The sequence below is a fragment of the Cetorhinus maximus genome, chromosome 9 (assembly GCF_964194155.1).
Source record: "Cetorhinus maximus chromosome 9, sCetMax3.hap1.1, whole genome shotgun sequence".
Classification (NCBI taxonomy): Eukaryota; Metazoa; Chordata; class Chondrichthyes; order Lamniformes; family Cetorhinidae; genus Cetorhinus; species Cetorhinus maximus.
Window position 1 is genome coordinate 23,935,855 of NC_135887.1, and position 288,358 is coordinate 24,224,212.

Here is a 288,358-nt window from a genome sequence, read left to right on the forward strand (position 1 = left end):
AAGTTAAGGTAAAGAGTACATTTGCATTTTGTTGAATAAACCATGCAAATACTGGGGGTGAGCTCTCACAACTAGCTAGGAAACCCCAAGCAATATGTTTATATTACTAATAAAATTGGTACTATGAAAAGATTTTATTGTTAGAAGAGGTGGCGTTTAAAGGGCCTGGTGATACAATGAGAATTTGCATTTAAAGGGAAGGTTAGGTATATACAGAAAAGAGTTGTGTGTGTGTGGTCAGAGGCATGCCACCTGTAAGCCTACAACTGTACGAAGGACCAAATTGAAAGGAACCTCATTTTAAATTCATAAGATAAAATATACTTTGCCTGGCGTCTGTTTGGTGTCCATGGGTTATTGTTGTCTTGGTGAAGATATTTACCTGGGAGTGATTAATTCGGGGGTTTGTTCAAAAGTTTTTATAGTAGCAATTTGTAGGCATGTCTATGTGTTTAAATTTGTTGTTAAATAATAAATGTTTAAATTAATTTATATAAGAACCTCTTGAGGCTTGGTGGTTTTTATTCCTGAATTCAGAGCTACATCTCAAACATATCAATTGAAAATATAGGTTATGACAGTTGTTTGAAGTTTCCCTCTGGATTTTAAATAACTCAGCCTTTACCAACTGCTGTGTCATAACAATATAGACAGGTTAAGTGAGTGGGCAAAAACTTGGCAGATGGAATATAATGTAGGAAAATGTGAGGTTATGCACTTTGGCAGGAAGAATAGAGGAGCTGAATATTACTTAAATGGAGAAAGACTGCAGAAAGCTGCAGCACAGAGGGATTTAGAGATCCTCGTGTATCAATCCCAAAAAGCTAGCATATAAGTTCAGCAGGTAATAGGGAAGGCAAATGGAATGTTGGTCTTTATTTCAAAGGGAATGGAGTATAAAATAGGGAAGTCTTGCTAAAACTATACAAGGCACTAGTTAGACCACACCTAGAATACTGTGAACAGTTTTGGTCCCCTTATCTAAGGAACCATATACTGGCATTGGAGGCAGTCCAGAGAAAGTTCACTAGGTTGACCCTGGGTATGGAGGGGTTTTCTTATGAGGAGAGGTTGAATAGATTGGGCCTGTACTCATTGGAGTTTAGAAGAATGAGAGGCAACCTTATTGAAACATGTAAGATTCTTAGGGGGCTTGACAGGGTAGGTGCTGAGAGGCTGTTCCCCTTGTGGGAGAGTCTAGGACCAGAGGGCATAATCTCAGAATAAGGGGTCATCCATTTAAGACAGAGATGAGGAGGGATTCCTTGTCTCAGAGGGTAGTTAGTCTGTGGAATTCCTTACCACAGAGGGCTGTAGAGGCTGGGTCATTAAGTATATTCAAGGCTGAGATAGGCAGATTTTTAATCAGTAAGGGAATCAAAGGTTATGGGAAAAAGGCAGGAAAGTGGAGATGAGGATTATCAGATCAGCCATGATCTCATTGAATAGTGGAGCAGACTCGATGGGCTGAATGGCCTACTTCTGCTCCTACGTCCTATGGTCTTATGAATGAGAGGAGATCTCATTGAAGTATATAAAATTCTGACAGGGATGGACAGACTGGTTACAGGGATGATATTTCCTCTGGCTGGGGCTCTAGAACAAGGTGTCAAAGTCTCAGGCTACAGGGTAGACCATTTAGGACTGAGATGAGGTGAAACTTCTTCACTCAGAGGGTGGTGAACCTGTAGAATTCTCTACCACAGAAGGCTGTGGGGCCAAGTCACTGAATGTATTTAAGAAGCAACTAGATAGATTTCTGGACTCTAAAGGTGTGAAGGGGAATGGGGAGAGCGTGGGAGCATGATTTTGAGATAGAAGGTCAGCCATGATCATATTGAATGGTGGAGCAGGCTCAAAGGGCCGAATAACCTACTCCTGCTCCCATTTTCGAAGTTTCTAACCAGTACTTGCAGCTTGTTAAATGAAATTTTGTTTCAAAATAAATTAGTCATTGAGTTTTTGAAAGAAGCCTGGTCAGAGTCTCTTTTCTTCTGGGTACGAGAGGTATAGGTAAACAATTGGCCATTTTGGTGAGAAAATTAAGCATTTAAATTAATGGTACGGCCTTCGGAGTAATGGGGGGTTGATAACTCGCGCACTCCTCCCATCCCAGTCGTAACAGGTGTTTCACAAGCTCCCCTCTCCCTCTCACTCAACAATGCAAATCCAAGGCTTGTGACAAAACCCTGCTTTCTGGAACAAACAAGCACTTCTCTGGGGTGGCTACAGGCTGCTTTTCACAGGTCTGTCTTCGCACAGCCCACCTTTCAAGATCTTACTTGGCCACTCACCATTCAGCTGTCAATCTTTCCTTTAATATATTTTCCTCTTTAATCTTTAAACCCACTGTTCTCACACCCCTTTGAAACTCCAACTCTTCCAAATATAAGGTCTTTCATGTTTCCATCCTGTCTTTGCTTTTGGGTCAAGAAAAATATGATATAGTCACTACCTGTTTACCTATGAAAACTCCTGCAAGAAGCAAACCTTTTCCTTGTCACCTTCGAATTCCCCTTTTTCAAACAGCCTTTCAACTTATCTACAAATGAAAATGTTAGCTCTAACCTATTTACCTGTACCCCATCATAGCTCGTCCATTTCCACTTCAAATGCCTGCTTTCCACCTAACCGCTTTGCTAATTTACCTTGCAGTCTGACTGTCTTCAGTTTAATTAAATTAGTCACACGCACATACACACACAGCACACACACAGCCCCCAAAAGCCTGCTTCACAGTACCCCACAGTAATATTAGGAAAAATGATATTCTCTTTACTATCTGGAATGCACTGCATGAGTGTGTGGTGGAGACAGACTCAAATGCTGTTTTCAAAAGGGAACTGGATAATTATCTGAAGAGAAAAGATTTTACAGGGCTACAGGGAAAAGGTCAAGGATTGAGGCTAGCTGAGTTGCTGTTGCAGAGAACTGACACAAAAACAATGTGCTAAATGGCCTCCTTCTGTGCTGCAGCCATTTTTTGATTCTGGTATAAATACATTCAAGGACCTTGATAAACACATGAGGAAGAAAGAAGCTGAAGGTTACCCTGATAGTTTGACTAAGAATAGCGGAAGGAGGCTTGTGTTGAACATAAACACTAACATAGATAAGGTGGACCAAATGGCCTGTTTCTTTGCTGTAAATTCCATGTAAAGCTGCCAGCAGGGAATACAAACACTATGGGCAGAATTTAGCCCTTGGCTGGCGGGCGGGCCCCACCGGCTCAGTGGCGGGCAGGCAGCTGAACCCCGCTGCCGAAATGGGGCCCGCCGCCATTTTGAGTGGGTGGGCCAATTAAAGCCCACCCAGTGGTCTGCTCGACATGAAGCGCTATGTGCTTCCTGTTCTGGGAGGGGGAGGAATCGCCAACTGTCAGAGTGCACACTGCTCCCTGAGGCAAAGTCCTGTCTCAGGGAGTTTAGTGAAAGGTAAGTAAAGTCAAAAAATAGAGACATTTTAAAATTATTAACATGTCCCCCTCATGTGACAATGTCACACGAGATGGGACATATTGATAACAAACTCATAATTTTTTATAAAACGGTAATGAAACTTCATCCCACCAGGGGATGAAGTTTCATTAATAATCTGCAGGCCGCTGGGGCTCCTGGCCTGCCCGCCAGCCTTAAGGTTGGCCGGGCAGCGCATTTAACTATCTTAATGAGTCTGTCAAAGGCCTCAATTGGCCATTGACAGGTCGGCGGGCGGACAGCTGATTTCGCTGTCCGCCCGCCTTCCTTAAGAGTTAAATGGCCCGGGATGACATCGGGGATTCCTCCTGCCGTCAACCCGCGTCATTTTCCCCTCGGCGAGTGGGCCCCGCCCCCAAATCGGCGAGGGGAAAATCCTGGCCTTATACTGCGTTTCACATGCACAGGCCATCACAGCCAGGGAATTAATGTTCAGTAGGCAATTGCAACAGGGCGTTTGGGGATATTGATGCTGCTTTAGATCCCGGGAACGTTGAGCTTCAAAGACCCTGAAATGCCTATTTATGAAAAAGCTGTGTGCAGGGAGTTGTTAGGTCTATATTTTCTACAGTCAGGGAGTTGTACGGGAGGGTTACTGCTGTTGCTGTTGCTGCACAGTGATTCAGAGATGTTCAGCAGCAGCAGTGTGAGGCCCGGGACTCTGGGTCCCTCCACCACCTCTTAACCTCCCCAGGCACCAGAATCACAGCCACAACATGAGCTCCAGACATTCCAGTCAACTCCTGACATCTGGGTTGAACTCAAACTCCAGGAACTCGAGGCCAAACTTGCCCTTGTGCCCCACATAATACTGCAGGTAGAATTCACTCAACATGGTGCCCGCGCTGGCCACCTCTGCTTCACAAGTCCTGCTGTCCCACGTGGTTGCAAGAGGATTTCTCTCCAGTCCTGATTGTTGACATCAATAAGCCCAATACCCATGCATGTGTTACCCCTTGGGAACAAGTACCTTCAATATTGGAGGCAATGAGGATTAAAATCCAGTCAGACAATTAATGGAAGGATTCCACTGAGATCAGTGGAAAGAAAAATCAAGTGGGGCATATAAGTGCCAGAGCGGTGCTCTGGAGCACTCCTGCAGTGCTACACCCCTGTCCGTGCTGTACCTGTCCTGGGAGTGTTTGATGTGGGCAGTGTAGAGGGAGCTTTACTCTGTATCTAACCCCGTGCTGTACCTGTCCCTGGGAGTGTTTGATGGGGACAGTGTAGAGGGAGCTTTACTCTGTATCTAACCCCGTGCTGTACCTGTCCTGGGAGTGTTTGATGTGGGCAGTGTAGAGGGGGCTTTACGCTGTATCTAACCCCGTGCTGCACCTGCCCTGGGAGTGTTTCATGTGGGCAGTGTAGGGGCAGTTTTACTCTGTATCTAACCCCGTGCTGTACCAGTCCTGGGAGGGTTTGATGCCATCACTGGTACCTGGAATAGATGACGTGTTCCCCTCCTCTGCTGTAACAGGCCTCAACACTAGGAACAAACCTGTTTGAGCAGCACAAAGATCAGCCATTCTGAAGACCCTGAGAGAAGCAGCAAGTCCCACAGGATCAGTGGCCTCTCCTTGGAGAGACTCTGTAACATATGGCAGCTAAAAGGCTTCAGGGAAAACAATCCATTGCAAGTAGAATATCAGGCAAGGATAATATTTCCTGGCACATTCTATGTACAATCCTGGGCCACTCCCTGGTAATTACATTATGGTAAATGAGCAATGCTTTCACTGCATTCCAACATTATTTCAACATGTCTCCATCGTGCCCTGTATTTAACATTTGTTTTTGTAAACTCTCCCCATTAGATCAAAAACACTTGATGCTGAAAAAACTCATTCAGCAATCTTAGCCCAACCACAAAAAAATCCCATTTCAGAGATCTGAATCCCAGCCGACACTACAGTGCAGTACTGAGGGAGCGCTGCACTGTCGGAGGGTCAGTACTGAGGGAGTGCTGCACTGTCAGAGGGTCAGTACTGAGGGAGCGCTGCACTGTCAGAGGGTCAGTACTGAGGGAGTGCTGCACTGTCAGAGGGTCAGTACTGAGGGAGCGCTGCACTGTCAGAGGGTCAGTACTGAGGGAGCGCTGCACTGTCGGAGGGTCAGTACTGAGGGAGTGCTGCACTGTCGGAGGGTCAGTACTGAGGGAGTGCTGCACTGTCGGAGGGTCAGTACTGAGGGAGTGCTGCACTGTCGGAGGGTCAGTACTGAGGGAGTGCTGCACTGTCAGAGGGTCAGTACTGAGGGAGTGCTGCACTGTCAGAGGGTCAGTACTGAGGGAGCGCTGCACTGTCAGAGGGTCAGTACTGAGGGAGTGCTGCACTGTCAGAGGGTCAGTACTGAGGGAGCGCTGCACTGTCAGAGGGTCAGTACTGAGGGAGCACTGCACTGTCGGAGGGTCAGTACTGAGGGAGTGCTGCACTGTCGGAGGGTCAGTACTGAGGGAGCACTGCACTGTCGGAGGGTCAGTACTGAGGGAGTACTGCACTGTCGGAGGGTCAGTACTGAGGGAATGCTGCACTGTCCGAGGGTCAGTACTGAGGGAGTGCTGCACTGTCGGAGGGTCAGTACTGAGGGAGTGCTGCACTGTCGGAGGGTCAGTACTGAGGGAGTGCTGCACTGTCGGAGGGTCAGTACTGAGGGAGTGCTGCATTGTCAGTGGGTCAGTACTGAGGGAGTGCTGCACTGTCAGAGGGTCAGTACTGAGGGAGTGCTGCACTGTTAGTACTGAGGGAGCACCGCACTGTCAGAGGGTCAGTACTGAGTGTGTGCTGCACTGTCAGAGGGTCAGTACTGAGGGAGTGCTGCACTGTCAGCGGGTCAGTACTGAGGGAGCACCACACTGTCAGAGGGTCAGTGCTGAGGGAGTGCTGCACTGTCAGAGGGTCAGTACTGAGGGAGCACCGCTCTGTCAGGGGGTCAGTGCTGAGGGAGTGCTGCACTGTCAGAGGGTCAGTACTGAGGGAGTGCTGCACTGTCAGAGGGTCAGTACTGAGGGAGCACCGCACTGTCAGAGGATCAGTACTGAGTGTGTGTTGCACTGTTGGAGGGTCAGTGCTGAGGGAGTGCTGCACTGTCAGAGGGTCAGTACTGAGGGAGCACCGCACTGTCAGAGGGTCAGTGCTGAGGGAGTGCTGCACTGTCAGAGGGTCAGTACTGAGGGAGCACCGCACTGTCAGAGGGTCAGTGCTGAGGGAGTGCTGCACTGTCAGAGGGTCAGTACTGAGGGAGTGCTGCACTGTCAGAGGGTCAGTACTGAGGGAGTGCTGCACTGTCAGTACTGAGGGAGCACCGCACTGTCAGAGGGTCAGTACTGAGTGTGTGTTGCACTGTCGGAGGGTCAGTACTAAGCGAGTGCTGAGCTGTCAGAGGGTCAGTACTGAGGTAGTGCTGCACTGTCGGGGGGTCAGTACTAAGCGAGTGCTGTGCTGTCAGAGGGTCAGTACTGAGGTAGTGCTGCACTGTCGGAGGGTCAGTACTGAGGGAATGCTGCACTGTCGGAGGGTCAGTACTGAGGGAGTGCTGTGCTGTCGGAGGGTCAGTACTGAGGGAGTGCTGCACTGTCGGAGGGTCAGTACTGAGGGAGTGCTGCACTGTCAGAGGGTCAGTACTGAGGGAGTGCTGTGCTGTCGGAGGGTCAGTACTGAGTGTGTGCTGCACTGTTGGGGGGTCAGTACTAAGCGAGTGCTGCACTGTCAGAGGGTCAGCACTGAGGGAGTGCTGCACTGTCAGAGGGTCAGTACTGAGGGAGTGCTGCACTGTCAGAGGGTCAGTACTGAGGGAGTGCTGTGCTGTCGGAGGGTCAGTACTGAGTGTGTGCTGCACTGTTGGGGTGTCAGTACTGAGGGAGTGCTGCACTGTCAGAGGGTCAGTACTGAGGGAGTGCTGCACTGTCGGACGGTCAGCACTGAGGGAGTGCTGCACTGTCAGAGGGTCAGTACTGAGGGAGTGCTGCACTGTCGGAGGGTCAGTACTGAGGGAGTGCTGCACTGTCGGAGTTGCTATGAAGCATGTTAAAACAAAAAGGAGAAAAGAAAGTACATTCTCGACACAGCCTTTGGCGTAGTGGAGCCATGAAAGGCGCAATATAAATGGAAATCTATTTGTGCTCGGGTCTCTGGCGTAGGACTTAAACTTCCAACCTTCAGATTCAGTGCCACCCACTGAGAGTCATTGACAACTGGAATATAAACAATTGGAAAGGTAAAGGAATGGATAGGGACAGGGAAAGTGACAGAGTGAGAGAGAGGGCGGCTGTGTTTAGGATTTGTACCTTCCACAAGCTGCCTCATGTCCTGGGTGACAGTGGGAAGAATTTCATTGACCCCTTGTGTAGTATATATGTCTGGCATATATAGGGTTAATGTAGGACTGACTACAGTACTGCTCACACATGATATAAAAAAATACATGACCAGCACCCAGGGTCATTTGGATGTTGGACAGAGCCGTGTGTACCAGCAAGCATGGAGCCAGTTCCTAGCTTGTACTGTATATTTGTAAACAGTTCTAAGAGTCAATAAAGACTTACAGTTAGCCTACATATGACAACAAAGACTTCGTCAGGCCTACCGAAGTGTAACTAACACCCTACAACATGGTGGCAGCTCATTGAAAGCAGTCAAAACTTTACTAAAATGTGGAGACAAACAAAAGTGCTGGTAGACTGAGAAAAAATTCAAAAAAGCATTCTGACTTGAAAGTAGCTCCGGAAGCAGGGGCGCTGAGGAAAAATCACCAGGACAAAGCTCCAAAGAAAGGCTTGAAAGCTGTAGGCAGAAATTTAAAATTGCTTACTGCAGCAGAAGACTCCATGGAATCTCCTTTGGAAGTCCAGCTTCAGAATGCAGAGTTGGCAGAACTTGCAAGGACGAGCTAAACCTTTTAAAATCCCAGGCTGCAGCAAGTCCTGAGAAATCTTTAAAGTAATTCAGAGTCAGAGGAGGAGTTTGAGAGGCGCCTGTCGCTAAAACCTGATCCCCAAGTTGGAGCTTGAACACGAAAGCGTCTTTTGAGCTTGTTAGAAACAGAAAAAAAGAGTTACTTAAATATTTCAGGAATATCGTGACTGTTCAACTCAAAAGGGAAGCAAGCTACAATTCGATGGACTCATGAGTCAAGAAAGTAAAATGCTGAACAAGAGAAGTCTGCAGGCAGCTGATGCAGGCAGCCAAAGTTAAAAAAAAATTCTAACTGAGCCCCATCGTCATTATTATGGAGCGCAGCATACAGGAAAGTGCGGGAAATCTCTTTGGCTCCAAGTGAATGGCAATGCCATCTTGAAATTCGGTAAGTTCTTAAAGCAGAACCTACACTATTAAAATTTTGAACATGGATCAGAATTCCATACTTCCTGAGCCAATTCAGACTAATCCAAGGCTCCGATAAATCACAACGGTGCAGACTTTGGAGGAAAATATTCTCAAGGTACAGAAACAAAAACAAAAATTGCTGGAAAAACTCAGCAGGTCTGACAGCATCTGTGGAGAGAAAGACAGAGTTAACGTTTCAAGTCCGTATGACTCTTCATCAGGACTAAAGAGAAGTAGAAATGTGGTGAAATATATACTGTTAAAGGTTGGGGGGAACAGGTGAAGCTGGATGGAAGGCCAGTGATAGATGGAGGCAAAGGAGAGATTGAAGAAGATGTCATAAACAAGATTGCGGACGACATTATTGCAAGACAGGGAATCAATAAATCATCGGCTAAATTTGAAGAAGCACAAAATATTTCAGCCTTTATTTCAGTCTAAGAAGCAATAAGATACTCGAAAGGGCTAAATTTAACAAGCAAGTTCAGCAACTAGGAGGATCTGATCATTCATTCATCAACTATCTGTACAAGGGACTTAAAATCTGAGCTCATCAGAGACAGAATAGTGGTAGGAGTAGCAGACGGCACACTCCCCAACCTCATGCAAGCATAGGAAGGTCTAACCCTGGAAAAGGCAATCCAGATAGTTAGGCAGTCAGAACTCTGTGACCAGCACAGAATCGTTTTAAGGGAGAAAATAAACAATGGTGCAGAGGCCAACCCACAGTTCATCTAGTTAAGCAACGAAGACACAGGGACACTCCAGACCAGGGAAAGCAATGCCCAAACCAGCCAGCAAAGCAACTTTGACAACTCTGTGGAGCAAAGCACCCCCACAGGCCAGATCAATGTCCTGCAATTTCAGCCCAATGCTTTAACTGCAACAGAATTGGACACTGCAGCAAACTGTGCAACACAAAAACTGTGAAATGCACAGAAGGCTCAAAGGTTATCCAAAGAGTCGAGACTGAAAGCCTGGAAGACACATAGCCATGTTTCTTGAGTGAGGTCAAAAATCTTGGTTCCTCATGTTGGACTGCAGGACATTTCAGTCAATGGACATTTAACAAATTTTAAATTAGACACAGGAGCCAGTGTAACAGTCCTTGGGCAAAGAACTGTGGCTAAAAGACCTCCGGCTTTGAACAACAGACGTACCACTCTATGGGCCCAGAGGGATCTGACTTCTGGACATAGGCATAATTCTGGAACCACTAAGGTATGACCCCAAACAAATCTTCGAGCTGACGTACATCATCTGTAACCAGCCTTTCTCTCTCTTGAGCAGAGCTGTGTAGTCCTGGATCTCCTCAAAACAGCAGAGGATGTCAAGACAACCACTGTCATTAATCATATGGAACTGTAAGTTCCTGAGTACTCAAACGAAAAAGAGTATCCTGACTGGGACTTCAGGTCTGAACTGTCTTTTCACTTCGTGGTGCAGGTTTGTTCATTCTTGTTACAGGTGCCAGAAAACCTTCAATGGTCAGACCAGCCGACCAGCCGACCACCCAGGAAGCAACCACGATACCTCCAGTGGAGGATGTAAAAGAGAGCGACCAGCAGTCCGATAAGCTTCAATCTCCAGCTCTGACGATGGTACAGCAGGTCAACACTGCAACCACCGCACATACACTGTAACCCCTAGCCAGCATGTCAAAGCCACAAGAGATGCTGGAAGCTGGTAGCAGACGTCCATTGCTGACAGTGAAATGCAGAGGTGAGCGTACCACTAAGCTTCATTCTAGGGACAGGAATGCTCATCCTCCGCCACGGAGGACATCGCCACGACCCACACAGTGATGGAAGAAACAAAAGAAACGACAAGGAGATGAATACAATGTTCACCCGTCCCGCAAGAAAGGAGTTAGGGCAGCACAACCAGCACAACAGCCGAATTGACCAGGTGCAATTCAACATGGGAGAACAGAAGAAAAGTATGAAAATATACCCAGATACCAGAACAACCTCCAAACCAGACAGAAAAAACCAGCAGCAACAGAGGCTACCACTCCACCGACAGTAGTGTGAAGGAGATATGGAAGGGTTAAAAGGCCTCCAGACTGCCTGAAACTTTGAATTCAAGGACTTGAAGGAGGGAAATGGGGGAGGGCTAATGTAGTAATGACAACGTAAATGTATGATAGTAATAACAATATAAGACATAAGGCAAACTATAATCACTTAAATACATTGGATAAAGAGTTGGGGAGGTGTAGTATAGAGGTCTTTACCTTTTATTCGTTTATGGGATGTGGGCATCTCTGGCTAGGCCAGTATTTATTGCCCACCCCTAATTGTCCTTGAGTAGGTGGTGATGAGCTGCCTTCTTGAACTGCTGCAGTCCATGTGGCGTAGGTACACCCAGAGTGCTGTTAGGGAAGGAGTTTTGGGATTTTGACCCAGCAACAGTGAAGAAACGGTGATATCGATCCAGTCTGGCACGTAAAGAGTTAATGAGTACCACACAGTGATGTAAAAGTGCTATCAAACAGCACTTGCTTCATAGTAACCTGTTCCCTGACACCCAGCTCCTGACCTCAGGACAGGCTTGGTTCAAACATGGACAAAACAGCTGAACTGCAGAGGTCAGGTGTAAGTAACTGCCCTTGACATCAAGGCAGCAAGTGGGGCATCAAGGGGCCCCAGCAAAACTCAAGTCAATGGGAATCAGGGGGAAAGCTCTCTGCTGGTTGGAGTCATTCCTAGCACAAAGGAAGATGGCTGTGGTTCTTGGAGTTCAGTCATTTCAGCTCCGGGGCATCAGGTAGGAGTTCCTCAGGGTAGTGACCTAGGACCAACCAACTTCAGCTGCTTCATCAACGACGTTCCTTCCGTCAAATGGTCAGAAGTGGGGATGTTCGCTGATGATTGCACAATGTTCAGCACCATTCGTGACTCCTCAGACACTGAAGCAGTCCATGTCCAAATGCAGCAAGATCTGGACAATATCCAGGCTTGGGCTGACAAGTGACAAGTAACATTCGTGCCACACAAGTGCCGGGCAATGACCATCTCCAAAAAGAGAGAATCTAAGCGTTGCCCCTTGACATTCAACGGCATTACCATTGCTGAATTCCTCACTATCAACATCCTGGGGGCTACCATCGACCAGAAACTGAATTGGACTAGCCATATAAATACTGTGGCTACAAGAGCAAGTCAGAGGCTAGGAATAGTGCAATGAGTAACTCACCTCCTGACTCCCCAAAGCCTGTCCACCATCTACAAGGCACAAGTCAGGAGTGTGATGGAATGCTCTCCACTTGCCTGGGTGAGTGCAGCTCCAGCAACACTCAAGAAGCTTGACACCATTGGGAACAAAGCAGCCCATTTGATTGGCACCACATCCAGAAATATTCACACCCTCCACCACCGACGCACAGTAGCAGCAGTGTTTACCATCTACAAGATGCACTGCAGGAATTCACCAAGGCTCCTTAGACAGCACCTTCCAAACCCATGACCACTACCATCTAGAAGGACAAGAGCAGCAGGCACATGGGAACACCACCACCTGGAAGTTCCCCTCCAAGCCACTCACCAACCTGACTTAGAAATATATCACTGTTCCTTCACTGTCGTTGGGTCAAAATCCTGGAACTCCCTCCCTAACAGCACTGTGGGTGTACCTACACCACAGGGACTGCAGTGGTTCAAGAAGGCAGCTCACCACCACCTTCTTAAGGGCAATTAGGAATGTGTAATAAATGCTGGCCCGGCCAGCGATGTCCAGATGTCATGAATGAACAAAAAAAGAGACAGCACAAAACCCACAGCCAGGGTCAGTTGAGTACTGAACTGAGCTGTGTGTACCAGCAAGTACGGAGACAGCTCCCAGCTTGTACCCTTTAGTGTATATTTGTAAATAGTTCTATGAGTCAATAAATGCTTAGGACCAACCTACGTATGAATACAAAGACTTTTTCAGATCTACTAAGCTGCAACCGACATTCTACAACACCCTGGAGGCAGGAACAAGGTGGTATGGCTGGTGAACTGGCAGCGAGCCGTGCCAAACCAACTCTCTGACCATGTCCCGCCACGGGGAATTTTACCGATGGCCAGACCGGAGCCAGACAGGCTACCCACTACAAGGAAGCGAGCAGCCAATTTCAATATGTAAAGGCCCTGGTAAGGGGGATTTTGCCATACCATTGGCATTTCAACCCCCCGCCCACTGCCAACTAAATGGAGGCAGCCTTCCAGGGGCAGCCCAGGGTGGCAGAATGTTTTTAAAACGGAGCGGGCAACAGGCCGGGATATAAAACCCCCACAGTCCCAAACGATTTCCATGTGGGTGTGGGTGGGTGGGGGTGGGGGGAGGTGTTCCTCTCTAGCTCTCGGCCCGATATTTTTTTAAACGTTTTTTTTTGTTGCTGTCATTCTATAGGCTGCATGGCCCGTGCCTCACTCAGCAACGGCCACCACTCCTGATGATGCTGTTGAGCTGTCAGCTCATCATTGGTCAGCAGGTCAGGGGGATGGGCGCACTGCCATCCAAATCATTCCGACTGAAGCCACTGCCAGGACACACGGGCAGCTGGTAACATGCATTCTCTGCTGATGTTGAACCGTCCACTCAATCAGTAAAAATCAGGCCGAGGTTGGATTTGATGGCTTCTCTTCCAGGGTATTGAAACTCAGTATTAGATACAGAGTAAAGCTCCCTCTACACTGTCCCCATCAAACACTCCCAGGACAGGTACAGCACGGGGTTAGATACAGAGTAAAGCTCCCTCTACACTGTCCCCATCAAACACGTCGAGGACAGGTACAGCCTGGGGTTAGACACAGAGTAAAGCTCCATCTACACTGTCCCCATCAAACATTCCCAGGACAGGTACAGCATAGGGTTAGATACAGAGTAAATCTCCCTCTACACTGTCCCCATCAAACACTCCCAGGACAGGTACAGCATAGGGTTAGATACAGAGTAAATCTCCCTCTACACTGTCCCCATCAAACACTCCCGGTACAGGTACAGCATGGGGTTAAATACAGAGTAAATCTCCCTCCACACTGTCCCTAAGAGGGATTCGATGGAATATTTATAATGATGGGGAGGATACGCAGAAGCTAAGAATTTGAGAACTCATGCTCTAGACTGCAATTAAATAACACTGCTGAAGGGAGAAGGGCAGCTCGAGGACAGGAGCACCCAGACCCAAGAATTATGAACCAGCTAATGACTGATGAAGCATCACATCCCACTCACAAACTGATTCTTAAACAGTAGGTGGGGCCTCAGTGAGAGATCATTAGCCAAGGCTGAGGTTCGGCAAAGTATAGGTCATGATCCACGTGCTGACTCGTTAGGATGGGGATTACAGCATCTTATCATTCTTGATGCTAAGGAGCAGAAAATTACATCTCCTTGTCAAAAGCAGGGTGTGCGATTGTAATTTAATCATATACATTCACACAAAAATATCACATTTCATCATTTATATCATTCAGAATTACACCCCAGCATTGTCTGCACATTTTTGTTTTGCTAATTTGACTAAAGGACATTAGTACGGAGAACATGGAAACAGAACACTCTCTATTTCAGACAGTCCCAGGACAGGTACAGCGCAGGGTTAGATAGAGAGTAAAGCTCCCTCTACACTGTCTCCATCAAACACTCCCAGGACAGGTGCAGCACAGGGCTAGATACAGAGTAAATCTCCCTCTACACTGTCCCCATCAAACACTCCCAGGACAGGTACAGCACAGGGCTAGATACAGAGTAAAGCTCCCTCTACATTGTCCCCATCAAATACTTCCAGCGCAGGTACAGCACAGGGCTAGATACAGAGTAAAACTCCCTCTACACTGTCCCCATCAAATACTTCCAGCGCAGGTACAGCACAGGGCTAGATACAGAGTAAAGCTCCCTCTACACTCTCCCCATCAAATACTCCCAGGACAGGTATAGCACGGGGTTAGATACAGAGTAAATCTCCCTCTCTGTACTGTCCCCATCAAACACTCCCAGGACAGGTACAGCACAGGGCTAGATACAGAGTAAAGCTCCCTCAACACTGTCCCCATCAAACACTCCCAGTACAGGTATAGCACGGGGTTAGATACAGAGTAAAGCTCCCTCTACACTGTCCCCATCAAACACTCCCAGTACAGGTACAGTACAGGGCTAGATACAGAGTCCAGCTCCCTCTACACTGTCCCCATCAAATACTTCCAGGGCAGGTACAGCACGGGGCTAGATACAGAGTAAAGCTCCCTCTACACTGTCCCCATCAAACACTTCGAGGACAGGTACAGCCCGGGGTTAGACATAGAGTAAAGCTCCCTCTACACTGTCCCCATCAAACACTCCCGGTACAGGTACAGCATGGGGTTAAATACAGAGTAAATCTCCCTCCACACTGTCCCTAAGAGGGATTCGATGGAATATTTATAACGATGGGGAGGATACGCAGAAGCTAAGAATTTGAGAACTCATGCTCTAGACTGCAATTAAATAACACTGCTGAAGGGAGAAGGGCAGCTCGAGGACAGGAGCACCCAGACCCAAGAATTATGAACCAGCAAACGACTGATGAAGCATCACATCCCACTCACAAACTGATTCCTAAACAGTAGTTGGGGCCTCAGTGAGAGATCATTAGCCAAGGCTGAGGTTCGGCAAAGTATAGGTCATGATCCACGTGCTGACTCGTTAGGATGGGGATTACAGCATCTTATCATTCTTGATGCTAAGGAGCAGAAAATTACATCTCCTTGTCAAAAGCAGGGTGTGCGATTGTAATTTAATCATATACATTCACACAAAAATATCACATTTCATCATTTATTTCATTCAGAATTACACCCCAGCATTGTCTGCACATTTTTGTTTTGCTAATTTGACTAAAGGACATTAGTACGGAGAACATGGAAACAGAACACTCTCTATTTCAAACACTCCCAGGACAGGTACAGCACAGGGCTAGGTACAGAATAAGGCACCCTGTACACTGTCCCCATCAAACATTCCCAGGACAGGTACAGCACGGGGTTAGATACAGAGTAAATCTCCCTCTACACTGTCCCCATCAAACATTCCCAGGACAGGTACAGCACGGGGTTAGATACAGAGTAAATCTCCCTCTCTACATTGTCCCCATCAAACACTCCCAGGACAGGTACAGCACAGGGCTAGATACAGAGTAAATCTCCCTCTCTATACTGTCCCCATCAAACACTCCCAGGACAGGTACAGCGCAGGGTTAGATACAGAGTAAATCTCCCTCTACACTGTCCCCATCAAACACTCCCAGGACAGGTACAGCGCAGGGTTAGATACAGAGTAAAACTCCCTCTACACTGTCCCCATCAAATACTTCCAGCGCAGGTACAACACAGGGCTAGATACAGAGTAAAGCTCCCTCTACACTGTCCCCGTCAAATACTTACAGCGCAGGTACAGCACAGGGCTAGATACAGAGTAAAGCTCCCTCTACACTGTCCCCATCAAACACTCCCAGGACAGGTACAGCCCGGCGTTAGACACAGAGTAAAGCTCCCTCTACACTGTCCCCATCAAACACTCCCAGTACAGGTACAGCATGGGGTTAAATACAGAGTAAATCTCCCTCCACACTATCCCTATAAGGGAGTCGATGGAATATTTATAATGATGGGGAGGATACGCAGAAGCTAAGAATTTGAGAACTCATGCTCTAGACTGCAATTAAATAACACTGCTGAAGGGAGAAGGGCAGCTCGAGGACAGGAGCACCCAGACCCAAGAATTATGAACCAGCTAATGACTGATGAAGCATCACATCCCACTCACAAACTGATTCTTAAACAGTAGGTGGGGCCTCAGTGAGAGATCATTAGCCAAGGCTGAGGTTCGGTAAAGTATAGGTCATGATCCATATGCTGACTCATTCGGATGGGAATTACAGCATCTTATCATTCTTGATGCTAAGGAGCAGAAAATTACATCTCCTTGTCAAAAGCAGGGTGTGCGATTGTAATTTAATCATATACATTCACACAAAAATATCACATTTCATCATTTATATCATTCAGAATTACACCCCAGCATTGTCTGCACATTTTTGTTTTGCTAATTTGACTAAAGGACATTAGAACGGAGAATATGGAAACAGAACACTCTATTTCAAACACTCCCAGGACAGGTACAGCACAGGGATCGATACAGAATAAGGCACCCCGTACACTGTCCCCATCAAACATTCCCAGGACAGGTACAGCACAGGGATCGATACAGAATAAGGCACCCCATACACTGTCCCCATCAAACATTCTCAGGACAGGTACAGCACGGGGTTAGATACAGAGTAAAGCTCCCTCCACACTGTCCCCATCAAACATTCTCAGGACAGGTACAGCACGGGGTTAGATACAGAGTAAAGCTCTCTCTACACTGTCACCATCAAAATACTCCCAGGACAGGTACAACACAGGGTTAGACACAGAGTAAAGCTCCCTCTACACTGTCCCCACATGATGCACTCTGAGGGCACGGGGTTAGATACATGGCCAAGCTACCTCTACACTCTCCCCTTCAAACGGTCCCAGGAAACGTACAGCAAAATGTTGGATGCAGAGTAAAGCTATGCTGCTGCAGTCCCTTTTATTCCATGAGCTATAACTTTGCTCACTAGTCTGTTGTGTGGCACTGTGCCAAACGCTTTTTGAAAGTCCATGTGCACCACATCAACAGCATTGCCCTCATCAGCCCTCTCTGTTACCTCTTTGAAAAGCTCCAGCGTTAGTTAAACATGACTTTCCCTTAACAAATCCATGCTGGCTTTCCTCAATTAGCCCAAATTTGACATGTGACTATCAATTTTGTCCTGAATTATTGTTTCTTGAAGTTTGTCCACCACCGAAGTTAAACTGACTGCCCTGTAGTTGCTGGGCTTATCTTTACTGCCTTTTTTGAACAACAGTTGTTTTGTAATTCTCCAGTCCTCTGGCACCAGGCCTGAGTCTAAGGAGGAATAAGAAATTATAGCCAGTGTTTTGCAATTTCCACTCTCACATCCCTCAGTATCCTTGGATGTATCTCATCCGGCCCTGGTGTTTATCAATTTTATATACTATCCAATAACTCTTCCTTATTGATATTAATTCCTTGTAGTGCATTAACTTCCTCCTCTTTCACTGTGGCCTGAGTAGCACCTTCTTCCTCGGTAAAGACAGATGCAAAGTATTCATTTAATACCTCAACTATACCCTCTGCCTCTATGTGTAAATCCCCTTTTTAGTTCCTAGTCTACCCAAATCTTCCTTTTGCCACCCTTTCACTATTTATATGCCCATAGAAGACTTTGGGATTCCCTTTTATGTTAGCTGCCAGTCAGTCTCTTTTCATACTCCCTCTTTGCTTCTCTTGTTTGCTTTTCACTTTCCTTCTGAATCTTCTATATTCCATTGTATTATCCACCTGACATCTTTCATGAGCACGCTTTTTCTTCTTCATCTTAATCTCTGCTATCATAGACTAATTATCTCTACTTTGGTTCACAGGGAGCTCTGCCAAGCGACCGACACCCTCAGCCAGCCAGTCCCTCAGCTCCATCAACGTCCTCACCTCCAGCCAAAAGGACTCTTCCTCCATTGAAGGGCTGGAAATAAGCAGCCTGGAAGACCCATCACAGCACTTACCCACACCCTCTACCAGTGCAGGCACACACCTCGGTGGGACCCTGATCTAGAGCAGTCTCGGGTTCACAATCTGGTGGTCACCGCACAGACACGTGTCTGCAGCAGGAGGAGGCAGGATCAGCCCAGCTCCCTGGCACTCGGAGGACTGCTGGGGAAGAGGCATCTGTGATGTCCGAGTCAGATGATGAAACTTTGGATTCGGTCTTCCAACTCAACCTGGAGAGTCAGCATATGGCAGGCGAACATCACACAGAGCTGGTGGACGCTCTCAAAAGAGTGGTAGGCGAGACGGAGCAGTGTGTCTGCCTGCTCTCTGATGAAATGGTGCCCACACGTGCACATATGGAGGACTCCATGGGAAGAATGGTGGACACCATGGATACCCTGGTCCAGCAGAATGCAGAGATGCGCGCAGACCTGCACTCCATCGTAGTAGCCATGGGTGAGTTTCTGCAGTGACAATACGAGAGGGAAACGGGGCACCTTGACGTTCCCTCCCGGTGCTCTTTCCCCTCAAGGAGTCAGGCGGGGGCCCTTGAGAACCTGAAGGGAGGAGGAGCAGCAGCAGGACACCCCTGAATCACCCACTCAGGAATCTCAGAGGCTGTCCTCTCCCTCTGAGTCCCTTTTGCCTGTGACCCCCCTCAACCTTGTCCTCTGTCACCACAGAGGGAGCAGCTGTCCCACAGGTGGACAGCAAAAGCAAGTCGGGGCCCCCAAGGCCTCAGCTCTCCAGAGGACTCAAGCCAAATTCATCAGAGGCAACAGGGCCAGCCATCACACAGGCTGTCTCCACCCCTGCTGCAGATGTCAGGGCAGCACCTAGAAGTTTAAGTTGTTTAAAGAAATTAAGAAATTCTGATCACAGTTGGTTGCATGGGTGGACACATTTTGTCACTTTACAATCTGAAAATATATTCACTTTCACTGAAGGAGTCATTGACAGACTTCGGGAGTCCTCCCACTGCATCCCCCTCCGCCCCCACCCCCGCAACTAGCAGTTCAGCTGCACGCAACTGGCCCAGGAGTGATTCTGGAAGGGAGAAGTGTGTGTCTGGCAGGGCCTTTCGGAGCCTCGTGCAAGCATTCTCCCACACACGCTGGTCCTTCCTTCATCACGCTCACCTCAACGTCCTGAGCATTTTCAATGCTGCCTGCTGGGGTTCTCTTTCAGTTGTCCATCTGAGCTGACCTGCATCTCTGCCCACCACTGATCACACTCCCATGCAGCACCCAACAAAGCCCTCCCTTGTACATTCACCTGGACACCCCCCTCCTCCAGACTCCTTCCCCCCTTGGAACTCCTTCACCCACCCCTTTCCCAGAGTCCCGCCTTAGTCCTTCCCCCTTCCTGACTCCTTCCTCCACCCTTACTTCTTCCTCCAGCCTTACTCCTTCCCCTCTCCAGACTCCTTCCTCCCCCTGGGCTCTTTCCTCCTGCTGGACTCCTTCCCCACTTCGAACTTCTTCCCTTACACCTTCCTCCCCGCTTATACTTACCTCCCCAGTTGCTGTCTTCTTCCCAATACCTCCTCCTCCCCAGTACTCCCTCCCCCATCCTAGCCTCACACCCCACATCGCCCCCCAAATCACATCCCCCTCAACACCTTCATTCCCCGCTCCCAACCTCACCCCTTGATACACCTTCCTCTCCCAGTCGATCCAAGACTTTCCTTTCCCACCCCCCGCCGATACACCTTCCTCTCCCAAACACATCTGGGCCTTCCTCTCCACCTCCTCGATGACCATGCATTGTGAGCGGACCCTCAACGGTGAGCCATGTCCATGAGAATCCACCCAGCAATGGATGTTCCTCCAGGGTCCCATTGCTGTTGAGCTCCAGCATTTTCTGCTCCTCGGATGTCTGCAATGTGAGCAAGGTCCTGACTGTAAATCCCAACTTCTGCACGTCACACTTAACAAGGCGTGCTCTGCACTGGCGTGTTTTCCCGCTGACCAGGGCAGATGATCCAACATGGGGAGTTGATTCCGGCAGGATGGGCTTAAAATGATACACAAATGTGTTACAATGAGGTTCCCTACGTCCAATGTTAGGAAACACGGCCTGCCATTGATGGGCAGAGCAGACGATTGCAAACTGGTTTCACAACGTCGTGAATCCGATTTTTGGCCTTCTCGCCATATTGTCTGCTCACGCCCTCGAACACACCTGATGCCAGTGAGCATGGAAAATTCCACCCAATGTCTCTCTGCGGAGTGAAGCTCTTGAGGCTGTAACCCAGTTTGGTCACCCGATTCTTCCATTGTCCTTAGGCCTCATATCAATCCTGGCCAGAACCAGCAGCTCTGAACATCTGGTTAAAATGACCCAAAAAATGTAGATGGAGAGCAGGTAATCCAAAAACTGGGAAAGCAAGACTGATACGTGTCAGTTATAACATCAGCCACATGTTTCCTTTACTCCTAAAAATTGCTCGAGTTTTTGTAGATGATTCTGATAATTCTCATACTTTACCGACACTGATTGAGAAGTTCAGAAAATGAGCTCATAGCTTAGAGCGAGCTAGATTTCCATGAAGAAAGTAGAATCCACCACGGATTAGCATTGATAGCAGCAACTTCAAAGCAGTGGAACTGTTTACCTATCTAGGTAGCATTAACTCAAATGTGCCACTTTCGACAAGGACATAGACAATCTACTGTTCAAGACAAATGGCTCCTTTAGCCGTCTCTCGAAGATTGTCTGGCAAAACTGTTCACTACACACCTCTACCAAAACAGAAGTATACAGAGTGGCTGTCATCATTACCCTCTTATACAAATCACAATCAGGCATCCTGTACAGAAACCCAAAGCAACAAAAGTGCAAAGGTAGCCCATTGATCAGCTAACGTTGTTCCTGCCAATCTCTGATTACAATTTATTCGGCCCATTTCCATTGTTACTCCATTGAAGTTGGCTTTCCCCCAGTTAGTTATTCTTCCTCTGGATTGTTCTTTGTCCTTTTCTATGGTCAGGGTCAGGGTGCCCACACATCACATGAAGCCCCATCCAATTTTATTCAAACAAAACCCGACCTGGTGTAGCTCCAACTCTGAGTGTTTCCATCAACACAGTCTTCAATCCATCAGGAATATCAGATGGCAGGACGGCATCACAAACAACAAAGATCTCTGCAGTGCCAATCTGCCCAGCATTGAGTGCTTTCTGTTACAACAGCAATGATGCTGGGAAAGGCATGTGTATCACCTGAATGATTCCAGGAACACACAGGCAGTGTTTTATGGTGAACTGTGATCCAGTAAACAAGAACGACGTGCAACCCACAAACACTGCAAGGGGCAGCAGAAAAGACAGCTCTCTCTGGCTGACATGGACGAACAGTTGTGGGAACCGAAGGCTGCTGACAGGGACAGCTGGCACACAACAAACAGGAAGGTAACCTACAAGTTTGGATCAAACAGTCACGAGGCTGCTGAAGAAAGACACAGACAATGGAAGGAATCTACTGAGACCAGAGCAAATCAGGAGTTCCTGTATCCCAACTGCTCAAGAATCTGCAGATCAGGAAGTGACCTCTTCATTCATCAACGATCATGCCAACTACCACAGAGACAAGCCTTCCCAGGATCTTCACCTGCAAAGAATCTCGCCAACGTCATCAGCTAGCTCAGTCAGGGGCCAAGCGTGAGGAGTCAGTAAAGATATTTCCTTTTCAAAGTGGGGAGATATGTAAGAAATGGCCATCTAATAACCTTATTAAATCACAAGAAATTAATTGAATATTGTACAAATAACTTTTTCTCTCCTCTCCCTTTTTATGAAAAATCCTACAGCAGGCTGTCTTGCTGACAGACACAGAGCAGCATAGGCCTCTTATCTCTGTCAAGGACATGACTCTAGCACAGGTTCTGGTACAAGACACTCCAAAATTTTGTGACCCATTACTAAACCAACTAAAGTTCAACAGGATGTCCTAGCAAACAATAAGGCAAAAGCTGACTTCATGGGTGTCAGGTGGAATTTAAAAAAAAATTCAATCATGGGACGTGGGCATCACTGGCTAGACCAGCATTTCCTACCCATCCCTAATTGCCCTTGAGAAGGTGGTGCTTTCTTCAACCGCTGCAGTCCACAGTGCTGCCAGGAAGAGGGTTCCAGGACTTTGACCCAGTGACAGTGAGAGAATGACAAAATAGTTCCAAGTCAGGATGGTGCATGACTTGGAGGGAAACTTGCAGGCGGTAGTATTCTGATGCATCTGCTGCCCTTGTCCTTCTAGGTGGTAGAGGTTGTAGGTTTTGAAGGTGCTGTTGAAGGCTTGTATATGGTAAACACTGATGCCACTGGGTGCTGGTGGTGGAGGGAGTGTAATTATAATGTGGACAAAACCCCAAGTCGATGGTCTGGTGGGGATAATATACAACCTCCCAGTGTCACCTGGTGGCTGGGATTTTACAGGGATTCAGGGAGTGGGCTGAGAGGCACGGGGAGGCTGACAAATCAGGTTAGAGGGCTGGGGGTTGCTGCGCCCATTGCCTTCAGGCTGTTACGGGCATTTTCCCAGTGGCGAATGGCCCTCCCACCCAGAGGCCAATTGAAGCTTTAAGTAGCCAACTAAGAGTCTCTTCCTGACGCTGCAGGTATTTTACCAGAGGTGGGAGTGGGTCCTCTGACACGTTGGGAGACTGGCTGATGAACCATGGCGGCCTCCTTGTGGAGTGGTTGGGGTGGGGGTCCCTCCTGATTGGGCACTCATTTGCCCGTGGAACCCCCCCCCCCCCCCCATCCCCCACCTCAGGTGGAAAGAACCGTCTCCATGGTAACACCACCCAGCACTAACCAAACACACACCCTCTTCCCTCACCAAAGACGCCCCCTGTAGTTGCAATTCCTGAAGTGAGCACTGGCAGCGCTGCTGAGTCTGAAGGGCTGATTGGCTGACAGACTCTGGGGGCGGGGCCTCCGTCCTTAAAGTTACAGGCCACCCTCCCGGGGTGGGTAATGAATTACCTGCTACAGGTAAAATCCGGCTCGGGGTTCCTAGGAGATGCCGGTTGGGGCTTTGACCACACACCAGCCCCAACCCCCACCAGGCCGTTACTATCCTTGAACAGGGACCAGGAGACAGTTGGTTAATAATAACCAGAATAGGTTAACTTGGTCAGTGGATCACTGAGAGTTAAAACAAATCAACTTTTGGAGAAGTTATTATACTGGGATCTTGGAGCTAGTGATGGTTACTCGAGTGGATTGTCAGTAAGTGGAGAGGCTCCGGCCACTGACCATCCACAATGCTGTCCTGGCTCAGACCACTTCGTAACTACAGGGATCCTTTGCTGCTCGTTCTCCCTGTGATACTCTTCATGCCTTTACCCATTGTTGTTCGGACCACAGTAAGTTCCATTTCCACCTTGAAATACAGTTCAGAATATCTAACAATAGTTAGAAACAACTGTAAACTGTGCTTTATATTAAAACAACTTGCAATTTAAGACGGAAATCCAGAATGGCAGTGTGTGTGTGTGTGTGTGTGTGTGAAATCTCAGATTTTAGGAGCAGTTTGGAAAATGTGAAGGGATGTTTTTCTTGGAATATTTTTTGGGAATTGTAAAGTGCTGAAGGAGCTGAGTTTGGACTGGCTCGTTAACAGGAGGGACTCAATCTGTAAAACACTCTCTGCACTTTCAGCCGGAGAGTTCACAGGATCTCTCCCCCCACAGTCTCTCTCTGTGATCACTCTCCCCTGTGATCTCTTCCCCACTCTAACCCCCGACTGCCCCTGTCATCTTTGCCTCAATCTCCCATTGTCCCCTCCCCACCCCCGATGGGAAATCCCACTCCAGTGAAGATTGGGGTCAGTATTTCAGGGAGCGAGTGGTCACTCAGAAACAGATTCCCATGAGAGAAGGTGGAAACAATTAATATTGATCTCTTCACGTGTGAATTATTGAAATTTCTTTCAGAAAATAATATTTTGGGGTGCAGTATATGAGTTATTAGAGACCTGACATGTGCTCGGTGAACCTTGAGAGGAACAGGTGAGTTTGGATCTATATTTCCCGAATCTCTCCCCCACTGTGGGGGGTTTCCTCGCCTCATGTCCGGCTCTGCTGTAGACTCATTGATAGAGATTGGTCACTCTGATTGGTCAATTACTCTATTATCTTTGTACCAGCAGACTAGAGGCAGGTTTAGATGGTCTATGCTCCCATTGTCCAGTCATTTCTATGCTCTTGTTCATCTGCACAGATTATCCTCAATAACCTGGTATCTCTGCTGTCTATATACAGAGAGAGTGTCATTCTCTTCTGTGTTCTCGGATGTGGGTGGCCCTATCAAGGTAGCATTTACTGTCCATCACTAGTTGTCCCTGAGGGCATCAAGAGTCAAGGCAGTGTGAGATTGGGGTCACACGTAGGGTGACACCAGGGGCTCATTACTCTCCTTCCTTACAGGACGTTAGTAACCCCTTTGGGTCTGTTCAACAATCTGTCAGTTTCTATGATCAGAGTTTTATTCTTGGGATTAAAACTCCCTCCCATTTAATGCATCACTTAGCCAATGGGATTTCAATTTGCAGCCTCTGAACTGCTCGCCCAGTGTCACAACCACCAAGTCACTGGGCACTGCCAATGACCCAATTGGCTGCCTGGCACTGATTGGCCTGTTCCACTTCTAGGAAAGGAGGGGTGGGGGCAACGGGCAATTTATTTTTGTGGGATGGAGGGACTTGTCTACAACAAAGGTTGGTTCTTGCAGTGTGAGTGTACTCATTGCAACTTGACTTCTGTTTCCTCAACTTTCCCATCAGTGTCCTGTCCGGACTCCCACATTCCACCCTCCATACGCTTGAGCTCATTGAAAACTCTGCTGTCCCTGTCTTAACTCCCAGGAAGTCCTGTTACCCTGTCACCCTGTGGTCGCTGACCTAGTGGCTCCTGGTTTGGCAATGCCAGGAACAGCATCGGGCATGTGTAAAAATGGGAATTATTCAAGGTACAATCCACAGGGGGAATGGACCAGGATGCCCATACATCACATGAAGCCCTCACCCAATTTTGACTGAACAGAATCAGACCTGGGATAGCTCCTACACTGAGTGTTGCTCCAACAGACGAGGAGTTATTTGTGTTGCTGTGATGTTAGGAATTAGGAAAGCCAGCCTGTGGCTTCATGCTGGATCCAGAGTCACCCACCTGTGACATAAGTGTCCAGGGATGAAGAGAAAAGAGCATAAAATATGTGTGATTTCAACTGGGAACATTCTGCATTACAACCAACGCCAGCACAGTGAAATATTGCAATACCTTATGTGCCATTCCTGAGCCTTCTGTTTGAAGCTCACCCAAACCACGATGATAGGGAGCTATGTCCTGCTCCCCACACCAACACATCACATCACAGAACTGAGAATCAATGTCTCTCTGCAGAGTGAAGCTCTTGAGGCTGTAACCCAGTTTGGCCACCCGATTCTCCCATTGTCCTTTGTAAGCCTCATATCAACCTTGGCCAGAACCAGCACCTCTGAATATCTGGTTAAAATGACCCGAAAAATTGCAGGAATATTGTCAGGGCCCATAGCCTTTGCAGTATCCAGTGCCTTCAGCCATTTCTCGATATCACCTGGAGTGAATCGAATTGGCTGAAGACTGGCATCTGTGATGCTGTGGATCTCTGGAGTTGGCTGAGATGGATCATCCACTCGGCACTTCAAGCTGAAGATTGCTGCACATGCTCACCTTTTGCACTGATGTGCTGGGCTCCTCCATCATTGAGGATGGAGATGCTTGTGATGGCTCCTCCTCCAGTGAGTTGTTTAATTGTCCACCACCATTCACGAACTTACAAACAAGGAGCAGGAGTAGGCCATTCAGCCCTCGAGCCTGCTCCACCATTTAATAAGATCATGGCTGGTCTGATAGTAGCTTGAAATCTGCATTATACCTACTGCCGATAACCTATCACCCCCTTGCTCATCAAGAATCTGTCCAACTCTGCCTTAAAAATATTCAAAGACTCTGCTTCCACCACCTTTTCAGGAAAAGAGTTCCAAAGACTCACGACCCTCTGAGTGAAAAAAATTTCACCTCATCTCTGTTTTAAATGGACGACCTCTTATTTTTAAACAGTGGCTCCTAGTTCTAGATTCTCCCACGAGAGGAAACATCTTCTCCACATCCATCCTGTCAAGTCCCTCAGGATCTTGCATGTTTCAATCAAGTCACCTCTTGCTCTTCTAAACTCCAGGGGATACAAGCCTAGTCTGTCCATCCTTTCCTCATAAGACAACCCACCCATTCCAGGTATTAGACTGGTATATCTTCTCTGAACTGGACGTGACAGGACTGCAGAGCTTGGATCAATCTGTTCGTTGTGGAATCGCTTAGCTCTGTCTATCACTTGCTGCTTATGCTGTTTGGCACACAAGCAGTCCCAATGTTGTAGCTTCACCAGGTTGACACCTCATTTTTAGGTATGTCTGGTGCTGCTCCTGGCATGCCCTCCTGCACTCTTCATTGCATCATTTTCACATGGTCCATCTCTGACACTTCCCTTCCCTTCCTTGACCTCTCTGTCTCTATTTCTGGTGATAGGCTGTCCACCAATATTCATTACAAGCCTACCGACTCCCACAGCTACCTCGACTACAGCTCCTCACACCCCGCTTCCTGTAAGGACTCCATCCCAATCTCTCAGTTCCTTCACCTCCGTCGCATCTGTTCTGATGATGCCACTTTCAAAAACAGTTCCTCTGACATGTCTTCCTTCTTCATTAACCGAGGTTTTCCACCCACGGTGGTTGACAGGGCCCTCAACCGTGTCCGGCCCATCTCCCGCGCATCTGCCTCACACCTTCCTCTCCCTCCCAGAACCATGATAGGGTCCCCCCTTGTTCTCACATCACCCCACTAGCCTCCGCATTCAAAGGATCATCCTCCGCCATTTCCGCCAACTCCAGCATGATGCCACCACCAAACACATCTTCCCTTCAACCCCCCTGGCAGCATTCCGCAGGGATTGTTCCCTCCGGGACACCCTGGTCCACTCCTCCATCACCTCCTACACCTCAACCCCCTCACATACAACCACAGAAGGTGCAACACCTGCCCCTATACTTCCCCTCTCCTCACCGTCCAAGGGCCCAAACACTCCTTTCAAGTGAAGCAGCATTTCACTTGCACTTCCCTCAATTTAGTCTACTGCATTCGTTGTTCCCAATGCGGTTTCCTCTACATTGGAGAGACCAAACGCAGACTGGGTGACTGCTTTGCAGAACACCTTTGGTCTGTCCGCAAGCATGACCCAGACCTCCCTGTCGCTTACCATTTCAACACTCCACCCTGCTCTCATGCCCACATGTCCGTCCTTGGTCTGCTGCATTGTTCCAGTGAAGCTCAACGCAAACTGGAGGAACAGCACCTCATCTTCCGACTAGGCACTTTACAGCCTTCCAGTGTGAATATTGAGTTCAACAATTTTAGATCATGAACTCTCTCCTCCATCCTCACTCCCTTTCCAACACCCCCTTTTTTTTCCAATAATTTATACAGATTTTTCTTTTCCCACCTATTTCCATTATCTTTAAATGTATTTCCAACCATTGTTTTATCTCTACCTTTTAACCTATTTCGATCCCTTCCCTTCACCCCACCCCTTGCTTGTCCTGCTTTCTGTCCTTAATTAGTACATTCCTTAGAAAATATCACCACCTTCAACACCTCTTTGTCCTTTTGTCTATGACACCTTTTGGCTATCTCCACCTATCGCTGGCCCTCTATCCAGCTCTACTTGTCCCACCCCACCCCCCACCCCTTAAACCAGCTTATATTTCACCTCTTTTCTATTTTTACTTAGTTCTGTTGAAGAGTCATACGCACTCGAAACGTTAACTGTGTTCCTCTTCGCAGTTGCTGCCAGACCTGTTGAGTTTTTCCAGGTATTTTTATTTTTGTTTTGGATTTCCAGCATCTGCAGTTTTTTTGCTTTTATTTTGATCCCTGGCTTGATGGTAATGGTAGAGTGGGGGATATGCAGGGCCATGAGGTTACAGATTGTGGTCGAGTACAATTCTGCTGCTGCTGATGTCTCACAGCGCCTCATGGTTGCCCAGTGTTAAGTTGCTAGATCTGTTTGAAATCTATCCCATTTAGCATGGTGATGGTGCCACACAACATGATGGAGGGTATCCTCAGTGTGAAGAAGGGACTTGGTCTCCAGAAGGAATTTGCAGTGGTCACTCCTATCTACCAATACTGTCAGGGACTGATTCATCTGCGGCAGGCAGGTTGGTGAGGATGAGGTTGTTTCCCTTTTATTGGTTCCCTCACCACCTGCTACAGACTCAGTCTAGCATCTATGTTGTTTAGGTCTTGGCCAACTCGGTCAGTGGTGGTGCTACTGAGCCACTCTTAGTGATGGGCATTGAACTCCCCCACCCAGAGTACATTCTGCATCCTTGCCACCCTCGGTGCTTCCTCCAAGTGGTGTTCAACATGGAGGAGCATTGATTCATCAGCTGAGCGGGAGTAGTACATGGTAATCAGCAGGAGGTTTCCTTGCCCATGTTTGACCTGCTGCCATGAGACTTCATGGGGTCCAGAGTTGATATTGAGGACTCCCAGGGCAACTCCATCCTGACTGTATACCACTGTGATGCCACCTCTGTTGGGTCTGTCCTGCCAGTGGGACAGGACATACCCAGGGGTGGTAATGATGGTGTCTGGGACATGATCTGTAGGATATGATTCTGTAGGTCTGACTATGTTAGGCTGTTGCTTGACTAGTCTGTGAAACCCAATCTCCCAATTTTTTAACAAACCCCCAGGTGTTAGTTAGTAAGGAGGACTCAACAGGGCTGAGTTTGCCATTGTCGTTTCCGGTACCTGGGTCGATGGTGGGTGGTCTGTCCGGTTTCATTCCTGTTAGACTTTCTAGCGGTTTGATACAAGGAGTAGCTTGCTAGGCCATTTCAAAAGGCAGTTAAGAGTCAACCACACTGCTGTGGGTCTGGAATCATATATACGCCAGACCAGGTAAGGATGGCAGATTTACTTCCCTACAGGGCATTAGTGAACCAGATGGGTTTTTAAGACAATCGACAGTGGTTTTGTGGTCATCATCTGACTTTTAATTCCTGATTTTTATTGAATTCAAATTTCACCAACCGCTGTAGTAGGATTCAAACCCAGGTCCCTGGAGCATTACCCCAGGTCTCTGGATTGCTAGTCTAGTGACAATATGACTACGCCACCGCCTCCCCCCAATAAGGATATTTCCTTCTCAAGGTGGGGAGATCTGTAAGAAATGGCTGTCTAATAACCTTATAAAATCATAAGAAATTAATTGAATACTATGGAAATAACTCTCTCCTCTCTTGTATTATAGAAAATCCTACAGCAGGCTGTCTTGCTGACAGTCACAGGACAGCATTGGCCTCATATCTCTGTCAAGGACATGACTCGAGCACAGGTTCTGGTACAAGACATTCCAAAATCCTGATAAGGCAGGATTTGGTGACCTATTACTAAACCAACTGTCCAAGGAAAAGTTAAACAGGATGTCCTAGCGAACAATAAGACACAAGTTGGTTTCATGGGCATTGGAGTGAATTTTTAAAAAAATATTCATTCATGGGATATGGGCATTGCTAGCAGGACTAGCATTTTTTGCCCACCCGAATTATCCTTAGGAAGACGGTGGTGAGCTGCCTTGTTGAACTGCTGCAGTCCATGTGGTATAGGTACACCCACAGTGCAGTTAAGGAGGGAGTTCCAGGATTTTGACCCAGTGGCAGTGAAGGAACGGCGGTAGTATTCTGATGCATCTGCTGCCCTTGTCCTTCTAGATGGTAGAGGTTGTAGGTTTTGAAGGTGCTGTCGAAGGAGCTGTATATAGGGAAAACACTGATGCCACTGGGTGCTGGTAGTGGAGGGAGTGTAATTATAATGTGGTCAAAACCCCAAATCGATGGTCTGGTGGGGATAATATACAACCTCCCAGTGTCACCTGGTGGCTGGGATTTTACAGGGATTCAGGGAGTGGGCTGAGAGGCACGGGGAGGCTGACAAATCAGATGAGAGGGCTGGGGGTTGCTGCGCCCATTGCCTTCAGGCTGTTACGGGCATTTTCTCAGCGGCGAATGGCCCTCCCACCCAGAGGCCAATTGAAGCTTTAAGTAGCCAACTAAGAGTCCCTTCCTGTCGCTGCAGGTATTTTACCAGAGGTGGGAGTGGGTCCTCTGACATGTGGGGAGACTGCCTGATGAACCGTGGCGGCCTCCTTGTGGAGTGGTTGGGGTCCCTTCTGATTGGGCACTCGTTTGCCCGTGGAACCCCCCCCCCCCACCCCCAACCAAATCCCCACCTCAGGTAGAAAGGGCTATCTCCACGGTAACACCACCCAGCACTAACCAAACACACACCCCCCACTAACCAAACACACACCCCCCACCTTCCCTCACTGGCCCCATCCCCTTCAGTTCCCGTAGTGGCCACCGGAGGCGCTGCTGAGATTTAAGTGTTGATTGGCTGATAGCCCCTGGGGGCGGTGCCTCCGCCTTTAGTGGGACAGGCCACTCTCCCGGGTGACGAAGCCACTGTGACGCCGGGAGGCAGTTGGTTAATAATAACCAGAATAGGTTAAACTGGTCAGTGGATCACTGAGAGTTAAAACAGATGAACTTTTGGAGGGGTTCAAATCCTGGGATCTTGGGAGCTAGTGATGGTCACTCGAGTGGATTGTCAGTAAGGGGAGAGGCTCCGGCCACTGACCATCCACAATGCAGTCCTGGCTCAAACTACTTCGTAACTACAGGGATCCTTTGCTGCTCGTTCTCCCTGTGATACTCTTCATGCCTTTACCCATTGTTGTTCGGACCCCAGTAAGTTCCATTTCCACCTTGAAATACAGTTCAGAATATCTAACAATAGTTAGAAACAACTGTAAACTGTGCTTTATATTAAAACAACTTGCAATTTAAGACGGAAATCCAGAATGGCAGTGTGTGTGTGTGTGTGTGTGTGTGTGAAATCTCAGATTTTAGGAGCAGTTTGGAAAATGTGAAGGGATGTTTTTCTTGGAATATTTTTTGGGAATTGTAAAAGTGCTGAAGGAGCTGAGCGTTGGACTGGCTCGTTAACAGGAGGGACTCAATCTGTAAAACACTCTCTGCACTTTCAGCCGGAGAGTTCACAGGATCTCTCTCCCCCGACCCCCGCACCCACGGTCTGTGTTTTTGGGGCTGCCTGGTACAGACTGGCCTGTTCCACCTATAGGAGAAGAGGAGTGGGAGCAACGGGCACAAAACAAAAACAAAAACACCTGGAAAAACTCAGCAGGTCTGGCAGCATCTGCGGAGAGGAACGCAGTTGACGTTTCGAGTCCGAATGACCCTTCAACAGAACTAAGTAAAAATAGAAGAGAGGTGAAATATAAGCTGGTTTAAGTGGAGGGTGGGACAAGTAGAGCTGGATAGAGGATCAGTGATAGGTGGAGATAACCAAAAGATGTCACAGACAAAAGGACAAAAAGGTGTTGAAGGTGGTGATATTATCTAAAGGAATGTGCTAATTAAGGGTAGAAAGCAGGCAATGGGCAATTTATTTTTGTAGGTTACAATCATGCGAACATGGAGCAGGAGTCGGCCACTCGGCCCCTCGAGCCTGCTCTGCCATTCAATAAGATCATGGCTGACCTGATTGTAAACTCAAGCCCACATTCCCACCTACCCCCGATAACCTTTCACCCCCTTGTTAATCAAGAATCTATCTAGCTTTTCCTTAAAAATATTCAAAGACTCTGCTACCACTGCCTTTTGTGGATGATTTCCAAAGACTCACAACACTCTGAGAGAAATAATTTCTCACCTCTGTCTTAAACGTGTGACCCCCTATTTTTAAAACGTGACCCCTAGTTCTGGATTCTCCCACATCCTCTGCACATCCACCTCAGGATCTTAAAGGTTTTGATCAAGTCACCTCTCACTCTTCTAAACTCCAGCGGATACAAGCCTAACCTGTCTAACCTTTCCTCATGAGACAACCCACCCATTCCTGGTATTAGCCCAGTAAACCTTCACTGAACCGCTGCTAACACATTTACATCTTTCCCTAAGTAAGGAGACCAGTATTGTACACAGTACTGCAGATGTGGTCTCACCAATGCCCTGCATAACTGAAGCATAAGCTCCTTATTGATTACAAAGCATAAGCTTTGTAATCAATTCCCCTCACAATAAACCATAACATACTATTAGCTTTCCTAATTACTTGCTGTACCTGCATACTAGCCTTTTGTGATTCAGGCACTAGGACACCGAAAAGGCTGGTATGCAGGTGCAGCAAGTAATTAGGAATTACAAGGGTTGGTTCTTGTAGTGTGAGTGTACTCATTACAACTTGACTTCTATTTCCTCAACTTTCCCATCGGTCTCCTGTCCGGACTCCCACATTCCACCCTCCATACGCTTGAGCTCATCGAAAACTCTGCTACCCTTGTCTTAACTCCCAGCAAGTCCTGTTACCCTGTCACCCCTGTGCCTACTGACCTATATTGGCTCCTTGTTCGGCAATGCCTTGATTTTAAAATTTTCATCCTTGTTTTCAAACCCCTCCCTGGCCTTGCCCCTCCCTCTCTCTGTAATCACCTCCAGCCCTACAGCCCACTGAGATCTCTGTGCTCCACTAATCCCGGCCTCTTGAGCATCTCCAATTTCTATCGCCCCCATTGGTGGCCGTGCCTTCAGCTGCCTGGTCCCTAAGCTCTGGAACTCCCTCCCTAAATCTCTCCTCCCTCTACCTGTCTCTCCTCCCTTGAGAAGTTCCTTAAAGTTCTTTGACCAAGCTTCTGCCCACTTCTCCTAACATCTCATGTGATTTGGTGTCAACTTCTGTACGGGAATGTTCCTGTGAAGCACCTTGGACAGTTCATTACGTTAAAGGTGCTATATAAATATAAGTTGTTGTTGTTGTCACTACTAAGGGTTTCCTCCTGATCTGACTTTTGTTTCCCCCTCCAACAGGAAGCCTATTGCGCATATATTGTCCTTCTGATGGCTGTGTATTGGTGCACTGAAGTCATCCCCCTGGCTATCACATCCTTCCTGCCCATTTTACTTTTCCCAACGTTTGGAATCATGACGTCCAGAGCAGTAAGTTTCAGAAATAACACTGTTGTCCCCGAAATCACTTCTGTTAACCTGAGCAGACCAGCATATCAGTGCAAAAGATAAGGCTGAAGCATTTGCTACAATCTTCAGCCAGAAGTGCTGAGTGGATGATCCATTTCGGCCTCCTCCGGAGGTCCCCAGCATTACAGATGCCAGTATTCAGCCAATTCAATTCACTCCATGTGATATCAAGAAATGGCTGAAGGCACTGGATACTGCAAAGGCTATGGGCCCTGACAATATTCCGGCAATATTACTGAAGACTTGTGCTTCAGAACTTGCTACGCCCCTAGACAAGATGTTCCAGTACAGCCACAACACTGGCATCTACTCGGCTATGTGGAAAGTAGTCCAGGTATGTCCTTACACAAAAAGCAGGACAAATCCAACCCGGCCAATTACCGCCCCATCAGCCTACTCTCGATCATCAGTAAACTAATGGAAGGGGTCATCAATAGTGCTATCAAGCGGCACTTGCTTAGCAATAACCTGCTCACTGAAGCCCAGTTTGGGTTCCACCAGGGCCACTCAGCTCCTGACCTCATTACAGCCTTGGTTCAAACATGGACAAAAGAGCTGAACTCCCGAGTTGAGGTGAGCGTGACTGCCCTTGACATCAAGGCGGCATTTGACAGAGTGTGGCATCAAGGAGCCCTAGCAAAACTGGAGTCAGTGGGAATCAGGGGGAAAATTCTCCACTGGTTGGAGTCATACCTAACACGAAGGAAGATGGTTGTGGTAGTTGGAGGTCAGTCATCTCAGCTCCAGGACATTACTGCAGGAGTTCTTCAAGGTAGTGTCCTTGGCACAACCATCTTCAGCTGCTTCATCAATGACCTTCCTTCCATCATAAGGTCAGAAGTGGGGATGTTCACTGAAGATTGCATAATGTTCAGCACCATTCACGATTCCTCAGATACTGAAGCAGTCCATGTCCAAATGCAGCAAGACCTGGACAATATTCAGGCTTGGGCTTCCAAGTGGCAAGTAACATTCACGCCACACAAATGCCAGGGAATTACCATCTTCAACAAGAAAGAATCTAACCATCGCCCCTTGATGTTCAATGGCATTACCATTACTGAATCCCCCACTATCAGCATCCTGGGAATTACCATTGACCAGAAACTGAACTGGACTAGCCATATAAATACTGTGGCTACAAGACCAGGTCAGAGGCTAGGAATCCTGCAGTGGGTAGCTCACCTCCTGACTCCCCAAAGCCTGTCCACCATCTACAAGGCACAAGTCAGGAGTGTGATGGAAAACTCCCCATTTGACTGGATGAGTGCAGCTCCCACAACACTCAAGAAGGTTGACACTCTCCAGGACAAAAGCAGCCTGCTTGATTGGCCCCACATCAACAAACATTCACTCCCTCCACCACCGACGTACAGGAGCAGTAGTGTGTACCATCTACAAGATGCACTGTAGGAATTCACTTAGGCTCCCTAGACAGCACCTTCCAAACCCACGACCAATACCATCTAGAAGGACAAGGGCAGCAGATAAATGGGAACACCACCACCTGGAAGTTCCCCTCCAAGTCACTCACCATCCTGACTTGGAAATATATCGCCGTTCCTTCACTGTCGCTGGGTCAAAATTTTGGAACTCCCCTCTCTAACAGCACTATGGGTGTACCTACACCACAGGGACTGTATTGGTTCAAGAAGGCAGCTCACCACCAGCTTCTCAAGGGCAATTAGGGATGGGCAATAAATGTTGGCCCAGCCAGCAAAGTCCACATCCTGTGAATAAATTTTTTAAAAATGAAACTTTAAAGAGAAACAAGATTATAACGATATAATCATCATCCGCCCCTTGAACATTGATGATAAAGTGACTCCTCTGGCTGGCAATTCGTTAGTTTATGCCCAGTAACCTATAATACAACATGGGATTGACCATGTTATCTCAATGAGCTGGTACCTTTCCCAAACTGTCCAAAAAAAAGTTTACAACCAATCAGCAGGGTTTCTCTAGGGCACTGTTCGATGCCAACCTTCTAATACCATTCACTAGCTAGAGGCACAGAGCCCACTAGCCCCAGTGTGAATGGAGATCACTGACCATAACCCACTGGCCCCAATGTGAATGGAGATCACTGACCATAGCCCACTGTTCCCAGTGTGAATGGAGGTCACTGACCACAACCCACTGGCCCCAGTGTGAATGGGGATCACTGACCATAACCCACTGGCCCCAGTGTGAATGGAGGTCACTGACCACAACCCACTGTTCCCAGTGTGAATGGAGATCACTGACCACAACCCACTGGCCCCAGTGTGAATGGGGATCACTGACAATAACCCACTATTCCCAGTGTGAATGTAGATCACTGACCATAACCCACTGTTCCCAGTGTGAATGTAGATCACTGACCATAACCCACTGTTCCCAGTGTGAATGGAGGTCACTGACCATAACCCACTGGCCCCAATGTGAATGGGGATCACTGACCATAACCCACTGTTCCCAGTGTGAATGTAGATCACTGACTATAACCCACTGGCCCTAATGTGAATGGGGATCACTGACCATAACCCACTGTTCCCAGTGTGAATGGGGATCACTGACAATAACCCACTGTTCCCAGTGTGAACGGGGATCACTGACAATAACCCACTGTTCCCAGTGTGAATGGGGATCACTGACAATAACCCACTGTTCCCAGTGTGAATGGGGATCACTGACTATAACCCACTGGCCCCAGTGTGAATGGGGATCACTGACAATAACCCACTGGCCCCAGTGTGAATGGGGATCACTGACAATAACCCACTGGCCCCAGTGTGAATGGGGATCACTGACAATAACCCACTGGCCCCAGTGTGAATGGGGATCACTGACAATAACCCACTGTTCCCAGTGTGAATGGAGTTCACTGACTATAACCCACTGGCCCCAGTGTGAATGGGGATCACTGACAATAACCCACTGGCCCCAGTGTGAATGGGGATCACTGACAATAACTCACTGGCCCCAGTGTGAATGGGGATCACTGACAATAACCCACTGGCCCCAGTGTGAATGGGGATCACTGACAATAACCCACTGGCCCCAGTGTGAATGGGGATCACTGACAATAACCCACTGGCCCCAGTGTGAATGGGGATCACTGACAATAACCCACTGGCCCCAGTGTGAATGGGGATCACTGACAATAACCCACTGGCCCCAGTGTGAATGGGGATCACTGACAATAACCCACTGGCCCCAGTGTGAATGGGGATCACTGACAATAACCCACTGGCCCCAGTGTGAATGGAGGTCACTGACTATAACCCATCCCAGTCTAGTTTTTGGCAATGCAGACTGGTCCTTGTTTCAGGATGTGTTACATACCCACATGGCCTCACTGTGATGTTGTATGACTGTGTACTTTCTGTTTCAGGTGTCCACACAGTACTTGAAGGACACCAACATCTTATTCCTTGGTGGGTTAATGGTTGCCATAGCTATTGAACATTGGAATCTTCACAAACGCATCGCACTGAGAGCCCTGCTCCTTGTGGGTGTCAAGCCAGCTCTGTAAGACTCCTCCTATCCTTTGTCCAGTTGTGTTACAGATGGCATCAAGCACACAGTGAACACTAATGCATAGAATTAGAGAGCAGGATAAAAGGACAGGAAGTAGTTCCCTATGCAATTTATTTCAGGACAATGTCAGGTCCTGTAAATGTAGAATATTCAATGTCCATTGGCGGGGGGGTGGGGGGGGGGGGGTGGTGCGTGGATAGTAAGAGAAGGAGAGATAAGCTTCAGCATCAGGAAAGCTTGAAGCAATATTGCCTCCAGTCTGCTTGTGGTCCCCACTTAGAGCCAAGAGCACAAGATATTCCATCACCTACATGTGGTCAAGGCTGTTCCCCACATCTGCATTAGAGATGAACTTCATCGCAGAGTTAATGTCCCGAGGGAGGGGCTTCGATGGGTTAATGTCCTGAGGGAGGGCTTCGATGGGTTAATGTCCAGAGAGAGGGGATATTAGCGAGAGGTGGAGGCTTTGATGGGCTGGAAGCTATTTTCACGTCGCTAACTGGCTTGTTTCTATCCTTTCCAGGTTAATGTTAGGGTTCATGAGCGTGACAGCATTCCTCTCAATGTGGATCAGTAACACAGCCACCACTGCAATGATGGTCCCCATCGCAAAGGCCGTGCTCAACCAGCTCAGCACCACTGGAGAGGATGCATCAAGGATGGAATTGAGATATTCCCGTTCTTCTGCTCATGGAAAGGAAGTGAAGTCAAAGAGCACCATTCTTGACATGGAGTTGTCAGGTCTCTAACACATTAACCCTTTCAATGAGGTGTCTTTCATAAGATTTCTCACTTTACTCCCACTCCCCAGGCCATGCGTGTTTCAGAGTCATTATAACACAGAAGGAGGCCATTCACAGTGGAAGTCTAAGCAGCCCCAGAGGATTCAAACCCCTGTGAGGGGGTTGGGAGGTGTGGACAGCTGGTCAGTGTCCAGGGTGTTACTGAGCCAGAGAGATGTGGTTCTAACCCTTGTGATATTGCAGATTGTGGCAGGGGTTCCATGGTCGACAGTTGCCCCTGGGCTATTCTTCCCCCTGTCCAGCTGAACTTACTTCTTTTCACTGTCTACCCCAATCATTCTTTACATGTGTAGCAATAATCAGCACCGTCAGGGCACAGAGTCTGGATGGAGAAAGCGTGCTGTGTAATAATCTCATGAATCAAATATTCATCACCCCCATTATCTTCCCTATTTAACCTTGAACACCCAGTTCTGCCTCACAGAGTGAGCACTGGACGCACTAACCACTGGTTCAGTATTAGTTGTGCATCAGCATCACACACATGAGAAAAGCAGAATATTATTTAAGTGGAGAGAGACTGCAGAGGCACATGGGTGTCCCTGATCATGAATCACAAGAAGGTAACATGCAGGTACAGCAGGAAATTAGGAAAGCAAATGGAATGTTGGCCTTTTACAGCCAGGGGGATGGAGAATAAATGTGAGGAAGTCTTGCTACATCTGTTCAGGACCTTGGTGAGAATGTACCTGGAGTATTGCGTTCAGCTTAGGTCTCCTTCCTTAAGGAGAAACTTGAATTGGAAGCAGTTGAGAGAAAGTTCACCAGGCTGATTATGGGATGAAGGGGTTTGTCTTATGAGGAAAAGTTGGACAGGTTGGGCCTATACCCATTGGAATTGTAGTGATTGTAGGTATAACCTTTCCTACTGCCTTTAGGGGTCACATGATTGTACTGATGAATGAACCCTAAGTCCGGTAATCTTAGGGGAGGAGTTTTCTAATCATGGACCTGGTTCAAGCATGTAGCTTCTAAACGAGCTCTGTAATAAAGTCATCTGATTCAGGTAAGAAACCTGTCTGCTACATTTAGTTTATTACAATTGGCGACGAGGATAAACAGCTCTGATGCTGGCACCTCGCCTTGTGAATGTGATTACACCAATTCTCAAGAAGAGAAAGAAAAGTATACTCACCAGTCATGCCGCTCTTCGGCAGAATTGACCCATTTAACTCAACCGTGGAAGACTGGAGCCAGTACATAGAGCGCCTAGGTTTTCATTTCATGGTGAATGAAATAACAGCAGAGGAGAAGCAGAGAGCAATTCTTTTAAGTGTCTGTGGCAGCAAGGCATATAACTCAGTCTGACGGCCCTGAAGGTGCCTAATTCTAAATCTTTTAACGAGCTGGCAGACCTCGTGAAGACACATTTTCAGCCGAAGCCATTGGTAATTACGCAGAGATTTAAGTTCAACTCCAGAGTAAGGGCCCAGGGTGAGCCCAACACAACTTATCTCGCAAAGTTGAAACAGTTAACTGAGCACTGTGACTTCGGGGATACCCTCAATGACATGTTGTGGGTCCAGTTGGTTTGCAGCATACACAACGATGCCATTCGGCGCCGTTTACTTGCAGCAGTTAATGTTGATTTGAAGCGTGCCATGGAAATAATGCTAGTCATGGAGAGTGCTGCAGGGGGACTCACAGGCTTTACAGAATATGCAACATGGCACCATTCTTCAGCTGGGGCGGGAACCGACCTCCGGGCACGGTGCAAAAACCAGAGAGACAACAGTGAAGCGGGAGACAGTCTCTGCTGCCCGAAAAACAAAATGGTATCGTGGAAGCATCTCAGCAGCGATTCAGAAATTAATCTGTTAGCGATGTGGGGGGTAATGATGTACCAGAAACCTGCATATTTAAGGAGGCAGAATGCTACTACTGCCACAAAAAAGGGCACATTATAAAGCAACGCAGGACAAAATTGAGACAGCCAATCGGATAGCAGACCAAGATGATTAAGTGCACAATACAATTGAATCAGAAGCTGCTGATATTGATAGCTATTTCCTATACAATGTTAAAGCAGCAAAAAACTGAACCAATCACCATCGCCCTTCAAGTGTCTGGGATACCTCTAGTCATGGAGGTAGACACGTGAGCATCGACCACAGTGGTGGGAGAACACACATTTAAATACCTAAGTGAAGGTACCCAGTCACTGAATCTGAAGCAAACCACTGTTCAGCTGAATACATACACTGGAGAGTCAATACAGGTGAAAGGCAGCGCCACTCTACTTGTGTCCTATAGGCAACAGACAGCCCAGCTTCCAGTGATCAATGTAACAGGCGAAGGACGTAGTCTGGGCTGCGATTGGTTACAAAAATTAAGCTCAACTGGTCAGAAATATTCCAAGTGAGAACAGGAGGAATTCCTGAGCTGTTACGGAAGTAGACAGCATATTTCGTGAAGAATTGGGAACGATAAAAGGCTTACAAGCAAAAATATATGTAGATTTGGAGGTGACCCCCCCCCCCCCACACACAACCCCGGTTCTTTAAGGCCAGACCCTGTGCCTTCTGCGCTAAAGGAGAGGGATACAGAACTGTGCCACGTAAAGAAGGTCGGCATCATCCAGCCAGTCCAATTTTCGGAATGGGCAACACCCATGGTCCCTGTGATGAAATCAGATCAAACTATTTGCTTTTGCGGAGACTATGAATTAACTGTGAACAAGGCTGCTAAATTAGATAAATATCCTATCCTGAGGATTGAAGATTTGTACGCTAAAGTAGCTGGAGGAAAATCCTACACCAAACTGGACATGAGCCATGCATACCAACAGCTAGAGCTGGACAGCACGTCAAGAGGGTATGTAACCATCAACATGCACAAGGACCTGTACCAATATACACGCCTACCCTTTGGTGCATCACCTGCCTGTGCAATCTTCCAAAAGACCATGGAAAACCTATTGCAAGGACTCCCCCAAGTCTTTGTGTACCTGGATGACGTCCTGATCACAGGATCAATGGAAGCCGAACATTTGGCCAACCTAGAAGAGGGTTTAAGAAGATTTTTGGAAGCTGGTGTACGATTAAAGAGAGAGGAGTGTACTTTCCAAGCAACCGAAGTCACTTACTTGGATCACCGAGTGGGTGCCCAGGGGTTGCATCCAGTAGAGGAGAAAGGGCAATCAAGGAGGCTTCCTCTCCTACTGGTGTCACCTTTTTTTTAGGGCATGATAAATTATTACAGTCGCATCATTCCAAACATGTCAACAGTGTTAGCACCTTTACACTTATAATTGAAAAAGAGCCATCATTGGTCATGCAATGCACCAACAAGAAGAAGCCTTCATAAAAGTCAAGAAGCTAATACACTCATCATGTCTACTCGTACATTATGACCCATAAAAAGAATTAATATTAATCTGTGATGCATCTCCTTACGGTGTGGGAGCGGTGTTGTCGCACAGGATGGAAGGTGGTTTCAAAAGACCAATAGGCTATGTCTCCAGAACCTTCTCTGCAGCCAAGAAGGAAAGTTTACCTGTAATATTTAGAGTGAAGGAATTCCATCAGTATCTGCATGATGACATTTCACCATAGTGTCGGATCATAAACCACTAATTGGTTTATTTTTTGAAGATAAAGCTATTCCGCCGATAGCCTCAGCAAAAATTCAACATTGGGCTTTGATCTTATCGGCGTTTGAGCACACCTGGTGTGCATATTGCAAATGAAGAGGCACTCAGTCGTCTTCCATTACCAGCCAGCATTGTACATGCTCTAGTGCCACAAGAAGTTGTACTTGTGTTGAATTTCTCGGACTTTCCACCGGTCTGTGCGAAGCAAATAAGGAATTGGACAAACAAGGATCCAACTTTGTCAAAAGTCCGAGACAAGGCACTGCAAGGATGGTTGAATTCACCAGTCTCTGAAGAGATAAGACCATTCCAAACCCAGTTAAGTTGTCAAGATGGAATCTTGTGGGGATCAAGAGTTGTCCCTTCGCAAGGAAGAGAACCACTCTTGACAGAGCTTCACAGTGCACATCCAGGCATTTCGAAGATGAAGATACTTGCGCGAAGCTATGTCTGGTGGCCAGGAATAGACAATGATATTGAAAGAATGGTCAAGCACTGTCTCCAGTGTTAGCAACAACAGAAGTTGCTGTTTCAGCTCCACTGCATTCAAGGGAGTGGCCTGGTTGACCCTGGGTTAGACTACATTTGGATTATGTCGGTCCCTTTTTAGGTACCATGTTTTTATTGATTATCTATGCACATTCTAAATGGATGGATGTGTATGAAATTAGATCACTAACATCGTGTGCAACTATTGAAAAGCTGCGTCAATGTTTTAGTAAACATGGCCTACCAGAAGCCATTGTTTCAGATATCAGTACTGTCTTCACTAGAACAGAATTCCAGAGATTCATGAGTTTAAATGGAATTAAACATACTAAAACATCACCATATCATCCCTCATCAAATGGGTTAGCAGAAAGAGCAGTGAAAACTTTCAAATCAGGAATGAAGAAGTTATCCGAAGGAACGTTAGAAACTCGAATTTCACGTTTTCTTCTCAATTATTGTACAACTCCTCATGCAACTATGGTTCAACACCGTCAGAATTACTGATGAAACACTATCTTCGTACAAGGTTAAGTCTGGTGTTTCCAAATTTAGAGGGGAAGGTAGAGAAGAACCAGACTAGTCAGAAATTGAATCAAGATATTCATAACGAAGCTCGAAGATTTACTGTGGGAGATACAGTTTTCATGTGGAATTTTGAAAATGGACCTAGTCGGGTTCCTGGTATAACTGTCTATGAAACTGGACCTTTGTCATTCCAAGTGGAAGTGGAAGACTGGATTGTTTGAAAACATGTGAATCATCTAAGGAGTAGAGAAACATTCCAACAACCAGCTATTCCGTCTGTAATTGATGTTGAACCATTAATCCCTGAGGTGCCAGATCGATCTAGAATAGACATGCCTGATGTCTCTGTTGAATTACCTAATACTGAACTACCACAGTCTAAGGATGTCCCTGATGCTGCAGTTCCTGATCATGTCGATCCAGTGGGAGAATCTCAAGTCACAGAGCTATGCTGCTCTAGCCGAATTAGAAAACCACCTCAGAGACGTAGTCTTTAGTCGCACGACCTGTGTATCTATGTATATGTTGTGGATTAAGATATTCTTCGTAAATAGGAAATGTAAAAAAAAACTAAAGGGGGAGGAAATGTCGAAATTGTAGATGTAACCTTTCCTACTGCCTTTAGGGGTCATGTGATTGTACTGACGAATGAGCCCTAAGTGCGGGTAATCTTAGGGGTAGAGCTGTCTTGTCGTGGACCTGGTTCAGGCATGTAGCTTCTAAAAGAGCTCTGTAATAAAGTTATCTGCTTCAAGTAAGAAACCTGTCCAGTACATCAAGTTCATTACAGGAGTTTAGAAGAATGAGAGGTGATCTTATAGAAACAGATCCTGAGGAGGCTTGACAGGGCAGAGGCTGAAAGGATGATTCCTCTCATGGGGGAATCTCGAACTAGGGGGCACAGTTATAAGGGGTTTCCTATTTAAGACAGAGAAAAGGAAGAACTTCTTCTCTCAGAGGGTGGTGAATCTTTGGAATTCTCTACCCCAGAGAGCAGTGAAGGCTGGGTCAGTATACAGAAAGCTGAATTAGACAGATTTCAATCTAAACTGGATTTTAAGTGTTATGTCTTGTGGCTCCCAGTTTGCTTATGGACTGATATATTGTTACTTAATGAGGTAGTGAGTGAAGCGGCAATCTGGAAATATATGGGCATAACAATATAGTCCCTAATTCTATTAATGATATAACAATATAACACAAAGGTTATGGGGGACAGGCAGGAAAGCAGAGTTAAAGTTACAATCAGATTAGCCATGCTTTTATTGAATGACAGAGTAGGTTTGAGGGGCCAAATGGCCTACTCCTGCTCCTATTTCTTATGAGCCATGGCCATGCAAGCGTCTCCCACTTCTCCTTATCACTGTTGTACCATATTCGCAAATCATGCTTAACAAAAGAGTCTGCCCCACTGGGCGTGAGGTAATGTTTGTGACGTTTTTTTCCTCTGTACCCTGTAGATGTGGCTACTGCGTCTAAAGTGACAAATGTTCAGCAGAATAAGTTGAATGTTTCCAAAGTTACGATAGGATCCTATGATCATAATGAGAACGACTTGATTAAAGGTCTGACTTTGTGCGTCTCCTATGCAGCCAGTATCGGTGGCACTGCAACTCTAACTGGCACTGGCCCCAACCTGGTACTGAAGGGACAAATGAACCAGTGAGTGCTTCATTTTACACTATCCAAACAATTCCTCTCAAAAGCTGTACTTGTGTGGAATGTGCTGTTATTTACTAAACTGTTCCTTCGAATGTATCAGTCCCAACCTCATTTTATTCCTCTTAAAATTAAATTCCTGATCGCCGCTCTATTGGAGGGTCAGAACTGACTCGCACTGTTGGAGGGTCAGTGCTGAGGGAGTGCTGCACTGTCGGAGAGTCAGTACTGAGGGAGCGCCGCGCTGCTGGAGGGTCAGTATGAGGGAGTGCTGCACTGTCAAAAGGTCGTTACTGAGGGAGTGCTGCACTGTCGGAGAGTCAGTATGAGGGAGTGCTGCACTGTCGAAGGGGCAGTACTGAGGGAATGCTGCACTGTCGGAGCAGCAGTACTGCGGGCTACTGAACTGTCACAGGGTCAATACTGAGGGAGCGCTGCACTGTTAGAAGGTCAGTACTGAGGGAGAGCCGCACTGTTGGAGGGGCAGTACTGGGGGAGTGCTACACTGTCGGAGGGTCAGTACTGAGGAGCGCTGCACTGTCAGAAGGTCAATACTGAGGGAGTGCTGCACTTTTGGAGGGTAAGTAATGAGGGAGCGCCACACTGCCCAGAGCATGACTACTGATGAATTGATGTACTGTCAGATGGGCAGTACTAAGGGAGCGCTGCCCTGTCAGAAGGTCAGTACTGAGGGAGTGCCGCGCTGTTGGAGGGGCAGTACTGAGGGAGCGCTGCACTGTCGGAAGGTCAGTACTGAGGAACACCGCACTGTCAGAAGGTCGGTACTGGGGGAGTGCTGCACTGTTGGATGGGCTGTACTAAGGGAGCGCTGCACTTTTGGAGGGTAAGTACTGAGGGAGCGCTGCACTTTTGGAGGGTAAGTAATGACGGAGCACCACACTGCCAAAGCATCAGTACTGAGGGAACGCCGCACTGTCAGAGGGGAAGTACGGAGGGAGTTACCTACCTCAGTAGTGAAAATCCAGCCCCCAGTCTCAACAGTGTTTTGGGAGAAAGAGTTCCAGATTTCCATTCCCCTTTTGTGAAGAAATTCTTCCGTGGGGAAACTGTGAGGTGATCCACTTTGAGCTGAGGCAGGACACAACAGAGTATTTTTTAAATGAGGGGAAGTTAAAAACTGAAGGAGCAGAGAGAGAGATTTAAGGATCCAAGTACAGAAATCACTGGTGGACAATAATTCCAAAAGCTAATGGGATATTGGTCTTTATCTCAATGGAGCTGGAATACAAAGGAGAGGAACTGATGTTACAGTTTATATAAAGCTCCAGTCAGACCCCATCTGGAGTAACTGTGTTCAGTTCCGGGCACCGCACCTCAGCATTGCCCCTGGAGGGAGTGTGTTGAAGATCCATCAGAATGATACTGGGGCTAAAAGGGTTAAATTATGGCTTAAATCAAGAGTTTCACAGGTTAGGCTTGTAGTTCTTTGAGTATAGAAGGTTAAGGTGTGATCGTTTTGAGGTGTTAAAAATGATTAAAGGATTTGATGGGGTAGATAGAGATGATTCCTGTGAGGAGTGCAAATCCAGGACAACAGGACAGAACCTTAAAATTCGAGCCAGGCCGTTCAGGGGCGATGTTAGGAAGCACTTGTTCACACAAAGGGGAGTGGAAATCTGGAACTCTCTCCCTCCAAAAGCCCATTGAGACTAGGGATCAATGGGAAATTTCAAAACTGGGGTTGATTGATTTTGTTAAGGAAACCAAAGAAGGGTACATGGAGTGAAGATACATATCAACCATGATCTAACTGAATGGTGGGACAGACTGAATGGCATCCTCCTGTTCTGATCATCATAGCAATCTCTCTCATTCTCTGTCAGTTTAGGGGTATATAGCATAGTGGTTATGTGACTGGACTAGTCATTTAGAGCTCTGAACATGGGTTCAAATCCCATCATGGCAGTTGGGGGAATTTAAATTCAATAAAATCTGTATTAAAAAGCTAGTCTCAGTAATGGTGGCCACGAAACTACTGAAATGTCGTAAAAACCCATCTGGTTCACTAATATTCTTTAGGGAAGGAAATCTGCCGTCCCTTACCTGGACTGGCCTCCATGTGACTCCAGACCCACAGCAATGTGGTTGATTCTAAACCACCCTCTAAAATGGTCTAGCAAGGCACTCAGTTGTATTCAAGAAGGCGGCTCACCACCCCTTCCCATGGGCAGTTAGGGATGGACAATACGTGCTGGTCTTGCTAGCAATGCTCACGTCCCAAGAATGAGTAAAAACAGGTCACTGAAAAGGTGTTTTATGAAAGAATGTGAGTGTATTTTAATGATTTCTTTTTGATCTTTTGTTTGTGAAGGATATTTCCAAACAATGAAGATGTGATTAATTTTGCCTCGTGGTTTGGCTTCGCGTTTCCCAACATGCTGATCACTTTGTTTTTCTGCTGGCTATGGCTACAGGCTTTATTCCTGGGACTGAAGTAAGTGGCTGTTTTTTTAAGGACAGTGAATTGTTTAATGCTGCTGCGTGTCTGTACCTGTGGCCCTGAGGGACAGTCAACACAATATAATCGGTTGTTTAAAATCAGAGTTATGGAACTGTATGAGTAAATGAAAATATACCTCAGTTGCAACAACAACTTGCATTTATATGGCACCTTCAATATTGGAAAACATCCCAAGATACTTCACAGGAGCGATTATCAAACATAATTTGGTACAGAGTCATTTCAGGCAAGAAATTAGGACAGGTGACCAAAGACTTAGTCAAAGAGGCAGGTTTTAAGGAGTGTCTTAAAGGAGGAGAGAGAGAGAGAGAGAGAGGCAGAGAGGTTTAGTACAGAAATCCCTGAGCTTAGGGCTGAATGCATGGCGGAGTGGAAGCCATGGTGCACTGATTATAATTGGGGGATGTGCAAGAGGCCAGAATTAGAGGAGTGCTGAAATCTCTGTGGGTTGTAGGGAAGAAGAAGGTTACATGTAGAGTTAGGTATACAATGGTATGAAGGTGGCCCATGCCAGCGGCACCAATCGCTGGTGCCTCCAGAGTCAAGAATAATGTTCCTTCATACATGATCCACATTCATTCCCACCATTTTCAGAACAAGAAGACCATCAAAGGCCAGCCTGATGTTGATCTCCCATCTCTGGTGCAAAGATGCTGGGATGATGTTCTATTGGGCTTCCCCAAATCCCCCAATGTACCATGGCTAGAAATCCTGTAGAAACAGTCTTAACAAGCAGTATTTACCATTTCCCTGGGATTTCAATAAAGACCATCCAATGGGAGGCCATGAAACTGTTGCTGAAATTAACAATGCCGACTGTTGATTATGGGGGTAGGGTTTGAGGCCCTGTTGTTATGGGAACGGACTGGCCACAAAGTTCAGTCTTCACACTCCTTTGATGAGATAAAGTCAGAACAAGATTATTCCGATTCCAGGTAAATATTAGCATCTGACCCTGTGCTGCACCTGGCCTGGGAGTGTTTGACGGGGGCAGTGTAGAGGGAACTTTACTCTGTATCTAACCCTGTGCTGTACCTGCCCTGGGAGTGTTTGATGGGGACAGTGTGGAGGGAGCTTTACTCTGTATCTAACCCTACGCTGTACCTGTCCAGGGAGTGTTTGATGGGGACAGCGTAGAGGGAGCTTTACTCTGTATCTAACCCCGTTCTGTACCTGTCCTAGGAGTGTTTTATGGGGACAGTGTAGAGGGAGCTTTACTCTGTATCTAACCCCGTTCTGTACCTGTCCTAGGAGTGTTTTATGGGGACAGTGTAGAGGGAGCTTTACTCTGTATCTAACCCTGAGCTGTACTTGTCAAGGGAGTGACCAGAACCATGATAGGGTCCCCCCTGTCCTCACTTTTCACCCCATCAGCCTCTACATTCAAAGGATCATCCTCCCCCATTTCTGCCAACTCCAACAGGATGCCACCACCAAACACATCTTCCCTTCACCCCCCACCTGTTGGCATTCTGTGGGGACCGTTCCCTCCGGGACGCCCTGGTCCACTCCTCCATCACCCCCAACACCTCAACCCCCTCGCACGGCACCTTCCCATGCAATTGCAGAAGGTGCAACACCTGCCCCTGTACCTCCTCCCTCCTCACCATCCAAAGGTACAAACACTCCTGTCAAGTGAAGCAGCGCTTCATTAGCACTTCCCTCAATTTAGTCTACTGCATTTGCTGCTCCCAATGCGGACTCCTCTACATTGGAGAGACCAAACGCAGACTGGGTGACCGCTTTGCGGAACACCTTCGGTCTGTCCGCAAGCATGACCCAGAACTCCCTGTCACTTGCCATTTCAACACACCACCCTGCTCTCATGGCCACATGTCCATCCTTGGCTTGCTGCAATGTTCCAGTGAAACCCAACACAAACTGGAGGAACGGCACCTCATCTTCCGACTAGGCACTTTACAGCCTTCCGGACTGAATATTGAGTTCAACAACTTCAGACCATGAACTCTCTCCTCCATTCTCACCTCCTTTTTATCTCCTTTTTTTAATATTCATTATCATTTTTTAATTATCTACTTATTTTTATTTACTTTCATTTTCATTTATTGCTTTATCCCCACCTTTTATCCTATTTTCTATCTATTTCCCACCACCGTCCCCTCCCCCACCCCACCTCCATGAGGGCCATCTGTCACTTGTTCACATTGTTCATTCCAGAGTGCTTACCCTTGTCCAGTGCTATTACCACATTCTGCTTTCTGACCTTAGTGCCATCATCAGCACCTCCTTTAGCCAGTGCCACCACCATTAACACCCGCTTTGTCCTTTTCTTCATGACATCTTTGTCAATCTCTCCTTTGCCCCCGCCTATCGCTGGCCTTCTATCCAGCTCCACCTGCTCCACCCCCCGAAACAGGATAAATTTCATCACAGTTTTACTTAGCTCTAAGAAAAGTCATACGGACTCGAAACGTTAACTCTGTTTTTCTCCCCACAGATGCTGTTAGACCTGCTGAGTTTTCCCTGCATTTTCTGTTCTTGTTTCAGATTTCCAGCATCTGCAGTATTTTGCTTTTATATTAGTGTTTGATGGGGACAGTGTAAAGGGACCTTTACTCTCTATCTAACCCCGTGCAGTACCTGCCCTAGCAGTGTTTGATGGGGACAGTGTAGAGGGAGCTTTACTCTGTATCTAACCCCGTGCTCTACCTATCCTGTGAGTGTTTGATGGGAAAGTGCAGCGGGAGCTTTACTCTGTGTCTAACCCCGTGCTCTACCTGTCCTGTGAGTGTTTGATGGGAAAGTGTAGAGGGAGGTTTACTCTGTGTCTAAACCTTTTTGCACCTGCCCCGGGAGAGGGTGATGGGGACAGTGTATAGGGAGCTTTACTCTGTATCTAACCCCGTGCCCTACCTGCCCAGGGAGGGTTTGATGGGAACATGTAGTGGGATCTTTACTGTGTGTAACCTTTGCTGCACCTGCCTTGGGAGAGTTTGATGGGGACAGTGTAGAGGGAGCCTTACTCTGTATCTAACCCCATGCAGTACCTGCCCTAGCAGTGTTTGATGGGAACAGTGTAGAGGGAGCTTTACTCTGTATCTAACCCCATGCTGTACCTGTCCTGGGAGTGTTTGATGGGGACATTGTAGAGGGAGCTTTATTTTGTTTCTAATCCTGTGCTGTACCTGTCCTGGGAGTGTGTGATGGGGGCAGTATAGAGGGAGCTTTACTCTGTATCTGACCCCATGCAGTACCTGTCCTGGGAGTGTTTGATGGGGACAGTGTAGAGGGAGCTTTACTCTGCATCTAACCCCATGCTGTACCTATCCTGGGAGTGTTTGATGGGGACAGTGTAGAGGGAGCTTTATTTTGTTTCTAATCCTGTGCTGTACCTGTCCTGGGAGTGTTTGATGAGGACAGTGTAGAGGGAGCTTTATTTTCTTTCTAATCCTGTACTGTACCTGCCCTGTGAGTGTTTGAAGGGGACAGTGTGGAGGGAGCTTTACTCTGTATCTAACCCCGTTCTGTACCTGTCCTAGGAGTGTTTTATGGGGACAGCGTAGAGGGAGCTTTACTCTGTATCTAACCCTGCGCTGTACTTGTCAAGGGAGTGACCAGAACCATGATAGGGTCCCCCCTGTCCTCACTTTTCACCCCATCAGCCTCTACATTCAAAGAATCATCCTCCCCCATTTCTGCCAACTCCAGCATGATGCCACCACCAAACACATCTTCCCTTCACCCCCCCCCCCCGTTGGCATTCTGTGGGGACCGTTCCCTCTGGGACGCCCTGGTCCACTCCTCCATCACCCCCAACACCTCAACCCCCTCGCACAGCACCTTCCCATGCAATTGCAGAAGGTGCAACACCTGCCCCTGTACCTCCTCCCTCCTCACCATCCAAAGGTACAAACACTCCTGTCAAGTGAAGCAGCGCTTCATTAGCACTTCCCTCAATTTAGTCTACTGCATTTGCTGCTCCCAATGCGGACTCCTCTACATTGGAGAGACCAAACGCAAACTGGGTGACCACTTTGCGGAACACCTTCGGTCTGTCCGCAAGCATGACCCAGACCTCCCTGTCACTTGCCATTTCAACACACCACCCTGCTCTCATGCCCACATGTCCATCCTTGGCTTGCTGCAATGTTCCAGTGAAACCCAACACAAACTGGAGGAACGGCACCTCATCTTCCGACTAGGCACTTTACAGCCTTCCGGACTGAATATTGAGTTCAACAACTTCAGACCATGAACTCTCTTCTCCATTCTCACCCCTTTTTATCTCCTTTTTTTAATATTCATTATCATTTTTTAATTATCTACTTATTTTTATTTACTTTCATTTTCATTTATTGTTTTATCCCCACCTTTTATCCTATTTTCTATCTATTTCCCACCACCGTCCCCTCCCCCACCCCACCTCCATGAGGGCCATCTGTCACTTGTTCACATTGTTCATTCCAGAGTGCTTACCCTTGTCCAGTGCTATTACCACATTCTGCTTTCTGACCTTAGTGCCATCATCAGCACCTCCTTTAGCCAGTGCCACCACCATTAACACCCCCTTTGACCTTTTCTTCATGACATATTTGTCAATCTCTCCTTTGCCCCCGCCTATCGCTGGCCTTCTATCCAGCTCCACCTGCTCCACCCCCCGAAACAGGATAAATTTCATCACAGTTTTACTTAGCTCTAAGAAAAGTCATACGGATTCGAAACGTTAACTCTGTTTTTCTCTCCACAGATGCTGTTAGACCTGCTGAGTTTTCCCTGCATTTTCTGATCTTGTTTCAGATTTCCAGCATCTGCAGTATTTTGCTTTTATATTAGTGTTTGATGGGGACAGTGTAGAGGGAGCTTTACTCTGTATCTAACCCCGTGCAGTACCTGCCCTAGCAGTGTTTGATGGGGACAGTGTAGAGGGAGCTTTACTCTGTATCTAACCCCGTGCTCTACCTGTCCTGTGAGTGTTTGATGGGAAAGTGTAGAGGGAGCTTTACTCTGTATCTAACCCCGTGCTCTACCTGTCCTGTGAGTGTTTGATGGGAAAGTGTAGAGGGAGCTTTACTCTGTGTCTAAACCTTTTTGCACCTGCCCCGGGAGAGAGTAATGGGGACAGTGTATAGCGAGCTTTACTCCGTATCTAACCCCGTGCCCTACCTGCCCAGGGAGTGTTTGATGGGAACGTGTAGTGGGATCTTCACTGTGTGTAACCCTTGCTGCACCTGCCTTGGGAGAGTTTGATGGGGACAGTGTAGAGGGAGCCTTACTCTGTATCTAACCCCATGCAGTACCTGCCCTGGGAATGTTTGATGGGGAGAGTGTAGAGGGAGCTTTACTCTGTATCTAACCCCATGCTGTACCTGTCCTGGGAGTGTTTGATGGGGACAGTGTAGAGGGAGCTTTACTCTGTATCTAACCCCATGCTGTACCTGTCCTGGGAGTGTTTGATGGGGACATTGTAGAGGGAGCTTTATTTTGTTTCTAATCCTGTGCTGTACCTGTCCTGGGAGTGTTTGATGGGGACATTGTAGAGGGAGCTTTATTTTGTTTCTAATCCTGTGCTGTACCTGCCCTGAGAGTGTGTGATGGGGACAGTGTAGAGGGAGCTTTACTCTGTATCTAACCCCGTGCTGTACCTGCCCTGGGAGTGTTTGATGGGGACAGTGTAGAGGGAGCTTTACTCTGTATCTAATCCCTGTGCTCTGCCTGCCCTGGGAGAGTTTGATGCAGATATTGTAGAGGGAGTTTTACTCTGTATCTAACCCCGTGCTGTACCTGCCCTGGGAGAGTTTGATGGTGACAGTGTAGAGGGACCTTTACTCTCTATCTAATCCCGAGCTGTACCAGTCCAGGGCGTGTTTGATGGAGACAGTGTAGAGGGAGCTTTACTCTGTGTCTAACCCTGTGCTGGGAGTTAAAGGAAGGCAGGAGCAGGTGGCTCCACAAGTTGACTCTATTTCAGCCTCCATAAGAACTGTGGGAAACTTCTCTGAGAATCCTCAAGGAAACCTTTGGCCTCTTCAGCTCTGATTTGCTCCTCCACACAGAGTCCTCTGATTGCAAGTCTCTCCGAGTCCCTGCAGAGATCGGGATTGGGGAATTGCGAATAGACGGGGATCTAGTACTGCAGAGAGCTGTATAAGAGAGAAGAGATCAGTTCCACCAGATTGCTGTCCAAATGTTGAAGGTGATAATTCTCCATGTAGTATATTTAGGGTCTGGGGCTGAGGTCCGTTGCTGTCCAACACTGTGCCCCATGCAGAGGCCTCAATCCTTCCCCATCCACATTTAGATGCTAATGATATCTCAATGGGATAGAGCTGATAAAATGCTTCTAAAGTGACCTTGTCTTGCTAACAGTTTTCGGAGGTTGTGGGGATTCGGAATTCCGGTCTCGTCGAAGGAGAAGAAAGCTTATGGTGTCATCCAAGAGGAGTACAAGAAGCTCGGCCGCATGAGCTTTGCAGAGAAAGCTGTCCTCGTCCTCTTCATCTTGTTAGTGGTGCTGTGGTTCACCCGGGATCCCGGGTTTGTCCCAGGCTGGGGAAATGTCCTCTTCGACAAAAATGGCCATGAGTGAGTACTGAAGACAGGGTAACACAACCCGAGGCTGGATTGTAAAGTGAGCCAGGGCAGCCACACATCCACTCTGCTTTTAGCAAAGACTTGCATTTACATAGCGCCTTTCACCCGCTTAGGAAGTGTAATCACAATTTTAATGTAGGAAACAGGGCAGCCTATTTCTGTACGGCAAGATCCCACAATCAGAAACATGATAAGGACCCAGACAATGTGGTTTAATGTGGGCTGTTCAGGGATAAATATTGGCCCAAGACAACGGGGAGAACTCCCCCTGCTCTCCTTCCGATAGTGGCCATGGGATCTTTTACTTCCGGTTAAGAACGTGGACAGGGGATTTGGTTTAACTTATTATTCAAAAGATGGCAGCACTCCCTCAGTACTGACCCTCTGACAGTGCAGCACTCCCTCAGTCCTGACCCTCTGACAGGGCAGCACTCCCTCAGTCCTGACCCTCTGACTGTGCAGCACTCCCTCAGTACTGACCCTCTGACTGTGCAGTACTCCCTCAGTACTGACTGTGCAGCACTCCCTCAGTACTGACCCTCTGACTGTGCAGTACTCCCTCAGTACTGACCCTCTGACAGTGCGGCACTCCCTCAGTACTGACCCTCTGACAGTGCGGCACTCCCTCAGTACTGACCCTCTGACAGTGCAGCACTCCCTCAGTACTGACCCTCTGACAGGGCAGCACTCCCTCAGTACTGACCCTCTGACAGTGCAGCACTCCCTCAGTCCTGACCCTCTGACAGTGCAGCACTCCCTCAGTCCTGACCCTCTGACTGTGCAGCACTCCCTCAGTACTGACCCTCTGACAGTGCAGCACTCCCTCAGGCCTGACCCTCTGACAGTGCAGCACTCCCTCAATCCTGACCCTCTGACTGTGCATCACTCCCTCAGTACTGACCCACTGACAGTGCAGCACTCCCTCAGTCCTGACCCTCTGACAGTGCAGCGCTCCCTCAGTACTGACCCTCTGACAGTGCAGCACTCCCTCAGTACTGACCCTCCGACAGTGCAGCACTCCCTCAGTATTGACCCTCCGACAGTACAGTGCTCCCTCAGTACTGACCCTCTGACAGTGCAGCACTCCCTCAGTACTAACCCTGCAACAGTGCAGCACTCCCTCAGTACTGACAGTGCGGCATGCTGTCATTGCTGACCCACCGACAATGCGGCATTCCCTCAGTACTGAATAACATCAATGACCCCAACATAGATAGGAAAGTAAGTTGTAAAGATGAGGTAAAGAATTTACAAAGGGACTTAGGCAGGTTAAGTAGCGGGCACAAATTTACAGTTGGGAGTATAAACTGGGAAAATGTGAACTTGTGCGGTTTGGCAGGAAGAATTGAAAAGCTCTATACTATTTAAATGGAGAGAGATTACAGAACTCTGAGGTACAGAGGGATCTGGGTGTCCTAGTACACAAATCACAAAAAGTTAGTATGCAGGTACATGTGATTAGGAAGGCAAATGGAACGTTGGCATTTATTGCAAGACGAATGGAATATACAAGTAGGAAAGTTTTACTGCAGCTGTACAGGGCCTTGGTGAGACCATGGCCGGGAATTTCCAGCCCGTTGTGGCAGAACCTGCTGTGGGAGATTCAGCGGCCCAAAGTCCATTGACTTTCGGTGCGTCTGGACCATCCCGGCAGCAGGCAGGGCCGGAAAACCGCACCCCACATCTGGAGTACTGTGCACAGCTTTGGTTTCCTTTTTTGAAAAAGGATATAATTGCGTTAAACATCGTAAAACATCTCAAGGGGCTTCACAGGAATGCTATCCAACAAATTTGACAGAATCACAGAACTGTTAGGGTGCAGGAGGCCACTCGGCCCATTGTGTCTGCACCGGATAGCAAGGTCACATAGGAGATATTAAAATAGATGAGCAGTTAATAATACTATCTCGTTGGTCAATACCAGGTCTAGTATAGCCTACTCACTGGCTGGTGCCAAAACATACTGTTCTAAAAAACTATCTGAAAAACATTCTATTGGAGGAGGGCACCCAAGAGGTAGGTTTTGAGACACATTTCTAAGTGGGTGAGAGAGATGAAGAGGTTTAGAGAGGGAATTCCAGAGCTTAGGGCCCAGGCAGCTGAAGGGACGGCCGGCAATGGTAGACTGATTAAAATCGGCAGAACAAGATGCCGAATAGTTAGCCTGGATTCTAGAAATGGAGTTGGACAGCAACAGGAATGTATGGCAGTTTGTGGTTGCATTGGGAGGAGGGAGGTTGGGGACAGGAAGATGTTAAATCTTGATCCAAGTAGTCTTAGGTTGTAACCCTCACCAGCCTGTGAACACGGCCTAGATGGGGGAGGGGGGCAGTCTCCAAATTGAGCAGACTGTACAGAACCCATAATCAGAGAGGAGCCTTTAAAGGGCAATAATTCAGCTCCTGCACAAACCAGGAGATTTGGAAACCTGGAAATGTACAGAGCCCATTGGAGAGACTCGAGAACTCAGAGTTGTAGCAGCTTCAGAGGAGTTTCTGGGGAACACACAGCTCATTGTTCAATTGGAAATTCAGCCAAGAACATATTTAGAGAATAAAGCTGGAACAAATCCGTTGCCTAAGGTTACCATCAGTTCTCTGCATTTGTTCTCGGAGTGGGTTGAGAGGGCCCCTTGAGTGCCAAGATAGAGTGCCAACATCGAGCATCCTGCAGTCAGGTGTAACATGGATACAATGCAGAATAAACTACCTGGTGCTATGCTGGGGGAACTCATAAACACATGAGCAAAACTTAGAAACACATGTGTACAATTCCACGGGAGATCTCCCCCCCTCCTGGGCTTGGGATTCTGATTGGTATAAACTCCATTCTGGAGGAGGGCACCCTCCCTCCCGGGTGACCTCCCTCCCTCCCTCGTCAGAAAAGTACGACGATTATCATGGGAATTTTAATCTACATTTCGACTCAGGTGGTCAAAGGTAGCCAAGATGTGGAATTCATACGATGTTTTTCGGATAGTTTCTTAAAACAGCATGTTCTGGCACTAACCAGAGAGCAGGCTATACTGGACCTGGTATTGACCAATGAGATAGTAATAATTAATGACCTCATAGTGAAGGCGCCCCTAGGTAGCAGTGAATATAATAGGATTGAACTTTACATACAGTTTGAAGGAGAGAAGAGTGGGTCTAAGACTAATAGTTTAAAGTTATATAAGGGCAATTGCGAGGGCATGAAAGCAGAGCTAGCGAAAGTGAACTGGCAATTTAGGTTAAGGGGTAGGTCAATAGAGATGCAGCGGTGGACACATTTCTTTTTTTCATTCATGGGATGTGGGCTTCGCTGGCTGGGTCAGCATTTATTGCCCATCCCTAGTTGCCCTTGAGAAGGTGGTAGTGAGCTGCCTTCTTGAACCGCTGCAGTCCATGTGGTGTACGTACACCCACAGTCCTATTAGGGAGTTCCAAGATTTTGACCCTGCTACAGTGAAGGAACAGCGATGTATTTCTAAGTCAGGATGGCGAGTTACTTGCAGGGGAACCTCCAGGTGGTGGTGTTCCCATCTATCAACTGCCCCTGTCCTTCTAGATGGTAGTGATCGTGGGTTTGGAAGGTGCTGTCTAAGGAGCCCTGGTGAATTCCTGCAGTGCATTTTGTAGATGGTACACACTGCTGCTACTGTGGGTCGATGGTGGAGGGAGTGAATGTTTATGGATTTGATGCCAATCAAGTAGGCTGCTTTGTCTGGATGGTGCCCAGCTTCTTCAGTGTTTAAGGAGCTGCACTTATCCAGGCAAGTGGGGAGTATTCCATCACACTCCTGCCTTGTGCCTTGTAGATGGTGGACAGGCTTTGAGGAGTCAGGAGGTGAGTTACTTGCCACAGGATTCCCAGCCTCTGACCTGCTCTTGTAGCCACTGTATTTATATGGCTAGTCCAGTTCAGTTTCTGGGCAAAAGTTAACCCCCAGGATGTTGACAGTGGGGGATCCAGTGTTGGTAATGCCATTGAACATCAAGGGGTGATGGTTGGGTTCTCTCCTTTTGGAGATGGTCATTGCCTGACACTTGTGTGGCGCAAATGTTACTTGCCAATTGTCAGCCCAAGCCTGGATATTGTCCAGGTCTTGCTGCATTTGGGCATGGACTGCTTCAGTATCTGAGGAGTCAGAAATGGTGAACATTGTGCAATCATCAGTGAACATCCCCTCTTCTGACCTTATGATGGAAGGAAGGTCATTGATGAAGCAGCTGAAGATGGTTGGGCCAAGGACACTACCCTGAGGAACTCCTGCAGTGATGTCCTGGAGCTGAGATGATTGACCTCCACCAAACACAACCAACTTCCTTTATGCTAGGTATGACTCCAACCAGCGGAGAGTTTTACCCCTGATTCCCACTGACTCCAGTTTTTCTAGGGCTCCTTGATGCCGCACTCGTCAAATGCGGCCTTGATGTCAAGGGCAGTCACTCTCACCTCACCTCGGGAGTTCAGCTCTTTTGTCCATGTTTGGACCAAGGCTGTAATGAGGTCAGGAGCTGAGTGGCCCTGGCGGAACCCAAACTGGGCGTCAGTGAGCAGGTTATTGCTGAGCAAGTGCTGCTTGATAGCACTGTTGATGACCTCCTCCATTAGTTTACTGATGATCGAGAGCAGACTGATGGGGCGGTAATTGGCTGGGTTGGATATGTCCTGCTTTTTGTGTACAGGACATGCCTGGGCAATTTTCCACATAACCAGGTAAATGCCAGTGTTATGGCTCTACTGGAACAGCTTGGCTAGGGACGCAGCAAGTTCTGGAGCACAAGTCCTCAGTACTATTGCCGGAATATTGTCAGGGCCCATAGCCTTTGCAGTATCCAGTGCCTTCAGCCATTTCTTGATATCACGTGGAGTGAATTGAATTGGCTGAAGACTGGCGTCTGTGATGATGGGGACCTCCGGAGGAGGCCGAGATGGATCATCCACTTGGCACTTCTGGCTGAAGATTGTAGCAAATGCTTCAGCCTTATCTTTTGCACTGATGTGCTGGGCTCCTCCATCATTGAAGATGGGGATACTTGTGGAGCCTCATCCTCCAGCAAGTTGTTTACCACCACCATTCATGACTGGATGTGGCAGGACTGCAGAGCTTGGATATGATCTGTTGGTTGTAGGTTTGCTTAGCTCTGTCTATCACTTGCTGCTTATGCTGTTTGGCATGCAAATAGCCCTGTGTTGTAGCTTCACCAGATTGACACCTCATTTTTAAGTATGCCTGGTGCTGCTCCTGGCATGCCCTTCTGCACTCTTCATTGAACCAGGGTTGATCCCCTGGCTCGATGGTAATGGTAGAGTGGGGGATATGCCAGGCCATGAGGTTACAGATTGTGTTTGAGTACAATTCTGCTGCTGGTAGCCCACAGTGCCTCATGGATGCCCAGTCTTGAGTTGCTAGATCTGTTCGAAATCTATCCCATTTAGCACGGTGGTAGTGCCATACAACACGATGGAGGGTATCCTCAATGTGAAGGTGGGACATCATCTCCACAATGACTGTGCGGTGGTCGCTCCTACCGATACTGTTCATGGACAGATGCACCTGCAGCTGGCAGGTTGGTGAGGATGAGGTCAAGTATGTTTTTCCCTCACCACCTGCCGCAGACCCAGTCTAGCAGCCATGTCATTTAGAACTCGGCCAGCAGTGGTACTACTGAGCATTGAAGTCCTCCGCTCAGAGTACATTCTGTGCCCTTGCCACCCTCAGTGCTTCCTCCAAGTGATGTTCAACATGGAGGAGCACTGATTCATCAGCTGAGGGAGGGCAGTACGTGGTAATTGGCAAAAGGTTTCCTTGCCCATGTTTGACCTGATGCCATGAGACTTCATGGGGTCTGGGGTTGATGTTGAGGACTCCCAGGGCAACTCCCTCCCACCGTGCCGCCACCTCTGCTGGGCCTGTCCTGCCTGTGGGACAGGACATACCCAGGGATGGTGGTGGTGGTGTTTGGGACATTATCTGTAAGGTATGATTCCGTGAGGATGACTATGTCAGGCTCTCCCAATTTTGGCACTTGCCCCCAGATGTTAGTAAAGAGGACTTTGCAGGGTCTACAGGGCTGAGATTGCCGTTGTCGTTTCCAGTGCCTAGGTCGATGCCGGGTGGTCTGTCCAGTTTCATTCTTTTTTGTGACTTTGTAGCGGCTTGTTACAACTGAGTAGCTTGCTAGAGGCATTTAAGAGTCAACCACGTTGCTGTGGGTCTGGAGTCACATGTAGGCCAGACCAGGTAAGGACAGGGTCCCCTTCATTAGTGAACCAGATGGGTTCTTACAACAGTCAACAATGGTTTCATGGTCAACATTAGACTTTTAATTCCAGATTTTTATTTAATCCAAATTCCACCATCTGCCATGATTCGAACCCGGGTCCCCAGAGCATTACCATGGGTCTCTGGATTACTAGTCCAGCAACAATTCCACCACGCCATCGCCTCCCCTGTAAAGAGGATATTTCAGAATACACAGAATAGATACATTCCAATGAGAAAGAAAAATTCCCAGGGAAGGTCCCACCATCCGTGGTTAACTGAAAAAGTTAAAGATAGCAGCAAACTTAAAGCAAAAGCATATAATTGCGCAAAGATGGGTGGCAGGTCAGAAGATTGGACAGAATATAAAAAATAGCAAAAAATGAGTAAAAGATTAATAACGATGGAAAAATTAGAGTATGGGAGAAAGCTTGCTAGAAATATAAAGACAGATAATAAGAGTTTCTACACATATTTAAAAAAGAAAATAGTTAAAGTGAGCATCGGTCCTATAAAAAGTAAGTCTGAGGAATTAGTAATGGAAAATAAGGAGATGGTAGATGAATTGAACAGGTCATAGTCATAGAATCATAGATGTCTGCAGCACAGAAAAAGGCCCGTAGGCCCATCAACTCTGCGCCGGTCAAACAAGTACCTAACTATTCTAATCCCATTTTCCAGCACTAGGCCCATAGCCTTGTGTGCCATGGCATTGCAAGTGCACATCCAAATAGCTCTTAAATGTTATGAGGGTTTCTGTCTCTACCACCCTTTCAGGCAGTGAGTTCCAGATTCCCACCACCCTCTGGGTGAAACAATTCTTCCTCACATCCCCTCTAAATCTCCTGCCCCTTACCTTAAATCTATGCCCCCTGGTTATTGATCCCTCCATCAAGGGGAATAGTTCCTTCCTGTCTACCCTATCTATGCCCCTCATAATTTTGTACACCTCAATCATGACCCCCCTCAATCTCCTCTGCTCCAGGGAAAATAACCCCAGTCTATCCAATCTCTCCTCATAATTAAAACTCTCCAGCCCAGGCAACATCCTGGTAAATCTCCTCTGCACTCTCTCTACTGCAATCACATCCTTCCGATAATGTGGGTTCCAGAACTGCACGCAATAATTTAGCTGTGGCCTAACAAGCATTTTATACAGTTCCAGCATAACCTCCCTGCTCTTATATTCAATGCCTCAGCTAATAAAGGCAAGTATCCCATATGCCTTCTTAACCACCTTATCTACCTGTCCCACTACCTTAAGGGACTGGTGGACATGCACACCAAGGTCCCTCTGATCCTCGGTACTTCCCAGGGTCCTACCATTCATCATGTATTCTTGTGCCTTGTTTGTCCTACCCAAGTGCATCACCTCACACTTATCCGGATTAAATTCCATTTGCCACTGATCAGCCCATCTGACCAGCCTGTCTATATCCTCCTGTAATATAAGGCTATCCTCCTCACTATTTACCACCCCACCAATTTTGCAATACATTGCATTTGTATTTTGCATTGATCTTTTCTATAGAGGATACAATTGACATCCCAGAAATAGCTGAAAATCAGGAAATGGAAGGGAGGGAGGAACTCAAGAAAATTACAAACTCCGGGGAAATGGTACTAAGTAAATTGTTGGAACAATGGGTTGACAAGTCCGCAGGTCCTAATGGACTTCATCTTAGGGTCTTAAAAGAAGTGGCTAGTTTGTTTCAATTTTCCAAAATTAACTAGATTTGGGGAAGGTTCCATTAGATTGGAAAATAGCTAATGTAACTTCTTTATTCAAAAAGCAGGAAAACGGGAAACTACAGGCCAATTAGCTTAACATCTGTCATAGGGAAAATGTTAAGAGCTATTATTAAAAGCGTTATAACAGGCACTTAGATAAATTCAAGGTAACCAGGCAGAGTCAACTTGGTTTTGTGAAAGGGAAATCATGTTTATCCAATTTATTGGAATTCTTTGAAGAAGTAACATATGCTGTGGATAAAGGGGAACTAATGGATGTATTGTACTTGGATTTTCAGAAAGCATTTAATTAGGTGCCACATCAAAGATTATTGTGGAAAATAAAAGCTCATGGTGTAGGGGGTATCATATTGGCATGGATGGAAGATTGGCTAGCTAACAGGAAACAGAGGGTTGCCATAAATGGGTTATTTTTTGGTTGGCACTATGTAACTAGTGTACTGCCACAGGGATCAGTGCTGGGGCCTCAACTCTTTACAATTTATATAAATGAATTGGATTAAGGGACCAAAGGTATGGTTGATAAATTTGCTGATGACACAAAGATACGTAGGAAAGAAAGTTGTGAAGGGGACTTAAGGAGGCTATAAAATGATATAGACAGGTTAGGTGAGTGGGCAAAGATCTAGCAAATTAAGTTTAATGTGGGAAAATGTTAAATTGTCCATTTTGGCAGGAAGAATAAAAAATAAGCATATTATTTGAATGGTGAGAAATTGCAGAGCTCTGAGATGCAGAGGGATCTGGGTGTCCTAGTGCATGAATCGCAAAAGGTTAGTATGCAAGTAATTAGGAAAGCTAAGAGAATGTTATCGTTTATTGCGAAAGGAATTGAATGCAAGAGTAGGAAGGTTATGCTTCAGTTGTACAGAGCACTGGTGAGACCACATCTGTTACAATATTGGTCTCCTTATTTAAGGATGTAAATGTGCTGGAAGCAGTTCAGAGAAGCTTTACTAGACTAATACCTGGAATGGGCAAGTTGTCTTGCATCTACTTGAGTTTAGAAGAGTAAGAGGCGACTTTATTGAAACATAAGATCCTGAGGGGATTTGACAGAGTGGTTGTGGAAAGGATATTTCCTCTCATGAAAGAATCTAGAACTAGGGATCACTGTTTAAAAATAAGGGGTCATCCATTTAAGACAGAGATGAGGAGAATTTTTTTTCTCTGAAGGTTGAGTCTTTGGATCTCCCTTCCTCAAAGGCGTTGGAGGCAGAACCTTTGAATATTTTTAAGGCAGAGGTAGATAGATTCTCGATACGCAAGGGGGTGAAAGGCTATTGACGGCAGGCATGAATGTGGAGTTGAGGTTAAAACCAGATCAGCCATGATCTTACTGAATGGCAGATCTGGCTTGAAGGGCTGAGTGGCATACTCCTGATTCTTATGTTCATATCCTCCCCTTTCCATCCATCCTCCCCCTTCCTCCACCCTCCCTCCATCCCCCACCCACCTACCATTAACTGGATTAAAGCAGAGAATGTTGAAAATCTGGAGAGGAAGAAACAAGTTAATGTTTTGGGTTGGACTGTTCCGCAACTTCATTGACACAAAGAGAGGGAGGGAGATTATAGGGTGAATTGTGGCTTTACCACTGGGTGTAAAGCTGGTATCATGATTGACTGCCTGTTATTATGACGATCGCCCATTGCCATTGATGAGTTGGTTTCCATAATCCAGCCAATCCTCAGCACCTGTATTATGCCAGGTTGAAAATCTGGCTCAGAGGCAAGAATGGCAGGATTGCTAGTGGTTGCCATTGGGTACCAACACTAACCCATTGTGCCGTCCAAACACTCTTCTTTCCCTGAAACTTAGAAGGATTGGGGGTGATTAATTAAAATTTTCAAGATATTTAAGGGGAACAGATATACTATTTCTGCTGGTTGGAGAGTCTATGCCTAGGGGGCAGAATCTAAAAATTAGAACCAGACCTTTCAGGACTGAAATGAGGAAAGATTTCTTCACACAAAGGGTGGTAGGAGTTTGGAAGTCTCTTCTGCAGATGGCAATTGGCACTAGATCAATTGTTACCTTTAAATCTGAAATTGACAGATTCTTGTTAACCAAAGATATTAAGGGATATGGGGCAAAGGCAGCTATATGGAGTTAGATCACAGATGAGCCACAATCTCACTGAATGACAGGACAGGTTCGAGAGGCTGAATGGCATCCTCCTATTCCTGTGTTCTGCAGTATGTCAGTGCTGGGGTCAGGGGGAGCATCTGTCTCATCCTTTACTTCATACGAAGTGAGTGGAGAAAATTAACAGGGAAGAAATAAAGGACAAGTGTGTTAATTCAACAAGGATGGAATAATGAGAATTCTTGATATCAAATCAACCAAATGTTACATGATCCAGGGTGAGAGGTTGTGGGAAAAGACTGAGTGAAGATTGAAAGCACATTACACCAGGATGACTGAGCTCAAAGACTGGCTGTCAGGGGCTGAATGTTCAGGAGATCTGATGTGACTGGGTGTATGCAACTGAAGCTGTGTATTAAGCACTGACTAATGTCTGCTTCTCTGCTAACAGGATGCAGCCTGCCTCAGACTTCCCACTCAGGGGATTTTTTTAATTCATTCATGGGATGTGGGTGTTGCTGGCTAGGCCAGCATTTATTGCCCATCCCTAAATGCCCTTGAGAAGCTGGTGGTGAGCTGCCTTCTTGAATTGCTGCAGTCCACGTGGTGTAGGTACACCCTGAGTGCTGTTAGGGAGGGAGTTTCAGGATTTTGACCCAGCGACAGTGAAGGAATGGCGTTATATTTCCAAGGACAGTGTGTGGCTTGGAGGGGAACCTGCAGGTGGTGGTGTTCCCATGCATCTGCTACCCTTGTCCTAGGCAGTTGAGGCCACTGGTTTGAAAGGTGCTGTCTAAGGAGCCTTGGTGAGTTGCTGCAGTGCACTGTGTAGATGGTACACACTGCTGCTACTATGCATCGGTGGTGAAGGAATTGAATGTTTGTAGAAGGGGTGCCAATTAAGTGGGCTGCTTTGTCCGGAATGGTGTCAAACTTCTTGAGTGCTGTCGGAGCTGCACTTATCCAGGCAAGTGGAGATTATTCCATCACACTCTTGGCTTGTACCTTGTAGGTGGTGGACAGGCTTTGGGGAGTCAGGAGGTGAGTTACTCGTCGCTGGATTCCCAGCCTCTGACCTGTTCTTGTAGCCACAGTATTTATATGGCTGGTCCAGTTCAGTTTCTGGTCAATTATAACCCCCAGGACATTGATACTCGGTGATTCAGCGATGTTATTGCCATGTCAAGGGGTAATGATTATGTATGCTTGTAAACGATGGTCATTGCCTGGCACTTGTGTGGCGCCAATGTAACTTGCAGCCCGTTGCAGGTTGTCTACCTCAATATATGCCCCAGGTGCAGTCTCAAAATGTCCAATCATGGTATGTCTGTGTTTAGTTTCTCCACAATTTTCCTGCTAGAGGTGCTGTCAGGGAGTGGGATCCAATACCTTGGCCACTGTCAACCAAGTGGCTATTGTTCTTGTGTGAACCCAGACAGTGAGGCATCACAGCCAGACCTGCCCTGCTCTCATGAGTTATCACAGGGTTACTGAGGTCAGTGGCTACTCTAGCTGGGAACTTACCGCTCAATGAAGTTGAGTTTCAGATAGTTTACCCCCAGAGCCACTGGGGGAGGCAGGACAACGCTTCCACACTTTATCGAGAAAACAACTCAGATCTCTAATGAACTAGAATGGCATTTTGACCATTCGGAGTAGGTGCCTAGTTCCACAATGTGCTGGCCTGACACTGAACCTGGCTCTGTGCCTACACCCTGCATTCAGCTGTTTCAGTCTAATTGACACGAAACACCCGGGCTCTGGCCTGAGGGGCTGACTGCCAAATGGCCTCAGCCAAGATGCACCAGAAACTGTCGAAGAAACCTAGAGCAGGGAATAAAAGATAGAGTGAAACAAGAGGAAGTGACAGAATCTGAGAGTGATGAATGGGCCTGGTCTGATGAAGATCAAAGTGACAAAATCCAAATCTGAAATCCCAAGTCTGGAGGTTGAATAAATTTGGAACTCCTTTTGTTTTCGGCCTGTTTCCCTCCATGAGGCCAACTTGCTCTTGGAAACTGTGCCAGAGCATTGGCTACTGTCCAGAAACTTACCCACATTTGTGTTTGGACGCCAGCATTGCGGCAAACCCTTTATGTTTCTGCGCTTTTTGAAGCTTTGACTATTCACATTCACGGTGAAAAAACTGATTCTGCAGAGCGTGGGAACAGAATCTTTTCCTGTGGCTCATGGATGAACATCTCACACTGAGCTGAACTCGTTTCCACCCTTCACCCAATGTCCAGACTTCAGCTGTAGGTACTGATCAGGATCGGGAGCTCGAACATTTTCACTGCCCCTTTCCAGCTCCACACTAGACTCTGTGACCATCTCTCATCCACAGTGATGAACCAGTAGAGATCTATTAACTTGACTCTAACTAACTCTTGCTCGTTTCAGATATGTCACTGATGCCACTGTGGTTCTCTTCATCGCTATCCTCATGTTCATAGTTCCATCGCAGAAGCCAAACTTTAAACCCTGGAATCAGGTCAAGGGCTCGAGGAAGAGAATTTCAGGTATGTGTGTAGGACAGGTACAGCAACGGGGTTAGATACAAAGTAAAGCTTCCTCTACACTGGCCCCAACAATGTGTCTCTGCCCCAATTGGAACATAGGATTTAGGAGCACGAGTAGGCCACTTGGTCCTTCGAGCCTGCTCCACCATTCAATAAGATCATGATCTGGTTATGGTCTCAGCTACACCTTCCTGTTGCCCCCCCCCATAACCCTTGACTCCCTTGTCAATCAAAAATCTGTCCAACTCAGCCTTGAATAAATTCAATGACCCAGCCTCCACTGCTCTCTAGGGAAGAGAATTCCACAGACTAACAGTATCACAGTATCATTCCAGTGCAGAGGAGGCCAATTGAGTCTGCACTGGCTCTCTGAAAGAGCATTCCACCTAGTCCCACTCCCCTGTCTTATCCCCGTAACCTGGCACATTCTCTCTTTTCAGGTAGCAATCCAATTCCCTTTTGAATACCTCGATCGAACCAGCCTCCACCATCCTATCAAGAAGTTTGTTCCAGACTCCAACCAGCCTCTAGATGCAAAAAATTTTCCTCGCATCACATTTACTCCTTTTGCCATTTATTTTGAATCTATGCCCTCTAGTTCTTGATGTTCTCTTGAGTGGGAACAGTTTCTCACTATTTACCCTGTCCATACCTCTCAGGATCTTGAATACCTCTATCAAGTCTCCTCTCAGCCTTCTTTTCTCCAAGGAAACCAGTCCCAACCTCTCCCAGTCTATCCTCATAGCTACAATTATTTATCCCTGGAATCATTCTTGTGAATCTCCTCTGTACTCTCTCCAATACCTTCACATCCTTCAAACATGGCACCCAGAACTGGACGCAGTACTCCAGATGAGGCCCAACTCGTGTCTTATACAAGTTCAACATGACCTAGTCATAGAGTCATAGAGGTCTACAGGGCAGAAAAAAGCCCTTCAGCCCATCGAGTCTGCGCCGGTCAAACAAGTACCTAACTATTCCATTCCCATTTTCCAGCTCTAGGTCCATAGCTTTGTCTGCCATGGCATCATGAATGCACATCCAAAAACGTCTTAAATATTATGAGGGTTTCTGCCTCTACCACCCTTTCAGGCAGTGAGTTCCAGATTCCCACCTCCCTCTGGGTGAAAAAATTCTTCCTCACATCCCTTCTAAACCTCCTGCCCCTTACCTTAAATCTATGCCCCCTGGTTATTGATCCCTCCACCAAGGGGAATAGTTCCTTCCTATCTACCCTATCTATGCCCCTCATAATTTTATACACCTCAATCATGTACCCCCTCAATCTCCTCTGCTCCAGGGAAAATAACCCCAGTCTATCCAATCTCTCCTCATAATTAAAACTCTCCAGCCCAGGCAACATCCTGGTAAATCTCCTCTGCACTCTCTCTAGTGCAATCACATCCTTCCGATAATGCGGATTCCAGAACTGCACACAATACTCTAGCTGTGGCCTAACAAGCATTTTATACAGTTCCAGCATAACCTCCCTGCTCTTATATTCTATGCCTCGGCTAATAAAGGCAAGTATTTCATATGCCTTCATAACCGCCTTATCTACCTATCCCGTTACCTTAAGAGACCGGTGGACATGCACACCAAGGTCCCTCTGATCCTTGGTACTTTCCAGTGTCCTATCATTCATCCTGTATTCCCGTGCCTTGTTTGTCCTGCCCAAGTGCATCACCTCACATTTATCCAGATTAAATTCCATTTGCCATTGATTAGCCCGCCTATATCCTCCTGTAATCTAGGGCTACCCTCCTCACTATTTACCACCCCACCAATTTTCTTGTCATCCGCGAACTTACTGATCAACTCTCCTACATTCAAATCTAAATCGTTTATATTTACCACAAACAGCAAGGGACCCAACACCGATCCCTGTAGAACCCCACTGGACACAGGCATCCAGTCACAAAACACCCCTTGACCATCACCCTCTGCTTCCTGCCATTCAGCCAATTCTGGATCAAATTTACCAAATTGCCTTGGATCCCATGGGCTCTTACCTTCGTTATCAGTCTCCCATGCGGGACCTTATCAAAAGCCTAGCTGAAGTCCAAGTAGACCACGTCAAATGCATTACCCTCATCTACACATCTGGTCACCTCTTGGAAAAATTCAATCAAATTGGTCAGACATGACCTCCCCTTAACAAAACCATGCTGACTGTCCTTGATTAAGCCCTGCCTCTCCAAGTGTAGATTAATTCTGTCCCTCAGAATTGCTTCCAATAGTTTCCCCACCACCGAGGTTAGACTGACTGGCCTGTCATTCCCTGGTTTATCCCTTCCTCCCTTCTTGAATAACGGTACCACATTGGCTGTCCTCCAGTCCTCTGGTACCTCTCCTGTGGCCAGAGAGGTATTGAAAATTATTGCCAGCACCCCTGCTATCTCCTTCCTTGCCTCAATCAACAGCCTGGGATACATTTCATCCGGGCCTGGAGATTTATCTACTTTTAAGCCTGCCAGACCACTTAGAACCTCCTCCCTTTCTATGCTAATTTCTTCAATTATATCACAGTCCTTCTGCCTGATTTCCATATCCACATCACCCCTCTCACTTGTGAACACCGACACAAAGTATTCATTTAGAACCCTAACCACGTCTTCTGGCTCCACACACAAATTACCACAATGGTCCTTAATGGGCCCTACTCTTTCCCTAGTTATCCTCTTACTCTTCATATACTTGTAAAATAACTTTGGATTTTCCTTTATTTTACCTGCCAATGTTTTTGCATGCCCCCTATTTGCTCTCCTAATTTCCTTTTTAAGTTCCCCCCTACACATTCTGTACTCCACTAGGACTTCTAGTGTTTCTGGCCCATCCTTGTCCTTTTCCATTACAACCTTGAATCTAACGGAGTTATGATCACTATCTGCAAAATGCTCCCCCACTGATACCTCTACCACTTGCCTGGCTTCATTCCCTAAAATTAAGTCCAGGAACTCTTGTAGGACCTCCTACATACTGGCTTAAAAAGCACTCCTGGATGCATTTTAAGAATTCCGCTCCCTCTAACACTACGACTAACCCAGTTAATGTTGGGGAAGTTGAAATCCCCCACTATTACTACCCTATTATTTTTATACTTATCTGAAATTTGCCTACATATTTGCTCTTCTATTTTTCTCTGACTGTTTGGGGGCCTACAGTACACTCCCAGAAATGTGATAGCTCCTTTATTGTTTTGCAGTTCTACCCATATGGCTTCATTTGAGGAGCCTTCTAAGATGTCATCCCTCCTTACTGCTGTAATTGATTCCTTGATCAATATTGCAATACCCTCTCCTCTTTTACCTCCTTCCCTGTCTCGTCTGAAGACCCTATATCCTAGAATATTGAGCTGCCAATCCTGCCCCTCTCTCAGCCATGTCTCTGTGACAGCAATGACATCATAGTTCCATGTGTTAATTTGTGCCCTCAACTCATCTGCCTTATTCGTCAGACTCCTTGCATTAAAATAAATACCATCCAACCTTGCCAAACTCCCTTCTGCCTTAACTGGCTTATAATTTCTATGGCTTCCAGACTCACTTACTCTCTCTTCTAATTTTGACTGTGCATCTCCCCCCTACTGAACCTCCTCTCAGGATCCCATCTCCCTGCCATGTTAGTTTAAACCCTCCCCAACAGCACGAGCAAACCTCCCCGCAAGGAGACAATTCTAGATTTAGTGATGTGTAATGAGGCAGATTTGATAAGGGAGCTTAAGGTGAAGGAACCCTTAGGAGGAAGTAACCATAATATGATAGAATTCACCCTGCAATTTGAGAGGAAAAAGCTGGAATCAGATGTAACGGTATTACAGTTAAATACAGGCAGCTACAGAGGCATGAGGGAGGAGCTGGCCAGAATTGACTGGGGGATGAGCCTAGCAGGAAAGACAGTGGAACAGCAATGGCAGGAGTTTCTGGGAGTAATTTGGGAGACACAGCAAAAATTCATCCCTAGGAAGAAGAAGCATACTAAAGGGAGGACGAGGCAGCCATGGTTGACAAGGGAAGTCAGGGACAGCATAAAAGCTAAAGAGAAAGCATACAATGCGGCGAAGAGCAGTGGGAAACCAAGGGATTGGGAAGCCTACAAAGACCAACAGAGGACAACTAAAAAAGAAATAAGGAGGGAGAAGATTAAATATGAGGATAAACTAGCCAGTAATATAAAAGAAGATTGCAAGAGTTTTTTTTAGATATATAAAGGGTAAGAGAGGCAAAAGTGGACATTGGGGCGCTGGAAAATGACGCTGGAGAAGTAGTAGTGGGGAACAAAGAAATGGCGGAGGAACTGAATAGGTACTTTGCGTCAGTCTTCACGGTGGAAGACATGAGTAACATTCCCAAAGTTCAAGAGAGCTGGGGGGCAGAGGTGAGTATGGTGGCCATTACCAAGGAGAAGGTGCTAGGAAAACTGAAAGGTCTGAAGGTGGATAAATCACCTGGACCAGATGGATTACACCCCAGAGTTCTGAAGGAGATAGCTGAAGAGATAGCGGAGGCGTTAGTGGTGATCTTTCAGGAATCACTGGAGTCAGGGAGGGTCCCAGAGGACTGGAAAATCGCTAATGTAACCCCCCTGTTTAAGAAGGGAGTGAGGCAAAAGACGGGAAATTACAGGCCGATTAGCCTGACCTCGGTCGTTGGTAAGATTTTAGAGTCCATTATTAAGGATGAGATTTCAGAATACTTGGAAGTGCATGGTAAAATAGGGCAAGGTCAGTATGGTTTCATCAAGGGGAGGTCATGCCTGACAAATCTGTTAGAATTCTTTGAGGAGGTAATGAGTAGGTTAGACAAAGGAGAGCCAATGGATGTTATCTACTTGGACTTCCAGAAGGCCTTTGACAAGGTGCCGCACAGGAGGCTGCTCAGTAAGATGAGAGCCCATGGTGTTAGAGGCAAGGTACTAGCATGGATAGAAGATTGGCTGTCTGGCAGGAGGCAGAGAGTGGGGATAAGGGGGTCCTTCTCAGGATGACAGCCGGTGACTAGTGGAGTTCCGCAGGGGTCAGTGTTGGGACCACAACTTTTCACTTTATACATTAATGATCTAGATGAAGGAACTGAGGGCATTCTGGCTACGTTTGCAAATGATACAAAGATAGGTGGAGGGACAGGTAGTATTGAGGAGGCAGGGAGGCTGCAGAAGAATTTGGACAGGTTAGGAGAATGGGCAAAGAAGTGGCAGATGGAATACAACGTGGGGAAAAGTGAGGTCATGCACTTTGGTAGGAAGAATAGAGGCATAGACTATTTTCTAAATGGGGAGAGAATTCAGAAATCTGGAGTGCAAAGGGACTTGGGAGTCCTAGTCCAGGATTCTCTTCAGGTTAACTTGCAGGTTGAGTCGGTAGTTAGGAAGGCAAATGCAATGTTGGCACTTATTTCGAGAGGACTAGAATATAAAAGTAGGGATGTGCTGCTGAGGCTTTATAAGGCTCTGGTCAGACCACATTTAGAATATTGTGAGCAATTTTGGGCCCTGTACCTCAGGAATGATGTTCTGGCCCTGGAGAGGGTCCAGAAGAGGTTCACGAGAACGATCCCAGGATTGAAAGGCTTAACATATGAGGAATGTTTGAGGACTCTGGGACTATACTCGATGGAGTTTAGAAGAATGAGGGGGGATCTGACTGAAACTTACAGAATACTGAAAGGCCTGGATAGAGTGGATGTGAGGAAGATGTTTCCATTAGTAGGAGAGACTAGGACCCGAGGGCACAGCCTCAGAGTAAAGGGAAGACCTTTTAGAAAAGAGATGAGGAGAAACTTCTTTAGCTAGAGAGTGGTGAATCTATGGAATTCATTGCCACAGAAGGCTGTGGAGGCCAGGTCATTGAGTGTATTTAAGACCGAGATAGATAGGTTCTTGATTAGTAAGGGGATCAAAGGTTACGGGGCGAAGGCGGGAGAATGGGGTTGAGAAACTTGTCAGCCATGATTGAATGGCGGAGCAGACTCGATGGACCGAATGGCCTAATTTCTGCTCCTATGTCTTATGGACTTATGGTCTTATCATGTTGGTCCCATTCTCGTTCAGGTGCAACCCGTCCGCCTTGTACAGGTCCCACCGCCCCCAGAAACAGTCCCAGTGTCCCAGAAATCTAAATCCCTCCCTCCTGCATCATCTCTCCAGCCACGCATTCATCTAGACTAACCTATTTCTATACTCACTTCCGTGAGGCACTGGAAGTAATCCAGAGATTACTACCTTTGAGGTCCTGTTTTTTAATGTTTCCCAGCTCCCTAAGTTCTGCGTGCAGGACCTCATCCCTCTTTCTACCTACGTCATTGGTACCAATATGTACCACGATCTCTGTCTGTTTGCCCTCCCCCTTTAGAATGCCCTGCAGCCATTCAGTGACATCCTTGACCCTGGCCCCAGGAAGGCAACATACCATCCTGGAGTCACGCCTATTGCTACAGAAACGCCTGTATGTTCCCCTTACTATCGAGTCTCCTACCACTATTGCTCTTCCCATCTTTTTCCTCCCCCCATCTGCAGCTGAGCCACTCACAGTGCCATGAGCTTGGCTGAACTCCCCAGAGGAATCGTCACTCTCACTATTTACCAACACAGAAAAACAGTTCTCAAGCGAGATGCACCCTGTGGATTTCCTGACTACCTGCCTGCCACCTTTCTTCTGATTGATGGTCACCCATTCTCTCTCTGTCTGCACTTCCGTAAGCTGTGGGGTGACCACATCTAAAAATGTGCTATCCACGAAATTCTCAGCCTCGTGAATGCACCTCAGTGCCTCCAGCTGCCGCTCAAGCTCCGAAACCCTGAGCTCAAGTAGCTGCAGCTGGTGGCACTTCCTGCACATGTGGTCAGTCAGAGTGCAAGGAGCATCTAGGACTTCCCACATGTTGCAGGCGGTACATAACATGGGACAGAGCTGCCCTGTCATTCCTCTAGTTGAAAAAAACCCCCTTACTTTAAGTTAAATAGTAAAAAAAGTTAAATTATTTATGTACTTTAAATAAAAACTAGAACGCTTACCTTTCCTTAGCTTAATCTATTTTAAACTGGAGAAAAACTGGAGTAAAACACTTACTCACTACTCACCAATCAGCTCTCACCTTTGTGCTAATGTAACTTTTTGAAGCTTCCCCACACTCATTCTGGTTCTGATCTCTCCGCCGCTCTCTCACACTGTCTTGTGATGTCACTCTTGTTATTTTCAACAAGAACTGACTGCAGGACACTCTTCCCAGTCTGCTTCACCACGATGCTGACTGCAGGATACTCTTCCCAGACTGCTTCACCATGATGCTGACTGCAGTACACTCTTCCCAGACTGCTTCACCATGATGCTGACTGCAGGACGCTCTTCCCAGACTGCTTCACCGCGATGCTGACTGCAGGACGCTCTTCCCAGGCTGCTTCACAGTGATGCTGACTGCAGAACGCTCTTCCCAGACTGCTTCACCGTGATGCTGACTGCAGGACACTCTTACCATGACCTCCTTACTCTTGTACTCAATGCCCCTATTAATAAAGCCTAAGATACTGTATGCTTTATTAATTGCTCTCTCAACATGCCCTGCCTTCTTCACTGACCTATGTATGTATACACCGAGGTCCCCCTGTTCCTGCAGCACCTTTAGAGGCTCGCCCTTTATTTTATGCTGTCTCACCACATTTTTCCTGCCAAAATGAATCACCTCACACTTCTCTGCATTGAACTCCATCTGCCACTTGTCTGCCCAATCCACCAACATGTCTATGTCCTTTTGAAGTTCGAGAGTATCCCCATCACAGTTGACAACATTTCCAATCTTCGTATCATCTGCAAATTTTGAAATTATGCCCTGCGCACCGCAGTCTAGGCCATTAATATATATTAGGAAGAGCAAGGGTCCCAACACTGACCCCTGGGGAACTCCACTACAAACCTTCCTCCAATCTGTAAAACAACCATTTATCACTACTCTGTTTCCTGTCACTCAGCCAACTTCTTATCCAAGTGCCTACTTTCCCTTTTATTCCATGACCTAGAATTTTGCTCACGTCTGTTGTGTGGCACTGTATCAAATGCCTTTTGAAAACCCATATACACCACATCAACAACGTTTCCCTTATCAACCTTCTCTGTTACCTCCTCAAAAAATCTCAACGAGTTAGTTAAACGTGATTTTCCCTTAATGAAACCCTGCTGGCTTTCCTTAATTATCTTGCGCTTGTCTGAGTGATTATTGATTTTGTCCCGAACTATAGTTTCCAGAAACTTCCCTAACACTGAGGTCAAACTGACTAGTCTGTAGTTGCCATCCCTTTTTGAACAAAGGTGCAGCATTCGCAATTCTGCAGTCCTCTGGCACCTCCCCTGTGTCTAAGGAAGACTGAAAGATTATCACTAGTGCATCTGCAATTTCCACTCTCACTTCCTTCAGTACCCTTGGATGCATCTCATCCAGTTCTGGTACCTTATCTATTTTAAGTAAAGATAGCCTTTCTAACACCTCCTTCCCCTCAATTGTAAGTTCTTTTAGTGTATGAGTTACCTCCTCTCTCACCTCGGTCTGGGTAGGATCCTCTTCCTTTGTAAAGACATGCAAAGGGCTTGTTCAGTACCTGCACTATTTCTTCAGCCTCCACATGCAAGTCCCCTTTTTTTGTCCCTAATTGGCCATACTCTTTCTTTTACCACCCTTTTATTATTTACATGCTTATGGAAGACCTTGGAATTCTTTTTTATGTTCATTGTCAGCCTCGTTTCATGCTCTTTCCTTGTTTTTCTTATTAATTTCTTCACTTCCCCTCTGGTCCTTCTGTATTCAGCCTGATTTCCATTGTGTTTTCTACCTGACATCTGTCATATGCACACTTCTTCCTTTTCATCTTTACCACTATCTCTCTCGTTTTCCAGGGTGCTCTGGATTTATTTGTCCTGCTTTTCCCCTTCAAGGGAATATACCTGGACATTGCCTGCAATAGTTTTTCTTTAAAGGTGGCCCATTGTTCAGCCACTGTCTTTTTTGTCAATGTTTGATTCCAACTCATTCGACTCAGATGCATTCTCATCCCATCGAAGTTGGCTTTCCCCCAATTAATTATCCCTGCTCTGGATTGTTCTCTGTCCTTTTCCATGATTAACATAAACCTTATGATACAACGGCCACTGTCCCCTGGAGGCTCTCCCACTGACATTTGATCCACTTGGGCCAACTCATTCCCCAAAACCAGGTCTAAAAGTGCCTGCCTTCTGGAAACATACTGCTGCAGAAAATGATCTTGAACACATTCCAGGAACTCTCGCCCCTCTGTACTATTCCTATCCCAGTCTTTTTTAGATAATTGAAGTCCCTCTATAATTCTTGCACCTCTCTGTAATTTTGTTGTAAATTTGTTTATCCACATCCTTTCAACTAGTTGGTGGATTATATACTACACCAATCAATGTTATTGCACATTTTTCATTCCTTATCTTTAGCCAGAGAGATTCTGCCCTTGACCCCTCTAGAACATCCTCTCTCTCCAGTACTGTAATGCCATCTTTAATCAATATTGTTACTCCCCCACCAACGCCCCCCTCCTCTCCTGTCTCTCCTAAACATCTCGTACCCAGGAATATTTAATGCCCAGTCCTGCCCTTCTTTAAGCCAAGTCTCTATTGTAGCAATAATATAATTCCATTTGTCAACCTGTGCCTACAGTTCACCAACCTTATTAACCACACTCCATGCATTCACATACATGCACTTTACTTTCCCCTTTACTCTAGCCCCATCTAATGACTAACTGTTGCCTACTCTAATTTTATCAAACTCTCCAAATATTCTACCTACCTTGATACTACTCTCTGATATATCCTCGTTATCAGTTGATACTTCACTACTTTCTGCTGCCAGTTTTTCTCCTCTGCACACTGAATTTCCCCATAGGTTCCCATCCGCCTGCCAATCTAGTTTATACCCTCCCCAAAAGCACTAGCAAACCTCCCCACGAGGACATTAGTCCCAGTCCTGTTAAGATGTAACACGTCCTTCTTGTACAGGTCCCACCTGCCCCAGAACCGGTCCCAATGCCTCAGAACTCTAAAGCCCTCCCTTCTACTCCATTTCTCCAGCCACATGCTGAACTGCTCAATCTTCCTATTCTTATACTCACTAGCATATGGCACTTGGAGTAATCCTGAGATTACGGTTCTTAAGATCCTGCTTTTTATTTCCCTTCCTAACTCCCTAAAATCTGCTTTCAGGACCTCATCCCTTTTCCTACCTATGTAATTGGTCCCAACGTGGACCATGATCTTTGGCTGTTCACCCTGCCCCAAAAGAATGTCCTGCAGCTACTCTGTGACATCCTTGACCCTGGCACCAGGGGGGCAACATACCATCCTGGAGTCACGTCTGTGGTCACAGAAACGCCTGTCTGCTCCCCTAACTATGGAATCCCCTACCACTATAGCACTTCCACTCTTCTACCTCCCCTCCTGTGCAGCTGAGCCACCCGTGGTGCCACAAACCTGGCTCTTATTACAGTCCCCGGAGAAACCATCTCGCCCACCAGTATCCAAAATGGCAAAGAGAGAGTGAGATACCCCAAGGGGATTCCTGCAAGACCTGCCTGTTTCTCTTAGATACTCTGGTGGTCACCCATTCCCTCTCTGCCTGTGTACTTCTTAACTGTGGTGTGACCACCTCTCTAAACGTGCCATCCACATAATCTTCAGCCTTGCGGATGCACCACAGTGACTCCAGCTGTTGATCAAGCTCCACAACGTGAAGCTCAAATTTCTGCAGCTGGTGACCCTTCCTGCAGATGTGGTCCTCGAGGGCATTTTGTGTCTGCACTACTTCCCACATCCCACAAGATGTACATTCCACATGGCTGAGCTGCACTAACATACCTTAAACTTTATATAACATCTACCTGTTTCCCTTTATCTACCTTGACTGTTACTTTGTCAAAAGATAGGTTGGATTTCCCTTTAATAAAGTCATGTTGCCTCTGCTTGATCCCATTATGATTTTCTAAATATCTTGCCATAACATCCTTAATAATGGATCCTAGCACTTGCCCTATGACAGATGTTAGGCTAACTATCCTATAGTTTCCCGCTTTATGCCTGCTTCCTTTCTTGAATAAAGACGTTACATTTGCTATTCCCAATCTGCTGGGACAGTTCCAGAATCTAAGGAATTTTGAAAGATTCTAACCACTGTCTCTACTATCTCTGCAGCCACTTCTTTTAAGACCCTAGGATGCAGGCCATCCAGTCCTGGGGCTTGTCAGCAGCAGGGCCATTTACAGAGAGAGTGCTTGAGAAAAGCAGCAGGGCCATTTACAGAGAGAGTGCTTGAGAAAAGCAGCAGGGCCATTTACAGAGAGAGTGCTTGGGAAAAGCAGCAGGGCCATTTACAGAGAGAGTGCTTGAGAAAAGCAGCAGGGCCATTTACAGAGAGAGTGCTTGAGAAAAGCAGCAGGGCCATTTACAGAGAGAGTGCTTGAGAAAAGCAGCAGGGCCATTTACAGAGAGAGTGCTTGAGAAAAGCAGCAGAGCCATTTACAGAGAGAGCTCTTGTGAAAAGCAGCGGGGCCTTTAACAGTGAGAGAGTGAGAGGAGCAGCAGGGTCTTTAACATTGAGAGAGTGAGGAGAGAGTGGCCTTTAACATTGAGAGAGTGAGGAGAGAGTGGCCTTTAACATTGAGAGAGTGAGGAGAGAGTGGCCTTTAACATTGAGAGAGTGAGGAGAGAGTGGCCTTTAACATTGAGAGAGTGAGGAGAGAGTGGCCTTTAACATTGAGAGAGTGAGGAGAGAGTGGCCTTTAACATTGAGAGAGTGAGGAGAGAGTGGCCTTTTAACAGAGAGAATGTGAGAGGAGAGTGACCTTTAACAGTGAGAGTGCGAGAGGAGTGTGATAGATCATTTAAAAGCGCGAGAGGGAAAAGAGGGTGGAGAGCAGCTGATTGGTGAGTAGGATTGGTGAATATTTCTAGTTTTTAAAACTAAGGTCTTTAGTTTGTGCTTAGGTCTCCAGTCTTTTTTTCTCTTTTTCTTGTAGACAGCTTGTTAAGTATAAGATCGATACTGGTGTGTGTAAGAAATAACTATAATAAAGTGTAAAGAGCGGGGATATTAGAGTAATTAATTAATAATTTGAATAAAATGTGTTGCTGCTGCAACATGTGGGAGCTGCTGGACACAAAGGTGATCCAGAGCGAGCACATCTGTACCAGGTGTTTGCAGTTCAAGGAACTTCGGATCTGAGTTAAGGAGCTGGAGTCCGAGCTGCAGACTTTGCTCCACATCAGGGAGGGGGAAAGTTACCTGGACACTTTGCTCCAGGAGGCGGCCACACCCCTCAGATTAGGTCATTCAAATCTGGTCTGTGATCAGGGACATGAGGGTGTGACTGCAGGTGAAGCAGGTATGGGGGCCCAGTGGGTAGAGTTCGAGGAGCCTCGGCCCCTGCAAATGTCCAACAGTTACGAGGTTCTTGCAAGCTGTGAGGACAAGAGCGAGGACTGCAGGGAGGATGAGCGAACTGACCACGGCACCGTGGTACAAGGAGCCATTCAAGTGGGGGGAGGAAATAGGAACGTAGTAGTGGTAGGGGACAGTATAATTAGGGGGTTAGACACTGTTCTCACGTGAGCGTGAGTCCTGAAGGCTGTGTTGCCTGCCCAGCACCAGGGTTAAGGACATTTCCTCAGGGCTGGAGAGAAACTTGGAGTGGGAGGGGAGGGATCCAGTTGTTGTCATCCACATTGGTACCAATGACGTTGATAGGACTAGAAAGGAGGTTTTGCTGAAAGAATTTGAACAGTTAGGAGCTAAATTAAAAAGCAGAACCTCCAAGGTAATAACCTCAGGCCTACTACCTGTCCCAAAACCAAAGCAACAATTGCTGGAAAAACTCAGCAGGTCTGACAGCATCCGTGGAGAGAAAGACAGAGTCAACATTTTGAGTCCGTTTGACTCTTCTTCAGTACTACCTGAGCCATGGGCAAACTAGCATAGGATAAATAAAGTCAAGGAGTTAAATACGTGGCTCAAAGATTGGTGTGGGAGGAATGGGTTTCAGTTCATGGGGCACTGGCATCAGTACTGGGATAGAAGGGAGCTGTTCCGGTGGGTCGGGCCTCACTTGAACCGTGCTGGGACCAGTGTCCTGGGCGAATTGAATAACTAGGGCTATAGAGAGGGCTTTAAACTAAATAGATGGGGGAAGGGTTCGGGAAAGCGGATACATAGGCTCAAAAAGCAAAAGGATTTGGTATCATTGCAAGGCAGTTATTTCGGTAATGATACCCAGAGTGTGACAGGAAGGGACAGAGTGTACAAACATAAAAAAACAGCAGCAAATAGGGTCAAAGGGGGAAAAAATGGTTAAAAGGCAAATTGAATGGCTCTTTACTAAAATGTACGTAGTTTTCGGAACAAAATAAATGAATTAACAGCACAAATAGAGGTTAATGGCTATGACCTTATGGCCATTACGGGGGACATGGTTATTAGGAGATAAAAGCTGGGAACTAAATAGTCAGGGGTATGTAATTTTTTGAAAGGATAGGCAGGAAGGAAAGGGTGGTGGGGCAGCTTTGCTAGTACGAGATGGAATATGTACGATAGCAAGAAATGATCTTGGATCGGAATATGTAGAATCCATATGGGTGGAGGTAATAAATATCAAGGGGAAGACGACATTGGTGGGAGTAGTCTACAGGCCCCCGCACAGTAGCTATACTGTAGGACAGAGAATAAATCAGGAGATAATGAGGGCATGTAAAAAAGGCAGTACGTTAATCATGGGTGACTTTAATCTTCATGTAGATTGGGAAAATCAAATTGGCAGAGGTAGCCATGGGCAAGAATTCATAGAGTGTATTCGGGACAGTTTCCTAGAACAATATGTTGTGGATCCAATCAGGGATCAGGCTATTTTGGATCTGGTAATGTGTAATGAGGCAGTTTGCTGAATGATCTCAGGGTAAAAGATACCCTAGGAAACAGTGACCATAACATGGTAGAATTTAGCATTCAGTTTGAGTGTGAGAAACTTGGGTCGGAAACAAATGTGCTAAACTTAAATAAGGGTAATTACAAAGGAATGAAGGCAGAGTTGGCTGGAGTGAACTGGGATAGGATTTTAGCAGAAAAAACAGATGATGAACAATAGCAGACATTTTGTTCATGACTATCCCAGTGAGGGAGAAGGATTCAAGGAAGGGGATAAACCAACCATGGTTAACCAAGGAAGTTAAGGATACTATCAAATTAAAAGAAAAGACATACAATGTGGCAAAGATTAGTGGTAAACCAGAGGATTGGGAAAGTTTTAAAAACCAACAAAAGATGACCAAATAAAAAAATAGAGGGAGAAAATAAGCTTTGAGGGTAAACTAGCAAGTAATATAAAAACAGACTGTAAGAGCTTCTTTAAATATATAAAAAGGAAGAGAGACCAAAGTGAACATAGGCCCCTTACAGAATGAGGCTGGGGAAATAATAATGGGGAACCAGGAAATGGCAGAGGAATTGAATAAATACTTTGCTTCAGTTTTCACGGTAAAGACACTAATAGCAATCCAATACTAAGTAATCAAGGGGCAAAAGAAGGGGAGGAAATAAATGCAATAACTATCAGTAGAGAAAAAGTACTAGGGAAACTAATGAGGCTAAAGGCCGATAAGTCCCCTGGACCTGATGGGTTGCATCCTAGGATATTAAAAGAAGTAGCTACAGAGATAGTGGATGTACTGGTAGTAATCTTCCAAGAATCCTTAGATGCTGGACAAGTCCCAGAGGACTGGAAAACTGCCAATGTAACACCCTTATTCAAAAAGGTGGGCGGGGGTGGGGGGTGGGAGTGACAAAAGACAGGTAACTATAGGCCAGTTAGCTTAACATCCGTCATTGGGAAAATGTTAGAGTCTATTATAAAGGATGTAATAGCAGAGCATTTACAATTACATAATCTAATCAAGCAGAGTCAACATGGCTTTATGAAGGGGAAATCATGTCTGACAAGTTTATTAGAATTCTTTGAGGAGGGAACAAGCAGGATAGATAAAGGGGAACCAGTATATGTAATATATTTGGATTTCCAAAAGGTGTTCGATAAGGTACCGCACATAAGGCTATTTAATATGATAAGAGCCCATGGTGTTGGGGATGGCATATTAGCATGGATAGAGGATTGGCTAACAAATAGAAGTCAGAGAGGTGGGATAAGGGAAGCATTTTCAGGATGGCAACCTGTAACTAGTGGAGTGCCACAGGGATCAGTGCTGGGGCCACAATTATTTACAACATATATTCATGACTTGGATGAGGAAAGTGAATGTGCTCTTGTCAAATTTACAGATGGTACAAAAGTAGGTGGAAGGCAAGTGGTGAGGATGACGCAAGGTGTCTACAGAGGGATATAGACAGGTTAAGTGAGTGGGCAAAAACTTGGCAGATGGAATATAATGTGGGAAAATGTGAGGTTATGCACTTTGGCAGGAAGAATAGAGGAGCTGAATATTATTTAAATGGAGAAAGACTGTAGAAAGCTGCAGCACTGAGGGATTTGGGAGTCCTTGTGCATGAATCCCAAAAAGCTAACATACAAATTCAACAGGCAATAGGGAAGGCACATGGAATGTTGGCCTTTATTTCAAAGGGAATGGAGTATAAAAATAGGGAAGCCTTGCTAAAACTATACAGGCCCTAGTTAGACCACACCTAGAATATTGTGAACAGTTTTGGTCCCCTTATCTAAAGAAAGATATACGCATTGGAGGCAGTCAAGAGAAGGTTCACTAGGTTGATTCTGGGTATAGAGGGATTTTGTTATGAGGAGAGATTGAGTAGGTTGGGCCTGTACTCATTGGAGTTTAGAAGAATGAGAGGCGACCTTATTGAAACATATAAGATTCTTAGGAAGCTTGACAGGGTAGATGCTGAGATGTTGTTTCCCCTTGTGTGAGAGTCTAGGACCAGAGGGCATAATCTCAGAATAAGGGGTTGCTCATTTAAAACAGAGATGAGGAGGAATTTCTTCTCTCAGAGGGTAGTTAATCTGTGGAATTCTTTACCGCAGAGGGCTGTAGAAGCTGAGTCGTTAAGTATATTCAAAGCAGAGAAAGACATTTTTAATCAGTAAGGGAATCAAGGGTTATGGGGAAAAGGCAGGAAAGTGGAGTTGAGGATTATCAGATCAGCCACGATCTCATTGAATGGCAAGCAGACTCGAAGGGCCGAATGGCCTACTTCTGCTCCTATGTCTTATGGTCAACCTTTAGGTCTAATAGTTTTCCCAACACCCTTTCCCTGACGATTGTGATTGTTTTAAGGTCATCCCTCCCTGTCACCTCTTGATTTTCAAGTATCTTTGGGAAATTTTCTAAGTCTTCTACCGTGAAGACAGACACAAGATACCTGTTCAACACCTCTGCCATTTCTTTGTTCTCCATGATCAATTTCTGAGCCTCACTTTCTGGAGGACCAACACTAGCTTTAGTGGATCTTTTCTTATTTAAATATTTGTAGAAACTCTTCATTTCTCTTTTTATATTACTACCTAGCTTTCTCTCTTCTTTCTGCCTCTATTATCTTTTTAGTCATTCTTTGCTGGTTCTTAAAGTCTGTCCAACCCTCTGACCTGCCACTAATCTTTGCAGATTTGTAGTGTTTCTTTCGAATTAACTTCCTTATTTATCCAAAGATGATCCGTCCTTCTCTCTTTCTCACTGAGTTAAATCTTTGCTGAGAGTTATTAAAAATCTCCTTAAAAGTCTGCCACTGCAGCTCTACTGTCCTACATTTTAACCTAATTTCCCAGTTTATTTTAGCTAGCTCCGCCTTAATACCCTCATAGTTACCTTTATTTAAGTTTAAAACACTAGTCATGGACCCACACCTCTTGCTTTCAAACTGAACATTAAATTCTATCATGTTGTGATCGCTATTACCTAGAGGCTCCTTTACCATGAGATTATTGATTAATCATGGCACATTACCAGATCCAGAATGGCCTGCTCCCTGGTTGGCTCTAGAACACACTGCTCTAAGGAATTGTCCCAAAAACACGCAACTTATTTTCCCAAGCTACCTTTGCCAATCTGTTTCGTCCAATCTATATGTAGATGAAAGTCACCCATGATTATTGTAGTACCTTTCTTACACACCCCATTTTTTTCTATACCCTGTCCTACTGTGTAAGTACTTTTAAGGGGCCTATAAACTACCCCCACAAGTGACCTCTTAACTTTACTATTTCTTATCTCTACCCAAACTGATTCTGCATCTTGCTCTTTCAAGCTAAGGTCATCTCTTAGTACCAAACTAATGCCATCCTTAATTAACAAAGCTACCCAGCTACATTTTTCTAGCTTCCTGTCATTCCGATATGTCAAATACCCTTCAACATTCAGGTCCCAACCTTGGTCATCTTTCAACCATGGCCGGGATTTTCCATGCCTGCTGGCATCAGAAGTGTTTGATGGCGTGAGCGGACAATATGGCGAGAAGGCCAAAAATCGGTTTCATGTTGTCGTGAAACCAGTTTGCCATGGTCCGCTCCGCCCACCAATGGTGGGCCATGTTCCCTGCCATCGGACGTCGGGAACCTCATTGTAATATATCAGCATATCATTATAGGGCCAGCCTGCCAGACTCATCCCCCACTGCTAGATTGTCTGACCACGTTGGCGGACGGGTTTGACAACAGTATATATAAGGCACGCACTTGGCAGGCTGCACATCGCTCGGACTTCAAGGTTTGTTTGCCTACCTTGCTTCGGGCAGCACTCATACTCATCAGCACCAGACTTCACAGACAGCACCACATCGCTTTTAGGGAGACTCACCGCAGGTCTCTACCTACCAGATCAGCCGTATGTGGGTGGCTTTTCAATGGCTGCAGGGCTAGGTCTTGCTTGATGAAGGGGGAGAAATGGCCTCAAGCAAGGGAAGAGGCTGCAGGACAAGAGCTGTACTGGGGAAGGGGGGTATCCCAGGGTGGGTGTGGGGGCACATGTTGATCTGTGCAAGTGGCCTTGGTGAGGGCTGAGAAAGCAGTCTCCAGAGGCGATGAGGCCAGATGGACATGTGAGGGTGTGTGTGAGAATGGGTGGTGATGTCCCTTGAGCTGGCTGTGAGTGAGATGCCAGTGAATGTGATGGGCTTGAGTGTGTGAGTTTAGAGTGATGAGATGGTTGCCTTACCCTGGCTTAATGGATGAGATCATTCATCCTCTATCTGCATTGAATGGCCAACCTCTTCTGTGCAGCATTGGCATTGATCTCCACTGCCATTGCCTACCAAGCCAGAGTGGTAATGTCGCTGCCCCTCCTGTGGCCAAAGAGGTGGTAGAGGACATCACAGCGAACCTTCATGGCATCCAAAAGGCACTCGAGGGCTGCAGTCTTTTTGCCTTTTGGGGCCATGTCGTCTTTGCTGCAGCCCTGGGAGCACTGAGTGTAGCTGTACTTTAAATTTGGTGCCTGGCATGATGAAGCAGCGAGGTGATGGCATGGCGGGCGAATGAGAGCCCAGCCAGCATGGAAATGGTATGTTTCCCAGGAATGCATAATTAATACAGCAGATGTGGGACGATACAGCGTGAAAACCCGCCATTGCGGCCAGTGGACAAAACGTCATTTTACCAGCCCGCTATCGCACTAGTGCAAAACTGGAACAATTCCACCCCATGTCTCTGTAATGCCTATCAGGTCATACATATTTGTCTCTATTTCTGCTAACAATTCAACCCTTTTGTTGCAAAACTGCATGCATTCAGATCTAGGGGCTTAAACTTTTTTTAAAAAAAAGATTTTTGCTATCTCCGCCCTTATCTGTTGGTGCACTCTTATGATTGTATGTTCTGTCCCTTGCTGTCACACTCTGGAACTCATTACCCAAATTGCTGCCTTGCTCTATTACTTTGTTGTTTCCCTTTACTATATCTCCTTTCGCATGACGCCTTCCCCCACTCTCAAGAGTACCAGCTGCTACCAGTGTGGGTGGCCATTCTGAGTTGGAATTACAGGCAGTTCTGTGCCATGGCCCTTTAGGGGCTCGACTATAACTGCACAAATTAACTTCGCACTTCCACACCTGACAAATTCCGGTTGACATCCCTCCTGTAACCTGGGCTGCATTTGAACACATTTTGTTGAGGTGAAAGGACTCTATCTGGTCCACTGCTCCACACAGCTCCCTTTAACCTTTCAAACTTGCCTCCTGAATGCTGGGATCTTTGCTGCTAACTTAGCGATCCTATGTCAAACGCGTCCCAGCCAATTGCTGTGCAGAAATGATTGGGTAGGAAGAAAATGATAATGAGATTGTTTCTTTCTAAAACACTGGCCAGGCAAGAAGCAGATAAAGAAACTCCTCGACTGGAATACCGTCCAACATAAGCTTCCCTGGAATGTGGTGTTATTGTTGGGAGGAGGTTTTGCATTGGCTAAGGGCTGTGAGGTAAGCACCTTTTATAACTTTCCTCTGTCAGGAATCTAGAAACCCAGGGGTAAACAGAGAAGCTGATAGTGTGGCTGAACTGACCACGTTCATGACCAGTTCAATCGAGTGCAATCTGGACCATTTTGGGACTTTGCCCTTACAGATAAAACTGAGCAACCTCAGATTGATGATGTGTCTGATTCCATAGAATCACATAGCACAGAAGGAGGCCATTCAGCCCAGTATGCCTGTGCTGGTTCATTGAAAGAGCTATCCAATTAGTTCCAATTCCTGCCTGCTCTTTTCCCATTATCCTGCAAATGTTTTCTTTTCCAGTATTTATCAAATTCCCTTTTGAAAGTTATTATTGAATCTGCTTCCACCATCCTTTCAGGCAGCACATTCCAGAACACAACAACTCGTTGCGTAAAATGGTTCTGTCACCATCCGCCATCATGTGAATTGAAGACCTATAACTGGGACTAGACTGTCATTTCCTTTCAAGTTGATTTTGTTGGCACAGGAAGAGTACATTGGACCATTGGGAACAGGAGGAGGCCATTCAGCCCCCCAAGCCCATGCTGCTATTCAGTGGGCTGACCTGTACCTCACCTTCATTTACTCACCTTAGCTCACCCGACACATTTACCCAACAAACATCTATCCATCTCAGTCTTGGAAATGCCACTGATCACCCTAATTTCAACAGCTTTTTTGGGGGGACAGTGTTCCAGATTTCCACCCCCCTCTGCACGAAGAAGTGCTTCCTGACATCACCCCTGAATGGCCTGGCTTGAATTTTAACATTCTGCTCCCTTGTTTTGCACTATCCCCACCAGGGGAAATATTTTCTCTTCATCTATTGATTGTCTTTGATTTTAAACCCCTCGCTCAGATCATCCTTCAATCTCCTAAACTCAAGAAAGTACAAGTTGTAATTCAACCTCCAATTTCTGACAGTCAAGTTGGGGAGCTGTGTATGTACCCTGCAATAGGAACTGGTCAGTAGAAAGTGAAGGTTTTGTACTATGAGCTTGGGGGTGGGATGGAGAATTGGATTGGCAAGTGACCAGAAGCCCAGGATCACACTTATGGACTGGACATTTAACAAAAACACTGTCAGAGATAAAACCTTCACCCTTTTTTTTCCAGGTGTCTGGTCTATCCGAATGGCTGGGGCACCAGTTACTTCCACTGCAGAAAATCCCACATTGGGCCATTGCTATTATCTTGTGTGTGGTGATGGCAATCGTCACAGAGTGCACCAGCAACGTAGCTACAGCCACAATCTTCCTCCCTATCCTGGCTTCAATGGTACGCCTTGCCTTCTTCATGTTACTGTGTGTTATTGAGGATGAAATGGGGAGGGGGTGGGATGAGAGTTTCCTTTCGAGAGTTTTTTTTTCTTTCATGGGATATGGTCGTCACTGCCAAGGTCAGCCTTTGTTGCCCATCCCTAAATGATCAAAGAAGCTTATTGGCCATTTAAGAGTCAACCACATTATTGTGGGCCTAGAGTCACAGGTAGGCCATACCAGGTAAGGATGGCAGATTTCCTTTCCCAAAGGGGATTAGTGAACCAGATGGGTTTCTATGGTCGATGATAGTTCACGGTCACCATTACTGAGACTAGCTTTCAATTCCAGATTAAGTGAATTCAAATTCCACCAGCTGCTGTGGTGGGATTTGAACGCATGACCCCAGAGCATTTGCCCGGGTCTCTGGATTACTAGTCCAGGGACATTCCCACTTCTCAACCATCTCCTCTTGGGGTCACCAAGTTGTGATTTCCAGCCCCACACCAGACTTTGAGCACATAACCCAGACTCTAGTGTACTGAGGGAGTGCTGCATTGTCAGATGTGCTGTCCTTTGGACAAGGACATGTTAGCCTGTTCAGGTGGATGCTGAACTCTATAAAAGGGAATCAGCAGGGTTGATATTCTGGAAGGTGAGGATCAAATGGGCCGAAGGGCCCTATTTAATTTAAACCCATCGCCAGCACAAATCCATTCAAACTTCTAATCCAATTGTTCTTTTTGTTTTTGAGATGTGAGCGTCGCTGGCTAGTCCAGCATTTATTGCCCATCCCTAATTACCCTTGAGAAGGTGATGAGCTGCCTTCTTGAACCGCTGCAGTACACGTGCTGTAGGTACACCCACAGTGCTGTTAGAGAGGAAGTTCCAGGATTTTGACCCAGCGACAGTGAAGGAACAGCGACATATTCCCAAGTGAGGATGGTGAGTGGCTTGGAGGAAAACTTGCAGGTGGTGGTGTTCCCATGTGTCTGCTAACGTTGTCCTTCTCAGTGGTAGGGGTCATGGGTTTGGAAGGTGCTGTTGAAGGACGCTTGGTGAGTTGCTGCAGTGCGTCTTGTAGATGGTACACACTGTTGTCACTGTGCGTCAGTGGTGGAGGGAGTGAATGTTTATGGTGGTCAATGGAATTCCAATCAATTGGGCTGCTTTGCCCTGGATGGTGTTTAACTTCTTGAGTGTTGCTGTAGCTGCACTTATCCAGGCAAGTGAGAGTATTCCATTACATCAAGGAAACTGTGTAAAAATGAAACATGTACCAATAACATAAAGAGCAGGATTAATACTGACTGAGGGAGCAGGAAAAGAGGCGGAAGGGAGCATTGAATAGGGTGTGAAGCGAAGCTTCATGTTCCCAGCATCGGAAGAGAAGCGACAAATTCTCCTGGCAGTGGGTTGGAAGGAGGCAGTGCTGAAGGCAGGCAGCATGAAGCTAATTGGAATGGATTTGCCTGCAATGAATATTCACTAAAACACAAGGGGCCTGAACTTCCTCGGAGTGGCAATCAGTGTCCGGTTGCCGCTTGGTCCCGTTTTTTACCTTAATTTTTTTCCAATCCGGTCTCGCCCGACCTTCCGACTCAGGTCAAACAAGGCCCCAGGCAACGCAGCGCATCCTCAGGGCTGAGCATCAATGTGCAGCTGAATCGAAGGGAAAGCAGCCAGGCCCCCTTTTTCACTGACTGCCATAAAGTTAAGGGTTCATTGAAGTTTAAAGGTCCTTGACAAGCCAGGGAGAAGGAAAGTGCCCAAGGTAAATGGATAGGAGTTGGGGCGGGTTGGGAAGCGAATCGGAGGTCTGGCGGGGGGGGTGGAATGGAGGTTGGGGGGTTGTGCCTTCGGGTCCAGTCATGTCAGGCCTTGGGGGAGTCGGTGGGGGCAGGGGGCTAGGGTGTATCGAGCCGAGTCGCTGGCCAGGGGATGGTTGGAGGTTGGCAGGGGGTGAGAGATTGGGGGTGTTGGAAGTCGGATCAGGTTGGGCCTTGGTGGGGAGTGGGAGTGAGAGTGAGAGTTGGGAATGGCTGGGGTTGGGGGGTGGGGGGTTGCTGTCTGGTGGAAAAGTCCACCTGAAAATGGGGAAATCCTGTAGTTTGGGGAGTTCCTGTAGAGGGGTGTCGTCCCTTGGGGGTGGGGAGGAATCCCATGGGGAGGGCAGTCAGGTGGGGGTGGGGGGTGGAGTTTGTGGAGACCCCTGGGTGTTTGGGGGGTGGGGACTCCCATGGAGAGGGGGGCGGGTAGTCGGAGGTGTTGGGGAGTCCCCTGGACCGGTACAGCAGTTACCCAGAAGTTAGAAGTGGTTTTAATCCTCCTAACCTTTTCTGGGTAACTATTGGTGTAACCCAGTCGGAACCATCCAAAGTTTGCAATTTAAATTTTTAGATGGTTCTCAGTGCAGGGCAATTGCCTGGAGGAAGTTTGCACTTCTGGGCAATTGGTGTGCAAACCCTTATCTAGGAACTTCCAAAGGGGATTCACCAGCGCATCTTTGGGTACCCTCCCAGTACAACGTTTGGGAGCTCGGATGTTACGGCCCAACATTTTACGATTAGGCCCATTTACGGCATAGAGGAGGCTATTCAGCCCATTTTGTCCATTCTGGCTCCTCGCAGAGGAATCTAGTCAGTCCCACTCCTCATCCCGATCCCTGTAGACCTGTAAGTTTATTTCCATCAAGTGCGCATCCAATTTCCTTTTGAAATTGCTTGTCATAATCTTGTACCCCTCTATCAAATCTCTCAGAACAACCCCAGCTTCCCCAACCTTATCTTGTGACTAAACCTTCCCCCCCATTCTGGTAAATCTCCTCTGCACCCTCTCAAAGACGTTCATATCTTTCCTAGAGTGCGGTGGCCAGAATCGGACACAATACGCTAGTTGGAGCCTAACCGCAGCTTTATACAGGTGCAACGTAACTTTGCTACTTTTGTTCTCAATGCCTCTATGCATGAAGGCCAAGGTTCCACATGCTTTGCTAACCTCTCTTTCAAGATGCCCTGTCACCTTCAAAGATTGATGCACATATACCCCTGGGTCCCTTTGTCCCTGCATTGAATTGTGCCATTAAGTTCTTTATTTCCTCTCGCTATCCCTCTGTCAAAATGCATCACCTCCGTGTAATACACTGCCCTGTATTAAATTCCATCTGCCACTTGTCTGTCCGTTCTACCAGTTATTCTGACTACGCCCTGTTACAGTTAATTCACATCTTCACTATCTTTGCAATTAAGTTGGAGGTGCACAAGGATCATGGGCCTTCACTTTTACGCCTAGTTAAAGCTGGCATGGGGCAGGAGAGGCAGTCTCCAAGGTGGCAGTCGAGGGAGTTGAAGCTGTCTGTCATTACTGGGAGAGAGGAGGGGAGGCTGAGAACTTTTGTGGGAAAGGCTGACGGGGACCAAGGGAAAGTCGAGGGTGATTGAGGAACAAGAGAGGTACTTTGAGTGGAGGTCGAAGGTCATTAAGAGCAAGACCAGGATGTGATTGAAGAGGACCAGGGTGAACACCATTAGGCACAAGGTTCTGGTTCAGGGTCAGGTCACCAGTGCAGGACACATCTTTGCCTGGCTTCTGCCCTTTGTTCAACTTCTGGAAGCAAAATAGGTCTCGTCCACCCAGTGTCCCTGGAACCTCAGGTGGAGGTAGAGCAGAGCAGAGGCACAATGGCATTGGCTCCTGTACAACAGTGGCCTGAAGGCCAACAAGGGGCGGCACGAAATAATGAGGCCATTGAGGATGGAGGTAACCCAGGGCCACTGTGGTGATGAAAAATGGCACGCCCTAGAGTTACCACATGCACCTAAACTACCTTCGATAACTGAGAGGCTGTGCCAACAATGGCTGAGGATGCCTAGGATGGCAATCACTGACCCGATGCTCTCCTTCCAGACCACCTGAACTGGGAGGGAACCCAATGCCAGTGGTGTTAGAAGTGACTGCAGTATTGAACTTTCACACCAGCAGCTCCCTCCAGAACCCCAGGGGGAACATGTGGCATCTCACAGACGCCTGCACGTTGCTGCATCAGAGGGTCACAAATGCACTGCTTAGTACAGATTCAGAGAGCCAGGCTGAAAGGTCTGTGGGGTTCGGGACCATCACAGGTGTCCCAAAGGCGCCCGAGGTTACTGACTGCAGGTATGTGGCGATCAGAGCTCCCTGAGACAAGCCTGCAACCTTGATCAATAGAAAATGGTTCAAATCCATTAATGTGCAATTGATCTGTAACCACAGGAGACCTATCCGCCAGATGGGTCTGGTTGGTTCCCAGGGAACTCTCATGATGCAGACATTCTTCACAACCCCCAGGTGTCACAGCTGTTTGAGGCCCCCCCCGCATGCCTGCATGGATGGATTCTGGGTGACAGGGGCTATCCCCTCAAGACTTGGCTGATGACAGCAGCCAGAAACCCTCAAACCCCAGCCGAGGAGCACTATATGAATCCCATGAACCTGAAAGGCTGGTATAGACAGACTGTCGCAATGTTGAAAATGAGGTTCTGCTGCCTGGACTTCTGTGGTGGTGGTCTCCAATATGTGCCCCAAATGGTCTTGTAGATTCTAGCTGTCTGCTGTGCCCTGCACGACCTCACGCAGCAGACGGGGGCAGACTTGCCAACCATGGACATAGAGAATCCACACTCCTGATTGGACAAGGAGGATGTATCGGAGAGGCAGGCTTTCATGTTGGGGTCTCAGCATCAGGTGCCGGGCCGAGGGAGACTTCTCATTCTGAACAGGTTTCAGCAAGCATGATGCCCTCGAAAACCAATCAGCCTTACACCCACACGAACTTAGCATACGCATTGAACGTGAAATCACCATTGGACAAAGACAAGTCACTCCATCCTCACCAGCCCAGTCACTGAGATATCAATACTTCCCCTCCATCCATACAGGATTACCATTTATCATGCAAGCAATTACCCTGCTAACCAGGCCCCACCAACAAAACCATTCAGCACATGTGAATAAAGTGAACAAGATTATTTAAACATACACTAACATATATACTGCATCCTAATGTCAGATCACCTGTGCCACCTTTGTGCAACTATAAGCTCTTATGTTTACGCTTGTGGTCACTATGATGGTGCGACCCCAACATCTGCAGCTGAAATGGAGGTGAGCTGCTGACTGTGATGCTCATTGCCTGGGATGACCTTGGCGACTGACCTCCGGTTGCCCGAGGCCTGGAGAGTGCCCCTCCTGAAGAGTGCAGGTGCATCCTGTTTGGCCTCGGCTACTGGAGACACTGAGGTCACTGGCAGAGGGGCTAAGGAGCAGCTACTCGCCCTCGGAGCACCCCGAGAGGAAGCACTTCCTCCATCGCAGTGAGCAATGCCGCCTCCCTGACAACTCGAGGAGGAGGGACACCTGGAGGCAGGTCCGCACTGTTCGTTCCCCTCTCAGCTGGCCATCACTGCACAGAGCCCATGGCCTAGAGTGACAGCATGCTTACCAGAGCCCACATCTGGCATCCAGTGACTACTCTGCTGAACCTAGCTCTTCATGAAGGCTGCCAACCTCTCCATGGAGGAGGCCAAGTGCTCACCCACCTGAGACATGGTAGAACTCATGGACTAGATGGACTTCTCCATCATCTGTGCATGTCTGCCCTCGTGGGGGAATCCAAAACCAAGGGGCACAGTTTCAAAGTAAGGGGTTCTCCCATTTAAGGTGGAGATGAGGAGGGATTTCTTCTCTCAGAGGTCATTAGTCTGTGGCATTCTCTTCCCCAGCAAGCCTTGGAGGCTGAGTCATTGAATATATTCAAGGCTGATATAGACAGATTTTTGACCAGCAAGGGAGTCAGGGGCGATATAATTTAGGCCTGCGTGTGAGGAGCCATGTCATTAAAGAGAAGCTAAAATAAACCATCAGCCAATTTTCACCCAACCCAGAATGTGGAACTAATTAAACCAACAAGCCATATCTCTACTAGGTAATGAGGGATTAACCTTTTAACCACAACCAAAAGCCCTCTCCAAGTAGTTACGGTCATTAGGTAATAATTAAGTGAACGTGAGCTTTTTAAAAAATCCAATTGCTAAGGGCAGACCTATTACACTCAACAACCTCTCCTTCTCCCATGCTTATTAGTTCACACTGGGCAGCAAACTGAGCACGTTCTAAACTCGTGACTTCTATCATCTAGAAGGACAAGGGCAGCTGATACATGGAAACAACACCACCTGCAGGTTCCCCTCCAAGCCACTCACCTTCCTGATTTGGAAATATATTGCCATTCCATCACTGTCGCTGGGTCAAAATCCTGGAGCTCCCTCCCTAACAGCACTGTGGGTGTACCTACACCACAGGGACTGCAGCGGTTCAAGGCGGCAGCTCACCGCCACCTTCTCAAGGGCAACTAGGGATGGGCAATAAATGCTGGCCCAGCCAGTGACGCCCACATCCCATGAACGAATGTTTTGTAAAAAGAAATCCTCAATTTAAAGCCATGAATAAAACCTTAAATATCTCCCTTTGGATGAAGCTGAGGTGCAGACTAGCAGATACCTAAAAATACAACTGGCTCCCTTTAAAGGGAGATATGAAGCTTTTGGTTTGTCACCCAGCCACAATTCCTCCCTGAATTTGAAACTCCACAAATCAGATAAACTGGAGCATTCATCTCATCGGAATTTGTGGGAACTTGTACATAAAATAGCAGCTGTGGTTACTTCCATAAGAACAGTCACTGCATCTCCAAGTAGCTCACTGTTCCTGAGACCCTTTGATTAGGTGCTACATAAATACAAGATTAAAAGATTGGCATTTCTATAGTTCCTCACAGCCTCAGGACGTCCCAAAGCAAATCAGAGCCAATGAAATACTTTTGAAATGTGGTCGCAGTGTATAATGTGGGAAACACAGCAGCCAATTTGTACACAGCAAGCTCCCAGAAACAGCAACAGAATAAATGACCAGATCATCTGTTTTTTCCTGACATTGGTGGAGGGATCAATATTGGCCAGGACACTGAGATTAACTGCTCTGTTCCTCTTCAAAATAGTGCACTTGTGGGATCTCTTACATCTACCTGACAGAGCAAATGAAGACTCAGGTTAATGTCTCATGTTATAGTGAGGCGCTGTGCATTAAGAACACATGTGCACTGAATCACACTCCCAAATTCTGCTGCTCACTTTGCTTTTCATTTGTTGGGTTCAATGTTTTGGACCAGGCTTCACCCAATACATTGAAGATTGCACAAGTTAAGCATTAACTCCCAGGATTCAATAATTACCCCGATGTAACTAGGTTAGATTGTGTTACATTAAGCAACATTGCTGCAGCTGCTAATCCCAACCAACCAATACTGATCTGAGATGTCACCCCCCTCTTGCTAACTCATTTCTCTTCTTCTTTCCAATCCAGGCTACCACGATCCGTATGAATCCGCTGTACGCGATGATTCCAACCACTTTAAGTGCCTCCTTTGCCTTCATGCTGCCTGTTGCCACTCCCCCCAATGCCATTGTGTTCTCCTATGGCCACCTCAGGGTCATTGATATGGTAAGTGATTTTGATTGACAAGGGAGTCAAGGGTTATGGGGGGGTGGTCAGGCAGGAAATTGGAGTTGAGGCCACAATCTGATGAACCACGATCAAATTGAATGGCAGAGCAGACTCAAGCTAAACATTTATTAAATACAGGTCAGAGTATTGTGTTCAATTCTGGGCATCGCACCTTAAGAAAGGTATGAAGTCTTTGCAGAGGGTGCAGAGTTTACTAGAATGATTCCAGGGATGAAGGAGAAGCTGGGTCTGTTCTCCCTAGAGCAGAGAAGCTTAAGAGGAGACTTGGTAGAAGTGTTCAAAATCTTGAACAATATTGACAGATTAAATGGGAAGAAACTGTTTCCCTTGGCAGGAGGGTCAGTAACCAGAAGGACACAGATTTGACGTATTTTGCAAAAAACCCAAAGGCAAGGTGAGGAAACATCTTTTTGTGCAGCGAATTGTTGCAATCTGGAACACGCTGCCTGAAAGAACGGTGGAAGCAGATTTAACAATAACTTTCGAAAGAAAACTGGATAAATCATAGAATAGAATTATAGATAAGTACAGCAGAGAAGGAGGCCATTTGGCCCATTGATTCAGTGCTGGCTCTTTTGATGAGCAATCCAGTCAATGCCACTTCCCCACTCTTAACCATTTCACTGCAATGTTTTCTCCTTCAGTTCTGGTTCAATCTGTGCCTTCTCATTACTGATGCTTCAGCCATTGGAAATATTATTTATTTATATTAAGTTTATATACTTAAAGAAAAATAATTTGCAGGGAAAAGGGTGGAGAAATGGAAGTAATCTACCAAAGAGCTGGCAAAGACATGATTGGGCTGAATAAATTCCTTCTGTGCTGTATGATTCTAACAGACTGGAGGGGGCCGAATGGCTTCCTCCTGTTCCTGTGTAACAGGCTCGAGTGCTGAAAGGCCTGCTCCTTTCATGAGTAACAGGCTCGAGGGCTGAATGGTTGCCTCCTGTTCCTGTGAAACAGGCTCGAGGGGCAGAGGGAATTCCCCTGTACCTGTGGGACACATTTGAAGGGCTGAACAGCCTCCTCCTGTTCTTAGATAACAGTTATTGAGGGGCTGAACGGCCTCCTCCTATTCCTATTTAATAGTTATTGAGGGGCTGAAAGGTCTCCTCCTGTTCCTATGTAATATATTAAGGGGCTGAATGGCCACTTCCAGTTTCTATGTATATGCAATGTTATCTTCTATAGGACTCCAGGGCTTGTACTGATACCAGTCACCTCAATGCTTCACAACATCAGGAATGTATCTGCTAAACGTTCAGCTTCTGAGAGGGCAGATTCTAATCCGATTTGACTGAATCTATGTTCTATCATTCTGCAGATCAGGGCTGGATGCTTCGTCAATATACTCGGAGTGGCCAGCGTTACTCTTGCCATCAACACCTGGGGTTATGTAATTTTCAATCTCAACACCTTCCCCAAGTGGGCTAATGACACCCAGGGAGTGTGACAGGCTGAGGCCATGCACTGTCATGTCATGTGGAAGTTAGAGGTTATTGAAGTGACAATGGGGAAAGTTGAGGATTTGAGGCTGTGATTGAATCAGCTAATGATGCATGTTCGAATTCCAAAGGAATGTGATTGAACCAAGTATGACTTGTGAGGAAAACACCAATTTAATGTGCAGAAATAGGGGTGTGCTGATTAAAAGATTAGCTTATTCATGATTGCAGTATCCTGTAGTTGTGTTCCTTGTTTTCTATTCCTCCATGGCTTTGTCCCTCCCTATCACTGTAACCTCCTTCAACCCTACAACACTGTGAGATCTCTGTGCTCCTCCACTTTTGGTCTCTTGAGCATCCTTGATTTCCATCGCTCCACCATTGGTGGCCGTGCCTTTAGTTCCTGGGCCCTGAGCCCTGAAATTCCCTCCCTAAACTTCCCCATCTCTCTCTCTCTCTCCTACTTTAAGACACTAGTTAAAACCTCCCTCTTTGACCAAGCTAAGAGTCTCCTGGCCTATTACTCCCTATGTGACTTGGTGTCAGGTTTTGTTTGATAACACTCCTGTGAACTGTGTTGGAATGTTTTACTATGTCAAAGGACAGGTCAAGGCCCCTGTGCAGGCAACCTCCACCTCTGGGGCCTCAGTGCAAACTCCTTCTGTACTTGTGGAGAGACCAAGCAATGTTGCACATTACCGAAGAGTGTTCCCTCTACAGCCTAAATGGTGGGGTAATCACCTTAAACTCAGCAAATGAGGAGGCTATCGTGTCTGGCTTCAGGGATTTGCATTTGCTAAATAATAAATATGTTAAAGGCGCTATATAAATGCAAGTTATTATTGCCCAGTGCTGAATGAAGTTTAACGAAGTGACTTGGTTGGACTGATCATCATCCAATATCCCAATTCTGTTTCCCCCCCATGTGTAGTTATTGTTAGATTGGAACCGAGTCTAGAATTGGCCCCCACTGTTTAAGCAGCTCAACTTCACAAAACAAAAAACAATTATCAAATACAGGAAAAATAAAAGTGGCCTTAATGTTGCCAATCAATTTACTGTTTTGTTTGTGTCCAATCAGTACATTCTCTAAGACATGTATCCTTCTCTATTTCTCCTGTGGTAGATTTAAATCATTTTCAATAAAACTGACTTTGAAAAGTGGCTGATCTTATTTACGAATTGTGGTTTGAAAGTTGATTTCTCTTCTCTGCTGAAGAATCCTTGGCTTATTCCACAGGTGCATATCTACAGTTTCAGATGGGACAGGTTCTTCAGCCCATCTAGCCCACCAAAGTACTGCCTTAGGGTAGGGTCGGCAACTGTAACTGGACGTATTCCTGGAGGTTTCATCACATGACCTCTCACCCCCAACTGATACTTCTTCCCACCTTCAATATTTGAAAACATAAGAAATAGAAGCATGAGGAGGCCATTCAGCCCATCTAACCTGCTCTGCCATTCAAAAGGATCATGGCTTTACCTCAACTCCACCTTCCCGCACTATCCCCATATCCCTTCATAGCTTAGTGTCCAAAAATCTATCGACCTCTGTCTGGGATATACTCATTGACATGGCCCTCTGGGATAAAGAATTCCAAAACTGTGACTAAGATTCTCCTCATCTCAGTGCTAAAGGGAGGTGATGTCTTAGTGATATTACTGTTGCTGGACTAGTAATCAAGAGACCCAGGGTAATGTTCTGGGGACCCAAGTTCAAATCCTGTCAGTTTTTTATTGAATTTGAATTCAATAAAAAACTGAAATTAAAAGTCTAATGATGACCATGAAACCATTGTCGATTGTTGTAAAAACCCATCTGGTTCAGTAATATCCTTTAGGGAAGGAAATCTGGCATCCTTACTGAGAGCCACCTACATGTGACTCCAGATCCATAGCAATTTGGTTGACTCTTAAATGCCCTCTGAAATGGCCTAGCAAGCCACTCAGTTGTATCAAACCGCTACAAAGTCTCAAAAAAGGAATGAAACCAGATGGACCACCCGGCGTCGACCTAGGCACGGGAAACAACAATGGCAAACTCAGCCTTACTAACATATTAGTGCCAAAATTGGGAGAGCTGTCTCACAGACTAATCAAGCAACAAGCTGACAGAGTCATCCTCACGGAATTATATCTTACAGATAATGTCTGACATCACCACCATCATCCCTGGATATGTCCTGATCCACCGGCAGGACAGACCCGGCGGTGGTGACGGCACAGTCGTATACAGTCGGGAGGGAGTTGTCCTGGGAATCCTCAACATCGACTCCAAACCCCCTGAAGTCTCATGGCATCAGGTAAAACATGGGCAAGGAAACCTCCTGCTGATTACCAGGTACCACCCTCCCTCAGCTGATGAATCAGTGCTCCTCCATGTTGAATATCACTTGGAGGAAGCACTGAGGTGGCAAAAGCACAGAATGTACCCTGGGTGGGGGACTTCAATGTCCATCACCAAGGGTGGCCCGGTAGCACGAGTGGCTCAGTCTGTGGCAGGTGGTGAGGGAACGGACAAAAGGGAAAAACATACTTGACCTCATCTTCGCCAACCTGCCTGCCACAGATGTATCTGTCTATGACAGTATCGGTAGGAGTGACCACCGCACACTCGTCTCACCTTCACATTGAGGATACTCTCCATCGTGTTGTGTGGCACTACCACCTTGCTGAATGGGATAGATTTCAAACAGATCTAGCAACTCAAGACTGGGCATCCATGAGGCGCAGTAGGCCATAAGCAGCAGCAGAATTGTACTCAAACACAATCTGTAACCTCATGGCCCGGCATATCCCCCACTCTAACATCACCATCAAGCCAGGGGATCTACCCTGGTTCAATGAAGAGTGCAGGAGGATATGCCAGGAGCAGTAGCAGGCACACCTAAAAATGAGGGGTTAACCTGGTGAAACTGTAACACAGGATTATTTGCGTGACAAACAGCATAAGCAGCAAGTGATAGACAGAGCTAAGCGATCCCACAACCAACGGATCAGATCTAAGCTCTGCAGTCCTGCCACATCCAGTCGTGAATGGTGGTGGGCAAATAAACAACTCACTGGAGGAGGAGACTCCACAAATATCCCCATCCTCAATGGTGGAGGAGTCCAGCACAACAGTGCAAAAGATAAGGCTAAAGCATTTGCTACAATCTTCAGCCAGAAGTGCTGAGTAGATGATCCATCTTGGCCTCCTCCAGAAGTCCCCAGCATCACAGATGCCAGTCTTCAGCCAATTCGATTCACTCCACATATCATCAAGAAATGACTGAAGGCACTCGATAGTGCAAAGGCTATGGGCCCTGACAATATTCTGGGAATAGTACTGAAGGCTCGTGCTCCAGAACTTGCTGCGCCCCTAGCCAAGCTATTCCAGTACAGCTACAACACTGGCATCCCGGCTATGTGGAAAATTGCCCAGTTACATAAAAAGTTTAAATCCAACCCGGACAATTACCGCCCCATCAGTCTATTCGCGATCATCAGTAAAGTAATAGAAGTGGTCATCAATAATGCTATCAAGCGGCACTTGCTTAGTAACCTGACGCCCAATTTGGGTTCTGCCAGGGCCACTCAGCTTCTGACCTCATTACAGCCTTGGCTCAAACATGAACAAAAGAGCTGAACTCCCGAGGTGAAGTGAGAGTGACTGCCCTTGACATCAACTGGAGTCAATGGGAATCGGGGAAAACTCTCCACTGGTTGGAGTCATACCTAGCACAAAGCAAGATGGTTGTGGTTGTTGGAAGTCAGTCACCTCAGCTCCAGGACATCACTGCAGGAGTTTCTCAGGGTAGTGTCTTAGAACCAACTGCTTTCAGCTGTTTCATCAATGACCTTCCTTCCATAATAAGAGCAGAAGTGGGGATGTTCGCTGATGATTGCACAATGTCCAGCACCATTCACGACTCCTCAGATACTGAAGCAGTCCATGTCCAAATGCAGCAAGACCTGGACGATATCCAGACTTGGGCTGTCAAGTGGCAAGCAACATTCGTGCCACACAAGTGCCAGGCAATGACCATCTCCAACAATTGAGAATCCAGCCATCTCTCCTTGACGTTCAATGGCATTACCATCCCTGAATCCCCCATTATCAACATCCTGGGGATTACCATTGACCAGAAACTGAACTGGACTAGCCATATAAATACTGTGGCTAAAAGAGCAGGTCAGAGGCTGGGAATCGTGTGACGGGTAACTCTCCTCCTGACTCCCCAAAGCCTGTCCACCATCTACAAGGCACAAGTCAGGAGTGTGATGGAATACTCTCCACTTGCCTAGATGAGTGCAGCTCCCTCAACACTCAAAAAGCTTGACACCATCCAGGACAAAGCAGCCCGCTTGATTGGCGCCACATCCACAAACATTCACTCCCTCCACCACCTACGCACAGTAGCAGCAGTGTGTACCATCTACAAGATGCACTGTAGGAATTCACCAAGGCTCCTCAGACAGCACCTTCCAAACCCACAACCATTACCATCTAGAAAGACAAGGACAGCAGATAGATGGGAACACCACCACCTGGAAGTTCCCCTCCAAACCACTCACCATCCTGACTTGGAAATATATCACCTTTCCTTCACTGTCACTGGATCAAAATCCTATAACTCCCTCCCTAACAGCACTGTGGGTGTACCTACACCACATGGACTGCAGCAGTTCAAGAAGGCAACTCTCCACCACCTTCTCAAGGGCAATTAAGGATGGGCAATAAATGCTGACCCAGCCAGCGAAGCCCACATCCCATGAATGAAAAAAAAGATTATTCTCTAAACTCCAGAGAGTATTGACCCAATGTATTCAATCTCCTCATACGATAATCAGTATCTTTCCATTTACGTAAGATGATGGACATGCAGCAAATCCACTGGGAATGGGGTAGCTTTATATTGTGCACTTTTGTTGATGGCTGAAGAAACCATGAGAGGCAGGTTTTGCCACAAGTATTGCACATGAAGTGGTTTTCAGGTGTTGCTGTGGGTTGTTGTTTTTGGTGTTGGCACTTTGATAGAAAAAAACAGAAAGGCAGAGTATTTCTTAAATGGTGAGAGGTTGGGAAGTGTTCTTGTTCATGAGTCACTAAAAGCTAGCACGCAGGTGCAGCAAGGTATTAGGAAGGTAAATGGTTTGTTGACCTTTATCACAAGAGGATTTGAGTACAGGAGTAAAGATGTCTTGCTGCTATTGTATTGAGCCTTGGTGAGATCACACCTGGGGTACTGTGTATAGTTTTGGTCCCCTTATCTAAGGAAGGATATACTTGCCATGGAGGGAGTGGAACGGAAGTTCACCAGACTAATCCCTGGGGTAACAGGATTGTCCTGTGAGGAGAGACTGAGGAAACTGGACATGTATTCTCTACAGTTTCGAAGATCTCATTGAAACTTACAAAATTCCTACAGGGCATGACAGAGTAGATGTAGATACGATGTTTCCCCTGGCTGGTGAGTCTAGAACCAGGAGACTCAGAATAAGACGCAGTCCAACTGAGACAGAGATGAGGAATTTCTTCACTCAGACAATAGTGAATCTTTGGAATTCTCTACCTGCGAGGGCTGCGGAAGCTCAATCTTTGAGCATGTTCAAGACAGAAATCAATAGATTTCTGGATACTCATGACATCGAGGGATATGGGATGGTGCGGGAAAGTGGCGTTGAGGTAGATGATCAATCATGACCTAATTGAATAGCAGAGCAGGCTCAAAGGGCCAAATGGCCTACTCATGCTCCTATGTTCCAATGTCCAATTTCTGGAGGGTTATTAAGTCCCATGTCGGTGCATCTCGAATAATCCAAAATCCCAGTTGTTAACAAATAGCCTGCTCAGTTACTTCTTGAAACCCTTTAAGATTTCTTGTTCTCCGTTAATCTTTTAGAGGTGTTGATATCTCTGGGTTTACTTGTTCTGTCCTTCCATAGAGTTTCTGCATATTGATATTGATGTGATTAATAGTCATTCTAATTCTTCTTTATGTCCAGGCCAACATGCCCCACTTAACCGAAAACCCACATTCAGCTCAGTGTTACTCGTGGGGTTTTGCTCTACTCAAAATGGCTGCCACATAGCAACTACTACTGGATTCAAATTAATTCAGTGGATGTGAAGGAATTTGAAATGTGAGGGGGGGAGTAATGATATTTTTTAATTCATTCACAGAATTTGGGTTTTGCTGGTACAAGCTTTTTATTCCAGATTTAATTAAATTTCAAATTCTACAGCTGCCATGGTGGGATTTGAACTCTCAGAATCATTAGTTAAGGCCTCTGGATTATGTCCAGTAACATTACCATGATGCTACCATACTCCTGTGCTAGTGCCATACCTATTACCGGTATTGAGTTCTCACAGATGCTCCAGAAGACTTGTGTCCCAGAACTTGCCACGCCCTGAGCCAAGCTGTTCCTTGAGCAGAAATTGCAGGGGCACTGGCCATAATCTTTCAGTCTTCCCTAGACTCAGGGGAGATAACAGAGGACTGGAGAATTACAAACATTACGCCCTTGTTCAAGAAAGATTGTAAGGCCCAGCAATTACAGACCAGTCAGTTTAACTTGAGTGGTGGGAAAGCTTCTAGAAACAATTACTTGGGATAGAACTGGTAATCACATGGAAAAATATGGGTTGATTCAGAAGTGCTTGCATGCATTTCGAAAGGGGAAATCGTGTTTAACTAACTTTTGACGAGGTAACAGAGACGGTTGATGAGAGTATTACAGTTGATGTGATGTACATGGGCTTTTAAAAGTCATTCAATACAGTGCCACACAACAGACTTGTGAGAATAAAAGGGACAGTAGCAACATGGATACAAAATTGGCTGAGTAATAGGAAACAGTGGGTAATGGTCAATGGATGTTTTTTAGGCTGGTGGAAGGTTTGTAGTGCATTTCCCCAGGGGTCGGTATTGGGACCCTCGCTTTTCCTGATATATATTAGTGATCTAGATCTTGGTGTGCAGGGGACAATTTCAAAGTTTGCAGATGATATGAAACTTGGATGCATTGTAAACTGTGAGGACAGTGTCGAACTTCAAAAGGACATATACGAGTTGGTGGAGTTGACAGATAGGTGCAGATAAAGTTCAATGCAGAAAACTGTGAGGTGATGCATTTTGGTAGGATGAACACGGAGAGACAATATAAAATAAAGGGTACAATTCTTAAGGGGGTGAAGAAGCAGAGAGACCTGGGTGTATATGTGCATAAGTCATTAAAGATGGCAGGACAAGTGGAGAGCGCGGTTAATAAAGCATACAGTATCCTGGGCTTTATTAATAGGGGCATGGAGTACAAGGGCAGGGAGGTTATGTTGAGCTTGTATAAGACAATAGTTAGACCTCAGCTGGAGTATTGTGTACAGTTTTGGGCACCATATTATAAGAAGGATGTGAACGCATTGGTGAGTGTACAGAAGAGGTTTGTAAGAATGGTTCCAGCGATGAGAAACTTCAGTTATGAAGATGGATTGAAGAGGTTGGGACTGTTTTCCTTGGAGAGGAGAGGTTTAATAGAGGCGTTCCCAAACATGAGGCAGCTGGATAGAGTAGATAGGGAGAAACTGCTCTTGCTCATAAAAGGATCGAAAATGAAATGGCACAGATTTAAAGTGATTTACAAAAGAAGCAAATGTGATGTGAGAAAAAACGTCGTCACACAGTGAGTGGTTTGAGTCTGAGTGGTTTGAGTCTGGAATGCATTGCCTGGAAGTGTGGCGGAGGCAGGTTCAATCAAGGCATTCAAGAGGGCATTGGATGATTGTTTGAATAGGAACAATGTGCAAGGATACGGGGAAAAGGCAGGAGAATGGCACTAAGTCATAATGTCCATTTGGACAGCCGGAGCAAACACGATGGGCTGAATGGCCTCCTTCTGCGCTGTAACAATTATGTGATTCTGCAACAAGGGAATAAAGGGTTATGGTGGGTAGACAGGAAAGGGGAGTTGAGATTACAACCAGGTCAACCACGATCTTACAGAATGGCAGAGCAGGTTGGAATGGCCATATAACCTACTACTGGTCCTCTGTTCCTAAAACACCTGAACTTAAGAACTGATGATGACTCCCCTTGTCATCAAGGCAGCATTTAAGCAAGCGTGGGGTCCTAGAGAAACTGGAATCAATGGGAATCAGGGGGAAAGCTCTCCACTGGTTGGAGTCACACCTAGCACAAAAGGAAGATGGCTGTGGTTGTTGGAGCTCAGTGATCTCAGTTCCAGACATCACTGCAGGTGTTCTTCAGGTTAGTGTCCTAGGCCCAACTGTCTTCAGTTGCTTCATCAATGACCTTCCCTCCATCATAAGGTCAGAGGTGGGGCTGTCTGCTGATGTTTGCAAAATGTTCAGCACCATTTGTGGCTCCTCAGATACTGAAGCAGTCCATGTCCAAATGCAGCAAGACCTGGACAAGTTTCAGGCTTGGGATGACAGATGGCAAGTAACATTTGAGCCACACAAGCACCAGGTAATGACCATCTCCACAAGAGAGAATCTAACCATCTCTCCTTGACATTCAATGGCATTACCATGGCTGAATCCCCCGCTACCAACATCCTGGGGGTTACCATTGACCAAAAACTGAACTGGAATAGCCATATCAATACTGTGGCTATAAGAGCAGGTCAGAGGCTGAGAATTCCGCGGCGAGTAACTCACCTCCTGGCTCCCCAAAGCCTGTCCACCATCTACAGGCGCAAGTCAAGAATGTGTTGGAATACTCGCCACTTGCCTGGATGAGTGCAGCTCCCACAACACTCAAGAAGCTTGACACTATCCAAGACAGAGCAGCCTGCTTGATCGACATCCCATCCACCACCTTAAACATTCACTCCCTCCACCATCAGTGCACAGTGGCAGCAGTGCGTACATAGGAACACAGGGAAATAGGATCAGGAATAGGCCATTCAGCCTGTTGAACCTGCTCTGCCATTCAATATAATCATGGCTGGTCATCCACTTCAATGCCTTTTTCCACACACAATCCCCTTATTCCTTTATGTCGTTGGTATTTAGACATCTGTCAATCTCTGCTTTAAACATACTTAATGACTGAGCTTCCACAGTCCTCTGGGGTACAGAATTCCAAAGATTCACAAAAAAGTACCATCTACAAGATGCACTGCAGGAACTCACCAGGGCTCCTTCGACAGTACCTTTCAAACCCACGACCTCTACCATCTAGAAGGACAAGGGCAGCAGACACATGGGAACACCATCACCTGGAAGTTCCCCTCAAAGACACTCACCATCCTGACTTGGAAATATATCGGCTGTTCCTTCACTATCGCTGGGTCAAAATCCTGGAACTCCCTCCCTAACTGTGGGTGTACCTACACCACATGGACCGCAGCGGTTCATGAAAGCAGCTCACCACCACCTTCTCAAGGGCAATTAGGGATGGGTAATAAATGATGGCCTAGCCAGCGATGCCCACATCCCATGAAAGAAAGAATAAATTAAAAATAATTATGCATTTTGCTCACTTAAAGCTACCATACCCATATACCTGCAGAGGGAGTCTAGAAGAATGAAAGAATCCTTGTTTTAACAGCATGTGCAGTTCTGATTCTGAATGCTGCTTACTGAACCTTACCGTATTTTCCCAAGGACTTCACAATGACCTTTCAGCTGTCGGGTTCAGGGATGGGCCGCTCTCAGTAACCAGCATGACATCAAGCCTACGGCATGCCTAAAAATAAATAATAACATATTATTTCGCCAATGCATGGATATTGTATGTTATTTAAATCACTTAAAAGTGAATGACTAGGCTGTCACACTCGCAGAAATATCACCAAAGGGACCATGCTCTTCAGCTTGATGTCTGGCTGCATTCACTTTGCTAAGTGTTTCACTCGGGAGTTTAAATTTAGACATTTAAAAGGAAAAGCATGAGAGAAGTAAAGATATCATTCCACCGGGAGTGGTCTGCACTCCTGGGAGTGGACAAAATAATCAAAAAGGCTAATGAAATGCTGGCCTCTATATCTAGAGGACTAGCAACAAGAGGGTACACCGTACAAAGCCCTGACTCAACCACACCTGGAGTAACTGAGCTTTTCTAGGCAACTTAACTTTGGAGGGATCTATTGGTCTTGAAGGGAGTACATCCTAGGGTTACTAGGATTTACCTGGATTTAAAGGGTTAAGTGACAAGGTGAGATTACATAAACTAGGGCTGTATTCCCTGGGAATTAGATGGTTAAATGGTGATTTGATTGAAGTCTTCAAGAGGTCAATAGAGAGAAACTATTTCCGCTGGTTGGACAGTCTAGGACTAGGGGGCAGAGTCTAAAAATGAGGGGCAGACCTTTCAGGAGGGAAATTAGGAAACAGTTCTTCACACAAAGGATGGGAGGAGTTAGGAACTCTCTTCCACAAATGGCAATTGTGGTTAGATCAAATGGTAATTTTTAATCCGACATTGGTAGATTTTTGTTAGCTAAAGGTATTCAGGGCAAAGGCAGGGATATGGACTTAGATGGCCAATCAGACATGATCTCATTGAATGGTGGAATGGGCTCAAGAGAGTTAAATGGCCTCCTCCTGTTCCTAGACCTTGACTTAGTGCAATAGTATGACACATGTGATAACCTGTCTAAAGGCTCTCTATTGACATGAATATAAGTAAAACCTTGGGACAGATGATAAACATGCTCCAGCACACATACTCCGTTAACACAATAGCACTGAATCACAATCTATACATTGACGTCTTGATATTAATAAATACTGGAGTTTATTTCAGAGTCTGCCTTGCATAAATCTTGATGCTGAATGATCGCAAAATAAATCTGCATTGATTCATATCCCAGAAACAGAAACAGCCAAACTAAGACCTTAAGTTCCATGCTGTGTTTGAGTGACACACTAATATCCCTGAGGTAAATGGTTCATCACAGGTTTATTTCAATCGTTAGTGTACAGAGAAGATTACGGTTGATCGAAATTCCAGATGGACAGGGCAATGCATTACAATGAGCAAGAGGGTCCAAGCATTGGAAGGAAATTATACCGCAGTGAGAGTCAGCACCTTCAGGAACTGTCCCCCAGTGAGAGTCAGCACCTTCAGGAACTGTCCCCCAGTGAGAGTCAGCACCTTCAGGAACTAGCCCCCAGTGAGAGTCAGCACCTTCAGGGACTGTCCCTCAATGAGAGTCAGCACCTTCAGGAACTAGCCCCCAGTGAGAGTCAGCACCTTCGGGAACTAGCCCCCAGTGAGAGTCAGCAACGTCAGGGACTGTCCCCCAGTGAGAGTCAGCACCTTCAGGAACTAGCCCCCAGTGAGAGTCAGCACCTTCAGGAACTGTCCCCCAGTGGGTGTCAGCACCTTCAGGAACTGTCCCCCAGTGAGAATCAGCACCTTCAGGAACTATCCCCCAGTGAGAGTCAGCACCTTCAGGGACTGTCCCCCAGTGAGAGTCAGCACCTTCAGGGACTGTCCCTCAGTGAGAGTCAGCACCTTCAGGAACTGAACCCCCAAAGAGACTCAGCGCCTTCAGGAACCCCCCATTGAGAGTCAGCACTTTCAGGAACTGAACCCCCAGTGAGTGTCAGCACCTTCAGGAACTGTCCCCCAGTGAGAATCAGCACCTTTAGGGACTGTCCCCCAATGAGAGTCAACACCTTCAGGGACTGTCACCCAGTGAGAGTCAGCACCTTCAGGAACTGTCCCCCAGTGAGAGTCAGCACCTTCAGGAACTGTCCCCCAGTGAGAGTCAGCACCTTCAGGGACTGTCCCCCAGTGAGAGTCAGCACCTTCAGGAACTGTCCCGCAGTGAGAGTCAGCAACATCAGGAACTGTACCCCAGTGAGAGTCAGCACCTTCAGGAACTGTTCCCCAGTGAGAGTCAGCACCTTCAGGAACTGTCCCCAAGTGAGAGTCAGCACCTTCAGGAACTGTCCCCCAGTGAGAGTCAGCACCTTCAGGAACTGTCCCCCCAGTGAGAGTCAGCACCTTCAGGAACTGTCCCCCAGTGAGAATCAGCACCTTCAGGAACTGTCCCCCAGTGAGAATCAGCAACTTCAGGAACTCTCCCCCAGTGAGAGTCAGCACCTTCAGGGACTATCCCCCAGTGAGAGTCAGCACGTTCAGGAACTGTCCCCCAGTGAGAGTCAGCATCTTCTGGAACTGTCCCCCAGTGAGAATCAGCACCTTTAGGGACTGTCCCCCAGTGAGAGTCAGCACCTTCAGGAACTGTCCCCCAGTGAGTGTCAGCACCTTCAGGAACTGTCCCCCAGTGAGAATCAGCACCTTCAGGAACTGTCCCCCAGTGAGAGTCAGCACCTTCAGGAACTGTCCCCCAGTGAGAGTCAGCACCTTCAGGAACTGTCCCCCAGTGAGAATCAGCACCTTCCCGAACTGTCCCCCAGCGAAAGTCAGCACCTTCCCGAACTGTCCCCCAGCGAGAGTCAGCACCTTCAGGAACTGTACTCCAGTGAGAGTCAGCACCTTCACGAACTGTCCCCCAGTGAGAGTCAGCACCTTCAGGAACTGTCCCCCACTGAGAGTCAGCACCTTCAGGAACTGTCCCCCACTGAGAGTCAGCACCTTCAGGAACTGTCCCCCCAGTGAGAGTCAGCATCTTCCCGAACTGTCCCCCAGCAAGAGTCAGCACATTCAGGAACTGTCCCCCAGTGAGAGTCAGCACATTCAGGAACTGTCCCCCAGTGAGAGTCAGCACCTTCAGGAACTGACCCCCAGTGAGAGTCAGCACCTTCAGGAACTGTCCCCCAGTGAGAGTCAGCACCTTCAGGAACTGTCCCCCAGTGAGAGTCAGCACCTTCAGGAACTGTCCCCCAGTGAGAGTCAGCACCTTCAGGAACTGACCCCCAGTGAGAATCTGCACCTTCAGGAACTGTCCCCCAGTGAGAGTCAGCACCTTCAGGAACTGTCCCCCAGTGAGAGTCAGCACCTTCAGGAACTGTCCCCCAGTGAGAGTCAGCACCTTCAGGAACTAGCCCCCAGTGAGAGTCAGCACCTTCAGGGACTGTCCCTCAATGAGAGTCAGCACCTTCAGGAACTAGCCCCCAGTGAGAGTCAGCACCTTCAGGAACTAGCCCCCAGTGAGAGTCAGCAACTTCAGGGACTGTCCCCCAGTAAGAGTCAGCACCTTCAGGAACTAGCCCCCAGTGAGAGTCAGCACCTTCAGGAACTGTCTCCCAGTGAGAGTCAGCACCTTCAGGAACTGTCTCCCAGTGAGAGTCAGCCCCTTCAGGAACTGTCCCCCAGTGAGAGTCAGCACCTTCAGGAACTGTACCCCAGTGAGAGTCAGCACCTTCAGGAACTGAACCCCCAACGAGACTCAGCGCCTTCAGGAACCCCCCATTGAGAATCAGCACCTTCAGGAACTGATCCCCAGTGATTGTCAGCACCTTCAGGAACTGTCCCCCAGTGAGAATCAGCACCTTTAGGGACTGTCCCCCAATGAGAGTCAGCACCTTCAGGAACTATCCCCCAGTGAGAGTCAGCACCTTCAGGGACTGTCCCCCAGTGAGAGTCAGCATCTTCAGGAACTGAACCCCCAAAGAGACTCAGCGCCTTCAGGAACCCCCCATTGAGAGTCAGCACCTTCAGGAACTGAACCCCCAGTGAGTGTCAGTACCTTCAGGAACTGTACCCCAGTGAGAATCAGCACCTTTAGGGACTGTCCCCCAATGAGAGTCAGCACCTTCAGGAACTGTCCCCCAGTGAGAGTCAGCACCTTCAGGAACTGTCCCCCAGTGAGAGTCAGCACCTTCAGGAACTGTCCCCCAGTGAGAGTCAGCACCTTCAGGAATTGTCCCCAGTGAGAGTCAGCACCTTCAGGAATTGTCCCCCAGTGAGAGTCAGCACCTTCAGGGACTGTCCCCCAGTGAGAGTCAGCACCTTCAGGAACTGTCCCGCAGTGAGAGTCAGCAACATCAGGAACTGTACCCCAGTGAGAGTCAACACCTTCAGGAACTGTCCCCCAGTGAGAGTCAGCACCTTCAGGAACTGTCCCCAAGTGAGAGTCAGCACCTTCAGGAACTGTCCCCCAGTGAGAGTCAGCACCTTCAGGAACTGTCCCCCAGTGAGAGTCAGCACCTTCAGGAACTGTCCCCCAGTGAGAATCAGCACCTTCAGGAACTGTCCCCCAGTGAGAATCAGCACCTTCAGGAACTGTCCCCCAGTGAGAATCAGCACCTTCAGGGACTATCCCCCAGTGAGAGTCAGCACATTCAGGAACTGTCCCCCAGTGAGAGTCAGCATCTTCAGGAACTGTCCCCCAGTGAGAATCAGCACCTTTAGGGACTGTCCCCCAGTGAGAGTCAGCACCTTCAGGAACTGTCCCCCAGTGAGTGTCAGCACCTTCAGGAACTGTCCCCCAGTGAGTGTCAGCACCTTCAGGAACTGTCCCCCAGTGAGAGTCAGCACCTTCAGGAACTGTCCCCCAGTGAGAGTCAGCACCTTCAGGAACTGTCCCCCAGTGAGAGTCAGCACCTTCCCGAACTGTCCCCCAGCGAGAGTCAGCACCTTCCCAAACTGTCCCCCAGCGAGAGTCAGCACCTTCAGGAACTGTACCCCAGTGAGAGTCAGCACCTTCACCAACTGTCCCCCAGTGAGAGTCAGCACCTTCAGGAACTGTCCCCCACTGAGAGTCAGCACCTTCAGGAACTGTCCCCCACTGAGAGTCAGCACCTTCAGGAACTGTCCCCCCAGTGAGAGTCAGCACCTTCCCGAACTGTCCCCCAGCGAGAGTCAGCACATTCAGGAACTGTCCCCCAGTGAGAGTCAGCACATTCAGGAACTGTCCCCCAGTGAGAGTCAGCACCTTCAGGAACTGTCCCCCCAGTGAGAGTCAGCACCTTCCTGAACTGTCCCCCAGCGAGAGTCAGCACATTCAGGAACTGTCCCCCAGTGAGAGTCAGCACCTTCAGGAACTGTCCCCCAGTGAGAGTCAGCACCTTCAGGAACTGTCCCCCAGTAAGAGTCAGCACCTTCAGGAACTGTCCCCCAGTGAGAGTCAGCACCTTCAGGAACTGTCCCCCAGTGAGAGTCAGCACCTTCAGGAACTGTCCCCCAGTGAGAGTCAGCACCTTCAGGAACTGTCCCCCAGTGAGAGTCAGCACCTTCAGGAACTGTCCCCCAGTGAGAGTCAGCACCTTCAGGAACTGACCCCCAGTGAGAATCAGCACCTTCAGGAACTGTCCCCCAGTGAGAGTCAGCACCTTCAGGAACTGTCCCCCAGTGAGAGTCAGCACCTTCAGGAACTGTCCCCCAGTGAGAGTCAGCACCTTCAGGGACTGTCCCACAGTGAGAGTCAGCACCTTCAGGAACTATCCCCCAGTGAGGGTCAGCACCTTCAGGGACTGTCCACCAGTGAGAGTCAGCACCTTCAGGGACTGTCCCCCAGTGAGAGTCAGCACCTTCAGGAACTGAACCCCCAAAGAGACTCAGCGCCTTCAGGAACCCCCCATTGAGAGTCAGCACCTTCAGGAACTGAACCCCCAGTGAGTGTCAGCACCTTCAGGAACTGTCCCCCAGTAAGAATCAGCACCTTTAGGGACTGTTCCCCAATGAGGGTCAGCACCTTCAGGGACTGTCACCCAGTGAGAGTCAGCACCTTCAGGAACTGTCCCCCAGTGAGAGTCAGCACCTTCAGGAACTGTCCCCCGTGAGAGTCAGCACCTTCAGGAACTCTCCCCCAGTGAGAGTCAGCACCTTCAGGAATTGTCCCCAGTGAGAGTCAGCACCTTCAAGAGCTGTCCCGCAGTGTGAGTCAGCAACATCAGGAACTGTACCCCAGTGAGAGTCAGCACCTTCAGGAACTGTCCCCCAGTGAGAGTCAGCACCTTCGGGAACTGTGCCCCAGTGAGAGTCAGCACCTTCAGCAACTGTCCCCCAGTGAGAGTCAGCACCTTCAGCAACTGTCCCCCCGTGAGAGTCAGCACCTTCAGGAACTGTCCCCCAGTGAGAGTCAGAACCTTCAGGGACTATCCCCCAGTGAGTCAGCACCTTCAGGAACTGTCCCCCAGTGAGAGTCAGCATCTTCAGGAACTGTCCCCCAGTGAGAGTCAGCACCTTCAGGAACTGCCCCCCAGTGAGAGTCAGCACCTTCAGGAACTGCCCCCCAGTGAGAGTCAGCACCTTCAGGAACTGTTCCCCAGTGAGAGTCAGCACCTTCAGGAACTGTCCCACACTGAGAGTCAGCACCTTCAGGAACTGTCCCCCAGTGAGAGTCAGCACCTTCAGGAACTGTCCCCCATGTGAGAGTCAGTACCTTCAGGAACTGAACCCCCAAAAAGACTCAGCGACTTCAGGAACCCCCCATTGACAGTCAGCACCTTCAGGAACTGTCCCCCACTGAGAGTCAGTACCTTCAGGAACTGTCCCCCAGTGAGAGTCAGCACCTTCAGGAACTGTCCCCCAGAGAGAGTCAGCACCTTCGGGAACTGTCCCCCAGTGAGAGTCAGCACCTTCAGGAACTGAGTGTCTTCATGGATGTGGGCGTTGGTTTGAAGCATTTGGTTTCATCCATCATTCTATTATTTAGTTACAATTTACAATTACCATTCATTCCTCAAAATAATCAGATTCGCAGCATTAAATGTGGTCATAAATTTATTAAATCAACAACAATAATTAATCACTTCACAGTAACGCCTTGCGAGTCTTTAGCCAGAGTGCTGGGCCGAATGGTCAGTCCTTAATTGGATTCCATGGAATCGGTTCCAATGTGCACTTGCTATCCCTTCCCCCCTGACCCCAGCTTCCACGTGACAATTTGCATGTTGTATTGTCCAAATCAATGGTGATTTGATTGTCGTCGTGTTTGCTGTGACACAGCTCTGTAAATCTTTTTGACTCACCCCGCCCCAGCTTTGAGTGGACGAGGGTGAATAATTCTTACTTTTCCTGTCTGAATCTTCCACATTAACAAGTTCTTTTGTGACAGGCCGCTCACAATTTGTTATTCTGAACGGTTCCATACTGGTCTCCTACCACTCAAAATAATGATGTATTTGCAGATTCCTCCCCCTGCAGAACTTGTCATTGCTAATTCCAGTTCTCTGTAAAATGGCATGGAAATACCCTTAGATTAGGCTTGTGGCCTAAACTGACCATTGCTGTAAGGTCAGTCTTCATTCAGCAGTTCACCTTAAACACACGTAGATATATAAAATATCCAGCCTCTCTCAAGATTACACTTTTATTCTTCTAAGAGTCAGTTAACAAGTACAAGTTAATGTTAATATTAAAGAAACATCGATAGCAGAATAAGATTAGCAGTCAATACATCCGATTAACCCCGTCCTTCTTTTGCAGAATTCCCATTTAATGATACCCATTTGATGCTGTGGTTTCTCCATTCTAATTTACTGATGCTAAGCACAATTTGCTCAGATCTGGGCCCTGAACGCAGGCTCAAGGAGCTGACCCCACATCATGTTGTAGGGGTGGACGAGGCTCGTGGGCTGATTCTCACTGTCCACAATGGCTTTCCTCTCATTGGCCCATTTCACCAGCCCCCCCTCCAGGTTGTAAACCTTCAGTCGCCTGCGCAGGTGCTGCCCGGCATCACTGGCCAGAAACTCCAGGAGTTTCTGTGCCACTCTGGAGGAGCGATATCCCACTGTACAGTAACACACCACCTCTGTGATCTCTGTACTATCTGCAAAAACAAAATAGCAACGGAACAGTCACGTAGGATGGCAAGCAGAAACCCTCTTGGGGTGACATGGTGAACTTACAGCCTGCAGCTCCATCCAAACACAAGCACCTGGAGCAAGTGCAAAGAGCCATTTGGAAAGCAACCCTGTCCATTTCTGGTAGATCGACCCACCATATCCTTTAATCCCACCGCCCCTCTGAATTCCACCAATCCCACCGCCTCTCTGGATTCCACCAATCCCACGCCCCTCTGAATCCCACCAATCCCACCGCCTCTCTGGATTCCACCAATCCCACGCCCCTCTGAATCCCACCAATCCCACCGCCTCTCTGGATCCCACCGCCTCCCCATAACACTCAGCGTCGTTGTCTCCTCATATTCCCAATCGCACCCACCTTCTCTCCAGAAACACATCCAATTGCTGCTTGATTCCATTTAGTCTTTGCTTTAATCTCCTACCCTGGGAAAAGAAAGAGAGGGAGGGAGGTGGGGAATGGGAGAAGGGGCTGTGAGGAGTTGGAGGAAAGGGGGAGGGAGCATGCTGGGGGAGTCACAAAGTAGGTGGGGGGGGTCGGGGCAGGGTAGGGAAAGAGAGAAGGAGAAGGAGTGGGGAGGAAGAGGGAGTGGAAGGGCAGAGAGCAGAGGAAGGGGGAGAGAGAAGCCATGAACATTTTAAAAGACCTGAGAGGTTCAGTAGAAAAATATTTGGTTTATTGATTCCTTTCAGCAACAACGGAACAGATTTTAAAAATATTCTCTCATGTGATGTGGGCATCGCAGGCAAGGCCAGTATTTATTGCCCATCTCTAATTGCCCTTGAACTGCGTGGCTTGCTAGGGCAGTTAAGCAGTCAAGAATCAACCAGTTAAATCAGTGGGAATGATTTAATGTAGTTCAGGCTGTCATTGTGTCTCTTGGTGGGACATTATCAGGGAAACAAAAAGAAGATTTTACCTCAAATGAACCAACAAGAGCTGTCTGTCCCAATCAAAACCTGAGGTCAGAAAATTATTCAACTGAGAAGCAAATTAAAGACAGCGACAGAGACAGAAAGGAGAGGGAGGCTGGAGCTACTAGGGCTGAGGTTAAATCATGATAGAATAGTCAAAGACTGTGAAATCCCGAGATCCTGTTTTAAGCAGTAAGTCTGAAACAGCAGGTACTGTAGAACAGGGGTACAGGCTGCCCTATACAATGTCATTTGGAATTCAGCACTTCCTCTTCAGAGTCCGGGTTTTCTGTGACCCCATTTGGTTTGTTGTTTGTTGCAGACACAGTCTGCACTTTAACTGTCTCACAGGCCAGAGGCTGGATGTTGCCATCGTGTCCAGACAGCAGTGAATAACCCATAGATGAGAGTTAGACTGTCCCTACCTGCCAGGCCCAGATCCTTGACCAAATGATCCATGTTGGCGGTTTCTGGGTCAATGCAAACGGCTCCTTGTAAGTGACTGATCTCGTATTCAGGCGGACTCCGAACATCCTGGAAGAACATGAAGACATTCATAGGGCAATGATAGGGAGTTTCAAGGCCAGTTCATCTGTGTATACCCACGCTGGGAGTGTTTGATGGGGACAGTGTAGAGGGAGCTTTACTCTGTATCTAACCCCGTGATGTGCCTGTCCTGGGAGTGTTTGATGGGGACAGTGTAGAGGGAGCTTCACTCTGTATCTAACCCTGTGCTGTAGCTGTCCTGGGAGTGTTTGATGGGGACAGTGTAGAGGGAGCTTTACTCTGTATCTAACTCCGTGCTGTACCTGCCCTGGGAGTGTTTGATGGGGATAGTTTAGAGGGAGCTTTACTCTGTATCTAACCCCATGCTGTACCTGTCGTGGGAGTGTTTGATGGGGACAGTGTAGAGGGAGCTTTACTCTGTATCTAACCCCCTGCTGTACCTGACCTGGGAGTGTTTGATGGGGACAGTGTAGAGGGAGCTTTCCTCTGTATCTAACCCCATGCTGTACCTGTCCTGGGAGTGTTTGATGCGGGCAGTGTAGAGGGAGATTTACTCTGTATCTAATCCCCTGCTATACCTGTCCTGGGAGTGTTTGATGGGGGCAGTGTCGAGGGAGATTTACTTTGTATCTAATACCCTGCTATACCTGTCCTGGGAGTGTTTGATGGGTACACAGTAGAGGGAGCTTTACTATGTATCTAGCCTCATGCTGTACCTGTCCTGGGAGTGTTTGATGTGGACAGTGTAGAGGGAGCTTTACTTTGTATCTAACCCCGTGCTGTACCTGTCTTGGGAGTGTGTGATGGGGATAGTGAGGAGGGAGCTTTACTCTGTATCTAACCCCGTGCTGTACCTGTCCTGGGAGTGTTTGATGGGGATAGTGAGGAGGGAGCTTTACTCTGTATCTAACCCCGTGCTGTACCTGTCCTGGGAGTGTTTGATGGGGACAGTGAGGAGGGAGATTTACTTTGTATCTAACCCCGTGCTGTACCTGTCCTGGGAATGTTTGATGCAGGCAGTGTAGAGGGAGCTTTACTCTCTATCTAACCCCGTGCTGTACCTGTCCTGGGAGTGTTTGATGGGGACAGTGAGGAGGGAGCTTTACTCTGTATCTAACCCCGTGCTTTACCTGTCCTGGGAGTGTTTGGTGGGGACGGTGGAGGGAGCTTTACTCTGTATCTAACCTGGCGAGGCCAAGATAATTTTGACGTGTCTGGAATATTTAATTCATTAAAAAATGTCTAAGTTTGCGAGCAATCGCAGCCCAGTCAGCACCAGCCTGATGCGTGTTTAATAAGGAGCTCCTCATGTTGAACGAGGGATGAAATCCTTCCTAAACCAGCCTGGGTATATTGGCGCATATTCTTCAACACACTGCCCCACTCACCCACACCCTCTGACCCTTTCCCTTGCTGGCTGCTTCCATCACAAACCTGGGTGTGTGTCACTGGGCTGGCTACAGTGTAGGGGTGATCAATGAACAGGTAGAAGGTGGTGTGGTCGTAAATGTCACTGGACTAGTAATCCAGAGGCCCAGGCTAATACTCTGGGAACACAGGTTCGAATCCCACCACAGCAGCTGGTGCAATATAAATTCAGTGAATAAATCTGGAATTGAAAAGCTAGCCTCAGTAATGGCGACTATGAAATCATTGTCGATTAATATAAAAACCCACCTGGTTCACTAATGCCCTTTAGGGAAGGAAATGTGCTGTCCTTACCTGGTCTGGCCTATGTGTGACTCCAGACCCACAGCAACGTGGTTGACTATCAACTGCCCTCGACATGGCCTAGCAAGCCACTCAGTTCGAGGGTAATTGGGGATGGGCAACAAATGCTGGCCTTGCCAGTGATCATCCCATGAAAGAATAAAGAAAATGAAATGGTCTGCAGCATGAAGCCACCACGGAAGATAAGCAGTGAGGGGCAGGGTCATCACAGTTATGGTGAGGGACTGGAGGGGAGGAGTTTATGGGAGGAGGGGGCAAGTAAAATTCTGAAGGTCTACGGGGAGTTTCAGGAGGTCTTGTGGTGCAGTGGGTAGCATCCCAGCCTCTGAGCCAGAGTCTCTCAGTTCAAATCCCACTCCAGGACTTGACGACCAAGGAAGGTGCGTTCATACTCTGCAGTCAACAGGCTGATTATCAACTTGTAAATCCTTCCAACACACGCCAATGGCAGGCGGTAAGAGCAGGAGAGATTCCTGCTCCGCCATGTGATGGAAAGATGGAGCCTCCACCATCACTATCCATAGCTCCAGGCTACAACATGCATGGTAAAACTCATGTTGTCACAGCAACTCGGACCCCTTTGGGGGGGGCCGGTTGGTTCAGTTAGCTGGTGTGGATCAGATTGGTGGCAACGCATTCGATCCCCATTCCGGCTGGGGTGGATTTGGCACCTTCACCCTTGCGCTACCCACGGTGCAGATCAAGATGCTGTGGGTCAGACCTGCTTTTGGCAGAGAACTCTCAAGATGGTGGTGAGTTCCAATACAAATCATACGTATACATATATATATACATAGACATTTATACATACACCTTGTAAGATTTTTTTTATATACACAATGTGAGTATAGGAAGGATGCGATTGCACTGGAGAGGATGCAGAGGAGATTCACCAGGAGGTTGCCTGGGCTGGAGCGTTTCAGTTATGAAGAGAGACTGGATAGGCTAGGGTTGTTTTCCTTAGAGCAAAGAAGGCTGAGGGGGGACCTGATAGAGGTATACAAAATTATGAGGGGCATTGACACGGTAGATAAGAAGAAACTTTTCCTCTTAGTGGAGGTGTCAATAACCAGGGAGCATAGATTTAAGGTAAGGGGCAGGAGGTTTAGAGGGAATTTGAGGAAATAATTTTTCACCCAGAGGGTGGTTGGAATCTGGAACTCGCTGCCTGAGGGGGGTGGTAGAGGCAGGATCCCTCAAAACATTTAAGAAGTGTTTAGATGAGCACTTGAAATGCCAAAGCATACAGGGCTACGGGCCAAGTAATGGAAAATGGGATTAGAATAGATAGGTACTTGATGGCCGGCATGGACACGATGGGCCCAAGGATCTGTTTCTGTGCTGTACAACTCTACAGAAACAGGCCATTCAGCCCGTCTACTCTGTGCTGATGTTTATGCGCCATATGAGCCTCCTCCTACCCCTCTTCATCTCACCCTGTCAGCCTACCCTTGTATTCTTTCTCGTGTGTTTATCCAGCTTCCCTTTAAATGTATCTACACTATTCACCTCAACCACTCCTTGTGGTAGCGAGTTCCACATTTTCACCACTCTCCCTATAGGTACAGAAACACATATATACACTAACACACACACACACATTATATTAAATAGTTGCACAGTGCTCATTACCAGCAACAAAATCCGATTCTGATTCTTCACAATCAGCTGTTCCGCAGCTTCTGAACTCAGGTCTTGCACTGAATTAAAGCTCTTCCGAATCCACCAGATGGCAGGCTCCATCCTCCCTGTGGGCAACAGCTTTCACCTGTAAGGGGGTGGGAGGGGGGGATGGGGAGAGTAGGGTTTTAAAGATGTATTGAAGGCGTTGGTGAGGACAAACGTGTTATTGCACGCTGGGCAAGTTTACAGGGAAAGGCCAGATTGCAGAAAGACACATCAGGAATGTCGCTTATCCGTCAGGAATTCACCAACTGGACGGAGGACAAGGACGAAGGCATGTCAACAAACACCCAGAAACAAAACAAAGTCAGACGCATGGTGAACAAATATTTAACAATATTTAAACAGCTCTTCAACATAGTAAAACATCCCTAGGCATTTAACAGGAGTGTTAACAAACAATTTGACACTGAGCTCAGCAAAAGTTTAATTAAAAAGAGGTCGGTTTAAAAGGAGTGTCTTAAAGGAAGAGAGAGAGAGGTGAAGAGGTTTAGGGAAGGAATTCCAGAGCTTAGGGCCCAGGGAGCTAAAGGCATGGCTGCCAATGGTGGAGTGATTAAAATCGGGGATGCTCAAAGGTCAGCCTTGCAGGAATGCACAGGGCTTGGGGCAGGAGATCACAGAAATAGGGGGAGGCTAAGGAGGGATTTGCAAACAAGGATAAGCATTTTAAAATGGAGACGTTGCTAAACTGGGAGGCAATGTAGGTCAGTGAGCACAGGGGCGATAGAGGAACAGGACTTGGTCAGAGTTAGGACACGTGCAGCAGAGTTTTGGATGAACTGCAGATATGGAGGGTGGAAGTGAGAGGCCAACAAGGAGAACACTGGAATAATCAAGTCTAAAGGCAAGAATGGCACAGTTGGGGGTTACAACAGCAGATGAGTTGAGACAGGGTAAAGTCGGGTGATTGAAGGACAAGGGCAGTTGATAGATGGGAACACCACCACCTGGAAGTTCCCCTCCAAGTCACTCACCACCCTGCCTTGGAAATATATCGCTGTTCCTTCACTGTCGCTGGGTCAAAATCCTGGAACTCCCTCCCTAACAGCAGTATGGGTGTACCTACACCACATGGACTGCAGCGGTTCAAGAAGGCAGCTCACCACCATCTTCTCAAGGGCAGTTAGGGATGGGCAACAAGTTCTGACCCAGTGAGTGAACCCACATCTCATGGATGAATCAATAAAAATGTTAGGGAGATGGAGATAGGCAGCGTTAGTGCTGGTATGGGGTTGGAAGTTCAGCTCAGTGTCAAATAGGGCGGTGATGTATGTGTGCAGTAACTGCACATTAAATTAAAACACAGGGTAGTTTCTCTCCAAATTGCTGGCTTAAAGCATAAATATACATTAAACGTTACACTGTGAGTAGCTGCAGCTGAGTCGGAGTAGCAGCAAGGATCTAAATATCCCCAGAATAAACTTTGTGAGTTACAGAGCAGTGCAGATGAAAGTTAAACTGGGCAAGTACCACAGACACTATCATCCTACAAGGACTACAGGGAAGTCAGGAGGGCGAAACAAGCGATCTGCCTGTGGAGAGCTTCGTCCACGAACACTTGGCCTGTCCCTTTATCAGTTCAGCATCCCCTCTGAAAGAGTGAACATTGACCTTAGTTGTTCAGTGCGTCGGGAAGTATAAAGTTAAACATTGCTTTCACACTTTGTGTGCTTGGTTTGAAAAAGATTCGTCCTGTGCTGAGCCCTATGGGTTTTAGAATTAGAAAATGCCTGAGGGAGTTCAGAGTGAGGGCTGTCAGTGATTACAGCCGAGGCCTGGGCATGAGCACCCGAGGTGCCCAAACTACACAAAAATGTTAACATGGTTAAAACTAAACATGTAAAAAGCCAAATACAACATTTGTTACAAGGCTGAAACAAGAGCCAGCATTTTATAGCATTACACAGCACCTTTAATGTAGGATAACGTCCTAATGCGCTTGACAGCGGCCTAGGTAAACACCAAGCCAGAGCAGGAGATTATGAGGAGGTGTTAACAAATCCTTGGCCAAAGGGGCGGCTTTAAGATGGAATGGGGCAGGAATTCTTGATTCGAAACTGAAAATGCTGGAAGCGCTCAGCCAGCCTGAGAGCATCTGTGGAGAGAGAGAGAGAGAGAGAGGTGAATGTTTGAAATCTAGGTCCTGCTTCAGAATTTGAAATACCTCAAATATGTCTCTCATTCTCTAAACTTCTCCCCAGGGTCACGACAGTGACATAGCCTTCTCAAACCCTAGATCCTCCCTCGACAGCAGGACTGTTCCAGAAAATACCATCCCGCCCCTGCCCAGGACACCCTCGTTCACTTTTCCATCAACCCTCTTACCAGTGGCCCTCCATACTCCGCCGTGCAACTCCTGTATTTCGCCTGAGGAGAAAAGGCTTGTACAAGACACAAAGGGCCAAATGGCCTCCTTCCGCGACATAATAATTAGTACCGCCCCCTCCTCCAGACCAGACGGCAGCACTACCTCCTCTCGCTCCTCCAGCCCAGGGGTCAGTACCGCCTCCTCCCACCCAGGGGGCAGTACCGCCTCCTCCAGCCCAGGGGGCAGTACCGCCTCCTCCAGCCCAGGGAACAGTACTGCCTCCTCCCCCTCCTCCAGACCAGGGGGCAGCACCACCTCCTCCAGCCCAAGGGGTAGCACCGCCTCCTCCCACTCCTCCAGCCCAGGGGGCAGCACCACCTCCTCCCACTCTTCCAGCCCGGGGGGGCAGCAATGCCTCCTCCAGACCAGTGAGTAGTAACACCTCCTGCTCCCACTCCTCCAGCCCAGGGGGCAGCAACGCCTCCTCCCGCTCCTCCAGCCCAGGGGGCAGCACCGCTCCCTCCAGCCCAAGGGGTAGCACCGCCTCCTCCCACTCTTCCAGCCCAGGGGGCAGCACTGCCTCCTGCTCCTCCAGCCCAGAGGGCAGCACAGCCTCCACCTCCCGCTCCTCCAGCCTAGGGGGCAGCACCGCCTCCTCCTCCTCCAGTCTATGGCAGCACCGCTTCCTGCTCCGCCATCTCCTGCTCCCCCTGATATATGAAGAACGGTAGCCAGCAAGAAAGAACAACTCCGTCAAACATCAGATGAGAGGCACTCTCTACATGGTCATACACCTACACCCAGCTGCCTAAAGTCAAGGAAGAGCTTCATGAACATTGCTCCAGTGAAGCTCAATGCAAACTGGAGGAACAGCACTTCATCTTCCGACTAGGCACTTTACAGCCTTCTGGACTGAATATTGAGTTCAACAATTTTAGATCATGAACTCTCTCCTCCATCCCCACCCCCTTTCCGATCCCCCCCTTTTTTTTCCAATAATTTATATAGATTTTTCTTTTCCCACCTATTTCCATTATTTTTAAATGTATTTCCATCCATTGTTTTATTTCTACTTTTTAGCCTATTTCGATTCCTTCACCCCACCCCACTAGGGCTATCTGTACCTTGCTTGTCCTGCTTTCTATCCTTAATTAGCACATTCCTTAGATAATATCACCACCTTCAACACCTCTTTGTCCTTTTGACTATGACATCTTTTGGCTATCTCCACCTATCACTGGCCCTCTATCCAGCTCTACTTGTCCCACCCCCCCTTAAACCAGCTTATATTTCACCTCTCTTCTATTTTCACTTAGTTCTGTTGAAGAGTCATACGGACTTGGAAACATTAACTGTGTTCCTCTCCGCAGATGGTGTCAGACCTGCTGAGTTTTTCCAGGTATTTTTATTTTGGATTTCCAGCATCTGCAGTTCTTTTGCTTTTATCTTCATGAACAGTGTTGTTCCATTACAATCAACCCCATCTGAAGCCCACATCGCCTTGTGGAAAGACTGGCTCGCCAGTCTCGAACAACCCCCAGCGATGGAAATTCTACCTGATGAAAGCCTTCCCCCATGAGCTAATTGCAATTGGGCAACCTGGAAGTGCCTTAACAGACTTAGGACTGGTGTAGGTCGTTCAAAGGTGCCACTAAGCAAATGGTGATATACAACCTGCCCGACAATTTGTGAATGTGGAACTGAGCCACAGACTATGCAACATCTCCTGCAATGCCTATCGCTAGAGGAACCCTGCACTGTTGCAGATCTTGCCGAATTCAACAACAAGGCGCAAAAATATGTCCAGTTCTGGCTGGGCCATGTATAGACTGTCTGTGGACACGATAAGAAGATGATCTCCCGCTCCTCCAGCCTAGGGGGCAGCACCGCCTCCTCCTCAAGCCCAGGGGGCAGCACCTCCTCATGCTCCTCCAGCCTAGGGGGCAGCACTGCTTCCTGCTCCGCCATCTCCCGCTCCTCCAGCCTAGGGGGCAGCACCGATCTCACTGTTGCTCTGGGAGCAGTTATTTGTTTCGGCTGCTGACGCCAGGCGGAGTCACTGCGGATCGGAGCGCCGGTTAGTTATATTAATTTGGATAGTTATACTGGTCAGAAGACATTAGAACTGTTACCGATCAGTAGAAGCGGTAACACTGATTATCCGAAGCGGCTCCATCCTATCTGTTCGGCTGAGAGAGGAGGAGAGAAAAACAATAATGGCCGCAGCTCCAGCCGCTATGGAGACAGGTGAGGGGAAGCGGATGTAAATACTCATGTGACCAAATGTGGGGCGGAGGTGGGGATCAAGGGGCAACAGCGGGGCGGAAGTGAAGGTCCAACTGTTCCGGCTTGGTACTAGGGGTGGGAAAGGGGTTGCTGCTATTTAATAGTGAAGTCGCTGACTCTGACTGGAATAATTAGAAATAGGAGGAGGCCATTCAGTGAGACCATGGTTGGTCAGTATCATAATTCCATTAAGATAAAAGCAAAATACTGCAGATGCTGGAAATCTGAAACAAAAATAGCTGGAAAAACTCAGCAGGCCTGACATGACCAAAGGACCAAAACGCAGACTGGGTGACCGCTTTGCGGAACACCTTCGGTCTGTCCGCAAGCATGACCCAGACCTCCCTGTCGCTTGCCATTTCAACACTCCACCCTGCTCTCATGCCCACATGTCCGTTCTTGGCCTGTCGCATTGTTCCAGTGAAGCTCAACGCAAACTGGAGGAACAGCACCTCATCTTCCGACTAGGCACTTTACAGCCTTCCGGACTGAATATTGAGTTCAACAACTTCAGATCATGAACTCTCTCCTCCATCCCCACCCCCTTTCCAATCCCCCTTTTTCCAGTAATTTATAATTTTTTCAAAATATATTTTTCTTTTCCCACCTGTTTTTAAATTTATTTTGATCTATTGTTTTATTGCCACCTTTTAGCCCATTTCGATCCCTTCCCCCCACCCCATCCCCACTAGAGCCATCTGCCACTAACTTGTCCTGCTTGCTACCCTTAATTTCCCCATTAGCACATTCCTTAGATAATATCACCACCATCAACAACACCCCTTTGTCCATTTGTCTATGACATCTTTCGCAATCTCTTCTTTGCCTTCACCTATCACTGGCCCCCACCCCCCTCAACCAGCTTATATTTCACCTCATTTCTCTATTTCCTTAGTTCAGATGAAGAGTCATACGGACTCGAAACGTCAACTGTATTCCTCTCTGCAGATGCTGTCAGGCCTGCTGAGTTTTTCCAGCTATTTTTTTTGTTTCATAATTCCATTACCTTGGCTCCATATCCCGGGGTGACCAACTGGAGGGTGAGGGGGGGGGGGCGGAAGGCTGGCATACCTGTCCATGCTCAAGGGGCTGAATGGCCTACTCCTCCTGATCAGTGCAAACCCGCATTTGTGAGCTGTGCGTGAATGAAATTTAAATATGTGAAAGACAGCATCCACGTATGGTACAACATGGGACAATAATGTTGATTATGGGATGAACCTGTAAAACCTGTGACATTTGCTCACCCTGCCATATCCATTAATGCTCTTGACTAGTAAAGGTTTAGTCACCTTGAATATAAAATGATTAATTGGACCCCAGAATCTACTGTATTGCCTTTTGTGGGAGAGAGTTTCAGCACTACCAGCCCTTGTATTAAGAAGTGTTTCCTAACTTCCCTCCTGAATAGCTGGACTCAGATTTTAAGGTTATGCCCTGCCCCTTGCTCTAGACTCCCTCACATCCCAGATGAAAAATGTTTCTATCTATCTACCCTATCAATTCCTTTTAAAATCTTCAATCAAAATTGCCCCTTTAACATTTTATATTCCAGGAAATACAAATTATATAATCTAATCCTTATTCACTGGTTCCATTGCCCTGCCATGCTCACTGATTAAACATCACCTCCCGTCCCCCTGTCCCCCATCCAGTGGCAGTTCTTTATGTGTGAGCCCTGCCACTAACATATTTGATCCTGGAAGGCATCAGAACTGAGACTGACCTGATCTTCAGCTGATACACATGCACTCACACTGGCTGTCAGACCCTCAACACCACCAGAAGTTACAGGAGAGGGGACCTCCTGGCTGATTTCCTCTCCTCTAACCAGGCACTTTCAGACTAATTTGAGGTCTAGAGCTCAGGCTGAGGCTGGACATTCCTGCTCAGTTTGAGCACTGGAGTGATTTGGGTTGTCCACCACCCGCCCCCCCCCACCCCAGTCCAAGGGTAGGAATCATCGTTCTCCATCTGCTGGAACCCCATGTTGGGCTACATTGGTCACAAAGCAAGGCGACAAAGTGGAACTTTCCGAATGCGTTCGTGGAGGAGGTGTGATCATCTCTTTAATGTTGGACTTTGCTTTGAAGTCTCGTGCCACAATTAAATTGCTTACCCATAATACACTGCCCTGCTGAGCTTCCTGAGTGCAAATTGACTGCTACACCACTGGCTACACTTCCAATGTATTTCATTGGCTGCAAAATGCTTCAGGCTGTGAAAGTGCTACAGAAATGCAAGATTTTTCTTTATACATTCAAATAACTGAATTGGTTTGAAGTTAAATGGGATGGGCTGTTCCAAACCTCCACCCCACTCTCCACAACTTGCAGCTGGTTTGACATCGAGCCTGATGCCAGCCTGTGGGCAAGCGGCTGCAACTGGGTAGGGTTTGACAGCTGCGATTCCCTTTATTCACTGGCACGAGTTACGGCTCCACTAACAAGTATCCCCCTGCATTCCTGTTTAAATAATGAGAAAATAAACTTTCCTTTTCTTTTCTCCCCTTCTCTGGACTCAAGAGGAACAGTCGAAGCTGCGATTTCAGATGGAGCTGGAGTTTGTTCAGTGTCTGGCGAACCCAAACTACCTGAACTGTAAGTGTGTGCAGGAGCATTCTGGGAAATTGACAAGCTGCTGTTTGACACAATAATAGTGCAATTACCGGGCGCCATCCAATTACAGACAGGAATTGATCTCCTTTGTGCCGATCGGTAATACTGTCACACAGAGAGTGCCCATAATCAAATAACCAGACAAACCAGTAAAATACTGCAGATGCTGGAAATCTGAAACAAACAGAAAATGCTGGAAAAACTCAGCAGGTCTAACAGCATCTGTGGAGAAAGAAACAGAGTTAACGTTTCGAGTCCGTATGACTCTTCTTCAGAGCTTAGACCAGTAATACTGTCACACGGAGAGTGTCCATGATCAAACAATCAGATATCGGGCCTTGGGTGAGGAGGGGATTTGCAGAAGGAACTGAGCAATATGATGTTACCTACTGCAAGCGCTTGATTTTGGTTAGAAGATTGAGGCTCAGCTTTACTAGTAGACGCACACGAGGAGAGTAACATTCCCAACTCCCTCAGGTGAAGTAACATCACTGACAGTGAAACCGCCCCTCTCGGTTAGGTGTGCTGCTCTCTGGTTAAGAGTCCTCACTCTAACGATTGCTACCTGGAAAGAATTGGCAGGGGTGATAACCCAATTCTTCATTTTCTTTTTGCAATACGGCAGTCCTAGCACAGCGAGGGTACTTCAGAGACCGAACATTTGTCAATTACTTCAAATATCTGCTGTACTGGAAGGAGCCGGAGTATGCCAAGTACCTGAAGTAAGTGCCTGTACTCCGAGCAGGGCGTGCTCATCTGGGTGGGAGGATCGGTGTGGTTTTCCACTGTCACAGGATCATTATCTAGGATACCCCCTACTGCCTAACCCCCATATTCTCCATTCCTCTTGATGTCATTCGTCCTTTGTTGGGGCAAGAAGCACTCATTGCCTTGCTCAGTTATTCATCTCCACTTGTCACTGTGAGGTTCAGAAGGGATAGGAGAAAAAGGAAGCTATTCAGCGCCTTGTGTCTATTCCACTTTTCAGTTAAATCATGGCTGCCCTTCAGCAGAGCTAGATATGGAGTAAAGCTCCCTCTACACTGTCCCCATCAAACACTCCCAGGACAGGTACAGCACGGGGTTAGATACGGAGGAAAGCTCCCTCTACACTGTCCCCATCAAACACTCCCAGGACAGGTACAGCACAGGGTTAGATACAGAGTAAAGCTCCCTCTACACTGTCCCCATCAAACACTCCCAGGACAGGTACAGCACGGGGTTAGATACAGAGTAAAGCTCCCTCTATATAGTCTTCATCAAACACTCCCAGGACAGGTACAGCACGGGGTTAGATACAGAGTAAAGCTCCCTCTACACCGTCCTCATCAAACACTTCCAGGACAGGTACAGCACAGGGTTAAATACAGAGTAAAGCTCCTTTTCACCTACAAAATTTGCTCCCATTTCTTAATGCTCCTCTGCTCCCTCCCATCTCTCTGTCTCTCCCTGTTTACAGGTATCCCTAATGCTTTCATAAGCACTCTGTCCCTCTCCCACTCTCCTGCAAGTTTCCCCAAACCATCCACAAGTTCCCTCCCCCTTCCCTGCTCTGTGCCCCACTCTTCCCCCTCACCTGTGCCCACACCCTGCACTCTTCCAGGATACCTCTCTGTGTCCTCTGTCTCTCACTCTCTCTCTGCCACAGGTACCCCCAGTGCCTCCACATGTTGGAGCTGCTGCAGTACGAGCATTTCCGCAAGGAGTTGGTCAACGCACAGTGCGCCAAGTTCATCGATGAGCAGCAGCTACTGCACTGGCAACATTATTCAAGGAAACGGGTGAGGCTGCAGCAAGCATTGGCTGAACAGCAACAGCAGAACAACACGTCCAGCAAATGAGGGGACGGGTCTTCGGGAAGGGGGATGGTGGGGGAGGGGAAGATTCCCCCCAGCAGAGCATGGGGTCCCCAACCCGAGAAGATAATACATGGAAGTTTCCTCCAGTGTCGTTGAGGAGGTTCTGGGTGGGAAAGGACAATCCTTCCCCCGGCATTTCTGTTTCATGACAAACAAGATGGAATTGTCAGTCTTCAGACCTCCTGTTCAGGCCTGGCCAGGATGTTGTCAGTGCAGCAATGGAGTAGTCACCTCTTGGACAGAAGAAACCAAATTCAGCTGGATTAATACAGAAGTAAGATACTGTGGATGCCTAGAAATCTGAAATAAAAACAAAAAATGCCGCAAATACACAGCAGGTCTGGCAGCATCTGTGAAGAGAGAGACAGAATTAGGTACAGGTCTGTCACTGTATAACACTGGGGTACAGTACTGGTGGGGACAGGTCTGTCACTGTATAACACTGGGGCACAGTACTGGTGGGGACAGGTCTGTCACTGTATAACACTGGGGTACAGTACTGGTGGAGATAGGTCTGTCACTGTATAACACTGGGGTACAGTACTGGTGGGGACAGGTCTGTCACTATAACACTGGGGTACAGTACTGGTGGGGACAGGTCTGTCGCTGAGTAACTTTACTCACAATATGATGAACAGTACAGTGTGCCTCGTGTTGCTGAGGGGTTGTTGGTTATCAGTAGATGCTGTCCCGAATCTCTTGTGTGACTTTGGTGGGGAATTGGTGAACTCTGAGAGAAACAGTTTAATGAAGGCTGTTTAGAGCTTTACTCTGGTTCACCCACCCAGTGTCCACCAGGAGATGGGAAAATTCAGGGCTGTGGGATTTGCTCAAGCAACTCACTTCTCTGCTGATTTTCATACATTGACTTATCCACAGTATTTCCAAAGTCATTTTTCAGATGTTTGAATCAAAGGGAGGTTTGTATCCATGGCCCCTGTCATCATCGATCTGTAGCCACTGTTGTGTAGGGGAAATTTTAGTTTTTACTACCAAGAGAACAATCACAGGGGAATTTAAAAAACAGTATGTTTTTTTCTTTGATTACTTTTGCCTATTATTGATAAAAAAAATATTGGTGTTGTGTGGGGGAAAGGCTGTTTAACCAAGAGTCGAGACTCAACCAGTCACATCATGAAAACTCTGTTCCCTTTTTGATTGGCTGTGGGAAGGGCAGGGCATCGTGAGGATGGACCCTATCCCTAACCCAAGGGTTAGGATATCAGGCAATCAATGGTGGGGGCTTTGGGGGGGGTGGTGGAGGGGGTGCAATTGAAGCTCATGTGACAAGAGCCATCCCAAAGCTCTTTGCAGACAATTCATTACTTTTCAATAGTAGTCACTATTGCAGATTAATCTTTAGCTCAGTTGAGAGGAGAGGGAATCTGTTTTCTCCGCTATGGAGTCAGGTTTAACCTTCTGTGTTTTACTTTATTTCAAGAATGTCATGAACTCCACATAGTTCCGTTAAGATCTTTCATTCATTTTCTGTTACTTTCTGAGTCATAAATATCTCACCTCACTGTCAGTAAATGTTCAACAGCAAAAGGTTGTTGTTTGGGATAAAATCTCAAGGAAGAAAAGTTATTGTTTCATTCGGTGAAAGTGTAGCTGAGCCAATGGGTGACATCATCACAGGACTCAAGTTTGACTCACAACTGTGAACTCGAGAGAGACTTTTATGGAACTATGAGGAAGAAAAAAAAAACCGTGCCCTTTAAAAACTGACTTGATATTGGTGAAAGAAAGGAAATGACGGGTGTACTGAATGACTATTTTGCATCAGTATTTACAGTAGAGGAAGAGGTCAGTGTGCCAGACATCCCCAGGAAACTAATATTGCATCAGTGACAGTGGCCCTCTGCACTTAACATATAATATCAGTAATAAAGAAAATAATGGCAGTAAAGAGTGAGAGATCCCCAGGACTAGTTGGTTTATATCCTAGGGATTTAAAGGAAGTAGCTGAGAACATTGTAGATGGCCTAGCTATAATCTTCTCAAGTTCTCTTATCCTTTTAATTGGAAAGTTGCGAAAGTCCCTCCACTATTTAAGGAAATGAGAGAGGAAGACCAGGTAATTATAGAGCAGTTGGCCTAACAACTGGTGTCAGGTCATTATTACAGTCTAAATAAGGAAGGAATAACTTGAAAATTTTCAGCTGATTGGAGAGAATCAGTATGGATTTGTAGGTCATGCCTGTCAAACCTGATTGGATTTTTGAACAAATGTTTAAAGTAGTGGACAGAGGAATGTCTATGGATGTTGTTTATATGGACAGAGTTCCCAAGAAGAGACTGCTAGCTAAAGTTGAAGCTCACAGGATTGAAAGCAAACTATTAACCTGGCTCGGAAATTGGCTGAGCCACAGGAGACAGAGTAGGGATGCTGGACAGATCCCCTAATGGGCAGAATGTGACCAGTGGTGTCCCACAAGGATCTGTGTTGGGACTTCAACTAGTCAAAGACCACACCTGGAGTTACTGTGAACAGTTCTCGGGAAGGATATATTAGCCTTGAAGTGCAGTGTATATTTATCAGAATGATACCTGGAATCCATGAGTTAAATTATGAGGAGAGATGTGGTTGTATTCCTTGAAATTTAGAAGTTTAAAGGGTGGTTTTATCAAGGTTATCAAGATGCTAAGAGCAACTAATAGGGTTAATAGAGAGAAACCATTTCTACTGGTTGGGAAGTCTAAGACGAAAGGATGTAGCTTAAACATTAGAGCCTTTGGTAATGAAATTGGGAAACGCCTCTGAGACAGGGGTGGGATTGTGGATTTGGCGGGGGAGTGTGGGATGGGCTTGCAATTACCACTTCACTCACATCGTGCAGTATTTAGAGCCCTCGTCGGCAGTCCCTCACAATTGAGGAGACACCCGTCAGGCTTGGTGAAACTTCAGATGATTGAGGAGCCCAATTCTGGATCAAATCTCCCGGTCATTGGGCTCCCTGGGTGTCGAACTTGTGCTGACCCTCATCTTTATTTTTAACCATTCATGGGATGTGGGCTTCACTGGCTGAGTCAGCATTTATTGCCCATCCCTAGTTGCCCTTGAGAAGGTGGTGGTGAGCTGCCTTCTTGAACTGCTGCAGTCCCTGTGGTGTAGGTACACCCACAGTGCTGTTAGGGAGGGAGTCCCAGGATTTTGACCCAGCGACAGTGAAGGAACGGCGATATATTTCCAAGTCAGGATGGTGAGTGACTTGGAAGGGAACTTCCAGGTGGTGGTGTTCCCATGTGTCTGCTGCCCTTGTCCTTCTAGATGGTGCTGGTCGTGAGTTTAGAAGGTGCTGTCTAAAGAGCTTTGGTGAGTTCCTGCAGTGCATCTTGTAGATGGTACAAACTGCTGCCACTGTTCAGTGGAGGAGGGAGTGAATGTTTGTGGATGGGGTGCCCATCAAGTGGGCTGCTTTGTCCTGGATGGTGTCAAGCTTCTTGAGTATTGTTGGAGCTGCACTCATCCAGGCAAGTGGGGAGTATTCCATCACACTCCTGACTTGTGCCTTGTAAATAGTGGACAGGCTTTGGGGAGTCAGGAGGTGAGTTACTCATCACAGGATTCCTAGCCTCTGACCTGCTCTTGTAGCCACAGTATTTATACGTGTGGTCCAGTTCAGTTTCTGGTCAATGATAACCTCCAGGATGTTGATAGTGGGGGATTCAGTGATGGTAAAGCCATTGAACATCAAGAGGCGATGGTTAGATTCTCTCTTGTTGGAGATGGTCATTGCCTGGCACTTTGGTGAGAAAGTTACTTGCCACCAGTCAGCCCAAGCCTGTATGTTGTCCAGGTCGTGCTGCATTTGGACATGGACTACTTCAGTATCTGAGGAGTCATGAATGGTGTTGAACATTGTGCAATTGTCAGTGAACATCCCCACTCCTGACCTTATGATGGAAGGAAGGTCATTGATGAAACAACTGAAGATGGTTGGTCCTAGGACACTACCCTGAAGAACTCCTGCAGGGATGTCCTGGAACTGAGAGTTTAATACCGGTAATAGGTATGGCACCAGCACAGGAGTATGATAGTGATAATGTTATTGGACTACTAAGCCAGAGGCCTGAACTAATGACTTTGAGAGTTCAAATCCTACCATTGCAGCTGTAGAATTTGAGATTCAATTAAACAAATCTGGAATTGATAAGCTTGTATCAGCAAAACTCAAATTCTGTGAATGAATTTTTAAAAAATCATTCCTCTCTCCTCACCTTTCAAATTCCTTCACATCCAATGAATTAATTTGAATCCAGTAGTTGTTGCTATGTGGCAGCCATTTTGAATCAAGCAAAACCCCACGAGCAACACTGAGCTGAATGTGGATTTTCGGTTAAGTGGGGCATGTTGGTCAGGACATAAAGAAGAATTAGAATGACTATTAATCACATCAGTTTTATATCAATAAGCAGAAACTCTATGGAAGCATAGGGCAGGTAAACCCAGAGATATCAACACCTCTTTCACACTTTTTAGCACTTGATATAACTACACATCTGGAACCCAGTGCATGTTTAAAAGATTAACAGAGAACGAGAAACCTTAAAGGGTTTCAAGAAGGAACTGAGCAGGCTATTTGTTAACAACTGGGATTTCAGATTATTTGAGATGCACCAATATGGGGCTTGATAACCCTCCAGCATTGCCCTAGAGTTTCCAGGAATTGGGCATAAATCTCCCGGAGACTGTTGTGGGAATAAGTATCATCAGGTAACGACACACTCAATTATTAGTTATAAAAATTGATTCCTGGGAGAGAGGGCTGACCTATGAGGCAATTTTCCCAAGGATTTTTGGTGTGAGGAGGTAGACGGAGCCAGAACAGCAGTAAGATGCCAAAGCTCCCCTTCAAGGATGTTTGCAAGTGTGGATATGAAGGTCCTTAACATCGATTCTCGTAGCCGGATGACACTAGCCAATGACAGAGGGAAATGATGACAGCACCTGTGGGCCGGTGTGTGCCGCCATGATGATCAGTGCCCATAGCGGCTTGAGAACAGGTGCCAACACCAAAAACAACAACCCACAACAAGTCTGAAAACCACTTCATGTGTGGCGCTTGTGGCAAAACCTGCCTCTCACGGTTTGGTCTCTTCAGCCATCAGCAAAAGTGCACGATATGAAGCTACCCCATTCCCAATGGATGAATGAATGGCCTCCTCATGCTTCTATTTCTTGTGTTTTCAAATATTGAAGGTGGGAAGAAGTATCAGTTGGGGGTGAGAGGTCATGTGATGAAACCTCCAGGAATACGTCCAGTCACAGTTGCCGACCCTACCCTAAGGCAGTACTTTGGTGGGCTAGATGGGCTGAAGAACCTGTCCCATCTGAAACTGTTGATATGCAACTGTGGAATAAGCCAAGGATTCTTCAGCAGAGAAGAGAAATCAACTTTCAAACCACAATTCGTGAATAAGATCAGCCACTTTTCAAAGTTGAAAATGATTTAAATCTACCACAGGAGAAATAGAGAAGGATACATGTCTTAGAGGATGTACTGATTGGACACAAACAAAACAGTAAATTGATTGGCAACATTAAGGCCACTTTTATTTTTCCTGTATTTGATAATTGTTTTTTGTTTTGTGAAGTTGAGCTGCTTAAACAGTGGGGGCCAATTCTAGACTCGGTTCCAATCTGACAATAACTACACATTGGGGGGGGTAACAGAATTGGGATATTGGATGGTGATCAGTCCAACCAAGTCACTTCGTTAAACTTCATTCAGCACTGGGCAATAATAACTTGCATTTATATAGCGCCTTTAACATATTTATTATTTAGCAAATGCAAATCCCTGAAGCCAGACGCGGGCCTTGACCTGTCCTTTAACATAGTAAAACATTCCAACACAGTTCACAGGAGTGTTATCAAACAAAACCTGACACCAAGTCACGTAGGGAATAATAGGCCAGGAGACTCTTGGCTTGGTCAAAGAGGGAGGTTTTAACTAGTGTCTTAAAGTAGGAGAGAGAGAGAGAGAGATAGGGAAATTTAGAGAGGGAATTTCAGGGCCCAGGAGCTAAAGGCACAGCCACCAATGGTGGAGCGATGGAAATCAAGGATGCTCAAGAGACCAAAAGCGGAGGAGCACAGAGATCTCAGAGTGTTGTAGGGTTGAAGGAGGTTACAGTGATAGGGAGGGACAAAGCCATGGAGGAATAGAAAACGAGGAACACAACTACAGGATACTGCAATCATGGATAAGCTAATCTTTTAATCAGCACACCCCTATTTCTGCACATTAAATTGGTGTTTTCCTCACAAGTCATACTTGGTTCAATCACATTCCTTTGGAATTTGAACATGCATCATTAGCTGATTCAGTCACAGCCTCAAATCCTCAACTTTCCTCTTTGTCACTTCAATAACCTCTAACTTCCACATGACATGACAGTGCATGGCCTCAGCCTGTCCGGGTGACATTAGCCCACTCGGGGAAGGTGTTGAGTTTGAACATTGCATAACCCCAGGTGTTGATGGCGAGAGTAACGCTGGCCACTCCGAGTATATTGAGCACCCATCCAGACCTGACCTGCAGAATGATAGAACGTAGATTCAGTCAAATCAGATTAAAATCTGCCCTCTCAGAAGCTGAATGTTTAGCAGATACATTCCTGATGTTGTGAAGCATTGAGGTGATTGGTATCAATACAAGCCCTGGAGCCCAACAGAAGATAACATTGCATATACATAGAAACAAAACAGGAGGTCATGCAGCCCCTCACAATATTACATAGGAACAGGAGGAGGCCCATTAGGCCCCTCAAGCCTGTTCCACAAGAGCAGGAGGAGGCCCATTCAGCAGTGCCTGGGAGAAGGGGGGGTGCACAAGGTGTAAAACACTGGGGGCCTAGGGGTCCCACGTTCAACTGGCAGCATTTGCCTTTACCAACTCCACCGCCCCCCCCTCCATCTAAAGTGGCAGCCTCACGCCCTTTGTTACATTGACTCCTCCGAATCTGAAATGGCCACAGAGCGAGCTGCTCCAGGACAAAGTTCCAGCACTCGAGATCCGATTGTCCTGAAGCGAGAGCCCAGGTCCGTGCGGCCATCTGTTTCGACAAGGTGCATCCGGGGTGGTGTATTCCGCCCTTGGCTGCGCTCTCGCCCTCCTGCTCAGGCGCTGGTCCACTCAAGGACTGCAGGATCCAAAGTGCACCGTGAAGGCACTCGATGGATGCTGTCGCTGCATAAACAGAGAGAGAGGGAGCATTGAAAATTAGCCAACTGTCTGCAGTGTCTTAATGTGGGAGAATTCATTCGAAACAAGGACAAATGTGTTCTTGGGGAAAGACATGGAAATTAATTGCTAGAATGAAGTGAAGGCAAGGCAGTGACCTTTAGGCGGTGTGGATAACGTGGGAAACTATGAGTGTAATGTAAAAACAGTATACAAACATCAAAATCCTGTAACCATTAATGCATTGAAATTTCCACAGGGTGAAACTGGAGTTTCAGTGCTGTCCAGAATTCAACTTTTTATTCAGCTTCAGGTCTATATTTTGCTAAAAGCTGCTTAAGGTTGTTGGTGTTGCTTTTCTTTTGAATAAAACCAATTAAACTAAATTAGGAAAACAAGGGACAAGGTTGGTGTTGCTATTTAATGATGATCAACTAATGGTTAAGATGCACTTATCCTATCTCAATCAGCTCTTAACTACCATGGGGACAATTCAACCAGAGGGTAGTAACTGGGTATTTTCTGCTAGTTAAAATTATAATCAGCAACAAAAATTGATTTTCATTCATTATCTTTGAATTCATTCCACATTTTGAATTATTTAATTTAAAAAATATATATAACAGGAAGAATTAGGACATGGGAACATAGGAACAGGAGTAGAGTAGGCTATTCGGCCCTTTACGCCAGCTCCACCATTCCATAAAGTCATGGCTGATGTGGCTGTGGTCTCAACTCCACTTTCCTCTCGGCCCCCCACAACCCTTGACTCCCTTGTCTATCAAAAATCTATTTTACAGCTCCTCATTTTAAACTAAAATAGAAAGGCAACCACTTATTCTCTGTCAGGCTATGATATTCAATGTACTTGTACTCAGCATTGGAGTCAGTGTGTGCAGCTATCTTTGGTCCTATCCACAGCTATTTGCTATTGCTGGTCATTTAAATCAATTTTAATGTTTGTCAAAATCACTTTTGACTATTTGTCACTTTTATTTGCTCCAACTGAAATATTTGAGAATTATTAACTACTCCTGATACAGAAACAAACAATGCAGAGAAATCTCACCAGGACAGGCAACATCTGTGGAAAAGACAGAAGTTGACAAACTATGTTCAGACACTCAAACATTCCCTGTTCTGGGGAAGGGTCTATAAGGTTGACAGATTTCTGCACAGATCTTCTTGGCTTGCTGACAGTTGATTGGTTAATATAACAATTTCAAGCATGACAGTGAATTGTTAAGAAATATTAATTATAATGATATTACTGATTCGTGTGCAGCCATGAAAGCTAGAAAAGGCATTATACACTTAATTCACTTTTATTCCAATGCATAATTTTTATCCTGGTGTCACTCCCATATTCTCAAATATTGAAAACTCATCTTTGTTTCAAATAAATTTTCCCAATTTCAGTTTGTCTCGTCATATATTTTTTATTCTTTCACAGGATGTTGGCGTCGCTGGCTAGGCCAGCATTTAATCCCCATCCCCTAATTTCCCTTGAGAAAGGTGGTGGTGAGCTGCCTTCTTGAACTGCTGCAGTCCATGTGGCGTAGGTACACCCACAGTGCTGTTAGGGAGGGAGTTCCAGGATTTTGACCCAGCAACAGTGAAGGAACAACAATATAGTCCCAAGTCAGGATAGTGAGTGGCTTGGAGGAAGAATTTGCAGGTGTTAATGCTTACTCAAGTTTAGGCCAGTTTAAGTTTAAGATAATATCTATCAAAATATGCAGTGGTTCTAATACTGACTCCTGCGGAACACTGGTGTACACTTCCCTCCAGTCTGGCGTTCAACATTACCCTCTGCTTTCTGTTTAGCCCAATTTTAGCCATTTATCCACACAACCACTGCCCCTTTAACACCACGGGCTTTAACTTTGAAACAAGCCTATTATATGGAACTTTCTCAAACATCTTTTGAAAGCCTATATACACAGCATCAGCCACACTACCGAAACATCCCTTTCAGTTCAGCAAAGAACTCAATTTATTCAAATACAATTTGCCTTTAACAAATGCATGCTGACTTTCATTAATGAACTCATACTATCCTAGGGCCTATTAATTTTGTCCAAGATTATTGGTCAATCTGTACCTCAACCGCATTTACCTGCCTTATCTCCATGTCCCTAAAGACTCTTAACCCAACAGAAACCTATCAACCACAGCACTGAAAATTTCAGTCAATCCTCAGTATCTATATTCCACATTTCCATTACCCTTATGTGACAAAGTGCTTGCTGATTTCACTCCTGAACAGCTTGGCTTTAATTTTAAGATTCTGTCCCCATGTTCTGGACATCCCCCACCGCCCAGCACCCCTGGCCCGTCACCTGAAGAAATGGTTTCTCTGCATCTCCCCTCCCTTTATCATTTTAAGAATTTCATTCCCCATCCTGCCCATGGGCTCTGATGGTGATCTTTCTTACACTTTTGGACAAGTTTGGCAAATCCAATCCGGCATTGGGCAACTTTCAGAAGGAATGGTTCACCAGAAACCTGGGCCAGGGCTTTGAAATGACAAATTCATCCAGCCATTCCCAAAGGTACTGACTCCATGGGCATCAGCAACCTTTCCACTACCTCACCCAATGGACATTCTTTGATCATGTGAGTTAGGAAGGGTTATTTCCCATCACTGGGGAGTCAGTAACAAGGGGCCATCAAATAAAAATACTCACTCAAAGAGTAAGATGAGGGATTAACTTGAATTTCTTTGCATTTTTGGAGCATGGGATGTTTGGGTACGTCAGAGACCATTACATCTTATAAAAAATGGTTAAATATATCTGAAGTACAAAAAGAAAGACTATGGGATTCATTTTGAATTGTTTTGGTAAAGGGCCAGTACAGAAAGGATGTGCCAAATGGCTTCCTCCTGCCCTATAAATGTCTCTGGTTGCCCATTGAGCAGCCCAATCAGCCAGTGTGGCTGAACACAGTTGAAAGATTGTCTCTGTTCACATAAACATTCAGGGGTTTGGAGTAAACCGTACAATGTAAGGTAGCAGCTTTACAGTACGAAAGGAGCAAATGTTCCCAGTGGCCATCAGGCTGAACAGTGAAACCTCAAGTTTCTTCTCTACGTACTTAACAGGACATAAGAAATAGTAGCAGGAGTAGGCCATTTGGCCTCTCCAACCTGTTTCCCATTCAATTCGATCGTGGTTTATCAGATTGTGGCCTCAACTCCGATTTCCTGCCTGACCCCGCCCCCATAACCCTTGACTCCCTTGTCAATCAAAATCACTTACCATATCAATGACCCTGAGGTGGCCATAGGAGAACACAATGGCATTGGGGGGAGTGGCAACAGGCAGCATGAAGGCAAAAGAGGTGCTTAAAGTGGTTGGAATCATCACGTACAGCGGATTCATATGGATCATGGTAGCCTGGGTTGGAAAGAAGAGAAATGAGTTAGCAAGAGGGGGGTGACATCTCAGATCGGTATTGGTTGGTTGGGATTAGCAGCTGCAGCAATGTTGCTTAATGTAACATAATCTAACCTAGTTACATCGGGGTAATTATTGAATCCTGGGAGTTAATGCTTAACTTGTGCAATCTTCAATGTATTGGGTGAAGCCTGGTCCAAAACATTGAACCCAACAAATGAAAAGCAAAGTGAGCAGCAGAATTTGGGAGTGTGATTCAGTGCACATGTGTTCTTAATGCACAGAGCCTCACTATAACAGCTGAGACATTAACCTGAGTCTTCATTTGCTCTGTCAGGTAGATGTAAGAGATCCCACAAGTGCACTATTTTGAAGAGGAACAGAGCAGTTAATCTCAGTGTCCTGGCCAATATTGATCCCTCCACCAATGTCAGGAAAAAACGATGATCTGGTCATTTATTCTGTTGCTGTTTCTGGGAACTTGCTGTGTACAAATTGGCTGCTGTGTTTCCCACATTATACACCGCAACCACATTTCAAAAGTATTTCATTGGCTCTGATTTGCTTTGGGACGTCCTGAGGCTGTGAGGAACTATAGAAATGCCAATCTTTTAATCTTGTATTTATGTAGCACCTAATCAAAGGGTCTCAGGAACAGTGAGCTACTTGGAGATGCAGTGACTGTTCTTATGGAAGTAACCACAGCTGCTATTTTATGTACAAGTTCCCACAAATGCCGATGAGATGAATGCTCCAGTTTATCTGATTTGTGGAGTTTCAAATTCAGGGAGGAATTGTGGCTGGGTGACAAACCAAAAGCTTCATATCTCCCTTTAAAGGGAGCCAGTTGTATTTTTAGGTATCTGCTAGTCTGCACCTCAGCTTCATCCAAAGGGAGATATTTAAGGTTTTATTCATGGCTTTAAATTGAGGATTTCTTTTTACAAAACATTCGTTCATGGGATGTGGGCGTCACTGGCTGGGCCAGCGTTTATTGCCCATCCCTAATTACCTAGTTCCTAGTTCCAGGATTTTGACAAAAATGAACTCCTTTCCAAACAGCACTGTGGATGTACCTACACCACATGGACTCCAGCGGCTCAAGAAAGCAGCTCATCACCACCTTCTCAAGGGTAATTAGGAGGAGAGGAAACTCTCACCCCACCCCCTCCCCATTTCATCCTCAATAACACACAGTAACATGAAGAAGGCAAGGCGTACCATTGAAGCCAGGATAGGGAGGAAGAGTGTGGCTGTAGCTACGTTGCTGGTGCACTCTGTGACGATTGCCATCACCACACACAAGATAATAGCGATGGCCCAATGTGGGATTTTCTGTAGTGGAAGTAACTGATTCCCCAGCCATTTGGATAGACCAGACACCTGGAAAAAAAAGGGTGAAGGTTTTATCTCTGACAGTGTTTTTGTTAAATGTCCAGTCCATAAGTGTGATCTTGGGCTTCTGGTCACTTGCCAGTCCAATTCTCCATCCCACCCCCAAGCTCAAAGTACAAAGCCTTCACTTTGCACTGACCAGTCACTATTGCAGGGTATACACACAGCTCCCCAACTCGACTGTCAGAAATTGGAGGTTGAATTATGACTTGTACTTTCTTGAGTTTAGGAGATTGAAGGATGGTCTGAGCGAGGGGTTTAAAATCAAAGAGAATCAATAGATGAAGAGAAAATATTTCCCCTGGTGGGGATAGTGCAAAACAAGGGAGCAGAATGTTAAAATTCAAGCCAGGCCATTCAGGAGTGATGTCAGGAAGCACTTCTTCATGCAGAGGGGGGTGGAAATCTGGAACACTGTCCTCCCAAAAAAGCTGTTGAAATTGGGGTGATCAGTGGAATTTCCACATGATGGCGGATGGTGACAGAACCATTTTACGCAGCGAGTTGTTGTGTTCTGGAATGTGCTGCCTGAAAGGATGGTGGAAGCAGATTCAATAATAACTTTCAAAAGGGAATTGGATAAATACTGGAAAAGAAAACATTTGCAGGCTTATCGGGTAAGAGCAGGCAGGAATTGGAACTAATTGGATAGCTCTTTCAATGAACCAGCACAGGCATACTGGGCTGAATGGCCTCCTGTGTTATGTGATTCTATGAAATCAGACACATCATCAATCTGAGGTTGCTTAGTTTTATCTGTAAGGGCAAAGTCCCAAAATAGTCCAGATTGCACTCGATTGAACTGGTCATGAACGTGGTCAGTTCAGCCACACTATCGACTTCTCTGTTTACCCCTGGGTTTCTAGATTCCTGACAGAGGAAAGTTATAAAAGGTGCTTACCTCACAGCCCTTAGCCAATGCAAAACCTCCTCCCACCAATAACACCACATTCCAGGGCATCTTATGTTGGACGGTATTCCAGTCGAGGAGTTTCTTCATCTGCTTCTTGCCTGGCCAGCATTTTAGAAAGAAACAATCTCAATGTCATTTTCTTCCTACCCAATCATTTCTGCACAGCAATTGGCTAGAATGCATTGACATAGGATCGGGAAATGTGTGGACCAGATAGAGTCCTTTCACCTCAACAATGTGGGTTCAAATGCAGCCCAGGGATGTCAACCAGAACCTATTGGCTGTGGAAGTGTGAAGTTAATTTGTGCAGTTATAGTCGAGCCCCTAAAGGGCCATGGCACAGAACTGCCTGTAATTCCAACTCAGAATGGCCACCCACACTGGCATTGTAGCAGCTGGTACTCTAAGATTGTGATAGAGATGCCTTGTTGGGGACAGTGTAGAAGGAGCTTTACTCTGTATCTGACCCCGTGCTGTACCTGTCCTGGGAGTGTTTGATGGGGACAGTGTAGAGGGAGCTTTACTCTGTATCTATCACTGTGCTGTACCTGTCCTGGGAGTGTTTGATAGGAACAGAGTAGAGGGAGCTTTACTCTGTATCTAACCCCATGCTGTACCTGTCCTGGGAGTGTTTGATGGGGACAGCGTAGAGGGAGCCTTACTCTGTATCTAACCCTGTGCTGTACCTGTCCTGGGAGTGTTTGATGGGGACAGTGTAGAGGGAGCTTTACTCTGTATCTAACCCCGTGCTGTACCTGCCCTGGGAGTGTTTGATGGGCACAGTGTAGAGGGAGATTTACTCTGTATCTAACCCCGTGCTGTACCTGTCCTGGGAGTGTTTGATGGGGACAGCGTAGAGTGAGCTTTACTCTGTATCTAACCCCGTGCTGTACCTGTCCTGGGAGTGTTTGATGGGGACAGCGTAGAGTGAGCTTTACTCTGTATCTAACCCCGTGCTGTACCTGCCCTGGGAGTGTTTGATGGGGACAGCGTAGAGTGAGCTTTACTCTGTATCTAACCCCGTGCTGTACCTGCCCTGGGAGTGTTTGATGGGGACAGTGTAGAGGGAGCTTTACTCTGTATCTAACCCCGTGCTGTACCTGCCCTGGGAGTGTTTGATGGGGACAGCGTAGAGTGAGCTTTACTCTGTATCTAACCTCGTGCTGTACCTGTCCTGTTCTCTTTCGAGCTCTCCAGGACCCGATTCCAGGGTTTAAAGTTTGGCTTCTGCGATGGAATTATGAACATGAGGAAGGCGATGAAGAGTGCGACAGTGGCATCAGAGACATATCTGAAATGAGGAAGAATTGGTTAGGGTCAAGTGTTAGCCTAGAACAGACACTCTCCCCAACCCCAGCACTGTCATACTGCACTAGATTTAAAAAGAACATGGGAACAGGAGGAGGCCGTTCAGTCCCTTGAGCTTGTTCTAACATTCACTAAGATCATGGCTAATCTGTGATCTAACCCCATATTCCTTACTATCTCTGGTTTACAAACATCTATTAATCTTGGATTTAACTTTAGATTAATTAGATCAATTGCCATTCTCGAAAGAGTTTTCCATGGTGAGGATGGAGGGAGAGTGAAAGGTGGAGCGATAGTGGAGGGCGTATGGTGGGAGGGTGGAGAGAGGGTGGTGGATGGAGGAAGGGTGGAGGATGGAGGCAGGACGGAGGGTGGGTGCAGGTTGGAGGGAGGGTGGAGGGAAGGTGTTTGGAGGGAGGATGGAGAACGGAGGGAGGGTAGAGTGGAGAGAGGGTCGAGGGAGGTTGGATCATGTGTGGAGGATGGAGGGAGGGTGGAGGATGGAGGGAGGGAAGAGGAGGATGAAGGGAAGGTGGAGGATGGGATGTGGAGGGAATGTGGCGGATGGAGGGAGGGTGTGGAGTAGAGGGAGGAGGGGATGGAGGGTGGTGGAGTATGGAGATGGGTGCAGGGAGGGTGGAGGGTAGAGGTGGATAGAGGGAGGGTGGAGGTTGTAGGGAGGATGAAGGAGGATCAAGAGAAGGGGAATATTAAACCCCACCTGCAAGAGAAAGATCTACTCTGACATTGTCCTCCTCCAAAAAAGAATTTATACCAACAAGAACCCCAAGCCCAAGATGGGGAGAGATTCAGAATTTTTTATTAATTCACGGGATGTGGGCTTCGCTGGTTGGGCCAGCATTTATTGCCCATCCCTAATTGGCCTTGAGAAGGTGGTGGTGAGCTGCCTTCTTGAACCACTGCAGTCCCTTTGGTGTAGGTACACCCACAGTGCTGTTCGGGAGGGAGCTCCAGGATTTTGACCCAGCGACAGTGAAGGAACAGTGGCATGTTTCTAAGTTTTGCTCATGTGTTTATGAGTTCCCCCAGCATAGGACCAGGTAGTTTATCCTGCATTGTATCCATGTTACACCTGACTGCAGGATGCTCGATGTTGGCACTCTATCTTGGCATTCGATGGGCCCTCTCAACCCACTCCGAGAACAAATGCAGAGAACTGATGGTAACCTTAGGCAACGGATTTGTTCCAGCTTTATTCTCTAAATATGTTCTTGGCTGAATTTCCAATTGAACAATGAGCTGTGTGTTCCCCAGAAACTCCTCTGAAGCTGCTACAACTCTGAGTTCTCGAGTCTCTCCAATGGGCTCTGTACATTTCCAGGTTTCCAAATCTCCTGGTTTGTGCAGGAGCTGAATTATTGCCCTTTAAAGGCTCCTCTCTGATTATGGGTTCTGTACAGTCTGCTCAATTTGGAGACTGCCCCCCTCCCCCATCTAGGCCGTGTTCACAGGCTGGTGAGGGTTACAACCTAAGACTACTTGGATCAAGATTTAACATCTTCCTGTCCCCAACCTCCCTCCTCCCAATGCAACCACAAACTGCCATACATTCCTGTTGCTGTCCAACTCCATTTCTAGAATCCAGGCTAACTATTCGGCATCTTGTTCTGCCGATTTTAATCAGTCTACCATTGCCGGCCGTCCCTTCAGCTGCCTGGGCCCTAAGCTCTGGAATTCCCTCTCTAAACCTCTTCATCTCTCTCACCCACTTAGAAATGTGTCTCAAAACCTACCTCTTGGGTGCCCTCCTCCAATAGAATGTTTTTCAGATAGTTTTTTAGAACAGTATGTTTTGGCACCAGCCAGTGAGTAGGCTATACTAGACCTGGTATTGACCAACGAGATAGTATTATTAACTGCTCATCTATTTTAATATCTCCTATGTGACCTTGCTATCCGGTGCAGACACAATGGGCCGAGTGGCCTCCTGCACCCTAACAGTTCTGTGATTCTGTCAAATTTGTTGGATAGCATTCCTGTGAAGCCCCTTGAGATGTTTTACGATGTTTAATGCAATTATATCCTTTTTCAAAAAAGGAAACCAAAGCTGTGCACAGTACTCCAGATGTGGGGTGCGGTTTTCCGGCCCTGCCTGCTGCCGGGATGGTCCAGACGCACCGAAAGTCAATGGACTTTGGGCCGCTGAATCTCCCACAGCAGGTTCTGCCACAACGGGCTGGAAATTCCCGGCCATGGTCTCACCAAGGCCCTGTACAGCTGCAGTAAAACTTTCCTACTTGTATATTCCATTCGTCTTGCAATAAATGCCAACGTTCCATTTGCCTTCCTAATCACATGTACCTGCATACTAACTTTTTGTGATTTGTGTACTAGGACACCCAGATCCCTCTGTACCTCAGAGTTCTGTAATCTCTCTCCATTTAAATAGTATAGAGCTTTTCAATTCTTCCTGCCAAACCGCACAAGTTCACATTTTCCCAGTTTATACTCCAACTGTAAATTTGTGCCCGCTACTTAACCTGCCTAAGTCCCTTTGTAAATTCTTTACCTCCTTTGTACAACTTACTTTCCTATCTATGTTGGTGTCATCGATGTTATTCAGTACTGAGGGAATGCCGCATTGTCGGCGGGTCAGCAATGAGAGCATGCCGCACTGTCAGTACTGAGGGAGTGCTGCACTGTTGCAGGGTTAGTACTGAGGGAGTGCCGCACTGTCAGTATTGAGGGAGTGCTGCACTGTTGCAGGGTAAGTACTAAGGGAGTGCTGCACTGTCGGAGGGCCAGTACTGAGGGAGTGCTGCACTGTCGGAGGGCCAGTACTGAGGGAGTGCTGCACTGTCGGAGGGTCAGTACTGAGGGAGTGCTGCACTGTCGGAGGGTCAGTACTGAGGGAGTGCTGCACTGTCGGAGGGTCAGTACTGAGGGAGTGCTGCACAGTCAGAGGGTCAGGACTGAGGGAGTGCTGCACTGTCAGAGGGTCAGTACTGAGGGAGTGCTGCACAGTCAGTACTGAGGGAGTGCTGCACTGTCAGAGGGTCAGTACTGAGGGAATGCTGCCCTGTCAGAGGGTCAGGACTGAGGGAGTGCTGCCCTGTCAGAGGGTCAGGACTGAGGGAATGCTGCCCTGTCAGAGGGTCAGGACTGAGGGAGTGCTGCCCTGTCAGAGGGTCAGGACTGAGGGAGTGCTGCCCTGTCAGAGGGTCAGTACTGAGGGAGTGCCGCACTGTCAGAGGGTCAGGACTGAGGGAGTGCTGCACTGTCAGAGGGTCAGGACTGAGGGAGTGCTGCACTGTCGGAGGGTCAGTACTGAGGGAGTGCTGCACAGTCAGAGGGTCAGTACTGAGGGAGTGCTGCCATCTTTTGAATAATAAGTTAAACCAAATCTCCTGTCTACGTTCTTAACCGGAAGTAAAAGATCCCATGGCCACTATCGGAAGGAGAGCAGGGGGAGTTCCCCCCGTTGTCTTGGGCCAATATTTATTCCTGAACAGCCCACATTAAACCACATTGTCTGGGTCCTTATCATGTTTCTGATTGTGGGATCTTGCCGTACAGAAATAGGCTGCCCTGTTTCCTACATTAAAATTGTGATTACACTTCCTAAGCGGGTGAAAGGCGCTATGTAAATGCAAGTCTTTGCTAAAAGCAGAGTGGATGTGTGGCTGCCCTGGCTCACTTTACAATCCAGCCTCGGGTTGTGTTACCCTGTCTTCAGTACTCACTCCTGGCCATTTTTGTCGAAGAGGACATTTCCCCAGCCTGGGACAAACCCGGGATCCCGGGTGAACCACAGCACCACTAACAAGATGAAGAGGACGAGGACAGCTTTCTCTGCAAAGCTCATGCGGCCGAGCTTCTTGTACTCCTCTTGGATGACACCATAAGCTTTCTTCTCCTTCGACGAGACCGGAATTCCGAATCCCCACAACCTCCGAAAACTGTTAGCAAGACAAGGTCACTTTAGAAGCATTTTATCAGCTCTATCCCATTGAGATATCATTAGCATCTAAATGTGGATGGGGAAGGATTGAGGCCTCTGCATGGGGCACAGTGTTGGACAGCAACGGACCTCAGCCCCAGACCCTAAGTATACTACATGGAGAATTATCACCTTCAACATTTGGACAGCAATCTGGTGGAACTGATCTCTTCTCTCTTATACAGCTCTCTGCAGTACTAGATCCCCGTCTATTCGCAATTCCCCAATCCCGATCTCTGCAGGGACTCGGAGAGACTTGCAATCAGAGGACTCTGTGTGGAGGAGAAAATCAGAGCTGAAGAGGCCAAAGGTTTCCTTGAGGATTCTCAGAGAAGTTTCCCACAGTTCTTATGGAGGCTGAAATAGAGTCAACTTGTGGAGCCACCTGCTCCTGCCTTCCTTTAACTCCCAGCACAGGGTTAGACACAGAGTAAAGCTCCCTCTACACTGTCCCCATCAAACACGCCCAGGACTGGTACAGCTCGGGATTAGATAGAGAGTAAAGGTCCCTCTACACTGTCACCATCAAACTCTCCCAGGGCAGGTACAGCATGGGGTTAGATAGAGAGTAAAACTCCCTCTACACTGTCCCCATCAAACACTCCCAGGACAGGTACAGCACGGGGTTAGATACAGAGTAAAACTCCCTCTACACTGTCCCCATCAAACACTCCCAGGACAGGTACAGCACAGGGGTTAGATACAGAGTAAAGCTCCCTCTATACTGCCCCCATCACACACTCCCAGGACAGGTACAGCACAGGATTAGAAACAAAATAAAGCTCCCTCTACAATGTCCCCATCAAACACTCCGAGGACAGGTACAGCACGGGGTTAGAGACAGAGTAAAGCTCCCTCTATACTGCCCCCATCATACACTCCAAGGACAGGTACAGCACAGGATTAGATACAGAGTAAAGCCCCCTCCAAACTGCCCCCATCAAACACTCCCAGGACAGGTACAGCTCGGGATTAGATACAGAGTAAAGGTCCCTCTACAATGTCCCCATCAAACACCCCCAGGACAGGTACAACACGGAGTTAGATACAGAGTAAAACTCCCTCTACACTGTCCCCATCAAACACTCCCAGGACAGGTACAACACGGAGTTAGATACAGAGTAAAGCTCCCTCTACACCGTCCCCATCAAACACCCCCAGAACAGATACAGCACAGGGTTAGATACAATGTAAAGCTCCCACTACACTGTCCCCATCAAACACTCCCAGGACAGGTACAGCACGGGGTTAGATACAGAGTAAAGCTCCCTCTACACTGTCCCCATGAAACACTCCCAGGACAGGTACAGCACGGAGTTAGATACAGAGTAAAGCTCCCTCTACACTGTTCCCATCAAACACTCCCAGGACACGGGGTTAGATGTAATGTTTACTTCTGGATTGTGCCCACACTGGGAATCTGGACTCTGATCTCCTGAACTTATTTGTGTGTTTTGTATATTTTAGAGTTTTTCACCCCCCTCACTGTTATGGGACCTAATAATTCTTTGTAAGAACCAGGCAAAGATTGAATACAGAGAAAAGGGAATTTTTTAAAATTCATGATTTATTGCTGATATATATTGTTAAACTCTGGCTTTCTATACACTGTAATATGGCTTTCTTTATCCATATGCTGTTCCTCTTTTATAATCCAATGCCTGAATTACGTGTCGATGAGTTATGTGTTAATAACTTGGAATCAGCAGCAGTCCTTCAGAGATAAAGCATATCATTGGGTGAAGTGATCTGCAAGTTGGCATTGCCAATCTATACATCTATACAATCTACTCTATACAATCTGTTGGGAATAGCTGCATTAGCCAGAAATCAGGGGCTTGATAATGATACCTTCCCATCAACCAGGGCAGTTTGTAATTAGATTATTAAACATTTTTAATGTTTAACTTTATCCAACAGTTTCTCTGTAGCATTAAGAGTGCAAAAAGTTAGAAACAGGGCACAGTGCAGAATGATGGCAAGGTAAAGGGGTTCTGGGAGTTTATGTCAAGTTTTAAAAGCTTACTGCAGCTAAAAGAAACTCTTGAAGCTGCTTGCGTCAGCTCAAACAGAGAGGGAGGCGTTTGTTTACGATAAGGAGCAACAGGATGAGACAGCCCTAAAATAAGAGGAAATAGAACAGCCATGAACAAGCAGAACATTACGTGATGCACATTGCTCACTTAACTATGACTGGACACAGGGATGGGTTAATTGGGTAAGAGTTCGACTAGAAGAGACCCTCCCAAATAAGGCCACATGGTGGAGAAAACTAGAAACCAGAAAACAAGAGACAAGAAGGGAGAGAGAAAAAGAAAAACAGAGAAGAGCTCAAAGATCAAAAAAGTGCAAGAAGCGAAGGTCATTGTCCATATCCCACCCAGTCTTTATATGGGGAGTATTTAGCTGACATTAGACGGTAAATCACTACCTGAGTTTATTGCTATAAATTACCAGGAATCGGAATAATCTTGTTCTGACTTTATCTCATTAAAGGAGCCTGAAGACTGAACTTTGTGGCCAGTCTGTTCCCATAACAACAGGGCCTCAAACCCCACCCCCATAATCAACAGTCGGCATTGTTAATTTCAGCAACAGTTTCATGGCCTCCCATTGGATGGTCTTTATTGAAATCCCAGGGAAATGGTAAATACTGCTTGTTAAGACTGTTTCTACAGGATTTCTAGCCATGGTACATTGGGGGATTTGGGGAAGCCCAATAGAACATCATCCCAGCATCTTTGCACCAGAGATGGGAGATCAACATCAGGCTGGCCTTTGATGGTCTTCTTGTTCTGAAAATGGTGGGAATGAATGTGGATCATGTATGAAGGAACATTATTCTTGACTCTGGAGGCACCAGCGATTGGTGCCGCTGGCATGGGCCACCTTCATACCATTGTATACCTAACTCTACATGTAACCTTCTTCTTCCCTACAACCCACAGAGATTTCAGCACTCCTCTAATTCTGGCCTCTTGCACATCCCCCAATTATAATCAGTGCACCATGGCTTCCACTCCGCCATGCATTCAGCCCTAAGCTCAGGAATTTCTGTACTAAACCTCTCTGCCTCTCTCTCTCTCCTCCTTTAAGATGACCCTTAAAGCCTGTGTCTTTGACCAAGCCTTTGTTCTAATTTCTTGCCTGATATGACTGTACCAGATTATGTTTGATAATCGCTCCTGTGAAGTATCTTGGGATGTTTTCCAATATTGAAGGCGCTATATAAATGCAAGATGTTGTTGCAACTGAGGTATATTTTCATTTACTCATACAGTTCCATAACTCTGATTTTAAACAACCGATTATATTGTGTTGACTGTCCCTCAGGGCCACAGGTACAGACACACAGCAGCATTAAACAATTCACTGTCCTTAAAAAAACAGCCACTTACTTCAGTCCCAGGAATAAAGCCTGTAGCCATAGCCAGCAGAGAAAAAACATGATCAGCATGTTGGGAAACGCGAAGCCAAACCACGAGGCAAAATTAATCACATCTCCATTGTCCGGAAATATCCTTCACAAACACAAGATCAAAAAGAAATCATTAAAATACACTCACGTTCTTTCATAAAACACCTTTTCAGTGACCTGTTTTTACTCATTCTTGGGACGTGAGCATTGCTAGCAAGACCAGCACGTATTGTCCATCCCTAACTGCCCATGGGAAGGGGTGGTGAGCCGCCTTCTTGAATACAACTGAGTGCCTTGCTAGACCATTTTAGAGGGTGGTTTGGAATCAACCACATTGCTGTGGGTCTGGAGTCACATGGAGGCCAGTCCAGGTAAGGGACGGCAGATTTCCTTCCCTAAAGAATATTGGTGAACCAGATGGGTTTTTACGATATTTCAGTAGTTTCGTGGCCACCATTACTGAGACTAGCTTTTTAATACAGATTTTATTGAATGAATTGAATTTAAATTCCCCCAACTGCCAAGGTGGGATTTGAACCCATGTTCAGAGCTCTAAATGACTAGTCCAGTCACATAACCACTATGCTATATACCCCTAAACTGACACTGAGAACGAGAGAGATTGCTATGATGATCAGAACAGGAGGATGCCATTTAGTCTGTCCCACCATTCAGTTAGATCATGGTTGATATGTATCTTCACTCCATGTACCCTTCTTTGGTTTCCTTAATCCCCTTACCCAACAAAATCAATCAACCCCAGTTTTGAAATTTCCCATTGATCCCTAGTCTCAATGGGCTTTTGGAGGGAGAGAGTTCCAGATTTCCACTCCCCTTTGTGTGAACAAGTGCTTCCTAACATCGCCCCTGAACGGCCTGGCTCGAATTTTAAGGTTCTGTCCTGTTGTCCTGGACTTGCACTCCTCACAGGAATTATCTCTATCTACTCCATCAAATCCTTTAATCATTTTTAACACCTCAATATGATCACACCTTAACCTTCTATACTCAAAGAACTACAAGACTAACCTGTGAAACTCTTGATTTAAGCCATAATTCAACCCTTTTAGCCCCAGTATCATTCCGATGAATCTGCAACACACTCCCTCCAGGGGCAATGCTGAGGTGCGGTGCCCGGAACTGAACACAGTTACTCCAGATGGGGTCTGACTGGAGCTTTATATAAACTGTAACATCAGTTCCTCTCCTTTGTATTCCAGCTCCATTGAGATAAAGACCAATATCCCATTAGCTTTTGGAATTATTGTCCACCAGTGATTTCTGTACTTGGATCCTTAAATCTCTCTCTCTGCTCCTTCAGTTTTTAACTTCCCCTCATTTAAAAAATACTCTGTTGTATCCTGCCTCAGCTCAATGTGGATCACCTCACAGTTTCCCCACGGAAGAATTTCTTCACAAAGGAGGAATGGAAATCTGGAACTCTTTCTCCCAAAACACTGTTGAGGCTGGGGGCTGGATTTTCGCTACCGAGTTGAGTAACTCAAGTCAGGAAATTCTCCGACTTGGCTTGGTTTTAAGGGTCCCATTAGATCAAATTTTTGCTCTGGGGAGGCGAGGACAGCGTAGACTCCGGCCCACCGGAGGCAGAGCATAGGTGACCATGGGGTGGAGGGGGGGGATGCTGGCAAGTGCTGAGGTGGGCTGGTTAGAAGGCCCACCTCAGTTCTCTGTGACCTTGTTATTTAGACACTGTTAATCCCTCGAGCCCTTACCCTTCGCACCATCTCACCCCCACCCACTCCTCATGCCTCTCCGCACCAATTCATGTCCTCCACCCAGACCATGCCCCATCATAGCCCCATGCCACCTCCATGCCAACTCATGTGCCCACTCACCCCATGCCACCTCATACCCAAATGATATCTCCATAGCCACTCACCCAGTGCCCACTATGGGTAGACCTCAGGAGCCATGTGGACCTCTGAAGAAGAGTCATATGGACTTGAAACATTAACTCTGTTTCTCTTTCCACAGATGCTGCCAGAACTGCTGACTTTTCCCAGTATTTTCTGTTTTTATTTCAGATTTCCAGCATCCTCAGTATTTTGCTTTTATCAAAGACAGTTAATTCTTTATTAGCCTCTTTAAACTCTCAATCAAATTGCAAACTCAACCCTCCCACTGAGATAAGTGCTTATGTGGCTTTTGAAACTCAGCCAAGCATTTATAATGACCTCAGTTTTAATTAAAGCTCATGGGAAATGTCAACCAAGAACTCTATTGAAAGTCCAGGAACAGCTAGTAAAGGTTTTCTCTAATCTACACCAGATGTCCTGTCAATCAAAACAGAGGGTGATTTTTAAATTCTGACAGCTTCAGCCTGTTTCCTGTTTAAAGCGCTGGGGATTTAAATTTTTCAAATTATTACACTAAAAGAGGTCTTAGAACCATAGAACCATAGAACACTACAGCACAGAAAACAGGCCATTCGGCCCTTCTAGTCTGTGCCAAAATATTATTCCGCTAGTCCCATTGACCTGCACCTAGTCCATAACCCTCCAGACCTCTCCCATCCATGTATCTATCCAATTTATTCTTAAAACTTAAGAGTGAGCCCGCATTTACCACGTCAGATGGTAGCTCGTTCCACACTCTCACCACTCTCTGAGTGAAGAAGTTCCCCCTAATGTTCCCCCTAAACCTTTCCCCTTTCACCCTAAAGCCATGTCCTCTCGTGTTTATCTCTCCTAATCTAAGTGGAAAGAGCCTACTCGCATTTACTCTGTCTATACCCCTCATAATTTTGTAAACTTCTATCAAATCTCCCATCATTCTTCTACGCTCCAAGGAATAAAGTCCTAACCTGTCTAATCTTTCCCTGTAACTCAACTCCTTAAGACCCGGCAACATCCTAGTAAATCTTCTCTGCACTTTCTCAATCTTACTGATATCCTTCCTGTAGTTAGGCGACCAGAACTGCACACAATACTCCAAAGTTGGCCTTACCAATGTCTTATACAACCTCACCATAACATCCCAGCTCCTATACTCAATACTTTGATTTATGAAGGCCAGTATGCCAAAAGCTCTCTTTACAACCCTGTCTACCTGTGACGCCACTTTCAGGGAATTATGTATCTGAACTCCCAGTTCCCTTTGTTCCTCCGCACTCCTCAGTGCCCTACCATTTACTGTTTACCTTCACAAGCATTTATAGCTGGTATATAAATTTATGACTCCTACACTGCAGGTTAAGGCCCTTGGAAGAAGAAAAATGGGGTCTGTTTGAACTGAGCACTAATTTCAAATGCGCCTGCTGAGTTTAGGTTTCCCATCCCCCCCCCCCTGCTGCCGAAAAAATGGGATCTATCAAAAACAGGGCCTGGTCCCACCCGCTATTTTTAAAGGTGTCCAGAGTCAGCCTGACTCCCCAAAAGTCAACAAAAAATTTCAAAGCTAGGGTTGATAAATTTTTGTCGGTAAGGATATTAAGGATTATGGGATCAAAGTGGGTTAATTGGAGTTAAATTTACAGAGTGTCCATTTACACCACTGTCCCAGACAATCAGTTGGAGCTAGGGTGGGATTTGCATCAGGACTCACAGCAAACAGTCAACTTTCCAGCCAACAAAGTTGACTCAAGAAGACCATAGAAAATCAGACACATGATGAAATCTGCAGCTGCATTTCCCAATAAAAGCAGGGTGAATTCTCCACCAAAAATGCAATCACTGGAGGATTGTTACACATTACAAATTCTGCGACTCGTGTTTTTTATTCTTAATGCCCCCCCTCTACCACTCCTCCACCCTCCCCCCACCCCACCCCAGAAGCACCCTGGCAAGTCTGACAAGCCATTTAATTATATAAAATAAAACAGAATCACTTTCTAGGCTGAAAGGTTTGGCTGAGGTTCTGCGGGTAGCTAGTGATGGTGGAATTGTATCCCAGCATCTTGGGGAGACCAGATATGAATTTTGAAATTAAAAAACAGATTTTGTCAACTCAGTCTAAACCCCAAATAATATTACACAAGGAAAGCATGAATACACCTGAGGAGAAAGTAGAGAGAGGAAGAGAGAGAGATGGAAAAGAGCAAAAGTAAGAGAGAGAGAGAGAAAGAGAGAATCAAGAAAGAGTGAGGGAGAGAGAGAGAGAAAAAGAGGAAGAAACACAGAGATACTGACAGCCTAAGTGATGTTATAAATTCATTCTATTTACGTGGAGTCAAAGAAAGAAGAGCTGACAGGTAAATTGCCTCTCCCCTAGTCTTCTAGGATATGATTTACGTTATGTGAGATTTTAAGGGCTGTCCTGTGGTCTTATGCTCTCAGTATGTGGGTGAGAGAATCAGGATTACAGTCCTGTTTCCAAATTACACTCCTTGTGAACACAGTCCACCTCAAGGTTATTGGAACATCCCATTTCGCTATCAACAGCAATGGCCATTAACAAGTGCACTATTTATAAATTTACAGCACCTTCTCAATCCAAAATCATCTCAAAGTGTTGCCACTGCAATGAATTATTGTAGACTGTGTGGTATAAGGGTCTGGCATTGAAAGGGTTAAGGTGGGACTGGGTATAGTAAAGTCCTGTGATGTAAAGGAACACATGACCCAAGTCTAGAGAGAGTCTTGTACTAGACAGAGATGTATGTAGAGGCAAGCATGGAGACAGGTCCTAGCTTAGACCTGACACTGTATATATGTATACAGTTACTATTAGTTAATAAACAATTACTGTCAAACTATACAAGACTCAGAACCTCTTCATGAGACCTCCTGAACTACACAAAATATCTTACAACATGGTGACAGCTATCAGAACAACCCAGATCTTCACCGAAGCTGCAGAAGAAATTTCAAAGCTGGAAGATTGAAAAGCAGCATTCTGACCCAACGAAATGCACCAGAAGCAAAGCTGCAGAAGGAGCTTGTCAGACAAAAGCTTTAAAGCGGGGCAGGAAGCAGAGACAGAAATAAAGCTCCACACTGCAGCAGGAGACTCCATTGAATCTAGTGGAAGTCGAGCTTCAATACCCAGAGAGAGTGCAGAGTCAGAACACCCAGCAGGAGTGAGCTAAAAAAGAACAACTTAATTTCGTGGCCAGAATGAGTTTTAACAAGCTTTGAAGTCAGCAGCAGTCAGAATTGTCATTCGAAGGAGCAGCCAGTGACCAGAGAAGAGAGACTCTGAAAGGAACTGAAAGCCCAGGTGAAGTTGTTAAGCTTGTATTAGGGTCCTGCAGACAATTCAGAACACCAGAAGAGTAGTTGCTCAGCTGGATGAAAAGATTCATAAGCTTGAAAAACAACTGGAAAATTAAAGAGTTATCACATTTTTGGCTATTGTGAATCAAGTGGGAATGAAGATTCCATTCTGGAAACATCAATTCCCATGTAAACCGCATGTGGGAAGAAAAACCAACCAAATGCCAGAACAGCACATCCAAAACAACCTCCTAATCATCCAGGTTTACCCAGTACAACAGAGTCTACCACTCCTCCAACTGTTATAAAGACGATATCTGGAAGAATTATAAAGCCTCCAGGCCACCTGAACCTGTAAACACAGAGACTTGGTGGTGGGGGTGGGGAGAAGGGTGTCATAGAAGTAATGTAAATGTGCTGGGTAAACAGGAATGTATGGTAAATACTTTGAATAAAGGCTTGGAGGAGGCGTATAAGGGTCTGGCATAGATAGGGTTAACATGGGACTGAGTATAGTGCCACCCACATAGTGATGTAAAGGAGCATTTGACCCGGTCCAGAGGCAATTCTGTATGAACAGAGACATATATAGATGCATGCAGGGAAATAGCTCCTAGCTGAGAACTTAGACTGTATGTAGGTATATAGTTAATAGTAGTTAATAAAAGCTTATTGTTAAACTATTCAAGACTCAGAACCTCTATGAGACCTACTGAACTACACATAACATCTTACAACAAAGTGAAGCGAGTGTTGTTCTGTAGGCAGCACCCACCCCAGCCTTTCTTAGGATGAGGTCTCAGAAGCCGGAACCAGCTAAATCCTTACTTCCCTAATTTTTGTTGCAGCAGAAACATTGGTCAGACACAGGAAGAATCGTTAACATTCACCAGAGCAGAAAGACAGGGCTTCGGTTTAAAGCCACATCTAAAAGGCAACACCTCAGTACTGACCCTCCAACAGTGCAGCGCTCCCTCAGTACTGACCCTCCAACAGTGCAGCGCTCCCTCAGTACAGACCCACCAACAGTGCGGCACTCCTTCAGTACTAACCCTGCAACAGTGCAGCACTCCCTCAGTACAGACCCTCCGACAGTGCAGCACTCCTTCAGTACTGACCCTGCAACAGTGCAGCACTCCCTCAGTACAGACCCTCCGACAGTGCAGTACTCCCTCAGTACAGACCCTCCGACAGTGTAGCGCTCCCTCAGTACTGACCCTCCGACAGTGCGGCGCTCCCTTGGTGTTGACCCTCCGACAGTGCAGCACTGCCTCAGTACTGACCCTCTGACAGTGCGGCAGTCCCTCAGTACTGACCCTCCAACAGTGCAGCACTCCCTCAGTACTGACCCTCTGACAGGGCAGCAGTCCCTCAGTACTGACCCTCCGACAGTGCAGCACTCCCTCAGTTACTGACCTTCCCACAGTGAGGCACTTGCTCAGTACGCACCTTCTGACAGTGCAGTGCTCCCTCTGTACCGGCTCTCCAACAGTGCAGCACTGCCTCAGTACCGACCCTCTGACAGTGCGGCAGTCCCTCAGTACTGACCCTCCAACAGTGCAGCACTCCCTCAGTGCTGACCCTCCAGCAGTGCGGCACTCCCTCAGTACTGACCCTCCGACAGTGCGGCACTCCTTCAGTACTGACCCTCCGACAGTTCGGCACTCCTTCAGTACTGACCCTTCGACAGTGCAGCACTGCCTCAGTATCGACCCTCTGACAATGCGGCGCTCCCTCACTACTGCACTGGTTGTGTGAGCCTGAATTGTACGTTCAAGTTTCTAGAGTTGTGCTTGAACTGATTTTGGCTCAGAGATTGGGAACTCCTCACTGAGCCACAACATTTATTCAGGAATTTCATTTTAAAAGGAATAAGATGAGGTTGGGACTGATACAATCGAGGGAACAGTTTAGTAAATAACAGCACATTCCACACAGCTTTTGAGAGGAATTGTTTTGATAGTGTAAAATGATGCACTCACTGGTTGATTTGCCCCTGCAGAACCAGGTTGGCGGGGGTGCCAGTCAGAGTTGCAGTGCCACCGATACTGGCTGCGTAGCAGATGCACAGAGTCAGACCTTTATACATGTTCATCTGCTCATGTTCGTCCTTGTGTTCTATCATCATTGTGGAAACATTCACGCTCTTCACCTGAACATTTGTCTCTTCACCTGGAGAAGCCAAACCTGCAGGGTACACAGAACAAAAAATGTCACAATCACTACCTCACCCCCAGTGGGGCAGACTCTTGTATTAAGCATGCTTTGGGGCCAATGGTGCAATAGCACTAATGGCAAGTGGGAGACATTTTTATAGCCGGGGCTCATAAGATCCCTAACAGCACTATGGGTGCACTTACGCCACATGGACTGAAGCGGTTCAAGAAGCCAGCTCACCACCACCTTCTCAAGGGCAATTAGGGATGGGCAATAAATGCTGAACCAGCCAGCGAAGCCCACATCCCATGAACGAATTTTTAAAAAATCATAAGAAAGATCAACCCAGAAGTATGAGGTGACATCCCCAGAAGGGGAGGTCAAACAAGGTAAACCTGTCTAACTTAGCTTTGAGTATACTGACAAAGCCTCCACTGCTCTCTGCGGTAGAGAATTTCAAAGATTCACAACCCCCTGAGAGAAGAAATTCTTCATCTCTGTCTTAAATGGGAGACCTCTTATAACTGTGCCCCCAGTTCAAGATTCCCCAACGAGAGGAATCATCCTCTCAGCAGCTGTCCTGTCAAGTCCCCTCAGAATCTTATCTGTTTCAATAAAATCACCTCTCATTCTTCTAAACTCCAATGGGTATAGGCCCAACCTGTCCAAAGTGTCCTTGACAAACCCCTTCATCCCATAATCAGCCTGGTGAACTTTCTCTCAACTGCTTCCAATTCAAGTTTCTCCTTAAGGAAGGAGACGAAAGCTGAACCAAGGTCCTGAACAGATGTAGCAAGACTTCCTCACATTTATTCTCCATCCCCCTGGCTGTAAAAGGCCAACATTCCATTTGCTTCCCTAATTTCCTGCTGTACCTGCATGTTACCTTCTTGTGATTCATGATCAGGGACACCCAGGTGCCTCTGCAGTCTCTCTCCACTTAAATAATATTCTGCTTTTCTCATGTGTGTGATGCTGATGCACAACTAATACTGAACCAGTGGTTAGTGCGTCCAGTGCTCACTCTGTGAGGCAGAAGTGGATGTTCAAGGTTAAATAGGGAAAATAATGGGGGTGATGAATATTTGATTCATGAGATTATTACACAGCACGCTTTCTCCATCCAGACTCTGTGCCCTGACGGTGCTGATTATTGCTACACATGTAAAGAATGATTGGGGTAGACAGTGAAAAGAAGTAAGTTCAGCTGGACAGGGGGAAGAATAGCCCAGGGGCAACTGTCGACCATGGAACCCCTGCCACAATCTGCAATATCACAAGAGTTAGAACCACATCTCTCTGGCTCAGTAACACCCTGGACACTGACCAGCTGTCCACACCACCCTCCCTCCCTCCCAACCCCCTCACAGGGGTTTGAATCCCCTGGGGCTGCTTAGACTTCCACTGTGAATGGCCTCCTTCTGTGTTATAATGACTCTGAAACACGCATGGCCTGGGGAGTGGGAGTAAAGTGAGAAATCGTATGAAAGACACCTCATTGAGAGGGTTAATGTGTTAGAGACCTGTCAACTCCATGTCAGGAATGGTGATCTTTGACTCCACTTCCATTTCATGAGCAGAAGAATGGGAATTTTCCAATTCCACCCTTGATGCATCCTCTTCAGTGCTGCTGAGCTGGTCGAGCACGGCCTTTGCGATGGGGACCATCATTGCAGTGGTGGCTGTGTTACTGATCCACATTGAGAGGAATGCTGTCACGCCCATGAACCCCAACATTAACCTGGAAAGGATAGAAACAAGCCAGTTAGCGACGTGAAAATAGCTTCCAGCCCATCAAAGCCCCCACCTCTCGCTAATATCCCATTGAAGTCCCTCCCTCAGGACGTTAACCCATCGAAGACCCTCCCTCTGGACATTAACCCATCGAAGCCCCTCCCTCGGGACATTAACCCATCGAAGCCCTCCCTCAGGACATTAACCCATCGAAGCCCCTCCCTCGGGACATTAACTCTGCGATGAAGTTCATCTCTAATGCAGATGTGGGGAACAGCCTTGACCACATGTGGGTGATGGAATATCTTGCGCTCTGGGCTCTAAGTGGGGACCACAAGCAGACTGGAGGCAATATTGCTTCAAGCTTTCCTGATGCTGAAGCTTATCTCTCCTTCTCTTACTATCCACGCACCATCCCCCCCCCCCCACCCCCCCGCCAATGGACATTGAATATTCTACATTTACAGGACCTGACATTGTCCTGAAATAAATTGCATAGGGAACTACTTCCTGTCCTTTTATCCTGCTCTCTAATTCTATGCATTAACGTTCACTGTGTGCTTGATGCCATCTGTAACACAACTGGACAAAGGATAGGAGAAGTCTTACAGAGCTGGCTTGACACCCACAAAGAAGAGCGTTGTCAGTGCGATGCGTTTGTGAAGATTCCAGTCCTCAATGGCTATAGCAACCATTAACCCACCAAGGAAGAAGGCACTGGTGTCTTTCAGGTACTCCATACACACCTGAAACAGAAAGCACTCAGATGCACAACATCACAGTGAGGTCATGTGGGTGTGTCAAGCATCCTGAGGCAAGGACCAGTCTGCATTGCCAAAAACTAGACTGGGATGGGTTATGATCATTGAGCTCCATTCACACTGGGGCCAGTGGGCTATGGTCAGTGATCCCCATTCACACTGGGGCCCATAGGTTATGGTCAGTGATCTCCATTCACACTGGGAACAGTGGGCTACGGTCAGTGATCCCATTCACACTGGGAACAGTGGGTTGTGGTCAGTGATCCCCATTCACACTGGGAACAGTGGTTATGGTTAGTGATCTCCAATCACACTGGGAACAGTGGGCTCTGTGCCTCTAGCTAGTGAATGGTATTAGAAGGTTGGCATCGAACAGTGCCCTAGAGAAACCCTGCTGATTGGTTGTAAACCTTTTTTTGGCAGTTTGGGAAAGGTATCAGCTCATTGAGATAACATGGTCAATCCCATGTTTTATTAAAGGTTACTGGTTGATTCATCGAGATAACCTGGTCAATCCCATGTTTTATGATAGGTTACTGAGGATTAACTAACCAATTGCCAGCCAGAACAGACACTTTATCATCAAATGTTCAAGGGAAGGATGATGATTATATCGAGACTCAATGTTACAATCTTGTTTCTCTTTAAAGTTTCATTATCAAGTTCACAGAAGTGATTTCGGGGACAACAGTGTTGTTTCTGAAACTTACTGTTTTGGACGGCATGATTCCAAACGTTGGGAAAAGTAAAATGGGCAGGAAGGATGTGATAGCCAGGGGGATGACTTCAGTGCACCAATACACAGCCATCAGAAGGACAATATATCCGCAATAGGCTTCCTGTTGGAGAGGGAAACAAAAATTAGATCAGCAGGAAACCCTTAGTAGTGACAACAACTTATATTTATATAGCACTTTTAATGTAATGAACTGTCCAAGGTGCTTCACAGGAACATTCCCAAACAGAAGTTGACACCAAATCACATGAGATGTTAGGAGAGGTGGGCAGAAGCTTTGTCAAAGAACTTTAAGGAACTTCTCAAGGGAGGAGAGACAGGTAGAGGGAGGAGAGATTTAGGGAGGGAATTCCAGAGCTTAGGGACCAGGCAGCTGAAGGCACGGCCACCAATGGGGGCAATAGAAATTGGAGATGCTCAAGAGGCCGGGATTAGTGGAGCACAGAGATCTCAGTGGGCTGTAGGGCGGAGGTGATTACAGAGAGAGGGAGGGACTTGAAAACAAGGATGAAAATTTTAAAATCAAGGCATTGCCAAACAAGGAGCCAATAAAGGTCAGTAGGCACAGGGGTGACAGGGTAACAGGACTTGCTGGGAGTTAAGACAGGGACAGCAGAGTTTTCAGTGAGTTCAAGTGTATGGAGGGTGGAATGTGGGAGTCCGGACAGGAGACTGATGGGAAAGTTGAGGAAACAGAAGTCAAGTTGCAATGAGTACACTCACTGCAAGAACCAACCTTTGTTGTAGACAAGTCCCTCCACCCCACAAAAATAAATTGCCCGTTGCCCCCACCCCTCCTCTCCTAGAAGTGGAACAGGCCAATCAGTGCCAGGCAGCCAATTGGGTCATTGGCAGTGCCCAGTGACTTGGTGGTTGTGACACTGGGCGAGCAGTTCAGAGGCTGCAAATTGAAATCCCATTGGCTAAGTGATGCATTAAATGGGAGGGAGTTTTAATCCCAAGAATAAAAATCTGATCATAGAAACTGACAGATTGTTGAACAGACCCAAAGGGGTTACTAGCGTCCTGTAAGGAAGGAGAGTAATGAGCCCCTGGTGTCACCCTACGTGTGACCCCAATCTCACACTGCCTTGACTCTTGATGCCCTCAGGGACAACTAGTGATGGACAGTAAATGCTGCCTTGATAGGGCCACCCACATCCGAGAACACAGAAGAGAATGACACTCTCTCTGTATATAGACAGCAGAGATACCAGGTTATTGAGGATAATCTGTGCAGATCAACAAGAGCATAGAAATGACTGGACAATGGGAGCACAGACCATCTAAACCTGCCTCTAGTCTGCTGGTACAAAGATAATAGAGTAATTGACCAATCAGAGTGACCAATCTCTATCAATGAGTCTACAGCAGAGCCGGACATGAGGCGAGGAAACCACCCATAGTGGGGGAGAGATTCGGGAAATATAGATCCAAACTCACCTGTTCCTCTCAAGGTTCACCGAGCACATGTCAGGTCTCTAATAACTCATATACTGCACCCCAAAATATTATTTTCTGAAAGAAATTTCAATAATTCACACGTGAAGAGATCAATATTAATTGTTTCCACCTTCTCGCATGGGAATCTGTTTCTGAGTGACCACACGCTCCCTGAAATACTGACCCCAATCTTCACTGGAGTAGGATTTCCCATCGGGGGTGGGGAGGGGGCAATGGGAGATTGAGGCAAAGATGACAGGGGCAGTCGGGGGTTAGAGTGGGGAAGAGATCACAGGGGAGAGTGATCACAGAGAGAGACCGTGGGGGGAGAGATCCTGTGAACTCTCCGGCTGAAAGTGCAGAGAGTGTTTTACAGATTGAGTCCCTCCTGTTAACGAGCCAGTCCAAACTCAGCTCCTTCAGCACTTTACAATTCCCAAAAAATATTCCAAGAAAAACATCCCTTCACATTTTCCAAACTGCTCCTAAAATCTGAGATTTCACTCACACACACACACACACACACACACTGCCATTCTGGATTTCCGTCTTAAATTGCAAGTTGTTTTAATATAAAGCACAGTTTACAGTTGTTTCTAACTATTGTTAGATATTCTGAACTGTATTTCAAGGTGGAAATGGAACTTACTGGGGTCCGAACAACAATGGGTAAAGGCATGAAGAGTATCACAGGGAGAACGAGCAGCAAAGGATCCCTGTAGTTACGAAGTGGTCTCAGACAGGACTGCATTGTAGATGGTCAGTGGCCGAAGCCTCTCCACTTACTGACAATCCACTCGAGTGACCATCACTAGCTTCAAGATCCCAGTATAATAACTTCTCCAAAAGTTGATCTGTTTTAACTCTCAGTGATCCACTGACCAGTTTAACCTATTCTGGTTATTATTAACCAACTGTCTCCTGGTCCCTGTTCAAGGATAGTAAAGTCCTGGTGGGGGTTGGGGCTGGTGTGTAGTCAAAGCCCCCGAGCCGGATTTTACCTGTAGCAGGTAATTCATTACCCGCCCCGGGAGGGTGGCCTGCAACTTTAAGGGCGGAGGCCCCGCCCCCAGAGTCTGTCAGCCAATCAGCCCTTCAGACTCAGCAGCGCTGCCAGTGCTCACTTCAGGAATTGCAACTGCAGGGGGGTGTCTTTGGTGAGGGAAGGGGGTGTGTGTTTGGTTAGTGCTGGGCGGTGTTACCATGGAGACGGTCCTTTCCACCTGAGGTGGGGGGGGGGGATTACCACGGGCAAACGAGGGACCCCCGCCCCAACCACTCCACAAGGAGGCCGCCATAGTTCATCAGGCAGTCTCCCAACGTGTCAGAGGACCCACTCCCACCTAGCCCTCCTCATGTGATCATCTTTATGCCCCTATTTATAAAGCCCTTAAAGCCCAGTGTGCCTGGGCTTTATTAAACACTTCCTAAACCTGCCCTGCCACATTCAATGATTTGTGCACATATACCTCCAGGTCTCTCTGTTCCTGCACCCCGTTTAGAATTCTATCCTTTAGTTTATAATGCCTCTCCTCGTTCTTCATACCAAAATGAATCTCTTCACACTTTCATCTGCCATTTGTCTGCCCAAGCCTGTATATATCCTCTTGAGGTTTATCACTATCCTCCTCACGTTTCATAACACTTTCAAATGTTGTGTCACTTGACGTGTGAACTTTAAGTACATCCTTCCTATTTGCCAATTTTTGGCCAATCAGTGTTTCAGTTGTTTCCTCTTTCACCATGACTCTGGCAATGTTTCGGGCTGCCACCATGTTTTGCACTGTCACCGTGATTTGGCTTGATGCCCTTTATTTGTATTGTCTACTGGCTGAATGAGGCTCCTTTTACTTTATGGGTGACTTGGAAATAGTCGGTCTTTTATTTTTCTCAAAACTGTTAATTTACACTATTTACATCCAAGACCTTAACACAGACTGCTCTGTGTCTTATTCCCTTGGAGTCTCTTGATCACCTGATCCTAATGTCATGCCTGCATCATCAATAACATCATTGTCTAATTAACATAACCATTAACCCCTTACTCGACATCTCCCACTTAAGTATGATCTCAAAACTGTTACATTATTTTGTTAGACTATTTACATTCTCACCATCTGTTAACCTCATGTACTGTTTATAGTTTCCATCCAAATCCTACCCCCCGCCCCCACCCACTCTCCAAGTCATCGTCACCCAAGACGTCAATCCCTAGCTTTCAGCCCCCTCGGAGGACATGTAGGACGTTTGTGTTCTGTTATCTTCTCCATGGAAGGCAAACACATTGGTGGCTTGGGACAGCTGCTTCTCACGACTGCTGGCTCCTGGGCTCAGACTCTTACAATCACCTGAATGTAAAGGCAGTGAAAATCAATCAAGGAAGAACTGATTGAAGAGTTTTTCAATCCTCCAGGACTGGAACGATCACAAACCCCCTGAAAAAGGAGACAACGAACTGATATTCTCTCTCTCATCTCCTTCGGTAGTGCCCTCTGGGGAAAAGTTAAAGCACCAGCTGGAGAAAGTGAAGCACTTTCAGCTCCTATAAAGAACTTTGAAGATGTATCTTTCACTGCTGCTGTGATGACAAGAAAAGTGTTCAATGCCTGAGACATGAATAAATCTGGTAGACAAGAAGAAGAACGAAGAACATCCTGAAGATACTTCAGGATACAAGGGGAGGAAGACTTCCCTACTCCCCTGGGGTAGGGATTTCACTTTCTGTAAGTAGTGAGATCATTTCCATGCTTGCTTCAGCATGAGGCTGCTCCACTGCGGACAATGAGATCACAGGGTCAGCAGGAGAGAGTAGGATTGCATCATCATCAACAATGGAATTAATAGTTGTTTGGTAGTACAGAACTTTGGTATTGCTGAAAAAAGAGACACGTCAAAGTTTTTCATCTTGCACTCATCAGGACACTTTGCAATAATACCAATATAAGGGGAAAACAACAATTTATACTGTATGTGAAGAGAGTGCTGATTGGTTGGCAAGTGGATTCTGATTGGTAGAGGCATTGCTATGGAGAATGCACCAGTGATGGTGACTAACAGTTAACTACCAAGCATTGTTTGAAAATTAAACCAGGTAGCTTGACCCTGATTGGTCAAGGAATTGTCCTAAGGAATGAGTCAGCGAATGACTGTCACTTACTTTGTTTAGCTGAAAAAGATGGAATGTGTGTACGTGTTCTTTCTGTCTGCAAAGAACAGGGACGCGTGTATTAATATATGTAGCTTCCAGGACACACAAATGCATAACACTGCGAGCCCAACTGACAACCTTAAACTGGTTGTCAATGTAATTCTCGGCACACTGAGGATTATTTAGCAAATGTTGTCCAATCGCGGAATCACATCTAGTGTTGGACACTGTGTTTTGAGTTTTGCAAGCACAGGCTGGTTGGGTACGGTCTCTACCTTGCCCATTGTGAACAGCAGCTGGGGCATGCTGTTTGATACAATCTGCCAGTCTTTGGAATGTGTGGCCTCCATACCTTCATCTCACCCTCAGCAAACTTCCCACTGGAGTGGAGCTAAACTACAGAACAATGGAAACCCATTCAACCTCCACCCCCTGCAAGCCAGATCCATGGTCATTCCATCCTCTGTCATTGAACTACAGTGTGCAGATGATGCTCGCGCCTGCGCACACTTGGAGGCCGAGCTCCAAACCATCATCAGCACCTTCGCCGAGGCGTACGAGAGCATGGGCCTTACATTAAACATCCGTAAGACAAAGGTCCTCTACCAGCCCGCACCATCCACACCGTACTGCCATCCACCTACCCCCACTCCCCCCATCCAACCCCCCCCCCCCCCACTGCCCCCCAACTGGTTATGAAGATCAGTTACGAGGCATTGGACAATGTGGACCACGTTCCATACCTTGGGAGCCTACTGTCAACAAGGGCAGACATCAACGACGAGCTCAACGCCGCCTTCGATGTGCTAGCACAGCCTTTGGCCACCTGAGGAAGAGAGTGTTTTAAGACCAGGACCTCAAAACCAGCACCAAGCTCACAGAGCAGTAGTGATACCTGCCCTTTTTTTTTATTTATTCATGGGATGTGGGCTTCGCTGGCTGGCCAGCATTTATTGCCCATCCCTAGTTCCCCTTGAGAAGGTGGTGTTGAGCTTCCTTCTTGAACTGCTGCAGTCCCTGTGGTGTAGGTACACCCACAGTGCTGTTAGGAAGGGAGTTCCAGGATTTTGACCCAGCGACAGTGAAAGAATGGCGGTATATTTCCAAGTCAGGATGGTGAGTGACTTGGAGGGGAATTTCCAGGTGGTGATGTTCCCATCTATCTGCTGCCCTTGTCCTTCTAGATGGTAACGATCGTGGGTTTGGAAGGTGCTGTCAAAGGAGCCTTGGTGAGTTCCCAGTGCATCTTGTAAATGTTATACACTGCTGCTACTGTGTATCGGTGGTGGAGGGAGTGAATGTTTGTGGACGTAGTGCCAATCAAGTGGGCTGCTTTGTCCTGGATGGTGTCGAGCTTCTTGAGTGTTGTGGGAGCTGCACTCATCCAGGCAAGTGGGGAGTATACCATCACTCTCCTGACTTGTGCCTTGTAGATAGTGGACAGGCTTTGGGGAGTCAGGAGGTGAGTTACTCCTATATGGCTCAGAGATGTGGACTGTGTACAGCAGACATCTCAAAACTCTGAGAAGTACCACCAGCGCTGTCTCCGCAAGATCCTGCAAATCCATGGGCAGGATAGGTGCACCAACATCAGTGTCCTCATTCAGGCCAACATCCCCAGCATTGAAGAACTGACCATGCTCGATCAGCTCCACTGGGTGGGCCACATCGTCCGCATGCCTGACATGAGACTGCCGAAACAAGTGCTCTACAAGGAGCTTCGACAAGGCAAGTGAGCCCCAGGAGGGCAGAGGAAATGCTTCAAGGACACCCTCAAAGCCTCCTTGAAAAAGTGCAACATCCACACCAACATCTGGGAATCCCTGGCCCAAGACCACCCGAAGTGGAGGGAAAGCATCTGGGAAGGAGCTGAACACCTTGAATCTCATTGCCAAGGACTAGCTGAAGCCAAGCGTCGACAGCAAAAGGAGCACATGGCAACTTGGGTACCCAACCCACCCATTCCCCCTACCACTGTCTGCCCCATCTGCGACAGAGACTGTAGGCTGCGCATTGGACTCTTCAGTCACCCGAGAACTCATTTTTAGTGTGGAAGCAAGTCATCCTCGACCCCGAGGGACTGCCTAAGAGAGACATACCTAGCATCACACTAGTACTGAAATTCAGATACCACGTTACTCATTTCTGTGATAGGCAGAATGTCTTTTTAGCTTGAAGGCAGCACCCTGTTAGTGGCAAATACCACTTGTGTTGCTACTGCATAGTAGCAGCGTGAAACAGCTAGCTTCACCTGTTGCCCAAATTTTTGAGATACCTTGCCCTTCCAGGATAATGTGAGGTAGACTGGGCACTTCTCAGGGTTGAAAGTGACGGCCTTAGGCCCGTGCATGGGTTTGCACAATATACAGCGCAAAATGATCTGAACAGGATGATCATTATCTCACAGGATGTCTTTGACACGTCCTATTTCAGCATCAAACTTGCATGGTGAGCAAATGGCTTGGGCCCTATTTACAAGGTTGACATTAAAGGCAATGTTATAGCGATTGGAACTGTAAGAATCCCAATGCGTATATTGACTAATGAAGGTAGGCATGCGGTAGACCATGGTAGAGAATCCCCTGGCAGACTTCTCAACTGGTATGTCAAGGAAAGGGAGTTCATTTGACTGCTCCATTTCAAAGGTGAATTTGAGCACAGAGTGGAGCACATTAAGACATGTAAGGAAATTATTACACGCTGCTACAGATTTAAATATAGCAAACGTATCATCCACATATTGGAAATGTGCAAGTGCTAGGATGTTGGGTGTCATTCCATCGAAGACCCATTTCTTATGGAACCCAACAAAGATGTTTGCGAGAGCTGGGTTAGAGGGTTCCCATGCTAACACCATCTATTTGGGCATACATGGTGTCACTAAAGTTGAACTCAACTACATGAGTTGCGGGGTTCATGCAAGTTTGTTGTTTTCCCCTATATGGTTATTCTTGCAAAGTATCCTGATGAGTGCAAGACAAAAAGCTTCGGTATGTCTCTTTTTTCAGCAATGGAATTAATCTCCAGACCGGGATGTAGAGGAAGTTCCTGCGTAATACTGTTTAGGTCCACGTGTGAGCTGCAGCTTACATTTGTACAAACGAATAAGCTCTGAACTTTCACAATTGGTTTGATCCAACTTGGAATTAAGCATCTCATTCTCCCTGGATAGATTCCTGCTGGCTGCTTGCAATTGTTGATTGCCTGTCATCGGTGGACTCAGTGGAATAAGTCGACAAATTCAGCTCTTTGTTACCTTCTTCAACGAAGGGATGATTCCCCTCAATAGAGGCAATAAAGTCTTCACAGGCATTGGCAGTGGAATCCAAACAGTGTAAGTAAGATCTAGGACTTCTTCTTCCAACAGATCAGCTGCTTCTGCAGTGGCTTCATTCTCTTGAGCTATGGCCCAAAAGAGCCACCAAGGTCTAGAAGCTCTTCTAGTGGATGGTCACCATCTTTGTTAGTACATCCTGTTTCCACCCCCTTTTAGCCTGTCTCCAAAGTGAAGTCAGAGATCTGCAATCTCCTATGGTCCAATGGATGGTGTTTACTCAGTAAAGACCGGCTCACTGCGTAATGAGTCAACTTCAATTTCTGCTTCAGTTTGAGCTTTCCCAGTCCTCAGAACACCTTAGGAAATTCATCCCTGAGAATCGCTCCGCTGTCATCTAGTGTTACCTCGTTGACCTTTTGTAGAAGGTCAACTCACGAACACACTGTCCAGCTGAGCAGAGAAATTTGCTGGTTCCGTAAGATATAAAGAGTTTTGTTAGTTTCTTTACCTTCATACCTAAGGGTTGTGGTGAACTGACCCTTCACTTTGAGGTCCGTGTGCCCTGGCCCCCGTAACTTTATTTTAGATGACTGGATTTCTACTTCCTTGAGCCAGTCCTGAAGCTAGCCCCATTTGTCCAATAAGACTCTGACCCCAACCTTGGTGTCCAATTTAAATTCTGTTCTGTATCCTTGGCCTTCCAGCTCTACAGAGCAGAAGTGCTTATCAGGAATCCTTTATTTCTCCTTGGAAATTGTTGGGTTGAAATGCTGTATTTCCAATTTCCTGGACTTCAAAATGGTGTCATGATGATGTGATGTGTGCATGTGTAATATTAATCTTTAATTTCATTGGCCAGCCAAATATATATTTAACCTCTTTAACAGGACTTTCTAAAATAAAGAAAGACACTGACTTAAGATGGCTGCCATAGGTCACCTGACATACCTGGCATTACAGTTTCTGGAAGGTTCCAATGTGGATCACAATTAAGACATGCCAAGGCAAACCTCCTATGGAATTTCACACCTGCTGATGCCAAGAACTATTTCAAAGATGAACTGTAACTTGAAATTGGCTCTCACCATTTTATTTTTTTAAAGCTACTTTTCTGGCTGAGGTAGGAAGTCTATTGGGACAACGGCTATATATATAGGTGTTCTTCCTGGGTTATCATAGGGAAGCATGATCTATTCAGAAGTGATGGTTGGGACATTAAAGAAATTAATCACCTAGGTCATAGCACAATAGCCAAGGTATGCCTAGACATGAGCTAATCAATTACCATCTGTGAAATACCCAAATCATTATGAGGAGAGAGGTCATGTGGCCAGAATAATTATTTTGAAATGTCTTTTATTACAACACCCCGGTTGTAATTGGGCAGTCTACAATAAGACGTCTAATGAAGCATTACCACCATCTCTCTCCCCTCTGTTCTCAACTTAGGAGCCCTATCTCGGTTACATTATAGAATCCATCACAGAGATAGAGATTTTCAATCAATAAGAACTTCAGGTACAATAACGTCGATTTTTGGAAAGGTGGGTTACAGTTTAAAAGAGACTGTCTCCAGAAGTTGTGATTTACTTCAGCCTCAACCCCACTGGAATTTCAAGACCACTGTGGAAAAACACGAATAACAGTGAAGGACTCATAAACAGTGAACTCTCCTTTTTTTCCCTTTTATCATTGAGTCTTAATTTGTAAGTTTGCATGCCTGTCTGTGTGTGTTGTGAAGGTCAAGACATGAGTTTTAAATATCTTTACATATTTACCTGAGTGGGTTTTTAGCACAATAAACACTAACCCCTTTGTGTTTAAATTCAAGGAAGCCCGTTGGACTGAATTCTTTGCAATCAGCTCATAAATGGTTAAATGCAGACACTGAATTAATACCTTCATCCTTATAAATTACAAAAACTCATACCTTCATCCTTATAAATTACAAAAACTCAGTTACAGTCAAGGTGTAGGGAAGAAATGCCAAGTCCTGACATCATGTCTCCACCAGTCGTAACATTGGTTGGAAGCTGGTTCCGACCTTCTTTCTTTAAATTGTGCCTTAGTGCTGCAGAATTGATTAAAACGTCCAGTTTTGCCTCAGAGAAAGAATTCGGCTCTCCCTGCTGAGCACTCATCATGGTGATGCTGCATTTTAGTGCCACATCTGCAACATTTTAAAACAGTTGGAAGGGTTCTTCCCGGCCTTTCGGCAGCTTTGGTGGGCTTTTTTTGCAGGCTTTTCAGTGCATGGGGTTCCCAACTTTGGGCCTACATACTAGATCGGCCCTTCCGGCTGAAGTACACCCTGATTCTGATTTCGCAGCTCCACTTCCCTTGCAAACTGTTTGGCCTTCTCTAGTGTTAAATCCTCCTTGGTTTGCAAGAGGACCGCCAGCACCTCATCGAACATTTGATTACAATGTGGTCACAAATTAAATCACATTTCAAAGCTCTGTCGCTGAAACTACTGGCCAGTCTAAACAAGTTGTTAATAAATTAATCGATGGATTCACCTGGCCTCTGGCTCCTCTCGTTGAATCTCACCCGTTCAATAACCAGATTCGTCTTAAGGCTGAAGTAATAATTGAAGGCCCTCAAAACCTCCTGTAGGACGCGGAGATCTCCTCGACTCCTTATCTCACCAGGACATTATCCGCTAAGGTCCCAATCACATTCAAAATAATAGTGACCTGGTGTTTTTGTGCCCTCACTGGTAAGCCTGAAGCTGTTTGGCACCTTTCAGACAGTTGCCAATAGTGCTCCCATCTCTGTACCTGCTGTGGACCCTCAACGTGTTGGAAAGGTTGTGAAAGGGGTAATGTCTGTTCAATGGCTGTAACCATCATGAGTGCTTCATTCACTATCCCTATCAGGATACACCTTATTTCTGTTCTTCTTCTTTGTGAAGTTGAGCTGTTCCTAGGTCTTCACTCATGGATTATCAATCTGGGGTCTCAGTTTCCTTAACCTGCAGCCTCTGCCACTATGTTTCGGGCTGCCACAGTGTTTGCGCTGTCACTGTGGTTTGGCTTGAAGCCCTTTACTTGTATTGTCTTCTGGCTCAATGAAGTTTCTCTTACTCTATGAGTGATTTGGAGATAGTTGGTATTTAGTTTTTCTCAAAACTGTTTATATACACTATATACATCCAAGGCCTCATGGTAAGTACAATGTTTTCTGGACACAGAACGTTCTGTGTCTTGTTCCCTTGGAGTCTCTTGGTCATCTGACCCTGATGTCGTACTTACATCATTACTAACATCATTGTCTAATTAACATAACCATTAACCCTTTACTCTACAGACAGCATCTTCTTCCTTGGTAAAGACAGGTTGAAACCTTCATTTAGTACCTCAGCCATGCCCACTACCTCCATGTGTAAATCGCCTTATTGTTCCCTGATCAGCCCCCCACCCCCCACTCCCCCACTTTTACCATCCTTTTACTATTTATATGCCTATAGAAAACTTTGGATTCCTTTTATATTAGCTGCCCGTCTCTTCTCTTACCCTCGCTTTGCCTCTCCTATTTCCTTCTTCATTCCCCCTCTGAACATTCAATTTTCAGCCTGGTTCTCACTAGTATTATCCACCTGACATCTGACATGCTCACCATTTTTTCTGCTTCACCTTCCTCTTCATCTTATCTCGTTTGTCATCCAGGGAACTCTGGCTTTCGTTGCCCTATCTTTCTGCCTCGTGGGAATATACCTCGACTTTACCCAAACTATCTCCTCTCTAAAGAGAGAGCCCATTGTTCATTTTGCCTAATCTAGGATTACAAGTTAACCTGGGCCAGATCTGAAGCTGGACTTGCCCCTGTTAATTAGTTTTACTCCGGATTGCTCCTTGTCCTTTTCCATAGCTAACCTGTCCTGTCCCTGTCCCCCAAAAGTGCCCCTACTGACACCTGATTCACTTGGCCCACCTCATTCTCCAGTACCAGATCCAGCATTACCTCCTTCCTCATTGGAATGGAACATACTGATGTTGAAAATTCTCCTGAACACACTCTAGAAACTCTTTCCTCTCTCTGTCCTTTACACCATTAGCACCCAATCTATCTTCTGATAATTAAAGGCTCCCGTTCTAACTACATTACTCTCTGTAAATTCCCTGCAAATAAATTCTTCAATGTCTTTCCTGTGAGTGGGTGGCCAATAGAATACACCAGGGGCAGAATGTTTAGATCGGTGGCGCGGGTGCGATTGGCAGTTCGGGGATTGGCCGGGGTACAGACCGCTGACCGCGATCAGACCCCAACCGTGATTTCATGCTAGCTGGCCAATTAATGGCCAGCCAGCGTGAAACACGCGCTGAGAAGCTCAGCGTTGCTGGGGTCGGGGTGGGAAGAGGGTAGCCGCTGATGTCAGCGCGGGTGAGCACCGACAGAAATCTCCCTGAAGTCAAAAAACGTCCAAACACCACAATCAGTCACCTGAACATATACACGTTAAAAATGCTGTCCATAGGTTTTTCTTTTTCTTTCATTTAACAACAGAAACCTCATGCCACTCATGGATGAGGTTTCATGAAAAATACAAAGTCCGCCTGGTCGATTCTCCCATCCGCCAACCGTAAGGTTGGACGGGCAATGTAAAATTAAAGACAATTGCGTCATTGGCTGCTTAATCGTCGGCAGGTGCACTTCCGACTTTTGTGTGTGCCCGCTGACCAAAATATTGAGCGAGCGCAGGATGACGTTGGGGCACTCGCCCGAGGTCATCTCGTGCGGTTTTTCACGTTGGAGCGAGTCGGGTGCGCGCCCGCCCACCGAGCTAAAAATTCTGCCCCAGTTGTGTAATGTACCTCGATTGTTACTCAGCTCTAACCAAATAGATTCTGTTCCTGTCCCCTCGAGCACAGTCATATTCTCCTTCATCAATACTGCCAGCCCTCCTCCCAGCATCACCAGCATACAAATCAAGCAATATAGCGAAGGGTTAAGGGCAAAATTTTTAGATGATAGAAATGGGCTTGATCTGGGGTGGTGGGGGCGGGGGTGCAGAAATGCAAAGATCGAGGGCTGTGAAGGGAGAGCAGATAGGGAAAGATTTACTCTGTTGTTACGACTGCAGCTGATGTTGTGCTGAGCAAGCTGGATCTCAGATTAAAATCCATCTCAGCCGATCATAACTTTTTTTCTGTATTGTAGAAATGAGGAGAGAAAGCTACTGAACGCAAAAGCACAGGGCTCCAGTGAAAATTTGAAGAATTAAAATGCGCATTAACAGAAAAGGAAAAATGAATAAAACTTTTTTTTAATTCATTCACGGGATGTGGGCTTTGCTGGCTGGGCCAGAATTTATTGCCCATCCCTAATTGCCCTTGAGAAGGTGGCGGTGAGCTGCCTTCTTGAACCGCTGCAGTCCATGTGGTGTAGGTACACCCACAGTGCTGTTAGGGAGGGAGTTCCAGGATTTTGACCCAGTGACAGTGAAGGAACGGCAATATATTTCCAAGTCAGGATGGTGAGTAACTTGGACAGGAACTTCCAGGTTTCCATCTATCTGCTGCCCTTGTCCTTCTGGAAGGTGCTGTCGAAGGAGCCTTGGTGAATTCCTGCAGTGCATCTTGGTACACACTGCTGCTATTGTGCATCAGTGGTGGAGGGAGTGAATGTTTGTGGAAGGGGTGCCAATCAAGTGGGCTGCTTTGTCCTGGACGGTGTCAAGCTTCTTGAGTGTTGTGGGAGTTGTACTCATCCAGTCAAATGGGGAGTATTCCATCACACTCCTGACTTGTGCTTTGAAGATGGTGGACAGGCTTTGGGGAGTCAGGAGGTGAGTTGCCCAACGCAGGATTCCAAGCCTCTGACCTGCTTTTGTAGCCACAGTATTTATATGGATAGTCCAGTTCAGTTTCTGGTCTGATGATAACCCCCAGGATGTTGATAGTGTGGGATTCAGTGATAGTAATGCCATTGAATATCAATCAGAGATGGTTGGATTCTCTCTTGTTGAAGACGGTTATTGCCTGACACTTGTGTGGCGCAAATGTTACTTGTCAGCACAAGCCTGGATACAGTCCAGATCTTGCTGCATTTACACATGGACTGCTTCAGTATCTAAGGAGTCGTGAATGGTGCTGAACATTATGCAATCATCAGCAAACATCCCCACTTCTGACCTTATGATGGAAGGAAGGTCATTGATGAAGCAGCTGAAGATGGTTGGTCCGAGGACACTACCCTGAGGAACTCCTGCAGTGATATCCTGGAGCTGAGATGACTGAGCTCCAACACCCACAACCATCTTCCTTTGTGCTAGGAATGACTCCAACCAGTGGAGAATTTTCCCCCTGATTCCCATTGACTCCAGTTTTGCTAGGGGTCCTTGATGCCACACTATGTCAAACACGTCCTTGATGTCAAGGGCAGTCACTCTCACCTCACCCATGGAGTTCAGCTCTTTTGTCCATGTTTGAACCAAGGCTGTAATGAGATCAGGAGCTGAGTGGCCCTGGTGGAACACAAACTGGGTGTCAGTGAGCAGGTTATTGCTAAGCAAGTGCCGTTTGATAGCACTGTTGATGAGCCCTTCTATTACTTTACTGGTGATTGAGAGTAGACTGTTGGGGCGGTAATTGGCCAGGTTGAATTTGTCCTGCTTTTTGTGTACCGGACATACCTTGGCAATTTTCCACATAGCCAGGTAGATGCCAGTACTATTGCTGGAATATTGTCAGGGGCCATAGCCTTTGCAGTTTCCAGTGCCTTCAGCCATTTCTTGATATCATGTGGAGTGAATCGAATTGGCTGAAGACTGGCATCTGTGATGCTGGGGACCTCCGAAGGAGGCCAAGATGGATCATCCACTCGGCACTTCTGGCTGAAGATTGTAGCAAATGCTTCAGCCTTAACTTAAACACACACAATATAAAAGATACGCAGTTAGAAAAAAAATCTTCCAAAATAAGCCCCAAAATGCTTTATCAAACATACACAGTCAAACACTAGGATAAAAACAAAATACTGCGGATGCTGGAAATCTGAAATAAAAACAGAAAATGCTGGAAAAACTCAGCAGGTCTGACAGCATCTGTGGATCGGCACTTCTATCTCCTCCCTAAAATCCACAAACAGGACTGTCCCGGCAGACCCATCATGTCAGCCTGTTCCTGCCCCACAGAACTCATTTCTTCCTATCTTGACTCCATTCTCTCTCCCCTTGTTCAGTCTCTTCCCACCTACATCCACAATTCTTCTGATGCCCTACGTCATATCAACAATTTCCAATTCCCTGGCCCCAACCGCCTCCTCTTCACCATGGATGTCCAATCCCTCTACACCTCCATCCCCCACTGAGATGGTCTGATGGCTCTCTGCTTCTTCCTCGAACAGAGGCTCGAACAATCCCCATCCACCACCACACTCCTTCATCTGGCTGAACTTGTTCTCTCACTGAACAATTTCTCCTTAAACTCCTCTTACTTCCTCCAAATAAAAGGTGTGGCTATGGGTACCCACATGGGCCCCAGTTATGCCTGTCTCTATGGGGTATGTGGAACATTCCTTGTTCCAGTCCTACTCAGGCCCCCTCCCACAGCTCTTTTTTTGGTCCATCGATGACTGTTTCAGTGCGCTTCATGCTCTCGCCTGGATCTGGAAAAATTTATCAATTTTTCTTCCAATTTCCATCCCTCCATCATTTTCACATGGTTCATCTCCAACACTTCCCTTCCTTGACCTCTCTGTCTCCATTTCTGGTGATAGACTGTCCACCAATTTTCATTACAAGCCCACCGACTACAGCTCCTCACACCCCGCTTCCTGTAAGGACTCCATCCCATTCTCTCAGTTCCTTCGCCTCCGTCGCATCTGTTCTGATGATGCTGCTTTCCAAAACGGCGCTTCTGACATGTCTTCCTTCTTCCTTAACTGAGGTTTCCCACCCACAGTTGACAGGGCCCTCAACCGTGTCCGGCCCATCTCCCGTGCCTCTGCCCTCACACCTTCCTCTCCCTCCCAGAACCATGATAGGGTTCCCTTATCCTCACTTTTCACCCCACCAGCCTCCGCATTGAAAGGATCACCCTCTGCCATTTCCGCCAACTCCAGCATGATACCACCACAAAACACACCTTCTCCTCACCCTCCCTGTCAGCATTGCGTAGGGACCATTCTCTCTGGGACACCCTGGTCCACTCCTCCATCACCCCCAACACCTCATTCCCTTCCCATGACACCTTCCCATGCAATTGCAGAAGGTGTAACACCTGCCCTTTTACCTCATCCCTCCTCACTGTCCAAGGGCCCAAACACTCCTTTCAGGTGAAGCAGCGCTTCACTTGCACTTCCCTCAATTTAGCCTACTGCATTCGCTGCTCCCAATGCGGTCTCCTCTACATTGGAGAGACTAAACACAGACTGGGTGACCGCTTTGCGGAACACCTTCAGTCTGTCTGCAAGCATTACCCAGACCTCCCTGTCGCTTGCCATTTCAACACACCACCCTGATCTCATGCCCACATGTCTGTCCTTGGCCTGCCGCAATGTTCCAGTGAAGCTCAGCGCAAACTGGAGGAACAGCACCTCATCTTCCGATTAGGCACTTTACAGCCTTCCAGACTTAACATTGATTTCAACAACTTCCGACCATGAACTCTCTCCTCCATCTTCACCCCTTTTATAATCCAATTTTTAAAAATTTATTTTTATTTTTTATCCACTTATTTTCATTTTTATTTTTATTCATTTATTCATTGTTTTAACCCCTTTTGTATCCCCTTTTCTATCCCTTCTTCTATCCTTTTACCCCACCCCACCCCCAAAAGGGGCACCTGTTACTCATTCCATGTTGTTCTTTCACGGAATGCTGACCCTTGTTCTGCTATTAACACATTCTGCTTTCTGACCATTCTGTTACTCTCAGCACCTCCTTTAGCCCTTACCACTACCATTAACATTTCCTTTGTCTTGTGTCCATGACATCTTTGTCAAGCTCTCCTTAGCCCCCACCTATCGCTGACCTTCTATCCAGCTTCACCTGCTTAAGGGGGGTGGGCCCTTAAACTGTAGAAATTTCATCACATTTCTGTTTAGCTCTGAAGAAGAGTCATACGGACTTGAAGCATTAACTCTGTTTCTCCCTCCACAGATGCTGTCAGACCTGTTGAGTTTTTCCAGCATTTTGTTTTTATTTTAGTACACAATCAAACTATCTTTTTGGCAACAGCACTTATAGATTCTTAACCATAAAATCCAGGAAATATTACCCAAACCGAGAAATTGCTTTCACTTTAAACAGAAGTACAATCCACGACTTCCCAGAACAAACCCACACTGATGTGGGTTTTCAAAAGGGAGATTTAAAACAAACGGTTTCTCAGGATAAATATTCTCCTGGTCCAGAACTGAGCTGCTTTCTTCATTAAAAAGATTTTCACAGCGTAATGTTCGTGTTTAATGTTTAAGCTTTTTTCTGTAAAAGAACATTTTAGTTAAAAAGAATTGTAATATAAAACCTGACAGTAGGGTGTGCTAAGTCCTGGACGTATTGCCCCCTGGTGGAGAATAAGGAATAAAGGAACTTTCTGTTTCTCATACAGGAAGTTGGAGCTCGGAAGCAGATAGCTGTGTGTGTATTCTTAATTGTTAAGGAGTGACAAAACACTTCACACAGTTTTTCAGCACACTCCAAAACACCAGAGTTGGCCTTCAGTGGGACTCCCCACACAGCAGCTACTACAGCTGAAACCCAGTTTTCATAATCACTTTTTCACCCCTTTCATGTTAGTTTTCCATTCTCTTTAAAAATGTTTCTAAAAGCTCAGGTTCCCAAATATCAAAACCTTTCATGCTCCTATTTTACTTCTATTTTGGATCAATAAAATTTAAAACACTGACTCCTGTTTACTTACAAATCTCTTGTCAAATGCAAATATTCTCACCTTTGGGACCTCTTCAAAATGTAACAGCTACCAATCAATTTCAAAACTTATCCCCAAATGCTAATTTCAATATCTACTCTGTTTCCTTGTAAATGAACACCCACCATAAGGCTTCACTAGAAAGGCCTCATCCCTGAGATTCTACAGACAATCTGACTCCAACAATCTCACCTTTAATTAACCCTGGACACACACAGCTTACCCTTATGTATACAGAATATATACATAAACACAGCAATATAAAAATATTCACATACCATCAAACTGTATCCAGACGGTGCTGTACCTGTCCTGGGAGTGTTTGATGGGGACAGTGTAAAGGGAGCTTTACTCTGTATCTAACCCCGTGCTGTACCTGTCCTGGGAGTACTTTGATGGTGACAGTGTAGAGAGAGCTTTACTCTGTATCTAACCCCGTGCTGTACCTGTCCTGGGAATGTTTGATGGGGACAGTGTAGAGGGAGCTTTACTCTGTATCTAACCCCCTGCTGTACCTGTCCTGGGAATGTTTGATGGGGACAGTGTACGGGGTGCCTTATTCTGTATCGATCCCTGTGCTGTACCTGTCCTGGGAGTGTTTGAAATAGAGAGTGTTCTGTTTCCATATTCTCCGTTCTAATGTCCTTTAGTCAGATTAGCAAAACAAAAATGTGCAGACAATGCTGGGGTGTAATTCTGAATGATATAAATGATGAAATGTGATATTTTTGTGTGAATGTATATGATTAAATTACAATCGCACACCCTGCTTTTGACAAGGAGATGTAATTTTCTGCTCCTTAGCATCAAGAATGATAAGATGCTGTAATCCCCATCCTAACGAGTCAGCACGTGGATCATGACCTATACTTTACCGAACCTCAGCCTTGGCTAATGATCTCTCACTGAGGCCCCACCTACTGTTTAAGAATCAGTTTGTGAGTGGGATGTGATGCTTCATCAGTCGTTGGCTGATTCATAATTCTTGGGTCTGGGTGCTCCTGTCCTCGAGCTGCCCTTCTCCCTTCAGCAGTGTTATTTAATTGCAGTCTAGAGCATGAGTTCTCAAATTCTTAGCTTCTGCGTATCCTCCCCATCGTTATAAATATTCCATCGACTCCCTCATAGGGACAGTGTGGAGGGAGATTTACTCTGTATTTAACCCCATGCTGTACCTGTACTGGGAGTGTTTGATGGGGACAGTGTAGAGGGAGCTTTACTCTGTGTCTAACCCCGGGCTGTACCTGTCCTGGGAGTGTTTGATGGGGACAGTGTAGAGGGAGCTTTACTCTGTATCTAAACCCATGCAGTACTCCTTCATCACTGGCCCTCAAATAGTGCAGCACACCCTCAGTACTGACCCTCTGACAGTGCAGCACGCCCTCAGTATGCCCTGCCAACAGGGCAGCACTCCCTCAGTACTGACCCTCCGACAGTGCAGCACTCCCTCAGTACTTAATTTCCAACTTTCGTAATTTACTGCAGTGTGAACCTTCATTATCTGGTCATTCTCCCATTGCTGTCCGTGGGGTCTTGCTGTGTGTAAAATGCCTGCTGCCTTTCCTACCTTACAACAGTGACTCCATTTCCAAAATACCTCATTGGCTGGAAGGTCTTTGGCCTGGCCTGTGCTGGTGACCAGCCCCATTCACCTCACCCTGTTCGCTGCTCCCTCACTCTCTGAGGGAGTCAGGCATTGCAGGGTGAGTGAGGCACACCCAGGGTCTCTGAGCAACCCCCCTCACCAACGTTCCTCACGGGGACATAAACAATAAGAGCTGGAACTGACCATTCGGCCCCTCCACCTGCTCCACCATTTGGTAAGATCATGGCTGATCTGACTGTGACTTTAAGGCCACTTTCCTGCCTTAACCCTTGCCTCCCTGGTCTGTCTAACTCAGCCCTGAATATATTCAATGACCCGGAGAGAATTCCAAACACAAACAACCGCCTGGGAGAAGAAATTCCTCCTCGTCCCTGTCTGAAATGGGAGCCCTGTTATGTTGTAACCCCCAGTGTCAAACCCCCTGACAATCTTACATATTTCACAAGATCACCTCTCATTCTGCTGCAGTTCAGTGGGTCAGGACCCAACCTGCTCAACCTTTCCTCACAAAGACAAACCCAACTTCCCCAAGCCCGGAACCAGCCTGGTGAAGCTTCTCTGAATCCCACCCAGTGCGAGTCTATCTCTCCTTTAGTGAGGAGAGCAGGACTGGACACAGGGCTCCAGGTACCAGCTCCCCAGCCTGAGCCCAGCGCCCCAATAACCCCGGTGTCTGCGGTCAAAGAGCCGGAGCCCAGAGAGTTCCCGCTTAGTTATTAACCAGAGAGCAGAGAGTGACTGTGTTCAGACTGACCGCGGGGGTGAACAGCGAGAGGCTCAGCCTCCGCCAATATCTCTCAGTCTGGTCCCCGGGGGGGTTGAAGCGGCGGCTGGGACATGGAGCCAGTGAGTGAGTGGATCCGACACCGGTTCCCCGCGGTGGAGAATGTTTGTTCGGACACAGTGGAGCAGCTGCTGAAGGAGAATCGGGAACGGCTGTTGCTGCTGGTGAGTGAGTGAGTGAGTGAGTGGCTCCCGCTCCACCCTCCCAGTCAGGGCAGCTGTTCGACTGGGGGAGGAATCGCTGAGGGATTGGGGGATCTGAGCTGGGGGGGGAGTGGGCAGCTCTTGGTGTTGGACAGGAGGAGGTTGGGTAAAGAATGGGCTGGGGAATGGGGCAGAGATTGTCCCCTCAGAGCCACTTTGCACATGGACATGGCAGGGGGTGGGCAGGAGAATGAACTTCGTCCTCCCTATAGGACATTCTGGAATTGAATTGTGGAAGTGAAAGGTTGAAGTTGCTGCTGCTCCAGTGATAAACACTGGCTGGATGTTGGCCATCCCTTCAGCCTGTTGGTCTGGTGCAGGTTCAGCTGGTTTATCTTAAACTGTTTAAGCCCTGCAGCAAAAAACTGGGCCACAGCAATGTGAGTGCTGAAGATTTTCACTCTTCATTCACTGGGGCCCTCAGATGGGCATTTCCTCCATCAGTAGTTATCCAGTTGCCTCAGACCAGTGCTCAGTGCTTCCCCCAACTCGAACCATCACTTGCCCAACTGAGTCAGGAAAGGCCCCTGCTTCAGGCCGGCCTGTGCTGGGTAACTGCAGCTCCATGGAGTCACTCGTTGGGGCTGGCTTGGCTCTGCCACCTTCACCTGAGGCTTTCTCCGAGGGCCCCTGGGAGTGGAGGAATCAGCAACCGAAACTTGGCTTGCTCTCATTCAGCTTTCAAGGTCTGACCTAATCGAGGGATAAGATTTGAAAATAGACGGCTGTGTGCGAAATGATTAACTGGTGCAGAGCTCTCTGACTGGCCTGTCAATGGAAAGCAGTCCAGGAGATCTCACGGACACAGTACCGTATTTGTTAATAGTAAAAGGGTTGGAGAGGGCAGGTAGAGGGAATCTATTTCCTCTGCTGGGGGGTGTCCAAAACAAGGGGCCTGGTTGGGTTTTGAAATGCAACAGTACCACATGTCCTAAACAGTACCACGTGTCCTAAACAGTACCACGTGTCCTAGACAGTACCACGTGTCCTAAACAGTACCACGTGTCCTAAACAGTACCACGTGTCCTAAACAGTACCACGTGTCCTAAACAGTACCACGTGTCCTAAACAGTACCACGTGTCCTAATCAGTACCACGTGTCCTAAACAGTACCACGTGTCCTAAACAGTACCACGTGTCCTAAACAATAGCACATGTCCTAAACAGTACCACGTGTCCTAAACAGTACCACGTGTCCTAAACAGTAGGACATGTCCTAAACAGTACCACATGTCCTAAGATAAAAGCAAAATAACGCGGTTGCTGGAAATCTGAAACAAAAACAGAAAATGTTGGAAAAACTCAACAGGCCTAACAACACCTGTGGAGAGAAAGACAGAGTTAATGTTTCGAGTCTGTATGAGTCTTCTTTAGAGCTACTGTATTACAGCAACTACTACAGAGTACATGTCCTATCTGGCTTGCTGTAGTCATGTGACCTCTGCCATCAAGGAAATTCTCTGTAAACTGCCATTTTAGATCAGTTCAGTAAAGACGTACAATGAGAAAGCACCGCTGTCCCTGAACTCGAAATATGGTGTCAGAAGTGGTTTTAAAATACAATTTTGAAACCCTGAAAATGATGCCACAGAAAAAGAAGCCGCGGCTCAGATCTCAAATCTGCGAAAAAATGACAAGGAAAAGCAAACACAAACTAAACACTGCAATAAAATACTGGGTGAGTGAACATGGCTGTAAACCTTCCCCTCCTTTCTCTGGTAGAAGTCAAAGGCGATATGTGGCAGAACTGGCAGTTTTTCCACTTTCGTTGGCAAGACTATAAGCTGGCAACAGAGTTAATTAACAAGCCGGAGCTGATAAGAGTAGCCACACTTCTAACACTGCTCAGGTGGGACTGCTATAAGTTGTATTTTACCCTAAATCTAACTGACTAATAAAGGAAACAGACAACAAAGATTTTTAAATCCTTGAATGCACATTTTGAAGCCCGAGTGCACGTTACATATGAACACTGTGTATTCCACACTAGGGCTCAAGGTGAAAAGAAAAGCATAGGTCAGTATGTGACTGCAGTAACACAGATTGCCGAAACATGTGAATTCAGACAGCTAAAAGATGATCTGATTAAAGATCAAATAGTCTTAGGCCTGTGAGACCCCTCAGTGAGAGCAAGTCAACTGAAAGAGGGGAAACTTATGCTCAGGAAAGTGATAGACAAGTAGAAATGCAGAGGTTGTGAAACATCACCTCCAACACATGTATGGCAGAGCAGAGCAGGAGATATATCATGCTGAGATACATTCCAGGCCGAAAGAGCAGAACAGTCGCAGACACAGGGTAAGATGGAAATACTGTGGAGGACATCACACAAAGGAAAAGGATTGTCCAGCATGGGGAAAACAGTGCTTTAACTGCAAAAAGCTGAGTCATTTTGCACACAAGTGTCTGGCTAGAAAGAAGCAAAACAAGCCAATGCTGATGACCACTGGAGAGATGTCAGCCGAAGAGTCTGACGAAGCATAGACACCATTTAACAGGTTGGTTCCGTCAAGTCTATATGTGATAAATAGCTTGTGACTGTTACAATGACTGCAAAGGGGGATGATAAAGTGAATACGAAGTGTCAGATAGACACTGGTGCCTCATGCATCATAATGGCCTTCACAGACCTGTATAAAGTGGCTCAACATGGCAATCTGAAAATGAAGCTCTCGAAAGTAAGGTTGAGGCTTTTTGATGGCACGATACTCATACCAAGAGGACAAAGTAACCTGAGAGCCCAATGCAGTGGCAAGAAGGAAGATCTGCAGTTCCAGCTCGTAGACGGCACATAACAGCTACACATTCCAGCTGAAGCAAGTCTAGAGCTTGGACTGGTAACCCTGAGCGTGCACCCAGAGATCCACAACGGGTCACAGCACACTAAACCAGGAGCTGCTGAACAGATCCTAGAGGAGTACAAAGACGTGTTTACAGGGTTGGAATGTCTACCTGGCGAATATCATCTCAAAGTAGATGAGAGTGCAAAACCAATTCAGCATCAGCCAAGAAGAATTCCAGCTACTCTCAAGTCCAGTCTAAAAAACAAGATAGAAGGGCTGGAAAACAAGGGAGGAATCAAGAGATTGACAACTCCTACAGACTGGATTAGCAGCCTGGTAGCAGTGAAACAACCTGGGAAGCTGTGAGTGTGCTTAGACCCAGAGGATCTAAATAAAGAGCTGAAGAGATCTCACTGCCCCATGCCAACCATCAAAGGAATTTTACCACAACTTGCCAAGGCAAAGATCTTTACTACCCTGGATAGGAAGGATGGTTATTGGTAAGTGAAGCTGGATGAAAGCAGCAGCTTTCTAACGACATTCTGGATACCGTTCGGGAGATACTGATTCTATTTGACATTTCCACAGCTCCAAAAGAGCATCAACGCAGACAGCACGAGATAGTCTGCGATCTTCCCAAAGTGGAAGCCATAGTGGATGATCTGTGAGTCTATGGGTGTGGAGACACAATGGAAGAAGCTATAATTGATCGTGACCATAATTTAATACGACTGCTGGAGAGAGCTCACCAGGTGAACCTGAAGCTGAACAAGAAAAAGTTGCAACTGAAGATGCCTGAGGTTAAGTACATAGGTCACGTACTGACAGCAAAAGGTCTTCACCCAGAACCTGACAAGGTGAGAGCTGTAGCAGCGATGGAGCTACCAGCAGGTGTGAAAGCAGTGCAACTATTTGTTGGATTTGTGAACTATTTAGCAAATATTGTGCCTAATTTATTATTGGAATGTGAACCATTATGCAAGCTCACTGCCAAGGGGGTGCGGTGGTATTGGGGAACAGAACAAGAAGCAACGTTCACTAAAATCAAACAACTCATGATGACAATGCCAGTGCTGAAGTATTATGAAGTCAATGATGAAGTCACCTTGCAGTGTGACATCAGTGAGACAGGTTGTAGAGCAACCCTAATGCAGCATGGACAACCAGTCGCATTTGCATCCAGGGCGCAAATGCAAATTTAGTGACGTTACTCTCTGAGCGAGAAAGAGTGCCTGACATTGTTTTTCCTTGTGAGCATTTTCATCAATACCTGCTTGGGGGAGACAGACTAACAGTGGGGTCCGACCACAAACAACATCAAAGCATTTTTCTCAAACCGCTACTATCTGCTCCAAAACGTCTGCAAAGAATGTTACTTTGTTTACAGAGATAGCATCTGGATGTGACAAAGAAGCAAGGAAAACAGATGAACATCACTGACATGCTGTCAAGAGCAGCACTCCCCATGAAGAAAGTTGAGAGGCTGCAACAGAGTGTGAAATCTTCCAGGTTCAATATGCAGCAGCAGCTCGACATGTTCTTGAAGTCATAAATGCAGCAGAGACATTGAATCTGACTACAAACACCTTGCTCAAATCAAGCAAACTATATAACAAGATGCAGCTGTCCAAGCGCTGCAGGAAGTGACGATTAAAGGATGGCTTGAGAGCATCAAAGACACACTTGTGGTCACAAGAGCACATTGGGCACGCCGAGATGAGTTGACAGCCCAAGATGGCATCTTGTACAAAGGAAATAAAGTCATCATCCCTAAGTAGAGGAGAGATGCTGAAGTGCATCCAAATTAGCCACCAAGTAACTGAATCAAGTTTGAGAAAGAAGAATGAAATTTAAGACCACATAAGCCAGTGTGGTTCTTGCATCAAGCACCAAGCTAGTAAGCTGTTGAAGACACATGACATCCCAGAGATACTATGGATGAAAGTGGGTGTAGACCTTTTCACTATAGCAGGAACTGACTATCTTGTCACCATAGACTATTATTCTAACTACTGGGAGTTAGACCAGCTGACTTCAACAACGACAGGAGAAATAATGGGATTCCTGAAAGCACGCTTCAGTTGTTATGGCATTCCAGACATTGTGATGAGTGTCAATGGCCCTTAGTTCATGAGTGAAGAATTCAGCTGCTTCACAAAGGATTGGGGAATTCAACACAATAGACCATCTCCGCACTATCCCCAGTCGAATGGATAGGCTGAGGCAGCAGTGAAATTCGCCAAATGAATCATCAAGAGATCAAGCAAATCTAGCACAGATGTACACAAGGCAATCCTCGAGTGGAGACACTCACCGGCTGAAGGCACAGAATGTAGTCCATTTCAAAGACTAATGTCACGCTGCACGCAAACTACTCTTTCAATAGCAAAAAAGCTGCTGAAGCCAGAAGTAGTAATAGGCATGAGTGAAAAGATTGAGGTGAAACGGCAAAAAAGCCAAATTTCATTTTGACCAGACTGCCAAGCCATTAGCAGAGCAGAGCATTGGAGAGCCGGTCAAGGTATAAACCTTCTAGGCTCTCAACAGGAATCAGCCCATGTGGAAACGTGGGACAAGCGCAGAGAATTTGTCACCTCGATCACATGCGATGGAAGTGAACGACCAATTATACCAGCATAACTGCAGGCAGATACAAACACTAGTGATAGTGAAGCTGGTTCCTTCATAGTCATTGGCCAGTCAGGGAGAAAGGATCTCAGTCTATGTACTGAGTACAGAATGACCATCAATCCCCTTTGTCCCCAACAACGGAAATAGAACAATAGTTACCACGGTAACAAGTGCCATGGGAACAACACTCTCCAGACAAGAATAATCACCCAGATGAACAGCCAATGACAACGTGCATTAAGAGGCCTGCACGATTTAAAGACTTTGACCGCAATGCAGGGGCAGAGACTGACTAGTAGAACAAACAGTTGTTATTGCATGAGAACAGTGGGTATCTTGGGTAACTCACAGATAAACATGATTTGCATGCAAATTTGCCTTTTGTTCTTTATGAAAAGGGGGATGTTTGGTTTTTGAAATGCAACAGTACTACATGTCCCAGCTGGTTTGCTGTAGTCATGTGACCTCTGCCACGAAGGAAGATCTGTAAGCTGCCATTTTAGATCAGTTCAATAAAGACAGACTATGAGAAAGCACTGCTGTCCTTGAAGATGAAACAGGGGCAGAATCTTAAAATTAGAGCCAGGCTATTCAGAGGTGATGTCAGGAAGCAATTCTTCACACAAAGGGTAGTGGAAATCTGGATCTCTCTCCTGCAAAAAGCTCTGGATCCCTGCAGGTCAATTGGAGGTTTGAAGACTGAAATTGGTAGATTTTTGTTGGGCAAATGTATTAAGGGACATGAAACAAATGTGGGAAATTGGCTTTTAGGTACAGATCAATCATGATCTAATTGAATGGTGAAACAGGCTAGAGGGTCTGAATGGCCTCTGCTTGTGCCAGTGAGTATAGTTGTTTGATACCAAGTCAGTGTTGCTGCAGTGGTTCTGATGCTGGGACTCACTCTCTCACACATCACTGTGAATTTATTCTGTCTGTCAAGTGCTTTGGGACAGTTGAACCAGTTAAAGAGCGTGGAGCGATATTACATACAGAGAAACAGATTCCTGTCTTCCTGTTCTTCCAGGATGTTCGGAGTCCGCCTGAATATGAGATCAGTCACTTACAAGGAGCCGTTCGCATTGACCCAGAAGCCACCAACATGGATCATTTGGTCAAGGATCTGGGCCTGGCAGGTAGGGACAGTCTAACTCCCATCCACGGGTTCTTCACTGCTGTCTGCACAGGATGACAACATCCAGCCTCTGGCCTGTGAGACGGTTAAAGTGCAGACTCTGTCTGCAACAAACAACAAACCAAATGGATCAAAACCCCTGTACAGCCCAGGGTCTTAAATCCAGGACCCATAATCTCTGGACAATCAGCTAATGCAAACAGCTGTTCTTTGTCTACTCTATCTAAACTTTTATTAATATTGCACGCCTCTCTCAACCTCCTTCGTTCTAAGGAGAAAAACCTCAGCTTCTCCAATCTAACTGTATTTTTCTTCCAGGTTCAATGGATAAAACAGTGATCTGTTACTGTACCGCTGGATATCACGGCACAGAGATGGCACAGAGAATCCGCAGCTTTCTGACACAGGATTGTAGGCAGGAGGGGTCCGGATCACTGAAGGTTTACAACCTGGAGGGGGGGCTGGCGAAATGGGCCAATGAGAGAAAAGCCATCGTGGACAGTGAGAATCAGCCCACGAGCCTGGTCCACCCCTACAATACAGAGTGGGCTCAGCTACTGGAGCCAGAGTTCAGGGCCCCAATATGAGTGGACACGGGGAATTAGGCTCCTTTCTGTCCACCTGGATTGTGCTGGTGTTCATTTACTGAGGGGGTCACATCCTGAGACTGCGCAACCTAAAGGGGACTATTGAATTCTGATGCTGAACATGATGTGAGAAGCTGAAGACCGGGTGGATCTCAGAATAAAATAAACCTTTCTGGAAAAACAAGTTTGTTAAGTGTGGAGTCAGTATCTGTTACTACACCCCGCCCCTCATGAAGATGCTGACTCTCACTGGGGTACGGGTCCCACACGCACTGACTCTCACTGGGGTACAGGTCCCACACACACTGACTCTCACAGGGGTACGGGTCCCACACACACTGACTCTCACAGGGGTACGGGTCCCACACACACTGACTCTCACTGGGGTACGGGTCCCACACACTGACTCTCACTGGGGTACGGGTCCCACACACACTGACTCTCACTGGGGTACGGGTCCCACACACACTGACTCTCACTGGGGTACGGGTCCCAGACACACTGACTCTCACTGGGTTACGGGTCCCACACACACTGACTCTCACTGGGGTACGGGTCCCACACACACTGACTCTCACTGGGGTACGGGTCCCACACACACTGACTCTCACTGGGGTACTGGTCCCACTCACACTGACTCTCACTGGGGTACGGGTCCCACACACACTGACTCTCACTGGGGTACGGGTCCCACACACACTGAATCTCACTGGGGTACAGGTCCCACACACACTGACTCTCACTGGGGTACGGGTCCCACACACACTGACTCTCACTGGGGTACGGGTCCCACACACACTGACTCTCACTGGGGTACGGGTCCCACGCACACTGACTCTCACTGGGGTACGGGTCCCACGCACACTGACTCTCACTGGGGTACGGGTCCCACACACACTGACTCTCACTGGGGTACGGGTCCCACACACACTGACTCTCACTGGGGTATGGGTCCCACACACACTGATTCTCACTGGGGTACGGGTTCACAATTCATAAAAAGCTTTAATCACAGAAAATGGTTCATCTTCAAGGACTAAGAACATCCTGGAAGAATGTGTGTTTTATCAGACGTTGTCCTTTAAAGGGTTAATGCAAGGACTCCGGCTGCTGCTGTTCCTGGAGAAGACAGCATTTTACAAGAAAAGGCAATTCTGCAGCTTTAAAGAAGCTGGAAACCTCTTGACCCTGCTGGACTGTTTACGAAAGGGTCACATGGTGGTTTATGGCCTTGAAAAATAACATGTCTGGAAAGCTGTTTTAAAAGCTGGCAGGCTGGTTTTGCTTTGGGGGGAAAAACGAAGGATCAACTGTTTGAGTAAAGAAGACAACAGCTCCTGCAGCTCCAGGCCCAGTCAAAAGCAAAAAGCGAATGGAAGTTGCTCTGAAGTCGCTCTACGTTCTGAAGTCGACTGACTGCAAGTTTTCTGCAAAGTTCGCCTGGAAAATAGTGCAAGAGTTATCAATTGTTTTGCAGACCAGTGCTGAGACACCAACTATACAAACAGGGACACCATCATCTATCCTTTTCCTTTGAACCATTGTCTTTAACAGAATTCCTCTATTTTAGCTGAGGATGCACACGCGCATGCAAGTTAGGAGATTTAGAAAGTGTAATATACTCTCATATTTCATACGGTTTGTAAGTAAGCTTTGCCTCCTATTTGACAAGTCTCCTTTTATAATAAACTAATAATTTTGTTGCTTAGTGAAGAAACCTGGGCATTGAGTGGCCATTCTGAGATTCATTTGTAAAGCACATATTTGGCCATATAGCTAGCTGGAGAAAGCATTTAAATATATGTTGTGACCCATGAAGTAGTGGAACTCGGACAGTGCACTGCTCCCACCTCAGTTGTAAAAAACAGGATCCTGTGAAGCTGGACTCTCAGAACACCATTTCTCCAGCATCTTCACAACCCCAGGTTGCTTCAACACCTTTTCCAGACAATGAAGTATTTTTGAAGTGTTGTCAGTGTTGTGATGCGGGGAACTCCACAGCCAGTCTGCACACTGACAAACCCACAACACATAGTACTGTGATAAAGCCCAGATAATTTGTTTTAATGATGTTGATTGTGGGATAATTTACATCCACCATAGAGCAGCTGGAGCCTTAATTTAATGTTTCATCAAAAAGGCACCCCGAACCGTGGCACTCTCTCAGTTCTGACCCTCCGACAGTGCAGCACTCCCTCAATACTGATCCTCTGACAGTGCAGCACTCCCTCAGTACTGATCCTCTGACCGTGCAGCACTCCCTCAATACTGATCCTCTGACCGTGCAGCACTCCCTCAGTACTGATCCTCTGACAGGGCAGCACTCCCTCAGTACCGATCCTCTGACAGTGCAGCACTCCCTCAATACTGATCCTCTGACAGGGCAGCACTCCCTCAGTATTGATCCTGACAGTGCAGCACTCCCTCAGTACTGATCCTGACAGTGCAGCACTCCCTCAGTACTGATCCTGACAGTGCAGCACTCCCTCAATACTGATCCTCTGACAGGGCAGCACTCCCTCAGTACTGATCCTCTGACAGGGCAGCATTCAATCACTACTGACGCTCCAATGGTGCAGCAATCCCTCAGTACTGATCCTTCGACAGTGCTCGCTTAGAACTGACTTTCTGACAGTGTTGCACTCCCTCAGTACTGACAGTGCAGTGCTCCCTCAGTACTGATCCTCTGACAGTGGAGCACTCCCTCAGTACTGACCAACTTGACAGTGCAGCACTCCCTCAGTATTGACTCTCTGATAGAAACTGAACTGGACCAGCCATATAAATTCTGTGGCTACAAGAGCAGGTCAGGGCTAGTAATCCTGCGGCGAGTAACTCACCACCTGACTCCCCAAAGACTATCCACCATCTACAAAGCACAAGTCAGGAGTGTGATGAAATATTCCCTACTTGCCTGAAAGAGTGCGACTCCAACAATATTCAAGAAGCTTGATACCATCCAGGACAAAGCAGCCCTCTTGATTGGCACTACATCCACAAACATTCATTCCCTCCACCACCAACGCACAGTAGCAACAGTGTGTACCATCTACAAGATGCACAGCAGGAATTCACCAAGGCTCCTTCGACAACACCTTCCAAACCCATGACCACTACATCTAGAAGGACAAGGGCAGCAGATAGATGGGAACACCACCACCTGGAAGTTCCCCTCCAAGTTATTCACCATCCTGACTTGGAAATATATTGTCGTTCCTTCACTGTCGCTGGGTCAAAATCCTGGAACTCCCTTCCTAACAGCACTGTGGGTGTATCTACACCACATGGTCTGCAGCGGTTCAAGAAGGCAGCTCACCACCACCTTCTCAAGGGCAACTAGGGATGGGCAATAAATGCTGGCCCAGCCAGTGACACCCTCATCCTATAAATGAATAAAAGCAACACAGCACTCCCTCAGTACCGACCCTCTGACTGTGCAGCACTCCCTCAGTACCGACCCTCCGACAGTGCAGCGCTCCCTCAGTACTGACCCTCCGGCAGTGCAGCACTCCCTCAGTACTGACCCTCTGACAGTGCAGCGCTCCCTCGGTACTGACCCTCCGGCAGTGCAGCACTCCCTCAGTACTGACCCTCCGGCAGTGCAGCTCTCCCTCAATACTGACCCTCGAGCAGTGCAGCAGTCCCTCAGTACTGACCCTCCAGCTGTGTAGCACTCCCTCATTACTAACCCCCCGACAGTGCAGCACTCCTTCAGTACTGACCCATTGACAGTGCAGTGCTCCCTCAGTACTGACCCTCCGACAGTGCAGCACTCCCTCAATACTGACCCTCCGGCAGTGCAGCGCTCCCTCAGTACTGACCCTCCGGCAGTGCAGCACTCCCTCAGTACTGACCCATTGACAGTGCAGTGCTCCCTCAGTACTGACCCATTGACATTGCAGTGCTCCCTCAGTACTTCACCGAGCGTGTAGGCTGGATTTTAAATTTAAGACACGGGACTGGGGCGTGTACTGTCACGTGGGAGGGCAAGTGGTGAGGATGACACAGAGAGTCTACCGAGGGATATAGGGGCAATAGAGGGACTAGTGGGATAATGCCTGCCTGATCAGCGACATTCACATCCCATGAAGGAATTTTAAAAATGGGGCAGTGGGCAGAATGGCCTGTAGGAGTTCCATATGATTTTATGACTTCAGGCATGATCCAGTTAAGATTTAGATTCTGTGCAGATGCATTGTTCCCGGGAATCGTTCCTGCTGATCCCAGCAAACCAGGAATTGTCAGCTACAGGTTTGTTAACGCTTCAGGATTATCCAGGATTTTCCAGGAATTGAAGATTAATTTCCAGGGCGCTGCAGCAAGTAACAGCCAGGAGAAAAAACATTTCAGAGGTGAACAGAAAGATGAATTTTATTTAATTTTCCTTGAGCAGTTTGTTCATTCGCTCTAAAAAAGATCAGAGACTGGGCAAAAGATGCAGTTTGATTGATGGTCAACAACCCAATCACAAAATGAAGAGTTAGATCACTATCCAATTAGCAGGGGAAAGTGGGACGATTGGCAGGTTTGATGACCAATGGTGTGAGAGGGTGGGTGGGACATCATGAGCGTGGGTATCAGGTGATGAATGATGGGGGAGCGGCAGTAGACAGATGAAAGTCATGTGAAGAAACCTGAGTGTCCAATCAGAGTTGGCAGCCCGGGGTTGGTAGGTTGGTGATGGGTTGGGTCAAGGCCAATGACCTCATCCAGGGGCTTTGAAGTCAGCTTTGAGTAGCTGAACCCAGAGCTGGGTGTAGGGGTGGACGAGGCTCGTTGGCTGGTTGCTGCTGTCAACCAGAGCCTTCTTCTCATTGGACCATTTCAGGAGCCCCCCCTCCAGGTTGGAAATATTCATCGAGCTGTGCAAATTCTGTCTGGAATCTCCAGCTAAAAAGTTACAGAGTTTCTGTACCAACTGCGATGCATAAAATCCGACTGTACAATAACACACAACAGCTGGGTCAGCTTCGTTTCCTGTATGAGGAAAAAAACACAGGTAGGTGAAACTGTATAAAGCCCAACACTCACACATACACAGACCCCAATACACACTCCCCAACACAGACCCCAATACAGAGCCCAATACACACTCCCTAACACAGAGCCCAATACAGAGCCCAATGCACACTCCCCAACACTGAGCCCAATATACACTCCCCAACACAGACCCCAATACACACTCCCCAACACAGACCCCAATACAGAGCCCAATACACACTCCCCAACACAGACCCCAATAGATACCAGGGAGATGGTGGCATAGTAACTGGACTAGTATTCCAGGGACCCGGGTTCAAATCCCACCACGGCAGATGGTGAAATTTGAATTGTATAAAAATCTGGAATTAAAAGTCTGATGACCATGAAACCATTGTCGATTGTTGTAAAAACCCTCGTGGTTCACTTTAGGGAAGGAAATCTGTCATCCTGGCCTGGTCTACATGTGACTCCAGACCCACAGCAATGTGGTTGAGTGAGACACTCAGTTCAGGGGGCAATTAGGAATGGGCAACAAATGCTGGCCTTGCCAGCGACACCCATATCCCTAATACACAAACACACACAATCTCTATTTTACACACTCCAAAATATACACATTCTTTGTCTCTCTCTCTCACACATATAATGGCCCATAAAATACTCTTCAAGTTATTCTTTATTCAAATTAAGTGGAATTTACTAAGATTTCCACAGGTTCCAACTGGAGAACGGGGATGAGTGTGGGAGGATGAGGAGGAGTGAGTCAGACCCTTTCTCATTTCACTTTTCCTTTAAATCCAGGGAACCCGTACCCCAATGAGAGTCAGTGTGTGTGGGACCCGTACCCCAGTGAGAGTCAGTGTGTGTGGGGCCCGTACCCCAGTGAGAGTCAGTGTGTGTGGGACCCGTACCCCTGTGAGAGTCAGTGCGTATGGGACCCGTACCCCAGTGAGAGTCACTGTGTGTGGGACCCGTACCCCAGTGAGAGTCAGTGTGTGTGGGACCCGTACCCCAGTGAGAGTCAGTGTGTGTGGAACCTTTACCCCAATGAGAGTCAGTGTGTGTGAACCCGTACCCCAGTGAGAGTCAGCGTGTGTGGAACCCGGACCCCAGTGAGAGTCAGTGTGTGTGGAACCTGTACCCCAGTGAGAGTCAGTGTGTGTGGAACCTGTACCCCAGTGAGAGTCAGTGTGTGTGGAACCTGTACCCCAGTGTGAGTCAGTGTGTGTGGAACCTGTACCCCAGTGAGAGTCAGTGTGTGTGGGGCCCGTACCCAGTGACAGGAAGTGTTTTTGGGACCCGTACCCCACTGGCAATCAGTGTGTGGGGAATTCCTTGCAGGGTAGATTGTATATGGGGAACTCAAAAGATTCACCCTCTGAGCTCCAGACACAGCATCATCTACCTCCATGATTTCCTGGGGAGCCATTCTTGGTCTGGGTTTGTATAGACCCTGGGCGGCCCTGTGTCCAATCAGCTCACCACTCACAGCTTTACTGTCACACTCCCAGGTCTATATGGCGTCCTCTTCAGTCCGGGTTATCTGTGACCCTATTTGGTCTGTTTGTTGCAGACACAGTCTGCACTTTAACCGTCTGGATGTTATCATCCTGTGCAGACAGCAGTGAAGAACCCGTGGATGGGAGTTAGACTGTCCCTACCTGCCAGGCCCAGATCCTTGACCAAATGATCCATGTTGGTGGCTTCTGGGTCAATGCGAACGGCTCCTGGTAAGTGACTGATCTCATATTCAGGTGGACTCCGAACATCCTGGAAGAACAGGAAGACAGGAATCTGTTTCTCTGTGTGTAATATCGCTCCACGCTCTTTAACTGGTTCAACTGTCCCAAAGCACTTGACAGACAGAATAAATTCACAGTGATGTGTGAGAGAGTGAGTCCCAGCATCAGAACCACTGCAGCAACACTGACTTGGTATGAAACAACTATACTCACTGGGACAAGCAGAAGCCATTCAGACCCTCTAGCCTGTTTCACCATTCAATTAGATCATGATTGATCTGTACCTAAAAGCCAATTTCCCACGTTTGTTCCATGTCCCTTAATATATTTGCCCAACAAAAATCTACCAATTTCAGTCTTCAAACCTCCAATTGACCCGCAGAGATCCAGAGCTTTTTGCAGGAGAGAGATCCAGATTTCCACTATCCTTTGTGTGAAGAATTGCTTCCTGACATCACCTCTGAACAGCCTGGCTCTAATTTTAAGATTCTGCCCCTGTTTCGTCTTCAAGGACAGCAGTGCTTTCTCATAGTCTGTCTTTATTGAACTGATCTAAAATGGCAGCTTACAGATCTTCCTTCATGGCAGAGGTCACATGACTAGAGCAAGCCAGCTGGGACATTTAGTACTGTTGCATTTCAAAGCCCAAACATCCCCCTTTTCATAACGAACAAAATGCATATTTGCATGCAAATCATGCTTATCTGTGAGTTACCCAAGTTACCCACAATACACCCACTGTTCTCATGCAATAACAACTGTTTGTTCTACTAGTCAGTCTCTGCCCCAGCATTGCAGTCATAGTCTTTAAATCATGCAGGCTTCTTAATGCACGTTGTCATTGGCTGTTCATCTGGGTGATTATCCTTGTCTGGAGAGCGTTGTTCCCATGGCACGTGTTACCGGGGTAACTATTGTTGTTCTATTTCCATTGTTGGGGACAACTGGACCTCTGGGATTGATGGTCATTCTGTACTCAGTGCATAGACTGAGATCCCTTCTCCCTGGCTGGCCGATGACTGTGAAGGAACCAGCTTCACTATCACTAGTGTTTGTATCTGCCTGCAGTTATGCTGGTATAATTGGTCGTTCACTTCCATCGCATGTGATCGAGGTGACAAATTCTCTGCGCTTGTCCCACGTTTCCACATGGGCTGATTCCGTTGAGAGCCTTGAAGGTTTATACCCTGACTGGCTCTCCAATGCTCTGCTCTGCTAATGGCTTGGCAGTCTGGTCAAAATGAAATTTGGCTTTTTTGCCGTTTCACCTCAATCTTTTCACTCATGCCTATTACTACTTCTGGCTTCAGCAGCTTTTTTGCTATTGAAAGAGTAGTTTGCGTGCAGTGTGACATTAGTCTTTGGACTGGACTACATTCTGTGCCTTCAGCCGGTGAGTGTCTCCACTCGAGGATTGCCTTGTGTACATCTGTGCTAGATTTGCTTGATCTCTTGTTGATTCATTTGGCGAATTTCACTGCTGCCTCAGCCTATCCATTCGACTGGGGATAGTGCAGAGATGGTCTATTGTGTTGAATTCCCCAATCCTTTGTGAAGCAGCTGAATTCTTCACTCATGAACTAAGGGCCATTGACACTCATCACAATGTCTGGAATGCCATAACAACTGAAGCGTGCTTTCAGGAATCCCATTATTTCTCCTGTCGTTGTTGAAGTCAGCTGGTCTAACTCCCAGTAGTCAGAATAGTAGTCTACGGTGACAAGATAGTCAGTTCCTGCTATAGTGAAGAGGACTACACCCACTAGTATCTCTGGGATGTCATGTGTCTTCAACAGCTCACTAGCTTGGTGCTCGATACAAGAACCACACTGGCTTATGTGGTCTTTAATTTCATTGCTTATGTTTGGCCACTAGAGCACTTCTCATGTCTTTCTCAGACTCGATTCAGTTACTTGGTGGCTAATTTGGATGTGCTTCAGCATCTCTGCTCATCTACTTAGGGATGATGACTTTATTTCCTTTGTACAAGATGCCATCTTGGGCTGTCAATTCATCTCGGTGTGCCCAATATGCTCTTGTGACCACAGGTGTGTCTTTGATGCTCTCAAGCCATCCTTTCATCGTCACTTCCTGTAGCGCTTGGACAGCTGCATCTTGTTATATAGTTTGCTTGATCTGAGCAAGGTGCTTGTCTGTCAGATTCAATGTCTCTGCTGCGTTTATGACTGCAAGAGCATGTCGAGCTGCTGCTGCACATTGAACCTGGAAGATTTCACACTCTATTGCAGCCTCTCAACTTTCTTCTTGGGGAGTGCTGCTCTTGACAGCATGTCAGTGATGTTCATCTGTTTTCTTTGCTTGTATGTCACATCCAGATGATATCTCTGTAAACAAAGTAACATTCTTTGCAGACGTTTTGGAGCAGATAGTAGCGGTTTGAGAAAAATGTTTTGACGTGACTTGTGGTCGGACCCCAGTATTATCTTGGCTCCCCCAAGCAGGTATTGATGAAAATGCTCACAAGCAAAAACAATGTCAGGCACTCTTTCTTGCTCAGAACATAGCGTTGCTAAATTTGCATTTGCGCTCTGGATGCAAACGCGACTGGTTGTCCATGCTGCATTAGGGTTGCTCTACAACCTGTCTCACTGATGTCACACTGCAAGGTGACTTCATCATTGACATCATAATACTGGCATCGTCATCATGAGTTGTTTGATTTTAGTGAACGCTGCTTCTTGTTCTGTTCCCCAATACCACCGCACCCCCTTGGCAGTGAGCTTGCATAATGGTTCACACTCCAATAATAAATTAGGCACAATATTTGCTAAATAGTTCACAAATCCAACAAATGGTTGCACTGCTTTCACACCTGCTGGTTGCTCCATCGCTGCTACAGCTCTCACCTTGTCAGGTTCTGGGTGAAGACCTTTTGCTGTCAGTACGTGACCTATGTACTTAACCTCAGGCATCTTCAGTTGCAACTTTTTCTTGTTCAGCTTCAGGTTCATCTGGTGAGCTCTCTCCAGCAGTCGTCTTAAATTATGATCATGGTCAATTATAGCTTCTTCCATTGTGTCTCCACACCCATAGACTCACAGATCATCCACTATGGCTTCCACTCTGGGAAGATCACAGACTATCTTGTGCTGTCTGCGTTGATGCTCTTTTGGAGCTGTGGAAATGTCAAATAGAATCAGTATCTCCCGAACGGTATCCAGAATGTCGTTAGAAAGCTGCTGCTTTCATCCAGCTTCACTTGCCAATAACCATCCTTCCTACCTAGGGTAGTAAAGATCTTTGCCTGGCAAGTTGTGGTAAAATTCCTTCGATGGTTGGCATGGGGCAGTGAGATCTCTTCAGCTCTTTATTTAGATCCTCTGGGTCTAAGCACACTCACAGCTTCCCAGGTTGTCTCACTGCTACCAGGCTGCTAATCCAGTCTGTAGGAGTTGTCAATCTCTTGATTCCTCCCTTCTTTTCCAGCCCTTCTATCTTGTTTTTTAGGCTGGACTTGAGAGTAGCTGGAATTCTTCTTGGCTGATGCTGAATTGGTTTTGCACTCTCATCTACTTTGAGATGATATTCACCAGGTAGACATCCCAACCCTGTAAACACGTCTTTGTACTCCTCTAGGATCTGTTCAGTAGCTCCTGGTTTAGTGTGCTGTGACCCGTTGTGGATCTCTGGGTGCACGCTCAGGGTTACGAGTCCAAGCTTTAGACTTTCTTCAGCTGGAATGTGTGGCTGTTACGTGCTGTCTACGACCTGGAACTGCAGATCTTCCTTCTTGCCATTGCATTGGGCTCTCAGACTAATTTGTCCTCTTGGTATGAGTATCATGCCATCAAAAAGCCTCAACCTTACTTTCGAGGGCTTCATTTTCAGATTGTCATGTTGAGCCACTTCATTAAGGTCTGTGAAGGTCATTATGATGCATGAGGCACCAGTGTCTATCTGACACTTCGTATTCACTTTATCATCCCCCTTTGCAGTCATTGTAACAGTCACAAGCTATTTATCACATATAGACTTGACGGAACCAACCTGTTAAATGGTGTCTATGCTTCGTCAGACTCTTCGGCTGACATCTCTCCAGTGGTCATCAGCATTGGCTTGTTTTGCTTCTTTCTAGCCAGACACTTGTGTGCAAAATGACTCAGCTTTTTGCAGTTAAAGCACTGTTTTCCCCATGCTGGACAATCCTTCTTTTCCTCCGCAGTATTTCCATCTTACCCTATGTCCGCGACTGTTCTGCTCTTTCGGCCTGGAATGTATCTCAGCATGATATATCTCCTGCTCTGCTCTGCCATATATGTGTTGGAGGTGATGTTTCACAACCTCTGCATTTCTACTTGTCTATCACTTTCCTGAGCATAAGTTTCCCCTCTTTCAGTTGACTTGCTCTCACTGAGGGGTCTCACAGGCCTAAGATTATTTGATCTTTAATCAGATCATCTTTTAGCTGTCTGAATTCACATGTTTCGGCAATCTGTGTTACTGCAGTCACATACTGACCTATGCTTTTCTTTTCACCTTGAGCCCTAGTGTGGAATACACAGTGTTCATATGTAATTAACTCTGTTGCCAGCTCATAGTCTTGCCAAGGAAAGTGGGAAAACTGCCAGTTCTGCCACATATCACCTTTGATTTCGACCAGAGAAAGGAGGGGAAAGTTTACAGCCTTGTTCACTCACCCAGTATTTTATTACAGTGTTTACTTTGTGTTTGCTTTTCCTTGTCATTTTTTTCGCAGATTTGAGATCTGAGCCGCGGCTTCTTTTTCTGTGGCATTATTTTCAGGGTTTCAAACTTGTATTTTAAAACCACTTCTGACACCATATTTCGAGTTCAGGGACAGCGGTGCTTTCTCATTGTACGTCTTTACTGAACTGATCTAAAATGGCAGTTTACAGAAAATTTCCTTGATGGCAGAGGTCACATGACTACAGCAAGCCAGCTAGGACATGTACTCTATAGTAGTTGCTGTAATACAGTAGCTCTAAAGAAGACTCATACGGACTCGAAACATTAACTCTGTCTTTCTCTCCACAGGTGTTGTTCGGCCTGTTGAGTTTTTCCAACATTTTTTGTTTTTGTTTCAGATTTCCAGCAGTATTTTGCTTTTATCTTAGGACATGTAGTACTGTTTAGGACATGTGGTACTGTTTAGGACACGTGGTACTGTTTAGAACACGTGGTACTGTTTAGGACATGTGCTACTGTTTAGGACACGTGGTACTGTTTAGGACATGTGGTACTGTTTAGGACACGTGGTACTGTTTAGGACACGTGGTACTGTTTAGGACACGTGGTACTGTTTAGGACACGTGGTACTGTTTAGGACATGTGGTACTGTTTAGGACACGTGGTACTGTCTAGGACACGTGGTACTGTTTAGGACACGTGGTACTGTTTAGGACACGTGGTACTGTCTAGGACACGTGGTACTGTTTAGGACACGTGGTACTGTTTAGGACATGTGGTACTGTTTAGGACACGTGGTACTGTTTAGGACACGTGGTACTGTTTAGGACATGTGGTACTGTTTAGGACATGTGGTACTGTTGCATTTCAAAACCCAACCAGGCCCCTTGTTTTGGACACCCCCCAGCAGAGGAAATAGATTCCCTCTACCTGCCCTCTCCAACCCTTTTATTATTAACAAATACGGCATTGTGTCCGTGAGATCTCCTGGACTGCTTTCCATTGACAGGCCAGTCAGAGAGCTCTGCACCAGTTAATCATTTCGCACACAGCCGTCTATTTTCAAATCTTATCCCTCGATTAGGTCAGACCTTGAAAGCTGAATGAGAGCAAGCCAAGTTTCGGTCGCTGATTCCTCCACTCCCAGGGGCCCTCGGAGAAAGCCTCAGGTGAAGGTGGCAGAGCCAAGCCAGCCCCAACGAGTGACTCCATGGAGCTGCAGTTACCCAGCACAGGCCGGCCTGAAGCAGGGGCCTTTCCTGACTCAGTTGGGCAAGTGATGGTTCGAGTTGGGGGAAGCACTGAGCACTGGTCTGAGGCAACTGGATAACTACTGATGGAGGAAATGCCCATCTGAGGGCCCCAGTGAATGAAGAGTGAAAATCTTCAGCACTCACATTGCTGTGGCCCAGTTTTTTGCTGCAGGGCTTAAACAGTTTAAGATAAACCAGCTGAACCTGCACCAGACCAACAGGCTGAAGGGATGGCCAACATCCAGCCAGTGTTTATCACTGGAGCAGCAGCAACTTCAACCTTTCACTTCCACAATTCAATTCCAGAATGTCCTATAGGGAGGACGAAGTTCATTCTCCTGCCCACCCCCTGCCATGTCCATGTGCAAAGTGGCTCTGAGGGGACAATCTCTGCCCCATTCCCCAGCCCATTCTTTACCCAACCTCCTCCTGTCCAACACCAAGAGCTGCCCCCTCCCCCCCCAGCTCAGATCCCCCAATCCCTCAGCGATTCCTCCCCCAGTCGAACAGCTGCCCTGACTGGGAGGGTGGAGCGGGAGCCACTCACTCACTCACTCACTCACCAGCAGCAACAGACGTTCCCGATTCTCCTTCAGCAGCTGCTCCACTGTGTCCGAACAAACATTCTCCACCGCGGGGAACCGGTGTCGGATCCACTCACTCACTGGCTCCATGTCCCAGCCGCCGCTTCAACCCCCCCGGGGACCAGACTGAGAGATATTGGCGGAGGCTGAGCCTCTCGCTGTTCACCCCCGCGGTCAGTCTGAACACAGTCACTCTCTGCTCTCTGGTTAATAACTAAGCGGGAACTCTCTGGGCTCCGGCTCTTTGACCGCAGACACCGGGGTTATTGGGGCGCTGGGCTCAGGCTGGGGAGCTGGTACCTGGAGCCCTGTGTCCAGTCCTGCTCTCCTCACTAAAGGAGAGATAGACTCGCACTGGGTGGGATTCAGAGAAGCTTCACCAGGCTGGTTCCGGGCTTGGGGAAGTTGGGTTTGTCTTTGTGAGGAAAGGTTGAGCAGGTTGGGTCCTGACCCACTGAACTGCAGCAGAATGAGAGGTGATCTTGTGAAATATGTAAGATTGTCAGGGGGTTTGACACTGGGGGTTACAACATAACAGGGCTCCCATTTCAGACAGGGACGAGGAGGAATTTCTTCTCCCAGGCGGTTGTTTGTGTTTGGAATTCTCTCCGGGTCATTGAATATATTCAGGGCTGAGTTAGACAGACCAGGGAGGCAAGGGTTAAGGCAGGAAAGTGGCCTTAAAGTCACAGTCAGATCAGCCATGATCTTACCAAATGGTGGAGCAGGTGGAGGGGCCGAATGGTCAGTTCCAGCTCTTATTGTTTATGTCCCCCTGAGGAACGTTGGTGAGGGGGGTGCTCAGAGACCCTGGGTGTGCCTCACTCACCCTGCAATGCCTGACTCCCTCAGAGAGTGAGGGAGCAGCGAACAGGGTGAGGTGAATGGGGCTGGTCACCAGCACAGGCCAGGCCAATGACCTTCCAGCCAATGAGGTATTTTGGAAATGGAGTCACTGTTGTAAGGTAGGAAAGGCAGCAGACATTTTACACACAGCAAGACCCCACGGACAGCGATGTGAGAATGACCAGATAATGAAGGTTCACACTGCAGTAAATTACAAAAGTTGGAAATTAAGTACTGAGGGAGTGCTGCACTGTCAGAGGGTCAGTACTGAGGGAGTGCTGCACTGTCAGAGGGTCAGTACTGAGGGAGTGCTGCACTGTCAGAGGGTCAGTACTGAGGGAGTGCTGCACTGTCAGAGGGTCAGTACTGAGGGAGTGCTGCACTGTCAGAGGGTCAGTACTGAGGGAGTGCTGCATTGTCAGAGGGTCAGTACTGAGGGAGTGCCGCACTGTCGGAGCGTCAGTACTGAGGGAGTGCTGCACTGTTGGAGGGTCACTACTGAGGGAGTGCTGCACTGTCAGAAGGTCAGTACTGAGGGTGACATGAAAATTGGTGGGGTGGTAAGTAGTGAGGAGGATAGCCTAAGATTACAGGAGGATATAGATGGGCTGGTCGGATGAGCTGATCAGTGGCAAATGGAATTTAATCCAGATAAGTGGAGGTGATGCACTTGGGCAGCGCAAACAAGGCACGGGAATACACGATGAATGGTAGGACCCTGGGAAGTACCGAGGATCAGAGGGACTTTGGTGTGCATGTCCATCGGCCCCTTAAGGTAGCGGGACAGGTAGATAAGGTGGTTAAGAAGGCATATGGGATACTTGCTTTTATTAGCCGAGGCATAGAATATAAGAGCAGGGAGGTTATGCTGGAACCGTATAAAACGCTGGTTGAGCCAAAGCTAGAGAATTGCGTGCAGTTCTGGAATCTGCATTCTAGGAAGATTGTGATTGCACTAGAGAGAGTGCAGAGGAGATTTACCAGGATGTTGCCTGGGCTGGAGAGTTTTAATTATGAGGAGAGATTGGATAGACTGGGGTTATTTTCCCTGGAGCAGAGGAGATTGAGGGGGGTCATGATTGAGGTGTACAAAATTATGAGGGGCATAGATAGGGTAGACAGGAAGGAACTTTTCCTCTTGGTGGAGGGATCAATAACCAGGGGGCATAGATTTAAGGTAAGGGGCAGGAGGTTTAGAGGGGATGTGAGGAAGAATTTTTTCATCCAGAGGGTGATGGGAATCTGGAATTCACTGCCTGAAAGGGTGGTAGAGGCAGAAACCCTCATAACATTTAAGAAGTATTTGGATGTGCACTCGCGATGCCGTGGCGTACAAGGCTATGGGCCAAGTGCTGGAAAATGGGATTAGATAGTTAGGTATCTGTTTGACCGGCACAGACTCAATGGGCCGAATAGCATTTTTCTGTGTTGTAGACTTCTATAACTCTATGACTATGACTCCACTGAGGGAGTGCCGCACTGTTCAGAGGGTCAGTACTGAGGGAATGCTGCACTGTTGGAGGGTCAGTACTGAGGTAGTGCTGCACTGTTCAGAGGGTCAGTACTGAGGGAATGCTGCACTGTTGGCGGGGCAATACTGAGGGATTGCTGCACTCTTCAGAGGGTCAGTACTGAGGGAGTGCTGCACTGTCAGAGGGTCAATACTGAGGGAGTGCTGCACTGTTCAGAGGGTCAATACTGAGGGAGTGCTGCACTGTTCAGAGGGTCAGTACTAAGGGAGTGCTGCACTGTTCAGAGGGTCAGTACTGAGGGAGTGCTGCACTGTTCAGAGGGTCAGTACTGAGGAAGTGCTACACAGTCGGAGAGTCAATACTGAGGGAGTGCTGCACTGTTCAGAGGGTCAGTACTGAGGGAGTGCTGCACTGTCAGAGGGTCAGTACTGAGGGAGTGCTGCACTGTCAGAGGGTCAATACTGAGGGAGTGACGCACTGTTCAGAGGGTCAGTACTGAGGAAGTGCAACACTGTCGGAGAGTCAATACTGAGGGAGTGCTGCACTGTTCAGAGGGTCAGTACTGAGGGAGTGCTGCACTGTTCAGAGGGTCAGTACTAAGGGAGTGCTACACTGTCGGAGAGTCAATACTGAAGGAGTGCTGCACTGTTCAGAGGGTCAGTACTGAGGGAGTGCTGCACTGTCAGAGGGTCAGTACTGAGGGAGTGCTGCACTGTTCAGAGGGTCAGTACTGAGGGAGTGCTGCACTGTTGGCGGGGCAATACTGAGGGAGTGCTGCACTCTTCAGAGGGTCAGTACTGAGGAAGTGCTACACTGTCGGAGAGTCAATACTGAGGGAGTGCTGCACTGTTCAGAGGGTCAGTACTGAGGAAGTGCTACACTGTCGGAGAGTCAATACTGAGGGAGTGCTGCACTGTTCAGAGGGTCAGTACTGAGGGAGTGCTCCACTGTCAGAGGATCAGTACTGAGGGAGCACTGCACTGTCAGTACTGTGGGAGTGCAGCACTATCAGAAGGTCAGTACTAAGCGAGTGCTGCACTGTCAAAGGATCAGTACTGAGGGATTGCTGCACCATTGGAGGGTCAGTACTGATTGAGTGCTGCACTGGTAGAGGATCAGTACTGAGGGAGTGCTGCACTGTCAGAGGATCAGTACTGAGGGAGTGCTGCACTGTTGGAGGGTCAGAACTGAGGGAGTGCTGCACTGTCAGAGGATCAGTATTGAGGGAGTGCTGCACTGTCAGAGGATCAGTATTGAGGGAGTGCTGCACTGTCAGAGGATCAGTATTGAGGGAGTGCTGCACTGTCAGAGGATCAGTATTGAGGGAGTGCTGCACTGTCAGAGGATCAGTATTGAGGGAGTGCTGCACTGTCAGAGGATCAGTATTGAGGGAGTGCTGCACTGTCAGAGGATCAGTATTGAGGGAGTGCTGCACTGTCGGAGGGTCAGAACTGAGGGAGTGCCACGGTTCAGGGTGCCTTTTTGATTAAACATTAAATTAAGGCTCCAGCTGCTCTATGGTGGATGTAAATTATCCCATAATCAACATCATTAAAATAAATTATCTGGGCTTTATCACAGTACTATGTGTTGTGGGTTTGTCAGTGTGCAGACTGGCTGTGGAGTTCCCCACATCACAACACTGACAACACTTCAAAAATACTTCATTTTCTGGAAAAGGTGTTGATGCAACCTGGGGTTGTGAAGATGCTGGAGAAATGGTGTTCTGAGAGTCCAGCTTCACAGGATCCTGTTTTTTACAACTGAGGTGGGAGCAGTGCACTGTCCGAGTTCCACTACTTCATGGGTCACAACATATATTTAAATGCTTTCTCCAGCTAGCTATATGGCCAAATATGTGCTTTACCAATGAATCTCAGAATGGCCACTCAATGCCCAGGTTTCTTCACTAAGCAACAAAATTATTAGTTTATTATAAAAGGAGACTTGTCAAATAGGAGGCAAAGCTTATTTACATACCGTATGAAATATGAGAGTATATTACACTTTCTAAATCTCCTAACTTGCATGCGCGTGTGCACCCTCAGCTAAAATAGAGGAATTCTGTTAAGGACAATGGTTCAAAGGAAAAGGATAGATGATGGTGTCCCTGTTTGTATAGTTGGTGTCGCAGCACTGGTCTGCAAAACAATTGATAACTCTTGCACTATTTTCCAGGCGAACATTGCAGAAAACTTGCAGTCAGTCGACTTCAGAACGTAGAGCGACTTCAGAGCAACTTCCATTCGCTTTTTGCTTTTGACTGGGCCTGGAGCTGCAGGAGCTGTTGTCGTCTTTACTCAAACAGTTGATCCTTCGTTTTTCCCCCCAAAGCAAAACCAGCCTGCCAGCTTTTAAAACAGCTTTCCAGACATGTTATTTTTCAAGGCCATAAACCACCATGTGACCCTTTTGTAAACAGTCCAGCAGGGTCAAGAGGTTTCCAGCTTCTTTAAAGCTGCTGAATTACCTTTTCTTGTAAAATGCTGTCTTCTCCAGGAACAGCAGCAGCCGGAGTCCTTGCATTAACCCTTTAAAGGACAGCGTCTGATAAAACACACATTCTTCTAGAATGTTCTTAGTCCATGAAGATGAACCATTTTCTGTGATTAAAGCGTTTTATGAATTGTGAACCTGTACCCCAGTGAGAGTCAGTGCGAGTGTGAATCCGTACCCCAGTGAGAGTCAGGGTGTGTGGGACCCGTACCCCAGTGAGAGTCAGTGTGCGTGGGACCCGTACCCCAGTGAGAGTCAGTGTGCGTGGGACCCGTACCCCAGTGAGAGTCAGTGTGCGTGGGACCCGTACCCCAGTGAGAGTCAGTGTGCGTGGGACCCGTACCCCAGTGAGAGTCAGTGTGCGTGGGACCCGTACCCCAGTGAGAGTCAGTGTGTGTGGGACCCGTACCCCAGTGAGAGTCAGTGTGTGTGGGACCCGTACCCCAGTGAGAGTCAGTGTGTGTGGGACCCGTACCCCAGTGAGAGTCAGTGTGTGTGGGACCCGTACCCCAGTGTTAGTCAGTGTGTGTGGGACCCGTACCCCAGTGAGAGTTAGTGTGTGTGGGACCCGTACCCCAGTGATAGTCATTGTGTGTGGGACCCGTACCCCAGTGAGAGTTAGTGTGTGTGGGACCCGTACCCCAGTGAGAGTCAGTGTGTGTGGGACCCGTACCCCAGTGAGAGTCAGTGTGTGTGGGACCCGTACCCCAGTGAGAGTCAATGTGTGTGGGACCCGTACCCCAGTGAGAGTCAGTGTATGTGGGACCCGTACCCCAGTGAGAGTTAGTGTGTGTGGGACCCGTACCCCAGTGAGAGTCAGTGTGTGTGGGACCCGTACCCCAGTGAGAGTCAGTGCGTGTGGGACCCGTACCCCAGTGAGAGTCAGCATCTTCATGAGGGGCGGGGTGTAGTAACAGATACTGACTCCACACTTAACAAACTTGTTTTTCCAGAAAGGTTTATTTTATTCTGAGATCCACCCGGTCTTCAGCTTCTCACATCATGTTCAGCATCAGAATTCAATAGTCCCCTTTAGGTTGCGCAGTCTCAGGATGTGACCCCCTCAGTAAATGAACACCAGCACAATCCAGGTGGACAGAAAGGAGCCTAATTCCCCGTGTCCACTCATATTGGGGCCCTGAACTCTGGCTCCAGTAGCTGAGCCCACTCTGTATTGTAGGGGTGGACCAGGCTCGTGGGCTGATTCTCACTGTCCACGATGGCTTTTCTCTCATTGGCCCATTTCGCCAGCCCCCCCTCCAGGTTGTAAACCTTCAGCGATCCGGACCCCTCCTGCCTACAATCCTGTGTCAGAAAGCTGCGGATTCTCTGTGCCATCTCTGTGCCGTGATATCCAGCGGTACAGTAACAGATCACTGTTTTATCCATTGAACCTGGAAGAAAAATACAGTTAGATTGGAGAAGCTGAGGTTTTTCTCCTTAGAACGAAGGAGGTTGAGAGAGGCGTGCAAGATTAATAAAAGTTTAGATAGAGTAGACAAAGAACAGCTGTTTGCATTAGCTGATTGTCCAAAGATTATGGGTCCTGGATTTAAGACCTTGGGCTGTACAGGGGTTTTGATCCATTTGGTCTGTTTGTTGCAGACACAGTCTGCACTTTAACCATCTCACAGGCCAGAGGCTGGATGTTGTCATCCTGTGCAGACAGCAGTGAAGAACCCGTGGATGGGAGTTAGACTGTCCCTACCTGCCAGGCCCAGATCCTTGACCAAATGATCCATGTTGGTGGCTTCTGGGTCAATGCGAACGGCTCCTTGTAAGTGACTGATCTCATATTCAGGCGGACTCCGAACATCCTGGAAGAACAGGAAGACAGGAATCTGTTTCTCTGTGTGTAATATCGCTCCACGCTCTTTAACTGGTTCAACTGTCCCAAAGCACTTGACAGACAGAATAAATTCACAGTGATGTGTGAGAGAGTGAGTCCCAGCATCTGAACCACTGCAGCAACACTGACTTGGTATCAAACAACTATACTCACTGGGACAAACAGAGGCCATTCAGACCCTCTAGCCTGTTTCACCATTCAATTAGATCATGATTGATCTGTACCTAAAAGCCAATTTCCCACGTTTGTTCCATGTCCCTTAACACATTTGCCCAACAAAAATCTACCAATTTCAGTCTTCAAACCTCCAATTGACCCGCAGGGATCCAGAGCTTTTTGCAGGAGAGAGATCCAGATTTCCAGTATCCTTTGTGTGAAGAATTGCTTCCTGACATCACCTCTGAATAGCCTGGCTCTAATTTTAAGATTCTGCCCCTGTTTCATCTTCAAGGACAGCAGTGCTTTCTCATAGTCTGTCTTTATTGAACTGATCTAAAATGGCAGCTTACAGATCTTCCTTCGTGGCAGAGGTCACATGACTACAGCAAACCAGCTGGGACATGTAGTACTGTTGCATTTCAAAGCCCAAACATCCCCCTTTTCATAACGAACAAAAGGCAAATTTGCATGTAAATCATGTTTAACTGTGAGTTACCCAAGATACCCAGTGTTCTCATGCATTAACAACTGTTTGTTCTACTAGTCAGTCTCTGCCCCAGCATTGCAGTCATAGTCTTTAAATCGTGCAGGCCTCTTAATGCACATTGTCATTGGCTGTTCATCTGGGTGATTATCCTTGTCTGGAGAGTGATGTTCCCATGGCACGTGTTACCGTGGTAACTATTGTTCTATTTCCGTTGTTGGGGACAAAGGGGATTGATGGTCATTCTGTACTCAGTACATAGACTGAGATCCCTTCTCCCTGACTGGCCGATTGTTGTGAAGGAACCAGCTTCACTATCACTAGTGTTTGTATCTGCCTGCAGTTATGCTGGTATCATTGGTCGTTCACTTCCATCGCACGTGATCGAGGTGACAAATTCTCTGCACTTGTCCCACGTTTCCACATGGGCTGATTCCTGTTGAGAGCCTAGAAGGTTTGTACCCTGACTGGCTCTCCAATGCTCTGCTCTGCTAATGGTTTGACAGTCTGGTCAAAATGAAATTTGGCTTTTTTGCCAATTCACCTCGATCTTTTCATTCACACCTATTACTACTTCTGGCTTCAGCAGCTTTTTTGCTATTGAAAGAGTAGTTTGCATGCAGTGTGACATTAGTCTTTGGACTGGACTACATTCTGTGCCTTCAGCCAGCGTGTGTCTCCACTCGAGGATTGCCTTGTGTACATCTGTGCTAGATTTGCTTGATCTCTTGATGATTCATTTGGCGAATTTCACTGCTGCCTCAGCCTATCCATTCGACTGGGGATAGTGCGGAGATGGTCCATCGTGTTGAATTCCCCAATCCTTTGTGAAGCAGCTGAATTCTTCACTCATGAACTAAGGGCCATTGACACTCATCACAATGTCTGGAATGCCATAACAACTGAAGCGTGCTTTCAGGAATCCCATTATTTCCCCTGTCGTTGTTGAAGTCAGCTGCATAAAACGCTGGTTAGGCCACAGCTAGAGTATTGTGATTGCACTAGAGAGAGTGCAGAGGAGATTTACCAGGATGTTGCCTGGTCTGGAGAGTTTTAGTTATGAGGAGAGATTGGATAGACTGGGGTTATTTTCCCTGGAGCAGAGGAGATTGAGGGGGAACATGATTGAGGTGTATAAAATTATAAGGGGCTTAGATTGGGTGGACAGGAAGGAACTTTTCCCCTTGGTGGAGGGATCAATAACCAGGGGGCATAGATTTAAGGTAAGGGGCAGGAGGTTTAGAGGGGATGTGAGGAAGAATTTTTTCATCCAGAGAGTGGTGGGAATCTGGAATTCACTGCCTGAAAGGGTGGTAGAGGCAGAAACCCTCATAACATTTAAGAAGTATTTGGATGTGCACTTGTGATGCCATGGCACACACGGCTATGGGCCTAGTGCTGGAAAATGGGATTAGATAGTTAGGTACTTGTTTGACCGGTGCAGACTCAATGGGCCGAATAGCATTTTTCTGTATTGTAGACTTCTATAACTCTATGACTATGACTCTACTGAGGGAGTGCCGCACTGTTCAGAGGGTCAGTACTGAGGGATTGCTGCACTGTCAGAGGGCCAATACTGAGGGAGTGACGCACTGTTCAGAGGGTCAGTACTGAGGGAGTGACGCACTGTTCAGAGGGTCAGTACTGAGGGAGTGCTGCACTGTTCAGAGGGTCAGTACTGAGGGAGTGCTGCACTGTCCGAGGGTCATGCTCCATCTGCCCTGTTATGTGGATGCAAAAATGCCAGGATAGCATTTTGAAGAAGTGCTGGGTCATTCTCCTGGTTTCCTGGGAGAAATATTAATCCTCAATAACATCACTGAAACAGACTATCTCTCAATATCATATTGCTGTTAATGGGATTTTGCGTGCATAAACTGACTGGTGTTTTTTCCAACATTAAAGCCATGACTAAACTTCCCAAAGTACTGCTTTGGCTGCAAAGCGCTGTGGGATGCCCTGAGGTTGTGAAAGATGCTGCAGAAATGCAAGTCCTTTAATTCTCCGCCCTTGTTAGGGGAAAGGATGTCCGGGTCTTGGGGAGGGTATACAGTGGACTTCCTGTAGGCCAGCGATTTGGGATTGTTCTCGTTTGAGCACAGAAGGTTAAGGGGGAACTTTTGTGGTGATCTTTAAAGGGTTTTGATCGAGTGAATTAGGAGAAACTATCGGTAAAAGAGCCAGAGGGGGGTGATGAGGAGGATTTTATTTACCCAGTGGGGTGTTGTGATCTAGGATGCGCTGCCTGGGAAGGTGGTTGAATCAGATTCAATAACAGCTTTCAAGAGGGAATTGGATAAGTAATTGAAAATGAAAAAAATTTGCAGGACCACGGGGAAAGAGCAGGGGGAGTGAGACTCATTGGATAATTCAAAGCTGCATCGCAGGCGTGATGGGCTGAATGGCCTCCTCCTGTGATAATATTAATGAAGACCTTTCTTGTGAATCTCATCACCTTGGATTCCACTTGTACGTTTGAGGGTTTTGCCCCTTTACTGACACTAATATCTGATTTCTCCCATCCTAAATTTTTTTGTTTCTCCTGAGCTGACGGCGCTTGAATAGGAGGAACTGCTTAAACCGCCCCTCACTTCCCCAGGAAGGAGCAGCATTTCCCTGGGAGGAAGCCACTCACTGAGCTCAGGATCTGGGGAACTCACTCAGGACAACCCTGCTCAGTCCCCTGCCTCGTGGCCACTCGCTCTGGGATAAGGGGCGCAGAACCCAAACAACAAACAGGACTGCACAGCAACTCCCCCTCGGACCTGCCATGGGACCTCTGATCATTCTGGTCAGTTTATATCCTCTGACCTGGGCCTCATACATTCAGCAGCTCAATCCCAATGGAAACAATGTGTGTTCATCAACAAGGTAACATCACTTCTGTTTGCATTGTTCAATTTATTGCCAGAGTTGAGTTTTCCCCTTGAGGTTTACTGTGATTCACTGAGGGTTTCTCTCACCTCTCTATCAAATTCCCTTTATATTTCTTCCATCCTGTCTCCATCTTGTGTCTGTATCTGTCTCTGTCTCAAATGGTCTCAATCTCTGCTTCTCTCCCTGTCTCTGTTTCTCTTGTTGTGTTCCTGTCTGTCCCTCAGCGTGTCTGTCCCTCTGTGCATCTGTCTCTGTGTGTCTGTCTCTCTCTGTCTGTCTCTCTGTGTCTCAAATGGTCTCAATCTCTGCTTCTCTCCCTGTCTCTGTTTCTCTTGTTGTGTCCCTGTCTGTCCCTCAGCGTGTCTGCCTCTGTGTGTCTGTCTCTCTGTGTGTCTCTCTCCAAACCCTCTCCATTGTTCCCCTGTAAGTTGTGACCAGCTCTGGCTGATTTGCCTGTAGTTGGGTTCTTACCTTCAGTTTCTCAGTTCCTCTGGGAGGTGTGACTCACACTGAAATGGGATTGTATTGTGCTAAATCCATGATCTAAACACAGGCTCGTCTCTCTGTGTCAAAACTGAGGGCATTCATAAGAGTGGGAGAGATCATTTATTAAAAATCTTGCAACTGATTCCTGTTTAATTCAATCTCAGTTCTGTAAGACACTGATTGTGTGATTCCCGGTCTCTCACACAACTGATAAATCAAGATCACCATTCTCATGATAAATTCTATATAGATATCCAACCCCACCCTTTGGATACCCAACCCCACTCTATAGATGTCCAACCTCACTCTATAGATATCCAACCTCACCCTATAGATATCTAACCCCATCCTATTGATATCCAACTTCTCCCTATAGATATCCATTGCCTGCCCTATAGGATCTGCACATTGTGGGGAGGGCAAGGGGTATTGTAGGAATTGGGTGGTTGGGAGAGGGGGCGAGGGACAGAGGAAGGAGATGGGGAGGGGAAAAGAGGACCGGGGGACAGGGATGGGGCCGGGGATGAGCCGGGAGGAGGGGAAGAGGGAGAGAGAGAGGAGGGGGAGAGGAAGGGAATGGGCTGGAAGACAGGGGGAAGGGGAGGGGGAAGGAAGGGGATGGGGGAGAGGTAGAGGTGAGGGGGAGGGGTCAGGACGGGGAGGGTGAGGGGCTGACTCCTGGAGTTCAGTGTGGACCATGTGATTTTCTTCTGTAACCTGATTGGCTCTTAATTGCTAATTGTGCACTCCCCATTGTGGTTCATTTGGGAAATGAGGTCCTGAGGCCAACCCACGGAGCAGGAAAGGCCTCAGATCCATCTCCAGCCTGGGCTATTAACTCATCTCACAGCTGGAGATAGAATGTGCTATGGTTGCCAGGTGAACACCTGTACAGTGGATTGGATATCTATATTGAATGTAGCCAATAGAAACAGTGACACCATGCATCAGGGCGGAGCCAGCTGGTGTCCAAATCGAGTATTGAAGGGCCATATCCTTCAACACTTTCATTCTCTGTTCTCATCCAGTCCCAGATACCTCCAGTTGCTCAAACACCCTGATCCTGTGGGTTGTTCTGTATCGGAATTTATCAGTCAATGAGATAACAGCTGTAAGAACAGCCATTCCCAAATTCCTAAACCATGGAATTCAATTCAGAGAAAGCAGTGAGTATGGAATAAGCCTGATTATGGGAGAATGTGTTTGAAGAGTATATGGTCGTCAGACATTAACCAAATTGATTGTCACTAACTGTCACACTCTCCTTGTCTTTGTAGGGGGCCTCCCTCGTGGAGCTGCTGCCCAGGCTGGAGACAGCAAGGGAACGAGTGCACCATCGGTAGGTGCTTAACTCACTAAAAACATTTCAAATTTAAAGTCAAACAATTGTCTTCTAAAGACACTGAGTTGATGGTGACATTAGACCTCTGACCTATGACCTCATTGCTGTAAAGTGACTGACAGTTTTTTGCACCGGCTGTGATTGGTTGGGTAAGGATGTCAAGAGGAATTAAGTGATTTGATTGGTTGGGTAAAGATGCTGGGCGGAATTTTTTTTATTCATTCATGGGATGTGGGTATCACTGGCTAGGTCAGCATTTATTGCCCATCCCTAATTGCCCTTGAGAAGGTGGTGATGAGCTGCCTCCTTGAACCGCTGCAGTCCATGTGGTGTAGGTACACCCAGAGTGCTGTAGGGAAGGGAGTTCCAGGATTTTGACCCAGTGACAGTGAAGGAACGGCGATATATTTCAAAGTCAGGATGGTGAGTGACTTGGAGGGGAACTTCCAGGTGGTGGTGTTCCCATCTATCTGCTGCACTTGTCCTTCTAGATGGTAGTGGTCGTGAGTTTGGATGGTGCTGTCTAAGGAGCCTTGATGAATTCCTGCAGTGCATCTTGTAGATGGTACACACTGCTGCTACTGTGCGTCAGTGGTGGAGGGAGTGAAGTTTGTGGATGTGGTGCCAATCAAGCGGGCTACTTCGTCCTGGATGGTGTCAAGCTTCTTGAGTGTTGCGGGAGCTGCACTCATCCAGGCAAGTGGAGAGTATTCCATCACACTCCTGACTTGTGTGTTGTAGGTGGTGGACAGGCTTTGGGGAGTCAGGAGGTGAGTTACTCGTCGCAGGATTCCTAGCCTCTGACCTACTCTTGTAGCCACAGTATTGATATGGCTAGTCCAGTTCAGTTTCTGGCCAATGGCAACCCCCAGGATGTTGATAGTGGGGGATTCAGTGATGGTAATGCCATTGAATGTCATGGGGTGATGGTTAGATTCTCTCTTATTGGAGATGGTCATTGCCTGGCACTTGTGTGGCACAAATGTTACTTGCCATTTGTCAGCCCAAGCCTGGATATTGTCCAGGTCTTGCTGCATTTGGACATGGACTGCTTCAGTATCTGAGGAATCGCGAATAATGCTGAACATTGTGCAATCATCAGCGAACATCCCCGCTTCTGACCTTATGATGGAAGGAAGGTCATTGATGAAGCAGCTGAAGATGATTGGGCCGAGGACACTACCCTGAGGAACTCCTGCAGTGATGTCCTGGAGCTGAGATGACTGACCTCAAACAACCACAGCCATCTTCCTTTGTGCTAGGTATGACTCCAACCAGCAGAGAGTTTTCCCCCTGATTCCCATTAACTCCAGTTTTGCTAGGGCTCCTTGATGCCACACTTGGTCAAATGCTGCCCTGATGTCAAGGGCAGCCACTCTCACCTCACCTCAGGAGCTCAGTTCTTTTGTCCATGTTTGAACCAAGGCTGTAATGAGGTCAGGAGCTGAGTGGCCCTGGCGGAACCCAAACTGGGCATCAGTGAGCAGGTTATTGCTAAGCAAGTGCCGCTTGATGGCACTGTTGATGACCCCTTCCATTACTTTACTGATGATGGAGAGTAGACTGATGGGGCAGTAATTGGCCGAGTTGGATTTGTCCTGCTTTTTGTGTGCAGGACAAACCTGGACAATTTTCCACATAGCCGGGTAGATGCCAGTGTTGTAGTTCTACTGGAACAGCTTGACTAGGGGCACGGCAAGTTCTGGATCACAAGTCTTCAGTACTATTGCCGGAATTTTGTCAGGGCCCATAGCCTTTGTACTATCCAGTGCCTTCAGTCGTTACTTGATATCATGTGGAGTGAATCGAATTGGCTGAAGACGGCATCTGTGATGTTGGGGACCTCCGGAGGAGGCCGAGATGGATCTTCCACTCGGCACTTCTGGCTGAAGATTGTAGCAAATGCTTCAGCCTTATCTTTTGCACTGATGTGCTGGGCTCCTCCATCATTGAGGATGGGGATATTTGTGGAGCCTCCTCCTACAGTAAATCGTTTAATTATCCACAACCATTCACGACTGGATGTGGCAGGACTGCAGAGCTTAGATCTGATCCGTTGGTTGTGGGATTGCTTAGCTCTGCCTATCACTTGCTGCTTATGCTGTTTGGCACACAAGTAGTTCTGTGTTATAGCTTCATCAGCTTGACACCTCATTTTTAGGTATGCCTGGTGCTGCTCCTGGCATGCCTTTCTGTACTCTTCATTGAACCAGGGTTGATCCCCTGGCTTGGTGATAATGGTAGAGTGGGGGGTATGCTGGGTCATGAGGGTACAGATTGTGTTCGAGTACAATTCTGCTGCTGCTGATGGCCCACAGCACCTCATGGATGCCCAGTCTTGAGTTGCTAGATCTGTTCAAAATCTATCCCATTTAGCACGGTGGTAGTGCCACACAACATGATGGAGGATATCCTCAATGTGAAGGTGGGACTTCATCTCTACAATGGCTGTGTGGTGGTCACTCCTACCGATACTGTCATGGACAGATATATCTGCGGCAGACAGGTTGGTGAGGATGAGGTCAAGTATGTTTTTCTCTCTTGTTGGTTCCCTCACCACCTGCTGCAGACCTAGTCTAGCAACTATGTCTTTTAGGACTTGGCCAGCTCGGTTAGTAGTGGTGCTACCAGGCCACTCTTGGTGATGGACATTGAAGTCCCCCACCCAGAGTACATTCTGTGCCTTTGCCACCCTCAGTGCTTCTTCCAAGTGGTGTTCAACATTGGGGAGTACTGATTCATCAGCTGAGGGAGGGTGGTACATGGTAATCAGCAGGAGGTTTCCTTGCCCATGTTTGACCTGATGCCATGAGACTTCGTGGGGTCTGCAGTCGATGTTGAGGACTCCCAGGGCAACTCCCTCCCTACTATATACCACTGTGCCGCCACCTCTGCTGGGTCTGTCCTGCCGGTGATGTCTGGGACACTGTCTGTAAGGTATGATTCCGTGAGGATGATTATGTCAGGCTGTTGCTTGACTAGTCTGTGAGATTTGCTTGTGATTTGTTGATGGTGTGGTTTGATTGGTTGGGTCAGGATATTGGGAGGGATTTTATTGGGCAGCTAACAGAGTGAATAAGATTAGTGGGAACTATGATAACAGCGAATGTTTAATTACAACCTGGTAACAGGTCATTGACTCCGATTAGTTCAGGGTGGAGTTTCCCCTTCACACAAGTGTCTAGTTTGAGTTTTTTACATAGTGGCAAAATAGTGATTATCATCAACCATTTCCCTCCTCATTTTAGTTTTTTTTATTCTCTCATGGGATGTGAGCATCACTGGCTGGGCCAGCATTTATTACCCATCCTTCATTGTCCTTGAGAAGGTGATGGTGAGCCCCCTTCTTGAACAGTCAGAGCCAGTGTGGTGAAGGGAGGTTCGATGGTGATAAAGTGACCAGAGGGGTGGCAGGCTCAGAGTTGATGGTTGATGATGAGATTGAATAACTTGCTGCGGCAAGTGACTTATCACTCGAACACTCAGAAAACCAGCGGTGTCACTCCTTGGGGACACCGAGTTACACTCTGCAGACCGGGCTGGTGAGTTATCACAGCACACATAAGCCCATGGGCCAGTAACCACTCTGTCACAAGATCTGTGTTTGAGGCTTTGAGAGTTATGGCAATCGGCACGTAGGCAGGTACATGCCAGGGAGTATCAGGTAGGAGGTGCCGCTTTAAGGTAAGACTTTAACCCAAGGCCCTGCTGGCTCTCTCAGGTGGAAGTAAATAGATTCCATGGCTGCTATTTTGATGACGAACAGGGACGTCCTGGAACAACATCACTAAAACAGATTATCTACTTATTATCTCATTGCTCTTTGTGGGATCTTGCTGTGCGCAGATTGGCTGTTATGTTTCCTACATTACAACGGTGATCACGCATCAAAGAAACATGTCATTGGGTAGAAAGCTCGTAGGGGCACTCTGAAACCAGCAAAGTCTCTACAGAAATGCCTGTCTTCCTATTCCTTCCTTGCAGCAATCTGTGAGGCACCAAATTCCTGCAGTCCGGAAGAGATTTGTGTCAGACCCGGAGTGTGTCGCTGTCCCCATGGATTCTTTGGAGCTAACTGTGTGACCAGTAAGTACTGTGAAAGCAGCTTCTGCTTCTGCCAATTACAACTCAACCAAAACTCTATGTCTCAAACTCATGCCAAGTCTCGTTCCCCTAACACCACCCCTCCAACCCGCACCCCACCCTGGGCATGCTGACCTACACTGGCTCCATGTCCGTCAATGCCTCAATTTTAAAATTCTCATCCTTGTTTTCAGATCCCTTTGTGGCCTCGCCCCTCCCTATCTTCGTAATCTCCTCCAACCCCAAACCCTCCGAGATCTCTGCGCTGCTCCAATTCCGGCCTCCTGAGCATCCCCCATTTTAATCGCTCCACCACTGGTGGCTGTGCCTCCAGCTGCCTGAGGCTTCAGTTGTACAGGGCACTAGTGAGGCCACACCTGGAGCACTGTGTACAGCATTGGTCACCTTATTTAAAGAAAGATGTAAATGCGTTGAAAGCAGTTCAGAGAAGGTTTACCAGACTAATACCTGGAATGGGAGGGTTGTCTTATGTGGAAAGGTTGGACAGACTAGGCTTGTATCCACTGGAGTTTAGAAGAGTGAAAGGTGACTTGATTGAAACATGCAAGATCCTGAGGGGACTTGACAGGGTGGATATGGAGAGGATGTTTCCTCTCGTTGGAGAATCTAGAACTAGGGGTCACTGTTTAAAAATAAGGGGTCGCCCATTTAAAACAGAGATGAGGTGAAATTTTTTCTGAGTGTCGTGAGTCTTTGGAACTCTCTTCCTGGAAAGATGGTGGAAGCAGAGTCTTTGAATATTTTTAAGGCAGAGGTGGATAGATTCTTGCTAAGCAAGATTAGGTTATCGGGGGTAGGTGGGATGCAGATTTCAGGTTACTGTCAGATCAGCCATGACCTTATTAAATGGCGGAGCAGGCTCGAGGAGCTGAATGGCCTACTCCTGCTCCTTGTTCGTAAGCTCCGGAATTCTCTCCCTAAACCTCTCTGCCTCTCTCTCGTCCTTTAAGATGCTTCTTAAAAACTACCTCTTTGACCGAGATTTTGGTCACCTGTCCCTAATATCTCCTTAAGCGGCCTGATGTCAAATTTTATTTGATTAACATTCCTGTAAAACATCTTTGAGAAGTTCTACAGCATTGAAATGCTATATAAATGCAAGTTGTTGTTGTAACGTAGCGTAGGCATAAAGTGCCCTCAGTGAAAATCTTTGCTACTTTTTGTCACGGGATTCTCTTCTCCCAATCCCATCCCGCCCTTCCTGCCCTGTTGACCTGATGATCTGCTGCCAGGATTTGGAGTCACTGCGCTCCTTCCCTGCTCTGTGTTCTCTCCAGTGACAGGAAACCAGGGGAGAGAGTAACAATACTGAAAACCTCCACACTCACAACATCAGAGAATAAAAAACACAGAAACGCAATTAAAATTCATCGTTCCCCTTGGAGCAGTGATGGTCAGGGGGGTGCAGATTTAACCGAAGGTGTTCAAAATGCGAAAGGGTTCGGACAGAATAAATAAAGACAAACTGTTCCCAGTGCCAGGAGGGTCGGTGACCAGAGGGGTACAGATTTAAGGCGATTGGCAAAGACCCAGAGGGGGAGGTCAGGAAACAATTTTTCACGGAGCGAGTTGTTGTGATCTGGAAGGTGCTGCCTGAAAGGGTGATGGAAGCAGATTCATTGGAACTTTCAAAAGGGAATTGGATAAATCCTGGAAAAGGGAAAGTTTTAGGGCTTTGTGGGAAAAAGCAGTGGGTGTGGGATGAATTGGATAACTCTTTGAAAGAGCCAGTATAGGCATGATGGGCTGAATGGCCTCCTTCTGTGGTGCACCAATCTATGAATGCACATGCTCCCCCCCCAGGCTGGGTGGGTGGGTACATCGTCTGCTATGGCTCTGAGTCAAATCGATCAGCAAGGGGCCTCAGTCGCTCCTTGTAAACTGACCTCAGCTGGAGTGGTTGTCAGGAAGGGGACAGCTGCCCAGGAGTTGGATAGGAAAGAATCAGCAATTCCTGATCCTAATCCTAATCCCCTGCCAGAGAGCAGATATGGATTGACATCAGGCAGGAACAGGTTCAGGGTTCAGATGTGACGCAAACGGCAGTCAAATAGCTGATACGCTCCAGCAAGACACGTGTGTGAAGGTTGGGAAGGTCAAACCAGTAACTGAGAACATCAGAGCCTCCAGAATTTAACTCAATAAATCTTGGACAGCAGGGAAATGGGAAGATAACAGTAACTATAACTTGCATTTATATAGCGCCTTTAAAGCAGTAAAACTTCCCAAGGCGCTTCACAGTAGTGTTACCAAACTAAATTTGACAGCAAGCACCTCGAGGAGAGATTAGGGCAGTTGGGTTTTAAGCACAGGAGGAGGGAGAGGCTCGGGGAGGGAATTCCAGATCTTGGGATCCAGAGGACTGGAAGCAGATCCACCAGTGATGAAGTGATTAAAATGGGGGAAGCCTCCTACACTAGAACAGACCTTTCTCATCATTTTTTCAAAAATTGTACCTGGAGTGTAAGTGACACTGATGTGAAAACACTCACAAGTATCCTCATCCCGAATATTGGGATTATCCACTCAGCTGCTTCTGCTGCTGCTGCCAGCAGACACCCCCCAGGAGTTGCTCAGTAAGACAGCTCCAACCCCCAAACCCCTCCCCACCTTCACCTGGGACCATCCTCTCTGTCGTCTACGCTCGGGGCCCCAAGTTTCACCTTCTGGCTCCGAATGGGAACATCTTCAGTCAGCATCCTCTGGCTGTCCTCGTGTGATGCAGGCTTGATGGGCCAGAGCGGCTTTTCACACTCTCTCTCTTTCTCTTGCTCTCCTGCTCTCTCTCTCTCTCTGTCTGTCTGTCTCTTTCTCTCTCTCTCCCCAGCTCTCTCTTGCCCTCTCTATTATCCCCTCTCTCCAGCACTCCCTCACTCCGTTGCCCCCTCACTCCATTGCTCTCTCTCTCCGTCGTTCTCTCTTACTGACCCTCTGTCTCTAACTCTCTCGCTTCATCGCTCTCTCTCTCAGTTCCTCCTCACCGTCTCTCTCTCTCTGTCTCTCTGGCACCGTCTCTTTCTCTCTCTCTTGGTCGCTCCCTCTCCGTCCCTCCCTCTCTACAGCTCTCAATCAGTCGCTCCCTCTCCTCTCTCTCTGTCTATTACCCTCTCTCTCTTTCTCATCTCTGGGTTAGAGAGTTGTGGGTTCAACTTCCACTGCAGGATCTTGAGCACAAAAATTGAGGCCAATATTGAATGAGTGCTGCACTGTCAGAGGGTCAGTACTGAGGGAGTGCTGCACTGTTGGAGGGTCAGTACTGAGGGAGTGCTGCACTGTTGGAGGGTCAGTACTGAGGGAATGCTGCACTGTTAGAGGGTCAGTAACTGAGGGAGTGCTGCACTGTTGGAGGGTCAGTAACTGAAGGAGTGCTGCACTGTTGGAGGGTCAGTACTGAGGGAGTGCTGCACTGTTGGAGGGTCAGTACTGAGGGAGTGCCGCACTGTTGAAGGGTCAAAACTGAGGGAGTGCCGCACTGTTCAGAGGGTCAGTACTGAGGGAATGCTGCACTGTTGGAGGGTCAATAACTGAGGGAGTTCTGCACTGTTGGAGGGTCAGTACTGAGGGAGTGCTGCACTGTTGGAGGGTCAGTACTGAGGGAGTGCTGCACTGTTGGAGGGCCAGTACTAAGGGAGTGCTGCACCTTTGGAGGATTAGTACTGAGGGGGTGCCGCACTGTTGAAGGGTCAGTACTGAGGGAGTGCCGCACTGTCAGAGGGTCAGTACTGAGGGAGGGCTACACTGTCAGAGGGTCAGTACTGAGGGAGTGCTGCACTGTCGGATGGTCAGTACTGAGGGAGTGCTGCACTGTTGGAGGGTCAGTGCTGAGGGAGTGCCGCACTATCAGAGGGTGAGTGCTGAGGGAATGCTTCACTGTCGAAGGATCAGCATAGAGGGAGTGCTGCACTGTCAGAGGGTCATTACTGGGGGTGTGCCGCACTTTTGTTTATTCATTCATGGGATGTGGGCTTCGCTGGCTGGGCCAGAATTTATTGCCCATCCCTAATTGCCCTTGAGAAGGTGGCGGTGAGCTGCCTTCTCGAACCGCTGCAGTCCATGTGGTGTAGGTACACCCACTGTGCTGTTAGGGAGGGAGTTCCTGGACTTTGACCCAGCGATAGTGAAGGAACGGCGATATATTTCCAAGTCAGGATGGTAAGTGATTTGGAGGGGAACTTCCAGGTGGTGGTGTTCCCATCTATCTGCTGCCCTTATCCTTCTAGATGGTAACAGTCATGGGTTTGGAAGGTGCTGTTGAAGGAGCCTTGGTGAATTCCTGCAGTGCATCTTGTAGATTGTACACAGTTGGAGGGTCATTACTGGGGGAGTGCGGCACTGTTGGAGGATCAGTATTTCCAATTAGATGTTAAAATGTCTATCCTCTGTGGTGGATGTCATAAATCCCATGGCCAACATTTCGAGGAAGACTGGGGGAGCTCCCCTGAGTGTCTTGGGGCCAAATTCTATCCTCCAGCCAACGTCAGTCAGAAACAGATTACCTGGTCATTTTCTCATCAATGTTTGTGGGAGCTTGCTGTGCACAAATTGGCTGCTATTTTTTTCCTCTATTACAACTGTGACTGCATTTCCAAATTATTTCATTGACAGTGAAACACTGCGACGCGCTGAGGTTGTGAAAGTCACTATAAAAATGCAAGTCCTGTTTTCTTTTTTGTTCCTCCAGGATGTCCGGACCAGTTCTGGGGTCCGGATTGTCGGAACGTCTGCTCCTGTCATCCCAATGGGAAGTGTGACGCAGCGTCAGGGATTTGCAGCTGCTACCGGGATCGCTGGGGACCGAGCTGTGCCAAGAGGTGCCGATGTAAACACGGGCGCTGTGACCCAGACACTGGGCACTGCCTGTGCGAGCTTGGCTGGTGGGGAAGTGACTGCAGCAAGATGTGCCAGTGCCACTTGGGGCACTCGCTCTGTGATCCGATCACTGGGAAGTGTAACTGCTCCTCTGGATACTGGGGCAAGCAGTGCAACATTTATTGCTTCTGTAACCAATCTTCCTGTGCCCAGCTGACGGGAGTGTGTGAGTGTCGAGAGGGCTGGTGGGGCACCCTGTGTGAGCGCAGGTGTGTCTGCGTGCATGGGAGATGTAACACCAGTGACGGGCAGTGTCTGTGCCACACTGGGTACCAGGGACGGGCCTGCAGCGAGCCCTGCACCGCTGGGTTCTACGGAGATAAGTGCAGAAAAAGGTAGGAAGAGAACAAATTATCAAGGCATTGGATCCAGGCAGTACTGAATTTACAGTGCGTGTAATCATCATGGATTGTGTAGTACTTAATATGATATACACACACAGACACTCACACACACACGTTATATATCAATAAAATCAAAATTCTGCAGAAATCTGGAAATAAAAACGGAAAGATGTTGCAGGAGGGAGGGCTTGAGACTTCTGGGATGCTGGGACTGTCTCTGGGGGAGACGGCACCTGTAAAAGCTGGACAGATTGCATCTGAACAGAGCCGGGACTGAGTTCCTTGCTAGTGCTGTTGGGGAGGGTTTAATCTAACTCAGCAGGGGTGTGGGAACCAGGAGAGAATATTAGTAAATAATACCAGGGTGCACGGAATGTTGGGAGAGGCAGATAGCACTCAAATAGAGAATAATAAGTTAATAGATGGAGTCGGAGTAAGGGAGCAAGTAATGAAGTCTAAATCAGGGTTACACTGCATGTATGTGAATGCACAGAGTATAGTTAATAAATTGGGGAGTTACAGGCACAGATTGCCTTGTGGAATTATGATGTTGTGGTGATAATGGAGACCTGGTTAAGGAAGGGCAGTTCTGGGTGTTAAATATTCCTGGTGACAAGGTGTTCAGAAAAGATAGGAAAGGGAAAAAAGGAGGAGGGGTGGCGTTTTTGGTTAAGGAGAGTATTGCAGTACTGGAGAAAGAGGAGGTGTCAGAAGATTGAAGGACAGAATCGATTTGGCTAGAGCTAAGGAATAAGAAGGGTGCAATTACATTGCAAGGTGTAATATATAGACCACCAGCTAGTGGGAAGGATATAGAGAAACAAATCTGCAAGGAAATAACAGAGAGATGTAAACATCATAGAGTAGTTATAATGGGGGACTTTAATTACCCATATATAGACTGGGATCGTGGTAGTGTGAGGGGCAGTGAGGGACAGGTGTTCCTAGATTGTGTTCAGGAGAATTTTCTACAGGAGTATGTGTTCAATCCAACAAGAAAGGAGGCACTGCTGGACCTGGTTCTTGGGAATGAGGTGGGCCAAGTAGATCAAGTGAGAGTGGGGGAACATTTAGGGGACAGTGATCATTGTATCATAAGGTTTAGGATGATGGCAAAAAATGACATTGGTCAATCCAAAGTAAGAATAATCAACTGGCATAGAGCGGACTTCATTGGGACAAGAATGAAGCTGGACCGGACAGACTGGAACCCAAAGGTTGGCGGGAAAAACAGTAGCTGAACATTGGGCTACCTTCAAAGAGGAGATGGTTTGGGCACAGTCAAGATATGTTCCCTCAAAAGAAAAGGGTAGGACAAACAAATCCAGAGCTCCCTGGATGACAAAGGAGATAGAAATTAAGTTAAAGAAGAAAAAGTGTGCTTACAACAGGTGTCAGGTAGCAAAATACAATTGAGAACCAAGCTGAATACAGAAGGTTCAGGAGGGATGTGAAAAAACAAATACGAGAAGCAAAGAGGGAGTATGAGAAAAGACTGGCAGCTAACATAAAAGGAAATACCAAAGTATTCTATAAGCACATCAACAGTAAAAGGGTGGTAAAAGAAGGAGTAGGGCCGATTAGGGACCAAAAAGGGGATTTACACATAGAGGCAAGAGGCATGGCTGAGGTGTTAAATGAATACTTTGCATCGGTCTTTACCTATGAGATAGATGCTGCCCAGGCCAAGGTGACAGAGGAGGGAACTCAGTCACTAGAAAGGTTTAAAATTGATAAGGAGGAGGTATTGGATAAGCTGTCGGTACTTAAAGTTGATAAGGTACCGGAACCAGATGAGATGCATCCAAGAATATTGGAGGAAGTGACAGTGGAAATTGCAGAGGCACTGACAATAATTTTTCAATGTTCCCTGGATTCAGGGGAAGTGCTAGAGGACTGGAGAATTGCAAACATTACATCCTTGTTTAAAAACAGTTGTAAAGATCTGCCCTGCAATTACAGACCAGTCAGTTTAGCTTCGGTGGCGGGGAACCTTCTAGAAACAATTATTCGGGATAGAATTAATAGTCACATGGAAAAATGTGGATTTATTTGGAAGAGTCAGGATGGATTTGTTAAAGGAAAATCGTGTCTAACTAACTTGCTGGAGTTTTTTGAAGAGGTAACAAAGATGGCTGATGAGGGCAAGGCCATTGATGTAGTGTATATGGGCTTCCAAAAGGCATTCGATACAGTGCCACACAACAGACTTGTGAGGAAAGCTATAGGTCATGGAATAAAAGGGACAGTAGCAACGTGGATACAAAATTAGCTGAGGGATAGGAAACAGCGAGTATTGATTAATGGGTATTTTTTGGGCTGGAGGAAGGTTTGTGGTGGAGTTCCCCAGGGGTCGGTATTGGGACTCTTGCTTTTCCTGATATATATTAATGATCTAGATCTTGGTGTGCAGGGGACAATTTCAAAGTTTGTGGATGACACAAAACTTGGGAGAATTGTAAACTGTGAGGAGGACAGTGTAAAACTTCAAAAGGACCTTGACACATTGGTGGAGTGGGCAGATAGGTGGCAGATGAAGTTCAATGCAGAGAAGTGTGAGGTGATACACTTTGGTGCAAAGAACATGGAGAGACAGTACAAAATAAAGGATACTATTCTAAAGGGTGCGCAGGAGCAGGGAGACCTGGGTGTATATGTAAATAAGTCATTAAAGGTGGCAGGACAGATAGAGAGAGCTGTTTCTAAAGCATACAGTATTCTAAGCTTCATTAATAGGGGCATAGAGTTCAAGAGCAGGGAGGTTATGATGAACTTATATAAGACACTGGTTAGACCTCAGCTGGAGTATTGTGCACAGTTCTGGGCGCCACACTATGTGGATGTGAACACATTGGAGAGAGTGCAGAAGAGGTTTACAAGAATGGTTCCAGGGATGAGACACTTCGGTTATGAGGAAAGATTGGAAAAGTTGGGACTGTTTTCCTTGGGGAGAAGAAGGCTGAGAGGAGACTTGATAGAAGTTTTCAAAATCATGAGGGGTCTAGACAGAGTAGAAAGGGAGAAACTGTTCCCACTGATAAATGGATCGAGAACCAGAGGGCACAGTTTTAAAGTGTTCTGCAAAAGAAGCAAATGCGAGGTGAGGAAAAATTTTTTCACACAGCGAGTAGCTAGGGTTTGGATTGTGCTGCCTGGAAGTGTGGTGGAAGCAGGTTCAGATGAGGTATTCTAGAGGGCATTGGATGATTATTTAAATAGAAACAATGTGCAGGGTTATGGAGAAAAGGCAGGAGATTGGCACTAAGTTAAAATGCTCAGGGAGCCGGAGCAGACATGATGGGCCAAATGGCCTCCTCCTACACCATAACAATTCTGTGAAAATGCTGGAAAAACTCAGCAGGCCTGGCAGCATCTGTGGAGAGAGAAACAGAGTCAACGTTTTGAGTCTGTATCACTCTTCTTCAGAGCTAAAGAGAAGTCGAAATGTGATGGCTTTTATCCAGTTTAAGAAGGGGTGGAGCAGGTGGAGCAAAATAGAAGGTCAGGGATAGGCGGGAGCTCAGGAGAGATTTGATAACGATGTCATGGACATAAGACAAGGGGAGTGTTAACGGTAGTGTTAAAGTCTAAAGAAGGTGCTGATAGTGGCATAAAGGTAAGAAAGCAGAATGTGTGAATAGCAGAACAAGGGTCAGCTTGAAAGCAAAATATAAGAACAAGTGACAGTTGGCCCTGTAAAGGGAGGGGGGGCACTGATACATCTTGCTGCTCCCAATGCAGTCTCCTGTACACAGTTCAATGCAGAGAAGTGTGAGGTGATACACTTTGGTGCAAAGAGGAAGGTTTGACTGGGTGACCGCTTTGCGGAACACCTTCGGTCTCTCCGTAAGCATGACCCAGACCTCCCTGTCGCTTGCCATTTCAACACTCCACCCTGCTCTCATGCCCACATGTCCGTCCTTGGCCTGCTGCAATGTTCCAGTGAAGCTCAACGCAAACTGGGGGAACAGCACCTCATCTTCCGACTAGGCACTTTACAGCCTTCCGGACTTAACATTGAGTTCAACAACTTCAGATCAATGAACTCTCTCCTCTATCTTTACCCCTTTTTTAAATCCATTTTTTCCCCCAGCAACACCCCCTCCCCCATGCTCACAGGGCTGTTTGTCAATTGTTTTTGTTTTGCTTTCAAAGAACGTTGACCCTTGTTCTGCTATACACACATTCTGCTATCTTACCTTTATGCCACTATCAGCACCTTCCTTAGTCTTTAATGCTACCATTAACATTCCCCTTGTCTTGTGTTCATGACATCTTTGTCACTCTCTCCTGAGCTCCCACCTATCCCTGACCTTCTATTTAGTTCCACTCTCTCAAACAGCATAAAATCCATCACATTTTCTCTTTAGCTCTGAAGAAGAGTCAAATGTTAACTCTGTTCCTCTCTCCACAGATACCGCCAGACCTGTTGAGTTTTTCCAGCATTTTCTGTTTATATTTCATGTTATATATCATTATGTTCATATTTATCCAGTGTTGTTAAGAGGTATTCGGGAGATTTACTCAAATGGGACCAGGGATGAGGGACCTCAGTTTTCTGGAGAGACAGGAGAAGTTAGGATTGTTCTTCTCAGAACAGAGCAGGTTTGGGGATATTGAATAGAAATCTTTAAAACCTGAATGGTTTGAGTAACTAAATCTTCAGTGCCAGAAGGATGGGTAACTGGAGGACACAGATTTTCAAATAATTAGCAGAAGAGTTGCAGTTAACATAAAAGGTAATGCCAAGGTCTTCTATAAGCACATAAATAATAAAAGGGTGGTAAAAGAAAGAATAGGGCCAATTAGGGATAAAGGGGGACTTACAAATGGAGGCAGGAGAAATAGCGGAAGTATTAAGCGAGTACTTTAAATATGTCTTTACAAAGGAAGGCCTACCCAGGCCGAGGTGAGAGAGGAGACAACTGGTACACTCGAAGAATTCACAATTGAGAAGGAGGAGGTGTTAGAAAGGCTATCTTTACTTAAAATAGATAAGGTACCAGAACTGGATGAGATGCATCCAAGGGTACTGAGGGAAGTGAGAGTGGAAATTGCAGAGGCACTAGTGATAATCTTCCAGTCTTCCTTAGACACAGGGGAGGTGCCAGAGGACTGGAGAATTGTGAATGTTATACCCTTGTTCAAAAGGAGTGCAAGGATAAAGCTGGCAACTACAGACCAGTCAGTTTGGCCTCAGTGGTAGAGAAACTTCTGGAAACTATTGTTCGGGACAAAATCACTAGTCGTTTAGACAAGTGCAGGATAATTAAGGAAAGCCAGCATCGATTCATTAAGGGAAAATCATGTTTAACTAACTTGCTGGAGTTTTTTGAGGAGGTAACAGAGAAGGTTGATAAGGGAAACGCTGTTGATGTGGTGTATATGGATTTTGAAAAGGCATTTGATACAGTGCCACACAACAGACTTGTGCACGAAATTCTAGCTCATGGAATAAAAGGGAAAGTAGGCACTTGGATAAGAAATTGGCTGAGTGACAGGAAACAGAGAGTAGTGATTAATGGTTGTTTTTCAGATTGGAGGAAGGTTTGTAGTGGAGTTCCCCAGGGGTCAGTGTTGGGACTCTTACTCTTCCTGAGATATATGAATGGCCTAGATTGTGGTGTTCAGGACATGATTTCAAAATTTGCAGATTATATGAAGATTGGAAACATTATCAACTGTGATGTGATTAGTCTTGAACTTCAAAAGGACATAGACATGTTGGTGGATTGGGCAGACAAGTGGCAGATGAAGTTCAATGCAGAGAAGTGTGAGGTGATTCATTTTTGCAGGAAGAATATGGTGAGACAGTATAAAATAGAGAGAGAGCCTCTAAAGGAGGTGCAGGAACAGAGGCACCTCGGTGTATATGTACATAGGTCATTGAAGATGGCAGGGCATGTTGAGAGAACAGTTAATAAAGTATATAATATCTTAGGCTCTATTAATAGGGGCATTGAGTACAAGAGTAGGGAGGTCATGTTGAACTTGTAAAGGGCCTCATCTGGAGCACTGCGTCCAGTTCTGGGCACCATACTCGAGGGAGGATGTGAAGGTATTGGAGAGAGTACAGAGGAGATTCATAAGTATGATTCCCGGGATGAAGAACTGTAGCTACGAGGATAGACTGGGAGAGGTTGGTACTGTTTTCCTTGGAGAAAAGAAGGCTGAGAGGAGACTTGATAGAGGTATTCAAGATCCTGAGGGGTATGGACAGGGTAAATAGTGGGAAACTGTTCCCACTCAAGAGAAGATCAAGAACTAGAGGGCACAGATTCAAAATAATTGACAAAAGGAGTAAATGTGAAATGAGGAAAAAAATTCCACCCAGAGAGAGGTTGGAGCCTGGAACAAACTTCCTGATAGGATGGTGGAGGCTGGTTCGATCGAGGTATTCAAAAGGGAATTGGATTGCTACCTGAAAAGAGAGAATGTGCCAGGTTACAGGGATAAGACAGGGGTGTGGGACTAGGTAGAATGCTCTTTCAGAGAGCCAGCGCAGACTTGATGGGCTGAATGGCCTCCTTCTGCACTCTAAGGATACTGTGATTCTGTGAAGCAGAGGGAGTGGCAGGGGTTGTCCTGGTCTGAAACGCACTGTCTGAAGGGAGCGGGAATCGGATTCTGGGGGACGTTGCAAAGCACAATTAGACATTACGGAATTGGCAGGGTGTTTGGGGAAAAAGCTGCTGAGTGGGACTAATTAGATTGTTCTCTCAGAGAGCTGGCACAGGCCTGATGGACTGAATGGCCTCCTATCTCACTGTGAGATTCTGATTCTGTGTAATTGCTGACTAGACAAGGGTGGGAAGTACTGTTCCCGAATGGTCAATAACAATGTGGTTAATTCGGAATCCATATCTGACTAGTCACTTTCAGATTAATAACGAGCAATAGGCACCATCAATATCAGATGGTCATGAATAAATCCAATCGGGAATTCAGGAGAAACTCAGGTGACAATGTGGAACTCACTACCACAGGGAGCGTTGAGGTGAATAGGATGGATACGTTTAGAGGAAAGCTGGATAAACACATGATGGAGGAAGGAATAGAAGGATTTGGTGTAGGGTGAGAGGATGAGATCATGGGAGGAGTCTCGTGTGGACCAGGAACACCGACAGAAACCTAATGGGCTGAATGGCCTGTTTCTGAGCTGTTTATTCTGTGACATGATGTTTGAATAATCACTGTCATTGGGAAATCCCAGAACTAGAGATTCCGGTCTGAACTGCATCATTATTGGATTGGGAAGAGAGAGAAAATGTTCAGAGCAGTGTGGAGCACATTGTATCTATTGTATTGAGTTTGGTATATATAATATATGGATAAAGCGTATTGAAAATATGTATTGATTAAAACTTGAAAAGGAAATATTTGAGGTGTTATGCGGGATAGAACATGAGAGGGGAACCAGCTGGAGAACTCTTTCAGAAAGCCAGCACAGACACGATGGGCTGAATAGCTTCCGGCTGTGATTCAATGTGAACAGTAGAACAATACATTGGATGTTAGAAAGAATTTGCATTTCTGTAGCACCTTTCACATCCTCAGGGCTCTACCAAGTGCTTGATAGAGGATGAGGTCAGTACTTGTGAAAGTGCAGCCTTTGCTGGCCAATCACAGCAACAAGATCCCACAAACAGCAGTGGTTGTATATCCCCCTATAAATGCCGAGTTTCGGAGAAAAAATTTCTAGCCAAATTGCAGGGGGCTCGACTTTTACACGAGTAATATTTTCAGGCGGCTGAAAGCCCTCTCCCATCATCTCACTGTCGCAGAGTTACCGGGTTGGAGACTGTTCCTGCTAACCTCGCCCCCCTCCAAGAGTAACGCAAAAAGAGCCAAAAAAATATTTTTATGATTGAATTTTGATTGAGAAATGAAAAAAACCTCCATGCAAACAGACCTTAATTTGTATAAACTAAATTCATCAAACCTATCAAAAACAAAATCCATTTGTGTAATTTCATTCAGTTCTTTTCATGGCCACTTGTCTTCACAAACACTGTTTTCTCTCTAACTTTGTTCACCGTTTAACTGGCTGGCATGTCAAAATTCCTCAGAGTCTGATCCATGTTCCCGATACAGGGCCGTCTGGATCCATTGTTTTGTCGCTGTTTGGTTATAAACTGCTGAAAATCAATAAGCCTTTCATCAGGTTCTGTGGGAGATGTTATGAAATCTTGGTCTTCTGTCGCAGTCCAAAATTGTATCTCTTCATTAACCTGCTACACCTGCCAGGACTGGCTTTGAAACCTGCAATGCCTAATTCTCTTCAGGGTGAAGAAATGGGCAGATCCTCGAGGAACCGAGAGTCAATTCTGGTGATTTTCATTGACTTTTTGTTTTTGCATCTTGTTCTTTCCAACCTGTGGCCCACATGCTGGGGCTTTCCTCTCTTTGCCTTTTTATTCTTGGGCACCTGTCGCGGCTGTGTAGACAGCTTCCTCCAAACTCTCATTTGCTTCTCCGTTATCTTGAATTCTCGAGCTGCTGCACAATTATCTGTCTGCTTTGTAAACTCAGCGGCCTTAACTTTGAGCCGGGCTGTGTGTCTGCCAATCCTTCTCGATACCGTGCTGCCATAATGGAGAGTGGGATTGGTAAGAATGCAGTGCGTGCCGGTGAAGTGGTAGCCTTAACATCGCGTGTGGTGCACAGACACGAGGAACTGAACCATCACCCTTGATGCTGTGCTGTTCCATGCCTCTGTCCATGAGTAGGTTTGCACAAGGCAAGTGTGGCTTCAGTGTCAAGCCGATGGAAGCCGGTGGAAGCCGATGGAAGCTGATAGAAGCCGATAGAAGCCGATAGAAGCCGATGGAAGCCGACGGAAGCCGATGGAAGCCGATGGAAGCTGATGAAAAGAGAGTTTGGACTTTGTGGCCAAAAGCGGGGTTGACTTTTGCACAAGATCGAGCATTACTCGAGTATGTCCGTACCCAGCTAATCTGTTTCAGGTATTGGCTGAAGGATAAATATTGTCCAGGACACTAGAGAGAGCTCCCTGCAGAATCTTTACGTGCACATGAGAGGGCAGACGGGGCCTCGATATAATCCCTCATCTGCAGCACAGACCACCGACAGTGCAGCACTCCCTCAGTACTGACCCTCCGACAGTGCAGTACTCCGCCAGTACTGGCCCTCCGACAGGGCAGCACTCCCTCAGTACTGACCCTCGGACAGTGCGGCACTCCCTCAGTACTGACCCTCGGACAGTGCAGCACTCCCTCAGTACTGACCCTTCGACATTACAGCATTCCCTCAGTACTGACCCTCGGACAGTGCAGCATTCCCTCAGTACTGACCCTCGGACAGTGCGACATTCCCTCAGTACAAACTGCTCCCTGTGTGCACCAAGGGAGATCAATTTGTACTGTATATCAGACAGATATTGTACAGTTCCTGTCTTTAGGTTTAGTTTGTTGTTACTTCATGCTGTACAGTACCAGAACAATCACATTGTATAACACCAGATCTGCACATTGTATTAAAAGTTCTGCTTGTATTTTCTTTGAACTTTTTCTATTCTGCCTCCACTTTTATCATGGAGGAAGTCATTGTAAACAAGAGATGTTGTAATCCCCCACTTCTCCTACTGGGGGCAGGTTTACTAATGTTGCAATCTTAAAATTCTCATCCTTGTTTTCAAATCCCTCCATAGCCTCACATCTCCCTCTATTATCGTTGAGTTGTCTCAGGAGACTTTGCCTTCTTACTCCAAGAGATCTTGCTGGAGGCAACGATCTTTCCCTCAAAATGTTTTTATGTACATCACCATCTATCTATGAGGTTACAGAACATCAGGACGGAGCCAGAGTTCCTCTTTAATGTGCTTCTCACTCATCTCTCTCCGAGAGTGACATCACTGTGACATGGCTCCTTATGCACTTGCTCAGTACCTTTTATTGAAGTTAACCCTTTACTCTACATCTCCCTCCAAGTCTTTATCCCCATATTATTATGTACACATCCTTCTACGTCTCCCTCCAAAGTCTCAGCCTTTGCAGGGATAGTCTCCTTGGCCGTTTCACCCATCTCCCTGAATGTGTGCGGAGTCCTTTTTAAGGTTGTTGAGGATCTGTTTGCTTCAAACTCATTCCTTGAGGGTGGTCACTCCTTGCTTCCCCTGTTTGTGGTTCTGTAGGTGTGACATCTCCTGAGGATCAGGGGATGCAGCCCATCCTTTGGATGAAACCTGTTTGCGTCTGGACCAGATACAATCTAGACTGCTGTAACTTCTCCATTATGGTACCTTCTCACAGCTGGTCTCCAGTCCACACCATCGCTCCCTTTCTGAGAGTGGGAAGGTCGCACACCCTGTCTCATTGGTTGGAAGTGCAGGCTTGACCTGTTCTGTAACATCCTTCCCTTTGTCAGGTCCGAACATGGTCTCATTTGGATTCAGCGTGTGGGGGGAGGAAAGGAAGTCGGGGGTTCTTAACCTGTGGCCCATCAGAGGATCCCATGGGGTGAAACCGTTCTGTAATGGTGTAGCGTGCTAACTGAGCAAGGCCAGCTCAAAATCTTCATTTCTTCCGCGAAGGTCTTCAATGGTGCGTACTCCTCTCTCAGCCTCTCTGTCGGACTGGGGGTACTTTGGTAAACTTGTGACGTTGACAAATCCATATGACGCTGCGAAGGATTGAAAATGCTCAATGGCAAATTGTGGCCCCTCATCACTGCCGGCGACGTTTGTGGAAAACCCCCTCCTCGGAGGGGGAATACCGGCCTCACAGGTGAAGCCATGTGGCTTTTGCAGCTCTGCCCAGCGGGAATAATAATCCCACGATGAGGATCATTTTCCCTTTGAAATTGAAGATGTTCATACACAGCATTCCCACGGCCTGGACGGGAAGGAGAGGAGGACAGGAGTGACCCTTTCTGCTCCTGCCTGTGAATGGCGCAGGTGATGCAGCTGGAGACGTTGGCCTGGATTTTTCACCAAGTCAGGTTGTCTCAGGAGACCTTTAAAAATGGTGGGGGGGGGGGGGGGGGGGGGGGGGCGAGGAGAATCCCAATTCCGGGATTCCCAAACTCATTCCCCGGCTGTCTAATTTTTGGGAGTGCCTTTAAAGGATGCGGCTGTTTCCTGTTAAAAGCCAGCATCCAGCACTCCTGACCTGGCCAGCTCCATTGGAGAGATAAGCATCCCCTGCTTCTCCACAATTTTCATGGAGTCGGGCCAGGTTTTTAAAGAGTCGTGGTTCACGGCCCCTTAGAGAGTCAGGAACCCCAGCCTGAGGAGGCCTTTCAAAAGGTAAGTTCAAAAGGTCCCCCTCATGCCAGGTTATGCCCCCCCCCCCACCCTCCCCAAACCCCTAGGTCCCTCCTACCCCTTCTGCCAAGCTCTGGCCTTCCACTCACCACCTCAGGCCCCTCATGTCCTCTGTCATTACAGTGGATTACAGCCCCAAATGACTTAACGGGCATACTGAACTTTTTAAGGAAGATGTGTTTTTTAAAAAGACATAAAACAAAAACACTAAGCAAAAGCTGGCTGAAAATGTAAAGCAATCACTTTCTGGAAAATTCCTATGTGGATTTTACTTGACCAACTAGTCCAGAGAGACCATGGAAAGCCGAACCTAAAAGGGTGTCAAGGCCTATTTCAGACAGAGACACTTGAAAGGGAGAGATGAAATGCAAAAGATTGAACTTTAATCTCCTGCGGTTGCAGAGACAATGGAGACTGATTATCTCAGCAGAAATCATCCCCTGTTGAGTTATATCTCAGAATGTGGAAATGACCTGAGTTGAAAGAAAATGGACTCTGGGCGAAAGACATGTTTGTTTTTTCCCTTCCAGGAATACACAATGAAATGTGTTCAAAAGCTAGCTGCAGACTTGATCTGTGTGTTTTAGTTCTGGTGTGCCTGTGTGTGCTAGTGAGAGTCACAATAGAAGAAGATTGACTAGGCACCCCTTTGCAGCTTGTAGGCACAGGCTTTCTCTTCTCTGTCTGCTGCTGAGACAAGTGAGCAAAGCCACAATCAAAAAAGAATATAAGACAACTTCTTCAACTAACCTGCAGAACTAAGTGTCTCCAAACCAACTGCTAAACTGCCAAAGTCAGCTGTACCAGAATCACCCAACTTCACGGCATTTCACCATCTACTCCACACGGACAAGCCAAAGACTGATTCATATATCTTTTAATTTTTATTTGGACTCAACTTCTCATTTCTGATCTATGTGTGTGTGTTATGTTTTTATTATTTTTCCCTGGGTTTTAGTAACTAGTAAACTTACTCTTTCTTTGACTCAAGAAAGCCTGGTTAAATTGGCTCCTTCTAAAACATTTGGACTTGGGAAAGGTTTCCACGAGGGAAGGGATCCCTTTTAAATTAATCTTGTTGCGACCGACTAAGGGGCTTGAATAAAGAAGGGGAGCCAGCTCATTCCTTCTCAGCCGGGAGCATAACAAATTGCAGTCCCGTTCAGGAAATTAACAATTTGGGGTATCTCATCCGGGATCATAATAAATTGGGGGACCTCGTCTGGAGACCATTTATAACAACCCTGTGCCAGGCCCTGGCACTTTCATGTCCATTGACCCACTGAACACTTTCCAGAACTAATGAACCCCATAGTGTAAAGTGTATAAGTAAAAAAACCTTTGAAAAGTTGTAATAAGTTTCTCCTATGAAAAAAACCTGAACAGCAAGCTAATAAAAGTGTCAATCATCCAGGCCCTTTGATGTTTCAAAACCCACAAGCCACAGACGTTTGATACCACTTGACTTATGTCAACAAACATTGTGAAATTGACCACAGAGATCAAAGAGCCTGAGCTGTCAATCAACCAATGTTTCCTCTGTGGAGCAGGTGCTCTCATAATTTAATAGGTGCCTGGTCTCTCAGCCGAGCCTCATTATGTATGCTTAGGAGAAGGTTAGTGTATAAGGTAAGTGAGTAGGATGGTTCAGGGAGGTAGGATGGATTGGGGGTGGGTCAAGAGCATAGTCAGGGATGGTGGGAGGGTAATTAGCAGTGTAGTTGGGGTTGGGGGTAGTCAGAGGGTGGGGGTAGTCTGGGATTGGGAGGGTAGTCGGGTGTATAGTCAGGGTGTATAGTCAGGGGGCTTGGGCGTAGTTGGAGGTAGGGGGTAGTCGGGAGTGTGGGGGGTAGTCAGGTGGTTGGGAGGGGTAGTCAGAGGTCCAGTGGGGGTCATGGATGGGTCAGTACCATAGTTACCCAGGAATTAGAAGTGGTTTTAATTCTTCTAACTTTTCCTGAGAGAGTCAGAACCATCCGAAGTTTCCGATTTGAATTGGAGTATTGGATGGTTCTCAGTGCAGGGTAATTTTCCATCAGAAGTTTAAACTTCCTGGGCAATTCCCATACAATCCTTGCATGGGAACTTCCAGGGGAGTCCCCAAGCACATCTTCTGGGGTACCTCCTGGGTACGACCCTCCGGGGATCAGGAGCTCTAGGCCATGTCTCAGAGATTTTCTGACCTTTGTACTTTAATGTTGCATTGAGCTGACCTTTGACATTTGGCTTGACCCCTCCTGGACCTTGGAGTTGGGTTGATGAAGTTACAGACTGACCTTTTACAGCCGGTGAACTCTACCAGACAAAACTGAGACTCCAGCTCCTGTATCCAGCTGAAATTTTGTATGATGTCCATTGATTCAGTGTTAGCACTCTAGTATTGACTTTTTAAAAATTTCTCCTAGGAAGGTGATTTTCTGGTTCCTGTATTTCTTGTATAGAGCTTTCTTTGAAACATTTCTCCTTCTGTCCTGTAGACACTGCCTCCTTTCAGTGACATACAGTTTTTCAGTGACCAATCTTGCCACACCCGCAGCACAAGTGTGGTTCGTGTGAGACGTTCTCCCCGCCTCTTAAATATCCCTGATTTTAACTGCTCCAAGGCTGGGGGCCCAAAGATCTGGAATTTCCCCCCCTAAAACCTCCAGCTCGCCACCTCGGTTTCCTCCTATAAGGGAGTTCCTTGAAACCGACCTCTTTGACCAAGTTTTTGGTCACCTGTCCTCATATCTCCTCCTGTGGCTCCGTGTCAAACTTTGCCTGATAATTGCTTCATGTAAATGCAAGTTGATGCAATTGCTGCGTGACGGTTTACATAGGATTTTTCAATTTAACGGTGGGCGCGGTGCAATTGTGAGGACTGATTGCCTGATTTTACACTGGCTCAGATTCACAGCTCTGTTTCCTGTTCTAACCTCACTCGGGCTGCAGGTTACCCGGGTGGCCTTGACTCTGTGTTCAGCGCCAGGGGCAGCTCAGCGAGTCTGCTGTGTGTCTCTGTGGGTAGTCGGACTGTCTGTTTCGTTAGGTTTAACAAGCCTTGTGACTCCCCTCGCAGATGCGGTCGCTGTAAGGAATCCCAGCCCTGCTCCCCGTTCGATGGTTCCTGTCAGCCCTGCCAGCCCGGTTGGAATGGAAGTCGCTGTGATCAGCCCTGCTCCCCGGGATTCCACGGAGAAAACTGCGCCGAGAAATGCCCGACGTGCCGGGACGGGGAATTCTGCCACTTTGTGACTGGGGTTTGCCGCGCCTGTAATCCCGGTTGGATCGGGCCCAGGTATGCGATCCGAGGTGGGGACACTCAGCTTTCTGATGCACATTTCATAGAGTGACAGAAATGCTCAGCCACAAAAGGGTGGACTTGCATTACCATAGCGCCTTCCACATCCTCGAGCACAGCCCAAAGCGCTTTAGAGCACGTTCATCATTTCAGAATTTAGTTGGTTTTGATTGGCGGAGAAACACATGTAGCCAATTTATACACAGCAAGCTCCCACAAGGAGATAAATGGCATGTTTTTCTGTTTCTTACATTGACTGAAGGATAAACATTGGCCAGGACATTGTCAGAACTCCCCTGTTCTTCTTCAGAAAGAGTCTAGTGATCCAATACATTCATCTGAGAGGCAGACAGAGGACTTGGTTTAACATCAAATGTGAATGATGGTACCTTTCAGTGCAGCACTCCCTCAGTACTGACCCTCTGACAGTGCAGCACTCCCTCAGTACTGACCCTCTGACAGTGCAGCGCTCCCTCAGTACTGACCCTCCGACAGTGCAGCACTCCCTCAGTACTGACCCTCCGACAGTGCAGCACTCCCTCAGTGCTGACCCTCCGACTGTGCAGCACTCCCTCAGTACTGACCCTCTGACAGTGCAGCACTCCCTCAGTACTGACCCACTGACAGTGCAGCACTCTCTCAGTACTGACCCTCTGACAGTGCAGCACTCCCTCAGTACTGACCCTCTGACAGTGTGGTACTCCCTCAGTACTGACCCTCTGACAGTGCAGCACTCCCTCAGTACTGACCCTCTGACAGTGTGGTACTCCCTCAGTACTGACCCTCTGACAGTGCAGCACTCCCTCAGTACTGACCCTCCGACAGTGCAGCATTCCCCCAGTCCTGACCCTCTGACAGTGCGGCACTCCCTCAGTACTGATTCTCCGACAGTGCAGCGCTCCTTCAATACTGACCCTCTGACAGTGCAGCTCTCCCTCAGTACTGACCCTCTAATAGTGCAGCGCTCCTTCAGTACTGACCCTCTGACAGTGCAGCGCTCCCTCAGTTCTGACCCTCCGACAGTGCAGCACTCCCTCAGTACTGACCCACTGACAGTGCAGCACTCTCTCAGTACTGACCCTCTGACAGTGCAGCACTCCCTCAGTACTGACCCTCTGACAGTGTGGTACTCCCTCAGTACTGACCCTCTGACAGTGCAGCACTCCCTCAGTACTGACCCTCCGACAGTGCAGCATTCCCCCAGTCCTGACCCTCTGACAGTGCGGCACTCCCTCAGTACTGATTCTCCGACAGTGCAGCGCTCCTTCAATACTGACCCTCTGACAGTGCAGCTCTCCCTCAGTACTGACCCTCTAATAGTGCAGCGCTCCTTCAGTACTGACCCTCTGACAGTGCAGCGCTCCCTCAGTTCTGACCCTCCGACAGTGCAGCACTCCCTCAGTACTGACCCCCCGACAGAGCAGCGCTCCTTTAATACTGACCTTCTGACAGTGCATCACTCCTCAGTACTGACCCTCCGACAGTGCAGCACTCCCTCAGTACTGACCCTCTGACTGTGCAGCACTTCCTCCGCACTGACCCTCCGACAGTGCTGCACTCCCTCAGTACTGACCCTCTGACTGTGCAGCATTCCCTCAGTACTGACCCTCTGACTGTGCAGCACTTCTTCCGCACTGACCCTCCGACAGTGCTGCACTCCCTCAGGGCTGTACGGGGAGTGTCAGCCTGGATTTTGTGCTCAGGTCTCCAGAGTGGGTCTTGAACCCTTGACTTCCTGAGTCAATAACAATACTGCTCCAGGCTGCAGCTGGTTATGTTGGATGTTTGATTTTGGAATCAGTTGTATTGTCTGTGACTAGCCGCCTGTTAATCTTTGTCTTTGTGTGCAGGTGTGATTCCCCCTGTACATCTGGGAGCTTTGGGCAAGGCTGTCGCTCACCCTGTCCAGAGTGTAACTACGGAAAGTGCCATCATATCACAGGGGAGTGCGTCTGCCATGTGGGCTACACTGGAGCCAGGTAAGGAGTCACTTGGTGATCAGCGTACGCTTGTATATATAAAGAGTCAAGTGTAGCACACCCTTAGCTACAGAGTCCAAATGATAGAGTCTCTGTGGGTGGCAGCACATGTTGGTGCTCAGGGGTGTGAAATGCAGAGTGCAAAGTGGCACACGATCATGTGTCTTGATAAACCATGGCTGGTCTGTCCGTCAGGGGTGATGTGTGACAGTGCGACAGGCAACTGTTCCTGTCTCTTTGGGAGGTGGGGGAGGCTGCAGTGTGGCAGCATGTTGTGGGGGTGGAGGTGGAGGGGGCACTGATGGAAGCACTTTTTCCCCTATAGGAGAAGAGGGGTCACAATTCACTGGAGCGAGGTCAGAATGGTGAGGGGGGATAGTAAACCCGCTTATCCTCAGGCAGGCGGAGAGCAGGATTTAGAAATGGCCTGTGAGTGTGGAGCTCGGTGCACAGCTCGCGGAGAGGCAGGGGTGTCGGATACGCGTAAGAGTCCAAGGGAGTGGGAAGAGATTGGTGTCGGGTCTCAGAGGTGTGGGGCTGTGGTTGTAAGACTGACAGTGAAATGCATTTATTCCCGTTGGTCGTCCATTCAAAAGTATTTGCTCAGCCAGATCTCCATTCTAATGAGAAAGACTCTGCGCGCACTCTGACTTTGTAATGATGGTCGATGCTAACGCTTTTGCTTCCTCCCTCGGGTGGCTCATCATCATGACCCCAAAAGGACCCTCAGGACCACCCCCCCGCACCCACCACCACCACCCCCCCAGCCCCCTACTTGACCCCCGAGGGGGAGCACCTGCCAGATGCACCCGCATCACATCCTCCCTCTGATCTCAGCACTAGCACAGATACAGACACGTGGGTGGACATTAGCATCTTGGCTCAGATGGCGGTGCACAGTGGTGAAGGCACATCGCACCCACCTGAGCAGCAGGTGGAGGCAGTGTAGAAGAGGCCTGGGACTCGCGGGTGACGCGGAGGAAGGGCTGCAAAGTTTATTTCAGAGGTCGGAACCTGACTTAAGGGTGAGAGGTCCGCCTCGTCGGGAGAGATCAGTGAGGTGATGTGCCGCTTGCTACGACTCCTGGATTTGGAAGCCTGGCTGAAAATCCTCTGGATCAAGACCTCCCTGGTCTCCCCATCTCCCATAAGGATCCTCGCATCGGGATCCTGCTCCTCACCCCGGGTCTCCTCCGGCTCCTCCTCAGACCCAGCACTTAAGTCGTCCTCTGCTGCCTGTGGAGCAGGATCACTGTCTCCGTCCCCCAGTGGGTCCCCCCCCCTGAGAGAGCCAGATTGTGCAGAGTGCAGCACACAAGCACAATAAGGGAAACGCGCTCAGGAGGATATTGTAGTGATCCCCCTGTGCAGTCCAGGCAGTGGAACCTCACCTTGAGCAGGCCTATAGTCCTCTCGATTACTGCCCTCGTGTTGTCATGACTGCGATTACAGCTCTCCCCGGCTTCCATCCTTGGGTGTCTCAGTGGGGTCGTGAGCCTCCTTTTCAGCGAATAACCTTTGTGCGCCAGGAGCCAACAATCCAAGCGAGCTCGAGCAACGAAAAGCCTTGGCACCTGGGAGTGACCGAGGCTGCAGGCATCATGACAGTTGCCCAGATACCTGGCACAAACCTGCAATACCTGACTCCTGTGGTCACACACAATCTGTATATTAAGGGAGTGGAAGCCCTTTCTGTTGACGAAGGCACCCATCCCCACCTGCTGGCACCTTTATGGGCACATGCGTGCGGTCAGTGCCTACATTTGCAGTGACTCCTCTGGCTGGCTTCATTGGACGGGAAGTGGATGAAGGTGCTGACCCCTCGGGACAGCGTGTCGGTGAGCAGCTTGATGCCGCTGTGGGTAGCCGATTGGGAGGCACCACGTGGATCTCCCACTGACCCCCGGAAAGAACCTGAGGCGTAAAAGTTCAGGGTCACTGTCACCTTAAGAGCCACTGGCACAGGGTGGCCACCTACACAGTTGGAGGCCATTTCTGCACCAATCATCTTGCATATGGAGGTGACGGCCTGGCTGGGAGGCGGAGCCTTCTCCAGCACTGAATCTTAGACATGTCCAGGAAGAGCGCAACCTGCAGACTCTGTCTGCTGGGTGATGGTGCCTTCCCCAGACCCTTCTGCCTTGCACTTCCTGCTGGCCCTGTACCCCTTCTGGCTGCACCTCCTAATTCTTGAGTCTGTGGGTAACTGGCCCCCTCCCCCTTCTGGCCCTCTCCTCCTCCTCTGAGGAGCTCCCTCCAGCAGAGTAAACAATCCCCATTTCTGTGCTGATGTTTCCACAGGTTTCTGTACTGAGCTTGCTATTGGCTAAAGGCCTCTGCAAACGTTAAGAAATCAGAGAGTTCCGCTGAACACAAAAATGCCAGAAACTATCAATAAACCAGCTCCAGACCACTCACGGTCAAACTCCTAACTACTCACCTTTGCATCTGCCTCTGGGACCTTTATCCCACCCAGAATGTAGAATCCATGAAAAATGTGAAGGCCTCCCGGCCAAGAGGTCCATGCGCTGAGTGTAAAAGCGCACGAGCTCCGTAAAACCACACCCGATTGCCCTTTAAATGATCTCACTTGGCCCTTTAATTGTCGGCAGGCGCCCTTCTGACTTCCACCCCCGCCCGCCCGCCCGCCCACACAATCATCGCAAGGCAGCGCCATGACATCGGGACGCTCCCCTCACGTCATCGCGCCCCCACCTCACGAACGATGGGGACCGCCACACGAACGCCCGCTCCGCACATGTCAAAACCCTGGCCAGTGTTTTCCGGTCTCTCCCTCAGCAGTTGTTTTGTGGTTGGTTTTTACAGCTGTAATCTCACCTGTGTGAATGGATCTTACGGAGCGAATTGTTCATCGCCGTGTCGCTGCCTCGGAGCTCCCTGTGACCCTGTGACCGGCGACTGCCATTTCAGTGAGTAACTCGCGTGCGCTCTGCTCCCCCGACACTCACTTCCTGCAGCGCAGGGCACCCCCCCATCTCGCTCCCGCGTTTACGGGTGCGCTTTATTCACCACCGAACCCTCTGTTAATGAATGGGATGCTGGAAGTGAAGCCCCCTGCCCTGGGACCTCGCTGCTGACTGAGCTGAGCTCAGTCGGAGCTCCACGCGCCGGGGGTGGGGGTGGGTGGGGGGTGGGAGGTGGGGGGGGGAGTCTGGCTGCCTTTGAAGATTTTCAGGGGTTGGGGTCAAACTCGACCCCACTGGCGAAATGCCCTGGCCACCCACCTGCGCTGCCTCACCCGGCAGCCAATGAAGAGGCTGCCTCCCAGTGCGTCATCCAATCAAGGACGGTGGGTGGCACAGGCACCCACCTGGCCCAATGGAAGGGCCCGGAACGTTGCCCTCATGGGGAAAGTGGGCACTGCTATGCCAGCCAAGGGGACCGCAGGAGGAGCCCCCCCTCCCCCCCCCCCCACTCCCTTAGGATAGAGGCACCTTCAGGAGGTGTTTAAATAACACGTGCGGCCACGGATGCCAGGCCATCATCGTGGGGGAGGGTGGGGAGATATCCCCTGCCCAGGATGCCTCGCGGCTGCAGCTGTGACAGAAGGGGCTCCGAGGCAGGGCGGTGGGTATGGGAACCCCTCGCCATCGCTGACAAACTACCTCTAGGCATCTTCCTGATTCCTGGGATGGCAGGATTGTCGAATGAGGAGAGATTGGGCCGACTAGACCTGTGTTCACTGGAGTTTAGAAGCATGAGAGGGGACCTCATTGAAACGTATAAAATTCTAACAGGGATGGACAGACTGGATGAAGGGATGATGTTTCCTCTGGCTGGGGTTGGGTCTAGAACAAGGGGTCACAATCTCAGGATATGGGGTAGGCCATTTAGGACTGAGATGAGGAGAAACTTCTTCACTCAGAGGGTGGTGAATCTGTGGAATTCTCTACCACAGAGGCTATGGAAGCCAAGTCACTGAATATATTTAAGAAGCAAAAAGATAGATTTCTAAACTCTAAAGGCATCAAGGGGTTTGGGGAGAGAGCGGGAGTATGGCATTGAGGTCGAGGAACAGCCATGTTCACATTGAATGGTGGAGCAGGCTCGAAGGGCCGAATGGCCTACTCCTCCTATTTTCTTTGTTTCTGTTTCTACCAGGCTTTGCCCTCAGCAGGGGCCAGTCCACCATAAGGCAGATCCCAGTGACATTTCCAATCGCCCCACATTTGGGGCAATTAAGTATTCAACTTCACTGGGATTGGTCACTGCCAGGGATTAGACTGGGTGGGATATTAAAGGGTATGGGGAGGGAGGGGGAGAGTGGGATTAGACTGGGTGGGATATTAAAGGATGTGGGGAGTGAGGGGAGAGTGGGATTAGACTGGGTGGGATATTAAAGGGTGTGGGGAGTGAGGAGTAGAGTGGGATTAGACTGGGTGGGATATTAAAGGGTGAGGGGAGAGTGGGATTAGACTGGCTGGGATATTAAAGGGTGTGGGGAGTGAGGGGAGAGTGGGATTAGACTGGGTGGGATATTAAAGGGTGTGGGGAGTGAGGGGAGAGTGGGATTAGATGGGTGGGATATTAAAGGGTGCGGGAAGTGAGGAGTAGAGTGGGATTAGACTGGGTGGGATATTAAAGGGTGAGGGGAGTGAGGGGAGAGTGGGATTAGACTGGGTGGGATATTAAAGGGTGTGGGGAGTGAGGGGAGAGTGGGATTAGACTGGGTGGGATATTAAAGGGTGTGGGGAGTGAGAGGAGAGCGGGATTAGATGGGTGAGATATTAAAGGGTGTGGGGAGTGAGGGGAGAGTGGGATTAGACTGGGTGGGATATTAAAGGGTGTGGGAGTGAGGGGAGAGTGGGATTAGACTGGGTGGGATATTAAAGGGTGTGGTGAGTGAGAGGAGAGCGGGATTAGGATGCTGCTGATAGAAGCCATTGATGGGCCGAATGGTCAGTTTCTATACAAAAGGCCCTCTGTCCACATTCTGGTTCCACAACCTCAGGACTGCCTTGGGATCTTGCTTTGCATTTCAGCCAGCGTCTGCCCCTAACTGTGACTGTTTAACATTTTTCCAGGTAAAACAGGAGTTGTGACAGCCATTGTCATGATGACTCTCCTCATTCTGCTCTGCATCTTCTGCTGCTGCTGCTGTGGAAACGACAAGAATGATCCCAGGAACAGGTAGGGGACCCAGAGAAGGCTTTCCCCTTTCTCTGGGTGAATATTTTGTGGCCTGGAGGAGGCTGCAGAGCCTGTCGAACAGTGGGAGGCAGGAAACATTCCCCAATCCGCTGGCATGTGGGATTGCATTTCTGGCAACAGGTCCAGCCAAATCCCTGCCAGGGACCATGGTTTAAAACTTCAGGGTGTGACCCTCTGACAGCCCTGAATACTGAGAGATAAACAGGAGTTTTAGAAAGGGCTGAGGGAAAATGACACAATCATAGAATGATACAGCACAGGAGGAGGCCATTTGGTCCATCATATCTGTGCTGGCTCTTAGAAAGAGCTATCCAATGAATCCCACTCATCTTGCTCTTTCGCCAGAGTCTGCGAATATTTTCTTTTTTTAAGGATTTATCCAGTTTCCCTTTTGAAAGTGCCTATTGAATCTGCTTCCACCGCCCTTTCAGGCAGTGCCTTCCGGATCACAACAACTCGCTGCATGGAAAACATTCTCCTCATCTGCCCCTCTGGCTCTTTTGCTGATTCTCTTCAATCTGTGTCCCTCTGGTTACCGACCCTCCTGCCACTGCAAACAGTTTCTCCTTATTCACTCGATCAAAACTCTTCATGATTTTGAATACCTCGATTCAATCTCGCCGTAACTTTTCTTTGGTCTAAGGAGAACAATCCCAGCTTCTCCAGTCTCTAAACATGAATTGGAGTCCCTCATCCCTGGCAGCATCCTAGTAAATGGCCTCTGTGTTGTTCCTGTGCGCGGCTGCGCAGGAACTGGGCATGTGGCACACATACACCACCTTCCCATTTCCCTGCATGCCTGACAGACAAATATTAAAGAGGCCGTGGACTTAAGCTAAAAATCTGCATAGTCCAAAACAATAATCAAGGGAGAATTTCCTCTTGTGGGTGGCATGTTCCTGGCTGTGAGTTACTGATATTCCCGCTTTCTCATGATTGTTCCTGATTGTGAGTTACTGATATTCCCGCTTTCTCATGACTGTTCCTGGCTGTGAGTTACTGTTATTCCCGCTTTCTCCTGACTGTTCCTGTCTGTGAGTTACTGATATTCCTGCTTTTTCCTGACTGTTCCTGGCTGTGAGTTATTGATATTCCCGCTTTCTCCTGACTGTTCCTGTCTGTGAGGTACTGATATTCCCACTTTCTCATGACAGTTCCTGGCTGTGAGTTACTGATATTCCCGCTTTCTCCTGAATGTTCCTGATTGTGAGTTACTGATATTCCCGCTTTCTCCTGACTGTTCCTGGCTGTGAGTTACTGATATTCCCGCTTTCTCCTGACTGTTCCTGTCTGTGAGTTACTGATATTCCTGCTTTTTCCTGACTGTTCCTGGCTGTGAGTTACTAATATTCCCGCTTTCTCTTGACTGTTCCTGGCTGTGAGTCACTAATATTCCTGCCTTCTCCTGAGTTCCTGATTGTGAGTTACTGATATTCCCGCTTTCTCCTGACTGTTCCGGGCTGTGAGTGACTGATATTCCCGCTTTCTCCTGACTGTTCCTGTCTGTGAGTTACTGATATTCCCGCTTTCTCATGATTGTTCCTGGCTGTGAGTTACTGATATTCCCGCTTTCTCCTGACTGTTCCTCGCTGTGAGTTGCTGATATTCCCGCTTTCTCCTGACTGTTCTGGGCTGTGAGTTACTGATATTCCTGACTTTCTCCTGACTGTTCCGGGCTGTGAGTTACTGATATTCCCGCTTTCTCCAGACTGTTCCTGGCTGTTAGTTACTGACATTCCCGCTTTCTCCTGACTGTTCTGGGCTGTGAGTTACTGATATTCCCGTTTTCTCCTGACTGGATATACAGGATGCTGGACGAGGAAGATGGTCCATTAACACGGATGAAACATCACGTACAGGGAGTTCTGGCCAATCTCGGCTCCGCCCTCCCCTGCATTTCGTTTGGAAACCAAAAGCTCCCAAAAGTCACAGGTAAGAGGAATCGCGGCGCCAGTGACCCAGTCGCTTTTTGATCCTTTAATGATCTTGTTCACGGTCCCAGCCTGTTTATGTGTGAAATATTGTTCAAATCAGCAGTTCATTTTCAGAGTGACTGATGAGCTCATCTGACAGATTCTACAGATGAATTCCTGGCTCCTGACAGCACCTGATAATATCAGGGAATTGCTAAGGAATTGACGTACGTGTCTGCCCCCTCAGTCTGACACAGCGAGGAGCAGAGTCACAGGGGGAAGACTCTGGGAATTAAAGATGAATCAATCAGCCATGATCTTACTGAATGGTGGAGCATGTTCGAAGGGCCGAATGGCCTACTGCTGTTCCTAATTCTTATGTTCTTATATCATTGGGGTGATAAAAAAAGTTATGTTTTTGAAAAAGAATCATGTCAGATTTACTGCCCAGAATAGACCATTCAGTTGGATTGTCCCTGCTGGAGTTTCTGTTCCACACGAGCCCTCTCCCACCAACCCCCCTCTTCATCTCACCCTATCCCCATATCCTTCCATCCCTCTCTCTCTCTCATGTGTTTATCCAGCTTCCCTTTAAATGTCTCTACACTATTCACCCCGACCACTCCCTGTGGGAGTGAGCTCCACATTCTCCCCAATCTCTGGGTAAAGAAGTTTCCGGTCCAACGAGAGGACAGGCACTGTCGGACCTGGTTCTGGGGAATGAGTTGGCCCCAAGTGGATCAAATTCCAGCGGGAGAGCATTTAGAGGACAGTGACCATTGTGTCATAAGGTTCCTGTTGGCCATGGAAAAGGACGAGGAACAATCCAGAACAGGGATAATTAATTGAGGGGAAACCAACTTCGATGGGATGAGAATGCATCTGAGTCGAGTGAGTTGGAATCAAAACGTTGACAGAAAGGACGGTGATTGAACAATGGGCCACCTTCAAAAAAGGTATTGCAGGCAATGTCAAGATATATCCCCTTGAAGGGGAAAAGTAGGACAAATAAAACTGGTACACTCGAAGAATTTACAATTGAGAAGGAGGAGGTGTTAGAAAGGCTATCTTTACTTAAAATAGATAAGGTACCAGAACTGGATGAGATGCATCCAAGGGTACTGAGGGAAGTGAGAGCAGAACTTGCAGAGGCACTAGTGATAATCTTCCAGTCTTCCTTATACAGAGGTGTGGTGCCAGAGGACTGGAGAATTGTGAATGTTATACCCTTGTTCAAGAAGGGGTGCAAGGATAAAGCCAGCCACTACTGACCAGCCAGTTTGACTTCAGTGGTAGGGAAACTTCTGGAAACTATCATTTGGGACAAAATCACTAGTCGTTTAGACAAGTGCAGGATAGTTAAGGAAAGCCAGCATGGATCCATTAAGGGAAAATCATATTTAGCTAACTTGCTGGAGTTTTTTGAGGAGGTAACAGAGAAGGCTGATAAGGGAAATGTAGTTGATGTGGTGTATATGGATTTTCAAAAGGCATTTGATACAGTGCCATGCATCAGACTTGTGAGTGAAATTCTAGTTCATGGAATAAAAGGGAAAGTAGGCACTTGGATAAGAAATTGGCTGAGTGACAGGAAACAGAGAGTAGTGATTAATGGTTGTTTTTCAGATTGGAGGAAGGTTTGTAGTGGAATTCCCCAGGGGTCAGTGTTGGGACCCTAGCTCTTCCTGACATATATTAATGACCTAGATTGTGGTGTTAAGGGCATGATTTCGAAATTTGCAGATGATATGAAGATTGGAAATGTTGTTAACTGTGATGTGATTAGTCCTGAACTTCAAAAGGACATAGACATGTTGGTGGATTGGGCAGACAAGTGGCAGATGAAGTTCAATGCAGAGAAGTGTGAGGTGATTCATTTTGGCAGGAGGAAGATAGCAGAGCATGTTGAGAGAGCAGTAAATAAAGTATATAGTATCTTAGGCTTTATTAACCAGGGCATTGAGTACAAGAGTAAGGAGATCATATTGAACTTGTATAAGACACTAGTTAGGCCTCATCTGGAGTACTGCATCCAGCTCTGGGCACCATACTTGAGGGAGGATGTGAAGGTATTGGAGAGAGTAAAGAGGAGATTTCACAAGAATGATTCCCAGGATGAAGAACTGTAGCTATGAGGATAGACTGGGAGAGGTTGGGACTGTTTTCCTTGGAGAAAAGAAGTCTGAGAGGAGACTTGATAGCGGTATTTAAGATCCTGAGGGGTATGGACAGGATAAATAGTGAGAAACTGTCCCCACTCAAGTGAGCAAGAAGAACTAGAGGGCACAGATTCAAAATAAATGGCAAAAGGAGTAAATGTGATGCGAGGAAAACTTTTTTCACCTAGAGGCTGGTTGGAGTCTGGAACAAACTTCCTGAAAGGGCAGTGGAGGCAGGTTCGATCAAGGTATTCAAAAGGGAATTGGATTGCTACCTGAAAAGAGAGAATGTGCCAAGTTACGGGGATAAGACAGGGGAGTGGGACTAGGTGGAATGCTCTTTCAGAGAGCCAGGACAGACTCGATGGGCTGAATGGCCTCCTCCTGCACTGTAATGATACTGTGAATTCCTGTTTGGATTTATTAGTGGCTATCTGATATTTACAGACCCTAATTCTGGTCTCTCTCACCTGTGGAGACATCTTCTCTACATCTGCCCTTCATTATCACGCTCTCTGATAATTTTAAAGACCTCGATCAGGTCACCCCCTCAACCTTCTCTTATCCAGAGAAAAGAGCCCCAGTTGATTCAATCTTTCCTGATAGTTATAAGCTCTCGGTTCTGGTATTATCCTTGTGAATGTTTTTTGCACCTTCTCCAGTGCCTCGATATCCGTTTTATAATAGGGAGGCCTGAAACGTTCACCATGGGCTGCATTTTGCGGTCAGCGAGCAGGGGTGAGCTGCCTCACCGATGTGTAAAATGACGCGGGCGAGCGTCCCGACGTCACTGCGCATCGTTCCGATCTTTAGTTCGGCACGCGCGCACCGGAGTCGGCTGCCCTCCCGCCGAGCTGTCAACAGCCACTTAATGCCTTTAAAAACAGTAATTAAGCCAATTAATGGACCTGCCCGTCTCACCTTAAGGTTGGGGGGCAGGCAGAGAGCCCAGGCGGCCTTCAGAAAAAACACGAAACCTCATCCACGGGCGGGATGAGATTTTGTGAGGGATTTAAAACGTGCGTAACATTTTTAAATAAAAGTAATTGGCATGCCCCTGCTCGGGTGACAGTGTCACATGAGGGGACACGTCAGGAATATTTTATTCTCCCTTTAATAAAGTTTTCAATCTTGAGCCGATCTCCCTGAGGCAGCACTTAGCCTCAGGGAGATCTGTGCGCTCTTCCCTGCGCATGCGCGATAGAGCGCACCCCCGGCTGAGGGAATCCACCCCCACCCCCGCCCGCATAGGGGGCGCATAGCCCACGTAAAATGGCAGCGCGCACCCGACCGGGAGCGCTGATTGGGAATCCGCCCGCTCGCACACAACCCCCTGACAGGGGGAAAATGCTGCCCCATATTCCAAGTGCAGTCCAACCAGGAGGATATAAATGTCAATATGAATTTAACATCACTCCTCTAATTTTTAATTCTATCCTAGAAATGAGCACAGTGCTTGGTTTGGTTTGGTATTTTATGGCCTTTTTAACCCATGTGAATTATTTACTGATTTCCCTATCTGTATTTCCAGGTCCCTCTGTTCATCTGCCTCTTTTAGATTGTTGCTTTCCAAAGAGCTGCTTTCTTTGTTATTTCTCTGGCAAAAGTGTGGCACATGTTCTTGTGAACACTTCGGGGGGGGTTATTGGTTAGAAATATCTTGGAGATTGGGAAAATATTTTTAAAATTCATTCTCAGGATATGGGCTTCGCTGGCTGGGCCAGCATTTATTGCCCATCCCTAATTGCCCTTGAGAAGGTGGTGGTGAGCTGCCTTCTTCAACCGCTGCAGTCTACGTGGTGTAGGTACACCCACAGTGCTGTTAGGGAGGGAGTTCCAGGATTTTGGCCCAGCTGCAGTGAAGGAACGGCGATATATTTCCAAGTCAGGATGGTGAGTGACTTGGAGGGGACCTTCCAGGTGGTGGTGTTCCCATCTATCTGCTGCCCTTGTCCTTCTAGATGGTAGTGGTCGTGGGTTTGGAAGGTGCTGTCTAAGGAGCCTTGGTGAATTCCTGCAGTGCATCTTGTAGATGGTACACACTGCTGCTACTGTGGGTCGGTGGTGGAGGGAGTGAACATTTGTGGATGTGGTGCCAATTAAGCAGGCTGCTTTGTCCTGGATGGTGTCCAACTCCTTGAGTGTTGTGGGAGCTGCACTTATCCAGGCAAGTGGGAGTATTCCATCATACTCCTGACTTGTGCCTTGTAGATGGTGGACAGACTTTAGGGGGTCAGGAGGTGAGTTACTCGATGCAGGATTCCTGGCCTCTGACCTGCTTTTGTAACCACAGTATTTATATGGCTAGTCCAGTTCAGTTTCTGGTCAATGGCAACCCCCGATATGTTGATAGTGGGGGATTCAGCGATGGTAATGCCATTGAATGTCAAGGGGAGATGATTGGATTCTCTCTTGTTGGAGATGGTCATTGCCTGGCACTTGTGTGGCACGAATGTTACCTGCCACTTGTCAGCCCAAGCCTGGATATTGTCCAGGTCCTGCTGTATTTGGACATGGACTGCTTCAGTATCTGAGGAGTTGTGAATGGTGCTGAACATTGTGCAATCATCAGCGAACATCCCCACTTTGACCTTATGATGGAAGGAAGGTCATTGATGAATCAGCTGAAGATGGTTGGGCCTAGTCAAGAATCATCCAATCAGGTGATGAAGAGTCATTTTCTAACAGCCAATGGAGAGGACCACAAGGATCGACATGTTGGCCAGCCAATAGCTGGGATGAGGTGGTTGGGGTGGTGGTGGGGTGAGGGGTTTTGCATGGACTGATGTGTTAGCTCACCAATGGCAGGAGCATCTGGGGCTGGGGCCATGGGAAGCAGTAGATCATGTGTGATGAATCCTCCAGGAATGTGTCCAACCAGAGTTGACAGCCCTAAACAGGTGGGGAGGGTTAAAAAAAACCCATTTTTTACCCCGTGTTCAGAGTTTTGGAGGATGAGCTCCTCTGTTGTGTTCAACATGGTGGCTCTTTCTGTGTTAAACCCCTGCTCAATGCACCTTCTCCTGGACTCTCCAATACCCTGATAAGGATTCAAGAGTCACCAATTCAAAGATGAGCGGGCGGGAGGAAGGAGAGTTCTTGCCTGTATCCTGGGGCCAATATTTATCCCTCAATCGATGTCACTAAAAACAGATTATCAGGTCATTAACACATTGCTTTTTGTGGGATCTTGCTGTGCGCACGTTGGCTGCTGTGCTTCCTACATTACAGCAGTGACCACACTTCAAAAAGTTCTTGATTGGCTGTGAAACACTTGTGGATGTACTGAGACGGGGAAAGGTGCTATAGAAATGCAAGTCTCCTCTTTCCTTTACACATTCTATTCTTTTGAAACAGGAAAGGAGAAGTGTGAAAGAGCAAAAGGACAAGTGTTGAAATATCATTGATGTTCTGGAGGGTGTGATTCCAGACATTCAAATTCTCCCTCATCCCCAGCTCAGAGGTGGTAAATGTGTAATAAATCACTTGTGTCAATCTGAGCGTGGATTGTTTCCAATGGATCAGCTCCAAATCCACTTCAATAGATTCAAAACAGGAAATGGCTCAAGCCTCTGTTCCAACAGTCCCGGTGGATTGTCCAGGAAAGTATAATCCAGCTCATTCACAAGTGCAGCAGAGGGATTGCTAGTGAGAGAATGTCACACAATACAGCGAGTGTGTCACACAGCACAGTGTGAAGTGGGCCACATTACATCACTGGTGTTTGGGAGCAGAGTGATTATGTTACTGGACTAGGAATCCGGAGATCTGGACTAATGATCCTGAGGCTGTTGTTCAAATCCCCCCACGGAAGCTGGGGAATCTAAATTCAATTAATAAACCTTGTATAAAAAGTTAGTCCCATTAACAATGATCATATGAAACTACACGATTGTTGTAAAAACCCATTTGGTTCAGTAGTGTCCTTTAGGGCAGGAAATCTGCCATCCTTAACCGGCCTGGCCGACATGTTATTCCAGACTCACAGCAATGTGGTTGACTCTGAAATGGCCGAGTGGGACACTCAGTTGTTGCCATGGGAAAAACAGCACTGTGGGTGTACCTGCACCACATGGACTGCAGCGGTCCAAGAAGGCAGCTCACCAGCATCTTCTCAAGGGCAATTAGGGATGGGCAGTAAATGTTGATGTTGCCGCTGGCAACATCAGCATTTATTGCCTATCCCTATTAAGAATTAATTTTTTAAAATGCGGTGTGCAGTGAGTGTGACACAACACGGTGTACAGTGTGTCACAGAGCAGTGTACATTGAGTATGGTACAGTGTGGTGTACAGTGTGTGGTACAGTGTGGTGGAGAGTGAGTGTGGTACAGTGTGGTGGAGAGTGAGTGTGGTACAGTGTGGTGTACAGTGAGTGTGTCTCATGTGCAGTGAGTGTGACACAGCACAGTGTACAGTGCGACACAGCACGGTGTACAGTGCGACACAGCACGGTGTATAGTGCGACACAGCACGGTGTACAGTGTGACACAGCAAGGTGTACAGTGCGACACAGCAAGGTGTACAGTGCCACACAGCACGGTGTACAGTGCGACACAGCAAGGTGTACAGTGCAACACAGCAAGGTGTACAGTGCGACACAGCAAAGTGTACAGTGCGACACAGCACGGTGTACAGTGCGACACAGCACGGTGTACAGTGCGACACAGCACGGTGTACAGTGCGACACAGCACGGTGTACAGTGCGACACAGCACGGTGTACAGTGCGACACAGCAAGGTGTACAGTGCGACACAGCAAGGTGTACAGTGCGACACAGCACGGTGTAGAGTGTATCACAGCGCAGTGTACAGTGAGTGTGGTACAGCGCGGTGCACAGTGAACGTGGTACAGCGCGGTGCACGGTGAGCGCGGTGCATGGTGAGCGCGGCACAGCGCGGTGCACGGTGAGCGCGGCACAGCGCGGTGCACGGTGAGTGCGGCACAGCGCGGTGCATAGTAAGCGCGGCATGGCGCGGTGCACGGTGAGTGTGGTACAGCGCGGTGCACGGTGAGTGTGGTACAGCGCGGTGCACGGTGAGTGTGGTACAGCGCGGTGCATGGTGAGCGCAGCACGGCGCGGTGCACGGTGAGCGTGGTACAGCGCGGTGCACGGTGAGTGTGGTACAGCGCGGTGCACGGTGAGCGCAGCACGGCGCGGTGCACGGTGAGCGTGGTACAGCGCGGTGCATGGTGAGTGCGGCACTGCGGTGCACAGTGAGCGCGGTGCACGGTGAGCGCGGCACAGCGCGATGCACGGTGAGCGCGGCACAGCGCGGTGCACGGTGAGCGCGGCACAGCGCGGTGCACGGTGAGCGCGGCACAGCGCGGTGCACGGTGAGCGCGGCACAGCGCGGTGCACAGTGAGTGTGGTACAGCGCGGTGCACGGTGAGTGTGGTAGAGTGTTGTGTAGAATGAGTGTAACTCTAGCTCTCTTTCCCTTGCAGTTTCCCATCACGATGCCGATGTCAGTTTTAACTGCAGTTTCATCGACTCTCCCTCTGCAGGCTGGGACTCAGCGTCATTCTCCTCCTTCGAGACTGATGAGGGGGAGCCCGTGTACTGTGTACCCACTCAGGAAGGTGAGACACATGGTGGGGGACACAGCAAACCCCAGATAAGAGAGCAGCAATGGTGCATTTGAACCCACATTGTAACTCGGAATAGCGCATATCCTCACACAGAGCTGCAGACACTCAGTCACAGGGACAAAATCCATCCCAATCAGAGGCTCCGGGGAAAGGACAAAGACAATCCCACGAATGAGGGATTACAGTGATGGGACATGATTAAGGAGTTTTGTATTTCTTACCTTTCGAATGGAGGTTTCTAAATTTGAGTTTATTCAGGGATTTGGCAAAGATAATTGAGGCAAGTTGTTCCCTGTGATAAAGATTTCAAATACCAGGGACACAAGATAAAAGATGAAGAGAATTATACCCCAGTGAGAGTCAGCACCTTCAGGAACTACCCCCCCCAGTGAGAGTCAGCACCTTCAGGAACTGTCCCCCAGTGAGAGTCAGCACCTTCAGGAACTGTCCCCCAGTGAGAGTCAGCACCTTCAGGAACTGCCCCCTAGTGAGAGTCAGCACCTTCAGGAACTGTCCCCCAGTGAGAGTCAGCACCTTCAGGAACTGTCCCCCAGTGAGAGTCAGCACCTTCAGGAACTGCCCCCTAGTGAGAGTCAGCACCTTCAGGAGCTGTCCCCCAGTGAGAGTCAGCACCTTCAGGGACTGTCCCCCAGTGAGAGTCAGCACCTTCAGGAACTGTACCCCAGTGAGAGTCAGCACCTTCAGGAACTGTCCCCCAGTGAGAGTCAGCACCTTCAGGAACTGCCCCCCAGTGAGAGTCAGCACCTTCAGGAACTGTACCCCAGTGAGAGTCAGCACCTTCAGGAACTGTCCCCCAGTGAGAGTCAGCACCTTCAGGAACTGCCCCCCAGTGAGAGTCAGCACCTTCAGGAACTGTACCCCAGTGAGAGTCAGCACCTTCAGGAACTGTACCCCAGTGAGAGTCAGCACCTTCAGGAACTGTCCCCCAGTGAGAGTCAGCACCTTCAGGAACTGTCCCCCAGTGAGAGTCAGCACCTTCAGGAACTGTCCCCCAATGAGAGTCAGCACCTTCAGGAACTGTCCCCCAGTGAGAGTCAGCACCTTCAGGAACTGTCCCCCAGTGAGAGTCAGCACCTTCAGGAACTGTCCCCCAGTGAGAGTCAGCACCTTCAGGAACTGTCCCCCAGTGAGAGTCAGCACCTTCAGGAACTGTCCCCCACTGAGAGTCAGCACCTTCAAGGGTCAAGAGGGGAGGAATAACTAACAAAGAATTAAGCTGAGATATTAATTTGAATATTTTCCCTCTCTTTCAGGAAATAGCTTGCTGCCTCCTGTGGGTGGATGCCAGGAATTGAGCTCCAGGTGTAACTATTTGCCAGCGGATCAGGCGGATTTCAATAGTGAAGATGGGCTTCAGCCGTTGTCCATTCCCAGAACGTCCAGCATCGTGAAGGCTAAGAGACCCTCTGTCTCATTTGCAGAAGGGACAAAGTTTGGTCCTGAGCTCAGAAGGGGATCCATGCCAGAGAGCAGGATTGTCCCCACTGCCAATGCGCAGCGGAAGAGGAATCTCTCATGGACACTCAGTAAACTATCGCCCATCGAGTCAGAGCCTGCAGCTGGTGATAGTCCCAATGCTGTCTGCCAGCCCTATGAGTGCACTAACCTCCCTGGTATTTACCCAGAGGCTGAGGGTCCCCATTGCCACAGCAGACCCTGTGGAGAGCGCAGGGGCACCTCATCCACAGCCAAGAAAGACAGCCAGGCAACGGAGAGCAGGGACATGACGGGGACACCTGGTGAGCCCAAAGCCACGGCCAGTGATCAGAAAGTGGCAACAGCCTACGTAATGCCAAGAGAAGCAAAGCGGTGCTCTAAGATTTGGGGGAGCTCAGGGGAAGGAGTTGGGACAGTTCAGGCAATGTTGAAAAGATTTGGGAACTTTCAGAGACAGCGATCAATTCCCAAAGAGGAGCTAAGACCCAGGGTCCGCGGAGAGAATATCAACAAAATCCACCGCAAACTGGCTGCCCTGGATAAAAACCTCAAGCCCCAGGCATCAAGTAACGTGGCAGCTTCTGCATATGAGAATATCCCCCCTAGGGTTCCTGCTGTGCCAGCTCATGGCACTCAACAAGGCCAAGCAGAAGGCAATGCCACCCTGACGAAGAAACCACTTCTCCCAACCACCCCCATCCTTCAGAAGCTGGTGGCCAACATGGCAGAGGACACAGAGAGAAGACTGGGCACGATGCCCTCTCCCAGCCAAAGGGACAATCCTTGTGAACAGGACCATGAGAACGGGCACGAGCACAGTGAGGACATCCCCACCCAGCACACAGAGCAGGAAATCCAATGAGAAGCTAGCTGAAGCTGCGAAAGGTTTACACTCGCCCAGAGACTGGGGACAACAGGGGATTAATTCCAGGAGGGACAGAATGGGTTTGAGTGTGACATGGCCGAGGCAACTAAGCTCTCACTCTGCAGAGTGGCATTGTTCCCAGGTCTTCAGGATAAGAATCTTGAAACATTGAAGGAGAATGGAGGGATTGGGAGAATGGAGGGATTGGGAGAGGGATTTGGGGAAGAGAAGTCAATGGAAATAAAATTTAAGAGGGAGGTAAATGAACTGCTGATTGGCTGACTCCCATTTTACCTTAACTTCCCCATTGGCTGTGCTGCAGTGAAGCAGTGTTCAATAGGAGTGTCCAGTAGGCATGTTTGAGAATGAATGGGTGAGCTAGCAGTGTGGGTAAGGGTTATTTAACTATCAGCACCCACATATACAGGCACTTCCCCACTCTTGGCCTGATTAACACTGGCTGGGGTGAGAGCTATCCAGGGGAACTCTCTCTAACCCCGATGGGAACAGCACCTCTGAAGGAATACCCTGGGGCAAAGACTCGTCTGAGATTCTGCTCTGTTTCAGTGCAGGTGCTGGCCTGCTTATGATCTACAGAATCCAGAGATAACACAGAGGAGAGGAATTTCACACAAAGGTGTTTATTATTTGCCTCAATCTCCATTCCATGTTTATCTCATTGTTGTTTTATGACAATACTGGGACTTTAGCCCTCCTGCTGAAATGAACACTGCTGTCAGTGAGATGAGGTGGGTGAGGATTACTTACCATGACTCACAGCATCAACAGGCACTCTCTGCCCCGCTCAATGCTCCCTCTCCGCACATACCCCTAGGTCTGACTTCATGGCCACCAATCCATCTCTACAACCCCAACCCCACCCTGTGACCCCTAACCCCTCCACACACCCATTTCCCCTTCCTGCCCTCTTACTCCCCAGCCTGCATCACCCCCTCTGCATCCAATACCCTTTCTGTGCCTCCACATCGCACCTCCACTACCCCCAACCTCCATGACCCCCCCCCCCCCCCGATATCCTGGAGGTTTGAACATGAACCAAGCTTCTTAAACCCGACCGGAATTCTCGCCAGTGTTTGGGAGTTTCCGGCGTTGGAGAGCTGCCGATAGACGAAGGATTGATCCCAAAGCTCCGGTGTTCCAGAGTTTGTCCTTGGTGTGCAGCCTGAGGCAGTGAAAATACACTGACAATTTAAACAATATCTGTATGTGTTTGAAATGTTATTCAATGTTTTATAAAAAGATTATATCAAACTTTACAATGGAGGCTGTTGGGAGATGATGAATTTCATTTGGGACAAATGCAAAAAGCGACTTATAATAGGGCTGGGTGGGGAAAAACAGACGAGTTATTCACCATCGGTCAGAACAGTTCGGATGAAAGGTGACCAACCTGAAACACTATCTCAGCTTCTCTCTCCGCAGATGCTGCCAATCTGCGGAGCATTTCCAGCATTTTCAGTTTCATTTTCAGATTTTCGATATCTGGAGGATTTTGATATTGTATCGATGTTTTATAGTGATGTTGGTTGGTTGAGGGATAAGTGTTGCCTCAGACACTGGGAAGGATCCTCTTCCAGGGGCAATGGGATAATTTACATTCAGCAGAGAGGAGGCAGAGGGGCCCCTCGGTTTAACATCTCACCCAAAAGACAGCACCTCCAACAGTGCAGCACTCCCTCAGTACTGACCCTCTGACAGTGCAGCACTCCCTCAGTACTGACCCTCTGACAGTGCAGCACTCCCTCAGTATGGACCCTCTGACAGTGCAGCACTCCCTCAGTACTGACCCTCTGACAGTGCAGCACTCCCTCAGTACTGACCCTCTGACAGTGCAGCACTCCCTCAGTACTGACCCTCTGACAGTGCAGCGCTCCCTCAGTACTGACCCTCTGACAGTGCAGCACTCCCTCAGTACTGACCCTCTGACAGTGCAGCGTTCCCTCAGTACTGACCCTCTGACAGTGCAGCACCTCCTCAGTACTGACCCTCTGACTGTGCAGCATTCCCTCAGTACTGACCCTCCGACAGTGCAGCACTCCATCAGTACTGACCCTCTAACAGTGCAGCACTCCCTCAGTACTGACCCTCTGACAGTGCAGCGCTCCCTCAGTACTGACCCTCCGACAGTGCAGCACTCCCTCAGTACTGACCCTCCAACAGTGCAGCGCTCCCTCAGTACTGACCCTCCGACAGTGCAGCACTCCCTCAATACTGACCCTCCGACAGTGCAGAGAGATAGACAGAGAGAGAGGGAGAGAAAGATAGACAAATTACTTAATTTAATCTGGAATAAGCTAGTGGCAGAAATGATTGTCCTGAAAACCCATCTGCTTCACTAATGCTCTTCACGGAAGGAAATCTGCCGTCCCCACCTGGTCCGACCCACATGCATTGAGGGAGCATTGAGAGAGAGAGAGATAGACAGAGGGAGAGAGAGAGACAGATAGACAGGGAGAGAGAGACAGATAGAGCGACAGGGAGAGAGAGATAGAGAGAGATGGACAGAAAGACAGGGAGCGAGGGAGAGAGATAGACTGAGATAGAGGGAGAGGTAGACAGAGAGAGAGATAGAGAGGGAGGGAGATAGAGAGGGAGGGAGATAGAGGGAGAGATAGAGAGGGAGAGAGAGAGACGAGAGAGAAAGAGATAGAGAGCGAGATAAAGAGAGAGACAGAGAAAGAGAAACAGAGAGCACAAGGGAGAGAGACAGATTGCAAGAGAGAGACAGGGCGTGAGAGAGAGACAGAGAGCGAGAGAGATGGAAAGAGAGAGAGGAGAGACGGAGATAGACAGACAAGAGAGAGAAAGAGATAGAGGGAGAGAGACCGAGAGAAAGAGAGTGAGACAGAGAGCGTGAGAGAGAGACAGGAAGAGGGATAGAGAGAGGGAGAGCGAGATGGAGACAGAGAGAGTGAGACAGAGATCGCAAGATAGAGAGAGACAGAGAGGATAGAGAGAGGAGGCAGAGAGAGACAGAGAAAGAGAAACAGAGAAAGTTAGAGAGACAGAGAGAGAGAGTGAGACAGAGAGCGAGAGAGAGACAGAGAGAGTGAGACAGACAGCAAGAGAGAGAGACAGAGAGAGAGGAGAGAGATAGAGAGACACGAGAGAGAAAGAAAAAGAGGGATAGAGTGAGGGAGAGCGAGACAGAGAGAAATAAAACAGAGAGAGCGTGTGAGAGAGGAGAGAGAAAGGCAGAGTGAGGAAGAGAGAGGAGAGAGAGGGAGACAGAGACAGATACAGAGAGGGAGATAGTGAGACAGAGAGATAGATAGAGATAGAGGGAGATAAAGAGGCAGAGAGAGAGAGAGAGATATAGAGAGGGAGAGATGGATAGACAGAGAGATTGATAGACACAGAGAGAGAGACAGAAATAGAGAGGAGACACGAGAGACGGATCGAGAGAGAGAGAGGAGACAGAGAGACAGAGGGAGAGGGAGATAGAGAGATAGAGCGATAGAGAGAGATGGAGACATAGAGAGAGACATAGACAGAGAGAGAGATAGAGAGAGAGAGAGAGATAGGGAGAGAGGGAGATAGAGGGACAGAGAGAAATAGAGAGACAGAGAACCAAATAGACAGACGGGGAGACAGAGAGATAGAGAGGAGACAGAGAGAGAGACGGAATGAAAAGGAGAAAGAGAGTTGGAGAGAGGAAACAGACGGAGAGAGCGACGGAGAGAGTGAGACAGAGAGAGAGAGAGATAGACAGAGGGAGATAGAGAGGAGATAGACAGAGAGAGAGAGAAATAGAGAGAAATCGATAGAGGGAGACAGTGAGATAGAGAGAGAGAGATTGAGAGAGAGGAAGATAGAGAGACTGAGAGAGAGGAAGATAGAGAGACAAAAAGAGATAAAGATATAGAGAGACAGAGAGTGAGATAGATAGAGAGAGAGAGATTGAGAAAGAGGGAGATAGAGAGATAGAGAAAGAGAGACAGAGAGCGAGAGAGATATAGAGTCAGAGAGCGAGAGAGATATAGAGAGACAGAGAGAGAGAGAGAGACAGGGAGGGAGAGAGGCAGAGAGAGATAGAGAGAGAGATAGACAGAGAGAGAGAGGGGGGTGACAGAGATAGAATAGGCAGAGAGAGTTAGTTAGATAGAAAGAGATTGATAGACACATTGATAGAGATAGAGAGAGAGATAGACAGAGAGAGAGATAGAGGGAGACAGAGTGAGATAGAGAGATTGAGAGAGAGGAAGATAGAGAGACTGAGAGAGAGGAAGATAGAGAGGCAAGAAGAGATAAAGATATAGAGAGTGAGATAGAGAGAAAGATAGAGAGATAGAAAGAGAGAGGGAGATAAAGAGAGAGAGAGAGAGATAGACAGAGATATAGACAGAGACTGACAGAGAGAGAGAGATAGACAGAGAGAGATATAGAGAGACAGAGAGAGAGATATAGAGAAACAGGCAGCGAGATAGATAGAGAGAGAGATAGAGAGAGAGGAGACAAAGAGAGACAGATAGAAAGAGAGAGAGGGAGATAGACAGAGATAGAGGGAGATAGAGAGAGAGATATAGACAGAGAGAGAGAGATAGACAAAGGGAGAGATATAGAGAGACAGACAGAGAAAGAGAGACAGAGGGAGAGATAGAGAGAGAGAGAGACAGAGAGAGATAGAGAGATAGAGAAAGAGAGAGATTGATACACAGAGAGATAGAGAGAGATAGACAGAGAGAGGGAGATAGAGAGACAGAGAGAGAGATAGACAGAGAGAGAGCGAGAGAGATAGAGAGAGGGAGATAGATAGAGATAGAGATACTAAAAGACAGAGGGAGATAGACAGAGTGATAGAGAGAGAGAGAGATACTGAAACACAGCTGATGGCTCAGTGTGTGTTATCCAATCTGTGGACTCCTGCTCCATGATGCGGATGTTTCTTTGTGAACTCTTCTCAAGGCCACTGAGAGAGGAAAACAACACCTCCAAAAGCTAAAAATAAGGTGGCTGCCAGGCTGGCCCCTGAACCATCAAACAAACTCCGGCCTTAGAGCAACAAAGCCAGTGTCTGTGAAACTTTACTGGACTCTCTATAGCAAATCTTCACAACACTCAAACTCCCATTGTCACACCTGACCTTCATGCATAACGCACTGGATTTTCTCTTCCTCTGTTTCAAAGGCTAGTAATTTCCTAATCCTGGGGGTTTAGTTGAAATGATTTTGATTAAAAGGGGAGCTGTGTTTTTGGTAAAAGCAGCACCTTTACAAGATCAGTCAGAGATGGTCAATACTGGCCTTCCAGCGACGCTCACATCCCACGAATGAATAAAAAATCCTATTGAAGCTTCCTGTTGCTATCTCACCCCCTCCTCCGCTGTTCAAAATGTTCCAAATGATCCCCACTCCGATATTCCCGAATTATTCCTTCCAAACCCTCTCCCTCAAATTTCAGAGAATCATTGCACTCACTCCTCAGTAAAGATTAAAGGAATGTTTTTACATGGAAATTAAACACACACCAATAAAGTTACTGTTCACCATCTGGGAAGTGTCTTGGCCAGAATATCTATTGAATATTCCCAGAATATCTACCGGATATTCCCAGATCCTGGTTATTTAGCGGACTGTCAGTCATTTCACCTTTATGTTGAGCCCAGGCTGGACACCTAGAAAATACAGCCACCAAAAATTCCACACTCAGACTGGCTATAAGGTCATTATGGCCCACGAGGAGGCCATTTGACCCATCAAGTCCATGCTGGCTCTCCACCAACAATCCAGCCAGTCAGTTACCCCTGTCCGTAGGAAGCAATTCATGCTGTATAACTGAATAGGAAAAGATCTCAAAGCACAGCAGACCACTTTCCCCCACCCCCGTCACCCATCCCCAGCTCCCCTCACCCCAAATCCCCCTTGTCCCTCACCCACCCCACCCCTCCCCCACCCCCCCTTGTTCCTCAAGTCCCCCTCTCTCCTCCAACTTTGCCCTCTCCGTCCCCCACCTCCCCTCCCCACCTCACCTCCTCCCCATTTCCCCATCTACACCCTGCCCCAATTTTCTGCCCACTCCATGAATGCACAGTTGCACTGTTTCACTCAGTGATGCCAGTGATGGAATGGGCAGCAGCCCAGGAGCAGGTCATGGAGCGGTTCAGGAGCAGAGAGTGAAACCTTTGCTGTGCTGCTTCTACTCTTCTTTAAACAACAGAAGCTGTCAGTTAACCCTCTTCCACCATGTCTCCTAACGCTGATCTCTCAGGAGTGAAATGCTACGAACGAGAAAGCAAGGGTTGTTGGTGGAGAAACCTAAAATATGCTATAACTGAGTATTTTTAACACAGGGGTTATGGGGACGCCTCCTGAAAACAGGTCATGCTTGACAAAAATGATTCACTTTTATTATATAATGCATGGTAGGAAGATTTCAGATTAAAAAGAAAGGAATAGCTTGGCACAAAATTAAAATGCAGCAAAATGAATAACTTTATTGATGGATCCTTGCCTTGAGGAATACTCAGGATTGATAATAAAACACTTTAGGAATTTTATCCTTGTGGCGAACACTTTCATGAAATGAACAAAAAAAAAACGCTGAATCTGAAACAAGGGTAGAAAATGCCGGAAGCATTCCACAGCTCCTGTCCCCCTGCAAACGACATGTGCAGACAACTACCGGCAGCTGCCTTGCATTGACAGGAGACGCTGCTCAGGATGGAAAGGGTTAACGGGGTACTGGGGGAAACGGTACCACTCAGGTGAAGAGGTAAAGGGAGTCACATGACTAGTAGTCGCCTGGCCGGAGTCTGAATGGAGAAAGCTCATGGCTTGGATGAAGAAGCCCACTGTCCTGTATACCTGACATAGTTATGTTCTACAATACAGGTTCTACAATACAGGTAAAACGGATGAGTTAAGGGTGAGGATTGACATGTGGAATTGTGATATAGTAGCCATCACAGAGACATGGTTGAGGGAGGGGCAGGATTGGCAGCTCAACATTCCGGGATATAGAATCTTCAGGCGAGACAGGGGAGGGGGTAAAAGAGGAGGAGGCGTTGCATTATTAGTCAAGGAGTCCGTTACTGCAGTAAGGAGAGATGAGGGGGCAACGAATGAAGCTTTGTGGGTAGAGCTTAGGAATAAAAAAGGGGCAACCACATTGTTAGGTGTTTATTATAGACCCTCAGATAGTCAGTGGGAAATTGAGGAGCAAATAGACAAGTTGCAAAAAAATGTTTTGGTTTGGGGGAGAGCGGATTTTAGTAAAATAAAGCAGGATCTGGCCAAGGTAGACTGGGAACAGTTACTTGCGGGGAAATATACAGAGGAACAGTGGGGGGTGTTCAAAAAGGAAATGGGAAGGGTACAGGCTCAACATGTTCCCTCTAGGGTGATAGGAAGGAGTAACAAGCCCAGAGAACCATGGATGACCAGAGATATTCAGGATACGATGAGAAGGAAAAGAGAGGCTTTTACCAGGTACAAGGGAAGCAAATCAGTGGAGGCATTAGTGGAGTACAGACAGTGCAGGGTGGAACTTAAGAAATCAATTAGGAGAGCAAAGAGGGGATATGAGAAAGCTCTGGCTGGTAAAAGTAGGGAAAATCCCAAGAAATTCTATAAGTATATCAATGGGAAGAGAATAACGAGAGAGAGAGCACAGCCCATTAGGGACCAAGGGAGCAATCTATGGGTGGAGCCAGAGGACAACGGTCGAGTGTTGAACGAATACTTCACATCCATCTTCACCCAAGAGAATGAGGATGAAGGTATCGAACTCGGGGAGAGAGACTACGAGGTTCTTGAGCAAATTGATATAGAGAGTGACAAGGTATTGGAGGTGTTGGCAGGCTTAAAAGTGGACAAATCTCCAGGTCCGGATTATTTGTGTTCCAGACTGCTGAGGGAGGCAAGGGAGGAGATCGCAGGGGCTCTGACCCAAATTTTTAATTCCTCTCTGGCCACGGGGGAGGTGCCAGAGGACTGGAGAACAGCTAATGTGGTTCCGCTATTTAAGAAGGATTATAGAGATAAGCCAGGGAACTACAGGCCAGTGAGTCTCATGTCAGTGGTAGGGAAACTATTGGAGAAAATTCTTAAGGAGAGAATCTATCTCCACTTGGAGAGGCAAGGTTTGATCAGGGATAGTCAGCATGGCTTGGTCAGAGGGAGGTCATACCTAACAAATTTGATTGAATTTTTTGAGGAGGTGACCAGGTGTGTAGATGAGGGTAGTGTAGTTGATGTGGTTTATGTGGATTTCAGCAAAGCCTTTGACAAGGTTCCCACATGGGAGACTTATAAAGAGGGCAGATGCACATGGGATACAGGGTAATTTGATAAGGTGGATTCAAAATTGGCTTAGTTGTAGGAGACAGAGGGTGATGACAGAAGGCTGCTTTAGTGACTGGAAGCCAGTGTCCAGTGGCGCAGCACAGGGATTTGTGCTGGGTCCCCTATTATTTGTCATTTATATAAACGACATAGATGACTATGTGGGGGGTAGAATTAGTAAATTTGCGGATGACACAAAGATTGGCCAGGTGGTTAATAGTGAGGTTGAGTGTCTTGGGCTACAGGAAGATATAGATGGGATGGTCAAATGGGCAGATAAATGGCAGATGGAATTTAACCCTGAAAAGTGTGAGGTGATAAGCTTTGGAAGGAGTAATTTGACAAGGAAGTATTCAATGAACGGCATGACAATAGGAAGTTCTGAGGAACAAAGGGACCTTGGTGTGTGTGTCCATAGATCTCTGAAGGCGGAGGGGCATGTTAGTGGGGTGGTGAAAAAGGCACATGGGACACTTGCCTTTATCAATCGAGGCATAGATTACAAAAGTAGGGAGGTCATGTTGGAGTTGTATAGAACCTTGGTGAGGCCACAGCTGGAGTACTGTGTGCAGTTCTGGTCGCCACATTATAGGAAAGATGTGATTGCACTGGAGGGGGTGCAGAGGAGATTCACCAGGATGTTGCCTGAGATGAAACATTTAAGTTATGAAGAGAGGTTGGATAGACTTGGGTTGTTTTCATTGGAACAGAGAAGACTGACAGACAACCTGATCGAGGTGTACAAGATTATGAGGGGCATGGACAGGGTGGATAGGGAGCAGCTGTTCCCCTTAGTTGAAGGGTCAGTCACGAGGGGACACAATTTCAATGTGCAGGAGGTTTAGGGGAGATGTGAGGAAAAACTTTTTTACCCAGAGGGTGGTGATGGTCTGGAATGCACTGCCTGGGAGGGTGGTGGAGGCGGGTTGCCTCACATCCTTTAAAAAGTACCTGGATGAGCACTTGGCACATCATAACATTCAAGGCTATGGGCCAAGTGCTGGTAAATGGGATTAGGTAGGTAGGTCAGGTGTTTCTCACGTGTTGGTACAGACTCGATGGGCCGAAGGGCCTCTTCTGCACTGTGTGATTCTGTGAATAACTGTTCAGACTATATGGCCGAGATTTGGTGGGACTTGCCACAGGATATTTGGTGGCCCAGCCTAAAATCCATGGACTTTCAGCGCAACCAGACGATGGCAGTGGCACACAGGGCCGGAAAATCCCAGCCTATGCCTCTGAGCCTCAACCACAACAACACACCCCTTCCCCAGCCTCCAGGAAACCACTCAGTTTTAATAAAGACCCACCTGGCTCCTTTAGAGAAAGGAATCTGTCTGGCCTGCATGTGACTCCAGTCACATGACTTGGAAATATATCGCCGTTCCTTCACTGTCGCTGGGTCAAAATCCTGGAACTCCCTCCCTAACAGCACTGTGGGTGTACCTACACCACATGGACTGCAGTGGTTCAAGAAGGCAGCTCACCACCACCTTCTCAAGGGCAACTAGGGATGGGCAATAAATGCTGGCCCGGCCAGCGAAGCCCACATCCTGTGAATGAATTTTTTAAAAATCTCATCACCAAACCCACTATTGGATCCAGAGCAAAGGTGGATGAATGGAGTTGACATGGAGATCGGCTTAAACGAACAGAAGGAGGGTACAGCCTGGAGGGGCTGAATGGTCTCCTCCTGTTCTATTCAAACACCCACTAGAAAGGTGGAAGGGGAACGTGACAGACCTCAGGCTTATTTTGTCCAGAAATCCCTCTGATTTTAAGAGCACGAAAGCAGGAAACTCGACTTTTTATCCATACGGACCCTGTCGAAATATAATGAGTGCTCAGGATCCAGCGGAGGAATTCTGGGAAAGGCCAACAATTCCATAGAAACTCGGGAGCAGTGAACTATCAGTGGAAAACAGGCAGCAGCGGGTCCGAGTTTCCGATTGGAGGAGTTTCCCTGAGCCATTTCTGCATCACTAATGCCCCTGTCACAGATGTTTTATATATCTTCCCCCAAAGCTGCCCCTGAACAATGTACTTGTGAGTGCGTGAGTGTATTTTCCTACCCCTGGAATGAGAAATTCAATTAAAAATAACCCAGCAGCAAAGCCTTTTTACTTCAAGAAGAAAAGGTTTGTTTATTTCACTCTGTTGTCCTGGAACTTTCTTCAGAAACGATGAAGCCCCTCTCACGTACGCACTCAAAGGTTAGTCACAACTGCAGATAAAACTATACTCACAACAAATGGATCAGTTCAGTCTCTCTATTGTTGGGGGCAGGCCTGGTATACGTTTTGAAGTGGAGATGTTGCGTTGCCTGAAGCGAAGGTCCTGTGGTTGTAGAGATGGCTCTGCAGCTGCGATGGCTTCCACTGTCGAATTGCCAGAGGCTGCTTTCGCAGGTAGCTGAGTAAATGGAATCAGGTGGTTGGGGGCTGGTGGTGGGGGGGTTGGGGGCTGGTGGTGGGGGGGTTGGGGGCTGGTGGTGGGGGGGTTGGTGGGGGGAAGAGTTTCTTTGGGTTTTTTTTCCCAGGAACCGCAGGGCAGCTCTATTGCAGCCTGGTTGATTCCTGCTGTTCGATGGCTGGTGCCTGTTGGTCCCTGTCTCCCTGTGGGTTGAAGGTCTTGTCAGCTTCTCTGCAGGTGTTACCAGGTGACTCTCTGTGGATCTGCCTTTTGTCAGTCACTGTCTCCACAATGCCGAATTCGTCCTGGGACCTAGCAACTGTGATTAAATGTGTTCCTGAGGTTTCATCGCATGACTTGCCCCCGCACTCCAGACATTTATCACTAACACATCCATCCTTGTGACGTACTGCCTTCCTACGCCAATTGGAAAGCAAAAAGACTGATTACCCAATGGGATGAAGCGTGACTGCCAGCCAAACAGCCTTTTTTGCCCATTTTCAATAATGTAATATCAGGGTTGCTCACAGCAGTGACCTGGAGATTGATCTTCAATCCCTAGGGGCTCCAGGCCAATCCTGGAGGGTTGGCAACCCTAGATCTTAGCCATTGTCTGCTTGAGGACAGGGTCAAATCCACGAGAGAAGTCATGTGACCATCAGAATCCATTTTGGTTCAGTTTTATTTTAATCTGTTCAAGGCTTTTAAGCTACCTTTAAAATACAGCTTCTTTTGAAATTCTTAACACTGTGTCATGGCACATCAGAAACAACAAGAAAACTCAACCTCCACACCACACACTCAGAATAAATTATGACAAAACACACTCACTCTCACACAACCACACTCACACTCACACAACCACACTCACACTCACTCTCACACACTCACATTCACACAACCACACTTACACTCACACAACCACACTCACACTCACTCTCACACACTCACACTCACTTTCACACAACCACATTCACACTCACTCTCACACAACCACACTCACACTCACACAACCACACTCACTCTCACACACACATTCACACTCACTCTCACACAACCACACTCACACTCACACACACATTCACACACACACTCAATCTCACAACCACACTCACACTCAATCTCACACAACCACACTCACACTCAATCTCACACAACCACACTCACACTCTCACACAACCACACTCACACTCACAAAACCATACTCACTCTCACACTCACACTCACTCTTACACTCACTCTCACGCAACCACACTCACTCTCACACAACCACATTCACACTCACTCTCACACAACCACACTCACACTCACACACACTCACTCTCACACACACACTCACACTCATTCTCACACAGCCACACACACACTCACTCTCACACAACCATACTCACACTCACTCTCACACAACCACACACACACTCACTCTCACACACCACACTCACACTCACACAACCACACTCACACTCACACTCTCACACTCACACAACCACACTCACACACACTCTCTCCCACAACCACACACTCTCACACACACACACACACACACACACACACTTTTACAAAGTCTAGTTCAAAGACAAGTTGACCTTCAGTCAGGGTTTTTTTTATTTGGTTTGAATGTGGTCAGCACAGGAAGAGGTTCACTCTGCAGGTACAACAACAACTTGCATTTAAATAGTTCTTTTAACGTAGGTGAAAGTTAACTGGGTGCTTCTCAGGAGTGTAAATCAGACAAAAATTTGACACTGAGCCGTGTACATGAGGAGTATTTGGACAGGTGACCGACAGTTTGGTTAAACAGGCAGCTTTAAAGGGGGATTAGAGAAAGAGAGAGGGAAGATTTGGGATGGAATTTCAGAAAGAATACCTGATGTTCTGGAGGCAGTGATAAGCTGCAGGTCAGAGCTCCCCTCCCCCTGTCCAGAACTGAGCTGGGGTACTGCTCTAGTCCAAGAGTTACACCTTCCTGACCAGTTCTTCCCACTAAGATTCCATCAGTGCTAAACTATTGGTAACTCCACCCTGTGGACTGAGTCCCTCTGGCGTCACATTGGACTTTCAGTTTGAAAAATGCTGGAATTAAAGTTCCTGCCTCAGTCAAAATGACCGTGAAGTTGTCGGATTCTGTTAAAAGCCCATCTGGTTCTTTAATGTCCTTTCAAGAAGGAACATCTGCCATCCCCACCCAGTCTGGCCACAGGCAACCTCAGCCTCCACACCAATATGGTTGACTCTTAACTGCCCTCAGGGTAACTAAGGAAGGGTATTTGATATTGACCTGCCACGGCTATATATGAAAAAGCATCTTCTAATTACGCAAGATGTAAAGCTCCACAGTTTTTATCAATGAGAGTCACTGAAGAAACAAAGAAATGGCCAGGCTAGCGATAAACATTCATTAAATATTCAGTGCAAAAGGTTTTCTAACAGTTTTAATTCAATCTTTTTCAAACTGTACAATCTGAGTGGGCACACTGATCAATCTCTCCGTCATTCACGGAATTTGGTCTTTAAGAGTGTGAAGTCCCGGACCACTTTATTCAGGTAGGTTTCCAGGTCTCGGAAAATGATGTAACCTTGAAGCTTGCTGTGCCAATTGTAGTCGGGGTTCAGGGCACTGTTGGGGAGAGTCAGGTCCGAGGGCTCTGGTGATGTGCTGTTCAGGGCTGAGAGCTGGAAACAACACAAACGAAAAATAGTCTAAATGAGGTAGAGAAGCAGAGAGATCTGGGAGTATAGATTCACTGCAGATCATTAAACAGGGGTTAATAAGGCCATCAACAATATAAAGCAAGACCTGGGCTTCATTTCAAGAGAAATAGAATTGAAAAGTAGAGATCTTACACTGAACATGTACAGGAGCTTCAATAGACTACAAAAGGGGCACTGCGAACAGTTGTGGTCCCTGTGTTATAAAAAGAATATGGAAACACTGGAGAAGGTGCCAAACGATTTACAAGGACGATCCCGGAACTGAGAGGTTATAACTATCAGGAAAGGTTGGCCAGGCCAAAGCTCTTAGGGAAGAGAACACTGAGGGTAGATGCACTAGAGGCCTTCAAAATTTTGAAAAGGTTTGATGGAGTCAAGATAGAGAAGATGTTTCCATTTGTAGAGAATCCAAGAATAGGGGCCGTAAATATCAGATAGTCACTAATAAATCCAATTGGGAATTCAGGAGAATATCTTTACCCAGAGACTGATGAGAATATGAAACTCGCTATCACAGGGATTGGTCAAGGTGAATAGTATAGATACTTTTAAGGGGAAGCTGGATAAACACGTGTGGGGAGAGAGGGGTAGAACAAAATCAGGATAGGGTGGGATGAAGAGGGGGTGGGAGGAGGCTCGTGTGGAGCAGAAACACCAGCACGGAACAGATGGGCCAAATTACCTGTTTCTGTAAATTCTGCACAATTAATTCCATTTCTCCACAGCTCTGTTGCTGATTTCTGGCTTTAGCTGCAAGGAATACCTTATTTTCTACTCTGCTTCAGTGAGTAACTCATGAGTAACGTCAATTATATTCTGCAATGAGTAACTCACCTCCTGACTCCCCAAAGCCTGTCCACCATCTACAAGGCACAGGTCAGGAGTGTGATGGAATACTCCCCATTTGCCCGGATGAGTGCAGCTCCAACACCACTTGTCATGACGACGGGTCACAGCCAGAATTACTTATGGACATGTTGAATTTTTTTTAAGGAAGACACATGTTTTTTACAAAGACCTATAAGCAAAAGCTGGCTGAGAATGTAAAGTAGCCACTTTCTGGAAAATTCTTATGTGGATTAAACTTGACCGACTAGTCCAGAGAACATGGAATGTCGCACCTAAAAGGCGTCAAGGCCTACTTCAGACAGAAACACTTGAAAGGGGGAGATGCAATGCAAAAGGCTGAACTTCAATCTCCTGTGGTTGTGGAGACAATGGAGACTGATTACCACATCTCAGCAGAAACCATCTCTTGTTGAGTTATATCTCAGAATGTGGAAATGGTTTGATTTGAAAGAAAGCAGATTCTGGGCGAAAGACATGTTTGTTTTTTTCCCTTCCAGGAATACACAAGAAAAGGGGTTAAAAAGGCAGCTGCAACCCTGACCTGTGTGTGCTAGTTCTGGTGTGCTAGTGAGAGTCACAGACTCAGTCTCAGAAGAGGACTGGCTAAGCACCCCTTTTTAGCTTGCAGGCAAAGGTTTTTTTTTCTCTGACTCTGTTGCTGGAGGCATGTCACAAGTCAGCAAAGCTACAGTCAAGAAGGGAACAGGACAGCTCCTTCAGATAACCTGCAGAACCAAATGTTTCCAAACCAACTGCTCAACTGCTGAAGCCAGCTCTACTGGAATCATCCAACATCACAGCCGCAACATTTCACCATCTATGCCTCATAGACAAGCCAAAGACTAATTTGTAGATTTTTAAAAAACTTTTATTTTTTGGACTCAGCTTCTCATTTCTAATCTGCGTCTGTGTTGCATTATTTGTTTTTCTCGGGTTTTAGTAACTAATAAACTTTCTCTTTCTTCAAGAAATCCTGGTTAAATTGGCTCCTTCTAAAACATAAATGCAATTGGACTGGGGAAAGGTGTCCACGGGCGAAGGGATCCTTTTTAAATTAACCTTGTTGCAACCAACCGAGGGGGTTGAATAAAGAAAGGGAGCAAGTTCATCCCTCCTCACCCGGGAGCATAACAATTTGGGGTATCTTGTCTGCGATCATAACAAGTTGGGGGGGACTGGTCATAACACATTCAAGGAGCTCAACACCATCCAGGACAAAGCAGCCTGCTTGATTGGCACCACATCAAACATTCACTCCCTCCACCACAAGTCGCAGCAGTGTGTACCATCTACAAGATGCACTGCAGCAACTCACTGAGGCTCCTTCCAAAGCTGCAACCTTTACTACCTCAAAGGACAAGGGCAGCAGATTGATGTATCTATCCTTCCATGACCTCACCCCTCCCTATAATTTCCTCCAGCCTTACAACCCTCCAATTCTGGCCTCTTGCACATCCCTGATTTTAATCGCTCCACCATTGGTGGCCACACCCTCAGCTGCCTGGGCCCTGAAGCTCTGGAATTCCCTTCCTAAACCTCTCCAGCTCTTGAACATCAGGAGAGTTTCCTGGGTTCCAGAACCCACATGGGACAGGGGTAGGGCCACATGGCCCGCTGGATTCAATCCAGAATTCTGATCTCCACTCACTCAGAGTGTCTGCGGCAGGGATTGAACCCGGGACCTTCTAACGGTGTGGCTGGAATGTTCCCAGTGAGCCAGGGGCCCATTCCCCTGCCTGCATTGCATTACCTGAAAGCCAAACAGGAGTGTTATTATTGTTGGGAGTTTATTATGGGCTGCCAAAACAGTGGAAGAGCAAGAAATGTAGACAAACCTAAACGAAACGTGGAAATAATACAGGGACATAATGACGGCTTGCTTACTGGAGCTCTTGAAATGAAGGGAAAGCTAAAACTAAAATGAGACTTAATAAAGAGGCGTATGACAATCTAAGGCAAGTAATGCAAAGATAACTGAGTGGTAATGATGTGAAACTCGCTGCCCACGAGGGAACTGGAAGTGGAGACAATTCTTGATTTCAATAGGAAATTGGATGGGAACTTGAGGGAAATAAACCTGCGGGGGTATGGGGATAGAGCGGGGGGAATGAGACTGACTGGATTACTCTACAGAGGGCAGGCATGGACTCAATGGGCTGAATGGTCTCCTCTTGTGCCACAATGACCTCATGAAAGTCTATGAAACTCTGGGGACGATGGTTTGAGGTATGGAAATTTCAAACTCACAGACTATGGTCTTATTGGCCATTCGTCCACTCCCATCGAGGAACATTCAGAGCATGGCTATATATTTGCGATATTCCCACCCCTCATTGTTCCCGTACCTGGGAGCTGAGCTGAGAGATTAAATCTCGGAGATCCAGGGAAACCACTTCCATGGACTTGCTCATTGTGGATTCCTGACAATCTGCAAGTTCGTCAATCCGTTTAAAATCCACGTGTATCCAAAAGATGTACAGATCCTTAGCGTTTAACAACAGCCGCTCCACATCCTGTAAATAACAACAGACAGGGGGTGAGGAGGCCACAGGAGCTGATTGAGGAGTAAGTTGCTATATGAAGTAGACTAGTAATGGGTGGGGGGATGAGGTGGAATACAAATAAGGGGTGGTTGGGGCTAGAGGGGCAATGATGGGAGAGCGGTGGGGGCGATGGGGAAGAGAAGGGAGAATAGGGGAGGGGGATGGGAAGGGGGAATGGAGGTATGGGGAGGGGCCCTGGGGTACTGAGGGTACAAGACAGGGGGTGAGGGAGGGGAGGGAGGGGGGGATGGGAGATGGGGGTGTGGGGGAGGGTGATGGGGAGGGAAGGGGCTATGGGGAGAGGTGATGGAGTGGGGGTATGAGGAGGGGAATGGGGAGGGGGGAAAGACGTTAGGGGTTTGAATGAACAAATAATGAGTTATCCTTACTTGCATTTGCAACCAATAGCTGTAGGCGATGTTGGTGCTTGGCAAGCTGCACAAGATCATGTTGTGATCTTCAAACGATGGGTTTCCCATTTTCTCTTGTTTCTTAAATTAAAAAAAATCTAGTCTGAAAATCAGTCTCATTATTCCTCCAAACTAGGAGCATAGGAACATGGGGAGGCCATTCAGCCCTTCGAGTCTGTTTTTGTTATTCATTCATGGGAAGTGGGTGTCACTCACTAGGCCAGCATTTATTGTCCATCCCTAGTTGCCCTTGAGAAGGTGGTGGTGAGCTGCCTTCTTGAACCGCTGCAGTCCCTGTGGTGTAGGTACACCCACAGTGCTGTTAGGGAGGGAGTTCCAGGATTTTGACCCATTGACAGTGAAGGAACGGCGTTATATTTCCAAGTCAGGATGGTGAGTGACTTGGAGGGGAATTTTCAGGTGGTGGTGTTCCCATCTATCTGCTGTCCTTGTCCTTCTAGATGGTAGTGGTCATGAGTTTGGAAGGTGCTGTCTAAGGAGCCTTGGTGAGTTTCTGCAGTGCATCTTGTAGATGGTACACACTGCTGCAACTGTGTGTCGGTGGTGGAGGGAGTGAATGTTTGTGGATGGGGTGCCAATCAAGCGGACAGCTTTGTCCTGGATGTTTCAAGTTTCTTGAGCATTGTGGGAGCTGCACTCATCCAGGCATGTGGAGAGTATTCCATCACACTCCTGACTTGTGCCTTCTAGGTGGTGGACAGGCTTTGGGGAGTCAGGAGGTGAGTTACTTGCCATAGGATTCCTAGACTCTGACCTGCTCTTGTAGCCACAGTATTTATATGGCTAGTCCAGTTCAGTTTCTGGTCAATGGTAACCCCCAGGCTGTTGTTGGGGGGATTCAGTGATGGCATTGCCATTGAACATCAAGGGGTGATGGTTAGATTCTCTCTAGTTGATGGTCATTGCCTAGCATTTGTGTGGTGCGAATGTTACTTGTCACTTGTCAGCCCAGGCCTAGATATTGTCCAGGTCTTGCTGTATTTGGACATGGACTGCTTCAGTTCAGTCCCACTGTTGAGTCAGATTGTGTCTGATCCGCATCTTAACTCCATTTCTCTGCCTGTGTTGCATACCTCTCAATGCCCCTTACCAACAGAAATCCAGCCACCTCAGGCCTGAAAGCTTCAATTGACCCCTGAGCCCCTCTCCCCACCTACCCCACTCCATCCCAACACCTGGAGGGGAGGGGGTTCCAGGTTTCTACTCCTCTGTGTGAAGAAGTGCTTCCTTACATCACGCATCAATGGCCTGGCTCTACTTTTAAGGTTCTGCCCCCGCGACACCACCCCCCCCCAACCACCACCACCCCCAACCCCCCCCACCCCCACCCCCCAACAGAGTGAAAACTGTCCTATCTTGACCCTATCATCAGTTTAAACATTTGAGATGGTGCTGATAGCTCCTTCCTTCATTGTAGTTGGTGTTTTACTGGACAGCATGAAGAGTTGACCTGCCTTGTGTGTTACTGGGATCACGTGTTGCTTGGACAGGCCAGCAATGAAAACCATGAGTGAACCAGTTGGGTTTTTATAACAATCCACTAACTTCCTGGTCACCTCTGCTGATGTCAACCCAAAAATGACCAGATTTATGAAGCTCAAATTCTGAAATTCACATGGTGGACTTTAGACTAAAGACCAGCACCATGACCAATCAGTTATCAGGATCCTGAATCTGGATTGTACCATCAGCTACCCTGAACCTCCCATCTCCCAATCTGGAAATCAAGAGAATTGTGAGCCTTACATATTTTATAAGTAAATCTCGGACATCCTGCAGGATTTTCCTGGATAGATTCAGGCTTCTTTGGAAGGTGATGTTAAGGGTGCTGGAATCAGTTGATGAAGGGATGGTGAAGAGGGTAACCGAGACGACCAGCAGCAAAATCACCGCCATCAATCCAATCTGGAAAGATCATCAGAAGATTGTCAAGAGTAACCGACACTAATCAATACATACAAACATACGAATTAGGAGCAGGAGTAGGCCACTCGGCCCTTCGAGCCTGCTCTGCCATTCAATAAGATCATGGCTGAACCTCAACTCCACATTCCCACCTACCCCGGATAACCTTTGACTCCCTTGTTAGTCAAGAACCTATCTACCCCTGCCTTAAACATATTCACTGACTATCTCCATCACTCTCTGGGGGAGAGAGTTCCAAAGACTCACGACCCTCTGAGAGAAAAACATTTCTTCTCATCTCCATCTTCAATGGGAGACCCCTTTATTTTTAAACTGTGTGGCCTAGTCCTAGTCTCTCCCGCATGAGGAAGCATCCTTTCTGCAACCTGTCAATTCCTCTCAGGATCTTATATATTTCAAAAAGATCACCTCTCATTCTTCTAAACTCCAATGGATACAGGCCCAGGCTGACCAACTTTTCCTCGTAAAATAGCCCATTAAATCAGGTATCAATGCAATGAACCTTCTCTGAACTGCTTCCAATGCAGTTATATCCTTTCTTAAATACGGAGGCCAAAGCAGTACACAGTACGCTAGATGTGGTCTCACCAATGCCCTGTACGACTGTAGCTAAACTTCCCTACATTAATATTCCATTCCATTTGCAATAAATGACAACATTCCATTTGCCAGTCAAGCATTAACATCACCCTAGCCACTGCAAGTCATCTTCTAGTTAGTGTTAACCATGGCTCAGTGTGCAGCACTCTAAATTTTGAGTGACTATTAAATCCCACTCCAGAGAATTGACCACAAGGCTGGCACTGGACTGCAGTACTGAGGAAGTGTCACACTGTCAGAGGGTCAGTACTGAGGGAGTGCCACACTGTCAGAGGGTCAGTACTGAGGGAGCGCTGCACTGTCAGAGGGTCAGTACTGAGGGAGCGCTGCACTGTCAGAGGGTCAGTACTGAGGGAGTGCCACATTGTCAGAGGGTCAGTACCGAGGGAGTGCCACACTGTCAGAGGGTCAGTACTGAGGGAGTGCCACACTGTCAGAGGGTCAGTACTGAGGAATGCTGCACTGTTGGAGGGTCAGTACTGAGGGAGCGCTGCACTGTCAGAGGGTCAGTACTGAGGGAGTGCCACACTGTCAGAAGGTCAGTACTGAGGGAGTGCCACACTGTCAGAGGGTCAGTACTGAGGGAGTGCCACACTGTCAGAGGGTCAGTACTGAGGGAGTGCCACACTGTCAGAGGGTCAGTACTGAGGGAGTACTGCACTGTCGGAGGGTCAGTACTGAGGGAGCGCTGCATTGTCAGAGGGTCGGTATTGGAGGAGTGCAGTGGTGTAGTGGTATTGTCACTGGGTTAGTATTCCAGGGCCCCAGGACAATGCTCTGGGGAGCTGGGTTCAAATCCCACCCCGGCAGATGTGGATCTAGACTTCAATATAAATCTGGTATTATAAATCTAATGATGACCATGAAACTATTGCTGATTGTTGTTAAAAACCCCTCTGGTTCACTAATGTCCGTCGGGGAAGGAAATCTGCCATCCTTACCCAGTCTGGACTACATGTGACCCCAGACCCACAGCAATGTGGTTGACTCTTAACTGCCCTCTGAAATGTCTGAGTGGAACACTCAGCTGTGTCAAACTGCTCAAAAGTCAACAAAAAGGAATGAAACCGGACGGACCACTCAGCATTGACCTAGGAACTGGAAACTCAGCCCTGTCGACCCTGCAAAGTCCTCCTTACTAACATCTGGGGGCTAGTGCCAAAATTGGGAGAGCTGCCTCACAAACTAGTCAAGCAACAGCCTGACATAGTCACCCTCACAGAATCATAACTTACAGATAATGTCCCAGACACCACCATCACCATCCCTGGGTATGTCCTGTCCCACTGGCAGGACAGACCCAGCACAGTGGTATACAGTTGGGAGGGAGTTGCCCTGGGAGTCCTCAACATCGACTCCAGACCCTATGAATTCTCATGGCATCAGGTCAAACATGGGCAAGGAAACCTCCTGCTGATTACCATGTACCACCCTCCCTCAGCTGATGAATCAGTGCTTCTCCATGTTGAACACCACTTGGAGGGAGCACTGAGGGTGGAAAGGGCGCAGAATGTACACTTGGTGGGGGATTTCAGTGTCCATCACCAACATTAATTCAGTAGCACCTGAGTCCTAAAAGACATAGCTGCTAGACTGGGTCTGCAGCAGGTGGTGAGGGAACCAACAAGAGGGAAAAATATACTTGACCTCATCCTCACCAACCTGCCTGCCACAAATTTATCTGTCCATGACAGTATCAGTAGGAGTGACCACCGCACAGTTCTTGTGGAGACGAAGTCACGCCTTCCCATTGAGGATACCCTCCATTGAGTTGTATGGCACTATCACCGTGCTAAATGGGATAGACTGGACATCCATGAGGCGCTGTGGGCCATCAGCAGCAGCAGAATTATACTCGAACACAATCTGTAAACTTATTGGCCAGCATATCCCTTACTCTAACGTTACCATCAAACCAGGGGATCAACCCTGGTTCAATGCAGAGTACAGGAGGGCATGCCAGGAGCAGCACCAAGCATATCTAAAAATGAGGTGTCAACCTGGTGAAGCTACAACACAGGACTACTTGCGTGCCAAACAGCATAAGCAGCAAGCGATAGAGATTCACAACTCCAGAGTCCATCTTAAGATCAGAAGTGGGGATGTTCACTGATGATTGCACAATGTTCAGCACCATTCATGACTCTTCAGACGCTGAAGCAGTCCATGTCCAAATGCAGCAAGACATGGACAATATCCAGGCTTGGGCTGACAAATGACAAGTACCATTCTTGACACACAAGTGTCAGGCAATGACCATCTCCAACCAGAGAGAATCCAACCATCGCCCTTTGATGTTCAATGGCATTATCATCACTGAATCCCCCAGTATCAACACCCTGGGCATTACCATTGACCAGAAACTGAACTGGACTAGCCATATAAATACTGTGGATACAAGAGCAGATCAGAGGCTAGGAATCCCGTGACGAGTAACTCACCTCCTGACTCCCCAAAGCCTGTCCACCATCTACAAGGCACAAGTCAGGAGTGTGATGGAATACTCCCCACTTGCCTGGATGAGTGCAGTTCCCACAACACTCAAGAAGCTCGACACCGTCCAGGACAAAGCTGTCCGCTTAATTGGCACCACATCCACAAACATTCACTCCCTCCACCATCAACACACAGTAGCAGCAGTGTGTACCATCGACAAGATGCACTGCAGGAATTCACCAAGGCTTCTTAGACAGCACCTTCCAAACCTACGACCACTATCATCTAGAAGGACAAGGGCAGCAGATAGATGGGAACACCACCACCTGGAAGTTCCCTTCCAAGTCACTCACTATCGTGACATGGAAATATATCACTGTTCCTTCACTGTTGCTGGGTCAAAATCCCGGAACACACTCCCCAAAATCACTAGCGTGCACCTACGCCAAATGGACTGCAGCGGTTCAAGAAGGCAGCTCACCACCACCTTCTCAAGGGCAATTAGGGATGGGCAATAAATGCTGGCCCAACCAGCAACACCCACATCCCATGAATCAATAAAAAAAAGTGCTGCACTGATGGAGGGTCGGTACTGAGGGAGTGCTGCACTGTCAGAGGGTCAATACTGACAGAGTGCTGCACTGTTGGAGGGGCAGTGCTGAGGAAGTGCCGCACTGTCGGGGGGCTCAGTACTGAGGGAGTGCTGCATGGTTGGAGGGTCAGAATTGAGAGAGTGTTGCACTGTTGGAAGGTCAGTACTGAGGGAGTGCTGCATTGATGGAGGGTCAGTACTGAGGGAGTGCTGCACTGTCGGAGGGTCAATACTGACAGAGTGTTGCACTGTTGGAAGGTAGGTACCGAGGGAGTGCCGCACTAATGGAGGGTCGGTACTGAGAGAGTGCTGCACTGTCGGAGGGCCAATACTGACAGAGTGTTGCACTGTTGGAAGGTCAGTACCGAGGGAGTGCTGCACTAGTGAAGGGTTGGTACTGAGAGAGTGCTGCACTGTCGGGAGTGCATATTTCAAATGAGACACATGAGGCTCCATCTGGATCCAGTTCTATCTTTTGGCATTGTTTCTGAGTAGGGGAGTTCTTCCCAGTGTCCTGGCCAATATTAATGCCCCAATCACCATCGCTACAACAGATTATCTGATCATGATCACATTGCTGTTTGTGGGATCTTCCTGTGGAAATTGACTCCCACGTTTCCTACATTACAGCAGTGACTACTCTTTATAAAGTACTTCATTGGCTGCAAAGCACTTTGGTATATCCTGAAGCTGTGAAAGGCGGTAGAGAAATGCAAATCCCTTCAGAGGTCAGATTACAGGAATACCAGATTGAGGTTAAATACTAGATTGAGATTCAATATCTAATTGAGGTTAAATATCAGATCAAGATTCAATATCAGATTGAGGTTTAATATCAGAACGAGATAAATATTAGACCGAGATTAAATATCCGATCGAGATTCAATATCAGATCGAGATAAATATCAGATTGAGTTTTACCACCAGATTGAGATTAAATATCAGATCAAGATAATATGTGAATGAGATTAAATATCAGGTTGAGGTTAAATTTCAGATCGAGATTAAATATCAGATCAAGATAAATATCTGAACAAGATTAAATATCGTCTTGAGATTAAATATCGGATTGAGATTAAATATCAGATTGAGATAAATATCTGAATGAGATTAAATATCAGGTTGAGGTTAAATTTCAGATCAAGATTAAATTTCAGATCAAGATTATATATCAGATCAAGATTAAATTTCAGATTGAGATTAGATATCTGAACGTGATTAAATTTCAGGTTGAGATAAATACCTGAACGAGATTAAATATCGGATCAAGATTAAATATCAGATTGAGATTAAATATCAAGCGGAGATTAAATATCAGACTGAGATTAAATATCAGACTGAGATTAAATATCAGGCGGAGATTAAATATCAGGTTGCGATTTAATATCTGAATGAGGTTAAATATCAGGTTGAGGTTAAATTTCAGATCAAGATTAAATATCAGATCGAGATTAAATATTAGATCAAGGTTAAATATCAGATATAGATTAAATATCTGAATGAGATTAAATTTCAGATCGAGATTAAATATCAGATCAAGATTAAATATCAGATTGAGATTAAATATCTGAATGAGATTAAATATCAGGTTGAGGTTAAATTTCAGATCGAGATTAAATATCAGATCAAGATTAAATATCAGACTGAGATTAAATATCAGGTTGAGATTAAATATCAGTCTGAGATTAAATATCAGGTTGAGGTTAAATTTCAGATTGAGATTAAACATCAGATCAAGATTAAATATCAGAAGATTGAGATTAAATATCTGAATGAGATTAAATATCAGGTTGAGGTTAAATTTCAGATCGAGATTAAATATCAGATTGAGATTAAATACCTGAATGAGGTTAAATATCAGGTTGAGGTTAAATTTCAGATCGAGATCAAATATCAGATCAAGATTAAATATCTGAACGTGATTAAATATCAGATTGAGATCAAATATCTGAATGAGATTAAATATCAGATTGAGATCAAATATCTGAATGAGATTAAATATCAGATTGAGATCAAATATCTGAATGAGATTAAATATCAGGTTGAGGTTAAATTTCAGATCGAGATTAAATATCAGATTGAGATTAAATATCTGAATGAGATTAAATATCAGATTGAGATCAAATATCTGAATGAGATTAAATATCAGGTTGAGGTTAAATATCAGATCAAGATTAAATATCTGAACGTGATTAAATATCAGAATGAGATTAAATATCAGATTGAGGTTAAATTTCATTTCAAGATTAAATATCAGATGGAGATAAATATCTGAACGAGATTAAATATCAGATTGAGATTAGATATCAGATTGAGGTTAGATATCAGATTGAGGTTAGATATCAGATGGAGGTTAAATATCAGATGGAGATTAAATACCAGATCGAGATTAAATATCAGATTGAGATTAAATATCCGACAGAGATTAAATATCAGACAGAGATTAAATATCAGATGAAGATTAAATCATTAATGCTGAGAAGTTATACTTTACCTCAGTGATTCTGACAATTGAAGCGTGGGTTCTGATTTAATGGCTTGCAGCAGACACGAGGTGGGATCTTACTGACACTGCCTGGGAGATTTATAGGGTGCCTGGTGTTCTGACCCACCCACCACTCACCATCTGGATGCAGTAAAGACAAAGTTAGTTTGTAAATGTGAAAATTTCATAATGAAAAATGCACTGTGGTTTTAGGGGGTGTGTACGGGAGTTTTTTTACAGTCAGATATCACTTTTGGTCCTGTGGCTTTCCAACCGAAATCTAATCACATATCGAAAGACAGGGTCAAAAAACAAACAAATGTAAATGAAACTGCAGCAGTAAACTCGTATTAGATTCTTAATAAATAGAAAAAGAAAATGTGTATTTATATATGTAAATATTGATTAGCTGTGATAATTTGATGTATTGGTCTGTTGTGGTATTTTGATATGAATATTGATTTGCCATGTGTAAATCGTCTCAAAGAATGATTGGATGGTTACAGTGCAGCAGGAGGACATTGCGCCCATTGTGTCCTAGCTAGCTCTCTGCAAGAGCAACGCACTTCATCCTATTTCCTGCCCTTTCCCTGAAGCCCTGTCATTTTTCTCTCTACAGATAATTATCTAATTACCTTTTGAAAGCCACATTTGGCCCTGCTTCCACTGCACTCTCAGGCAGCGCATTCCGGACCCTAACCACTCTCTGCATGGTAAAGTTTTTCCTCATGCCGCCATTGCTTCATAAATATTGAGTTACGGTGATTATTTGATGTGAATATTGATTTATGGTGATAAACCTGATATAAATACATGGCAAGTTTAACAGGAAACCCAACATATTGGTCACGGATGAGTTTTCCTGAGTTTGGTGACACAGTTTCTGTAAAAGGGAAGTGGTTAGCCTCACTTTCCTGGGCTGGAAAGATGCGAAGTTGCAACATTTCTGGGGGCTGTCTGTAAGGTGACTGGGGAAGCCCTCGGAAAGGAGAATCCTTCCAGGGCAGGAACTTGAATCTGATTGTGAAGGGCTAGCGGAATCTTCCTGCCACATCAACACATTCGAGTGCAAATTCAGTTCTTCAGCACGGAGACCTTTACTTTAAACTGTGCCTCTTCTGAGAAAGACTCTCCCCTTGTGGTATATTTGGGACTTTTTACACTCGGGGAGCTGCAAATAGTTTTCAAGATGGAGGGGATATTGCAGCAAAAAGGAATGATATGGCTGATGCATAGACAGGATTGCCAGGGGTCAGTGCATTGAATCAATCTTATTCCCCGATCACTGGCTGAGTGACTTTTGCAGGTTATGTCAGGACTCTGTAACCACTTGATTTCAGACTAGGTCAGATTTCCGTTTCTCAGTCAGGTTGCAAACTCCTCAGGAACACCAATTACTTTGACGTGCAGTAACCCTGAGGACAGTCGCCATTTCTTGTGCATAGCAAGATCCTGCAAACAGCAGATAGGAACATAGGAGCTAGAGCAGGCCATTTGGCCCCTTGAGCCTGCTACTCCATTTAACTCTATTATGGATGATCTTCTACCTTGGCGCCATCTCCCCACACTACCCCTGTACCCCTTACTGTCATTGGTTTCTAAAAATCTATCAACCTCTGTCTGCTTTGAACATACTCAATGACTGAGCCTCCATCCCTCTGGGATAGAGAATTCCAAAGATTCAACCCCCTCTGACTGAAGAAATTCCTCCACATCTCGGCCCTAAATGGCCTGTCTCTTACTCTGAGACTGTGTCTCCTCGTTCTAGACCCCCGACCAGGGGAATCATCCTTCCTGCATCTACCCTGTCAAGCCCTCTGAGAATTTTGTACACTTCAATGAGATCACCTCTCATTTTTCTAAACTCTAAAGCGATTACAGGCCCAGTCTCCTCAATCTTTCCTGATAGGGCAATCCTGGCATCTCCAGGGTTAGCGCGATGAAAATTCGTTGCACTCCCTCTATGGTCAGTACATCCTTCCTTAGGTAAGGAGACCAAAACTGTACACAATACTCCAGATGAGGTCTCACCAAGGCCCTGTACAGCTACAGTAAGACTTCCTTATTCCTGTGCTCAAATCCCCTTGCAATAAAGGCTAACATAAACTGGATAACCAGTCATTTTATGTTTCTTTCATTCTTTATCTTGTTCCTTGGACTGAGGAGGGATAGCTGGTTGGGATACGGAGGGGTCTCTCTGCTCTCCTCCTGCCAGGGGGTCTTTAGAGCCCACCTGAGGGAGACCATGGGAGAGTCCATCAGGATGGAGTGAGTCAGTCATTGGACAATGAAGACAGTGTCGCATGCTGAGGGCAAGGGGACTGCAGGAAGCTGATAAATATAGGGTGGACACTTTAACTGTACAGCAGGTCGGGTTAGATGAACGGTGGAGAAGGTCATTGATATAGAGAAGGACCTAGAGTAAGAGAAAAGAGAAACCTAGGGGCTCATAAATGCAAGGAAGATGAGAGATGAATGAGTGTTCCAGCCCAGGGAACACAAAATGAGAAAAATTAAGTTTGATCATAAGATGACAGTGTATTGGTCTGTCAAAAGCTACATAGCAATTCAAAATGATAACAAATAAAAAACAATATCGCAGGGATATGGAACAGAGACACAGTCTGATGTTAAATCAGAAGGAGGCCTGAATAGATTGGATGAAAACTTTCAAGCTAATGAATAATTTAAGCATTAACAGCATCTTCAGTTTAAGGACTAAGGGCATTAGACAAATTCTATAACAAGAAACAAGAGCAGGAGGAGGTCACTCAGCCCCTCCAGCCTGTTCAACCATTCAATAAGGCTATGGCTGTTCCTCACTCCACATTCCTGAACTCTTCCCATCTCCCTTAATCCCGTTAGTACCTGAAAATCTCCCGGCCCAAGTCTTGAACATACTCAATGACTGAGCATCAACAACCCTCTGGGGTAGAGAATTCCAAAGATTCACAACCCTCTGAGTGAAGAAATTTCTCTTTATCTCAGTCCCAGGTGATCAGCCCCCTTTTCCTGAAACTGTTCCCCTTGTTCTAGACTTTCCAGCCAGGGGAATCATCTTCCCAGCATTGATCCTATCAAACTCCTTAAGAATTTATCCATTACATTCTTCTAAACTCTAGGGAAAAAGGCCTAGTCTCCTAGTCTCCTCAGCAGACAACCCTCTCACTCCTGGGAATCAGTTGAATGAACATTTGCTGCACTCCCTCCATGGCAAGTATATCCTTTCTTAGATAAAGAAACCAAAACTGTACACAGTACCCCAGGTGTGATCTCACCAAGGTCCTGTATGTTAATGGTATGTTAATTATATTGTTAAGACACACATGTGAAGGGCATTGTTTAACTAAATGTCTAGAGCACTTATAAAGAGGGACTGCTGGCACACTGGGTTAGCAGGTCGGAAGCAGACATATGTAATGCTGCATTCTGTGAATAAACCCACTATCAAGGAAAGCATTAATGTCTAGTTTCATATTTCACCAACTGGCTTAGGATCAAAATAACACTGTACACTTATATACCTAAGGAATACAATCAACATAAGGAAACATCCACAGAGAGGAAAAGGTAGGCCATGATTAGAGTGTAAAGAGCTGGCATAAGGTGGGGTAAATTCCAGCAGACAAATAGCTGAAGATCAGTCAATGGATATTGTCAGGACCAGGGAGAGAAAGCAAGTCAGCCTGAGGACTTCATGTGTCACAGTGGGACAGAGGGGAATGTTGAAGGGAAATGCTTTGTGAAAATGTCCATGGTTATAACGAGAATGATGAATGGAGCCGGGCAGATTAGTAAGGACTTGGACCGTCTCAGGACAGCGCTGGAGAAATCACCAGCTACAGAACGTACCAGCGCAGCTGCAGGAGGAGAAAGCTGAACACTTCCTTCCAGTGACATTGTGGTCACTGGCTGGCATGGACACGATGGGCTGAATGGTCATAATGAATCTATAGCCCGGGGGGCCTCAGTAGATTCTCAAGAGTGATGAGTGGGGATGGAATCGGGTTGGATATTCAGATTGTGAGTCAGCCTCCTGCTCTTTATCAGGAATAACATTGTTCTAACAGGACAACACTTCATTTGGAAAATATCACAACTGGGCAGTGAGCTTTGTTAAGCTGGGCCCCTGATTCACTTTGCCCTATAGCCTGAATATTGAGTGTGAAGAAACCCTGCTGGAACATGTGCTGTTGAGGTTCTGTCTGACTGGCACCAGGGATGTGCCTGTACAATGTTCTGTAATGCAACACACAGTTAATAGAATTTAGAGGAGATATGTTGGTTACCAGAGACAGAGAGGAAGATTTCGGAGCCTCCTGCTTAATAAGGGTTGCACCAATCAGCAACACCCAGGATAACTGCACAACTCTCCACTTCCAAAGCTGGTCACAAGCTCTGTAGCTGTCAATTATCAGCCGTGACCTAGTTGGTGTCCCTATCTCTCTCTTTCTTCCTCTCTCTTGTTTCTGAGCCACATTGGCGAGTTTAAGTCCCTAGTCTAAAGGCTTTGAGCAGGAGGGTCAAGGCTGACACTCGAAGTGCAGTATTGAGGGAGTGCCACATGGTCGGAGGGTCAGTACTGAGGGAGTGCTGGGCTTTCAAGGGGACAGTACCGAGGGGGGCTGTACTATTGGAGTTTTCTTTCAGGTGAGAGGTTAAAGTGCCCTCTAAGGGGGTTAGAGATGACACCATTGCACTTTTCTGAAGAAGTGCAAGGGGTTTGCCACAGTGTCCTGGGGCCAATATTTATCTCACAACTAATATCCCTAAAGAACAGATTGCCTGGTCATAATCACATGACTGTTTGTGGGATCTTGCTATGCATAAATCGGCTGCCACATTTCCTACATTACAATAGTGACTACGGTTCAAAAAGCACTTCATTGCCTGTGAAGAGCTATGGGGCATCCTGTAGTTTGAAGGGTGCTATCGAGATGCCAGGTTAGTGCTACGCTCACTGCTCGTTTCTGTGCTCTGTGCTCCATGACCTGTGCCCTCTCATAAACGGACTCTGAGGGTAGTTTTCAGTTTCCTTTGCCCCGAGCGTGGGTATCACAAATCCCAGCTCCCCAGCCCGTAAGCCAACTCTCGGCTGAGAGTAACGGACGTCGGGACAGTGACATGTTAGCTGAGAGCTTGCCTCCACGACATTCAGAAAACCATACAGCACTGAAGGAGGCCATTCAACCCATGTTGCTTCTGCTAGCTCATTGAAAGAGCTATCCCATTCCCCTCTGCTCCTTCCCCATAACCCTGCAACTGTTTCATTTTTAAGGATTTATCTGATTTCCTTTTGAAAGATCCAGCACCTTCCAGATCAGCTATGTAAAAAACAAAATCTCATTTCCTCTCTGGCTTATTTCTCAATTAAATTAAATCTCTGTCCCTCTGGTTACCAACCATCACGCCACGGGAAACAGTTTCGTCTTATTTACTCTAAGTAAATGTAAACCTCCCCTTAGCCTTCATTATTATAAGGACGACACTCCAAAAGCACTTCATTGGCCACAAACTACTTTTGGGTGTCCTGAGGTTGGGAAAGATGCTACAGAAACCCAGTCTCTCTGTTTCTCCAGCTCAAAGGAGGACGAGCCCAGTCTCTCTCGTTTGATTCTGTCACAGTCTCTGCTCTGAGTGGGAGTGGGGAAAGCAGGAAATCTCCGCACTCTGTTTTACGTCGATGGATATTTCACAGCTTGAACAAAATTTCCGGAACATTCCGGGGTTTTCTGCCGTGCGGACGGTTACCTGATGGACACACTGACCAGTCACAGGAATTACAATGGGGCTGTTTACCTCAGAGCCTGTGACATAAACTTAGGACTGTGACTGAGGAGGTGGAACAGCCCCAAAACCTCACAGTCCCCTTGTCAAATAACCCTGGTTGGGAAGCGTGGGTAGAGAATTCACAAGTGAGACTCAAAGACTTGTCGGTTAGTCTTCTGCTTTCTTGGAATTTAAGATGCTAAACCAAAAGTAACCACTTAATGAAAGCAAACAGATTATTAAACTCTGTGTAATTCAGCAAAGGAAAGGTTTCTATATATTTCATTGTTAATGTAATGAAACAGGAACATTTTGGGGGGAAATTGGTCTTTGCATAAGTGCAGACCAGGCAAAAGCCAACCCAAAGTCTTGTTGCTCAACCCAGCCTTGGGTCCACATCAGAAAGACCAATGGGAAATGAGCCAAAGATTCAGTATCACCCACACCGTGTAACCAAACCCTCCCACTTGAAAATCAGATTCAATCCCTGAGCAGTGACCAGTGATACTCCCATCATTGGTCAGCCCATTGTCCATTTCACTGTAGCCACGTTACAGCTGAGCGCCTCCAAGTGGGGTCTCTCCCTGAATCTGTGCAGCAGGCAGTGAGCCTAACCCACAGGGAGCATAACCCCCTGGGAGCCTCACCCCCTGGGAGCCTAATCCCCTGGGAGACTCACCCTCTGGAAGCCTAACGCACAGGGAGCCTAACCCCCTGGGAGACTCAACCCCTGAGAGCCTAACCCCCTGGAAGGTGGGCTCATTGGGAGCGTCTATCACAGGGAGCCTCAGCCACTGACAGAGGCACGGACTTGCAAACTCACCCATTGGGAGTGTGTATCAGAAATTCAGGGATGTTCTGTCGGTTATATCCATTCGTTACAGCTGCAGCTTAGTATTTATCCATCGGCCTGAGTCAGAATGATACATGTTACAATCCCACTTCAGATAATTGGGTCCAAAATCCAGGCTGACACTCCTAGTGCAGTACCAATGCAGGGCACGCTGTCGGATGGTCAGTACTGAGGGAGTTCTACAGTGTCAGAGGGTCAGTACTGAGGGAGTTCTACAGTGTCAGAGGGTCAGTACTGAGGGAGTTCTACAGTGTCAGAGGGTCAGTACTGAGGGAGTGCTACACAGTTGGAGGGCCAGCACTGAAGGAGTGCTGCACTGGCAGAGGGTCAGTACTGGGCGAGCACTGCACTGGTGGAGGGCCAGGAATAGTGCAGGGCTGCACTGTCAGAGGGTCAGTACTGAGGGAGTGCTGCAGTGTCAGATGGTCGGTACTGAGGGGGTGCTGCACAGTCAGAGGGTCAGAACTGAGAGAATGCGGCACTGTCAGAGGGTCAGTAATGAAGGGGTGCTGCGCTGTCGGAGGGTCAGTACTGAGGGAGTGCTGCACTGTCGGATATTCAGTACTGAGGGAGTGTTGCACTGTCAGAGGGTCGGTACTGAGGGAGCATTGCACTGTCGGAGGGTCAGTACTGAGAGAGTGCTGAATTGTCGGAGGATCAGTACTGAGGGAGCGCTACGCTGTCAGAGGGTCAGTACTAATGCAGTGCTGCACTGGCGGAGGGTCAGTACTAAGGGAGCGCTGCACTGTGGGAGGGTCAGTAGTGAGGAAGCGCCGCACTGTCGGAGGGTCACTACTGAGGGAGTGCTGCAGTGTTGGAGGTGCTGCCTTCCAGATGGTTCCAGGGATGAGGCACTTCAGCTATGAGGATAGATTGGAGAGGTTGGGACTGTTCTCCTTGGAGAAGAGAATGCCTAGAGGTGATTTGATTGAGATGTTCAAAATCATCAGTGGCTGGACAGAGTAGATAGGGCGAAGCTGTTTCCGCTCGTAAAAGGGCCGAGAACGAGAGGGCACAGATTTAAAATGATTTGCAAAAGAAGCAAATGTGATGTAAGAAAACTTTTCACAGTGAGTGGCTCGGGTCTGGAATCCACTGCCTGGGAGTGTGGTGGAGGCAGGTTCAATCGCGGCATTCAAGAGGGCGTTAGATGACTATTTGAATAGAAGCAATGTGCAGGGGTACAGGGAAAAGGCTGGGCAATGGCACTGAGTCATAATGCTCATTTGGAGATTCGGTGCAGACATGATGGGCCGAATGGCCTCCTTCTGTGCTGTTAATATTCTGTGATTCTGTGAAACATTCAACTGAAGCCCTCTCTGCCCTCTCAGATGGGCAGGAAAGATCCCATGGCACCCCTTTGAAGAGGAACATGGTGCGTTCTCCTCAATGTTGGACAATATTAATCCTCAACCAACATCGCAAAAACAGACAATTAGTCATTATCACGTTG

At 47.1% G+C, this 288,358-nt stretch overlaps 8 protein-coding genes and 1 long non-coding RNA gene across 17 annotated transcripts; 4 read left to right on the plus strand and 5 right to left on the minus strand.

The window, feature by feature from the left end:
* The first annotated feature begins 23,383 nt into the window (after positions 1 to 23,383).
* On the plus strand, positions 23,384 to 96,589 carry LOC144684468 (Na(+)/citrate cotransporter-like). Of its 4 annotated transcripts, none has more exons than XM_078548278.1 (12): positions 23,384 to 23,789; positions 33,416 to 33,544; positions 36,960 to 37,096; positions 37,629 to 37,846; positions 43,978 to 44,179; positions 46,509 to 46,631; positions 52,986 to 53,201; positions 65,701 to 65,819; positions 85,140 to 85,249; positions 86,384 to 86,545; positions 93,925 to 94,062; positions 95,411 to 96,589. In XM_078548278.1, the coding sequence occupies exons 1-12, from the start codon at positions 23,688 to 23,690 to the stop codon at positions 95,537 to 95,539; spliced, it is 1,785 nt and encodes a 594-aa protein (XP_078404404.1). In that variant the 5' UTR covers positions 23,384 to 23,687; the 3' UTR covers positions 95,540 to 96,589. The 4 variants fall into 4 exon arrangements, with proteins under 4 accessions (XP_078404404.1, XP_078404406.1, XP_078404407.1 ...); XM_078548279.1 differs by lacking the exon at positions 23,384 to 23,789 and adding an exon at positions 31,175 to 31,276; XM_078548280.1 differs by lacking the exon at positions 52,986 to 53,201.
* Positions 96,590 to 112,695: 16,106 nt separating this feature from the next.
* LOC144684481 (uncharacterized) lies at positions 112,696 to 122,614 on the minus strand. Of its 3 annotated transcripts, none has more exons than XM_078548303.1 (5): positions 122,485 to 122,614; positions 119,955 to 120,139; positions 117,991 to 118,126; positions 114,546 to 114,654; positions 112,696 to 113,171 (listed from the first exon to the last, which is right to left on the minus strand). In XM_078548303.1, the coding sequence occupies exons 3-5, from the start codon at positions 118,099 to 118,101 to the stop codon at positions 112,900 to 112,902; spliced, it is 492 nt and encodes a 163-aa protein (XP_078404429.1). In that variant the 5' UTR covers positions 118,102 to 118,126; positions 119,955 to 120,139; positions 122,485 to 122,614; the 3' UTR covers positions 112,696 to 112,899. The 3 variants fall into 3 exon arrangements, 2 of the variants coding, with proteins under 2 accessions (XP_078404429.1, XP_078404430.1); XR_013577507.1 differs by lacking the exon at positions 112,696 to 113,171 and adding an exon at positions 113,493 to 113,712; XM_078548304.1 differs by lacking the exon at positions 119,955 to 120,139 and having other exon boundaries at positions 122,485 to 122,605.
* On the plus strand, positions 122,464 to 127,445 carry med31 (mediator complex subunit 31). Its single transcript, XM_078548305.1, has 4 exons — positions 122,464 to 122,599; positions 125,164 to 125,238; positions 125,882 to 125,978; positions 126,905 to 127,445. The coding sequence occupies exons 1-4, from the start codon at positions 122,569 to 122,571 to the stop codon at positions 127,095 to 127,097; spliced, it is 396 nt and encodes a 131-aa protein (XP_078404431.1). The 5' UTR covers positions 122,464 to 122,568; the 3' UTR covers positions 127,098 to 127,445.
* Positions 127,446 to 132,642: 5,197 nt separating this feature from the next.
* Positions 132,643 to 161,686, minus strand: LOC144684467 (Na(+)/citrate cotransporter-like). Of its 4 annotated transcripts, XM_078548274.1 has the most exons (12): positions 161,356 to 161,686; positions 159,238 to 159,366; positions 158,376 to 158,512; positions 157,556 to 157,773; positions 155,858 to 156,062; positions 148,682 to 148,804; positions 145,027 to 145,242; positions 141,184 to 141,305; positions 140,003 to 140,112; positions 138,928 to 139,089; positions 137,569 to 137,706; positions 132,643 to 133,657 (listed from the first exon to the last, which is right to left on the minus strand). In XM_078548274.1, the coding sequence occupies exons 1-12, from the start codon at positions 161,455 to 161,457 to the stop codon at positions 133,529 to 133,531; spliced, it is 1,791 nt and encodes a 596-aa protein (XP_078404400.1). In that variant the 5' UTR covers positions 161,458 to 161,686; the 3' UTR covers positions 132,643 to 133,528. The 4 variants fall into 4 exon arrangements, with proteins under 4 accessions (XP_078404400.1, XP_078404402.1, XP_078404403.1 ...); XM_078548276.1 differs by lacking the exon at positions 145,027 to 145,242; XM_078548277.1 differs by lacking the exon at positions 140,003 to 140,112.
* A 17,516-nt stretch (positions 161,687 to 179,202) lies between these two features.
* On the plus strand, positions 179,203 to 186,919 carry LOC144684169 (thiosulfate sulfurtransferase GlpE-like). Its single transcript, XM_078547829.1, has 3 exons — positions 179,203 to 179,560; positions 186,041 to 186,149; positions 186,467 to 186,919. Exons 1-3 carry the CDS (start codon positions 179,450 to 179,452, stop codon positions 186,733 to 186,735), a joined length of 489 nt encoding a protein of 162 aa, XP_078403955.1. The 5' UTR covers positions 179,203 to 179,449; the 3' UTR covers positions 186,736 to 186,919.
* A 4,169-nt stretch (positions 186,920 to 191,088) lies between these two features.
* On the minus strand, positions 191,089 to 200,562 carry LOC144684480 (uncharacterized). Its single transcript, XM_078548302.1, has 3 exons — positions 199,945 to 200,562; positions 193,380 to 193,488; positions 191,089 to 191,712 (listed from the first exon to the last, which is right to left on the minus strand). The coding sequence occupies exons 1-3, from the start codon at positions 200,053 to 200,055 to the stop codon at positions 191,441 to 191,443; spliced, it is 492 nt and encodes a 163-aa protein (XP_078404428.1). The 5' UTR covers positions 200,056 to 200,562; the 3' UTR covers positions 191,089 to 191,440.
* Positions 200,563 to 205,720: 5,158 nt separating this feature from the next.
* Positions 205,721 to 240,398, minus strand: LOC144684458 (uncharacterized). Its single transcript, XM_078548253.1, has 3 exons — positions 240,277 to 240,398; positions 206,488 to 206,596; positions 205,721 to 206,173 (listed from the first exon to the last, which is right to left on the minus strand). The coding sequence occupies exons 2-3, from the start codon at positions 206,519 to 206,521 to the stop codon at positions 205,905 to 205,907; spliced, it is 303 nt and encodes a 100-aa protein (XP_078404379.1). The 5' UTR covers positions 206,522 to 206,596; positions 240,277 to 240,398; the 3' UTR covers positions 205,721 to 205,904.
* On the plus strand, positions 209,529 to 256,264 carry scarf1 (scavenger receptor class F, member 1). Its single transcript, XM_078548252.1, has 11 exons — positions 209,529 to 210,142; positions 211,912 to 211,973; positions 215,961 to 216,062; positions 220,762 to 221,284; positions 235,636 to 235,854; positions 237,708 to 237,836; positions 240,663 to 240,766; positions 242,882 to 242,987; positions 244,816 to 244,940; positions 252,528 to 252,662; positions 253,946 to 256,264. The coding sequence occupies exons 1-11, from the start codon at positions 210,042 to 210,044 to the stop codon at positions 254,989 to 254,991; spliced, it is 2,652 nt and encodes an 883-aa protein (XP_078404378.1). The 5' UTR covers positions 209,529 to 210,041; the 3' UTR covers positions 254,992 to 256,264.
* Positions 256,265 to 271,717: 15,453 nt separating this feature from the next.
* Positions 271,718 to 274,134, minus strand: LOC144684170 (uncharacterized). The gene is made up of 3 exons (XR_013577430.1): positions 273,991 to 274,134; positions 272,203 to 272,304; positions 271,718 to 271,783 (listed from the first exon to the last, which is right to left on the minus strand). It is a non-coding gene; the product is annotated as an uncharacterized LOC144684170 (long non-coding RNA).
* Positions 274,135 to 288,358: the final 14,224 nt, after the last annotated feature.

Coding starts and splice junctions, on each gene's coding strand:
- LOC144684467 (XM_078548274.1), bottom strand. CDS start 161,457: ATGCAGTCCTGTCTGAGACCACTTCGTAACTACAGGGATCCTTTGCTG. Junction 145,243..148,681: donor GCTTTATTCCTGGGACTGAA/GTAAGTGGCTGT, acceptor TCTTGCTAACAG/TTTTCGGAGGTTGTGGGGAT. Junction 137,707..138,927: donor TCCCTATCCTGGCTTCAATG/GTACGCCTTGCC, acceptor TTTCCAACCCAG/GCTACCATGATCCATATGAA.
- LOC144684480 (XM_078548302.1), bottom strand. CDS start 200,055: ATGGAGCCAGTGAGTGAGTGGATCCGACACCGGTTCCCCGCGGTGGAG. Junction 193,489..199,944: donor GGGAACGTCTGTTGCTGCTG/GTGAGTGAGTGA, acceptor CTGTTCTTCCAG/GATGTTCGGAGTCCACCTGA. Junction 191,713..193,379: donor CAAGGATCTGGGCCTGGCAG/GTAGGGACAGTC, acceptor TTCCTCATACAG/GAAACGAAGCTGACCCAGCT.
- scarf1 (XM_078548252.1), top strand. CDS start 210,042: ATGGGACCTCTGATCATTCTGGTCAGTTTATATCCTCTGACCTGGGCC. Junction 216,063..220,761: donor TGGAGCTAACTGTGTGACCA/GTAAGTACTGTG, acceptor TTGTTCCTCCAG/GATGTCCGGACCAGTTCTGG. Junction 252,663..253,945: donor CTGTGTACCCACTCAGGAAG/GTGAGACACATG, acceptor CCTCTCTTTCAG/GAAATAGCTTGCTGCCTCCT.
- LOC144684468 (XM_078548278.1), top strand. CDS start 23,688: ATGCTGTCCTGGCTCAGACCACTTCGTAACTACAGGGATCCTTTGCTG. Junction 23,790..33,415: donor CCATTGTTGTTCGGACCACA/GTAAGTTCCATT, acceptor CCCCTCCAACAG/GAAGCCTATTGCGCATATAT. Junction 44,180..46,508: donor CTGAAGGGACAAATGAACCA/GTGAGTGCTTCA, acceptor TTGTTTGTGAAG/GATATTTCCAAACAATGAAG.
- LOC144684458 (XM_078548253.1), bottom strand. CDS start 206,521: ATGGATCATTTGGTCAAGGATCTGGGCCTGGCAG. Junction 206,174..206,487: donor CAAGGATCTGGGCCTGGCAG/GTAGGGACAGTC, acceptor TTTTTCTTCCAG/GTTCAATGGATAAAACAGTG.
- LOC144684481 (XM_078548303.1), bottom strand. CDS start 118,101: ATGGAGCCTGCCATCTGGTGGATTCGGAAGAGCTTTAATTCAGTGCAA. Junction 114,655..117,990: donor AGAATCGGATTTTGTTGCTG/GTAATGAGCACT, acceptor ATGTTCTTCCAG/GATGTTCGGAGTCCGCCTGA. Junction 113,172..114,545: donor CAAGGATCTGGGCCTGGCAG/GTAGGGACAGTC, acceptor TTGTTTTTGCAG/ATAGTACAGAGATCACAGAG.
- LOC144684169 (XM_078547829.1), top strand. CDS start 179,450: ATGGAGCCAGTGAGTGAGTGGATCCGACACCGGTTCCCCGCGGTGGAG. Junction 179,561..186,040: donor GGGAACGGCTGTTGCTGCTG/GTGAGTGAGTGA, acceptor CTGTTCTTCCAG/GATGTTCGGAGTCCGCCTGA. Junction 186,150..186,466: donor CAAGGATCTGGGCCTGGCAG/GTAGGGACAGTC, acceptor TTTTTCTTCCAG/GTTCAATGGATAAAACAGTG.
- med31 (XM_078548305.1), top strand. CDS start 122,569: ATGGCCGCAGCTCCAGCCGCTATGGAGACAG. Junction 122,600..125,163: donor TCCAGCCGCTATGGAGACAG/GTGAGGGGAAGC, acceptor TCTGGACTCAAG/AGGAACAGTCGAAGCTGCGA. Junction 125,979..126,904: donor GAGTATGCCAAGTACCTGAA/GTAAGTGCCTGT, acceptor TCTCTGCCACAG/GTACCCCCAGTGCCTCCACA.